Below are 240,093 nucleotides of genomic sequence, written 5' to 3'. Positions count from 1 at the left end.
CTGGCAGCAGCGGCAGCGGCAGGAAGAGACCAGCGGCTCTGGGGTCTGTAATCGGATCACAGGCTGGGATGGCGACAGCTGTGCCAGGGGCCTGAGGAAGGGGCTTGGGCAGGTGGAGGAAGGCTGGGCCCGGGGTTTGTGCTCGTTCATTATCCTAGAGGCAGCTCTCCTGGGGCCCCGGGACCCTCACTCCAGCGTCTGCCCAGAGCTCCTAGTGCCACCAACACAGCCTGTCCAGGTGTGTTGTCTCATACGTGGAAGCACCCGCCATCGAGGGAGGTTCTGGAAAAAAGCAGGGGTTTGAATCCCAGCCCTGGCATTTGCTAGTTGTATGGTCTTAGGCCAGCTTGTTAACCTCTGTTTCCATTTCCTCTCTAGGAAAATGGAGATACCACATGAAACTATCTTAAAAGGTGGTTCCAGAATTAAATGAGAACAGAGTGCTTTGCACGCCTTGGTTGCTCGTAAGAATTAGGTTTAATTCTTTTTTATGCCAGTTGGCATCCAAGTTACATTTGTAATATTTGGGGCCAAAATGAGCTCCCCCGGGGAGGGGTCTATCTGTTTAGAAATAAAGTCACAGCAGGAGTCCTTTAGATGGCCAGCTCTCCCCAAGCTCCAGAACAGGAAGGGGATCCCTGAGCCCTCAGAAACGCTGAGGCTAAAGAGCTCCACCTGCTCTGCCAGCGCCTGTGTGGGAGGGACTAAGGATCCACACCCCTGGCTGAGCCACATGTAAGGCGAGAGGCCCAGGCTGTGCAGCCCTCCACTCGCTGGTTCCAGATGGATCTCCTTAACCTGGAGAGGTCCCCGGAGCAGGCAAGCAGTGCAGAGTCTCCAAAAAGCCCTGCAGACAACCGGGGTCCCAGCCTCTGCCCCGGACCCCCTCCCTGGACCCTTCAGGACCACTCTGGAGCCCCTGATGCTCTGTGGCTTCCCAGGGGCCTGGGTAGGCATGGACCAGGCCATCTGGGGAGAGAGGAGGGCAGCAGGGCTCTGGCCACCAGCAGAGGAGGTGGGGTAGGGTTGGCAAGTGTTCTGGCCTGGGCCCGGGGCTGTGGGATTTACAGTCATCCTGGGGCCCATACATGCTTGGAGCTGCCTTTTCATTTTGAGGCCATGAGTAACTGAGCCAACTGTGTGCTGTATCCCACAGCCGGCCCTGCCTTTTCTCACTCACGAACACACACGTGTATTTACACCTTTACACACACACACACCGGCACACACATCATTTGGAGAGAGAGAAGTACCTTGTCTAGAGGGTTCGTCCTCTGTGCTAGGCGGGTGCCAGGTGCTTTTCTTACGCTCTCTTACTTACCTCTGAAAACGCTTTAAGCCAGGCCTCATTTATCCCCATTTTGCAGAGAAGTGAACTGGCTGAGCCAAGGTGAGCTAAGGTAGCTTGCCCAAGAATCCACAGCTAAGTGGCAGAGAAAGGATTTGAGCCCCTGTCCCCTCCCCAACAGCTCAGGCCCTTCCCAGGTTCAGTCCAAGGCTGCTATATCCATTCATCTATTGATGGGCACCTAGGTTGCTTCCATGTCTTGGCCATTGTAAATAATGCTGCAATGAACACAAGGGTGCATATATCTTTTCTAATTAATGTTTTTGTTTTCTTTGGAAAAATACTCAAGAGTGGAAGTGCTAGATCATATGGTAGCTCTATTTTCAATTCTTTTGAGGAATCCTCGTATTGTCTTCTATAATGGCTGCACCGATTTACATTCCCACCAGCCCAACACAAGAGTTCCCTTTTCTTCACATCCTTACCAATACTTGATATTTGTTCTTTTTTTTTTTTTTTTTTTTTGCGGTACGCGGGCCTCTCAATGTTGTGGCCTCTCCCGTTGCGGAGCACAGGCTCCGGACGCGCAGGCTCAGCAGCCATGGCTCATGAGCCCAGCCGCTCCACGGCATGTGGGATCTTCCCGGACCGGGGCATGAACCCGTGTCCCCTGCATCGGCAGGCGGACTCTCAACCACTGCGCCACCAGCGAAGCCCTGCATTTCCTTTGATTAGTGATTTTGAGCATCTTTTTTTGTGTCTGTTGGTCATCTGTAGGTCTTCTATAGAAAAATGTCTCTTAAGGTCCCCTACCTATTTTTAATCAGGTTGTTTGTTTTTTTGATGTTGAGTTGTATGAGTTCTTTGTATATTTTGGATATTAACCCCTTATCAGATATATCATTAGCAAATATCTTCTCCCATTTAGTAGGTGGCCCTTTCATTTTGTTGATAGTTTCCTTCGTTGTGCAAAAAACTTTTTAGTTTGATACAGTCCTGTTTGTTTATTTTTCCTTTTTATTCTTTTTGATGTGATTGTAAATGGGATTGTTTTCTTATTTTCTCTTTCTGATAGTTCATTGTTAGTGTATAGAAATGTAACAGATTTCTGTATGCTAATTTTGTATCCTGCAACTTTACCAAATTCATTGATGAGTTCTAGTAGTTTTTTTGGTGACATCTTTAGCATTTTCTTTGTATGGTATCGTGTCATCTGCAAACAGTGATAGTTTTACTTCTTCCTTTCCAACTTGGATTCCTTTTATTTCTTTTTCTTGCCTGACTTCTGTGTCTAGGACTTCCAAAACTATATTGAATAAAAGTGGCAAGACTGGGCATCCTTATTCCTGATATTAGAGGAAATGCTTTCAGGTTTTCACCATTGAGTATTATGTTAGCTGTAGGCTTCTCATATATGGCCTCTGTTATGTTGAGGTATGTTCCCTCTATACCCACTTTGTGGTGAGTTTTTACCATAAATGAATGTTGAATTTAGTCAGAAGCTTTTTCTGCATCTATTGAGATGGCTATATAATTTTTATTCTTGTTAAAGAATAAAATAAAAATTTTATTGTTAAAATAAATTTTTATTTTATAAATAAATTTTATTGTTAAAAATCTTGTTAAAATAAAAATTATATAGCCATCTCAATAGATGCAGAAAAAGCTTCTGACTAAATTCAGAATTCTGACTAAATTCAGATTGTTTGATTTATGGATACTGAACCATCCTTGCATCCCTGGGATAAATTTTATTGATTCTTTCAAAGTAGTAGCTTTTGGTTTAATTGATTTTTATCCATTTGTCCATTTCTTATTTCTTTGGTTTCTGCCCTTGTCTTTATTATTTTCTTCCTTCTATTTATTTACCCTGAATTTAATTTGCTCTTCTTTTGGTAGGTTCTTAAGATGGAAGCTTAGATAATTTATTTTAGAGCTTTCCTTTTTTTTTTTCTAATATGAGCATTTAAAGCTATAAATATCCCTCTATGCACCACTTTAACTGCACCCCACAAAATTTGATATGTGGTACTTTTTTTCTTCTCTTTTTTAAAAAATTTATTTATTTATTTATTTTTGGCTGCGTTGAGTCTTCGTTGCTGCGCGCGGGCTTTCTCTAGTTGTGGCGAGTGGGGGCTACTCTTCGTTGTGGTGCGCGGGCTTCTCGTTGCAGTGGCTTCTCTTGTTGCAGAGCACGGGCTCTAGGCATGTGGGCTTCAGTAGTTGTGGCACACGGGCTTCAGTAGTTGTGGCTCGCAGGCTTTAGAGCGCAGGCTCAGTAGTGTGGCGCACAGGCTTAGTTGCTCCACGGCATATGGGATCTTCCCTGACCAGGGCTCAAACTCATGTGCCTTGCATTGGCAGGCAGATTCTTAACCACTGTGCCACCAGGGAAGCCCTGATATGTGGTACTTTTATTTTCATTCATTTCCAAATATATTCTAATTTCCCTTTTGATTTCTACTTTGGCCCATGGATTATTTAGTAGTTTGCTGTTTAATTTCCAAATATTCTGTATTCTTGAATATTTTCATATGATATGAATATATTATTCAAAAATTAAATTTGAAATAATTTTAAAATAAGAATAATGACTCACAAGTTAGGAGAATCTACCCACACACTGAACTTTCCATCTTCCCCTGACTACTCTCTCTCTTGTGTGCCATAGTTCATCTCCATCCACCCACCTGCCTAGGCCAGAATACTTTTACACTGTCCTTAGCTTCTCCCTCTTTCATTCCTCATATCCAAATAACTACCATGGCTTGTGGCTTTTATTTCCTGAGGTTTATGAAATATGCCCACCTCCTTTGCTGTTATCTCAGTAGAAGACATCATTGACTCTAGTTTGCACACATGCAGCAGCATCCTAATGGCTTCCCCACAAAATTCTTATTAGTTACAAAGGGGAAAAGAGTGACTGTACAGTATAGAAGCCTGGAAGATGTCATCTTAATCAGGTGGTCAAAATGAACATCACTGTTAATGGGACAAATTGAAACCATGCATCTTAAGATGCAATGAGAAAAATGCATCCTAAATCATTTGAAATGTTATTCAGAAAATCCTATTATTTTAATTTAATCTGTATTAAAAATTTCCTTTCTATTATTTGATTTTATTAGCTTTCTTTCTTAGGGTTAGATTTCTTGATGTGCTCAAGATTTTTGGTTTTCAGGTTCATCTTCAGTAGTCCACAGAGGTGTTTATTGTGCTCTGGAGCAAGGATTAATTGTTTTTGATATTATCTATTATTCTTTTGTACTTGAAGCAGCAGTAATGCCTTAAAATATGAACTTATAGAGCAAATCTTTAAAGTCCAACATTCTGTCTATACTCTGGTATAGTAGAAAGAGCCAGGCTCTCAGCAGGCCAGAGCCCTACTTTTGAATCCTAGCTCTGCCGTATGATCTTGTTCATGCTTGTGAATTTTGAGACCCAGTTCTCTCATCCAACAAATGGGCATAATAACACCTGCCTTGCAGAGTTTTTTGTGAGGATTAAGTGAAAAGTGCCTGCCCGGCTTCCCAAATGTTAACTTTGTAGTTGAAACTGTGTTTGACTCTCCCGTACAGCATGAATGAAACAGAGCAATCTGATATTCTGCCAACAGAATATTGGCATTGGCCGCGGCATGTGGGATCTTCCTGGACTGGGTCACGAACCCGTGTCCCCTGAATCGGCAGGCGGACTCTCAACCACTGCGCCACCAGGGAAGCCGCTTTTGGCATTTTTAAAATTAAATTCTTGAGTCTTGATAGCATTTTTCTGGAGCACTTCCAAACCCAGGACCCAGCATGGGGGATTTGTCTCCACTTCCCAGATATTCCAAGATTCTTTTTGTGGGCTCCCTCTCCCTTGGAGGTGCCCACCAGATCCCTTCCAGCCTGGCACCTGACTCCTAAAGTCATGGCCAGCCCCACACGGATTTTCACTTGAATTACTGACTCTCGCTTCTTTTTCAGGGTCTGCCTCATGGCCAGTACATCCTTCGCAAGGACACCAGAGGGGGAAATTAAGGCAAGAGAGAAAGAACTGAAAAAGGTATGTGACTACATTTAAGACACTTTCACATTTGGAAATTCATTTAATTCACTGAAACCTTATAAGGCAAGGAGGACATGATACTTATTTTTACTTTATGAATGAGTTTCAGGGAGCTGGTAATAAACTCTGGTCACTTTTACTTTAATCACAAAATTTTTGAAATTATAGAAAAAATAACCTTATTTTGCTACATTAAAAGAAATGGTTAAAATTTGTTGTTTTATTAGTCAAAATCAGCCTAAAAGAATTATTTTTGTTCTGTTTTTTCTTTCACTTACTACTGAATATCACTGTAAATGACAACAACAAAATAAATATCAAACACATGTTCATAGTAAGTAGGCGCTATGATAAACCTTTTTTGTCTCATTTAATCATCACAACAAACCAGTATAGTAGATGTTAATAGCCCCATTTTCCAGGTGAGGCCAAAAGAAATTTAACTTGTGTATTGCTTAACATTCTCACGTAATTATTTTCCTAAGTTTCCATTTAGTGTTCATGATTGGGGTTGTTAATTGCTACATGCTAGTAATGTTTCCTAACTCACCCACTTCCTTTTCCCTTGTTGGGTATGATGATTAAAAGAGCAAGGGGGGGAGCATTATTCATTTATTTGTTGCACAAATATTTAGTTAGCTCCTCTGATGCTGTCAGGTGCTGTGTTAGATCCAGGGGATACAATAGCAAGACAAAAACATTCACTTTCACAGAGCAGCCCACAGCTTCCACGGGATGTAGCCTGCAAGAGGCAAATACAAGGCAGGGTGGGACGGGGGAAGCCCTGGATGCTGTGGGAGCACAGACCAGGGAGCCTACCCCATGCCAGCAAGGGCAGAAGAACTGCTGCCAGTTAAGGTTAAGTCACTCCAGGAAGACCGGAATGGGTTGAATGGTCACAAGTTACCATATGCAAAACCACTACGGCCACCAGACATGAGCCATCCATGACCCTTTGATAGAACTTGGAAATTTAGGGGTCTCAGGGGTTCAGGTACTTTAGGATTTGGAGCCCCAGACTATTTTCATTCCATGGTAATTTCATCAGAGTCTTGTTTGCCATTCCCTAGGCCAAAGGGGCCTAAAACAGCAATGGGCATGCCTCTATTGTCCTTGTGGTGATGACATTGGTGATGACAATGATGGTGGTGCTGGTGCTGGTTCTGATAGCTTTCAATAACCGAGCAGCTACATGCTCACTTTGTGAATGTTATTTCATTGATCTTCACAGCAGTCCTATAGATAGTATTGTTACCCTCATTTCTTTAGGTCAGAAACTAAACCAGGCAGGTTACGTAACTTGCTCGAGCTCAACTTACTAATAAACAGAAGGAACCAATTCTCGAACCATAAGAGTTATACCATTCAGACGGTTAAGAGTAGTGAGAGTGTGCTGGTTTTCCCCTAAGGGTACTAGTGGTGGGTTATCGTGTTTAAATTATATATACCCTGCTGCTCTTAATAAAGTGCTTGAGGTAGCTTACAATAAAAGCATTACAATATGGCTTAAAAATAGGTACTACTGAGTGGGAATTAAAGCCAATGTGCTAACTGTTGCTGGGATTGCTCAGATAGGCTCTGAGCTTCGTGGCAGCCATGGTAAAAATGGAGGTATTGTAAGTTGCAAAGCTGTTATTGTGGAGAATACAATGCATGTTTTTCCTGGCACTAACTTAGAAAAGCAATTTTTTATGATGGCACTAAATTATGTAAAGCATAATATCCTCAACTATTCTTTTGGAAAAGCAGAAGGTGATTCCCCATGGCTATATTCTTCTATGTAGCGTCTATAGAAACCAAAGGCAGATATTTTCAGTTGGGTTTCCCCAAAAAAGGACTCTAAGACTGATATCTGTGTACAAGAGAAGTGCTCTCAGTAACAAAATCTGTGAGGGATGTGAGAAGCAGGACCGTGCAGAGGGGAAGTTAAACTGCTGTGCAATTGCCACAGAGGTGTCATCCTTCTGAGCCTATAGGAAGCAACTATTTCAGTCCACCCCTCGTATCTCTCAGTTGCACCTGCTTTGTATAACAAACTTATCGCGGCATGGAACAGCTCCTCCAAGACTCTAGTGGTTTCTTTGAGGGGAAAACTTACAAGAGAAATGTTAGTGAGACAAAGTACAGACCCCACTGCTAGAAATGGTCTTAAAGCTGCAACTGACACACTTCATCCATGGTACGCAGAATAACGACCCCACAAAAGATGACTTGCCTGCAAGTTTTTGTTCTCTTTTCAGGGATGGTGCTATACCTGGGACTCAGCTTTGGTCTCAGTTTTGGGCAGGATGGATATTCAGCAATGCATTAGCTAGATCATCCTTAATGATTGGGAGCCCATGCTGTTGAGTTGATAAATGACCTCCATTCCTGGTACTCTAGATATTTCGTTGATGTACTCATTGTGACAGTACCAGGGTGGCTGATGACAGAGGCTGACTGATATTAACTGGCCAAGTCTTTCTGGGTACTTGGATGTTCCCTGCCTTTTCTATGGTGAATGCTTTCTGGTGAGCACTTAACATGTGATACAATGATCTCCACACTTTATGCCCACTTCCATAGCTCCACCCATCTGCCTCTACCCTAGACTTCCATGTGCCTAATATTCCAGTCCTTCTCTTTCCAGGACCCTGTCAAATGAGCCAGCTCACTCACCACTGCCCATGAGTCTATGCATATTCTTGTCTTGGGCTACTTGTGTGTCCACAGAAAGTGAATGACCAAGTGTACCATTTGAAGCTCTTCCCACTGGGAGGACTTCCTCTCAGTGCTACACCAGAGCGGAGCTACATGGGCAGCAGTTCATTTTTGGCTCCATGTACCAAACAACCCATTTATAAAGACTTTTCCTTCTCTGTCAGCTGGTCATAAAGGACCTTCCCTTGTGAACATAGATATGAGCTGAGGGAGAGGCACTGGTGCAACAGTGATGGATGACAAGGGGTCTCAGCCACCTGCTGGTGCAGCTTACTTGTGTGCTCAGGTGTTGGTCATGCCCAGACCTGCCATACTACTTCCATCTTTCAATGGATTGCTGGTGGACCTACCTGAGCTTTTGACTTAGTGGGTTTAAGATAATTCAGTTCATGATAGGCAGCTGTGGTAAGGACCATTTCTAAAATGGCCCCCAAATGTCCTATCTTAATCCTCAGAATTTGTGAATATGATGAGCTATGTCTCCTGTAATTCTGTTATGCTATCCAGCACACTGAACCTTAAGATAAGATTATCCAGGTGGGCCTGATCTAATCACATGAGCCTTTCAAAGTGGAGAGCTTTCTTTGGCTGGTAGCAAAAGAGGAAGTCAGAGAGATTTGAAGTGGGAGGGGAATTAGATGTACTCTTGCTGGCTTTAGGATGATGGGGCCACATTAGAAGGAATGTAGGGGCCTTAAGGAGCTGAGAAAAGCCCTCAGTTGGCAGCCAACAAGAACAGTCCTACAACCGCAAGGAACTGAATTTGGCCAACAACCTGGCTGGAAGCAGATTCTTACCTACAGCCTCCAGATAAGTACTTAGCCTGGTCAACACCTTGATTTTGGCCTTGTGATATGCTAAGCAGAGAACCCATCTGAGCCATTCTGGACTTCTGACCTATACAACTGTAAGCAAATAAATGTGTGTTCCTTTAAGCCATTACATCTGTGGTGATTTGTCACACATCAATAAAAATAGATTACAGCATCTCTGGCCACATAGGCGCTTGTCACTCCATGGTCAGCAAGGTCAGAGATTCTGTCTCTACCAGGGCCCAGCTACTTTTCTTACATATATAATTCTCTGCTGCACATGTCATGGCTTATTCCAGAACTCAGGTGTATACATTATGATTCTCCTATTGGGGTTTGTAATGAATTCTACACAGCATCTCCTCCTTACAGAAACCCCTCCAGCACCATAGGGTCTTCTGTGTCATGTGACCCAAGCAGCAGCCTGGACATAACTGCAGAATCCATTCTTAGTCGGTGCCTTGGTCAAAGCTGGCAGCCTTCTGTATCACTTGACAGATGATGGGTCAGATCAGTATCCCAAGTGTGAAATAAATATGCTGCCTCTAGAACAGAAAGAGGTCAAGCAAGTGTTGTGTTTCCTTTTTGGTGGTGGGTGATGCAAGATGCAGTAATTTGTCTGTTACTTTGGAGGGGATGTCTGGCAGGCCTCAGACCACTGGATCCTTAACAGTTCACTAATGTGGCAGGCCCCTGAATCTTTATAAGGTTCACTATCTCACCATTTGGACTCCAACATATTTCTTGCTCATCTGCTATTATTAATATGATATTATCAAAATAGAGGACTCTTGTGAAATCCTGCAGAATTTCCAGCTTGTCCAAGATCCTTTGGGCTATTTTATGACAGATGACAGGAGAGTTAAAGTTCTGGAGCGAGACCATTGATGTATACTGCTGACTGCCCCATGTGAATGAAAACTACTTTTAATAGTCTACGTAGGCTACAGTGGGCTTAGCCCACCAGGCCAAAAGCGGAACTATTAAAGCAAAAATTAATGAGTTTAAAAAGTAGAAAGACAGCAGAAATAGTAAACATTCCCAAATGCTTGTTCTTTGAAAAATCAACAAAATACTTAAACCTCTAGTTAACCTAATATGAAAAAGGAGCAAGGCAAAATACACAAAAGCAATGACAGGAACACAAATCCCTGTTCCTGGAAACAGGGAACAGGCTATATTTTTCTATGTAGCGTCTATAGAAACCAAAGGCAGATATTTTCCTTGTAGCCACCTATGTAAGTAATTTTGAATCCCTTGTTTATCACAAGCGCAGGTATCAGGAGGGCGGCGTCTAGTCTCAGGAGAGGTGCTATAGCTGCACTTTCTGCCTTGGCTGGTTATATCCATCTGGCTCCAGGTCTCTTGTGCCTCTGCGCTATGAGATTGGCAGCTGGTGTCAATGTGGTGATTTTCTTGGCTCTGTCCTCTCTTCTGGTATCACTTTTTCTGTAATAAAACTTTTGCTTTGATCTGCTGGAGTGTCAAGTGTTTTATTTGCTACCACTAAAATAATCAAAACCTCTCTGAGGAAAACGTTAAAATGCTCCCAAAAGGCATAATAGGAGACTTGAACAAAGCAAGAGACATCCCTTGTTCTCTGACAGGACTATTCAACATCATAAAGTTCTAATTCTCCTGAAGTTAATATATAATTTTAACATGATCCTAATAAAAATACCATATTCTTTTCTAGAGGAGTCAACTCCAGAAATCATGTAGAAAAATAAACATGCAAGAATAGCTATAAAACTCCTCAAAAGGGACTTCCCTGGTGGCACAGTGGTTAAGAATCTGCCTGCCAATGCAGGGGACACGGGTTCGAGCCCTGGTCAGGGAAGATCCCACATACCGCGGAGCAACTAAGCCTGTGCACCACAACTACTGAGCCCGTGTGCCACAACTACTGAAGCCTGTGTGCCCTAGAGCCCATGCGCCACAAGAAGAGAAGCCCCTGCTTGCTGCAACTAGAGAAAGCCCACGTGCAGCAACAAAGACCCAATGCAGCCAAAAACAAAACAAAACAACAACAAAAAAACACCGTCAAAAGAAGAGTTGTGAGAAGAGACTAGGCTTCTCAAATAGTAAATGATATTATAAAAGATCTATGATTAAAACTGGTAAATAAATAGACAGACTATTAGAATAAAATAGCAAGTCCGGGAATAGACATTAGTGCACATGGGAATTTAGCATATGATAAAGATATTGTCTCTAATCACTGAGGAAAAGCTGGTTCTTTTAATAAGTGGTGTTGGAGCAACTGGATGGCTATTTGGAGACAGATAAAGTTGGATCCACGCCTTACACTGTACACCAGAATAAACTCCAAATGAATCAGAGGTCTAAGCATAAAAAATAAAATCATACAGGTACTAGAAGAAAACAGAATCAACTAACAAGCATAGAAGGATTGATTCAATTAGAAAAGGCTTCATTTATAACAGCTTCTGGCAAGGGTCATTAGTGGATGCTAAAACCATTGGGTGAATGACTACTGGTGACCAAGACACTTACATAGTCTCAAAGTGTCAGCGCACAGATGATTTCTTTTTCTTTTTTTTTTTTGCAGTACACGGGCCTCTCACTGTTGTGGCCTCTCCCGTTGTGGAGCACAGGCTCTGGACGCGCAGGCTCAGCGGCCATGGCTCACGGGCCCAGCTGCTCCGCGGCATGTGGGATCCTCCCGGACTGGGGCAAGAACCCGTGTCCCCAGCATCGGCAGGCGGACTCTCAACCACTGCGCCACCAGGGAAGCCCTGTTGCTGTTCTTAATGAAATTTAGTAGATATTATTTTTTTGTTTGTTTGTTTTGTTTTGTTTTGTTTTGTTTTGCGGTACGCGGGCCTCTCACTGTTGTGGCCTCTCCCGTTGTGGAGCACAGGCTCCGGACGCGCAGGCTCAGCGGCCATGGCTCACAGGCCCAGCCGCTCCACGGCACGTGGGATCTTCCCAGACCAGGGCACGAACCCGTGTCCCCTGCGTCGGCAGGCGGACTCTCAACCACTGCACCACCAGGGAAGCCCAGATGATTTCTAATTACAAAGGGAAAGAGATGAGACCTGCTTTAACCAAGCAAAACCACTTAGTATCACTAATAATGGTACAATCTGAAAAAATTGGGCCTCTCATGTGAGGAATGGAAAACATACAACATCACATGTATAGTATTGCTAAAAAATCTTAACCTGAATCTAGTAATGAGAAAATGATAAGACAAATTCAGAATATAGAATATGAACTCTACAAATCAATTCACCTGGACTCTTTAAAAATGTCAATATCATGAATGATGGAAAAAAAATGGTGTGGAAACTGTTCTAGGGTAAAGCAGACTAAAGAGAATAACAAATACAATGCAAAAATTTGGTTGAATCTTAGACTGAAACAAAAAAGCAAATATAAAGGACATTATTTAGACGACTGGGAAAATTTGCATATGAAATGAAAATTATATATTATTGTATCAACGTTATATTTCTTGGGTGTCTTAATGATATTGTGGTTGTAGAGGAGAACATCCTTGTTCTTTGGGAATACTTGGTATTTAGGAATGAACTGTCATCGTGTCTACCACTCATTTTTAACTAGTTCAGGAACAACAAAAATATTAGATCATTATCTGAATCCTTGACGCTTAATATGAAACACACATTTAAAAAAATGTTGCTTGGTGTTCCCCGGTGGCCTAGGGGTTAGGATTCCGGGCTTTCCCTGCCATGGCCCAGGTTCAATCCCTGGTCAGGGAACTGAGATCCTGTAAGCCGCGCAGTGCCGCCAAGAAAAGAAAAAAACCCAAAAAACCTGTTGCTTTAGTAATGATCTTCATCTTCATGACACACCCTTAGACATCTGAATTCTAGTTGTTGGAGGTCTGGGGTGAAGGTTGTAGAGACACTCAATTATCATAAAAATCATTCTGGATGAAATAGTTCTTCAGGCAATGAACACCTAGGAATGGAGTGGTTGTAACTTGTCAAAGATTATGGACAGAAAGAAAAGACTAGAATATGAAGAAAGAATGCAATCTTATTATGTAGCCTTAGACTATGTGAGATTTCTTTTTTTTTTCTTTTACTTTTTAAGGAACATTTTATACTAAAGTATAACATATGTGTAGAAAGAGACACAAGTCATAAATGTATAGCTTGTTGAATTTCTACAAAGTGAATACATCTATGAAACCATCCAGAGCCAGACACAGAACATGCAACAGCTCAGAAGCCTCTCTAGGGCTCAGATTGAAAACTCAGCTTGAGGATCACTCAGGGGACGCTTTTTTCCCCCCATTTACTTGGAATATTTATTTAATTTTTTTCAGCAAACATTTTTTAATACCTTGCTCTGAGTCAGACACCCTGCCATGCATGCTGCATCACACATCATCATGTCCTTCATTCTCAGTACACACCTGCCCTACCAGAGGCTGTTCCTATGCTAACATCCTTTTCAGTTAAAGAATAGATGTTTGTCAGGCTTTCACAGTCCAGCATCCACCTATTCCTGGCACCCTCAGATTTTCCATTAGGGGAATCACAGGCTCTCCAACATGCCTGCTTCAGGTGGAGTGGACGTGGCATCTGGCACCAGGGGTGAGCATGAGTCTCTGGCTCAGCCAGTGAGATTATCACATGTTTTGGCTGCAGATTGGTTCACAAATAGGCACAGGACTCAATCAGAGCCAAAGAAGTGCAACAAGGATTTTGTTAGATGACAGGGAGAGGCACACTCACTTGAACCAAGGGGGAGTGTCGATGTGGAAATGCTGAGAGCCGTTTGCCTCTTCTGATGGGTCACCCCAGCCTCAGAATTTCCATGGGGTTGGCTGAGGTCTCCCGTGAGACTTTCTTATAGCCTGACTTCTCTTTCTGCCCAATGCTGCTTCCTTCTCTTCTCTTCCACATGTACGGATCCCATGAGCAGGCCCTAACAAACCTGCCGTAGCCCATTTCCGTCTCAGAGTCTGCTTCCCAGGGAATTTTGGCAGGCGTGGTGCCAAGCACTTACATATATTGTTCATCCGCAGATGAACTCTGAAGGCATACTATGTGCCAGACACACGGCGCTATGACACTCACAACCTATGAACCTCATTTTAGAGGTGAGGAAACTGAAGCACGCAAAGGTTAGGTAACTTACCGAAGGTCACACAGCTATAAAGTGACAGAGTCAGGATTCAAGCCCAGGTCTGTCTGGTTCTAAAGGCCATGCCCTTAATGATACTGCTACAAACAAGCCAATGGCAGAACTAAAAACCGCTCCAGATTTCCAAGTCTTCATAGCCAACATTCTTGTGCTGAATCAAAGAAACAAATATACATTCTATTGTGGGCAAACCTCCACGTTTGAGGATGAAAGGGCTACTCGGAGAGGCAGGCCCAGTCCCTGCAGCCCAGGCATTGCTGATAAAGTCAGGAGAATGAGGCATGACACATGAAAACTTAAACCACAAAACAGTAAAGAAGGATCACATTATCAAATAAAAAATATACACACTTACTGGGAGTACGTGATTAATTGCCAAGTGAGATGTGCAGACCAGCCGTGCGATATGCTCTCCAAGAAGGGAGACATTCCTGGGCTAGAAGGCGCTCCTGGGATGGAAATGGGCTCAGTCAGGCAGGGCACAGAGGGAGAAGGGCACAGAAGAAGAGGTGCAGGGGGGCAAAACGCATAAGGTGTTTTCCAGGGAAAGGATTAGACCAGCCTGGCCAGACTCAAGTGTGAAAGGAGCTGAGCCTGGAGGCTGGACCAGGGGGGAGGCTGTGAAGGTTTCTGGACGTCAGAGTCCTTCCTTCTTGGACCATGGATCCTTGTTTCCTGGCTCCTCCCCACTTCCTATTCTCACGGGGTGCAAACAGCTTGCCTTCCGGGGTGCAAACAGCTTGCCTTCCCTGGTGGTCCTGGGATTGGAGTTGAGCTCAAGCCCTCAGGGACTGGGGGATAAGGTGGGGAGCCCCCGAGTCCCCTCTGGTTGTGCGTCCCTTCACCTGGCTTACTGGGCTGTCAGACCAAGGGAACAAAATCCCTCAGCCCCTCCCTCTCCACCAGTCCCTTTCCTCCCTGTGTTACTTTCCTCAGGCTGTTGTAACAGAGCACCACAAACTAGGTGGTTTACCACAAAAGAAATGTATCCTCTCACAGTTCTGGAGGCCAGAAGTCAGAAATCTGGGTGTCAGCAGGGCCATCTGAGCCTCTGGGGGAATCCTTCCTTGCCTCTCCCTAGCTTCTGGTGGTGGCTGCCAGTCTTTGGTGTTCCCAGCCTTGCAGCTGTGTCATGCCAGTCTCTGCCTCTGTCATCACACAGCATTCACCCTGTGTTATCTGTGTCTCAATTGCACTCTTTTTGTAAGACACCAGTCATATTGGATCAGGGCCCACTTATGATGGGGGCACTATTCTTCCCATTTTTCAGATGGGAACACTGAGGCTCAGAGAGGTAAGGTAGCCTAAAGTCATGCAGCTAACAGGTCATGGGGCTGGGTTTCTCATCCAGCTATTCTGACTCCAGAGTCTATGCTGAGAGGTGGCTGGGCAGGGCATCCTGCTTCGGGTGACCCTGGGATGACCATAGGTGCCACATCGGGGAGTAGCACCAGTCTCCCCACTCCAGGCCAGCTGCATGGGTGCCCACTCAGTGAGGTCAGCATATCACAGGTTCTCACTGTTCCTGGCATCACACTGGCATGCAAAGGCCTCCGGTGTTGCCTTCCATAATGGTCACCTGATCCCCAAGCCAGTAGGCAAACAGCCTGAGATGTTTATTCCCTGCTGACCAACTGGCCTGACAGACAGACAGCCCTGGTGATAAGGGAAGACGGAGGAGGCACCTGGAGGGAAGGGCTGGATAAAGGAATCCCCTGCCTCTGAGAAGTGCTGTTTTGCTTGGCTGGGGCCCGAGTCACACTACCAGCTTCTGAATGACAGTGACATTCCCCAGGGATTAAGCTTGCAGTGTAGAAGCTGGGTCTCCACAGGGGGTGCGGGGCCCCATGGAAGTTAAATCATGCAACTAGCCACCAGCTAACATTTCTGCCACATTCATTTCATACCTCCATCACTTCCCATCCCCCCTCCAAGAAAATTCAGCTGCAACTTGTTTTATAACACCCCTTACTGTACCCTGCTGCTTTGCTTTCTCTTGGTAATAGCAAAAGAGATAAAGCCATTCTCTGGATCCTTCAAAGCACAGCTCAAAATTCTTTTCCTGGAAGCCAGATGCAGGTAACCCTGCCCTACCCGGCTCTGAGCGCCTAGGATTCTAACTCAATCCACTGTTGGTTCATGGCCAGGTACTGAGCAAGCTGTGGAAAGACAGAGGTCAAGCTACCTAGGCTTGGGGCAGTGATGCTTTTAGGGAAGGCAAAGATGTTGATGTCACTCCTGGTTTGGGATGACTGCTTTTCTGTTCAGGAACACTGGATACACCTAGTGGTCCAGAACCCAGATTTTCTGACTCCCAGCCAACTGTTACTTTGATTATAGTACAATACCTGTGCGGCTCATCACAGGGCAAGGGGCCTGGCTGATAAATCCACCACCAGAGAGATGGAGGCTAAGCCTGTCCCTACAGCCAATGAGGGATGCTCTCCATGAGTTGTTAGGCAGAAAAGAACCTCTTGGGTCATGTCCTCACTTTTGCTCAGCTAAAGTTCCCTGACTGTCTCCTTCAAATTCAAACGTGCATCCAGATCCATGAGTAACCATATTATTTTTAAACAGCATCCTTCAGCCACTGCCTCTCCTGCGTTTTCAGAGAGGCAATCCTTTGTGAAGCTAGCACAGGATTTTATTTTATGATTGTTTTGAGACATCTGCGGGGATTCCATGGAGTTTAAGTAAAAGATTAGGGTGTAGCTCTGAGAGAGAAGCCAGCAAACAGGTAAAGCTCACCTCAGGGGGACAGAAAAGAGAAGCCAGGTCTTGTGGAGAGAGAGGAAAATAAAGGATGAGGTACTGGAGACAGCAGAGAGTGTCAAACCAGCCAGCATTTAGCAGAGGAAATGTCTGGTCTCAGAAGCCCCATTATACCAAGAAACATCATGCCACTATGCAGAGCAGTTAAAAGCTCTATCCTAGGGGGAATAGAGACTGGGGTTAGATTTGCACTTCCTCCACTTAGTAGCTGTTGAGTGGCTTAACTTCTTTGAGCCTTAGTTTTCCTATCCTTAAAATGGGCATAAACACAGCCACCTAATAAGGTAATTGTGAGGATTACATGAGAAATATTATGTGCTCAAGACAGTCTGGCATAGAGTAATACTCAAGAAATGATAACTGTTGTTATTAATACCCAGATAACAGTTAATATGTTATGGCTAATGTTGATAGGTTGCTTAATATTTATCCACAATTATCAAACTAGTAGGTTGTAACTGTATCAAGATGACTGACGGCAACTTAATGAGTTAATTATTCAATTGTCTCTACTTGGGTTGTTAGAATAACAAAAGGCTACTCTGGAAAATACATTGTCCAGTGTGTTTCTCCTTCATTCTTCCAGATGAAGTTTTACCTTAAAAATAAAATCCTATTCATGTGCTAAGTGCTATTAAGAATTATTAGTTGAAGAAAGAAAGGTTTTGTTGTTAGTTAATTAAAAAAACCACATGTTTAGAGTAAAAAAATTTCAAACAGTATATATATTGTACTTCGATTAAATTTTATTTCAAATAAAAACGATATAAAAGGTCATAAAAGAAAAAGGTTCCTGCCCCATCCCAATTTCCAGAGGTAATTACTGTTAATAATTAATTACTTGTATAATTTTCCTGGAATGTTTTATACTCTTTGGTTTTATACAAATTTAATCATACTGCAGTACTGCTGAGGAACTTGTATTTTCTCCTTAGTAACAGGTCTTGGCAACTTCTTAGCAGTGCATACAGACCTGCCCCCTTCTTTTTGAGAGCTACCTTGTAATCCCTTCCATGTAGGGACCATCCTTTATGTAACCAGTCCCTTTGCTTAGCATTCTGGTTGTTTCTGGTTTGCTATTGTGAACAATGCCACAATAAAATTCCTTGAACATGGAACTTTAGTTGTTGCTACAAATAAACCTATAGGATAAATTCCTAAAAGGGTAACTACTGAATCAGTTTCCTTTGTTGTAACTGTAATAGACAGTGCCAACTCACTTCCAAAGAGGTTGCAGCAACTGATAATTTCACCCACAGTATATGAGAATGTTTGTGTCCTGCATTTTCACCAGTTCTGAGTATTATCAACCTTTATAATCTACTAAGTAAATTGTCATTAAAAAATAGTAGTAATATACATATATGGAATAGCAGTATAGATTAAATGATTCCATCTGCAGAGATGAATGCTCACATCACCTTGAACAGAGGGCAGGGAGTTGCAGGGAGTCAGACCAGGGTCTGAACTTCAGCTCCACTATTTATTATCCCTGTGACCTCGGACAGGTTCATCAAGCTTCTATGTCTGCAAACTGGTGATATTAAATGAAATAAGGCATAAGAAAGCTCCTAGAACCACTGTCTGGAACCCAGTAAACATTTATTAATATTACAAAACAAACCAGAGTCCCTGGCAAGTTGGAGAGTGACAGAGACCTAGTTTCGATTTCCTGCTCCTTTCTACTACCCACTGCTAGGCTGCTTAATTTCTTTAAATTTTCTTGTTTATAAGGCGTCAATTTGGATCCTGCCTATTAATTTACTGATTCAGATAAATACGAGTGGCAGAGTTGAATCACAATGCAGGGGGCATTTTACATTCACTGGAAGATGTAGGCAGCATCACAGCAAAAGAAGACAGGTGGCATCTTAGGTCTAGGTGTGCCACTGAGGCAGTGGGAGAGGTTTGGGGTCAGACTGACCTAACTGCAGTCCTGCTTCTGCCTCTTAAAAGCCAGGTGACCTGGGGCAAGTTCTTATAGCCCTCTAGCCTCAGCTTCCTCAATTCTAAAACAAGGTAACAACAGTAGCTACGTCATGGGATTATTGTGAGTATGAAGTAAATAATAATCTATGAAAGCACTTAGCAGCTGACTCCTGTGAAATGTTCAATATATTCATAGACAGCAAAAGCCTCACTTCCTGATCACTGTTTACTGGTATGTCAGCAGGGACAGAATGCTTCTGCAGAGTGGAACAGAGATGTTACCAGCCCTCCCCTCCCCATTTGTCAAGTCGGGTGACCACACCGCCCCCCCCCCCCAGCCTTTCCCTCACTTCAGTAACTGTAAAGCACATCCTAGTGTGATGGGGGTGGTGATGACACAGGACAGACCCACAAAAGCAAGACTGCTAAAGATTCTTACATGGCTGCAACCCCAGCCAGGGGTCTTTCTCATTTTTCCTGGAAAGGAGTGAAACGACATTAAGTTAATAAATAGTTTTCATTGGAATTGCTTAATACACTTAATGTTTGACTTGCAAAATGGAAAGTCTTGTTCATTATTATCCTGGACAACATTGTGGGGGATCTGAGATAAGACAGGAACTAGCTTTAGGTTTTTGCTGCAGTGTTTCCCTCACCCTTCACATCTGCTTCAATTCAAATTTCAGTTCTTACATAATAAACTGCAAACATTAAGCTATACTCATGGAAATGGGGCTTCTTAAAAACACCTTGTGAATTATTATTTTTTTCCTTTTTTGTTTGGAAAATTTCAACTTACAGAAAGGATGAAAGAAAAGTCTAATGAATACCCAAGATTTACCCACTGTTATTATTTTGTCACAAAACTAATACATCATTTTTGAGATGTAGAGAGGTGCATTTGTATAATACGAATTTCCTTTCCTCTCTCCCTCCCTTCCTTCTTTTTTTTTCTTCCTCCCTCCCTTCTTTCCTTCCTTTCTTCCTTTGTTTTTTTGTGCCAGTAAAAATGTTATGAGAACGGATTAAGTTATATTAATATTGTGACTTCCAGGCATTCAGCTTCCTGAAGTTTGAGGTCTGTTGTTCTATTTGGCTACAAGTTTGGAATATAAGGAATCATGTTTGTGATACCTGCCAGATTGAATATCTCTTGCACCAAATGTGCAAGATACATTATCTCTAATCCTAACAGTGACTGTGCAAGTCTGGGTCTCATTCCTGCCAGTTTACATATTTGGTAACTGACACTCAGAGACTGAGTCACTCAACTTCTCTGGTAAAAACTGCTGATCTGTCTTTTTTTGACTACAAAGCTTTTTTCACAAAGGTTTTGGGGGATTCTCAGAGTGATATTTTAATGTAAGCATATGGAAAGTTTTAGTTTCTGGGACAGTTGCAATGTTAATTTCAGATAATTTCCCTCAACCAAGGAGGTAGGGGAGCAGTGGAAGGTGGAGTTTTATGGAAACCATAGTCAGGACTTCAGTGATAGAAACTAATGATGATGAACTAACCACTCCCAGAGCCCGAGAAGACTCTTTGGGATGGCCTCTTACTAGCCATATATAGTTGGAAAAATCACCCTGACTTGCCTCATTTGTGAAATGAATAAACAATCAGTACCTCTTTACCTGGGTTTTCTGGTGAGATTCAATTTTGTGAATTGTGATTACTTTTATGAATACAAGGAACTGATGTACCATTTTATCTGTAGGTGAAGGAGGGAGAGAGAGAGACAGAAGAAAGGTGAGAGTGGACAGGGCATTTTATGTATAGGAGAGAGAGAGGGAGGGAGCGGGAAAGATATAAGTAGGATGACAGCAATCAAGGGAGGCTTACCTTCCTGAAACTGGCAGGGAAGTTGACAGAAACTCACAGTCTAGGGAGAGAAGAAAGCATCTTTCAGGGAATTCAATTAGTTGCCGGTCCCGGAGAACCCATCTCCAGAATTTTCCTTCACGTGGCTGCGGGAGGAGGATGGGTTGGCTTGAGACCTTCAGCAAACTTCTTTCCAGGCCGTGGGGCACCCTGACGCGCGCTCTGGCTTCCAACGCACCCAATGGACGCTTTTCGGTGCTGCCCGTGTCAGGATTTAAAAAGCCGTGTGCCCGACGGACGGTAAGGATCTCCAGAGTAACCACTCTCCGAGGTCTTTGCCCAGCTTCTAGATGTTTCTGCGGCACCAGGTGCCTCCCCAGACCTCTACCCGTGCTCCAGTACATCACATTGCACTTTGCGGGGTGACTCCTCCGCGCAGGATGCCTGTGTCCACAACTGTGAACTGGTGTGTGCAGGTGAAGTGGCGCACACTGGCTCCCCAGCAACCAACAGAGCTTCAGAAGCGGTGAACTTGGGGGTGCGATGTCACCGAACTCCTTTTCATCCTTTACATTCCTACTGAGATCTGGGCAATAAATAACAAGAATAAAACATATACGTGGTTTTGTCTCTGCGCTCGCGGGATCGTGGCAAGTCCTTTAGAGAAGTGAGGAAATAAATGAAGAGAAATCACGGCGGCCTCGCCGGCTGCTTCTGGGGACCCCTGAAATCAGCAGCTGGAATGGCCAGTTTGGAGAGCCCTCGGGTCGGGTCATCTAAGACCTGGGGTTACCAGTCCCAGCGACCTGCGGGAATTCCGGGCTTCTCCCCCGCGGGGTCGGGCCCCTCAGCCACCAGTGGCGCTGGCCCGGCTCCAGTCGCGGGAAGGTGCCAAGCCCCGCGCACTTTGCGCTGGCGAAGAGCGCAGACGCCCGGGGCGCGCTCGGTCCGCCCCGCTTGGCAGGAGCGCGCGAAGCCGCGCGCGCGGTCCCGGGGGATAGCCCGGAGGCCGCCCCGCTAGCGGGAGAGGCGAGAACTCGGCGTCCGGCGGCGGACTGGCGTGCGTCTCGCCGCCTCACGCGGTTGCACTGAGCTGCGGGGCGCCGGACCGGGGACCCAGAGGGCGCGCGGCGGCGGGCGGCGGACAGAGCTCCCCCTACCACCTGGGCGCCCAGGGGCTCCTGCTGGCTGGGAGACGCCCCCTGGCCCCTACCTCTGTTTGGCCCGGCCGAGCGAGCGGGACCGGCGGGAGGAGGAGGAGGAGGAGGAGGTGGGGCCGCCGGGACTGCCTCCTCCCCGCCCCTCGCGTCTCCTCCCCGCGCCACCGGGAAGGACAAGGGGACTGGGCACGGGGACCCCGGCCAGTGAGCGCCCGCGCCCCGGGGTCGCCCCTCGCGCGCGCTCTCCCGCCGCGAGCCCGGGCCGGTCTCGTTTCGCAAGGTGCTGGCCGCAGCCATGAGCCAGGACGCCGAGCCCAGCGGCCCCGAGCAACCGGACAGAGATGCCCGCAGCGTGCCCGGTGCCCCGGCGCCCCCAGCGCCCCCAGGCCCGAGAGGGATGCAGCCGCCGCCACCGCCTCCGCCCCAAGCCGGCCTAACCCAGATCATCCAAAAGTAAGAGGAGGAAAGGGGGAGCGGGGCCCCGGGTGCGCTTGGGGGACAAGTCCCGGGCGCCCCCTTTTGTGGCTTCCTCTCTCCCGTTCCCGCTAAACTTCTCTCGGCCGCCTTGCGTTTGAAGTTTTCTTGCCCGCCCTCTCGGCAGAGTCGGTGTCATTCTGGCCTTTTGTGAGTTTGGGGAGAGGGAAGCCAAGCTATTTGGGGAAAATAATTTTGTTCTTCCTCATCCCCTGTCTCTTCTCTTCGGGGACGTTACCGGGTATTTTGAACTAAATTAACTCAAACTGGGGGGAAATGGCCCAGGGACTATATTTCATCTTTCTAGTCCCAAGAGGCCGCTGGAACGTATGGAGAGCCGTGCGTGTGTGCGCGCGCGTGCTGGAGGGCGTGTAAGTAAAACGCTGCGCGAAGAAGCTACCCTTAATGGTGCCCATGAAGTCAAACAGTGATATTGGGTGAAAAGGGTGGTGAGGGTTTGTAGACAACGTATTTTTGCTTTGTCCTGCAAGAAGTGTTTACACTTTCCAAGAAGGCCCTTGCGAAGAGTTTCTAGCCGCGGAACCGTTTTCCATTAACGTTACCATCTTGTGATTAGGGGGAAACTGTGCGACTTGGGTCGCGAGTTTTCCGGGCCGGCTGTCCCAATGCGTCGAGTAGATTGGGGGTGGTCAGTAGGCTCTGAGAAGCTCTTTCAGCCCATTTGGGAGACATAAAAGTAAAGCGGTGAGGCTTCGTTCATTCTTTCGAAATTTTGTTTGACAGTCAAGGCCTAGAATGTTGGTTTGTTTGAAGGATCTTTATTCTCCGAAAAGTTTCCCTCAGTTTGTAATGAAGTCCTCAAAACTAGTGTAGTTAGTGTTGGAAAGTCTGAATGATGAGTGTTTGGGCGAAACTGGAGAAAATTAAAGAAATACACACAAGCACAGCAAAATCAATCCTATGGAACCGAGCAGGGGTTTTTCGGCACTGCTTTGAGTTACATAAACTTATTAAAATGTAATAAGAGAAATAACCAGTGATGGAGCATAAATGGAAGTAAATATTGTTTTTAAGACTGACTTACGTAATAGAATAGTGAAAATTTAAGTTTGACATCAAAGAACGCTCGTATCGTATTTCAGAACAAAATGGTTCCCTTGTTTTTGACTGGTAGAATGTTAAAAGCTCCATTTATGACAACTTTTTGCTTTAGTTTGATTTTATATAACTTTCAACTACTAACAAGTAGCTAACTATTTGAAACTGAAAATATTTTATATTGTTATTCTGTTCCCTTTGTTTTGCAAATTTCAGCTAAGATTTACTAAATATGATGGACAGTTTAAGTACATTATTGCTTAAAATTTCTCTTTAGTCCTTAACATAAATATAAACTAACAGAGAAAAAAATGTTTAAAACCTGAGGTTTATTTAGTGAAAGAGAAAAAAAAATCTAATTGACTGATTATTAACTGGGAAACATCTCACGTGCTTCTTACTGGCCAGTGTCTTGTGGCTTGAAGCTAGGGTGCACATTGAGTTTGCTTTGGTATTGTAGTCACCCTGCATTTTCCTATCATTTACTTTTAATTAGGAAAAAACTAAGAATTTTATGTTCATAGAAAAATCTTTGTAGAGCAGTGACTGATTTTGAAATGTTGCCAGGTTGAAAATAAAGGCCGTTTTTTGGGAGATGGATCATTTCAAGTGTATTTCAGTTACCTCATGTAATAAGTAGTTGACCCTGTAAATTCACCCCCATTTTGAAAATTCCACCCCTGGAATATTTTACTTTAGTAGATAAGCCTGAGCTCTTCAAAGATGGCCCCTTCGGCTAGCAGTCCAGGATAGAGACCTCAAAGAGGTGCCTGGCTTGTTTTGCATTGGTGACAGATCAGTGTTCAGGCACCAGGTCCAAGGCTGGTGAATGTGCTCATGGGATTTGATGTTTGTGCACTTATGTTTATTTCTTTTTTTTTAAACATCTTTATTGCAGTATAATTGCTTTACATTGTTGTTAGTTTCTGCTGTATAACAAAGTGAATCAGCTATACATATACTTGTATCCCCATATCCCCCCCTCTTGTGTCTCCCTCCCACCCTCCCTATCCCACCCTTTTAGGTGGTCACAAAGCACTGTGCTGATCTCTCTGTGCTATGCGGCTGTTTCTTACTAGCTATCTATTTTACATTTGGTAGTGTATATATGTCAGTGCCACTCTCTCACTTTGTACCAGTTTACCCTTCCCCCTCCCCATGTCCTTGCGCTTATGTTTCAAAGTCTTTATTTATAAGGATGATTTGGGGTTTGCACTCCCCTCAGTATCCACTGAAATTCCATGGGAAGCAGACATAACATGGCAAACGCCTTGCAGGTCCATCTTTAATGGGCTGAAACTTGAGCAGGTTATTTTGAAACTGCATAATTTAATCAGAGCAACCATTTTTATGTAGTTATGAGGTGCTGTTTGTATCAGCCATCTTGGAGAAAATGTAGCCGGGAGATTGCCCTCAGCTGCAAAATGAGGTGTCCTCCTCTTGATTTGAGAATTGTGTGAGCTAGAGCTTTGGGTGAAATTCTCCTCCAGTGGATGGCATGTTAAGTACATTGTATTGGGGAACCTGCACTTTTTCTAGTTATTTGAGTAAGGTTATAATGTAATTCATAAGAGGAGAAGTTTTGTGTTTTTTAAATTAATTAATTAATTTATTATTTTTGACTGCATTGGGTCTTTGTTGCTGCGCATGGCTTTCTCTAGTTGTGGCGACTGGGGGCTACCCTTCGTTACTGGGGGCTTCTCTTGTTGTGGAGCACGGGCTCTAGGCCCACAGGCTCAGTAGTTGTGGCTCGTGGGCTCTAGAGCGCAGGCTCAGTAGTTGTGGTGCACAGACTTAGTTGCTCTGTGGCATGTGGGATCTTCCTGGACCAGTGCTCACACCTGTGTCCCCTGCATTGGCAGCCGATTCTTTTTTTTTTTTTTAATTAATTTATTTATTTTTGGCTGCATTAGGTTTTCATTGCTGCAGGCGGGCTTTCTTTAGTTGCGTCGAGCAGGGGCTACTCTTCGTTGCACTGCGTGGGCTTCTTATTGCAGTGGCTTCTCTTATTGCGGAGCAGGGCTCTAGGCACGTGGGCTCAGTAGTTGTGGCCTGCATGCTCTAGAGAACAGGCTCAGTAGTTGTGGCACACGGGCTTAGTTGCTCCACGGCATGTGGGATCTTCCCGGACCGAGGCTCAAGCCCGTGTCCCCTGCATTAGCAGGCGGATTCTTAAACCACTGCGCCACCAGGGAAGCCCTGGCAGGCAATTCTTAACCACTGTGCCACCAGGGAAGCCCAAGCGGAGAAGTTTTGATCGCTTTCAAAATGATGAAGATATTAATATTCTTCATGTTACATAACATTTAAGGATTACAAGAATTTTTTCACTTTTTTTAAAAATAAATTTATTTATTTATTTATGGCTGCGTTGGGTCTTCATTGCTACGCGTGGGCTTTCTCTAGTTGTGGCGAGAAGGGGCTACCCTTTCTTGTGGTGCACGGGCTTCTTATTGCAGTGGCTTCTCCTGTTGCAGAGCACAGTCTCTAGGCGGGTGGGCTTCAGTAGTTGTGGCATGTGGGCTTCAGTAGTTGTGGCTTGCGGGCTCTAGAGCACAGGCTCAATAGTTGTGGCTCACGGGCTCAGTTGCCGCGCGGCATGTGGGATCTTCCCAGACTAGGGCTCGAACCCGTGTCCCCTGCATCGGCAGGCGGATTCTTAACCAGTGCGCCACCAGGGAAGTCCCTTTTTCACCTCTTAATGTCTCTATTTACTGATCTTCATTAATCACAGTTTTCATTTTGGGTAAAGTCATGATCATAATAAAAACAGAATCCTTTTCACCTATGTTATGTTTGGTCTTAAGAGAATGAGGTGTGACAGTGAATAATGTGACTGACTTTGGTGTTTGTCTTATGGAACCCAGTCTCAGTATTGACGAAGATCGTGCCAAAAGTTAACTACTGTGGAGTTCCTTTGGCCTGTTCAGGTATATTTAGTTTTCTCATTGTTGCATTTTTAGCTTCAGTCAAGCATGGTCCATGACCTCTCTGCTCTTGTTAACCTCTGACTCCGGGCCAATATTCGCATTACCTATGAAGATTATCAGCCATGTTAGACACATATAACTAATATCTTGTAAGATATTTGTTTTAAACGTGCATTCTCTAAGATGGCCAATGTGGAGACATTATTGGATAAAATGTGAAGCATTATGTAATCCATTTGGGCAACAACTAATATAAATAACACCTTAAGAAGGATGAGTTTAGGAAATCAGAATAACTTGAAAGCTTAAAAAAAATCTTCATATAAGCAGAAGTAAGACATTGGTGTTGTTGGTGAACATTTTACAAGGATTTATCTCCTCAAATATTCACAATATTTTATTTCCAAAAGTATTTTATATTTTAATTTTAATCAAGCCTAATTCTTGATTTATAACAAGTTATTTATTAACTATGATGAACATTAGAAATTACAATTTTAGGTTGTAAGTTCTAAAACTCTCTTCAGAATGAAAACACAGCCATTAGTTCTATGTGCTGTGTTGAATTCATTTGCCGGATGCAGTTAGAAAGTGTGGTACTAATCATGGTGAAAATTAACCAAACAAGCACACGCATCTATGAGGTGAGCACACAGGTGATTTTCCTAAATTATTTGATTTGCCGTGAAATACTCTTGGCTAATGCTTGATATCAGGTTGCATATTTAATTTGCATATAGATGACTTATTTTTTCCTTTACAGATTATTTTGGTATGAAATGAATAAAAATCAATTATGAAAATAGAAAAAGTTTTGGTTTAGCATTTGATAGTTAGCGTCACCTGCATGTGTTTGTGACTTATGAAGATATAAATCCAGCTTTGATTGCTGAAGTTTATAGTCTTCTGCATCGCGTTAGGACACTGGCCAACTGTGTTTTCAGAGCAAAGTGCCCCTTAATTCAGTCTCAAAAATGTTACAAGTAGTCACTCTAATCGCAGATAATTCTACAGACATTTTGCATTTGGAAGGATCTCCATGTAACTCTTAGAGAGTGATACACAGGCAAGTTGTGTGTGATGTCCACCCACTGTGATGGGCATGCTGACAATTACATCCAGAATCGGAGAGGAAATAAGAATTTGCCAAAAAGGGACATTATCTCAACTCATAGTTTGTCCTTTTCTGGAAGAAGGATGGAATTTCTAACATCACTGCCACTTTCTAACATTAGTTTGAGTCCGTTTTTAGGGGAAACAGGGATACATTTTAGAAGGAATTTTGAAAATTTTAAACACCATCTTAAACTGCACTAAGACAAGCATTCAGCCGGAGAAAACATTTGAGAAGATTAAGCGTTTACCCAAAACAGGGAAGGAGAGAGGGTGGGTTCTTTTCTTAGCATTCTGAAAAGTTTCTTTGCTTCATTAGAAAGCCTATTAAGGGTTTTTGTTTTTTTTTTTTAAGAAATTTTGCTTGAGGGTTTGTTGTGATAAGTATTTTTAGATAGTAAGTGTAGCCATCCAGTTATGAGTTTTTCTCAAATTGCCAAAGAGATCAGTATTATGAAATGTAGTACATTATTCCCATTAGTCACGGTAAATGACTATACCTGTGGTGTACGAAGAGTAGTTCTAATGCCATTGCTGCAGGAGAAAAAAAAAAGTCAAATTTTGTTACCCATTTTATTCTTCTATCCACTTATTCTTTTGTTACTGGTTTAGCAGTTTATCAAATTAATAATTTAAAAAGCCCATATCTGTCCGTTGGAATGTGGACTCTGATCTGTTAAGATCTCTTTGCCTATGCATGTAAGTCACCAGGGGGGAAAAATAACCCCACCACAGGGACTCACAGGGAAATGATGCCCCATCATCCAGTTTCTCTCTCTCTCTCTCTGATTTATTTTTCTTGCGGCTGTAGGTTTTTTTTTTTTTTTTTTGGCTGCGTTGGGTTTTCGTTGCTGCACACAGGCTTTCTCTAGTTGCGGCGAGCGGGGGTTACCCTTCAATGCGTTGCGCCGGCTTCTCATTCTGTTGGCTTCTCTTTGTTGCAGAGCACGGGCTCTAGGCACGCGGGCTTCAGTAGTTCTGGCATGCAGGCTCAGTAGTTGTAGCTCGCAGGCTCTAGAGCACAGGCTCAGTAGTTGTGGTGCACGAGCTTAGTTGCTCCGTGGCATGTGGGATCTTCCCGGACCAGGGCTTGAACCCGTGTCCCCTGCATTGGCATTGGCAGGCGGATTCTTTTTTTTTTTTTTTTTAGAATTAAGAATTTTAAGATATGTGGATTTTTTAGAAGATGTTGGGGGTAGGAGTTTATTAATTAATTAATTTATTTTTGCTGTGTTGCATCTTCATTTCTGTGCGAGGGCTTTCTCTAGTTGTGGCAAGCGGGGGCCACTCTTCATCGCGGTGCGCGGGCCTCTCACTATCGCGGCCTCTCTTGTTGCGGGGCACGGTCTCCAGACGCGCAGGCTCAGTAGTTGTGGCTCACGGGCCTAGTTGCTCTGCGGCATGTGGGATCCTCCCAGACCAGGGCTCGAACCCGTGTCCCCTGCATTAGCAGGCAGATTCTCAACCACGGCGCCACCAGGGAAGCCCAACAGGCAGATTCTTAACCACAGCGCCACCAGGGAAGTCCCGGCTGTAGGTTCTTGACTCCAACTAAACTAATATTTCTTCCCTGCCCACAACAGCTAGTCCTCAAGTAAACAAACCAATATAGCTCAATTCAAGGCTTTGATAAACAAGAGTCTACAAAATGTTAGGAACTGAGATCTAACCAAGGGATAGAATCAAAACAGACTGAACTAAACTTGGAAAGCAAGAATGGAAGAAGCTTGAGATAGTGGAGTTAAAACCCCAAAGACAAATTCAGAGGTAGGGCTCCCCCTCCCTTCATCCTCCTTGGTCCCCCTGTTAGGCAAAAGCTTGAAGGGGTCTCCTGTGCCACAAAAATCCCACTTAATCTGATTTTTTATTTCCTGCCACAGTAATTATTTTGCTTGGGATGGTCTAGCTGATACAATTTCGTGTATTTTAACAGGGGAGGTTGCTGTAGGTCCACAGCTGCTGTGAGTGACATGGTAGCTGTGTTCAGAATAGCGCGTTGAAAAATTTTGCAGAAAGTAAAGTGGTCCTTATTCCAGAATCGGGGCAAAAGACCGTACTTAGTCGCTTGTAGAAAGGAGCACATGGCAATTCCCTTTCTGGTTAATGAACCTGGCTGGGTCTTGGTGATGTGTGTGTTGTTATGGAAGCTCATATTTCTTGTTCCCACCAGTGAGAAGACTGGGAAATCCTGACTTTAATTGAGAAGGCACATTTTTCCATCAGGAATGTGAATTTGGTTTCCAGCCGCCACCAAGGGGGTATTGGCGGTGGGCTGGTATTTTGCCTGGCTCAACCGTGGTCACTGTTTAAATTCCACCCAACTAAGGTTTCAGTCTTCGACATTTACAAGACAGCAAGTTTGGGGTATTTTGGATTTAATGCGTATGTCCATCTAATAGGATAAAGTCTTTACAGTGGCAGAAGTTACAGCCAAGTTAATTCATCCTCCCCTTTCCTATAATTCCTGCTGGATTTTATAAGATAAATAAGTCCCCTGATGGTTTACAAGGCAACTTTTCCAACTCGCTGACAGCAGCTCCGTCAGGGGGAGGGTACATATTGATGTGAATGTACTTTATGAGCAAAAAGGGAGCTGTTAAGCAAGTTGTATGAGGATGTGGTAATAACTTGTAGCTCAGTTTGCCAAATAAATCTTTCCATGTGTTCAGAAAGAAAAGACCTGGGGTCGTGCCTGTGTTTGGGGGTGGTTTTCACCTCGTGAAGATAGTTTTCACGCCACTTTTCCCTTCTTTTATGTGGGTATTTGCTTCGGGGATGCACCAGGGCCATTTGCTACTGCCCTTTCTTTGCACCTGCTTTCTCTCCATCACAGTAATGACCCACCAGTTCTCAGTTGCCGCTTCCACTCTGGTCCGAACCTAGAAACCTCCATTCACAGCTGTCTGAACATCTTAAATGCTTTTCAGTTGTGCAGCTTGTCTATAGACGGTCTTCCAGATATGTTTTTGGTTCTTATTGGACCCGCCCTTAAACCTGACCTCCAGTGTCATGATGCTGAAAGAGTAGACTAGGTAATATATATTTTAAAGATGTGTTCGTTTCACGAAGTTACTTCTTTTGCTTTATTTTGAATTCATTATTGAATGGAACGATAGGTAGGATCTTCCCAGTGTTGTCAAGTGTAAAATGAGCGTCTTTGTAAATTAATTATTGGGTTTCTGACAAAGAGGGTCAGAGAGGAAAAGGAAACCCTGGATTGGGAGTAGGTGATCTGGACAAGCCAATTAACCTTCCTAATCCTGCTTCTCCAGGGATTGGAAATGATCGGTGTCAGTTCCTGCCAAGAATAAAATTATGTGACTCCCCAGGAATATCGCTGAGTGATTATCACTGTAGAATGCCTCCCCTCGCCTCCTAGACATCTGATGGAGAATGAGTTACGTTTTAATCAAGGGCATAGGTACATGTTTGTGAGATGGATCACTCACAGAAACAATAACCACAAAAAGAGAATTAAAAGCTTCCTCCAACACTTGCAAAGTATATTTGGATCAGTGACATAATTTTAAGACGGAAAAGTAGCCACTCATGTCAGTGAAAAGGAGGGCGTTTTATACTGTTTTCTAATTATTACAAACTTTAAAAAATAAAAACAATTATTTTGGAATGTTAATTATTCTGGAATCTTAAAGTGAATAGTTGAGTTTGCAAAAAGAGTACTGTTCTCAATTCGGAGACAGATCCAGTAATTTTCACGTGTCTAAATTTGATTGTATTAAACACAGGCAGGTGGGAGTCTGTTTGGTGATGTTATTATTTTTAGAGGCAGAAAACATAAGCATAGGCTGACAGATGTTTCTGAGAGGCTACCAGCTGCCCCAAGTAGGACTCGGTAAACGATGCTGTGTGTTCAGTTACCACAGCGTGGGCTGCACCCAGAGCTCACGGCCAAAAAACACTTTGCAAAGAGATCACGGTTATCCAAAAGCTGGGCCTCAGGTTTCCATGTGGCCTCCTTGAATTGACGAGACCAAACATTGTTTCCAGAGCCTTCTAAAGACCGGGTCTCCTCGGGCCCCTACGTCCTCCCGGGCTGGCAGGGTTGCTGATAGGCTGGAGTTATGGAGAACCTTTATTTGATACTTGAAAAGAGATTTTTTTACTTTCTATATGAAAAGGGAGAGGGGTTGTGTGATTAAATCTTGATTTAGAGACTTTACATAATGAGGATGAACATAAGATATTTATTGCAGCATTGTCTAGAAGAGCAGAAAATTAGAAACCACCCAGATGTTTCTCACTGAGAAAATAAATCATGTGCATGTATAATATCGTGTACCATTCAGCCATTAGAATGGTGCCATTATTCTATATTTATTAATATGGAATGTAAACCATATAATATTGTTAACTAAAAAAAATTACAAGCAGCATGTGTACAGGGATCTCATGTTTTTTAAAAAACGTGTATGAGCATGTGCCAGTGCCTGCAAGCCTGGAAAAGCATCTAAAGAATAAATATAAAGACAGTAACAGGGGTGCTAACTCTAGGTGGCATAATTATAGTGGTTTGTCTTTTTTTCCGTTTTTTTAAAAAAATTAATTAATTAACTTAATTTTTTGGCTGTGTTGGGTCTTTGTTGCTGCACGTGGGCTATTTCTAGTTGGGGTGAGCGGTGGCTACTCTTCGTTGAGGTACGCAGGCTTCTCATTGTGGTAGCTTCTCTTGTTGCAGAGCACGGGCTCTAGGCACTCAGGCTTCAGTAGTTGTGGCTTGCGGGCTCAATAGTTGTGGCTCGTAGGCTCTAGAGCGCAGGCTTAGTAGTCGTGGCTCACAGGCCCAGTTGCTCTGCGGCATGTGGGATCTTCCCAGACCAGGGCTTGAACCTGTGTCCCCCTGCATTGGCAGGCAGATTCTTAACCACTGTGCCACCAGGGAATCCCTTCTTTTTGTACTTTTTTTTTTTCGTGAGCATGTATTAATTTTCTAATCAGAGGAAAAAAACTACTTGCATTTTTATTTATTTATTTAATTTTTATTTTAATGAACTCTATTCTTCTAAAACTGTTTCTTTTTTTATATAAATGTATTTATTTTATTTATTTATTTTTGGCTGCATTGGGTCTTCGTTGCTGCACGCGGGCTTTCTCTATAGTTGCGGTGAGTGGGGGCTACCCTTCGTTGTGGTGCGCGGGCTTCTCATTGCGGTGGCTTCTCTTGTTGCGGAGCACGGGCTTTAGGCACGCGGGCTTCAATAGTCGTGGCTCGTGGGCTCTAGAGCGCAGGCTCAGTAGTTGTGGCGCATGGGCTTAGTTGCTCCGTGGCATGTGGGATCTTCCCAGACCCGGGCTCGAACCCGTGTCCCGTGCATTGGCAGGTGGATTCTTAACCACTGCGCCAACAGGGAAGCCCACTACCTGCATTATTAAAAACAAAAATAGGAATAGACTTTTCACGTTGGCATTGCACATTGTCTTTAAGACTGAATGAGCCATTAGCATCTTAGATTTTAGACCTGGGAGGCATCTGAAAGCTGCTTTAGCCCAGCCCTCCTGTTTTTCTAGGTAAGGCAAGTGAGCATGGGAGAAGTCAAGAGAATTGTTTGAGGTCACACAGCAAGGTAATGGGCAGGCTGGGATAAGCATCCTCATATTTCCGTCTGTTGCGTTTTCTGCTGTTTGCCCTTTTTTCTGCCTGGAAATGGGAGAGAGAGAAATGGAGAACATTCATAAACTGACCTTTTATCTGCCGGCTCTAGTCTGCTCAGCCCCCAAAAGAGAATTTTGAAAAGCATCTTTGGGTATGTTATCTCCTCCCATATCTCCCCCCAAAGGTCTTTCTGCACGTGGGGGTAGACTGGGTCTCTCTGGGGCATCTCATGCTCTGTTCCATCCTTCCAAACAGAAGCAGAGCATCACATATTTTTTTCCTGAGCATTTGAAAGTAAATTGCATCACCATAATTCTGTTATCATATCTAAGAAAATTAGTCTTAGTTAAATGAGTTTTCTAATAAACACTTGATTTTTAACTTTTTCCAGTTGTCAGAAAAATGTCTCATATAACGATTTTTAAACCCCCCTGGTTCAAGTTCACAGGGCATTTGTTTGTTTATGATGTCTCTTTTTTTTTGTGGTACGCAGGCCTCTCACTGTTGTGGTCTCTCCGGTTGCGGAGCACAGGCTCCAGACACGAAAGCTCAGCGGCTCAGGGGCCCAGCCGCTCTGCGGCATGTGGGATCGTCCCGAACCGGGGCACGAACCCATGTCCCCTGCATCAGCAGGTGGACTCTCAACCACTGCACCACCAGGGAAGCCCTATGATGTCTCTTTTAATGTAGCAAGTGTACCTGCTCTTTTCTACTCTTCGTGACCAAAGATTCCCTACTAGTTGTCTTGTAGAATGAACCATGATCTGGATGTGTCTGTTGTTTCCTCATGACCAGATTCAGGTGAAGCACTTTGGCAAGGATCCACATACAACGGGTAATGTGTGTTCCGCTAAGTTTCATCCCTTGGTTAACACGGTCATTGCCAGATCTCTCTATCACTACGGGACATTTTTCTCTTTGTGATTAGTAAGTTGTCTTTGGGAGTGATACCGTGAGACCCTCTGAATATCCTGTTTCCCAACTAACTTTCAGCTAGTGGTGTTATCTTTTAATTTGACCATGTTTAAAAAAAAACTCCTCAATGAAATATGTGGAACTGGAGCAATAACTACATATCACTTTAGAATGGATTAGTTTGTATATGTAGGTTAAATCAGACAGCCTTGCAAATATGTTTGCCTTGTACCAGCCCGTAGATATGATTTGCATCCTCTGGTTTTTTCTCGTCTTGACTTGATAGGAACTTAATTGATGGACCTGCCACTTTCCATTTAACCCCTCCAGCAGACATTCTATCCCGGGCTGCAGTACTTTTTAATGTCCATACAAAGTGAATATATAAATCTGTTTTAATGCTGAAGGCAGTGAATGGGCAGTATGTAATTTTTGCTAGCTTGCACAATTTTGGGGGCGTCCTCAAAGCTCTGTTGACTCTTTGCAGAAACCTTTTATCCCCCTTTTCGAAATCACTATGTGAAGGCGATTTTAAAAATGACTGATGACTTGCCCTGGAACCTAAACTGGATGAGTCCTTGAGCTGCTCTGTGACTACCAGTTTATTCGTGTTTTTCAGATTTAAATTACACAGCTATTTTTGCCTTTTCCAGATTGGTACTCTTATTTTCATGCACAAAATATGTATGGGTGGGGAAAGTGGTGTGGAGTAATGAAAAGAATCAGGAGCAGGCACGCTGTATGTTCTGCATTCAGCTTTGCCACCACTAACCCTGAGCCTCAGTGTTCTCATCTGGAAAAGGGAACAGTAATAATAACATGAATAACAACTAACAGTCATTGAGTGATTCCTGTGTGTCAGCTACTAGTCTAAGCACTTTATATATGTATAATCCATTTAATCATTTAATCCAACAATAATTCCTGTGAGGCTAGTGCTGTTATTCTCCCCATTTTACAAATGAAGAAATCAAGTCACAAGCTTAAAAGGACTCAACAAAGCTAAGAAAAATAGTATTTATGAAAGAACTGGTGGGGTGGGGCTGGGATGGGAGGATGTTATATAATACAGGTGATCATGTCATCGCTATGTAAATATCTACATCCTCAAAATAATTTATAGAAAACCTATTATTTGCAAAGAAAATATTATGGAAAAAACTGCTGAAATAAATGTGAAACTAGGCCAAATTTAATTTGAGACAAACTAAGCAGTCCAATTAAAAAACGCCTTTTTCCGTTTTTTGTAGCTTCAAGTATTCCTTTTTGGTTTTGAAATCCACATCCCAACTTAAATTCCATGAGCAAATCTGACTCTGGCGTTTGATTCACTGTCTTATTCTGCTTGTTATACATGTCAGGCAAGATCTGAATTTGATGCTTACGGAGAGTATATAAACACTAATCACTCAGCGTGTGCTAAAATGATAACATATGATCGTTTGATTTGCAAAGTGAGCCTCTGCCAGACCATTTTTGAACCAATTCAAAAAACCAGGATTCAGCAATGATTAAAGTGTCCTAGGCTCCTATTAATAGCAAAAAGAATTTCTGACTTGAGACATGGCCACATCAAGCTCACTTAGTCTCCACCAGACATACTCTTGAATGGTTTTAGCAGACATTGTTACAGGTGTTCTTTTGCTTTAAGAAACTGTTGAATGTAAAAAGCAGACTTAATAGAATCAATAAATCAGGGAAAGACTGTTTGCTTTAGACCTTCAAAAGGGGTTATAGCAAAGATCCTTTAAACAGTGAGTTCTGCAGTATATTTAGAAATTTAATAAGTCTAAGAATTTAGACGTCCAGTGATAATTTTTAAAACATTTTTTGGTCTTTTTTTTTTTCAATTTTACAGAGGTATAATGGAAGTACACTAAGCTGTACATGTTTAAAGCATCAATCAAACAATAGAGATAGTAAGAGTTTCTTCATGCCTTTTATAATTTATCCTTCTCTCTTTCCCTTAAGCCCCTTCCTCTCAAGCTACTAGTGACCTGCATTTTCTAGAATTTCATACAAATGGAATCACAGTATGTACTCCTTTTGTTGCCTGGCTCTTTCACTCAGCATAATGATTTCTGGGGAAATAGTATTTTTAAAAACTGTGATAAAATACGTGTAACATTAACCATTTTAACTATTTTAAAGTGTAATTTAGTGGTTTTAAGTACATTCACAATGTTGTTTAACAGCTACTACTATTTAGTTCCAGAACATTTGCATCACCCCGAAGGGAAGCCCTGTCTCCATTAAGCAATTATTCCCCATTCCCTCCTCTCCCAGGCCTTTGGTAACCACTAATCTGCTTTTTACTGTCTCTATGGACTTGCCTATTCTAGACAGTTCATATAAATGGAATCATACAATATGTGGCCTTTTGTATCAGGCTTTCTTTCACTTAGCATAATGTTTTCAAGGTTCATCCATGTTGTAACATGTATCAGTACTTCATTCCTTTTTATTGCTGAGTAAAATTCCATTTTATGGATAGACAGTGTTTTGTTTTTCCATCCATCAGTTGATGGATTTCAGCTGTTTCCACCTTTGGACTATTGTGAGTAATGCTGCTATGAATTTTGTTTGCAAGTGTTTGCTTGAACATCTGTTTCCAATTCTTCTGGGTATGTATCTTGAAGTGGAGTTGCTGAGTCATATGGTAATTCTGTGTTTAATTTATTGAGGAACTTCCAAACTGTTTTCCAAGTGGCTGCACAATTTTACATTCCCACCAGCAGTGAATGAGGGTTCCAGTTTCTCCACAACCTTGCCAACACTTGTTATTTTCCGTTATTTTTAAAAAATCATGGCCATCCTAGTGGGTATGAAGTAGTATCTCATGGTGGTTTTGATTTGCATTTCCCTAATGACTAATGATGTTGAGCATCTTTTCATGTGCTTGTTGTATTTATATCTTCTTTAGAGAAATGTCGATTCAAGTCCTGTCTCTTTTTAAATTGAGATGTTTATCTTTTTGATGTGAAATTGTGTGTCCTTTATAAATTCTGGATACAAGACCCTTATCAGATAGATGATTTGCAAGTACTTTCTCCCATTCTGTGGGTTTTCTTTCTGCATACGATTTTAAGGTTCGTCTGTTCTTTTGCATATATCAAAAGTTTGGTCCTTTTTATTGCTGAGTGGTATTCTATTTTACGGATATGTCATAAATTATTTATCCACTCACCTGTTGATGGACATTTAGGACGTTTCTAATTTTTTTGGCTATTACAAATAAAGCAATATGAATATTCCTTTGCAAGTTTTAAAGTGGACATGTCTTTTAGATTTCTTGGGTAAACATCTAGGCCAATGATAATTTAACCTTTTGGGAGCACAGATGTTATACATAAGAATCATTTTTTTTTTGGTTGAAAACACCTTTGAATTTTTATGACTGTGTCTTTGAATGGAACTTATTAATATGAGCCTTCAAGGCTTTTAAAGAACACACACTTTATCATCTAAGTTTTCAGTGTCAGTTACTCATTAGCTTATTTTCCTTCTATTGGTGACTCATCCTTCAATAATTTTTCATTTGACAAATAATTATTACCCTGGAAATTGGGATACAAGATGAATAAGAAAACAAAACTTCAAGCTGAAAGGCGCCCTAGAGATCCTCTAATTCAGTGATCTTGTTTTGTAGAAAAGGAAGCCAGGTTCAGAAGGAAGACCAGATTTACCAAAGACCACTCAGCTGCCAGAGAAGCTAAGTGAGCAGAGAAAACATACATGCCTGTGAGGGTAACTTTAAGTCTCCTAGCGACGAGGGGTCTACAGATGCAGCAGTGCAGGGGGTGAGTGGACAGCTCTGCTTTCCTGCCATGCTGTACGGTTCACAAGGCACTGTTAATCCTCCAACAACCCTGTGAAGTAGGTAGGGATTAAATAAGTACGAGTAGCTCAGGGTCCTCAAGCCAGCGACTGGAGAGCCCAGGCTCAGAGCCAGGCCCTCTGACCCATTCCAACGTGCACCGTCCCCTTCCTTCAGAACACCCTACCCACATTTCGTGCCCACTGCCGCTGCCTCAGGCCTCTCAGCTTCTCCCCTGCCTCCAATGGAGCCTGTCCTCAGACTGTTCTTTTCTCCATACCAGCACAGCCTTCGCCTTGTCATCTGCTTACTTAAAGCCCTGCGGTGCCTTCTCATTGCCTGTAGCTCGAGATTCGGATGCTGAGAAGCCCCTTCTGGCCCTGCCCCCACTAGCTCTCCAGTCTGGACTTGCTGTTCTGTCTTGGCTGCCCTCCTGCTTCGTCCCTGTCCTCAACTGGAACATGCCTTTTGTCTTCATGGATTCTGCTGACTCCCCTCTTCTAGGGAGATTTCCCTGGCCCCAGGCAGGAAGGGGGCGTTGGCTGCCTGTTTCCTATCATGCTTCATGGCCTCCCCGTGCTCACCTCTGTGGATCTCCTCTAAAGGCCCTGCCACGTCCTTGCAGGCAGGGCCTCTGTTGTTCATCTTGGTGTCCTCAGCATCTGGCAGGGTCCCTGACACATAGTTTGTTGAACACCTGAGAGAAGGAGCAAGTTACCTGCAACCTAACTTTTGATCTCAGTGACTTTGTGATGAGAAAATCCACTCATCACAGGAGGGTCTCATGGCTGAGAACTGATGTGAGACCAAAGCTTGGTTTTCTCCAACTTACGCTTTCTTTGGGTTGCCAGTCTGAAAGGGCTAGAGAGACACAGCTAGTCTGCCTTTGTGTTTGGAGAGGTGGGATAAGTGGTGGTGGTGCTGTGTGTGTGAGCCACAAACTCAGGCAGTAAGAAGCCCAAGCTCTGGTCTGGGCTCCACCTTCAAGGCACGCGTGAGCCGAGGTGCAGGGTTTCTGAGAGAGTGTGGGCTTCTTACAGGACGCGGGGTTGAGTGTAACAGTCAGCGACATGACACAGGGACAGGAATATAGGAAGGACACGCTGAATACATGTTTGTCGTAGCGTAACCTGGCTTTCTGTCTCACTTGGCCATCTCCAGCCAGGGGCGTAATTGTGCCTTTAAAGGTACAGGCAGTTTCCAGGCTGAATTTCTTCTGTGAGATTCAGTTCAAATAGGGGAGATGGTGGACATGACCACCTGGAACACCCCTTAAGCCCCATGGCATCAAAGTTTTCAACAACAGAAATTCTTATGACAAAAAAGGTTTTTAAGCCCTAAGTGAACACTCTACTTATTTCAAGCAATTTCTAGAACAACACAACTCAAGACAACTGCAGCATTCGGATACTTTATTATTACCTTGACATTGTGATAACAACAGTTTAATTGTGGCAATGGTAATGACAGTTGACCTGTGGCAGCTGCAAAAAGGAGTTGCCCAGAAAATAAGTTATGTGCCACGATTTGCCACTGAGATCCACTCTGACCACCCTATTTAAATTGCATCCTGCATCTTCCAGTCCAAACTCCCTTACTTTGTTCTGTTTTTTCCATAGCACTTGTTATCTTCAAACAAACTATCATTTACTTATTTTACTTATTTATTATGTTTTTATTGTCTATTACATTTCCTCCCATCCTGCCTATGCTGGGGAGTTTTATCCAGTGATTTACACCCCCAGCCCCCAAGAACAATACCTGGTTGCTAGAAGCAGTTCACCAAATATTTGTTGAATGACTAGATGAAATGCCAAGCTTAGTCATTGACACATGGTGGCATCTGTTTCCTGTCTGAGCCCACCTAAGATGTGAACTCTGTGGGCTGCAGGATCTGAGTTCTGTGATTCAGGAAACTGAAATGAAGGTGCAAGAAGTTAGAGGATCCTAACCTCCACTCCTGTGTGGTTCTTGGAAGTAAAAGAAGGTGCAGAATGTGGGCTGCTCCCCCTGGACCTGCATCATGACTTGGTGCTCTTATCATGGCTTGGCTCCAGCAGTGGCCAGTCCCATTGGACTCTCTTTGGCAGAGATCAGAGCTGTGCGCTTGGTGGAATCTTGATGTTGGACGAAAAGCAGCAGGACTGGGTCTCACTCAGTCCCTTGAAACAGGGGATGTACTCTGTTCCATGTCCAGCAACAGGGGATTAATAAACAAATATGGCTGTATCCTCCCATACTGGGAGGATCATCTCTGTGTGCTGTAACAGAGAAATCCCAAAGATATATCAAGAGAAAAAAGCAGGGTGCAGGAAGTGTGCATAGTTGGCTAGCTTTTGTGTAAGAAAAGGGGAGAATAGGAACATATATAATATTATTATGTAAAATATATGTATATATTATGTATAACATTTATATATTCTTAAATATATAAATATATATTCACATCTTCCTTTGTTGCATAAAAATTACTGGAAGAATAAACAAAAAGAAGACCTGATAAAATGATTACCTCTGAGTGCAGGTGGAGAAGAGGGTTGAGTGGGTAGAGGATGTGAGAGTGAGACTCTGTCGTAGCAGGTGCTGTAGGGGGGATGGAGGGTGGAGGAGAAGGGTCCAGGAAGGACCAGCCCAGATGTCTGAGGAGGTCATCCTGAGCTGATTCTGAGTCTGTGCCTAAGGGCTTGTCAAGTGCATGGGGGAGGGTGGGGTCTAGATGGAGGTGGGAGAAGAGATGCATTTTCAGAGATAAGAAAAAACTTGGTGAACTGGGAGCCTCAGAGTAACTCCTCTTGACTGGAGGTCAGAGTGTGTTTTTAACTAATGGGCACGGATATGGGATGGAGTGGCTGGGAATGGCGAGAGCTGAGGATGTAAAAAAAAGGCAGGATGCTGGTGATATAGAACTGTGTTTCTCAAGGTAAGGAGTTTGGATGTTATCTTTTGAGTAGTCATTTGTAAGCAGGGGTCTGATGTAATGCGATTGGTGTTCTGGAAAGATTACATGGGTATTGGAGAAGGGAGGATAATTGGCAGAGTTGTGTGCATGTGTGCACGTGTATGTGTGTGTGTGTGTAGGCGTGCCCCTAGAGATGGAGAATGTCAGTTGGGAGGCCCCTGCACTAGTTGGGCGACAGGTGATGAGGGTCTGAAACATAGAAGCACCGCAGCACAGCCGTTAAAGGTAGGTATTGGAGTTGGAATGCCTGGTGTGCATCCTGGCTCCCTACTTGCTTGCTAGCTGTGTGACCTTGAACAAATTACTTAACCTCTCTGCTCTTTCATTTCTTCAGGTGTGAAATGGGGCTGTTAGGGCATCCACCTCATAGTGTTATTGTGAGGAGTGAATGAGATAAGTGCCTAATCTCAGACGCTGGGAGGGTACTGTAGGGAAAGGGGCGCTCAGGGGAGATGCTCTTCAGCGGTGTGGGTGCGGATAGGAGCCAGCACCTGCCTGTGGTACCGTCGCAATCCTCATCAAATCTGTGATTTGTTAAAAGGAGGAAAGGGGACCAGGAAAGGAGAGAGCACTGAGAAGCCCCCTGCTCGCCACCCACGAACTTCGAGTTTTCATTTCAGGGAACTACTTGTAGTTCACAAAGACCTAAACTAACCTATGATATTTTCAATCCGAATATTTAATACTGTGCCTAACTTCTCTGACATAGAAAGAATTATGTGTAAACTGCGTATTTAGGTCAGAAAGGCAAGGGGTGAAGGCAGTTCCTTGAGCGTGTCATTGCCTTTTCTCAAAAGAAATTTCCTTTGTCCAGAACATGGAGAATTGAATTAGATGGGCTTCATGAAAACCCCTTTCAGGGATTTTTAATTAAGACCCCTGAGATTTCAGAGATTTTTTAATATTAAAGTCAGCATGTAAAAATTATCAACTCATGGTGGGTATATAAAAATGGTACCACTTCTAAGGAGGGGAATTTGGCAATATTTAGCAAAATTACATGTGCATTTTCTTTTGACCACACAATCCTGTTTATAAGATCTATCCCCAAAATACACAGGCAAAAATAGGAAAAGACATATGCAGAAGCCTTTCTGTGGTGGCATTATTTGTAATAGCAGAAGACTGGAAACAACCCAAATGTCCATCAATAGGGAATGGGTTAAGTCAGCTATGGGACATCCATACAGTGGGTTTCTATAGAGCTATAGAAAGGAAGGAGAATGATCTCTGTATCCAGCTACAGCTGTGGGATGATCTCCTGTGTATATTGTTAAGTGTAAAAAAGCAGGGTGCAGAAATAATAGATAGCCTGTTACCTTTTATCTGAGAAATACATATATATTTGCTTGTAATTAAAAGAAATGAAAGAGTAAACCAATAAAATAGAGGGAGGGAGGAAATGGATGGATGGGTCAGGGATAGAATCTAGACTTTTTAAAATGTATTTTGTTTTATAGATTTGACTTTGGAACCCTATAGATGTTTTCCTTAACTACACAAACTTTAATTAAAATAGAAAAAATAATTCCCCAAATCAAGATTAAAATGAAATAAATTTATGTGTCAAGTTGGTAGCTTAATCACACAAAGAATTATTCCACACAACTTTAAAACGCAGTAATTTGATTATACATCTGGAGTGGAATATATCTTAAGGGCAAAACAAATTCAAAAGAATCTTAAGCTGTTGTCAGTAGTACTGTTAGTAATAATATTGGTATTACTATTTGGAATCGATCACTTATATGTGTGTGTGTGTATGTGTATATATATATATATATATATAGTAATTATGTTAAAATCATCAGAAAGCAATATTTTTATCATAATAGAAAAGAGATAGCAATTTTATAATCAAAGATGTTGGGCTTCTCTGGTGGCTCAGTGGTTGAGAGTCTGCCTGCCGATGCAGGGGACACGGGTTCGTGCCCCGGTCCGGGAAGATCCCACATACCACGGAGCGGCTGGGCCCGTGAGCCATGGCCGCTGAGCCTGCGCGTCCAGAGCCTGTGCTCCGCAGCGGGAGAGGCCACCACAGTGAGAGGCCCACATACTGCAAAAAAAAAAAAAGATGTTAAGTAAAAACCCTGTAATCTTAAATTTGAATTGAAAATTTTGGTATGAACTCCTGATGTATTTTTCTCTTTAACAAGTGAAAAAGTATTTCCTAACTTTGTCCAATGAAAAGCCTAGAAATAAGGACCAATTCAGTAACAATGAGCACTTGTAGCATCTGGATTGTGGCCTCTAAATACAATTCCCCACTAAAAGGGACTAAGAATCCTGAGAAAAATGGCTGATTCCAGGTCTGGAACAGGAAATGTACAAAATGAGTGGGCGTATCTTGCATCAGAAAGCAAAGAAGCAGTCAGAGACCACTTGTGTCATGTCAGAAGGACTTTGGAGATGAGTTGAAGGGCCTCCTGGTGCCCAAATATGGAATAATTTGAGCATTAAAAAGAATAACTATAGTGGATTCACATATATCAAACATGTTCCAAAGTGTAAAATTCATGAGTTAAAAATTCAATGATTTTTCACTGGAGAAGGTTGGGAAACCAACTCATTCTGAACACTGGCCAAGAAAGGGAAAGAATCAGACATTCATTCTGTCCTTTCTTATTGGTTACCTTAGGGTATCCAAACTGTAAATGAGGAAAAGTTCTTTTTTGTAGAAGAATTCTATCTAATAAATACAGAAGGAATTATAGAATTGGAACATCACTATTTTGTAACCCCTAGTGAAATAATGAATTTAGAGAACATGGTTATTAAATGGCTGCTAAAACATTAGGTGAAGCTGATGGGAAACTTTGTAATGGATGGATCAGGCTGATGACATTTAAACCTACTGATCAATCTTAATGTCACAAAAAAGAAAGACTTCCAGGCATCATGTGCCTACTGATGCAGCAGGAAGTACACAGCACCATCAAAAATAGAACCTGAATCTACGCCAGGCTTGAGATCTAACTGTCTGTGTATAGGAAATACGGAGGACAGAGGAACATGTTAAAACAACACCATGGGGCTTCCCTGGTGGCGCAGTGGTTGGGAGTCCGCCTGCCGATGCAGGGGACATGGGTTCGTGCCCCAGTCTGGGAAGATCCCACATGCCATGGAGCGGCTGGGCCCGTGAGCCATGGCCACTGAGCCTGCGCGTCCGGAGCCTGTGCTCCACAATGGGAGAGGCCACAACAGTGAGAGGCCCGTGTACAGCAAGAAAAAAAAAAAAAAAAAAAAAAAACACCATGGAGGTAAAAATCCAATTGGAATGTGGACATTCTTTAGGCCAGGAGACCCGTTTTCTTCAACAAATAAATTACAAGAGTAAGAACTGCAGGTGGTTTTACCTATGGGGCCTATAATCTTTGGATCTTAGCTGTAACAAACCAACTATTAAAAAACAAACTATGCCCCAGGTCTAGAACACCTAACACATAGTAGGTGTTAAATAAATATTTTAAAAATTGCTCTACCAGAGAAACACAAGATCTAAAGGTAAAAATTTTAAAATATCAAAAGCTCCCATGAAAGCTACTGGTTAGGTTTGATTAAATAAAGGCCTTTATTTTTACAGGTTATAGAATTGACTTTGATTTCTACAGTTTTTCATTCTGGCTGGTGCTTGCTATGGGGTGGAAATTAAGTGTAGTATGCACATATGAATAAAGTAGTATCCAAAAGAAAAATCACTTAGGACGTTTGAACAGACTGGATATTGATGCTAAAGAATTATTGATTTATTTATAGTTGTGATAAATATACTGAAATGATGTTAGAATTGAAATGATATTATATTTTAGAGCTAGATACCAATTTATAGATGAAATGATATATCTGGAATTGGCTTCAAAATAATCGTGTGGAGGGTGGGAATGGGTAGGGGTACAGAGTAATAAACAAGGCGGACCTAAAGTTAGTAATTGTTGAAGCTGGGTGATGGGTACATGGGACTTCATTATACTGTTTTCTCTACCTTTGTATAGTTAGAAAATTTCCATAATAAAAGTTAAAAAAAAAAAAAGCTACCAGCTCAGTCGTTTGGCCGGTTCTGATTTCAGCTGCTCCTGAATTTAATTTGGGGCTGTGGAGGATACCCTTGTTGAAGTCACTTGGCTAGCAAGGAGAAGGGCTGGGATGCAAACTCACATCTGTCTGGCCACAAAGCTCAAATCAAGGTCTCTCCATTTTCCCCTGTATCTTATGACCTTCTATGGCTCAGGCTATCGTGGCATTGTTTAGATTGAGGGTTTATAGGATTTTACAAGTGGTCAAAATATAAACGTGGAAAACTGGGGGCGAAAGAATAATAAGAACAAAAATCAGAACCAAAACATTAGAGCTGTCTTCCTTTGAGGGAGGGAAATTTACCCAAGTGAAAGGCAAGAAGTTGGAAAAAGACGGCATACCTTGCACCTTGCCTTTGTTGGGCCTTTCCTGTTGCACTCCCCTGGGGTTTGGATTGAGAGAGACCTGGTTAAAGCATGGCCCATCCCTTACTAACTGTGTGACCTTACTGTTCTGTGCCTCGGTTTCTTCAGCCAATCTCATCTGGTTGTTGGGAGGATTATGTGAGTTTATAAGCCCTCAAATGTTTACTCAGACAAGAAAGCAGAAGAGCAATTCACTGAGGTCCTAAGAATCCCTAAGCTGGGCTGGGGATTGTGTGTTTGGAAGTGCCTTGTGACCTGGACGCACACACACCCCCTAGCCCTAGCACTTTCTCCAGGACCTGGGGCAGCCTTGCCCAAGTTTGGAATTACCAGTTAGCCTGGGTGAGGAGGCTCAGTGCTCCAGGGGTGGTAATTTTCCCACGTGGCCACATTTTATTTTGTCACGCGGCTTGATAGCCAATGCAGCTGGAGAGGATCCTTCTTCCGTGGGTCCATGGAAAGGTCCAGCTGGATAGCCAGAGGCCAGTTTTAACTTCTCCATCTTTGAGATTGGAAGGAAAAGGTGAAATTGCTTGTCCTTTCTGAAGGAAGCCTCACATTTTCTCTGCCTTCTACCCTGTGCACCTCCTACAATCACAACCTGTCCCCCTTGCCTCAGTAAATCTCATAACACACCGGGCTCCATCCTGGCAATGAGGATCTTTGCAGGAGCCCTTTAAAAGAGTCCCTGGCGAATGCTCTTGGTTGAGGCACTTGGTTCCCTGTGAAGTGTCCAGGAACCATACCTTGTGGTCTTTGATCGAGTGTGGCCTCTGATCCCTGGGTGTCGGGCTCACTTTCCCCCGCTGCATGTGACCGGCCCCCTTGCTGGGGGCTTGGGTGTGAGGGAGCTGCTGGCCTGGGGAAGCTCAGCCAGCGGGAGCCCTGATTTACGAACTGTCCAGATTTAACTGAGGCTACAGCACTTTTATTAATAGAACATGCTGCATTTCCTTTTTATAAAAACATGAAGATCGCTGCCCTCAGGAAAATGCTTGGTGACTTTCTGTCTTTAGGGCATGTTCATCACCAGGCTAAAATTAAAAGTGAAGTCAGGTCCTCCTTGAGCCTATTTTTAACCAAGTTTAGCATATGAATGTGAACGTGAAGTCTTTCTTTAGATCTCCCTTAACTCAATTACTTACTTATGCCAAGCATCCCGCCTGGAATTTCTGAGCTGTGGCTGGGTCTAACTACAGGGGGAGGCCCAAAGGGAAATTAGGGGCACCTTGCTGATCCCCAGCTATCTGAGTTTGCCTGTCTTTGCCCATCCCAACTCCACAGAAAGTTATTAGGGAAGGTCAAGGTGGAGCTAGTCATTATACTGAAAAAAATAAAACAAAGGGAAAACCCCGCCAGCCAACCTATGGTTATTCTGTGATGCTTAGCTATCATGTAGCCCCTAACTGGTACATATTTTTCTACGGGCCTCAATTTAGAAGCAGCCACTTGGGTGGAAGGGGAGACATGGGATTTCAGGGGAGACTTTGTCATTCAAGCAGAAAGTGTGATGGGCCCCAGCATACCAACAGAGACTTGGGACAACAGGTGGAGGGAGGGAGAGGGAAAAAAACTTAACAAGTGTCATTCCTGTCCAGAGAATTCATGATGAGTGATGACAGTGCTAGGGAAAACTTTCAGAAACCCTCTTAAATTCTCTCTCTGAAATCTTTTTAATGTCTGCTCTTTGAGGACTGTGAAGGGAGGGGAGGGCAGAGGGCAGAGTTGATCCTAACTCTTCTTTGGCCTAAAGTTTCACTGGAAGGCAGGGACTGACAAAGGCTCTTTTTTGAACTTCCTGCTAGGGCAGTTCTCTGTGGACATTTTTTGGAAGAGAAGCCCGTTTATCATGATAAATCCTAGCCCTTGTTTGTTTGGTTTTTTTTTTTTGAAAAGTGATTTTTTTTTCTTTTTTTTTGGCCGTGCTGCGAGGTTTGCGGGATCTTAGATCTGGACCAGGGATTGAACCCGTGCCCTCGACAGTGAAAGCGCAGAGTCCTAACCACTGGACCGCCAGGGAATTCACAAAAAGCGATTTTTTAAATGGTGATTTTATGTGAAAAAACATTGACAGTTTGTACAGGTTGTGTCATTTCTCTTTGCACTTTTACATGAATTCAGCTCCTGTTGTCCTGAACCCCTTTTAAGGTGTTGTCATTTTTAAGCAGAGGGAAAACTTTCTTCTCTTTTTTTGGTATGGCAGCAAAGCCATCGTTGAGGATAAGCAGAAGATTAATTTAAAATACCAGTTACTTTTGCTAATCCGCTGATGGTGAGGTTGTTTATGGCTAGAGAACTTTGAAAATGTTTCCAGGTGGAGTCTGAGAGGGGAGCATGGGGAAGAGGTGTGTGGGGGGTGTGTATGTGTGTGTGTGGTCATTTTACTTTGGGGAATAGGAAAGATATTTGACCAATGAGCTCCTTCTGTATATTATTTGCATTTTCTGTTAAAAGCAATCAAAATGAAGTATGATGTGTTTATAGACCACTACCATCTGTCAGAAAAAATCTCTTATGGGTTTTTGCCTGCAGTTCAACAAGCCATTTGCATGCTTTAATGATCTTTGCAATAAAATTTTGGATTAAATTACAACACTTTTAGGCTCAGAAGACTGTTTTCAATTCTGAAAACTTTGTACCTTCACTTGGTTGCAGTAAATTTTAAGGGACAGGCTCTCCCAGCCATCCATTTAGTGAAAGAAGGTAGGGGCAGGGGTGGGAAGAGGTACATTGCCTCGGTCTTTAAGTACAGTGACTGAAAGATGCTCTTCTGGTCTGAATAAGGCAGTTGCTTGGGATTTGGTGAACAGACAAACCCCTCATAAACAGACTTCCTGAATTCAAAATAACATCCATTTCTTTTCTTTCTTTCTTTCTTTCCTTTTTCTGGCCACACTGTGCAGCTCGTTGGATCTTAGTTCCCAGACCAGGGATTGAACCCGGGTCCTGGCAGAGAAAGCTTGGAGTCCTAACCACTGGACTTCCAGGGAACTCCCTGCCATTTCTTTGAAACCATTCAATTTTACCCTATTCAATTGTTCCAGATATTTCTGTCTTACTTTTGACCTTGTCTCAACATTATTCTTTAGTGAATTTAATGATTCATCGTATGAAACCTTTCAGTGTCACTTTGGTTGTTCTTGTTAAGGAGAGCATTTTTGTCTTGTTTTTTCTTTGCCTCAACTTGACCCCTTAGAGAAGCTAAGGATTTCACATCTTGGAGTTTCAGGGTGGATCCAAGAAATGGTCAGGATCACTCTTATTTCTTTCCCAGGGACTGTTGGGTGGTGCCTGGCAGATAGATCACAGATAGATCAGGAAGTGAAGAATGTGGCACATTCTGAAATTGTCCGAAATTTCTCACTTTAGATCGTGTGCTTGTATGTGAAAAGCCTCTGGCATTAGCCTTTGCTTATTTCACTGTTATCATGATTTGTGGGATTGAGGCTAGGCCTGGAATCCCCACAGTGTTGTCTCAGCTGGAGTTCCCTAGCACAGCTGCTGAGAGTGGTGCTAATTCCAGCTGCCAGCAGGATCCTCCTCCTTCCCTAGCTAGGGGGAGCCAGGCTCAGGGACCATTTACATACAATAGAACCATCCCTTTGAAGCTTCTGAGGATTCAGTAGTTTCCTTCTGAATGCTCGAGGCTTGTGCAAATCTGGCTTATTCTCATAAATACTTTAAGACATACTTCCCTTTCTCCAGATTTTATTTATAACAGCTCTACTGTAACAATATAAAGGGAAATTTTTGAAAGAAAACAATTACCAGTGATCTCTTTGTCAGTCTCATTTATTTGCCTGTTTTGTCTTCATTCCTTTAATGTTCGGTCATGTGCATATATTTTGAAATAGTACATGCAACTTTAGTTTTTTCTACTTAACAATATATTGTAAAAGTATTTTTTTTTCAGCTGCATCATCTTCATAATTTAATTTTCCATGACTGCTTGGTATCCCACTGAGCTGATCTACCAAAATTGCATCTAATTATTCACCAACTGATAGAAAATTATGGTTTCACTTTTTCACTCTTAATACTATAGTAATGGATATCTTCATACATGGAGCCTTGGAATATTTCCCAGGAATAGGATTACTAGGTCAGAGGGTATGAGTATCTTCCTTGCTCTTGATATATTTGCCATGTTGCTTTACAGTAAAGTTTTACCAGTTTACAAAGTCAGCAGTAACTTATGAGGGTATGAATTGCATATGAAACTCATGATTTTCATGAGGGGGTAGGAGAACCACTTTGCCTGGGGTTGAATCCCAGCTTTTCCACTTGCCACTTACCAGCTGTGTGTTCTTGGGCAAGTTATTTAACCTCTCTCTGCCTCAGTTACATCTTCTGTATAACCATGTGTGGGGATAACCATAGTACCTACCTCATGGGGCTATTATTAGGAATGAGTTAATATTTGTATAGTGCCTAGAAGAGAGTATTCAAAGTATTATGCACTGCTTGTTTGTAAAACACATCTCTCTAGTTCAAGGTTTTAAAAATTAATAGAAATAATGTTAACACTTTGTTTTTATATTTAAACGTGTTTATTGACAGTATTTCTAAGTAACACCCCCTTTAAAATCTCTTTTTTGGAAAAGGTAGATTTTATAATGTTAATTTACAGAACAGACCCATTCTGGTGGGATTATTCACATTATTTAGGAGTTCTTAATTTTTTTAAAAAATAAATTTATTTATTTATTTTTGGCTGTGTTGGGTCTTCATTGCTGCTGGCGGGCTTTCTCTAGTTGTGGCGAGTGGGGGCTACTCTTTGTTGTGGTGTGCGGGCTTTCTCATTGCGGTGGCTTCTCTTTGTTGCAGAGCACAGGCTCTAAGCGCATGGGCTTCAGTAGTTTTGGCTGGTGGGCTCTAGAGCACAGGCTCAGTAGTTGTGGCACATGGGCTCAGTAGTTGTGGCACGCGGGCTCTAGAGCGCAGGCTCAGTAGTTGCTGAGCATGGGCTTAGTTGCTCCAGGGCATGTGGGATCTTCCTGGACCAGAGCTCAAACCCATATCCCCTGAATTGGCAGGCAGATTCTTGACCTCTGCGTCACCAGGGGAGTCCCAGGAGTCCTTAAACTTTTAAAATAGAGATCCTGTATCCCTTTAGGTTCCGGTCTGAAGGTCAGATGTCAGCTGGGTGGGAAAGGTGCCGAGGCTGAAGGTCAGCCACCCATCTCTGAGGAATTGGAATGCTTAAATGGGACTTCCCCCTCTCCTTCCACCACGCTGGGAGTGGAGTGGAGTGGGCAAACACATGGGTATTTTAGGGCCTGTATTAGGGAATCTTCTTCCTCTCTTGTTGGATGGATGGCTGTTAATGTAGAATCCGGGTTTGGGTGTCCAAGATTGCTTTTACCTGGGAAAATGCAGGGGACCCTCCTTGCTGCTCCTGCGTTTCTTGACGCACGTGGAGCGGGTTCTTCCGCGCCAGGTGGCGACGCCCTGGACCCTGCGGGTGCCGGCGGTCGTGGGGTTTCAGCTCGAACTGGGCGGCCAGGGTTGGAGGGTGGGAGAAGTGGCAGCACTTGTCACTTTATGGCTCCATCAGCTTTCCTCTCCTTAATCCTGATTGTTTCTGCTGAGCTCTCCGAATAATTCAATCCTTGTGTGTGTTTAAAAGCTCTAGAAGCCTGAGAAATGTCCGCGAGCCGGTCGAAGGCGAGACTTCCCATGCGCCGTGTGTCATTTGTGCCGGGACTCTGCTTCCTCTCTCCGCCGAGACTGCCTCTACCGGCTGGCGGGCGCCCTCTCTCGGACCCGCGGAGCTTTCGGGGGTCGTCGGTTGAAAGCCCCGGATGGTGGTCTGGCTCCTGACATTTTCCTGGGAGGGCGCCGGGAGGTGTGCGCGCATGCCCGCACTGTTCGCCATCGCCCCGAAGCTGCTGCATCCGCAGCTTCTGCCCCCTGCTTGGAGACCTTTCCAGGCCTGGACGGGCATAGTGGCCCCAGAGAGATGGTCTTTCCTCCTGGATTGGGAAAACAGCTTCTTGCTTTTGGGGCGCCAATGCCCCCAGCCTGCTGGGACATACCATGGACCTGTACCTTGCCAGTTTTGCAAATAGGGCTTAACAGGTGCTTAATATAGGACAGTAGAAAAGAAGGCAAAAAAACTCTTACCGGTCCACTCTCCAAAATCAGCTGCTGTTTGGGATGGTCCCTTTGCCTGCCTTTTCCATCCGTAGATTAGTTTTTCCTTTTTTCCTGGTTTTAATTGTACTATAATGTTGAATTTTGAAGTCTGCTTTTTTTCACTTAACATTCTCTCACAAACATGCATATTGGCTGTGTAACTGCCATTCCTCTGTTGGATATTTAGATGGTTGGGGTTTTCTTGCTATTTAAAAAAAATAATTCTGTGGTAAACATCTTTTTGCCTAAAGCCTTCTCTGTATTAGGTTGTAGTCTCATTACTGTAATTTTTTGGAGCAAAGTGTGGGGATATTTTTAAGCGTGTGTGTGTGTGTGTGTGTGTGTGTGTGTGTGTGTGTGTGTATTTCAAGTGGCTTTCCAAAAAGTTTGTACCAACTTTCACTTCTGTTAGCTATGCCTGAATGTATGTTCTGTGCCAGCCTCACCAGCCCTGAGTATTATGAGAATCCTCATCAGATACTGAGGCCAAGGCCACAGGCAAAGAGTATTAGGAAGTGCTGACAGTGGAAGCCTGCATTCTGTAACCCACTTATTTCCAACTCCCTGCCTTTTGAGGACATCAGCCTATACTGAACCCGAGGAAATGAGGTTTAGTTGTGTGTCAGGGACTGAAGTGGTTCTAGAGGTTTTCTTGGATTGATGTGTCTAAAATAGGGCACCATCTGAAATTGTCATGGCTTGGTAAGGCAGGAGCTTGAGTTACATATAAAGGGAATACCGTTTTCTGTGTGTGACACACCTCTGGGGGCTTGGCTTTCCCTCCGCAGTTTGAGGATGTGTCTTCTTGGGGCAGGGGCTGGATCTGACATCGTTATGTGCGCTCTCCCAACCCTAACCAACCCCAGAGGTTTATACTGCAGTTGCTTGTTACAACTGTTGCCTGGAGAGAGAGGGTCTCCCTTCAAGGGTGCACGTCAGTCCTTTTGTGTGTCAGGTCGATGGGAAGAAATGCAGAAATCACTTACAGCCATCAGTCTGCAAATATCTTGTAAGTGTTACCAACCAGGGTGCTTAGCCTTCCTTCACCAGTAGAAGTTGATAAGAGGCCAGATGAGAAATTCAGGCAAGGCTTTACTGGGGCTCCTGCTGCAGCAGTGCGGAGCGAAAACAAGTAACAGGTTCCCTTGCTTGTTCTCTGAGTGGGGGGCAAGTTGGTTCTTTATGTGGGGTGAGGGTAGGGGCGGGTCCAGGGGTCCTGCTGGAAGGGTGGCTTAGGTAGTTTGCCCACCCCTCTGGTGGTGGTGTGTGCAGGGGGCATGCGCAGTACCCTGCTTTTGCTCCCAGTACCTCAGAAGTGGCAGTTGGGTTTTGGGGGTTTTTTGTATCTTGTTCATAATTTTCCCCAACTGCCCATGCACGCAGTACTTTTTAGTCCCTTATAGTTTCTTTGTATTTTACTGCTGGAGGAGATGTTTGTCCAGGTGCAAGCCCTGCAGCAAAGAGTCCCAGGTCCCAGGTCCCAGCCTGTCTCAGAAGGGCTGAGTTTAATAACAAGTGAACTGTGTAGGATGGTATTCTTGTTTGAATTGTTCATGGTCAATTCTTATTTTCTGTAAAATCCACTAGAAAACCTGTAACTGTATCAGCAGTTCACATATTCTGTGCCTGGCTCTCACGTTCCTGGGACTTTGCTTGCAACTGTGAGCTCTTCAATCCAAGGCTGCTGTATTTGCCCTACTGCTTTTGAGTTAGAGTTGGGGTTCAATGTTCTGCATTTTAAACAAGTTGCGAGTATCTTCTTAGAGTTATTCTCAATTCCCAGCCCATGTCCAGATGATGGGCAGACTTGAATTATGTAACCTGTAGCTGGATGTCTGTGTCATGACTACACAAGCTCAACAGTGTCTCTCAAGTCTTTGTGGAACACTTAGAAACTCACTGGATTAATGAAGCTTTTTAATCCACATAATTTCAATTGCATAAAGGAAGCTAGCATATTAACAAGATGATAGTAAGAGCAGGCATTAAGATTGATACTGCTGAAGGCTTCAAGATCAAACATAGTGTCTGGTATTTTTGAGGCTGTCAATGAATGAAACTCTTTAGACTCTTTCTTGAGTTCATTCTCCACTCTTGGAGATAATTTAATTATCTCAAATAAGTATGTTAAGTATCTTAAAATAATTTAAGCCAGTAGTTTTAGGATTCCCCCACCAGGGGATATGCCCATTTTATATTGCTGTGTGTGTGTGTGTACACTAGCTCTCTGTGTCATTGCTTGTAGAAGATACAGAAGTATCTCACGTACTGTCCTCAAGGAGTTTGCAACCAGGTTGTGGGAATAAGGCAAATAAAGCTAAAATATTAAATGAATGCTTCAAGACAGGATATAATTTTGTATTCATGGGGCATTGCTGATTGATGATGATATCTAAGTGCCAATGTTAACGGGGTGCAAATGGTCTGGAAGGAGAAGACCAGTGGGGCCTCAGTGTTTGGGGAAGACTTCCTGGAGGGGGAGGAATTTTGAGGGGCCTTGAAGGAATGAGCAGGTTTTGGATAGTGGAAGTGAAGTTAACTGAAGTTATACTCAGAGGAGACTGTTGTGGAATAAAGGAGATGAGAGCCTGGTTAGGAGAGTAAGATTTTTGTTAATTTTTGTGGGTGAAAGGTTCGATAGGATGGTAGGTCTAGGTTTGGGAGGAGCCCAAGGTCAGGAAGAGAGGCTGATCCTTGAAACTCCCGTCGCCATCATCATCAACAGTGTAGTGTTAGCAGCTAGCCTTTATTGTGTGCTTACTACATAGTTCTAAGGACTTCACATATGTTATCTTATTTAACCCTCAGACAACCTTATGAAACAATTGCCAATATGTCCACTTTACAGCAGAGGAACGGAGATGTAAAGAAGTTAAGTAACTTCCAGCTGGTATGTGATAGAGTTGGGATTCCAATGGACTGAATCAGGCAGCCTGATTTTAGAGTCTGTGTTTTCACCACAGTGTGTTACTACCTCTTAGTAATAGTTAAGAGCTCTTGATGAGATTAACATGGTCCCTGCTTCTCCTTGGGTTCTGGAGGATCCCAGCCTTTCAAGTCAGACAGACCTGGGCTCATCACATTCTAGCTCTACTACTTAGTAGCTATAACCTTGCAAGTCATTTCTCTGAACCTGGATTTCATCATTTATGAAGGAGGGATAGTAATATTTACTTCAGGGTTGTTGGGAAGATTAAATGAGATAATAAATATATATATCACCTAGCAGAATACCCAGCAGGGAGTAAGCAGGCGGGAAATGATAGATACTATGGGCTTATATTTCTCAGATATACTTGGGCTATAAAGAGGCCTCTGAGAAGGAGGAATGAGGGTAAGACATGATTCAGGTAGAATTTATTTGGTGTCACTTGCAATCATAATTAGCCAACACAGATACCAGGTGCTGGATTCCTTCTGGAGCATTCCAGGAATGGACTATAAATTCCAAAGGGGGAGGGACTTCCGGGAAGATGGCGGAAGAGTAAGACGCGGAGATCACCTTCCTCCCCACAGATACACCAGAAGTACATCTACGTGTGGAACAACTCCTACGGAGCACCTACTGAACGCTGGCAGAAGACCTCAGACCTCCCAAAAGGCAAGGAACCCCCCACGTACCTGGTTAGGGCAAAAGAAAAAACTAAACAGAGACAAAAGGATAGGGACGGGTCCTGCACCAGCGGGAGAGAGCTGTGAAGGAGGAAAAGTGTCCACACACTAGGAAGCCCCTTCGCGGGCGGAGACTTTGGGTGGCGGAGTGGGGGAGCTTGCGGAGAGCACAGCAACAGGGGTGCGGAGGGCAAAGCGGACAGATTCCAGCGCAGAGGATCGGGCCGACCGGCACTCACCAGCCGAGAGGCTTGTCTGCTCGCCCGCGGGGGCGGGCGGGGCTGGGAGCTGAGGCTCCGGCTTCTGTCGGAGCGCCGGGAGAGGACTGGGGTTGGCGGCCTGAACACGGCCTGCAGGGCGTTGGTGCGCCGTGCTAGCCGGGAGGGAGTCCGGGGAGGGGTCTGGACCTGCCGAAGAGGCAGGAGACTTTTTCTTCCCTCTTTGTTTCCTGGTGCGCGAGGAGAGGGGATTGGGAGCGCTGCTTGGGGGAGCTCCAGAGACGGGTGCGGGCCGCGGCTAAGGGTGCGGACCCGAGACGGACGTGAGACGCTGGGGCCGCTGCTGCCGCCACCAAGAAGCCTGTGTGCGAACACAGGTCACTATCCACACCCCCTTCCGGGGAGCCTGTGCAGCCCGCCGCTGCCGGGGTCCTGGGATCCAGGGACGGCTCCCCCGGGAGAACGTACGGCACGCCTCAGGCTAGCAGCGTCACGCCGGCCTCTGCCGCCTCAGGCCCGCCCCGCACTCCGTGACCCTCTCTACCCCCGGCCTGAGTGAGCCAGAGCCTCCGAATCGGTGGCCCCTTTAACCCCGTCCTGTCTGAGCAAAGAAGAGACGCCCTCCGGCGACCTACACGCACAGGCGGGGCCAATCCAAAGATGAGCCCCTGGGAGCTGTGAGAACAAAGAAGAGAAAGGGAAATCTCTCCCAGCAGCCTCAGAAGCAGCGGATTAAAGCTCCACAATCAACTTGATGTACCCTGCATCTGTGGAATACATGAATAGACAACGAATCATCCCAAATTAAGGAGCCCTGTGGATGAAAGGCTCTTGGTGCTGCAGCCAGGAGTCAGTGCTGTGCCTCTGAGGTGGGAGAGCCAACTTCAGGACACTGGTCCACAAGAGGCCTCCTAGCTGCACATACTATCAAACAGCGGAAATCTCCCAGAGATCTCCATCTCAGCGCCAGCACCCAGCTTCACTCAACGACCAGCAGGCTACAGTGCTGGATATCCTATGCCAAACAACTAGCAAGACAGGAACACAGCCCCACCCATTAGCAGAGAGGCTGCCCAAAATCATAATAAGTCTACAGACACCCCAAAACACACCACTGGACGTGGACCTGCCCACCAGAAAGACAAGATCCAGCCTCATCCACCAGAACACAGGCACTAGTACCCTCCACCAGGAAGCCTACACAACCCACTGAACCAACCTTAGCCACTGGGGACAGACACAAAAAACAACAGGAACTACAAGCCCGCAGCCTGCAAAAAGGAGACCCCAAACACAGTAAGATAAGCAAAATGAAAAGACAGAAAAACACACGGCAGATGAAGGAGCAAGATAAAAACCCACCAGACCTAACAAATGAAGAGGAAATAGGCAGTCTACCTGAAAAAGAATTCAGAATAATGATAGTAAAGATGATCCAAAATCTTGGAAATAGAATAGACAAAATGCAAGAATCAGTTAACAAGGACCTAGAAGAACTAAAGATGAAACAAACAATGATGAACAACACAATAAATGAAATGAAAAATACTCTAGATGGGATCAATAGCAGAATAACTGAGGCAGAAGAACGGATAAGTGACCTGGAAGATAAAATAGTGGAAATAACTACTGCAGAGCAGAATAAAGAAAAAAGAATGAAAAGAACTGAGGACAGTCTCAGAGACCTCTGGGACAACATTAAACGCACCAACATTCGAATTATAGGGGTTCCAGAAGAAGAAGAGAAAAAGAAAGGGACTGAGAAAATATTTGAAGAGATTATAGTTGAAAACTTCCCTAATATGGGAAAGGAAATAGTTAATCAAGTCCAGGAAGCACAGAGAGTCCCATACAGGATAAATCCAAGGAAAAATACGCCTAGACACATATTAATCAAACTGTCAAAAATTAAATACAGAGAAAACATATTAAAAGCAGCAAGGGAAAAACAACAAATAACACACAAGGGAATCCCCATAAGGTTAACAGCTGATCTTTCAGCAGAAACTCTGCAAGCCAGAAGGGAGTGGCAGGACATATTGAAAGTGTTGAAGGAGAAAAACCTGCAACCAAGATTACTCTACCCAGCAAGGATCTCATTCAGATTTGATGGAGAAATTAAAACCTTTACAAACAAGCAAAAGCTGAGAGAGTTCAGCACCACCAAACCAGCTCTACAACTGCTAAAGGAACTTCTCTAGGCAAGAAACACAAAAGAAGGAAAAGACCTACAATAATGAACCCAAAACAATTAAGAAAATGGGAATGGGAACACACATATCGATAATTACCTTAAACGTAAATGGACTAAATGCTCCCACCAAAAGACACAGATTGGCTGAATGGATACAAAAACAAGACGCATATATTTGCTGTCTACAAGAGACACACTTCAGACCTAGAGACACATACAGATTGAAAGTAAGGGGATGGAAAAAGATATTCCATGCAAATGGAAACCAAAAGAAAGCTGGAGTAGCAATTCTCATATCAGACAACACAGACTTTAAAACAAAGACTATTAGAAGAGACAAAGAAGGACACTACATAATGATCAAGGGATCGATCCAAGAAGAAGATACAACAATTGTAAATAATTATGCACCCAACATAGGAGCACCTCAATACATAAGGCAAATACTGACAGCCATAAAAGGGGAAATCGACAGTAACACATTCATAATAGGGGACTTTAACACCCCACTTTCACCCATGGACAGATCATCCAAAATGAAAATAAATAAGGAAACACAAGCTTTAAATGATACATTAAACGAGATGGAGTTAATTGATATTTATAGGACATTCCATCCAAAAACAGCAGAATACACATTTTTCTCAAGTGCTCATGGAACATTCTCCAGGATAGATCATATCTTGGGTCACAAATCAAGCCTTGGTAAATTTAAGAAAATTGAAATTGTATCAAGTATCTTTTCTGACCACAACGCTATGAGACTCGATATCAGTTACAGGAAAAGATCTGTAAAAAACACAAACACATGGAGGCTAAACAATACACTACTTAATAACGAAGTGATCACTGAAGAAATCAAAGAGGAAATCAAAAAATACCTAGAAACAAATGACAATGGAGACACGACGACTCAAAATCTATGGGATGCAGCAAAAGCAGTTCTAAGAGGGAAGTTTATAGCAATACAATCCTACCTTAAGAAACAGGAAACATCTCGAATAAACAACCTAACCTTGCACCTAAAGCAATTAGAGAAAGAAGAACAAAAAAACCCCGAAGTTAGCAGAAGGAAAGAAATCATAAAAATCAGATCAGAAATAAATGAAAAAGAAATGAAGGAAACGATAGCAAAGGTCAATAAAACTAAAAGCTGGTTCTTTGAAAGGATAAACAAAATTGATAAACCATTAGCCAGACTCATCAAGAAAAAAAGGGAGAAGACGCAAATCAATAGAATTAGAAATGAAAAAGGAGAAGTAACACCTGACACTGTAGAAATACAAAAGATCATGAGAGATTACTACAAGCAACTCTATGCCAATAAAATGGACAACCTGGAAGAAATGGACAAATTCTTAGAAAGGCACAACCTGCCAAGACTGAATCAGGAAGAAATAGAAAATATGAACAGACCAATCACAAGCACTGAAATTGAAACTGTGATTAAAAATCTTCCAACAAACAAAAGCCCAGGACCAGATGGCTTCACAGGCGAATTCTATCAAACATTTAGAGAAGAGCTATCACCTATCCTCCTGAAACTCTTCCAAAATATAGCAGAGGGAGGAACACTCCCCAACTCATTCTACGAGGCCACCATCACCCTGATACCAAAACCAGACAAGGATGTCACAAAGAAAGAAGACTACAGGCCAATATCACTGATGAACATAGATGCAAAAATCCTCAACAGAATACTTGCAAACAGAATCCAACAGCACATTAAACGGATCATACACCATGATCAAGTGGGGTTTATTCCAGGAATGCAAGGATTCTTCAATATACGCAAATCAATCAACGTGATACACCATATTAACAAATTGCAGGAGAAAAACCATATGATCATCTCAATAGATGCAGAGAAAGCTTTTGACAAAATTCAACACCCATTTATGATAAAAACCCTGCAGAAAGTAGGCATAGAGGGAACTTTCCTCAACATAAGAAAGGCCATATATGACAAACCCACAGCCAACATCGTCCTCAATGGTGAAAAACTGAAAGCATTTGCACTAAGATCAGGAACAAGACAAGGTTGCCCACTCTCACCACTCTTATTCAACATAGTTTTGGAAGTTTTAGCCACAGCAATCAGAGAAGAAAAGGAAATAAAAGGAATCCAAATTGGAAAAGAAGAAGTAAAGCTGTCACTGTTTGCAGATGACATGATACTATACGTAGAGAACCGTAAAGATGCTACCAGAAAACTACTAGAGCTCATCAATGAATTTGGTAAAGGAGCAGGATACAAAATTAATGCACAGAAATCTCTGGCATTCCTATACACTAAGGGTGAAAAATCTGAAAGTGAAATCAAGAAAACACTCCCATTTACCATTGCAACAAAAAGAATAAAATATCTAGGAATAAACCTACCTAAGGAGACAAAAGACCTGTATGCAGAAAATTATAAGACACTGATGAAAGAAATTAAAGATGATACAACTAGATGGAGAGACATACCATGTTCTTGGATTGGAAGAATCAACATTGTGAAAATGACTCTACTACCCAAAGTAATCTACAGATTCAATGCAATCCCTATCAAACTACCACTGGCATTTTTCACAGAAGTAGAACAAAAAATTTCACAATTTGTATGGAAACACAAAAGACCCCGAATAGCCAAAGCAATCTTGAGAACGAAAAATGGAGCTGGAGGAATCAGGCTCCCTGACTTCAGACTATACTACAAAGCTACAGTAATCAAGACAGTATGGTACTGGCACAAAAACAGAAAGATCGATCAATGGAACAGGACAGAAAGCCCAGAGATAAACCCACGCACATATGGTCACCTTATCTTTGACAAAGGAGGCAGGAATGTACAGTGGAGAAAGGACAGCCTATTCAATAAGTGGTGCTGGGAAAACTGGACAGCTACATGTAAAAGTATGAGATTAGATCACTCCCTAACACCATACACAAAAATAAGCTCAAAATGGATTAAAGACCTAAATGTAAGGCCAGAAACTATCAAACTCGTAGAGGAAAACATAGGCAGGACACTCTATGACATAAATCACAGCAAGGTCCTTTTTGACCCACCTCCTAGAGAAATGGAAATAAAAACAAAAGGAAACAAATGGGACCTAATGAAACTTAAAAGCTTTTGCGCAGCAAAGGAAACCATAAAGAAGACCAAAAGACAACCCTCAGAATGGGAGAAAATATTTGCAAATGAAGCAACTGACAAAGGATTAATCTCCAAAATTTATAAGCAGCTCATGCAGCTTAATAACAAAAAAAAACCCAATCCAAAAATGGGCAGAAGACCTAAATAGACATTTTTCCAAAGAAGATATACAGAGTGCCAACAAACACATGAAAGAATGCTCAACATCACTAATCATTAGAGAAATGCAAATCAAAACTACAATGAGATATCATCTCACATCAGTCAGAATGGCCATCATCAAAAAAATCTAGAAACAATAAATGCTGGAGAGGGTGCGGAGAAAAGGGAACCCTCTTACACTGTTGGTGGGAATGTAAATTGATACAGCCACTGTGGAGAACAGTATGGAGGTTCCTTAAAAAACTACAAATAGAACTACCATATGACCCAGCAATCCCACTACTGGGCATATACCCTGAGAAAACCATAATTCAGAAAGAGTCATGTACCAAAATGTTCATTGCAGCTCTATTTACAATAGCCCAGAGATGGAAACAACCTAAGTGTCCATCATCGGATGAATGGATAAAGAAGATGTGGCACATATATACAATGGAATATTACTCAGCCATAAAAAGAAATGAAATTGAGCTATTTGTAATGAGGTGGATAGACCTAGAGTCTATCATACAGAGTGAAGTAAGTCAGAAAGAGAGAGACAAATACCGTATGCTAACACATATATATGGAATTTAAGAAAAAAAAATGTCATGAAAAACCTAGGGGTGAAACAGGAATAAAGACACGGACTTACTAGAGAATGGACTTGAGGCTATGGCGAGGGGGAAGGGTAAACGGTGACAAAGCGAGAGAGAGGCATGGACATATATACACTACCAAACGTAAGGTAGATAGCTAGTGGGAAGCAGCCACATAGCACAGGGAGATCAGCTTGGTGTTATGTGACCGCCTGGAGGGGTGGGATAGGGAGGGTGGGAGGGAGGGAGACGCAAGCGGGAAGAGATATGGGAACATAAAAAAAAAAAAATTCCAAAGGTGGTTTTGCATTACTCCGTGAACAGACTGCATTTCTCTTTGTCCTCCAAAACTTGGAGGGTAAAACCAGGACATTGCCATTGTACTGAAATTTGGCACAGGGAAGGTGCCAGTTGTACATTCCAGGGGCTGACATTGGGATCTGCTGAAATTATGGGAAACCTTGCTCTGCTACTTCCTGCTTCTTGATGGTGCTGACCGCAGATAATTGGGTTGCATCTTAGAAAGAACCATAAATATGTGAAAGCTGCATATTTAATTGTCTATAAAGTTAAATGATGCATGGAATAATTATAACTAAGACACATTTGAACAAAATATTTAAAAGGAACAGTAGAAGAAAAACCGTGCACTAAAATGAAATGCTGTTTAGAAATATGACTCTCAGAACTAATGAAGAAACAGCACTTCGTGCTTCTCATGCTTGAATCCCTGCACATTTCAAACTGTTCACGTGGTAGTTTTTCTCTGTCATATTCTGTGGCTGTAGTTTTTCTTAACATTACTTCTTCGAAGAATTGCAAAAGCCTCAATGCAAGGGGCTACAAAAAAGAACAGTTTCTAGTTTTTTTCTGATTTTCAGTCTCCTTGGTTGTGATAAGTCTGTTTGTTCTTGCCTATATCCTTGGTATAATCCAATTTGGTTTCTTTGGAACTGTCAAATGTTCTTCGTTGCTCTTAATCCACTATTGGTTTTGAAATTTGGGAATGCAAGAAGGTATAAAGGGAAATAAGTGTTAAAAAATACGTAGTGTTTCTGAAAATGTGAAAAGTTATTAAAATTCCAGAGTTGCTGTAGAATTTTTAAGTTTTCGAATACAGCTAGAGTCAGATTGCTACTTGCTAAATCTATTTGGTGCTAAGGGGTATTTTGGAAAAACCGGAGTGTTGCCCACTGTTTCATTTTCCAAATTTCCTGATAGGTACATTTTAAAACAGGGGGTCTTAAATAGTTGGTTATTTTGATGGGCATGTATCGCACATTGCTTGTCTTCATGTAATGGATGACTGTCCAAAGTTAATAATGTCAACCTGGTTGGTAAAATAATGGCTTTCTGAATTGCTTTGCTTTAAGAAAAAGGGGGTTCACATCCTCCAGAGCCTGCTGCTTCCCCATCTAACACATGGGACACTTCATTCAACTAAGAGAAATATTTATTGAACACTTACTAGTGCTAGGTGCTGAGTGATGAACAGAACAGGTGTGGTCTTTGTGGGTGGAAACTACAGTCTAATGGAGAAAACCAATATAAACCAAACAAAATAAATACAGATAACTATAAAAGCATTAATTGAGATAAGTAATAGGAAGGAAAAGAAAGGAGTTCTTTCTTCCCAACGTGGGAAAATAGAGCTATGGGAACTAAAACTAAAAAGTTTATTTGTATAAAAGAAATTTCCTATGAAAGTCTAAACAAAGAACAAAGATTAAGAATGATTATGCAAAAAATGTGAGCTTCAAGGTGTTTAAATACATCAAGTTGTCATTAATTGGCCATGAATGTGTCAGTAAATGAATTCAAGATGCATTTGAGTCCATGGCCATGCTGAGACCGTTTAGCAGTGAATCTTCTCATAGTTTGGTACATTTTAGTTAAAGCAGCATCGTACCTACTGCAGTGTCATTGGAGAATGTCCTCCACTGGAGTCAGGGCCATCATGGAAAACATCGGTTTGGGTGACTACCCCTCATTGTTTATTTCTGGTAAAGTGCAGTTTGGTTCTGGAAAGCACCCTTGAGCATGCAAGCCCGGGGGGTATGGGGGTCTACTCTCCATTCTGCTGCATCTGCTTTATTCAAGGAGCTTGGCTTCCCTGAGACTAGGGGAGTTGGAATATGAAGGGGTTGAACTTGATGTCCTTAAAGGATCTTTCTAGGTCCAAATTTTATTTTAGAAGAAATGGGCAGTAGGAGAATGTTTGAGTAGAATCACTTATTCATACTTAAGACGTTTTCATGGTGCGATGCAGTAGAGGGAGCCCTGGACCAGAAGTGTGAAAGTTCCAGGCTCAACAATACCACGGACTCCTGGAATGACTTCGTTTGTGCTCATTCAGGCCCAGAGCACAGATGAGCTTGTGGTCAGCTGCAGCCCATGTTCCGAGACAAGGAGGCTCCGTAGTGGGTATGCTTGCAGGCTCTGGGTTCAAATCCAGAACACTGCACTAAGTAGCCGTGTGGACTTGTGTGGGAAACTTGGCCTTCTTGAGCCTTGGCTTTTGCATCAGTGAAATGGAGCCTGCATTTTTCATCTGCAAATCCACTTCTCTTCCTCATAATGTTCGTCCCGATAAATGTCCATTACTGCTGTCATTTTTCTTATTAATAATTATTATGGCTTCAGTTATTGTAGTTCTCCAGTTGGGCACGTCACATAACCCCCTTTGTCTTGGTGTCCTGCCTGTGGTGCCTGTCTCTCGGGATTGTTTGGAAAGTCAGATGTGATTATGTGAACGTGCTTTGTGAACGCTGAGATCCTCTCCGAGGGCCAGTTGGTAGGACTGGGCAGGTAAAAGCAGGAGGCTGGAGGTCTGTGTATCTGCAGGGTGGCTGTTTTCTGAGGGAGGGCTTGGCCGAGACTGGAAAGCAGGTCTGTTTTCCCCCTGCCCTGATGGACTGGGGCACATGCAGACACACTTCCCATCCAGACAGACAGGCCCAGCCCACAGATGGCCACTGAGTCATTCACTTGGTGATTGTCATTCACAGCTCCTGCCGTCTCAGGCCAGAGGCAGTCGGAGGACACCTCCATCTCAATTTCATCTCCAGACTGACCCTGCCCCCTCTAGCCTCTTTGTCTGAAGCTTCCAGAGAAGGACATAGTAGGACAGTGCTGTTTTTAAATGACTTTCAAAACAATTATATAGGCTAGTTAACAACAATAAAATCCAGAAACTGTGAGTGGTGGCCCTGGAGCTGGGCACCTGTTGTCACACAGCCTGGCCCGGGGCAGACAGCAATTAGTTTGTTTGGCAGAACCACTGGAATGTTCCTGGTGGGGGCGGAAGCTGGGGAGTGGGTGGTGGGTTTGCTCCCTGGGTGTGTTGCCTCCTTCGGAGCAGATGGGACTCAAAGAATTTCCAGAGGGAGGAGGGACGGCCCCACCCGGGGAGGGCCCGAAGGGCTGTTTTCCTGTCCAGATGGCCCATTCATAAAACGCCTCCTCTTTCTTTCCGCCTGGCCCTGGCCACGGCCCGGTTTTCCCCACCTCAAGGCTTCATTTCTCTCCGGGGGGGAGGAGGAATACTGTCAGCTGAAAAGGCGCTTAGAGCCTGTTTCTCCAGGCTCTACCGGGTCGCTCCCAGCAGACTCGTGGTGATAGATGGCCTGGCCTTGTGGGCCGCGGGGTCAGCTGGGAGCCAGCATCTGCCCTGGGTGCCTGGCCAGCTCCAGGACTGACACACACAGTGCCCCAGCCCAGGCTCCGGGACTCTGTCCCGTGGTGCTTGTCACAGAGGCAGCTCACATGGGGGCCCGGGGCAGTGGGCCCCTGGGGGAGGCCAGATCCGCCTGGCCCGGTTTGTCTGGACCTTCCCCTCCGCCCAGTTTTGTCCACTTGCTCAGGGCTGATCCTAAGGCTGGGGGCAGACAGGTGGTCCTTGAGGGTCCGTTTGTCCGTCTGCTTCTTGCAGGGAAGAGCTGCACCCACACTTCTCCTTCCTGCTCCACACGTGTGCTCCCCCTGACCTCACACCTGCTCCCCTTTGCTTCTTTTTGCTTCTCTTTCTTGTAATCTCTGTCTCTGATTCTCTCTCTCTGTTGTGGCATAATTTGTGGCAAATCATAAGATGTGATTTGTTAAAATTCATGGGAAATCCTGACTCTTTGGCTTGTTTCTGTCGGGGGGCAGTTGCTTGATGGGCGAGAAGCAGGGGTCCCTACCCTCAACGCTCCTCGCTGACCCTGCAGGGATAAGCCCTTGAGTAAATGAAGAGGGACATCTCTGCTGGAGGCATTTCCCTCCCTCATCAGGGCTGCATGAGGAGCTGGTGACAGAACTGGCCCTGCATCCTTGGAACACACCATCTCCCCCTGCTGTCAGACCCGTGTCCTCTGCGGTAGGGTCCGCTCTGAACCTTTCCCTGTGACCTTTCCAAGACCATCTTCCTGTCTACCTACCTCTTAGAGTTGCTTTAGCCTTTGACAGACCTCATGGGAGAGATGTAGATGTCTAAGTTCATCCTTTTATTAAGTACTTTGTATTTAAGTACAGGAATATCCAAGCTATAATATACTTTTAAAGTCAGTATTGATAATACTCTGCTAATCCCGTCTGCCTTCAGGTCGCTGGCATGAAGTGTGAGAGACAGTGGAATTATTTTCACAGTTGCCTTTAAGCCCCAAAAGGACTAACTTTGGAAGGTGCTGCTGGCCTCGAGACGGCCGCTGCTGCTCCCTCAGCCTCAGATCAAGGCTGAGGAGTTCATCACAATTCTTTAACTTTTTATTTTGAAATGATTTTAGACTTACAGAAAATTTGCAAAAATAGCAAGTAGCTATACAGAGAATTCCTGTATACTTTTCACCCAGCTTCCCCTAGTGTTCATATCTTACATAAGCACAATCCACTTATTAAAACTGAGAAAGGAATATTGGTACAATATTTGAAATCAAGTTATAGAGTTTCTTTCAGATTTTAGCAGCTTTCCCACGCATGTTATTTCTATTCCAGGAGACCATCCAGGGTCTCACATGGCATTTAGTTGTGATGTCTCTGTAGTCTACTGCAGTGTGTGACAAATCCTCACTCTTGCCTTGCCTTTCATGGCCTCGACACTTTTGAAGTGTCAGTTATTTTTTAAAAACAAGGATCAGGGGTTTCTCTGGTGGCACAGTGGTTGAGAGTCCACCTGCCAATGCAGGGGACACGGGTTCGTGCCCCGGTCCGGGAAGATCCCACATGCCGCGGAGCGGCTGGGCCCGTGAGCCATGGCGGCTGAGCCTGCGCGTCTGGAGCCTGTGCTCCGCAACGGGAGAGGCCACAACAGTGAGAGGCCCGCGTACCGCAAAAAAAAAAAAAAAAAAAAACAAGGATCAGCCAAGGTTTTCTGTCAAAGGTCGGGATAGTAAATATTTGTGGCTTTGCAGGCTGTATGGTCTCTGTTGCAAATCTTCAGCTTTACGGTTGTAACCCCAAAGCAGCTTTAGACACTATTAAATGAATGAGCTTGGCTGTGGTCCAATATAACTTCGTTTATGAAAACAGGCAGAGTGTTTCCCCCCCACTATGTAATTAAGACTGTCTCAAGCCAGATACTCTAAGATTATGCAGATGTCCTGTTTCTCCTCAAAGTGTCACCTGTTCATTTTAGCTTCCGTTAGTGGATCTTGCCTGTAACAATTATCACTGGTATTCTAATGATGAGTTTCTATTTCACTCATTTCTTTTACCTTTGTTAATTGGAATTCTTCTGTAAGGAAGAGCCGTTCCTTTACATCAGTATGGACTCATAGATATTTCTTTTATATTTTGGATTACGGTGGTCATGATTTTTGAGGTGGCTGCACAGTCTCCTCTTTTGGACTTCTTTGGTCTCATCTAACTCTTGACCACCCTCTTGATTTCATAGCTGGCTTTATTCTATCTGATTTCCACTTTGTGGGCATCTGGTGTACTCAGACCTAATAGGTTTGCATTTCATTAACTTTTTTTTTTTTTTTTGCGGTACGCGGGCCTCTCACTGTTGTGGCCTCTCCCATTGTGGAGCACAGGCTCCGGACGCGCAGGCTCAGCGGCCATGGCTCACGGGCCCAGCCGCTCTGCGGCATGTGGGATCCTCCCGGACCGGGGAACGAACCCGTGTCCCCTGCATCGGCAGGCGGACTCTCAACCACTGCGCCACCAGGGAAGCCCTCATTAACTTTTTAATGGCAGAGGCAATTTTACTTTTCAGCCCAAAGCACGGGCCAAGTTTACACTCTGAGTCTACCCCACAGCTGGTTGAGTTGCAGTGGGAGTGTCTGCCTTAGGGCGATTGGAGCTGGTTGGGAGCTGGCAGCTGGTTTTCATTCATCTTGTTGGCTGGAGGAGGAGTTTGTAGTATTTACTGGTACATTCTAGATCAGGTTTGAATTGTGAGTGTGGTCCAAGTTACTAGCTCCTCCTCCCTTCTTGTTCGCTAAGAGCTTTCTTTTTATTCTACTTGTTGGGAAACTTTAAGGGTGAAAAAGCTGGCTTAGGAACAGAGTTGAAAGTAAACAGAGTTTCATTGCTTTTGCATGCACGTTACTAGATTAAAGTAAAATGTCATTTTAAATGATTTTGCCTCAGTTAGAAAGTTAAACAGGCTCCCAAAATGTAAGCCGTCTGATCTGCTTTTAAATGCAAAATGAGTATGTTGAGTCAGCTTTCTAAACTAGGAGAAACTTCGTTTTTCCCTGTAAAACTTATTTCTTTAGCACCACACGAAAGATTAAGTGAACAATGGTGAGTGTGGCTCTTCCATTTTTGTTAGTCCTTTAGATGATTTCAGAAAATGTTCTTAGGGCTCTTCAGTCAATGATGATAGAAAGAAGAGAGAAAAATCAAGGTATGTCCTGTAACAAGGAACGGAGTTGTATTCCTCACTTTGAAAGATTTTTTAACTAACTAATTTTGGGGGAAATAGTTAAGTTAACTCAGATTTTAAAGAAATGCATAGAAAGAATTCTTCTACAGTATTACTTAAAAAAAAAAACAAAACAGAAAGAAAAGAATTTTCATTTGCCCAAGACATTGTTAGAGTCAAGAAATATGGGAGCTTCTGATCTTGTCCTGGACAGAATTCACTAAGAGACAGAGCCTCAAAAACTGCAGCTAAATTCCTACCTTCTTTAGGGTAGAAACATGTGTGCTTCAAGTCTTGGGGAAGCTTAGGCAGGTTCCCACCAGTACTGAGAAAATGCATCCAAAACGCTGGCATGCCATTTCTCCATAAGTTGTTCATCTTGCCTGCTTGTAGGATTGAATGGAAAGCCAAGATATTAATACTTTAAAAACTTTACAAAAGGGAATCATAACTTTGTCACCAGGTATCCTTATCAATGTCTGTGAAGCAGCCTAATAAAGTCACACTCGTGAGTCAGATGTAGATCTTTTGAAACTTAGAGCCCCCCAAACAATTACTCCCAAAAAATACTGTGAAGGAGACAAGTAAAGAGAACTGCTGGTGACATCTGTGGATGATCGTGGTAGCTCCTACCATCTTGGGAAGTGACTTGATTCACAAAAGCTCTAGCTCGGGTTCCTGGATCTGCTTCTTTGTCTGAAATGAGGTGCAGACTGGGGATGCTGTTTGTAAAATGAGGTGATTGGACCAGCTGTGGATTTGGGGAAGCCGTTGTGTGGGCCACTCCTGGCCTTTCTGGGGTTTGTGATCACAGTGGAAGCTCAGTGCTTTTACTTGCAACATTATGGATTCATTGTCCTCTTGTCCTTGGCAGGCCTGTCAAAGAGAAGTTATTTTGAAAGCATATCGCTGATTGTACATTTCATTCCATCAGGCGCTCAGTGCATTTCACCTAACTGCTGGAGGCCACTGAGATAAGAGTGGAAAAGTGCTTTGTGCCCTTCTGAGAGGTGGGTGATCTATTTTTGACTTAGAGACTGGTGACAAACCTGTCTTCTGTCAGGTCAAACTCACACGGACTTTCTTGTTTTCTGTTCTTCTGTTGACAGCTGTGTCCGTGTGCAGGATGGTCATAGGGTAGCTGGAAGATAGCTCTGGCATTTAAACACCTAGATAGGAAGGAGCCATGGAATGTATTTTTCTTTTCTATTTTGGTTAGCAAGTCCCTAGTCATCCATAATGAGAGGTAAAGAGGTGAGGGGGAGACCTCCAGGAGGGTGGGCAGGAAAAGACACCTTACTTCTGGTTTGGAAAGCACAGAGAGAGACATTTCTACCTTTGGTGGATTTAGCGCCTGGGAAGGGGATGACTGGAAGGAAAATGGAAAATAAAGGTTGGATTTGAGGTAGCCTTGGGTAGTGGAAAGGGATGGAGAGGGGATAGAGGGGATGAGAAAGCAGGGCTTTTTTTTTTTTTTTTTTTGCATGTTGTATAAGACAAAATTAAAACTCATGTACTGAAAATTGCATTTCTGTAATTCTTTTACATAATGTAAGATTTTGTTTCAAGAATGGTGGTGCGGGTTGATATGATGGGAACACTTTTAACTCCTCAGCTGTACTTTAACATAAATGTGCGTATAGCTCTGATGGGGATCAGTTTAAATGCTGTATGAATTCCCATCATCTTGCATCCACAATTACTAGCCATGGAGCTAATCAAAGTTCTTTGCTTTCCTCATCTGTGAAACAGAGCCAGGTCTTCCTGCCTGCCTCACAGAGCTGCTAGAGGGTCCACAGTACAGTGCTATACTACGTTGTCAGGGCTCTTTAGATATTTTGTAAAACCTGTAATAGAACCTAGGGGTCTCATGCCCAGACCTCATTTTCTGCTATTTATAGTAGCTAGTGAGTCTTCCCTCACCCCTCCTTTATTTAAGGTCATGGCTCCCTTTGAGATTCTGACGTATGGGCCTCCTTTCCAGAAACACACACACACACACACACAATTTAGCATTGATGTCAAGGGTTCATAGTCTGAAGCCCAGTTGAGAACCTCTGATGTGACTGTGCTTTTCTTTTATGGAAATTATAATTCCATCTGAGAGAACTAGGTTTTTACAGATGCCTGGCATTTGGAATTTTCTGCATCTTTCTAGATCGTTTATTTCTCTCGGAGAAGAAATCATTAAATTGTGTCCTTACAAGCTCAGTGCTTTTTCCAGGACTGCCCCAGTTCAGCTGCATACTATTATAAACTATCAAGAGCAAGATTGTAAATGCAACGAAAGGAAAAGCTGAGTCATATGGTGCTGACCAGGAAAGTAGTATGAAATTAAAAGTACATAAATCAAAGGCCCCCAAATCATGTTTCCCTCTCCATCCTTAAAATGTCATAGCTGGGCTTCCCTGGTGGCGCAGTGGTTGAGAATCCGCCTGCCGATGCGGGGGACACGGGTTTGTGCCCTGGTCCGGGAGGATCCCACATGCCGCGGAGCGGCTGGGCCCGTGAGCCATGGCCGCTGAGCCTGCGCATCCGGAGCCTGTGCTCCGCGGCGGGAGAGGCCACAACAGTGAGAGGCCCACGTACCGCAAAAAAAAAAAAAAAAAAAAAAAAAAAGTCATAGTTAACCAGAGGGTTTTTTATTTTTGTTTTTTTTTTAGTGACGAGCCCAATCAGTGTGATTTAAGTCATCCATGATATATTTATAGCTGAATGATTGAGTTGGATGACGTGACAAAACACTTAAATTGTATTTATGGTCATTGATGGTTTTACACATTATTAGAGAGAAGCATAGTTACACCAAATTAGACAGGGGCATCTGATCCAGACATCAGTTCAGTAATTCCAAGGGAAAAAATAAATCTAAATGAGCAAAAAGTGTTTTGGTATTAACTCCAATGTGATGATATTACCAGTTTTCCCAGTTAATTAGTAACAAATATTGTAGAACAAATGTTTGAAACAGAAATCTCATGTTTTTGCAAAATGGAAAGAACCCTGCACTAGGAGTCAAGCTGGGAGTCTTAGCTCTCTCACTGCATTGCTTTGTGACCTTGGGCAGCTCACTTCACCACTCCAGAGCTGTGGAATACAGGACATGGGACTACATATCTTAAATGAGAGAAGATTTCTTGCAGTGTTAACATTTTGTGACTTTGAATTTAATTCTGTGATTGCTACTTTTGAAAAAAAAAATGTTGTCAGCATTTAACGTACACACAGAAAAGTGGCCAAATCATACGTGCATAGCTCGTTGAATTTTCACACTTCTAACCAGCCGTGGATTATGAGATAAAATGTTGATATTATCAGCATTCTAGAAGCCACCCTGGGGCTTGAGTGCGACTCCTAAATGTAGGAAAAAAGAGAGAGAGGGAGAAGGAGAGAGAGGGAGAAAAAAGAATTGAGGTGGTAATAATTTTTAGAAATTTGGAAGTCTAACATTAAAAGTCAAAACTTTTTTCATTTGGAATCCTAGTAATGCAATCCATAATCCCCTATCTGCTATTTTGAAATCCAAATAGCTCTGAAAACAAAGTTTTTAGCAAAATTTTTTGGCAACAAAATCTTACCTGACAACGGTGGCTGTTTGTGGTGTTCATTTACCCTGCATGGTGTGACTGTTCATGCATCTTGCTGAAGAACTCTTCATATGTTTGATAATAAACTGCTGTCTGGACTCTGCTGGGGGTTTCAAGTACAGCACACGTGTCATGTTCTTTGAAATCAGATAGATTCTAAATTCCAAAACAAATCTGGCCCCAAGGATTTGGGGTGAAGGATTGTGAATTCAAACCACAGCATAATTGTTTATAAGAGCGGACACCTTGACTTTTTTATTGCTTAAATTTACATGATTTTATCCGAAAAGTAAGCAGGTGCATTTCTAGTTAACTACCTGGTGCATTATCAGATGTTTCTCCTCCAACACTACATTTTTTTTTTTATCACACTACATTTTAAAAAAATAAACTTTTCTCTTGGAATAGTTTTAGATTTAATAAAAAGTTGCAAAGATACTACAGAGAGTTGTCATATGGCCTTCACCCAGCTTCCCTAATGTTACCAGCTTACATTTGTCAAAACTAAGAAGATAACGTTGGGTACGATCCTATTGACTAGATTATAGACATTATTCAAATTTCCCCAGTTTTTGCACTAATGTCCTTTTTCTGTTCCAGGATCCAGTCCAGGATCCCACATGACATTTAGTCATCATGTCTCTGGTCTCCTCCAGTGACGGTTTCTCAGTCTTTCCTTATTTTTCATACCCTTGATATCTTTGAAGAATACTGGCCAGGTATTTCATAGGATGTCATTTAGGCATTTGTGTTATTTGCTTCAATTTTGGTAAGCTTCTTAAAATTAAACTCTTTATTTTGAAATCATTGTAGATTCACATGCAGTTGTATGACATAATACAGAGAGACCCTTTACCCAGTTTTCCTCAATGGCAACACCTTGAAAACCACAGTCTGATATCACAACCAGGATGTGGATACAGTCAAGTTACAGAACATTCCCACCCACACAAGTATCTGTCATCCAGCCCAACTCTTGGAGCCTCTTGGTTCAGTGCATGTTGACTGAGGTCTCCTGTGGGTCAGGCCCTGCTGGAGTCCTGGGGCGACAGGGCTGAAAAGAGAGACAAACCCACCCTCTTGGGGCTTAGCTTCCGGGACACAGACATGAACAAGGAAACACATGCAGAGATAATAGGATGGCAGCTAATCAGTGCCATGAAGAAAAATCAAGAGGCTGTGGACTGAGAAAGAGGAGGAAATCCAGAATTCCAGCTTCCTGTGAGAATCCAGAGCCCTGGTCACATGGGGCGGGAGCCTCAGAGCAGCTGCTTGCTTTTGACAGGGTAACTGTTTAATCTGTGTTTCCCATTAAAATCATGTATAACTATTTTACACCCCATTTGTTGGAAATCCTTGGTGTTCTGTGGGGGGGGTAGTGGGTCTTTAAAAATCTTTAAGTGAAACTCCAGGGAGAGCCTTGCTTCCATTGCTTCTCGTCCCACAGTGTAGGGTCTGGCCTCACAGTGACGGCGTTTTGTGTATTTAGTGACAACAGACAAAGTGTAAAAAGCCTGTTACTGTGTTTTTACTTCTTAGTATTCTTGGTACCTAAGGAGGTTGTGGCACGATCAGAGGGAGGGGGAAGGTTTTGGATTGCAAATATTTAGAATGGGCTTTTCATCTGACTGTCACATTGTGTCACTCTCTAAAAGTGACTTCGTCATTTTAAGCGCTTCCACATCATGGGTATTAAAAAATACTGAAAAGGGTTTTCAGCTCAGTAAACTGAATGATGTCAGTCATTTTACAGCCCTGGAAATGAGTGATTTCAAATGCACTCAAGCCATTTTTTTAATTGTGGTAAGATATACATAACATAAGCATTTTTTTTACATAACCATTTTTAAGTGTACAATTCAGTGGCATTATATACGTTTGTAATGTTGTATAACTATCCACACTATCTATTTCCTGGACTTTTTCATCATCCCTAATAGAAACTTTGAATCCATTAGACAATAACTCTCCATTCCTTCCTTCCCCCAACCCCTGGTAAGCTCTAGTCTACTTTCTGTCTCTATGAATTTGCCTATTTTAGGTATCTTGTATAAGTGGAATCATACAGTATTTGTCCTTTTGTGTCTGGCTTATTTTACCTAGCATAATGTTTTCAAGGTTCACCCACATTGTAGCATGTGTCAGAATTTCATTCCATTTTTCGGCTGGATAATATTCCATTGTACATGCATTGTATGTATTTTGTTTATCCATTCATCTGTTGGTGGACACATGGGTTGTTTCCATCTTTTGGTTATTGTGAATAATGCTGCCATGACCATTGGTGTAAAAGCATCTGTTTGGGTTCCTGCTTTCAGTTCTTTTGGGTATATACCTAGGAATGGAATTGCTGGATCATACGACAGTTCTATGGTAAGGTTTTTGAGGAATTGCTGAATTGTTTTCTGCAGTGGCTGTACCATTGTACATTCCCACTAGCAATGAACAAGGGTTCTGACTTCTCCACATCCTCAAAAAATGCTTGCTGTTTTGCTTGTTTGTTTTTATTATGGCCATCCTAGTGGGTATGAAATGATACCTCATTATGGTTTTGATGTGCATTTCTATAATGACTAATGATGTTGAGCATCTTTTCATATGCTTATTGGCCACACACATATCTTCTTTGGAGAAATGTCTATTCAAGTCCTTTGTCCTTTGCCCATTTTTGAATTGGGTTGCTTGTTTTTTTGTTGTTTAATTGTAGGATTTCTTTATATATTCTGCATGTTAACCACTTATCAGATATATGATTTGCATATATTTTCTTCCATTCTGTGGGTTTTCTCTTCACTCTCTTGATGACGTCCTTCAGTGCACAAAACAGTTAAATTTTGGAGTCCTGTCCATTTTTTTTCTCTGTTGCTTGTGCTTTTGGTGTCATATCCACAAAATCATTGACAAATCCAATGTCATGAAGCTTTCCCCTATGTTTTCTTCTAAGAGTTTTATAGTTTTAGCTCTTAAGTTTAGATCTTTGATCCATTTTGAGTTAGTTTTTGTATGTTGTATAAGGTAAGGGTCCAACTTCATTCTTTTTCATGTGGATATCCAGTTTTCCCAGCACCATTTGTTGAAAAGATGGCCTTTCCCCCATAGATGTGAGAGTTTTTCCCTGGACTCTCTGTTTTGTTCCTTTGGTATATATGTCTGTCCTTATGCCAGTATTATTTTGATTACTATAGCTTTGTAGTAAGTTTTGCAATCAGGAAGTGTTAGTCTGCCCTGTTTTTGCTATTCAAGGTTCCTTGAGGTTCCATATGAATTTTATGATGGATTTTTCTATTTCTACCAAAAATTTCATTGGGATTTTGATAGAAATTGCATTGAATCTGTAGATCACTTTGGGTAGTATTAACATCTTAACAATTTTATTAAGTTTTCCAATCCATGAGCATGGAATGTTTTTCTATTTATTTCTGTCTTCTTTAATTTCTTTCAGCAATACTTTGTAGTTTTCAGTGTACAAATCTTTTACCTTCTTTGTTAGGTTTATTCCTAAGTATCTTATTCTTTTTGATGCTACTGTAAATTGAATTATTTTAATAATTTCCTTTATGGTTTGTTCATTGCTACTGCAAATGATTTTGTTGGTTTTGTATCATGCAACTTTGAAGACTTGTTGATTAGCATTAACAGTTTTATTCATGGACTATTTAGTATTTTCTACATATAAGATCATGCTCTCTGCAAACAGAAATAATTTTACTTTTTCCTTTCCAGTTAGAGTGCTTCTTACTTTTTCTTCTTGCCTAATTGCTTCGACTAGAACTTCCAGTACTGTGTTAAACAGAAATGGTGAAAGCAGGCATCTTTGTCTTGTTCCTGATCTTAGGGAAAAAGCTTTCAGCCTTTCACCATTGAGTATGATGTTAGCTATGGGTTTTTTGTTTTTTTAAAAAATAAATTTATTTATTTATTTATTTTTCGCTGCATCGGGTCTTTGTTGCTGCACGTGGGCTTTCTCTAGTTGTGCTGAGCAGGGGCTACTCTACATTGCGGTGCGCAGACTTCTCATTGCGGTGGTGTGGAGCATGGGCTCTAGGTACGCGGGCTTCAGTAGCTGTGGCACACAGGCTCAGTAGTTGTGGCTTGCATGCTCTAGAGTGCAGGCTCAGTAGTTGTGGCGCATGGGCTTAGTTGCTCTGTGGCATGTGGGATCTTCCCGGACCAGGGCCTGAACCTGTGTCCCCTGCATTGGCAGGCGGATTCCCAACCACTGTGCCACCAGGGAAGTCCCATGCTATGGGTTTTTCATAAATGCCTTTATCATGTTGAGGAAGTTGTCTTTTGTTAGTAGTTTACTGAATGTTTTTATCATTAAAGAGTGTTGAATTTTGTCAAATGCTTTTCTGCATCAATTGAGGTGATCATGTGGTTTTTTTCTTTCATATTTTTAATGCCGTGTATTACACTGATTGCTATTTTACAGTGCACCATTCTTATATTCTGGGAATAAATCCCATTTGGTCATGATGCAGAGTTTTTTTATTATGCCGCTGAATTTACTTTGCTAGTATTTTATTGAAGATTTTGCATCAATATTCATAAGGGATATTGTTGGCCTGTAGTTTTCTTTTCTTATAGTGTCTTTGTCTGGCTATGGTATCAGGGTTATGCTGGCCTCATTGAATGAGTTAGGAAGTGTTCCCTCCTCATCATTTTTCTGGGAAGAATTTGAGAAAGATTGATGTTAATTCTTAAAATGTTTGATAGAATTCACCAATAAAGTTATTTTGTCCTGGGGTTTTCTTTGTTGGGAGGTTTTAGATTAATGATTCAATCTCCTACTTTTTATAGGTCTTCTCAGATTTTCTGTTTCTTCATGGGTCAGTTTGGGCAAATTGTATGTTGCTAGGTATATGTCCATCTCAGTTATGACCATTTAAAAATTGAACTTTTGGCAGATTATTTCTGTCTGTTTGATTTTATTACTTTCTTGCCTGAGTGAAACTCTCATTTTAAATGACATGTTGTTTCTTTACAAAGTAAAGTACCAAAGGAATATGAGAGTTTTGGTTGTATATATTATTGTTGATGTGTATTCTATTTTTGTCAGATACTTAATAAATACTTTACTCTGTGTTTTGTGACTCATTAAAGGTGAAAAAGTATACATAAGATTATCAGGGTATATGAAACTATTTCCAACACACTAATTACTTATAGTTTAGATTACAGGGTTTCTGTGGAGTTTTTGGTACAATATCAGAATAGACTAAAAATTATTCTTACTCTTATAAACTGACTGTTTTCGTGTAGTTTGTTTTAGCCCATTTAATTGGTACAACAGAATGAACCAGTTATATATTTGGCTCAAGTTTCAATTTCTTAAGTTTCTTTTCAGTAACTGGGTCTGACAGAGCCAAGAGAAGCAGCTCCCATCTGTGTGGCATGAGAGCTTGTGACTTTCCCCTGTGCTTCCATCTGGTCCTCAGGCTGGGTGTTTTCTGGTAGAAAGTCATTCGTTCAGAGTTAATTACTGAGCACCTGCTGTGTGCCACACACTTTTGTAACCATAGTTCTCCTGATGATGCAAAACACAGAAGCACACAAAAAGAGCAACTTCCTGTGTCTTGGGAGAACCAAGGGATAAAACCAAAACCAAAAGGCAGGGTTGGTCCTCAAAAAGAAGATGATTCTGCCATGCAAACAGTAAAGTCTAGAACCTTTTCGTCCTGTTCCTGTTAATGAACTGACTCCATCCCCAGGCACTGTCATCTTGGCTGTCATCTTGGTTGGTGCTGGGTTGGCCCTTGTGTTGGAAGCTTGAGTGGCCCCTTGAAGGGGAAGAAGATTGTGATGAAGTAGTAGGTAAATTTGTGCAGGGCCTTGGAAGCCTTCCAGAATTATATGTGAAAAGTGATATTGTCACCACAGAGCGAAATATGGCAAAATGGGAATCTAACCGTTTCACTGAAACAGAAGATTGGGTTCAAGCTACAAATTCAGGGACAGACCGATGGAGAAGAGTTGAGGTTTGAATTCTGAGTTGCTCTGCTTGAAGTGAAGAGCTGGGGATGGTTTGGGTTAAAAAGTAGTTTCCAAGCCATAGGCCTTTCAACAACGGCGAATTGGATCTTACCCTAAGAGAACTTGTTCTGTTAGAACAGACCTTAGTTTTGCATTTTAATCACAGTCCATGAGAAGCTGACTGGTGTTTAATTTGAGAATTCCTACAATTTTAAAATACCTTCTACCCAAGGAATCAGAGTACGTCTGGCCAGTGGCCTCCTACCACGAGTCAGGAGAGCGTCAGGAAAGACATTTCAGCAAGAGTACCGTGTCCGTGGTTGAAACATTGTGCTTCACCTCCTGAGTCACATTGTCATTGAGAGAACAGAATTGAATTTTTCAGGGTTGTCACTTCAAAGCACTCTTAAAACTCTTCCACACATGATCGAATTTCGTGAGGACATCCTTAGAGAGTGAGATGATATCCCAGGGTGCTGAAATTGCTAAGTTTCCTGGCCCCTGCCGAGTGGTGACCCAGAGTCCCCCTGCAGTTTAACTGAGGTGCTTTATTCGTCTGCAGACTGGAAGCCCAGGATTGGAAATCTAACACGAGATAAATAATTAAATCTCGGCTTCCACAAGTGCAGAGGGCATAAATAATCCAATCGCATGCTGCCCGGGCATTCCATACCGTGGGCCATTTCGATTTAATGCCCAGGCACTCACTTGTCACTGAATATGTCAGAATGTGGCTTCAGCCTGAGACAGGGAGAGGGTGCTATTTCAGAGAAGTGTGCTCGCCTGTCTGCTGGAAGACCGCCTCTACCCTCTGACTCTTCCGGAGACCCTTTGCTGGCTTGGTCTCCAGGGAAATTCATCTTCCCTGCGTCTAGCCCTGAGTCCAAAAAACTATAACCATCTCCTCTTCTGATTAAATTAAGGAGGTGATATATTGAAGGGAGACCCAGGAAAATTGCTCATTTAATTGGAGACATTTGGAGAAGCAGATGAGTTCCCTGATGGGAGTGGACCTTGAAAACTTTATTCCCAGAGTCAGGAGTTTGAACCTGAGACCACTTGAGCATTGGGGAGTGGCTGAAAAAAAAAAAAAAGTTGGTGTCATTTTCTGCTTCAACAGCAAATCTTGTGAAGGGCACAGAGGAGTAGCAATCCATTTTCTGGTGACCAAAGGTGAGAAGACAGCTACTCGTTCTAATTATGTCTGCATCTTTTATATGGCTTTGCTCCTGGTAGAGACTTAATGAAAGTTTGTTAAATGTGCAAAGGAAAGAACACCGATTAATGAAAGTTTGTTAAATGTGCAAAGGAAAGAACACCGATGCATCGTGATGTTTCACACTTCCCAGCTGTGGTCTTGTCTGGTGCCACTCCCAGGGAGGTCCCCGGGCCACAGCACTAGCACATCACCTGGGAGCTAGTTAGGAATCAAAATTCTCAGACCCTGTTCCAGACCTACTGATCCATATCTCTGGGGTGAGCCCAGTAATCTATTGTTAACAGACCCTCCAGAGATTCTGTTGCCCGCTAAAGTTTGAGCACCCCTGGCCTAGAGGTGCTTCAGCCAGAGAGGTGACTTAATAATCTTACACATACCCACTTCCTCTCTCAGTAGGAAGTCACCACAGCTGGTTGCAAGAGAATCACGTTTAAAATCCTTACATGCATGTGTTTCTTCACCCCCCACAGCTTCCCACCCAGGATGCAGCTAGTCTCCTGGCTTTTCTCTGCAGATCTCACGTTTCCAGATTCTATGTTGTCTCTTTAGGAAAATAGAGATGGGGTGAGCTGGGAGGCATCCTACTATTTGCTGATTGCCAGATGGAGGATGAGCTATAATGTCAGACACTTGCTGAACGCCCACTGTGTGTTAGGCCTGGACCCCAGTGAACAGTACACAGCCTCTGTCGCCATGACCTCGGGAGCTCCCAAGGAGGCAGACAAGGAGGTGACAGGTGCTGGGGGTGGGGTGTGAAGATGACAGTCACTGGGCTGTGCCTGGGAGTAGCCAGATGAGCCCAGCTCAGACCTGGGCCAGCCTGGGATAGGAGAGCCTTCCTGGAAGAAGTTCTGCCTGGGCCACCTCTTATTGGATAGGCAGGGTGGCAGCAGGGTGCAAAGAGGGAGGGGCAGAAGGGAATTTTGGGTAGAAGGAGCGGCACCGCCGAAATCGCACTCTAGACAGTGCTTTACTCAGATTCGGGGACTCTATATTTAAATCGAGTTAAAAAGTACATATAGTAAAGGGTACGGCTCTTTGATTTGCAGCTTGATGAATTTTTAAATGTGTCCTCACTCTTATAACCCACCACCCAGATCAAAATATGGGACATTTCTAGCCTCCCTGTACTCATTCTAGTGCATAGGCCCCTGCTGCCAAAGGAAACCCCATTCTCACTTCTGTCACCATAGGTTAATTTCTGTGGGGGACTTTTTTTGTTTTTTAATTGGGGACTTTTTTAGATTATAAACTTCTTGAACAGAACATTTATCCTGGATAGTCAGAGGTCACTAACAGGCTGGATATGCCTCCAAATTATGTTTTGTTTGGACTACACAGTTGTTTTAAAAAAAATTTACTGCCAAAAAAATGGGGGATTTCTCATAACAATCAAAAGTTCTGATAACACAGGGCTCACGTACCTTGGCAGTGATGCTGGGCTGCAGTTGGGTGGGGACTGTCCCCCCAGAAGATGGGTGTCCCCTCTTTAGTAACTCCCACTGCCCCCGTTGCTCACTCCTAGCTGGCTATGCTTGTTGCCTGCCTGGTCCTGTGGGCATTTGACTTTGCAGTCCCTGCCATTAGGTATTGTTTGGTTTGGGGCCTCTAGCATGGCTGAGGGTACTTAATAATTTTTATTCGTTGATTCATCAGCACTTATTAAGCACAGACTGTGAGTCAGGCACATGCCAGGTGTTGGGAATACAGAGGCGTTCATGGGAAGAAAGATGATGCGTTGTTCGTTAGCTTGCGGTGAAGCTCACCAGATGTGTGGCATGTCCCATCTTTGTGAGTTCACCTCTCACTACCCCCTTGGGTGCCACCCATGCTGGCTGTGTCCTGGTCCCTGAGCCCAGGGACTTATAACTGTCCCACTTCTGTCATCACCATCCCCCTCTCTCTTTCCTCCCTGTCTGGCCCTCACCCATCCTTCAAGCATTTGCTCAAGTCCTGTCTCTTCCAAGAAGTCTTCGCTGACCATCCCGTTCTCCTGGGACATCTTCCTCCTCTGAATTCCTTATCAATGTGTTTCTTACACCACCAAACAATGGACTGTGTCATTGATTCCCTCACATTAAAAAAGAAAGGCCTTTTTTCTTAAACTATAGGTGGCATGGCCTGTGGGCAAAGGCTTTGCCTCATAATTCCTGACATGGCTGCATAATGCCCTGCATGGTTCTGAGCATACAGAAGGTGCCCAGTAAATACAGGAGATGGTCTGGGAAAGTAAGTGGAGCCCCAAAAGAAGAGGCTGCAGATGGCAGCACCTGGGGTGAGGGGGCAGAGAGGAAAGCACTAGGAGATGCCCTCACTGGCAGTCGCCTGGTAGGAACCCGGCCTGTGAGGACCGCTTGTCCTTGTGAGAGCGTTGACACACACATGGAGAGACACACACTCCAGCTGGCCATCAGGCTGCAGGCATTCCGAGCAGTGTCATGTGAGGTGGCCTTTGAGGTTCTCCCCTTACAGCCTGACAGAGTGTCCCTGGGGGTGGCAGGACAAGGTTCACTGAAGACAGCCAGTGGCTAGAAAGGGAAAGTAGCATTTTGATGGCTGTACCCCCAGCTGTGCTCCATCAAGAGCCTGGGTGCCTCACTCTGTCCCACTTTTAGTTCCTAACTTGGTGATACTGATCGCTAACGGCAACCTAATGGCAAATAGGTTACACCTTGTAACATTGCCTCCTTGAAAAGTACCTTAGATGTTGGCAAAGGATGATGACCTTTCTTTAGTGGACTTCTGTGCCCAGCTCAGCCAGCCAGACCACTGCAGTGGAGGTGGGAGAGGTAAGAGGAGCCTTTAATTTAAGGACGCTTGGCAAATAGCCATCTCATTTGCTAGGGTTCTGTTATATGTCGCTTGGTGTGCAAGGTTCCAAGAACTACTTGGTCTCTTGTCAGGGAACATGATAGAATGTCAGGACCTAAGCTAATGTAAAATATGCTTTGCCCCGCCAAGTCATGCACAGGCAGTGCAAGAAGCCCATCGGTCATTCACATGTCTGCACCATGTGGCCAAGGGGCTCCACTGATGGGATCTGGCCTTTCCAGAGCTCTGTGATGATGGAGGTCAGGCACACAGTGGTTTTCGACTTAGAGTGTGCTGATTTTGAAAGTGTGAGGGCATCCCTCAAAAACAGTAATGCACATCCTTAAAGCGCACTTGTTTCCTGTCTCTCTTTCTTCCCTTATACTTGGGCCTTCCTGTTTTTCCCCACTCTCCACTCTCCTTTTCCCCCTCCTTTCCATGTCTTTGTGTTTATTCGTTGCGCCTTTGGCACTAACCCCCGATGTCCAGGTGACAATGCTGGCTAGGTTTATAGGTGCTACATTCTGTTACTTGGGAGCTTCAGATTTAGATGCAAGGATCAAGAGATCTACAGGTTGCATCCAAGTTTCAGCCGTGGGCCAGTTAGGGAATGTGACATTGGAAGCTATAATACAGTTGTTGAGCAAAGTCATTATGGGAGCTTTATGCCAATTAACAAATGTTTGACTGACAACAGAAAACCCAACAAACGCTGGGTTAAACCAGAGGGACATTTATCATCTTCTTAACAAGAAGCCTGGAGGCAGGTGGCCCAGGGTTGCTTTAGTGGTTCAACAGGGTCTTCAGGGACCCCAGGGTCTGTCCATCCCTCCACCTCTCCGTGTGCAATGGTGTGTTTCTTCTCATGTCCGTGGCCTCCTCTTCCCAGGGTGGCTGACACAGATTCCAAGTATCAGGTACAGTACTTTTATGCCAGCAACCAAAGCAGGAAGTGGGGATGGAGGGTGGGCAACAGAATGATCTCTTTGTTTACCTCTCTCTCAATTGGGAGCAGAAAATTTTGGATCCTTATTGCAAAGGAGATGCTGTTTAAATGTGAAAACTGACGTGGATCTGAGTCATTTGGGGCTATCTGTGACAGAGTGAGCTGAGACTCCGTTTTCCTGTGCCCCTTTCCAACTCCATTCCCAATTGTTCTTTCTCAAAATCACAGATTGAGGAGAACTTTATTTTCTCCTAGTTTCTTCCAGCCCAGAATTCATAGTTGGGCTTAATTTTCATCAACTGATGAGCCAAGGCTCACCCGAGAATGTCTATGAGCCCTTGCCTTAGAAACCAATAAAGTCTGGCCCCTAAGGTCTGGTACCCATTCCCCCTTTTCTGAATGGTGCATCGTATCAGCCTGGACCACGGGTAACATACTGTTCACATCATTTACCCAGTGGGAACTCTGAGCCACAGCTCTCACGATTAGTGTTAAGTTACAGTGCCCTCTGGTTGGGAGTCTGTCTTTTGAAAAGTTTGGGTCTAGCCCTCCCTTTGCCCTTTCTAGCATTGAATCTTGGGAAATGATTTCTCTGCTAAAATAACTTTGGTTTGTATGCACGCGTGCATGTCCACACCCACATGCACATTCACATACCCCAGCTCTGAGCCGCTCCAGCGGGAAAGGGAGACTGCGGTTTCATGGTAGCTGTCTTTTTGATGGATGTCCCCATGTCCACCCACAGAGGCCGTGACATTCCTGCTTTCCCCACTTGATAATCTGAAAATCTTCCAAGACAGATTGCCTTGCTATAGACCTGCGACTCTGGAATGCCACATAGGTTCTGGGTTTCAATCGCCAGGATCCTCATTGGCTCGCATTTGTAAGAGCTGGTGGGCTTGAAGCTGATAAGGTGGGGAGCTCACGGAGGGCCATTCCCAGAGCGCCAGGAAAGACACGGTGCCAGAGATAGGGCAGCAGGGCTGCGAGAGCTGGGGCCAGGGTGTGTGGAGCTTGACTCAGTCCCGTGGTCTTGTTTCAGCTTTCCTCTTTCATCTACTCCCAGGTACATGTTGCTATTGATAGCTCCTCACTCTTTCCCTGAAATGTGCTCCCAAATGTGCCCAACACTTCTTTCCATTTTCCAGCCTCTGCTGGCAAAAGTGACGAAGGCAAGAGTAGATTTTACTCTGTGGCAAGTTGTTCTTGTGTTAAAAGTTTTCATCCCCTCACCTGGTGGAAGATTTTTACACTAGAATCTGATCATTCTGTTTACTGCCTTTAAAGTTGACAGCATGTGAAATTTATGATTGGCTTTATGGTTAGAAGGATTTGTCAAACCTTCGGCCTGGATTTGGGGAATCTGCCAGAAGAGCCACTGTCAGCATTCAGGATCTAGTTTGCTTGGTGGTCCCCAGACTTCTAGGGTGAAATGCAAATATCTCTGAGGGGAGAGTTCTGGATCTGGATCTTTTTTTTTTTTTTTTTAACATTTTATTTTTTATTTATTTTTGGCTGCGTTGGGTCTTCGTTGCTGCGCACAGGCTTTCTCCAGTTGCTGCGAGCGGGGACTACTTTTCGTGCGGTGCGCAGGCTTCTAGTTGCGGTGTCTTCTCTTGTTGCGGAGCTCGGGCCCTAGGCAGGCAGGCTTCAGTAGTTGTGCGCACGGGCTAGGTTGCTCTGCGGTATGTGAGATCTTCCCAGACCAGGGATCAAACTTGTGTCCCCTGCATTGGCAGGCGGATTCTTAACCACTGCGCCACCAGGGAAGTCCCAGAGTTTTGGATCTTAATTGCCTGCCTTGGGATCAATTCAATCAGTTAACCTACTTGCTATGTGTCCTTTGGACAAGTTATTTAACTCCTCTGTACTTTAGTTTTTCTGTCTGTAAAATGGGAATAGTAATAGTCATGACACCCTATGGTGGTTAGGAGGAGTCAAGGAGTTAACATTTAAGCACTTATAATGTTACCTGGCAATTAGTAAGCTCCTTATAAGTGTTAAATAAATAAATCTTATTAGTTTGAGATATTTTTGTTGGCTTACAACTTTTCTGAGATGATTGTAAATTCAGATGCAGTTGTAAGAAATAATACAGAGTTCTCATGTTACATGTTCCATTTATCGTGTTTCCCCCAATGGTAACATTTTGCAAAACTGTAATACAATATCACAACCAGAAAATTAATATTGATGCAATCCACTTCTCTTATTCAGATTTCCCCACTGTTATGTGTACTCATTTGTATGTGTGTATGCATTTAGTTCTGTACAGTTTTATCACATGTGTAGGTTCATGTTTGCACCACCACAGTCAAGATACTGAACAGCTCCATCATCAAGAGGATTCTTCATGTTGCCCTTTTGTAACTACACCCACATCCCTCCTTTTCCAGCAACCCCTGGCAAAGACTAATCTTTTCTCCATTTCTAAAATTTTGTCATTTTAAGAATGTTAGAGACTTCCCTTGTGGTCCAGTGGTTAAGACTCCAGGCTTCCACTGAAGGGGGCATGGGTTCGATTCCTGATCGGGGAACTGAGATCCTGTAAGATGTGTGGTGCAGCCTTAAAAAAAAAAAAAAAAAAAAAGAATGTTATATAAATGGAATCATACAGTTTGCAACCTTTTGGGATTAGCTTTATTCACTCAGAATTAATTTCCTGGAGACTGACCCAAGTTCTTGAGTATATCAATAGTTCATTCCTTTTTCTTGCTGAATAGAATTCCATGGCATAGATGTTTAACCATTCACCCAATGAAGGACATCTAGGCTTTTCTCAATTTTTGGCTATTACAAGTAGAGCTGCTGTGAACATTTGTGTACAGGTTGTTGTGTGAACGTAAGTTTTCACTTCTCTGGGAGGAATGCCCAAGAGTGCAGTTGTTGGATTGTATGGTATATGTTAGGTTTGCTACTGTAATAGGTATAACACTTTGTTATTTAAATTTGCACCTCCAACAATAAATTTATGTTCAATTCTTTGACTTATAGTAAGCACTGTATTAGTATGTGTTAAATAAGTAAAAATGGGCCACTGACTTTTACAGTGTATCCAAGACGTGTAAGAGACAGGCAAGGGTATGGTGACTGGTTCTTGTCTTTAGGAAATGTTTCATCTTGGGTGTGGGAATTGAGTAGTTGCAAATAAGAGCCCAAATATAAAAATTGTGTACTGCCTGACTATAGACAGTTTGGAAAAGCCCAGTGGACAGTACAGAGGTGGGAGGTGCAGGATGGGGAGAGAGTGGAGGTTTGGGAAAGGGTTGTCAATGCCACCAGTGCTTGAAATCAGGAATTTCATGGTCTTTTGTATTTGAGAAAAATTTGGAAATATTTGAATTTGAGGAAAAGCATCAATTTTGCATGAAATATTTGTTTTGGTCAAAGATAGGATCATTATAGAATCATAACTTCCTTCATAAGGGCATTCTTTACTTACAAGAGAGCATAGAAGCATGGCATTGCTGGAAAACCAGCTGGATTTCACATTTCACCGTTGTGGACAAAGAAGCTGGACTCCTGGCCAGGTCACTCGCTGGTTTTCCCAGGCCCTAGAAGGACGCTTGTTCATCCTGTGGAGGGGGGTCGGTTTGACGGAGTGCAGTGAAAGCTCACCTAGCATGTCTGACATCTGGAGCAGATAATTTTTCACATTTCTATCCTCTGAATGACAAAATTATTTCCAGTAAAAACCATGTAATCAGTAGTCATTATTTTCTTGATCGTTTTCTTTAGTTTGTAAACAATGAAAGATTGAAAAAGAATACATTTAAGGCTTAAAGGTACTACTCAAATTTAATAAGATATTTCACATCTGAATTAAAGTTTATGCTTCCAAGCAAAATTATCACGTCTTGCAGTTTGCTGTTTTACTGTTTTGAATTTTAAACATGAACAAAAGCTCCAAGTGGTTCCGTAGTGTGACTGAATTGAAGTAACTCAAGTTCTGTTTCTTCGTTTTTACAAGCACTGCTATCACTGTTTCTTTTAAATCGGCTTAAACACAGGAATATATAGTACTGCAGGGATTGCAGACACGGACTGTGTCTGAATTGGAATCAAAAGATTCTGACCTATTATGAATTTATTTTTGAAATCAGTAGGAGTCTGGTTTGCATGGATGGGGGCCAACTGCAAAGCTAGGGATGCTCCAGATTACCTTTCATGTAAATACAATGTTTATCAAAGGATAAATAATACAAATAAGCTCATTTGAAGCTTACACATATATTACTCAAACTCAGCGGTAACTGCGGGGGTATTTTAGAACTTAAGCCAGCAAAATATACTTTCCAGGAGGAGTAGCTTCTCATTGACATTGTTTAGAATTGCTGATGCTTGGTGATATGGAAAAGCAGGTGACTTTTCATGGTTTTTGTTTTAAATTCTCTAGAGACAAAGTCCTGCCTTATGGCCTGCACTGGGCAAGCCCCACACTGGGTTTCAGCACTGATGAAAAGCGGGGGCTTTTCGAGTTCCGTTGAACAGGTCTTGAAGCCCGGCATTGCCTGTTTGTAGCCCTGTGACTTAGAGCAAGTTACTTTACTAGCCATAGTCAGCTTGCTTATCTGCAAAATGGTAAGGTTTTGTGCAGATGAATATTGAGACTGTAATCTGCATAGGGCACCTGGAGTAGGCTCTGGGGCACAGTACGTTCTTAAGAAATGTGAGTTGTCTTCCCTCCTCCATCTGGAATGGGCAACATCTGTGTGTCTCTGGGACTAGCCCTGGACCCTGAGGCCAGTCACAGACCTGCCTCCCTTCTCGTCCTGTTTCTGACGTTCCCCCAGGAAAAGCCGCTGTTCTGGTTAAGCAGTGTTCGTTGAGCCACTCTACTGAAGCCCAGGAGAAGCCTGAACACACTCCCTGGGATTCCCAGAAGAGTCCATCAGAATGCGGGTTTGGGTGTGGACAGCTATTCTGGTCTCTCCTGGGCTGAAAGGTGGGGAATCTCAGGACAGTGTGTCCAGCTTGTCTGTCTGAAGGGTAACCCTCAGGAACACAAGTGATTCTCCTTTGCTGGGGAGAGAAGAGGTTCTGCAGCTGTTTCTCCTGAATGAAGAGGCTTGGGTATAGTCGAGGCCTTTTACAAACTGCTTTCCCCCTCCTTCTCTGCCACCTCCTCATACTGATAATTGCCAAGGAATATGGTCCAGGCCTTTGGGTGGCTTTTGTGAGCCTTTTATAGAAGTTTAGAAAGAATTTTTGGTATTCTTATCATGTATTAAAAGATCAAGCTATTTTTATTCAGGACCCAGCTCATGCTAAACATGGAAATACCTTTAAATGACCCAGGGAGGGGCTAGGATGACTATTTTATGTAGCAATTTTTTTTCGTTGTAAAGTGAACCTGTTGCACTTTAAAGGGACTAAAGAGAATTCTTAATTTTATACAGTTTAATCTGCCAAGTGATAAGGTTTTCTTTTCCTTTGCTTTTAGGGGAAGTCTGTTTAGTGATGGCTTATTGGAGTATAGGAAAGGAAGTACATATCTTGTTGTTTTTAAAAAGCTGAAAGCATATTACAAAATTTATTCTAGAAAATTATCTCATGTTGTAAATAATCTCAAATGTAGATTTTTGAGTGTGAAATGGAGCTTAAGATTTTATTTTTGCTAACTTGATATTCCAGAATGTTTTGTGTTTCTCCAATATTAGCTGCATGGCCAGTGCCTTTTGACTGGAAAATACGTCAGAAAACATATAACTTAATCAAGGTCAAGCTAAAAATATACTGTTTTTTTGTTTTGTTTTTTTCAACATTCTTCCTGGCCTTATTCTCATCTTATTCTTATTCATTCTTAATGGTAAACATTTTTCGAAAACAGAACGAATGGAAGGCAAACATGATAGATCTGAAGCCTTAAAAAGACAAAGAAAAGTAAACATTTGGTAATCATATGGTTAAATTAACGTGCGCATTCAGGGCCGGCTTCACTGGCATGTGACATGTGCAGTCACACAGGGCCCCATGCTTAGAAGGGTCCTATGCTTCTTTATGCTCCTTTGTCACTGTTTGGAAATTCTTAATCATTTTTGAACAAGGGACCCCACGTTTTTATTTTTCACTGAGTTCTGCAAATTAGGTAGCTGGTCCCATGACTCAGCCACCTGGTAACTCACCTTAAACTAGTTTGGGGCTTTCGAATTTCCACCTTAATCCTAACCAGATGTTTACCAGCTCTTTTTCCCTAAATATGAATTTGTGAGGACCAGGACCATAAAGGACTAATGACCTTTCATTTAGATATATTTCTTTTCAACTATTTTCCAAGTTCTAAGTAATGGATAAGGCTGTGTTTTTGAACATTTTAATTTTGTTGCATATGATATAAAACCGAAATCCCATTTCTTGACTTAATATCTATTAAAATATGTAGGTTCCATATATTTTTGCTAGATTAAAAAAAGTGAAGTGACACTCTTGTTTCTCGAATTATTAATAGTGGCTGTTTCTGGAGGCTGAGATTTCAGAGGATTTTCACTTTTTCTGTTTTATGGCTCGAATTCGAGTTTCTACGACCAGCAGGAATTATTTTTGTAATGTGGGAAGGGGGGAGAAACGATAAAGCTAAAAAGAACCCAACCGGATTCATTCGTTGTAGCTTTAAAAAGAAGAACAGCTCCTTTTGATTCTGGCAGGCAGCCTGGCAGAGTTGGGGTGCTGGGGTCCCCATTCCTGCAGGGCAGTCCCAGAAGTTACAGAAATGTTAGCAGGGGTCAAGAGGTGGCTTGGATTGAGTGTGGCTGAGAGCGGGTGGTACTGTTTTGGCAGAAACGTTCAGTGCGTGTTAGTAAACTTGGGGATAATCTGGACCTGGTATCCAATTTTACATGAGGCACTGATGGAATCTTATTTCATTTTCAGTCCTTGGCTATCAACTCTTGTGTTTCTTGGTTTTTCTTGTGTGTGTGTGTGTGTGTGTGTGTGTGTGTATCAACTATAGTCTCGTATGTGTTTTTCTTGTTTTAAATGCTCCTCTCACAGTTTAATAGCAGGTCAGAAATGCATTGCTTTTGGCCAGAGCTGCAGCTGGCCTTTGTACCAGGGCAGGGCTGTCCTTCTTCTGATGTGTGGTCAGATTCAGTGTGAGATAAACAGCTTTGGCTTCAAAATTCTTGTTGACATCTCACCCCACTGCTATGCATGGTGACACCCCTAAAGCCCTCCTGCTGCATGTGAAATGGCCAGGAATTAAGTGCCGGGTTGAGAGTAAAAGAACAAGGGGGTAACCGGGGGTCGTTCTTCTGCTGGACGCCTTCCTGCGAGAGGGCAGCCCTGCAGGCATACTGGGAACACTGGACCAGACACCAGGCCAGTCTGGGATAACCCCCGCTCCAGCAGCCAGCCTCTGTCCAGACCCTTTGCTAAAGGGAAGTTCTGCCCTGGGGTCATCTTTTATTTTTTGTCTGTGGGCAGAAATGCTTTGGTCTATGCTGTGATTTTTTTTAAATACATTTATTTTATTCATTTATTTATTTTTGGCTGCGTTGGGTCTTCATTGCTGCGCGCGGGCTTTCTCTAGTTGCAGTGAGTGGGGGCTACTCTTCGTTGTGGTGCGCGGGCTTCTCACTGCTGTGGCTTCTCTTGTTGCAGAGCACGGGCTCTAGGCAAGTGGGCTTCAGTAGTTGTGGCATGTGGGCTCAGGAGTTGTGGCTCATGGGCTCTAGAGCGCAGGCTCAGTAGCTGTGGCACACAGGCTTAGTTGCTCCGCGGCCTGTGGAATCTTCCCAGACCAGGGCTCGAACCCATGTCCCCTGCATTGGCAGGTGGATTCTTAACCACTGCGCCACCAGGGAAGCCCTATGCTGTGCTTTTCTTTTTTTTTTTTAATTTCTCTATTTTTGATTTTTTAAAAAAATAGATCTTTATTGGAGTATAATTGCTTCACAAGACTGTGTTAGTTTCTGTTGCACAACAAAGTGAATCAGCCGTATGCATATACATGTCCCCATATCCCCTCCCTCTTGAGCCTCCCTCTCACCCTCCCTATCCCACCCCTCTAGGTCATCACAAAGCACCAAGTCGATCTCCCTGTGCTATGCTGCTGCTTCCCACCAGCCAACTATTTTACATTCGGTAGTGTTTGTATGTCGATGCTACTCTCACTTCGCCCTAGCTTTGCCCTCCCAACCCATGTCCTCAAGTCCATTTTCTATGTCTTTATTCCTGCCCCGCAACTAGGTTCATCAGTACCATTTTTTTTTTTTTTAGATTCCATATATATGTGTTCGCATATGGTAATTGTTTTTTTTCTTTCTGGCTTACTTCACTCTGTATGACAGACTCTAGGTCCCTCCACCTCACTACAAATAACTCAATTCCGTTGCTTTTTATGGCTGAGTAATATTCTGTTGTATATATGTGCCACATCTTTTTTACCCATTCAACTGCCAATGGATATTTTGCTGTGCCTTTTAAAGATAAATTATAATTTCAAAAATTACAAGGCTCAAAGTAGAGCAGAATGAAAACCCATCTGAGGTTAAGAGAATGTAATGTTCGATCCATTCAGCTAGTTTGTTTTTTACCTTGTGTCCCCTGGAGCCCCGGGGGCTGCTGCAAAGGGACCGGGTAGGGTAAGGGTCCCCTCTAGATTCTTGCCCCTCACATTTCCCAGAACTCCTTCAATCACATCAGCATTATATTTTAGTCTTCCACCTACTATTTCACATGAGGAAAGTGTCCATTGCTAAAAAGCAGGACGTGTGAAAACTACAGAATTTGACCCATCTGTTAATGATGCTGTTTGACCCTTAGTAACATCTGCCATCACTTTAGCACTAACACTTGTGCTGATGAGTGAAAGCAGATACCAACAGTTGGGCTGTGACCGTATTGAACACTGTGCTTTGTATTTGCGGTGGCTTTTAGCACAGCAGGTTGGTGGTTAAGCTGAGCAGGATATTTTCCCCCAATAGTCTGGAAATGTAGCCAGGACCCCAGTGAGGAGGACAATAACGCGAACACTTCTTAGTTGCTCTGCAGCCTGTGGAATCTTCCCGGACCAGGGCTCGAACCCGTGTCCCCTGCATTGGCAGGCGGGTTGAGAGTAAAAGCACTAGGGGGTAACCAGGGTCGTTCTTCTGCTGGACGCCTGCCTGCGAGAGGGCAACCCTGCGGGCGTGGGTTGCCCGCAGGACCAGACACCAGGCCAGTCTGGGATAACCCCCACTCCAGGCAGCCTCTGTCCAGTCCCTTTGCTAAAGGGAAGTTCTGCCCTGGGGTCATCTTTTATTTTTTGTCTGTGGGCAGAACTGCTTTGGTCCATGCTGTGCTTTTTTACTGTGTGCTCGGCACTGGCCTAAGCACTTGCCATTTCACTCACTTAATCCTCACAACAACCACACGAGGTAAATAGTGTTTTTATCCCCATTTCACAGCACCTCTGGTTCTGAGTTTAGAGAATAACTAAATATGGGGGCTCCTGAGAGCTGCTTTCCACTTTCAGTTCTCTGCCTCCCAGCCAAGCCCCCAGCCCCATTGGAGCCTACTTCACCAATAGGGAGAGGACTGAGGAGGGAGAGAGAAGCTCACATCTGGGGCAGTGCAGGTTTTCTTCAAGAGAGGCTGGCCCCTCCCTCCCTCTCTGGGTTTGGGGGAGAAGGGGCGGGGCTTCCTTTTCCCAAAATCTCTCATAGAGACAAGGCACCCACGAGACTGGCTTCGCAGTTGGATATCTGCTTCCTCAGGAACTGCTACCTGCCCTGGGCTCCTGGCCCAGGGGGAGAAGCAGGGATAGGACAGGTCCCCCACCTCCAGGACAGGTCCCACATGAGCCCCAGACCCTAGAATGTGGAGGCGGGCAGGTGACGTTGGGGCCACAGTCTGTGGAACTGACATTGCTTGAGAAACAAGGAGGCGCCCACATGCTGTCGTGAGATGTCACCCCTGGAAGGGTGCATCCAGATTTCCCAAGGTTCCTCTAGAGGGGTGGCTTGGGAGGGAGGCTTTTGCCAGTGTCCCTGAGGCCAGAGACCACAGATGAGGTCGTTGTCTGTGTGTGTGTGTGTGTGTGTGTGTAGTCGTAGTAGTTGTAGTAATTGTGAACAGAGCTGAGTCCTTTTAAACTAAAGGCTACTGCAATTGAGTAGCTGCTATAATAGTCCAGTCATGGCATGAGAAGACTTTTTAGAATTTTTCAGCCTTTATTGATTGAGGCTAATAAATTGTTCTGGAGGCCCCAATAAATTACTCTTCTGTTATGTCATAGGTGTATACTTTATCACCTGGACTCAAATATATGTTTCTCTTTGGCAGAAACAGTTTTTTGGCTTTTCTGTAATTCCCCAGCACATCTATTAGTACATCTATCATACTCTCTGTAGAGTATCTTAAAATGATTTCCAGTCATTTTGGTCATCTGCACTTCGGCTTCCCTATTTTGAGTGTTTCTTTCGTCCTCTTTGAGTGCCTCGGTTCCTCTGGGCTACCTCCTGTGATCTTCTTTTGTTCTGCCCACTATCTCAGTTCTTGCTTTTTTCTTCTCTGTTCTTTGGGACTTTCAATATGAGAATCACAAAAGGTAAGTAGTGGACATAGAGGCTGGACTAACAGGGCAGAGGCACAGAAGTGGATTTGTAGGTACATAGGAGTAGTCCCGGCCAAGTCTGGACACTTGGGTCCCAGGCTGGGCCTCAGTCCTGCTGCGCCATCCTAAGCAAGTCTCCGACACAGAGTAACATGCAGTGTTAGCATTATAGCTGCTGTTGGTTATTAGTCAACCATTCTGGGCCTCAGTTTCCCTCCCTGTTAAGTGAGGGACATGGCTGGGATGATATCCTGAGTCTTCTCCACTCATATTTTAAATTAGATTATAACCCTGATGAGGATAAGTCACTAAAGAACAAGGACCAGGCCTTCAACCTCTCTGGGTTTCTTGTGATACTTTGCATACTTAAGGGCCGGAATAGTTATTTAATAATTTAGTACCTTAATCTGAGTAATTATGACATTGATAAGGGATTTTAAAAATTAAATATATTTAATATATTGCTAAATATATTAAATTAAATACATTAAATATATTATTATATTTAAAATATAATATATTTAATATATTGTACAATTTGCAAAAGGGTAAGTAAGTAAGAAGAAGTAAGAAGAATGAAGTATACATTGCTAATTGCCCAGTTTGGAAAAGACTAGTAACAAGTAGTTTAGGCATCCTCTGTGTGATGGTATCTTTCCTACTAACAGAGAGGAGGGTGGTTAGAGCAGGCCCAGATCCCTTGATCCAAGGCAAGGTTTGACCTCATTTCCTACCATGGAACAAGGGCAGGCACTGCAGCATCACCACACGCCTGGACACCAGAGTGCTGGCTTCTCTTGCTCTACAGGCCTGGGTGAAACCAATCTTAATTACATGGCAGCCAACGTAATTAAAAAATGCATTGTTTACCTTTATACATTCAACCACCACTGAAAGAGTGTGGTTTGGGTTTGGGGTAATCTGGTTGGTTCATTAATACAAGAAGTAGATTATGTCCTAATTTAGAATGAAGCATAAAAGGGGTCAGGATTTCAGAAGGCAGTGAGTATTTGAGTAAGCAAATATCTGTTAAATAAATGTCTGGAGTTTGGGAGTAAAAGGATTAAACAATATGGAAAACTTGGATTTGCAACTGTGCCTGTTATCCTTCCTGTAAGTGTATTTGAAATTGTCTGTTGGCTGGGCTTTCTTCCTTTTGCATTTGGATTCTGTATAAAGAAAAGCTGGTTGGCTATATTGATGTCATGCTTATCTTGTCTGGGTATCCTGTGATGGTCACGTGCATCCGTGTGACCATCTTCAGTGCAAGCTTCTGGAGACAGAGCAGTGATATACCTGCTCCATTCTCTTTACACAGCTACTTCTGCAATGCAAAACGCAGTGTTTAATAAATGATGAAGTTGGTGAGGTGGTCTTGAGGAATGGTCTTTATGTTTAATTCACTACACCCTCATACTTTACTATTGTTTCAAAGAATTTTGGGACCCATCTCATCTTTTTCCCTCATAGCTCATAAATATTCTACTGCCCTCTCTCGCCCTTCACTTCTCTTTTTCCAGCAAAATTCTATCTGTGCAAATTTCATTTTGTTCTAAGGGTAATAATCTTGAGGGAACTTTAAGGAATATGATGGGTTTGCTTGAGTTCTTGGATGACAAGCTCCCAGCATCCCCTTCACACACACAGGGCTTTCTGAGAGTGGCGTCCCTTGGCCATTGACTAGCTGTGCAACATTGGGCAGTAATTTCAGATCTTGTTCATTTCTAGTCTGTCGTGGATGGTGTTGTCTGTTGCTTGGTCTGCCTGTCACACTTTCCCAACCCTCTTCCTCTGGTTGGGGTTCCTTTGGGGACATGCCTCACCCATTCATTCCACATGGTCCTGGGGGCTGTCAATCATGGAATCTGGAAGAGGGGCTTCCTCACTCACTGGAGTGGGCTGGTGACCCAAAGTACTCCATTGTCAAGTTTCCCCTGGGACTTATCGATGGAGAGAAACAGTTCCTTTTGCACTAGGGCTGCTCTGCAGAGAGGATGTGTGTCTGGGGCTTAGGCAGCCCACTTGTTTGTCACGTGGTGTTATCCTCTGAGGATGATGAGGAGCTGAGAGGGGGAGATTGAGAGCTGGGGCAGGAGATAGAGGCTTGGCCACGCTGTCTCAGCCCCTGCACGAAGCGGGCCTGGGGTCGGTGCTACCCCAGCTTCCCAAGTTCCATCACCTCCTCTTTTTGTTTCAGTGACTTTGTGCTGGGTTTGTGTTATGTGCAGTTAAAACAGTTTGAACAAGTATCATCATCCTCTAGTTTTTAAACAAATGTATAAGCAGTATGAATTCCTAATTAGAAACACTCAAACAACTTAGTGTTTCCTTAAAGGCATTGCATAATAAGTGGGGGGCTCCGTTCTTCCCCACCCCTGCCTGATATGAGCCCCCTCTCCCAAAGTCTAACTGCTGGGAACAGTTTGGGTATATACTTCTAGCCTTTTTTCTTTGCATTTACATCCGTATACATGTGTGCACACACATATACTTTGTGTTTTATTTTTTAACATGTAGAGTAACACACTATGTATATTGTTCTGTAACTTTTTTCAGCTTTTTTAGGAAGTCTTTAATGCTACTACGCATAGTTCTACTTCATTCTTTTTAAAAGATTTCATTGTATTTGATAGCATGGATAATTTGCTTAAATAATCCCATGTCGATGGACATTTAATTGTTACTGTCATGCCTTTTTCTTTCTGTTACAGCACTGCTGCAGTGAATAATTTGGTGTGTTTTCTTGCATACATACGGAGATACATCTGTAGGTAGAGCCTTCTAGTAAAATGGCTGAGTCATAGGACATACACGTGAAATGTTTGGACAGATTCTGCCAAATCATGTTACTAAAAGGGAAGACTGTTTACTCAGAGTAGAGTGTTTCCCACCCCCTTCCCAACACTGAAGCTGAGAACCCTTCCGTTTTCCTAATCTCCAAAGTGAAAACATGAGGTCCTTGCTCTCGTGAATTCCTCTGAATGCTGGCAAGGTGAGCATCCTTTCACAGAAGTTCTGAATTTCTCCTTTGTGTTAGTTGATATCCATAGTTTTTGCTTGTTCAAAATGTGGTTCTTTGTCTTTTTCTTATTGATTTGAATAAATTCTTTGCATATTATAGATAACCAACCCTATGTTATTGACGTTGTAAATATTTTCTCATAGGTATTGTTTTTAGTTTTGTTTACAAATGGGTTTGAGTTTGTGTTTGTTTTTGTCTGTTGGGTATGTGTATGTAGCCTTAAGTTTTGTCTTTTTTTTTTTTTACCTTTGATCAGGCAGACCTGTTACATTTTTATGAATTCAAATTTGTCAATCTTTTTCTTTATGGCTTCAGAGTTTTGCATCTTGCTTGGGAAGGCCTTTCCTATCCCGGATTACAGTTTCTCCTATGGGTATTTTTTAAAACGTCAGATATTTCATCCAGCACTGTCATCGTCATCTATAGATGAAGACATATGTACCTCCTGAGGGTTGAATGAGATAATGTGCAAAGGCTCCTGTCTCCCCCTCCGACCTCCTACTTTTCCAAGCACTGCATTGAAGCCTCCTTTCTTCATAATGGTGTTGTCAGAGTTGTGTCTCTGATGCCACGGAGTTTGGGCACAATGTTTGGGAATCCTGTGTCCATCCTGCCACTAGTGGGTGACTAGCTGCTTCCAGGGAGTACCCAAGACCTCACTTGCTATCCTCAGAAAGCAAAACTCTTCTCATGTCCTCTCTCTTAGTGCACAGATTGCACCCTAACTTTGAGACTCAAACATATTCTCAGACCCCAGACCTTAAAGTCATCTGGGACTTTCATCTTTCTCCCCCACATCCAATCCATCAGCGGATCCCATTAGCTTTACCTTAAAACACAGTCAGAACCTACCACTTCTCACCACCTCCTCTGCCACCACCGGGGCCAGGCCACCACGGCCTCTTACCCAGACACGGCGGTGTCCTTCCCATCCTCTCCCCCTGCAGTCTGTTCTCCAGTAGCAGCCAGAGGGACCATTTAAAATGCAAGTCCAGTCACTTCCTTCCTCTGCTGAAAACCCTCCAGCCCCTCCCCAGGTGACTCAGAATAGAATCCAGAGGTCTTGCCTGGAGGCCCTCCATGGTTTTTACCTACGGTCCTCTTCTTTCATTCCTGTCTTCTCTCTGACACTCTCCACTGGGTGTCTTGCTCTTCCTCCGGTGCCCCAGGGCCTTTGTGCCTGCTGCTGTCCGGAGCCCTCTCCTTCCGGATGCCTGCTGCGCTCACTCCCTTGTTTCATGCGGGCATCTGCTCAACTGTCACCTTATCCAGAGGCCCTTTTTCCATTTTCTTATCGTTTACCAATGCCTGACACATTATGCATTTATCAGTTTTTCTGTACTGCAATGTAACTTCCATGAGAAGAGAGATTTTGTTTCCTGTCGAATGAGTCTCCAGCACACAGAGCAATGCCTGGCATATCCACGTCCCTCACTTATTTGCTGAATGAACATGTCCAGCCTGGGCTCTTCCTGATGAGGGCCAAGGCTGCTGTTAGAAGCTTGGCTGCCTTCTCATCGGTCAGCTGGGGGATGCGGGCTATGGGAACGCTTGCTCTTGGTAGCGCCGTTTCCCGCGGGCTCTGGGCTCAGGTAGGCTCGGTCGGGACAGAAGGGGTTGGTGTTTGCGTGTGTCTGCCCATGTTTGGGTCTGTGCAGGCAGAGTCCTCCCAGCAGTAAATCATCGCTGCCCAGACCATGCCCGCCCACATGACCAAAGGGCAAATCAGCAAGCTCTTCAGCAGCCTCCCTAATTGGTGTCATCTTCAAAAACACCCTGTGGCATCCGACTCTGGTTTTGCTTGTGAAAGCGTCTCCCTGCTTCTCATGAGACATCTTAATGCAGCCAGGTATTTGGATCTCCCACACCTTCTCAGTTCATGCATCCCAAGACCTCAGATGTCAGAATGAGGCATGTGGCGGGCAGAGTCTCGTCTACCCTCCCATTTGGGGAGGGGAGGGCTTCCCACTGGGCACCTGTTCCTGCCTCTACCTCTGACCGCTTCCTCTTCTCTGCCTTTGGTTAGTTTTGGTGGCTGGGGAGGACTGTTGTCAGTAGTTCGGAGCAATGAATTTAGTTGTATTTCTTTCGGTGGCAGTGTTTCCTCTGTAGAGCCTTCCTGGCTCTTAGTTGCTATTAGTGCTTAAATGACTGTTAGGACAGACGATTTGAAATGATTAATAGAAAAAGGTATTTTAAGTATAGTAGCGGGCATTTTAAAATTTAATTTTGGGCTTCCCTGGTGGCGCAGTGGTTGAGAGTCCACCTGACTATGCAGGGGACGCGGGTTCGTGCCCCGGTCCGGGAGGATCCCACATGCTGCAGAGTGGCTGGGCCCGTGAGCCATGGCCACTGAGCCTGCACGTCCGGAGCCTGTGCTCCGCAATGGGAGAGACCACAACAGTGAGAGGCCCGCGTACCGCAAAAAAAAAAAAAAAAAAAAAAATTAATTTTAATTACTCAAGTAGTATGTGAATATATTCTGCTTTAAAATATAAAACATTACATATAAAGCTAAGATGTTGTTTTTTCACCACCACCCACAATCTCAGAACCTGTCCCAGTACCAATCCTCTTACCCCTGTGTATCCTTCACTTTGCTCCGCAGGGAGCCTGGAGCACAGGGTGATAGTACTAATTCCACCTTGAGTACTGTTGACAAAGGAGCCCCTGGACCCGGGTTCCAGGGGTGATGCAGCAACAGGCTCGGTAATTCTCCCAGCAACCCTGGGAGGTAGGAGGTGGGTACCCTACAGTTGGTAACAGCTCTACTGGAATACATGTCTCACGCTATACTATAAAATTCACCCTTTTAAAGTTTGCCGTTCAGTGTTTTCTCTTTTTTTTTTTTTTTTTGTATATTCACCAAGTTCTACATCCATCACTGCTGTCTCATTCCCAAACATTTTCATACCCAGAAGGAAATTGTGGCGTGTAAGTTGTTCCCACGGGTTGCAGGCTGCTCCAGCTGGAATAGCTCAAAGCTGGGAGCTGTAGCACCGAGGTGGCTTTACAGCCCGTCACCACTTCTCTGTTGAAGGGGAGGGAGTGTGAAGGTGTTTCCTTGCTGCTCTGCAGGGGTGCTTTGTCAGGATGTCCTCAGTTCTGTTTCTAGGGCAGAAGACAGATGGTTGGGTCATTCGATCATTGACTCACTTTACCGTTGTGAGTGGAGAGAGTGGTCAGTATTCAGGCTGCGCAGCATCCTTCCATTGACTCTTGGGCTCTTCCTCCCAAATATTTGCCCTGCAGTGAATGCCTGGTGATGTCCCTGCCGCCACTGGTATGCTGGGTCGTATTGTCGCCCTGCGGGCAGCAATATGGAGACTGAGAGAGGGTACATTGTTTTTCTGTAGCCAAAGCAGATATTTTTGCTGCGTGTGAGGAGTCAGAGCAGCAGGCAAGGAAGGCAGGATCACCATGGTCACAGAAAAGCATTTATCCAGCACGCTGTGTGCGTGTGCCTGGTTTAGTATGGCTGTGCCCGGCTTCTCCCCACCACCAGGAGCCTGACCTGTCGGCCCTTGATCGCACACCTAGCATGTGCTGGGTGTTTGGTGACTGAGGCCCAGTCTCTGTTTTCAAGAAGTGTTAAGTCTTTGGTTTGGAGAAACGTCTGTGGACCACCGCTGTGATAAAGAGGTCCTGAGCTGCTGATAAAGTGACAGACATAACCTTGTGAACTTGGACCCTCACTGCCCTTTCCCTCCTGCCCATTCTTTCCCTGTTTAATTCACAGGGATGTCTTGAGAGCAAATGAGACCAAGGATGTGTCAGCCTTGAATGTGCTAGTAGCGCTTACATTTTGGGGTCAGAGATCCCTTTAAAGAGATGATGAAAACTTTGGACTTTCACCTCAGAGAAATTACTCTGGGGCACACACCCATGTGATTTTGCAGACAATTTCAATTGCATGGCTTTTATGCATATCTTGAAACCCATCCACGGACCCCCATGAGGTTAACACCTGTTTCCGAGCTTATTTCCTGAAGGGTGTTTTTAAGATCCCAGATGATAATTCATATTACTGTTATTTAGAATACTGATGCCCAGTTATTTCTTTGTCAAAAAGCTTTCTTCTTCAAAATACCATTTTCTAAATGTTCCTTATGACGAGATATTACTTATTGTAGATTCTTGAACCCCAAGGATAAAGCAAAAGCAGGGTAATCTGATTGACCAGATTTTTCTTCTGTCCTTGTATACATGTATAAAATAAAGTAGAAGACAATGGCATAGGAGCAGACTTTTAAAAAGAATATATACAAAGCGCATAAATCTGGATTTTAGGTATGACATCCTGCTTGGTTGCGTATTTTGGGGGCTGCAGAGCCCACAGAACTGTTTTTGGAGGGGACAGTGTTAAATCTACTGCTCTCGTCAACCTGACTGTATGGCACAGAGCTGGGGTGGCGTGTACGTAGGAGGCCAAGGGCATTGGCCATGCCAGGCTTCCTGAGACGCGGGGGCAGGATTGACAGGCACAGCTTGGTCTCGGTGCTGGGGGGAATCTGCTGTGTGTGCAGCCTCCTTCCTGCCCCTCCCCATGCTGGCAGGCGTTGGTGCCACCGTTGGCCACCCTATCTGCCCCCCTCCTGCCGGAGTCCTCCCTCCGCACTCCCTCCTCTCTGCTCCCCTGACACAGCCCCTCGACCGGCCTCTTGGTGGAATGTCCTGTCCTGGGAGGCATTGCATCACTCTGTCCAGGCTCCTGCTTCCCAGGGCTGGTGTGACTCTGACCATGAAAGGGCTGAGGTTTGGGTTTCAGGGCTGCTGTGGTGTCTCTGTCCTAGGTGGCATGTCTCAAGGTTGCAATGGTAAGGTCACAATACCACCCAGCATCTATAAACAGCATAGTATTTTATTTTTCCTACTAAAACACTTTCTAAGTTCTCCCCTTATCCTCCCACGGTGTGGCCTGCTGTTCAAAGAGAGGCCCTCTATTCACTGGTCTGCAGCTCTCGCGGTAGCCTGAGATGTGGTCTGGCAGGTGGCGGCAGGACCACTCGTGCCCAGGTGAGAGTTTCACTAATGCTGCAGCTTAGTGATTAATCCCAGGTCCCCCACCTGCTGGATATGGGATTGTGGGCAAGTGATGGCCTCTCTCAGCTACTCCGTTTCCTTGTCTGTGAGGTGGGAATGATAACACCTACTTCTTTGGGTTTATGTGCGAATGAAATGACAATGCAGAGGGACTCGAAAGTTCGGAAGTTGCCAAGACCCTACCCTCACTTCTGACACCAGCTGCAAATTCCGCGGAGCCCAAGACTACCCTCAGGTACAATAATTCATTAGAAAGACTTACAGAACTTACTGGAAGCTGTGATAATTACAGTTATGTTGAAAGTTTACAGATTAAAATAAGCCAAAGGAAGAGAAACACAGGGCAGAGTCCAGGAAAATTCCATGCGCAGAGCTTCTGATTGTCGTCTCCCGCTGTAGACACAGTCGTCCGCCCGCGAGGCTGACCTCAAGTCTCCAGCCTCTTGAAGGTCAAGCTGATACCATATGGGCCAGAGCCCCCACCATAAGTCACGTTGTTAGACTGGCCGGTGAGGCCCCGGGCGCCCAGGTAACAGACACTTTTATTAGGCAGGACAATGCAAGGGCTTAAAGTTCGCCTCTCAGAACCAAGAGCAAGATGAAGGCCAGCCCTCTCTTTGTGAAGCTTGATTCTTTTTTTTTTTTTTGCGGTATGCGGGCCTCTCACTGTTGTGGCCTCTCCCCTTGCGGAGAACAGGCTCAGGACACGCAGGCTCAGGGGCCATGGCTCATGGGCCCAGCCGCTCCGCGGCATGTGGGATCTTCCCGGACCGGGGCACGAACCCGTGTCCCCTGCATCGGCAGGCGGACTCTCAACCACTGCCCCACCAGGGAAGCCCAAAGCTTGATTCTTTACTACACAGAGACAGCGCCTGCTATGGGGTAGACTTCAGCGAATTGCTGTTGGCTCTCATTTTTATGCCTCAGGGTCAAGGTGAGGGGGCGTGGCCTCAATTCTCCTTTCTCCCTTCTCTTTGATTGTGTCTGTGGTCTTGCGAGGGTGTCATTCACCTTGCCTATTTGAAGTTAATATGGGGTATGTTTTTGCCAAATAATCAGGCCTCTTGTTCACTTGGTGCTTTGAACCTGTGAGGTTCACCTGTGCTTGTTTGAGCCTCACAATAACCTGACGAGGTGGGTAGATAGGTGTTATTATCCTGATTTTACAGGTGACGCAGGGAGGTCATAGGAGGCTTGCTGAGTTTCCAGGACTCAGGACAGACCGTAGGGACAAGGGTAGCAGGCCGGGGTATCTATCAGCTTCTCCTGCCAATCCCCAGAGCAGTGCCTCTCTGGTTCATGTGCACGGCCACAAACCAGGTGGGCCTGGGTTCAGATCTGGTCCCTGCCACACCCAGGCTGCGTGATCTTGGGCAGATTCCTTCATTGCTCCCCTGCCCAGTAGGATTGTTGTCAGAATCACGTGAGGGCAAGCAGGTAAAGGCTAGACTCATAATACTGGTAGCTGATGTGGAACATCGGTACTCACAGTAACACTTGGCACTATTATTGCTACTGTCACAATGACAGGAATAACTAAAATGTTTTGCTAGGTGCGTAAGGAATTCAGTATGAGAAGGTACCTTGAAAACAAAGAAGGCAACTCATGGCACAGTCATTCCTCCTTTTTAGATAATTACCAGGTAATTAGCTAAATAGTCTATGAAACCATATTTGTTGCTCCCAAACCTCCGTCCTGCTACCAGGTGTGTCTACCTTCAGCTCCAGGCACCTGGCCTCTCCTCTCTCCTGGGACACCCCACTGCCTCCTCCTCGCCCAACTCTGACCCCAGTGGAGGCTCACACCCCGACATTTTACACTTTCCTTTGAAGCATTTATCCAGTCACAGTTTCGCATTTCTTTGACAGTTTGATTAATATCTATCTCTTCTGCTAGGCTCTGAGCCCCTGACGGGAGGAAGCTGGTATGTGATCTCCCAGATCCATCGTGATGTGCTGCAGTCATAATGGCCAGGGTAGGGGGCTTCTCTTCCAGGCTCCAGGGCTTGATTCCCATTTGGGAGACATTGGCCTTGGCTCCCTGGCTGCAGTGCCCACAGCCCTAGGGGGACTGCGCCCCATGTAGGAGGTTGGAATGCTCTGCTGACCTCCTCTCTCTGGGGAATGTTATCATCATTTCCTTTCCTTTTCGAGGAGCCCCAAATGCCAGGTGCTCACCTGTGCTGGCTCTTAGCTCTGCATGCTGCCCGGGAGGAGCAGCTTCCTGGATGGGAGACAGCAGCTAGGTGGTTGCTTGTACCGCATTTGACATGGTTTCCTACCACTGGTGTCCTCCCCGTTGTGCGTTCACATAGCAGCGCCCAGGCAAAGCCTCTACGCAAAGATTTAAGAACATCCAAATTGAAGGCTCTCAATTTTAACCTCGTGAATCCTGGCTTGTCCACCCCATTCCCTACCCTGGGTGTCTTAACTCCGTTAACACCTCCACCCCTTCTGCAAGTCCGCTGGCAGAATGAACATAGCTTGGTCCTGAGTGCTCCTTCTCCAGCCTCGGAAGGGGCGGCAGTGCTGTGCAGACTTTGGATTCAGACAAGCTGGGGTTCCCTTCTGGCTGTGCTGGTACATCTGCGCTTTGAATAAGCTCTAAGCTGCTCAGAGCTTCATCTGTAAAATGGACAGAGCGTCCGGCCTGTGGCTGGCCCTCGGGCCATGTCACCATGTCCTCCCCTCCAAAGCTCGTCACAGTGGGATGGAGATCCCCCCCTCCAGTCTTTCTCAGTTTCCTGAGCCAGGACAAAGAGCCCTGGGACCCTGTGCTCAGTGCCTGCTTCTCCTTTCTTCTCTCTTCTTCCTCTTTAACAGCAATGCAAGGGCAAAATCATGTGTCAGAGGCCGGCAGGCAGGGAAAACAGGAGGAAAGAAGGGAGGCGTCCTTTTTGGTCTCTTCCTCCCTCCGCACACTTGTACTTGAAGTGCCACCTGCCTTCCCCCTGCACCCCCCTCCTGCTTAGGGTGGGCACGTAGGCTTAGTCACCCCGTACTGTCCTAGTAAACCAGTGCGCTAGATCTGTTCTTCGACGTGTGGCGTACGCGCTTTGTGTTGAGTGGTCTCTAAGTCTCCTAGTATTTCATTCAATGACTAAGGTAAGTTTCAGGCATGCAATTGTTTTGTTTTATCCTTTCTTGGTATGAAAGGTCATCATCCTCTCAGTTACTCTGAGTGCGGCCAGTTCTCAATATTCGGGAGCTGGTTATTAACCCTGTTGGAAAATAGCCAGGCTCCTTCCTGCTTTCCTCTCGCCTTCCCCATGCCTGTCCTCAAACTCAGACACAACACAGGCAAGCCAGCCAAGGAGCTGCTAGTCTCCCTGCTTTATTCCTTTCCTTGAGAGAATGAAAGAAGGAAGAGGAGGCATCTCCTTTGATTTCTCGGCTAACAACGAAAGGATGGGATGGATGATGGATGAGGGGAAAAGTTGAAAGCGTGTTTGGAATTTCAGTTAGAGCAGTGATGTCCCCTCCATATTATCTTACTCTTGTTCACGAGGCCACAGATTTCCTTTGTCATATCCCATATCTTTCTGAAAAATCCAGGAGTCCGGGCTTTTTAGCTGAATTTATAAATCTGCTTTAGTTACAGTTCTTTCATTTTTATATGTGCTACCATCCTGATCCTTAAAATAATATTTCAGCAGCCCTGTACCTTACACATTTGTAGGTAATATCTTTTTTTTTAATAGATCTTTTTTTGATGTGGACCATTTTTTTAAGTCTTTATTGAATTTGTTACAATATTGCTTCTGTTTTGTGTTTTGTTTTTTGGCCCCAAGGCATGTGGGATCTTAGCTTCCCAACCAGGGATTGAACCCATACCCTCTGCATTGGCAGGCAAAGTCTTAACCACTGGACCGCCAGGGAAGTCCCTGTAGATAGTACCTTTTCCCCACTTTGTTTTGTTGTCTAGGCTGACTCAACTTAGACTTTTTGGAGAATGTGCTAATGAAGATAGAAATCTTTATGGTCGAGTGGCTTCCAAAGGCAAAAGCTACCTTTCTTTGTCCGCCTCAAATTGCTTTCCTTAGGGTTTGGGCTTCTGCAGGAATTTTCTGTAGTTTCATACGGAGTATAGTGTTCTCTTCAGCTGAATTTGCAAAATGTAAGATTTGAGGTATAAACCTGGTCTTCTTTCATCCACTGAATGCTCACTCATTGCACTTGGCATTTGATGCCTTTTAATCTCACAGGAAGATGGATCTCACCCCATGGGTTTACCTTCATCACCTCGAGAGCCATTTCTTGTCTTCTTAAGCTTCCCACCTAGTTTTTTCTAAAAGAACATGTATCTCAAATAACGGCCACTTTTGATGAGTTCATAATCATGCTTTATTTCTGATTCTGACGGTCTTTTCCTTCCCTTTCTGTCTTTTCTCCAGGGTATTTCTTTTACGCAGCAGCCTCCAGCATTTCTATATTGCAGTTTTGTTTGCTTATCTCTTTAATGGTTGTTATGTCTGCCTTTTCCTATTCTTCCCTGCCTTTGCTTTTTGGGCAGTTAGCGCCGACTCTCCTTTCCCTGACCCACCGTTAGTCTGTACTTGCTTCTGCAAGAAGCATTTCTTGTGTTGACAGGCATCTCTGCCCTTAGTCTCCTCTCTCAGATTTCTGTTAAGAATTTGGGGGAAGCTTTCATTTCTTCACCAGGTATAAGCAATGTCATTTGGCCACCGACTTCTGACAAAGGTAACACTGGGTTTTCAAGGGCACATTCAGTCCCCTGTTTGTCCCCAAGAGTTGGGGTTCCTTCTTTGGTAGGTTCTGAAATCATTCTCTAAATTTCTTTTATTTCCCAAATGCTAGTTTTCCCATCCTGGGGCCCAGGGGCCTTCTGGGCTGAGTGTGAATCCCTGACACTGAGGTCTGTCCTTGCCGGTTGCTGACACCCCACTGTTGGATTCTGGAGCAGAAATTCTGTGGCAGAGCCTTGCTCTTTTTCTTGCCCCAAGAAGACTGAGCTGGCGGTAAGGGTGGGAACCTGGCCTTCTGAGCCTAGGAGACTTGAGGACCTTGCTGGAAATCTCTCACCCTTGGAACCATCAGCAGTCCTTTCCCCCGCAGTACCTAGTTCCCTATAACAGACCCCAGGAAGCCCTAGTAAACCTTCCCAGGCAGCAGGATCTGGCCTGAAATCAGTGATGACCAATTTCAGTTCCCTGTATTATCAGGTCTATTCATCAGGCTCAGAAGACTTCCTTTAAGTCAGTACTTCCTTTATGGAATCAATTTCTGTGGGTACCAGAATCCCTGCTGGATATCCTACCTCAGTCAAGATTCTTTGCTCCCTTCCTGTCTCTGTCTTAGCATCATCCACTTAAAAATACAGCAATAGGGAAGCTGGTAAGGCTCTGAAGCGATGCACCCTTGACAAACAATGCCCTTTTGGCAAATGGAGGTTTTTTTTGTTTTTTGAAACAACATAAAGAAAGGGCCAATTTATTATAGTAAGTATTATGTTATTGTCTTCACTGTTTTAAGTCTTTAAAATGTCAATACCCGATAATGTCTCAGTAAAATAATGCAAATTTACTCTTCTCGCAAAGCAATTATGAGCATAACGATGATGGTAATGGTTAAGGGATGATGATGTTGATAGAGGAACTGTAGTGTCATCCATACTAGTTTGGGGAATAAACAATGTCACTCTACAATAACAACCCCAGAGTGCATTTCTATCCAAAGTGGCAGGGAAGCCTGAGGGTTCCCTGGGGTTCTCAATCACCTGCAAAATCCAGCAGTATCAGGAGGTACTTACTCATGTGCAGAGATTTGGTTTTTGTGACTTCTAATACGTTATTACTAATAAAGGTTGAATCAGATGTACTTTCTTAAGATCAGAGAATTCCACAACTATTCACCCAAATGTTATTTGCTCCGAAACTTGCCACCACTGCTACTGCTACTACTGCTACCATCAAAGACCGAAGTTTGATCCCCCTTTCTGCTGACTGCCTGTCCATGAGATGTGCCTTGACCAGGCCATTTGCTCGCAGCAAATGGAGTTCTTTTTGAAGCCATTCTTGGGGCCTCTTTCCAGCCTTTTAGCTCCACAGCTGGGTCATGGTGTCTCAATTCTATCCATCCCTGTCCCACCCTGACATTTCTTCTAGGGCCGAATCGGTGACCCCCTCGCATCCTTTACTTCTTGCTGGGGATGCTTCTTGTGTAGGGATGAGCAGAACTACGAAATGAAAGCACAGAGCCAGGTGTACGGACGAGAGGATTGTCCATGTGGCTTCCAAATGTCTACCCAGGTGGGTGTCTTTTGGAGGAAGCAGCCTCTGGGCAAAAGATCTCCAGATACACTGAGGAGGCAAACACTGTGATTTGTGGTTACGATGAGTAGAGGTACCCATGCATGGCAATCTCTTTGGTGTGTGCGCCTTGATTAAGGTCATGGCAAATCAGGGGTGCAGCCCCTTGTATGATCCCTGGGGATCTTGTCTGGGGGTTCTGTTTAGCCATAGAAATATTGGCTTTGCTCTGGCTACACTTTGCCCACAATTTTGTGACTCAGCACTTTCTGGCCACCTGATGCCCAAGAATGACCAAGAACTGCTCGCTCAGCTACCTTCACTCTCACATTAAAGATTATTGCCTCTAAAGCAAGGTAATGGACATATTTTATTCTCAGTAATTTGGTTTTCCCTTCTGGAATGCTTTCTCAAAAAAGCAGTCTCAAAAAAAAAAAAAAAAAAAAAAAGCAGTCTCACACGTGACTTAGCTAAGCAGCTTGTGTGGGTGTGATATTTAGCCATACCTGTCTTCCTTGTCTTTTCAGTGTACCTGGAACTGTCTGTTAAACCACATTCACTAGATTCATTCCTTCCCTTTTTTCATAAAACTAAAACCAACCCCTTCGTTCTGTTGGATGAAGCGATCATTTTCATGGTTTACTGAAAGTCTTCATTCTGTCTTGAATTATTGGTCTTTGGGCAAGAACTTGAAAGAAGCATGCTGACTCAAAAATCTCTTCTTGATGGATTTAGGTTTTATAATGTCATAGAGTGTGATAAGAAGGTCTCATCTGTGTCCTTGAAGAAATTGATTTGTGTTTCCTTTGATGCTGACCTACTCTTGAGATATTGAGCAAAAAGGATGGTGAGATTGTGGGAGAAGAAAGAGGAAGGGAGAAGAGACTGAAACAGGGAAAATTAGGTCCAGAGATACTGCCTTATCAGTTTAGAAATGAACTCAAGACTTGGCTCAAGGAGCTCGTACATATTTGTAATTTTTTTAACATCTTTATTGGAGTATAATTGCTTTACAATGGTGTGTTAGTTTCTGCTTTACAACAAAATGAATCAGTTATATATATACCATATTTGTAATTTTTAAGTAATTTACTTTCAGGTATGGTTTTGAGTATTTTTTGAACTTCAGGTGTCATTGGGAATGATTCCCTCTGTTTAATCTTTCCCCCCATTAAAACTGGATTTGCATCTGCACCAAATTTTACATTTTAACTACCCAGCAATCCCACTACTGGGCATATACCGTGAGAAAACCATAATTCAAAAAGAGTCATGTACCACAATGTTCATTGCAGCTCTATTTACAATAGCCAGGACATGGAAGCAACCTAAGTGTCCATCGACAGATGAATGGATAAAGAAGATGTGGCACATATATACAATGGAATATTACTCAGCCATAAAAAGAAACGAAATTGAGTTATTTGTAATGAGGTGGATGGACCTAGAGACTGTCATACAGTGTGAAGTAAGTCAGAAAGAGAGAGACAAATACCGTATGCTAACACATATATATGGAATCTAAGAGAAAAAAAAAGGTTCTGAAGAACCTAGGGGCAGGACAGGAATAAAGAGGCAGACATAGAGAATGGACTTGAGGACACGGGGAGGGGGAGGGGTAAGCTGGGACGAAGTGAGAGAGTGACATTGACATATATACACTACCAAATGTAAAATAGCTAGTGGGAAGCAGCCGCATAGCACAGGGAGATGAGCTCGGTGCTTTGTGACCACCTAGAGGGGTGGGATAGGGAGGATGGGAGGGAGACGCAAGAGGGAGGAGATATGGGGATATATGTATATGTATAGCTGATTCACTTTGTTATAAAGCAGAAACTAACACACCATTGTAAAGCAATTATACTCCAATAAAGATGTTAAAAAAAACAAAAAATCAAACAAAAAAACTATTAAATACGTAGGAATAAATTTAACCAAGTAAGCAAAAGATCTGTACACTGAAAACTATGAGGCACTGATGAAAACAACTGAGGAAGACACAAATAAATGGGAAAAGATTCTGTGCTCATGGATAAGAATAATTAATATTGTTAAAATATCCATACTACCCAAAGTGATCTACACATTCAAGGTAATCCCTATCGAAATTCCAATGGCACTTTTCACAATAATAGGAAAACAATCCGAAAATGTGTGTGGCACCACAAAAGACCCCAAAGAGCCAACGCAATCTGGAGAAAGAAGAACAAAGCTGGAGGCATCATACTTCCTGGTTTCCAACTATGTTACAGAACTGTAACAATCAGCACAATATAATGCCAGCACAAAAACAGATACGTAGACCAATGGAACAGAATCTAGAGCCCAGAAATAAATCCACACACACAGTCAACTAATATTTGGCAAGGAAGCCAAGGATACTCAATGGGGAAAGAATAGTCTCTTCAATAAATAGCGCTGGGAAAACTGGATACTCACATGCAAAAAAATGAAATTGGACACCTATCTTACACCTCTCACAAAAAATAACTTGTAATGGATAAAGGACAATTGTAAGACCTCGAACCATAAAACTCCTAGAAGAAAACATAGGGAAAAATCTCCTTGACATTGGTCTTGGCAATGATTTTTGGATATGACACCAAAAGCACAAACAGCAAAAGCAAAAAGCAAAATTGGAACTACATCAAACTAAAACTTCTGCACAGCAAAAGAAACAATCAACAAAATGAAAAGGCAGCCTGTGAAACGGGAGAAAATATTTGCAAATTATGTATCTGATAAGGGGTTGATATCCAAAATACATAAAGAATTCATACAACTCAATAGCAAAAAAATAAAATAAAATAAAAAACAAACAAACAAAACCCAAATAATACGATCTAAAAACGGGCAGAGGACCTGAATAGACATTTTTCCAAACAAAGCATACAGATGGCCAACAGGTACATGAAAAGATGCTGAACATCACTAATCAGTGAAATGCAAATCAAAACCACAATGAGATATCACCTCACACCTGTTAGAATGGCTGCCATCAAAAAGACAAGAGAGGGGCTTCCCTGGTGGCGCAGTGGTTGGGAGTCCACCTGCCGAGGCGGGGGGCGCGGGTTCGTGCCCCGGTCCCGGAGGATCCCGCATGCCGCGGGGCGGCTGGGCCCGTGGGCCATGGCTGCTGGGCCTGCGCGTCCGGAGCCTGTGCTCCGCAATGGGAGGGGCCGCGGCGGTGAGAGGCCCACGTACCAAAAAAAAAAAAAAAAGGACAAGAGAGTGCTTCCCTGGTGGTGCAGTGGTTTAGAGTCCGCCTGCCGATGCAGGGGACACGGGTTCGTGCCCCGGTCCGGGAAGATCCCACATGCCATGGAGCGGCTGGGCCCGTGAGCCATGCCCGCTGAGCCTGCGTGTCCTGAGCCTGTGCTCCGCAACGGGAGAGGCCACAACACTGAGAGGCCCGCGTACCACAAAAAAAAAAAAAAAAAAAAGGACAAGAGACAAGTGTTGGCTAGGATGCAGAGAATAGGGAACCCTTGTGCACTGTTGGCGGGAAGACAGTTGTTGGGGCAAAAAGTATGGGAAGAAATTGAAAGCTAAAGGGAGAGAAATAAACCCCAAATTGACAACTCCTCAAATAGGAGGGAATGCACCTCAATAGAGGACATTTTCAGCAGATACTACATTCCATTAATTCCCTAAACTTTGTATTAATCTCGATTCTTTAAAATATTTACCAGTGTAATCTTCTTCCTTAAAGCTAGTTTACATACATGTAAGAAAACTGTTTTCTAAAATAAACCAAAGTATGGAGATTTAAAAATCTTTTTTTACGTTCTAGCTTACTTTATTCAATCCTGTGGGTGAATTCATTTTATCCTATAGGCCAAGTTGTTAAAACTTTGGCATGGATCCTATATAAAAATTCCCTCATATTCCCATTTCAAGCAGGTCCTAAATATACCTAGACCCCAACCCACTGAGATGAGTAGTGCTCTTAATCTTAATGGTGGACATTTTCTCATTTGTAAAAGAGAGTTACTGAGAGGATGGGGTGAGGTTATGCGTGTGCCCGCACACCTCTCAGGTAGCTCTGTCATCATCTTCCCCACAGCGGCCCCTGCTCAGCCCAGCTCAGCCATTATAGCGAGGGAAGTCCAGGCCAGGCTGTCTGCCCTGTGGGCATCGGGCTGGCCTCAGGTGGCCCTTGAGACACATCCATGGCAGGGCACAGTTGTCCCTTCCTGCCTCTCTGAAGCTTGAGTGTCAGAACTGGGTGCCCAACTGCCTCAGGGGCTCCTTGATGGGTCGGGGCAGTGATGCTCCTTACCTCTTACGAGGCCCCTGGGACAGCGCTCAGACTCCACCTGCCTACCTCACTGGAAAGCCAAATGGAAAAACGTTGGAAGCCAGGCATGCTTCCATTTTAACCACCACTGTCCTCACGAGTGGCTGGTTCAGTGAGAGGCAAAATGGGGAAAGTGACGGTGATCACTCCCTACCATTTACTAAGCGTTCACTTTGCCCTGGTGATCAGGGCACTGGGCTAACCAAGTTTACCTCCAAGACCTCATTTAACCTTCACAGAGGACCCTACAAGGAAGTGTTACTGTCTGCACTTTACAGATGAGGAAACAGAAAGGGTCATCTGCCTGATGACACATGACGAGTAAGGGGCCAAACCAGGATTTCAACCCGAGCCCATCTGGCTTTAAACGTGTGATCTTAACTAGTTCCTAGAGAAATGTATATTTAATGAATATAATAATAACACCAAGATACCTGAGGCCAGGAGGGAAAGTGGGTTGAGCTCTTTCACAGGCAGACCAAAGGTATAAAACATTTCAGAGATTTATTATATATTTCGGGGAGGGAGGGGCATCTCATTTTGTTGTATCCCTCTGGCCCCTGACTTACTTCTGGAGTCATCCCCAAATACCCCAGATAACTCCACTTGCTTTTATGTCTCCTCACAAGCTGTGTATCTAAGTTATTATTTGGGTCATATTGATTTGGGCAAAAATCAAGTTCCTGTCTTCTGTTATGTATATTTTTCCAGTGAATAAAACTAAACTAAATGTATCATTTGAAAAACTTGCATACGTATGATAAAAATGCAAATGGTGCAAAGGTATAAATAGTAATCAGTAAATCTTCCTTCTTTCTGAGACATTGTTCATTTCTCTGTTTCCCCTCTGGTTTCTTGGGTCTCTTTCTAGAGGTATTCTTCTCTACTTATAAAAACATGTATCTGCATGCATATCTTTTTTATGCAACAAGTAACATATGCACACTATTTAGCCACCTTATTTCACTTTGCTTTAACAATATGTCTCTGAAGAGTTTGCCTGTGGGCACATTGTGCTTTTGTCTTGATTGAATGTGTTCCACTGTAGGAGTTACCGTAATTTATTTGCAGAGTCCTTGTTGATTTAGGTTTCTAATATTTTGCTGTTGACAGGGCTGCAGTGAGCATGCTAGCACATGCATTTTTGTATGAGTCTACTTGGAGGATACATTTCTATAAGTAGGATTGCTGGGTGGAAGGGATATGCTTCTCTAGTTTGATAAAAATAACTATCCAAGGTATGAGAGTGCCTGTCTGCCCCCCAGTCTGCCATGGTCTCTAGATTTTATGCCTTCTAAACACCTCTTATCACATATAGAACCCAGGACACTGACCCACATACAAAAGGTATATAAGCAAAGTTGCTGATTAACATGCATCTTAGTAGGAGTTTGGCATGATTGCCTAGGATTGCCAATTTCATGGCTTGAGCATTCAGCCCAGGGAGTGAAAGACTTAGGAATTTAACCACAAGCTTAGGCTGTTAAAGGTTCAGCACGATAGGTGTGTGTGCGTGTATGGTTCTCTGGTACCAGCTGGGTGCCTTACAATTTCAACTCAATTCTGACACTTTGTACTTGGAGATAGTGTCAGATCCCACAGGTGAAGGGCTTAGTCCCACAAGACTGTCCCCTCACAATGTCATCCACCTTTAGATGCCATGTTGTCACCTGTGCTTCTAACCAACTGGCTATAGATTGGAGGTTCCAGCGACCCCCTCCTTGGGTTTGATTAATTAGCTCCAGCAGCTCACAGACCTGATGGAAGAGATGCATAGAGCAAGGTACAGGGAAAGATTGCGGAGCTTCCATGCCCTTTCCAGGCCGCCACTTTCACTGAATCTCTGTGTGTTCACCAGCCTGGAAGCTCTCCAAACCCTATCTTTTTTGGATCAAGGCTTCATTACATAGGCTTCTTCATTACAAGGCTTCTTCAGGGAATTCCAAGAGTTTTAGGAGCTCTGTGCCAGAAACTGGGTAAAGACCCAATATATATTTCTTATTATAAATCACAGTATCACAGCTATGAGGAAACACTATTTCCTCCCCTTTGTCCTAACTGCTGATTAACTGGGCCGTGGGCAAACCTGTCCCTTCCCCATGCCAGCTGGTCTGCGTTAGAGCACAAATGCATTTGCACAAAACATTCACACTTTCAGACACAGAGAGGATGAAACTCAATCTTTTGGCAGCAAATACTAAATAACATGCATTTAGGATCACAAAGTCACAACTTCTTTTTAGCCATAGGATTTGGGACGAAGTTTACCAAGAAGATCATAATGCAGTTTTTACGAAAATTAATGAGATTGAAGTCCACTTGCCCAGATTACAGTCTGTCGCTTGCTTGCTTCTCTACCATGCAGTTTGCACAAAATATACCCAGTTCACACTGAATTCCATTACTTGCTCCTTTCCCAATCACACACCATTTGTGTTTGTCAATGCATTTACAGCTGTATAGGAGAAAGTGTTGTGTTTTATTTTTTGCATTAAATTTCATACATTTTTGGATTAGGTCATTCAAGAATAATCCTGTTTCTATTTTGTCTTTCTTGGGAAAGCAAGTTTAAACATTTTCCCCCCATCTTAAAAAAAAAAAAAAAGGAAGGGCCAACCTAGATGACAGAAGCAGAGAGGAGCATGGTGGCTGCAAGTACCCACATGTGCTGGGAGCATAGAAACCAGCAGCCCTGGAGGCTGTGCTCGAAACGGCTCAAACACCCTCTTGGCTTGTTGAGATCCAGCCCCAACTAATGAAGGAGTTGTCCTTCCATTTTTTTCGGTAAGCTTTTTACTGCAAGTATAACATACCTACAGAAATAGTAAATTCGATGGATTTCATGCAATGAACACATCCTGAAAAACCCACACCCAGATCAAGAAACAGAACATTGCCAGCACCCCAGAAGCCCCTTTGCCCCTTTCCCTCCAAAGATCATTACAATTTTGACCATTCTGACCATAGTTTAGTTTGCCTGATTTTGAATTTCACATAATTGGAATTATATTGTATGTCCTCTTTTGTGTCTAACTTTCTTTTGCTCAGTGTTACGTTTGTGCCATGCATCATGTTGTAAGCAGTTACTTTGTGAATTTTCACTGTGGTATAGTATCCCATTGAATGAGCATACCCGCAATCTATTTATTTTATTGTTCATGGATATTTAGGCTGTCCTAATTTCTGGCTGTTACGAATCATGTGGTCATGAACATTTTTTGTACATGCCTTTTGGAGAACATATGTACACATTTCTGCCAGGTGGTAGAATTGCTGGGTCTTTGGGTGTCTTACTAGGTGACCAGGTCTTGCCCATCACTAGACTCTCTGTGGTCATTCATTCATTCGTTCATTCATGTGGCAGGCCCTGTGCAGGACACTGGGATGTGGTAATGAGCAGAAACTGATGCGGCTTCTGCTCTTGTGCAGACATTAATCAAATACACCAAGACGAGGTGGTGTAATCCCAACAGAGATGAGTGTTAAAGGGGAAGGAAGCAGGATTCCAAGAGAACGTACAACATGGGAAATAGATCTGGACTCAGACAAGGAGTGGTATGTAAGGGAAGCCTTCCCTAAAGAATTGACACCAGCTGGGATTTGAAAATTGAAGAGGAGTAAGCTGGGGATGAGAGAAGCTTTCCAAGCATTTGGGAGAGCGTGTGGGCCACATTCCTGAAGCTGAAGGAGTGCCGGGATGGCCAGAGCACAGAGCTGGGATTAGGTGGTGGAGAGAGAGTGAGGCTGAGATTGGGGCGGGCATGGGGGTTGCAGGCCTTTGTGTTTTTCTGAGAGCAACGGGAAGCCATTGAGGTGTTTGAGTAGGCAGTCACGTGATCCTGTAGGAGCCATGAGGACCTCTCCCCTTATTCTTCTGTTTGTTTGTCCTCCTCTGAAACAAGATGAGGCTGGGCTGGCAGCTCTGAGTATAAGAATGGCAGCTCTCAGAAGGGACCATCAGCCAACTGGATGACCTCTCTTGGGCCCGACTTATCTGGACCGGGTGTTGGCTAATGACCCTTTTAGGTCTGTGTGGGTTTTATGTGTCACCGTGTGGACATAATCAAGGCATTTTTCGTCTTTCTTCTGTTTCTTACCTCTCCCACTGGATTTTGTTTGTGTGTTTTGTTCTGGCACGTTCCCCATAAAAAAGGCAACTGACTCCCATCCTAAAACCTAGCTGCACCTGCGACATGAAAATGTCTTTACAGATCTCACATTGATAAACCCCTTCCACTTTACCTGGTCCCACACCCCATCTGCAGCATTCCTGCCAAAGCGAGGCTCCTTCCTGGCCCCAGCATTCCCAGAGTCCACTTTCTGCCTTCCTTCACAATGTTCCCTTGCATAGAATGTGTCCCTGTTTATTCACTTAACCTGTTCTTCAAGTCCCAGGTGAGGTTACTTCCACCGGAAGCCTTCCCTGATTACTCCCACTCATGCTTATTTGCCCCTTTCCTATTGCTAACAACTACTATTGTAACTGGGGACAGAAGCAGTGTTGGAACATTTCTTTGGATGGGTGATTAGCTGAATTTCCTAAGGGAGGTTTTGAAAACAATCTGTTTGTATTTTAACATAAATTCTGATTAATGAAACAACCCCCCACTTTTATAGTAGAGCCTGTAGGAATTAAAACCAGGCAGATATTCTTGTCTAGTGATTCTCAGTGGGGTGGATGGGTATTAGCTCCTCTGTGTAGGGCATAACGGGAGCTGGAAAGTATAGAATATGAAAAGGTGCTTATCGGAAAATGCAAATTACAGTCGTATATAAGATATTACTAAACACCCACCAGAATGACTAAAATTTAGAAAGACTGACAATACCAACCATTGGTGAGGATGTGGAGAAATTGGAACCATCATTCATTGGTGGTGAGATGGTAAAAAATGGTGCAGCCACTTTGGAAAACAGTCTGGCAGTTCCTCACAGATTTACCATATGGCCCAGCAAAGTCCACTCCTAGGTATATCCCAAGCAAAATGAAAACATATGTCCACATAAAGACTTGTACATGATTGTTCATAGCAGCATTATTCATAGTAATAGCAGAAACAACTCAAATATATATCAATTGATGAATGCATAAACAATGCAATCTGTCCACACAGTGAAATATTATTTGGCCAGAAAAAAGGAATGAAATACTCAACCATGCAGCTGGAACTCTCATACACTGCTGTGGGAAGGTAAAATGATACAACCATTTAGGGACACAGGCAATGTCTACTGAAGTTAGATATATAGCTACCCTATAACCATGTCAGTCTATTGCTAGTTATATATCGAGAGCACAGAGTACATACATCCACAAAAAGCCTTGTGCAAGAATGTTTATGGCAACTTTATTCATAATAGTTCCATTTGGGAAGCAACTTAGTTGTTTCCATCAACTGGCAAATGGATAAAGAAATTATAGTATATTTATATGATGGAATATCACTCAGAAATGTAAAAGAACAGACTACTGGCACACACTTAATATGAATGAATCTCACAGATACGTTAAATGAAAGAAGCCAGACTCAATATGTATGACATAAGCCTAGTGATATGAAGTTCACAATCAGGCAAAACTAATACCTGACATTAGAAAAATGGTTACCTTGTTGGGGAGGTTTAAAGCAGGAGGGAGATATATGAGAGAATCTTTTGAGGTACTGGAACTATTTTATATATCCTGATCTGCATGGTGGTTAGATGTATATACATGTATGTTAACAAAATTAGTGCCTTTTATGTAGTTTATTGTACATTTATTATTTCACAATAAAAAATTAAACATTATTTTATTTTATTAAAAATTTAACATTATTTTAAAATATATTTTTTAAAGTTTTCATTAAATTTAAAACATTTGTAAACCAATTTAAAACTTGTCTTGGTCTTCACACTAGTTGCAAGCTGCCTGAGACCAGGACCTTGGTTTAGTCCTATCTGGGGGCCGTTCCCAAGCTGACGGGTGGCCCAGCCCCTTAGGTGTGGTTTTCGTGCAGGTCAGCAGAAATAATGTGGGGGCCAGGGCAGCTTGCTCAGTTTCAGGGGGTTCATAGCAATCAGGCTGCTCTTCTGCTAAAGGAAATAAGTGGTGTTGCAGGGTCTTCAACCACAGCAGCCCTACAGGGAATCTGGCTCAGGGACTTTGTGAGATGTGAGGGGCCCATCTATCTGTCATTTCCCCAGGGGACTCAGGAGACCTGTTGGGAGCCCAGCACTGACTGGGTGGGCAGAGCCCATTTGCTGCAGAATTAGTGGGAAGTGGGAAGTGTTCAGGAGCTGACACATAACTGAAAGGGGGTGGGGCTTGTCAGTTTCCTCCCAGGATCCCACTGTTGCGGGGGGCATTTCTGGCTGGACAAGGGAAATCAGATAGGGGAAGTCAGATAGACGTCTTTCTGTTTGCCGAGTGTAGGCTGGCCTCATGAGGACTGGTATCTGCACACGTCTGAGTTAGGCTGGCGTGTGGCTGCTTTAGCCCAGCTGAGGGTACTTGAAACCTTGCCTTGTTTTCAGGAAGGGGATTGACCAGGAACTGTGATATCTTTGCAAGAATCTGCAATCTAGGAGGGTGTTTGTTCAGCAAACGTTGATTGGGTGCCTTTTTGCCTTCTCCATGTCGGTATGTGCTGGGCGCTGTCTTGGACACCAGACATTCTGAAGTGGAGAAAACACAAAATTCCCATCCTTGTGATGCTGCATTCATCCACAGTCTTCTCTCAGAATAGGGGTGTTTTGTTGAACTGCCTGATTTCTTAACATCTCAGACAACTTTACATTAGGAAACAGTGCTTATGTATATGCATAAGGAAGAAAGAAAGTAGGGAAGAAATTAGAAAGCCTTCCAGATAGAACTCAGAGGACCCATCTGTTTGGGAAGGCAGAGTAGAGGAAAGAACATTGGCGTCAGTTTAAACTTCAGGGGGTGACTTCCTGGAGGTATGCTTTAGGGCACCTTTGGTCTGTAAAAGGCAGAGTAATCCCCACTGGCAGGATTGTTATGAAGATGAACCGAGATTGCGGAGGTAGGTCAAGACTCTGGCCTGAGGACTGGTGGGCGGCTGTCTTGGCCGTCAGGGTACGGGGCTTTGCAAATGCACCCCTCACAGCAACAAGGAAACCTCACCCAGTGGCCCCACCTGTTCTTGCTGTTCTCAGCCCAGGCTGGGCTGTCCTCCACTGCTCCCTGCTCCAGTGCCCAGGCCTGCTCCAGCCTCCCCTGATCCTCAGCAATGCAGGCTTGTCTGGGAACTTGGGCGCTAAAGCAGCTTGGCATTTCCGGCCAAATGCTGAGCTGAGACAAGGTTTGCAGTCAATGCTGGGGCCAAGGAAGGAAGTCTGGTCAGTGGCCCCAGGGCTGCTCACCTCAGAGTTCTGGAAAGATTGCTGTTCAGGATTTTGTAAAAATCTGTTGCTTGGGTGTGTGTTTGATGGTCTTGGCGTGGAATAGTGTTGACCTTGGAAGGTGACGATGCTTTTGTCTCTGATGGAATTGCCCAGTGTAGGTCACCAGGCTTGTGTGCTGGAGAGAAAACGAATGTTTTTTCTGAGCTTGGGTGTTTTTGAGCCAGCCAAACCCGAATGGGCCGGGCAGACCCGGGCCCCTGACTTGGTACCAGCCGGTGTGAGTGTTTCATGGGTGAGGGTGGGGTCTGGGGAGAGGAGGTCGGCCAAGGTCCAGCTGGAGAGGAAGGCTGCAGGGGGGCTGGTGGGAACCCAGGGTGGAGGCTGCCTTCTGCAGAGCCAGGATAAGCATCTGCCAGAGAGATGGAGCCCACCCTCCCTCCTCTCCCCTCCACAGCTTCCCCTCCCATGGGACTCGGTGGGGAGTGTTGGGGGGCAATTTGTGGCCAACCTGACCTCCACTGGGAATGGACGGGGGAGCTCCTTCCTGGGCTAAGATGACTTGGTTTCCTCACCTAACTCAGGAGAACAGCAGCAGGTATGATATCCTTATTGGTGTGAAAACCTGTAACACAGTGAACCCAGCAGATGGTGCTCAGCAGATGCACAGGACATGCACTTTAGCTCTTGTGAGTTCAGAGAGAGGACTCAGAAGCCAGCTGGATCCTCTGTGGTCCCCGTGTTGGGAGCTTCTGTCTCGGGTAACGTGGCTCTCATATCTGAAGTCCAGGTCCTTCTCTCCCTTACTATCTGCACCTGTCTTTTCCTTTGATTCTGTGGTATTCAGCTGGGCTTTCCTTAACTTCCTCCTCTGGGTAGCCTGTGCTTCCCTCAGCAGCTCCCCGGCCTGTCCTCCGGCTCGTCTTGCTTCTCCAGTGTCTCCCATCCCGCTCAGTGCATTCTTTGTCTTTGCCTTCCACACCATTTTTCATCTGGGGCCTCTTCCACCCCTCCCCATGCCAGAGGCTCCTGTGAATAAGCTGAAAAGCACACACATTAAAATAATTTTTTAATTGAAATATATTGGACATATAACATTGTGTAAATCTAAGGTGTACAACTTGTTAATTTGTTGCATTTATATATTGTAATATGATGACCATTGTAGTGATAATTAGCACCTCTATCAAGTTACATAATTATCCTTTCTTTTTAGTGATTAGAATCATCAAGCTCTAGTCTCTTAGCACGTTTGATGCTTATAATACAGTATCGTTGTCCGTATTCACCGTTCTGCTTATTAGATCTCTAGAGCGTATTTACTACTCATTGTAAGTTTGTACCTTTAAACAGCATCTGTCCTAGCCCTCAACCCCGACCACCATTTTACTCTCTGTTTTTATGTTGGGCTTCTTTAGATTCACATATAAGTGATATCACACCGTACTCGCTTTTCTCTGTCTGACTTAACATAATGTGCTCATTAACATAGTGTGCTCAAGGTCCATCCATGTTGTCACAAAGGGCACATCGTTTTTCTTATTATGGCTGAATAATATTTCATTTTTTATATATATATATACACACACACACACATATATATAATATATGTATATATATACACACACCGCACCTTTAACCATTCATCCGTTGATAGGTACTTAGGTTGTTTCCTTATCTTGGCTATTTGTGAATAATGGTGCAGTCAGCATTGGAGTGCAGCTACCTCTTCATTGTCCTGTTTTCATTTCCTTTGGGTATATACCCAGAAGTGGATTTGCTAGATCGTATAGCACAGGTATTTAAGTTACCTTAGAGTGGATACAAATGAGAAGAAACTGTATACTGTCAGGTACCACGGAAAGCACAAATATTAAGGAAACATGGGCTCTGTGATCTTCCTGAGCTTGTGATTTGGGCATCCAGGGGCCTGCAGCCATTTCCACCTTATGTCCCCTGGCACCAAAAACTTCACGTGTCTGAACTTGAGCTCATCATGCTCTTGGCCCCTGTCCTCCTATTCCACACGATACCACCACCAACTCAGAAGGCCAGAGCTCTACAAGTCATCCTGGACTCCTTCCTTTATCTCTTTCTCTCTTTCCCTCTACCCCACTCCTCCACGTCCAAGTTCTGCCAGCTTTTTGTCCTAAATATTTCATGAATCCATCTCTTCAGCAGGACTGCCCACCCCCCCCACCCCACCCCCTGGCATTCGCGGACTCACAGCTCTGCAGCAGGCTGAAATTGTTTTCAGTTCCCTGCAGCTGTGCAGGTGCTGCACCCCGTGCCTGCACTGTCCCCCTACTCCCCCCTTACTTCCCTTCCTTTCCCCAGATGCCCAAACCCTGCTTCTTGCCTGTCTTTGTCCTACTCTTTCACCAAGCCTCAGCTCAGACCTTACCTCCTCTAGGGAGCCCTCCTGGACTAAAAGCCCATGTTCCCTGCTCTCTCCCCAGGAGCATCCAGTGGGGACCCTCTTCCAGGCTCCTGCTCCTCTAGATGCCCACTGCTGTGGGAATGGTCAGTTTACAGACCTGCCTCCCCCCAGATCAGCCACTCCTCCAGGGCAGAGCCCAGAAGTGGCTAGAGTTGTCTTTGCCTGATTCAAGGGAGGCAGGGGAATGTAGAGGAGAAACCAGTGGATGGAAAGGTGGGACACCAGGTGCTGCCTGGACCCTGGAGCCACCCAGAGAACGCCTGTCCATTTTGGTTGACCATATAGACCAAGGAGCAGCTCCAAAGTCCCTTCCTGTCCTCATGTTCTGAGATTCTGCCAGTGGGTGTCCACTGCTGCCAGTTGGACTCTTCCATCTGCTCTTCCTCGTCAGAGAAGCCTTCTGCACCACCCTCGCCCAGATCAGGGGCTGGGGAGAGGGGAGACCTTGGCCTTTCATTAGCTTCCTGAGCCGTTCCTTCCTTAGCTCCCAGCCTGGAGACCCTTCCCCAGGTACCCCATATACAAGCTTCCAAGACAGAGGACATGGATAGCATTGCTGCTTGAGCAACTGAAGTCTGGAACCTTAGCAAGGTGAACCCCTGGACCTTTGTCTAGAGGGTGTGGCCTGGGCCAGTTCCTTTGCAGTACACTCATCTGGACTTTTTCTGGATCTGTTAAGGAAAAAAAAAAAAAAAAAAAGGAAAGAAAACTGAACTAGCGTTTTTCCTTCATCCACAAACTTCCTTGTATAAAAGTTCTAGTTTCTCATAACACTATTTCTTTCTTTTACAAAGGACATATTGAAAGAAAATGAACCCCAACTTTAGACCGAAATCCAAGTACTGTAGTCTTCCACTGCTCAGGCACAGCTGGTCCAGTAACTATATTTTAGTAACTCTTCTTAGCATTTTCTGTTTTAAAAGCACCTGGTGGTAGCTGGGAGGCTCTGTTAATGTGTTACCACCCCTGCCCCAAGCTGCATGTGCAGAAAGCAGAGACTCCTCTGATTATTGAGCGCAGGGCTGATACCAGAAACACAAAAACATTCATTTCCATCTTCTTCAACCACATTCTTTGCCTCCATCTCCCCCCATGGAAGATCTGCTTTCTGGGGGGCTTGGATCCCCCAGATCCAAGGAAAGACCTGTTAGCTGGGAACAGGCCTGGGCTGTCACATGAGGTTCTGGACACTTCCTTGCTGACACAAGCCATCCCTCTCAGAGCAGCTCAGGCCTGCGAGAGGTTCTGAGAACCTCATGATTTAATCACTGCTCTGTTTGGGGAGCTAAGACAAACTGAATTTTAAAAACTATTTTTGAAAGGTTTATGATAACGTGGTAAATTTTATGTTATGTGTATTTTACCAGAAAAAGATTTTTAATGACTTATGAGCTAAATAGAAACTTTCACATACATTATCTCACTTCATTCTCTTAACCTCCAATGGGGAAAAAGAATCCCATTTTATAGATCATTATACCAAGGCACAGAGAGGTTAAGTGGTTTGCCCAAGGGTGTGAGAGTATTCATGAACTAACTGGGTTTCGAACTCTGGTCAGGTTTCCTACAGCCCACTTCCCACTTTCTTACAGCCTGCTGACCCAGAGTTTACACACACACGCACAGACACACACACACACAGACACACACACAGACACACTCAGTGCCTGCATTGTCCCTTTGTTATATTTTTCTTAGGTGTTCCTTGCTGGAGGAAATCAACTTCTCGTCCCCAGAGAGATTTGTCAGTCATCCAAATCTCTGCCACTGGGGGCTCCAGACCCCCCTTTTTTTATACACACATATTTATTTATTTATGCATATATGTAGATATACAAGTTTGGAGGTTGATATCTACATAAAGATGTTACAAGGTTACTGTGGCTCTAATCTGGGATTTCTTTTTTTTTTAACATCTTTATTGAAGTATAATTGCTTTACATTGTTGTGTTAGTTTCTGCTGTACAACAAAGTGAATCAGCTACACGTATACGTGTATCCTCCTATCCCCTGCCTCTTGCATCTCCCTCCCACCCTCCCTATCCCACCCCACTAGGTGGTTACAAAGCACTGAGCTATACATAGCTATCCCACTAGCTATCTATTTTACATTTGGTAGTATATATAATTCCATGCCACTCTCTCACTTCATCCCAGCTTACCCTTCCCCCTCCCCGTGTCCTCAAGTCCATTCTCTATGTCTGCTTCTTTATTCCTGTCCTGCCCCTAGGTTCTTCAGAACCTTTTTTTTTTTTAAGATTCCCTATATATCTGTTAGCATACAGTATTTGTTTCTCTCTTTCTGACTTACTTCACTCTGTATGATAGACTCTAGGTCCACCCACCTCACTACAAATAACTCAATTTCATTTCCTTTTTTTTTTTTTTTTGCGGTACGCGTGCGTCTCACTGTTGTGGCCTCTCCCGTTGCGGAGCACAGGCTCTGGACGCGCAGGCTCAGCGGCCACGGCTCACGGGCCTAGCCGCTCTGCGGCATGTGGGATCTACCCAGACCAGGGCACGAACCCATGTCCCCTGCATCGGCAGGCGGACTCTCAACCACTGCGCCACCAGGGAAGCCCCAATTTCATTTCTTTTTATGGCATAGTAATATTCCATTGTATATATGTGCCACATCTTCTTTATCCATTCATCTGTCGATGGACACTTAGGTTGCTCCCATGTCCTGGCTATTGTAAATAGAGCTGCAATGAACACTGTGGTACATGACTCTTTTTGAGTTATGGTTTTCTCAGGATATATGCCCAATAGTGGGACTGCTGGGTCATATGGTAGTTCTATTTTTAGTTTTTTAAGGAACCTCCGTACTGTTTTCCATAGTGGCTGTATCAATTTACATTCCCACCAACAGTGCAGGAGGGTTCCCTTTTCTCAACACCCTCTCCAGCATTTATTGTTTGTAGATTTTTTCGGTGATGGCCATTCTGACCAGTGTGAGGTGATACCTCATTGTAGTTTTGATTTGCATTTCCCTAATGATTGGTGATGTTGAGCATCTTTTCATTTGTTTGTTGGCAATCTGTATATCTTCTTTGGAGAAATGTCTATTTAGGTCTTCTGCCCATTTTTGGATTGGGTGGTTTGTTTTTTTGATATCAAACTGCATGAGCTGCTTGTATATTTTGGAGATTAATCCTTTGTCAGTTGCTTCATTTGCAAATATTTTCTCCCATTCTGAGGGTTGTCTTTTTGTCTTGTTTATGGTTTCCTTTGCTATGCAAAATCTTTAAGTTTAATTAGGTCCCATTTGTTTGTTTTTATTTCCATTTCTCTAGGAGGTGGGTCAAAAAGGATCTTGCTGTGATTTATGTCATAGAGTGTTCTGCCTATGGTTTCCTCTAAGAGTTTTGTACTGTCTGGCCTTACATTTAGGTCTTTAATCCATTTTGAGTTTATTTTTGTGTATGGTGTTAGGGAGTGTTCTAATATCATTCTTTTATATGTAGCTGTCCAGTTTTCCCAGCACCACTTATTGAGGAGGCTGTCTTTTCTCCATTGTATATTCTTGCCTGCTTTATCAAAAATAAGGTGACCATAGGTGCGTGGGTTTATCTCTGGGCTTTCTGTCCTGTTCCATTGATCTATATTTCTGTTTTTGTGCCAGTCCCATACTGTCTTGATTACTGCAGCTTTGTAGTATAGTCTGAAGTCAGGGAGCCTGATTCCTCCAGCTCCGTTTTTCTTTCTCAAGATTGCTTTGGCTATTCGGGGTCTTTTGTGTTTCCATACAAATTGTGCAATTTTTTGTTCTAGTTCTGTGAAAAATGCCATTGGTAGTTTGATAGGGATTGCATTGAATTTGTAGATTGCTTTGGGTAGTATAGTCATTTTCACAATGTTGATTCTTCCAATCTAAGAACATGGTATATCTCTCCATCTGTTTGTATCGTCTTTAATTTCTTTCATCAGTGTCTTATAGTTTTCTGCATACAGGTCTTTTGTCTCCTTAGGTAGGTTTATTCCTAGGTATTTTATTCTTTTTGTTGCAGTGGTAAATGGGAGTGTTTCCTTAATTTGTCTCTCAGATTTTTCATCATTAGTGTATAGGAATGCAAGAGACTTCTGTGCATTGATTTTGTGTTCTGCTACTTTACCAAATTCACTGATTAGCTCTAGAACTTTTCTGTTAGCATCTTTAGGATTCTCTATGTATAGTATCATGTCATCTGCAAACAGTGACAGTTTTACTTCTTCTTTTCTGATTCGGATTCTTTTTATTTCTTTTCCTTCTCTGATTGCTGTGGCTAAAACTTCCAAAACTATGTTGAATAATAGCAATGAGAGTGGGCAACCTTGTCTTGTGCCTGATCTTAGTAGAAATGGTTTCAGTTTTTCACCATTGAGAATGATGTTGGCTGTGGGTTTGTCATATATGGCCTTTATTATGTTGAGGTAAGTTGCCTCTATGCCTACTTTCTGTAGAGTTTTTATCATAAATGGGTGTTGGATTTTGCCCAAAGCTTTTTCTACATCTATTGAAATTATCATATGTTTTTTTTCCTGCAATTTGTTAATATGGTGTATCACATTGATTGGTTTGCGTATATTGAAGAATCCTTGCATTCATGAGATAAACTGCACTTGATCATGGTGTATGATCCATTTAATGTGCTGTCAGATTCTGTTTGCTAGTATTTTGTTGAGGTTTTGCATCTATGTGCATCAGTGATATTGGCCTGTAGTTTTATTTTTTTGTGACATATTTGTCTGGTTTTGGTATCAGGGTGGTGGTGGCCTCGTAGAATGAGTTTTGGAAAGTTCCTCCCTCTGCTATATTTTGGAAGAGTTTGAGAAGGATAGGTGTTAACTCTTCTCTAAATGTTTGATAGAATCCGCCTGTGAAGCTACCTGGTCCTGGGCTTTCATTTGTTGGAAGATTTTTAATCACAGTTTCAATTTCAGTGCTTATTATTGGTCTGTTTATATTTTCTATTTCTTCCTGGTTCAGTTTTGGGAGGTTGTGCTTTTCTAAGAATTTGTCCATTTCTTCCAGGTTGTCCATTTTATTGGCATATAGTTGCTTGTAGTAATCTCTCATAAGCCTTTGTATTTCTGCAGCATCAGTTGTTACTTCTCCTTTTTCATTTCTAATTCTGTTGATTTGAGTCTTCTCCCTTTTTTTCTTGCTGAGTCCGGCTAATGGTTTATCAATTTTGTTTATCTTCTCAAAGAACCAGCTTTTAGGGGGCTTCCCTGGTAGCACAGTGGTTAAGAATCTGCCTGCCAATGCAGGGGACACGGGTTCGAGCCCAGCTCCGGGAAGATCCTACATGCCGTGGAGCAACTAAGCCTGTGGGCCACAACTACTGAGCCTGCAGTGTAGAGCCTGCAAGCCACAACTACTGAGCCCACGTGCCACAACTACTGAAGCCTGCGCGCCTAGACCCCATGCTCCGCAACAAGAGAAGCCACCGCAATGAGAAGCCTGCGCACTGCAACGAAGAGTAGCCCCCGCTCGCCGCAACTAGAGAAAGCCCGCGCACAGCAACGAAGACCCAACGCAGCCAAAAATAAATAAATAAATAAATAGATATATAAATAAAATTTTAAAAAAAAAGAACCAGCTTTTAGTTTTATGGATCTTTGTGATTTCTTTCCTTCTGCTAACTTTGGGTTTTGTTTGTTCTTGTTTCTCTATTTCCTTTAGGTGTAAGGTTAGATTGCAGTAGAAACAAAGATTGTTTATTTGAGATGTTTGTTGTTTCTTGAGGTAGGATTGTATTGCTATAAAGTTCCCTCTTAGACCTGCTTTTGCTGCATCCCATAGGTTTTGGATTGTCGTGTTTTCTTTGTCTCTAGGTATTTTTTGATTTCCTCTTTGATTTCTTCACTGATCTCTTGGTTATTTAGTAAAGTATTGTTTAGCCTCCATGTGTTTGTGTTTTTTACGTTTTTTTTCCCTGTAATTGATTTCTAATCTCATAGTGTTGTGTTCAGAAAAGATGCTTGATATGATTTCAATTTTCTTAAATTTACTGAGGCTTGATTTGTGACCCAAGATGTGATCTATCCTGGAGAATGTTCCATGCACACTTAAGAAGAAAGTGTAATCCGCTGTTTTTGGATGGAATGTCCTATAAATATCAATTAAATCTGTCTGGTCTGTTGTGTCATTTAAAGCTTGTGTTTCCTTATTAATTTTCTGTTTGGATGATCTGTCCATTGGCGTTAGTGAGGTGTTAAAGTCCCCCACTATTACTGTGTTACTGTCGATTTCCTCTTCTTTAGCTGTTACCAGTTGCCTTATGTATTCATGTGCTCCTATGTTGGGTGCATATATATTTATAATTGTTATATCTTCTTTTTGTTTGTTTTTTTTGTTTTTTTGCTTTTTGTTTGGCGGTACGTGGGCCTCTCACTGTTGTGGCCTCTCCCATTGCAGAGCAACAGGCTCTGGACGCGCAGGCTTAGTGCCATGGCCCATGGGCACAGCCGCTCCATGACATGTGGGATCCTCCTGGACCGGGGCACGAACCCGTGTCCCCTGCATCGGCAGGCGGACTCTCAACCACTGCGCCACCAGGGAAGCCCTTGTTATATCTTCTTCTTGGATTGATCCCTTGATCATTATATAGTGTCCTTCCTTGTCTCTTGTAACATTCTTTAATTAAATCTATTTTATCTGACATGAGTATTGCTACTCCAGCTTTCTTTTGATTTCCATTTGCATGGAATATCTTTTTCCATCCCCTCACTTTCAGTCTGTATGTACCCCTAGGTCTGAAGTGGGTCTCTTTTAGACAGCATATATATGGGTCTTGTTTTTGTATCTTTTCAGCAAGCCTGTGTCTTTTGGTTGGAGCTTTAATCCATTCATGTTTAAGGTAATTATCAATATGTATGTTCCTATTACCATTTTCTTAATTGTTTTGTTTTTGTTTTTGTAGGTCCTTTTCTTCTCTTATGTTTCCCACTTAGAGAAGTTCCTTTAGCATTTGTTGTAGAGCTGGTTTGGTGGTGCTGAATTCTCTTAGCTTTTGCTTGTCTGTAAAGCTTTTGATTTCTCCATCGAATCTGAATGAGATCCTTGCCAGGTAGAGTAATCTTGGTTGTGGGTTCTTCCCTTTCATCACTTTAAATATGTCATTCCAGTCCCTTCTGGCTTGTAGAGTTTCTGCCAAGAAATCAGCTGTTAACCTTATGGGAGTTCCCTTGTATGTTATTTGTCATTTTTCCCTTGCTGCTTTCAATAATTTTTCTTTGTCTTTAATTTTTTCCAATTTGATTACTATTTGTCTCAGCATGTTTCTACTTGGATTTATCCTGTATGGGACTCGCTGTGCTTCCTGGACTTGGGTGGCTATTTCCTTTTCCATGTTAGGGAAGTTTTCGACTATAATCTCTTCAAATATTTTCTCGGGTCTTTCTCTCTCTCTTCTTCTTCTGGGATCCCTATGATGTGAATGCTGTTGCGTTTAATGTTTTCCCAGAGGTCTCTTAGGCTTTCTTCATTTCTTTTCATTCTTTTTTCTTTATTCTGTTCTGCAGCAGTGAATTCCACCATTCTGTCTTCCAGGTCACTTATCCATTCTTCTGCCTCAGTTATTCTGCTATTGATTCCTTCTAGTGTCGTTTTCATTTCAGTTATTGTATTGTTCATCTCTGTTTGTTGGTTCTTTAATTCTTCTAGGTCTTTGTTAAACATTTCTTGCATCTTCTCGGTCTTTGCCTCCATTCTTTTTCTGAGGTCCTGGATCATCTTCACTATCATTATTCTGAATTCTTTTTCTGGAAGGTTTCCTATCTCCACTTCATTTCATTGTTTTTCTGGGGTTTTATCTTGTTCCTTCATCTGGTCCATAGCCCTCTGCCTTTTCGTCTTGTCTGTCTTCCTGTGAATGTGGTTTTAGTTCCACAGGCTGCAGGATTGTAGTTCTTCTTGCTTCTCCTGTCTGCCCTCTGGTGGATGAGGCTATCTGTCCCTTGTATGTTATTTGTTGCTTTTCCCTTGCTGCTTTTAATATTTTTTCTTTGTATTTATTTATTTATTTGCGGTACATGGGCCTCTCACTGTTGTGGCCTCTCCCGCTGTGGAGCACAGTCTCCGGACGCGCAGGCTCAGCAGCCACGACTCACGGGCCTAGCCACTCTGTGGCATGTGGGATCTTCCCGGACCGGGGCATGAACCTGCGTCCCCTGCATCGGCAGGCAGACTGTCAACCACTGCAATACCAGGGAAGCCCTGTATTTAATTTTTGATAGGTTGATTAATATGTGTCTTGGCGTGTTTCTCCTTGGATTTATGCTGTATGGAACTCTCTGTGCTTCCTGGATTTGACTATTTCCTTTCCCATATTAGGGAAGTTTTCAACTATAATCTCTTGAAATATTTTCTCAGTCCCTTTCTTTTTCTCTTCATCTTCTGGGACCCCTGTAATTGGAATGTTGGTGTGTTTAATGTTGTCCCAGAGGTCTGAGACGGTCCTCAATTCTTTTCATTCTTTTTTCTTTAGTCTGCTCTGCAGTAGTTATTTCCACTATTTTATCTTCCAGGTCACTTATCCATTCGTTCTGCCTCAGTTATTCTGCTATTGATTCCTTCTAGAGAATTTTAAATTTCATTTATTGTGCTGTTCATCTTTGTTTGTTTGTTCTTTAGTTCTTCTAGGTCCTTGTTAAATGTTTCTTGTATTTTCTCCATTCTATTCCCAAGATTTTGGATCATCTTTACTATCATTACTCTGAACTCTTTTTCAGGTAGACTGCCTATTTCCTCTTCATTTGTTTGGTCTGGTGGGTTTTTACCTTGCTCCTTTATCTGCTGCATATTTCTCTGTCTTCTCATTTTGCTTAACTTACTGTGTTTGGGGTCTCCTTTTCGCAGGCTGCATGTTCGTAGTTCCCATTGTTTTTGGTGTCTGCCCCAAGTGGGTAAGGTTGGTTCAGTGGGTTGTGTAGGTTGCCTTTTAGAGGGGACTGGTGCCTGTGTTCTGGTGGATGAGGCTGGATCTTGTCTTTCTGGTGGGCAGGAGTGCGTCTGGTGGTGTGTTTTGGCGTGTCTGAACTTTTTATGATTATAGGCAGCCTCTCTGCCAATGGGTGAGGTTCTGTTCCTGTCTTGCTGGTTGTTTGGCATGGGGTGTCCAGCACTGGAGCTTGCTGGTTGTTGAGTGGAGCTGGGTCTTAGTGTTGAGATGGAGATCTCTGGGAGATCTCTCGCTGATTGATATTACGTGGCGCTGGGAGGTCTCCGGTGGTCCAATGTCCTGAACTTGGCTCTCCCACCTCAGAGGCTCAGGCCTGACACCTGGCTGGAGCACCAAGACCCTGTCAGACACACGGCCAGGTACGTGGGGGGTTTCTTGCCTTTTGGGAAGTCTGAGGTCTTCTGCCAGCATTCAGTTGGTGTTCTGTAGGAGTTGTTCCACATGTAGATGTATTTTTGCTGTATTTGTGGGGAGGAAGGTGATCTCCATGTCTTACTCCCCCGCCATCTTGAAGATCCTCCTCTAATCTGGGATTTTCATAAAAATGAACGAACTGCTGAAGGATGCAACAACATGCATGAACCTAGCAGACACTGTGACGCCTTCTCTCTCAACTTCAAAAATGTGAAGTCAGCTGGAAGAAGGCAAGGTGGCTCCGAGCAGGAGGAGAACCAGACCCCTTTTAATGTGGAGGAAATAGAACAGAATTATCAAGATCTTGGGACTTTGGTGCCGTGGTGCCACATATCCTGAGTTTGAACCCCAGCTTCTCTACTTGCCAGCTGTGTGACTTTGGGCAAGTTACTTCACCTCTGTGAGTCTCAGATACCTCATCCATTAAGAGGAAATGCAAGTAGGAGTCCGAGGAGGATAAAATGAAGTAGCGCCTGTCAGTCCCTTAGCAAATGCCTGGCACACGGTAGGCTTGCAGGACGCCCGTGGTCCTGATGCAGCTAACCAGGAGCCCATGAGGAGGGCATTCCAGACTCTCACGTCCTGTTGTGGGGAGAAAGTGGCAGGAAAGTGTAGTTTCACAAGCAGCCGGCTGATGCTTATTTATTATCTGGATGACGGGGGTGGCTACCAATGGGATGAGAATATGAAGGTGACTTGATACATAAAGTAAAAGAACTTGGAGGGAAGCTATTACCTTAGAACATTCTTTTTCAAAGTGTGGTCCTGGGGCAGCAGCATCGTCACCTGGGAACTTGATAGAATTCAAATTCTTGGACCTTATTCCAGACTCACTGACTCACAAACTCTTGGGGTGGATGCTAGCAATACTGTGCTTTACCGCACCCTCCAGGTGATTCTGATGCTTGCTGAAATTTGTCAGCCATGCATTAGAATTGAGCCAATCCTTTATTTCATTTCAAATAAGTTTAAATGTACATGTAGCAGTTGAGGAAGAAATCTAAAGATACGTTCACTTGTACCAAGACGAGAAAAGAAAGGAATCTGTGCATAGGGGGCTCAGCTCTGTTTCTAGCAAAGGCAGTGAGTCCATCCATTGCTTGTCTTGTGGTGAAGCACAGTGGCCGGCGTGTGGACCAGAGAAGCTGCAGTTGGGACACTGAACAGTGGCCTCAAACTCACCTGTTCCCAGCGCCAACGAGAGCCCATGGTGAGGGGTTCTTTCTGCTTCTTTGGTGTGCCAGCATCTTCCTTCTGCACCTTCTCTCTCACTGTTGTTCTTGGGGTCAGTGTTGTAAGCAGTTGCTCAATTACAGACCTTCTGCCTTGTCATCTTTGTTCTTCCTGGGCAAGTCCAAATGGTGACTGCAGAACATCTCAAAATAGTTACCTTTATCTCAGCGTCTCCCACCTAGTTCAGCAAAATACCCCCATCTAGTGGCAGTGGAGTCGTCTGAGCACCCATGAGTGTAGATTGCACAATAATTGGTGGAATCAGGCTGTACCTGTGACAGAACAAATATCACAATGCTCTCCACAGAAGATAAGACCCTCCTAATACAAGATCTGCAAGGAAGGGGCAATTAAGGAATGGAACATTATTTTCTTTAACTCCTTGTATGTTGTCTCTGTTGCTTCCTGCTCCTCTGAAGCCATCACATCACCCTCTTATACTTTCTTTGGGTGTCATGAATCTTTTAGGCTACTTGTTCCCTTTTTCTTCTTCCTCTTCTATCAACGTTCTTACCCCCCAAATCTCTGGGTTGCGATCTTTCTCTGCTCAGATTTTCTTCTACTTTATTAAGGCTGAATATTTCTTTTTTTTTCTTTCATATCTTCTCCCTCCCTCAGAAAGCCTCTCTGTCCCTTTCCCCCTCCCTGATTTGAGATATTCCCAGACTCCTCCGGGATGTGAAAGAACATCTCATCTTGAGCAGGTAGGATCAGTAACAGCCCTGGGCAGGCCTGTTACAGCTGGGACCTGGGAAGGGTGGCTCTGAGGTTATCTGGGCAGTGGGGCCTGTCTGTGGGGGTGGCAGGGGGATTCCCCATCCCACTCATAGTTGGTGTTGGAGCTTAAAAGTTTGGGTGTCCTCATGTTCCAGCTCCTCCCAGATGACTCCAGCAGTTGCTGATACATCCGGATGTTCCTTTTCCAAAATCATTCCTTAAAGCTGTAACAGTACAGCTACCATTTATTGAGGGTCCATTATGTTCTAGCTAGATCATTTGTTCTCAAACTTTAGCAGGCGTCAGAATCCCTAGAGGGTAGAATCAGACACAGATCGCTGGGCTCACCCCAGAGTTTCTGATTCAGTATGTCTGGGCTGGAGCCCCAGAAGTTTCAGTTCTAACAAGTTCCCAGGTGATGCTGATGCTTTTGGTCCAGGGACCCCACTCTGAAAGCCACAGACCTAGATCATCTGACAGGTGCTCAGGGGATTAACTTCATCCTCACAACACCCTGTAAGTCAGGAATTATTGCCCCCTTTTACAGACAAGAAAACAAAGGCTATGGGAGAGAACAAATTGCTGCGGGACATGGATAGTGTGCACCAGAGCTAGGATTTTAACCCACAGCCCCGGTAGCCGCTGTCCACCATCAAGCCACAGTGTCTCCCAGATCTCACGAGTTGCACAGGCTGTGGAGGTGCTCGGGGTCCTCTTCCAGGTTTTTCTAAGAACGTGAGACCCCAAAGAGCCCTTAACCCTTCTTAGCCCAGACTGCCATCGTTCAGGGAGCTGCCCATGTTTCCCCAAGGTTTCTCTTCTGGCTGAGATCTTGATCAGCCAAGTACTCTGTCCTTTATCCCACATAGTTTACTGCTTCTTATTCAAGTGTTCATTGAGATTCCACTTTGAAAAGGGCCTGTGTAGACACAAAAGGAATCATGTCATCTCTACTGTGCTGGCCTTTGACCATCTTTCATGGCAGAGCTAGAATTGCACCAGGATGAAAGATCATCAGAGACCCTGGTGCTGCTCCGAGGGTGAGGGAGAGGCAGGTAGAGAAATGGATGGATGGCATGAAATAATCTGATCATCTCCTCAGGTGCAAAGCCTTTCTAGCCCACAGCACCTCATGTGGCAAATCCTAAGCCTGTTTGCTGGCATTCTCTCCTTGTTCTTCCAGTGCTGTGTTCCACATCCCAGGACGCTGATCCCTGCAGGTAGCATCTCCTTGGCTCCTGCTGGGTTTGACCAGTGACAGGCACTGGTGGGAGATTGGAGGGTGGAGAAAGGGAGATACCCAGGCATTTCTGCCTTTCCTTCACTATGGCTGGTGGCATCTTTGGCAGTAACTATCTTCCAGGGCTCTACCCACCTCTTCCTGTCCCACCATCTTTTGTTTGCCTTCTCACCTGTATAACAGACTCCCTGGATTAAATCCTCTTTGTTCTAAATACTTGGAGTGGTTTCTCTTTTCCTAATTGGGTTTTGACTAATGTATCCATCCAACCACCCCTCTCCCTACCCTGTTCAGGTAGTTGCTCCTCTGTCCTAACCTAATACATACCACACTGTTATGATGCATTCGTATATGTGTATTCTCCAGTAGCCGTGACTTTAAGGGTAGGCATCATATCTAATTCAATGCCAAGTCTTTCATGCCTCCCCTGTAGCTATTACTTGTGACATGCTCAGTTAATATTTGATGAATGAATGAATGATAACACATGGCAGGGTCCGAAAATGCATAAGACAATCAAAGTATATACAACATTCAAAATTTGTGTGAGTCAAGATTCATCATGTGAAAATATTGATGTATGCTCCCCCCACCCAGTTTAAAATAGTAATAAGAAACCTTAAGCTTACAGTTCAGAATACATATTTTTACAACATAAATTTGAGAGTGTGTGTTAGTCATCTGCTGCTCTCTTACAAGCCACACCAGAATTTAGTGGCTTAGAACAATTTACTATTTCTCACGATTGCGTTGGCTTCAGCGGGTCTTGCCTGCACTTATTCATCACTACACTTGGTAGTGGTTCGGCTGCAACTGCCTGGTCTTGGATGGCCTCATTCACATGTCTGGGACCTTAGAAGAAATGACTGAGATAGCCGTTCCTCTCTCTCTCTCCCCCCGCGTGGAGTCCCATACTTAAGGAAGCTAACCTGGGCTTGTTCAAAAAGTGGCAGTGTTCCAAGAGGAGGAGGTGGGAAGCTCTGAAGCCTCTTGAAGCAGCGGCTTGGAAGTCAAGCAGCATCACTTCCTGTGCATCGTCACCAGCCCAGCCCAGAGTCAAGAGACAGATGCCACCTCTTCATGGAAAGGGCTTCAAAGAATTTGTGGCCATGTTTAATCTACAGCAGAGTAATTTCTCATTACAAAACATTCCTTATTAGAATATTCAGTGCCTTAAGTAGAGCCTCCTGGAGTAGATTTAAAAAGTGAGTAGGTAACTCAAGGTCTACAAAGAGCTACCCATTATCACCGATTTTCTTAGTTCTTTGACCACCAGATGGCGGCATTGCTAAATCAACCTGGAGTTTTCAAGGTCAGCACCAAATTCCACCTAGACATGCCCTTAAAGCGGAGGACTCCTGTAATTGGGCTGGGTGGTGCTGATCGCAGAGGGGGCCTGGAATGAGGACCTAGATGGGTGTTGGCTACCCTTTTGGAAAAGGAAACACCACCTCTTCCTTATTCTTACAGAACTGTTGTGGGAACAAAGATCAGTGAAGCCTCTTTACCTCCTAGGATGGGAGATTCTGTAAATATAAGCAAATAAGATTCTTCAAATATCATCCCATCACAATGGGCACAACACGAAGAAATACTGTTTGTAATATTGTTTGTAATTGTGTACTCATGAGCTACCTATCAAAATTACATTATATTGATTTCATTACAGTGTTGCAAATTATTCTATAGCAGTGTTTTCTCTATCCTCTACCATTATAGCTGTTTGTAAACTTATTTGTAGTGAGGTGGATGGACCTAGATAGAGTCTGTCATAGAGAGTGAAGTAAGTCAGAAAGAGAAAAACAAATACCGTATGCGAACACATATATATGGAATCTAAAAAAAAAAAATGGTACTGATGAACCTAGTTGCAGGGCAGGAATAAATGAGGTAGACATAAAGAATGGATTTGAGGACTTGGGGTGGGAGGGCAAAGCTGGGGCGAAGTAAGGGTAGCATCAACATATATACACTACCGAATGTAAAATAGTTGGCTGGTGGGAAGCAGCAGCATAGCACAGGGAGATCAGCTCGGTGCTTTGCGATGACCTAGAGGGGTGGGATAGGGAGGGTGGGAGGGAGTCTCAAGAGGGAAGGAATATGGGGACGTGTGTATGCACATGGCTGATTTGCTTTGTTGTGCAACAGAAACTAACACAGTATTGTGAAGCAATTATACTCCAAAAAAGATCTATTAAAAAAAAAGGGACAGTGTGAGCAAAAACTGATGACATCTGATTGAGATCTGTAGTCTAGTTCATCGTATTGAGCCAAGGTCATGTCCTGGTTTTGATAATGTAATTCAGTTACATAAGATGTTACCACTGGGGGAAGCTGAGTAATGGGGACAGAGACCTCTCTGTGCTATTTTTGCAACTTCTTGTAAGCCTATAATTATTTCAGAATAGAAAGTGAGAAAAAAATCCTCTCTATAAATAACCCCCACCTGCTTGTGTTTTACTCGTATTTGCATTATTGTTTGAGAGAAGAGAGTTGAGCCTCGATTTAAAAACATTTTTTTTGCTTGTTCTGCCAGAGTAGCATCCTCTCCTCCCCCCTCAGATCCACTGGCCATTTCCGCAGAGCACCTGCTAGACCAGCTGACCAACTGTGCACAGGGGCTAGAGCCAAGGACCTGGAGGTGCTTTCACCTTCCTTATTCCCCTCTGGACTGAGGTCCTGTTCCGGGTGCCTCCTACATTCAGGGCTCTGCCTTTTATTAAGCACTTTCCCATTTGGAGTATTAATAGTGTCTTACAACACTCCTCCAAGGCTCATAGGAAGGCACTTTTAGTCCCATTTTGTGGATAGGAAAACTAACTCTGATGGGTGAGGGACTTGCCCTAGGTCATAAGAGACGGATCCAAGGCTAACATGTGAGCTTTAACCTTTAACCCAGGTTTTCCTTGCCAATTCCTAAATAGAGTAAAACGAGAAAAAACTTTTTCAAGTGAAGTAATAAAACTTGTTTTGAAGTTTCCGTGTTTAAACTCTAAGCCATTATTTCACATGTTTTTATTTATTGGCTTGCTCTACAAAAATGCAGCCTATGATGTTCACCCAGTGTTTGAAGTAGAGAAATGAAACTTTCTTTTATGAATAAGTGGAGAAAGTGGTGTTAACTTTTGTTTTTCCCACCAATGAGAAAACAATAGGTAGCAATTGGCTTAGTAGATCTGTGGCAAAAAGGTATTTCCTGAGATTGACTCACTGGCAAAAGGAGACTGTGAGGTTTTGCTGACCAAAGAGCATGGGAACTTTTCCGTTAAAATGCAAGTCAAAACCTTGAAAACATATAACAGTGCCCAGCATGCTTGTCAGTATCCGCCACACCAGTGAGGTCAGTAAGCTGGGTGGGAAGGCTGTGCCACGGGTCCTGCCCTCAAAGACCTCAGGGTTTAGCTGTGGAGACCCAGACCAGTGTGCATGAAGCCGCCAGAGAGTAACACAGAGCAGTGATGCCTTTGTGCTGAGCTGTGTACCATGGGCGATTCTGGAAACAGAGGCTCCTGAGGCCTGGATCACTCAGAGGGGGCGTCAGAGAGAATGCCCTGGACTTGGGCAGGATGTGGAGATGTAGGAGGATAGCTGTCTGTTGACTCTTAAAATTGCAGTGAAAAACTAGACTCTTAAAAATCACCTCTTACAGTCATATTTACTGGCCCTGTGCCCTCAGAATAATTTATATCTTTTCAGCCTCAGTTTTTAAAAATTGAAGTATAGTCGAATTACAATATTGTGTTAGTTTCAGTTGTATAGCAAAGTGATTCAGTTATGTGTGTATATATATATATTTTTTCTGATTCTATTCCATCGTAGGTTATTACAAGATACTGAATATTGTTCCTTGTGTTATACCGTAAATCCTTGTTGTTTATTTGTTTTATATATTATAGTGTGTATCTGTTAATTCCATACTCCTAATTTACTATCCCTCTCCACTGGCTTTCCCCTTTGGTGACCATAAGTTTGTTTTCTTTATCTGTGAGTCTGTTTCTATTTTGTAAATCATTAGTATTATTTCTTAGATTCCACATATAAGTGATATCATATAATATTTGTCTTTCTCTGACTTACTTCACTTAGTATGATAATCTCTAGGTCCATCCATGTTGCTGCAAATGGCAAAATTTCATTCTTTTTTATGGCTGAGTAATATTCCATTGTGTGTTTATACCACATCTTCCTTATCCATTCATCTGTTGATTGGCACTTAGGTTGCTTTCATATCTTGGCTATTGTCAATAGTGTTGCTATGAACATCGGGGTGCATGTATCTTTAGAGTTTTCATCTGTCAGACTCAGTTTTGTGGGTGTGGTATACATTTACTATTTTAAGGTATACATTTCAGTGTTATACTGTTGTGTAACATCACCACTGTCTAGTTCCAGAACCTTTTCATCACCCACAAAGGCGACCCTGCACCCATTTAACAATCACTCCCTCCTGCCTCAGCCCCTAGTAACGACTGATCTGATTTCGGTCCCTGTGGATTTGCCTACTGTGGCTGTTTCCTATATGGAATCGTACTTTTTGTGTCTGGCCTCTTTCACTCTGCATAGTGTGTTCAAAGGCCATCCTTGTTGTTTAACCTTAGTTTTACTTCCTGAAAGATCACCACGTAAAGGGCACTAGAAGAATGAAACATAGTTCCTGCCCTTAAGGGTGCTTGTCTGCTGGAGAAGAGAGGCGTGTGTCTGGTTCATTCTGTCACAAAGTGGTGACACTGGTGATACAGGAAAGAGCACTCAAGTTCAGGGGTGAAAGGTGTGTTTGGGTAACTGCCGACGGCCTGGGTGGCTGACGCATGAGGCCTATAGGGAAACAAGGTGGGAGATGAACCCAGCTCAGAGCTGAATGCCTTTCTGGAATGTCTGGATTCATTCAGTGTCAAGTAGGAGCCATTGAAGGTTTTGAGCAGAGGAGTGACGTGCTCCACCCTGCTCTTTAGGAGGACAGCGTGGCGGCATTATGGAGCTCCGTCTGGGAGTGGGAGTGATGGGAAGGGGTATTAGAATCATTCAGGCAAGAATACCGAGTGGTGAATTGGCAGTGGGAACAGCGAGGAGCAGATGACGTTGCCGTTCGTAGTGGAGGTGGACTCAAAAGGATTTGGCCTCTGCGTGGCTCTGGGGTCTGAGGGAGGTAAGGAAGTGAAGGTGGGCCCAAGGGGATCCTGAAGGAGGCCCTGCCCAGCCATGCTGTTCAGCTTCTCTCATTTCTGCTTTGTTCCACATTGAGCTGGACGTATCCTGAGACAGGTTGCTAAGTAATAAAGGAGTTTTCATGACACTGTGAGGGAAGGCTTTATGGGTCTTTCTGACGGAGCCCAGCTAATAACCTATCCCCGGTCTTCTCAGCTTGCCCTGGTCCTTCAGGCCAACCATTAAGGGATTTTCAATCTCTAGCCTCAGTGCAAACTTCCTTCAGGGGCTTCAGACGTTTCAGGGACTAAGCAGACTGTCCTTTGACCCTGGCCCATGCTGCAGTTGAACTTGGGACCATAGTGCCTGTCCCCGTTTTACAGATGAGGTACTTAGAGACTGAAAGTTTGCCTATGGTGATATGACAAGTAAGTGGTCAGGTCAAGACCTGAACCCAGGCGCCCTGCCTGCAGAGGAGCACGATCCTCTGTTCACCACCTGTGCCTGCTCCTGCCTTTGCACCCTGCTGCCAAGGAGCGGGTCACTGCCTTCAGTCTTTCTCATTTTACCCCAGATGTGCAGCATCACTCCCGTTTTCCCTTTCCAGCTGTTTGCTTGGACAAGGCTAAGGAGAGTTTGGGGTGGCGGTGAAAGTCATCCCATCTCCCGACATTCACGTTCCTCCATGTATGTCAGGCAAGTGAGCTTATCGCTGGGGAAATGACTTGGGGTTGCAGCCAATGGCTCAGCCAGGGGCAAAGGGAGCAGGAACTTGAGCGTGAGAAGGAAGCACAGACTGCAGTTCTGTTTCTCTCTTCCTCACCATAGGCATTTTCTCATCAGGACTGAATGGAGTTCCTGGTGGTTTTGTGGGCATAGCCTCAGGGGACTATGCTGGCCACATTCCCAGGAATTGCATTTTTGCTGAGAAGCCAGAGGTGTGTGGCATCACTCCAACTGAACTGTGAGGGCAGCTCCCTCCTGCCTGTGGAGTTGCTGCTCTACACAAAGGAATAGGTCCTTGTGTATCCGAAAAAGTCAGTGACCCATTCAGGGGACAGTTAGTCTTTTCAATTAATCCTCTCTTATATGGGATGAACAAGGAACGAGCAGATAAACAGTCTCCAGTGGGTAATCAAATCCCAAATCCTTGAAAGAATTCACTTTTTAAAAACCAGAATCCTTTGTTTTCTTCATGAACCCTCAGAACCTCACTACTAAAGCTATCATCTTCATAAAGTTAAGTACACACACACCCACACACACACACCCACCCACACACACACGAAGAACACTCATCTTAAAACCATCTAGCCAAATGTTGCTGCAGTGTCTACCACATTCACTAGGGTTAGAGAAGCAGGAAGTGTCAAAATAAACACCAATTAGTAGAGTTAAAATGTATATAGACAACAGCAAACATTTACTGTGCACTTACTCTTTGACAAGCACTGTGCTATAATGGGTGGAAAGATGTATGCCATTTAGGCCTTGCTCTGAAGGAGCTTACTAGTTGAGAAGATGCCATCTGAGAACATAAAAAAGGCAACTGCCATCCTGTGGCCAACATCATGCTTACTAGGGTAACCTTAGTTACCTTCCCAACTAAAGTCAAAGATAAGGATACTAGCTATCACCACTGTTCAGCATTGTGCTGGAGGACCTAGCCAATGCAACAAGACAAGAAAGGTAAGTGCAGCATAAGGATGGAAAATAAGAGACAGAGTTTTTGTTATGTGAAGATTATATGATTTCTTACCTTCAAAATTCAAGAATTTTGAAAACATTATATATAACAAAAGAGGTAAACATAGTTTCAAAGTACAGTATCAACATACAAACAGCAATAGCATTTCAGTATAGCAATAACCTATAGGAAGTGCTGTAGGAAAAAAGATATTATTCATAATAACAACTAAACTGTATGGTGCCTAGGAATCAATTAAATAAGACATATATAAGGCTTTAGTGGAGAAATTGTAAAACATTATTAGAGTATAAAATAAATGAACAATGATATGTTCATAGGACAACTTATTAGCATAAAAGCATCTCATTTAAGACAATTCTAATAAAAATCCCAACAGAATTTCTCTTAGAACTACAAAAACCAATTCTAAAATTCTTTTGGAAAAGTAAGGTACATAAATAGGTCTGATTTTTTTGGGAAAAAAAGGAACAAGGAGATCAATAAAACAGATTAGAGAGCAAAAAACCAGACCTAAGGATCCCTGTAACTTGGCGTGGGGTAGCAGTGCATTATAAATCAGTGGGAAAGTCTGCGTCCTTCAGTGACTCATGCTGAGATAACTGGCTTTCTATAGAAAAATATTAGATCCTTATCACACAACATATACAAAGATAAATTTTGGCCACGCCTAAATGTGAAAATCAAAACTTTAAAAGTCATTGTTAGAAGATAACCCCAGGGGAATTTCTTTATGACCTCAGGGGTTAAAAAGAATTTCTTAGAAAAGACCCAAAACACACAACTCAGAAGTAAAAAGGTTGATAAATTTGACTATGTTAAAGTATTATTATTTACTGATGTGTAGTACAAGTATATGGCTTAGAAGTATACACATAGATGTTGTCTCTGGTCAGTGAGGGAGGGGGGGAAGATGAGACAGGGAACTCAACTTTATCCATAATGTTAAAAGCAAGGGGCTTCCCTGGTGGTGCAGTGGTTGAGAATCTACCTGCCAATGCAGGGGACACGGGTTCGAGCCCTGGTCTGGGAGGATCCCACATGCCGCGGAGCAACTGGGCCCGTGAGCCCCAACTACTGAGCCTGCGCGTCTGGAGCCTGTGCTCCGCAACAAGACAGGTCGCGACAGTGAGAGGCCCGCGCACCGCGATGAAGAGTGGCCCCCACTCGCCGCAACTAGAGAAAGCCCTCGCACAGAAATGAAGACCCAACACAGCCAAAAATTAATAAATAAATAAATTTATTTTTAAAAAGCGAGGAAATGTTAACATTGGTTAATTTTGGATGGTGGGAACATAAAACTTACTATATTTATAAATATTTTTTATAAAGTTTTAAAATTTTATTTTTTCTTCCAGTTTTATTGAGGTAAATTGACATACCGCACTGTATAAGTTTAAGGTGTACAGCCTAATGATTTGACTTACATACGTGATGAAATGATTGTCACAGTAAGTTTAGTAAACATCTATCGTCTCAAATAGGTGCAAAATAAAAGAAATAGGAAAAAAGCTTCTGCTTGTGATTTACTCTAACAACTTTCGTATATAACATACAACAGAGTTGTACGTTACATCCCTAGTACTTATTTACCATATAACTGGAAGTTTGTACCTTTTGACTGCCGTCTTCCAGTTTACCCTCCCTATCCACCTATTTATAAGTATTTTTGTATTTAAAATTGTTTTCAAGAAAACACATAGCAACTCCCAACCCAAATCGGCAAGCAACGTGGAAGGTACAGTTGTATTACGGAAGTTGCCTGGACCCAAAATTCTGACTCTGACCCTGGCACTGCCATCAGCAAGCTGTGTCCATGGGTAAGACCTTCTGTCTCCAGGGCTTTTCACTCTGGAAAACAAAAGTCTGCTAATGTCCTCTCCCTTACCAGCTCTTACATTTTTTCTTCTTTTCTTGGGAGAGGTTACAGCTGCTGGAGGAGCAGGAAAGGAAGATGCACAGGGAAGAGCATTTTCACAAGCAGAAGTTCTGTATGAGCTCAGGGAGGTGACTATCACTGCATTCAGTTCCTGTTTGCCTGACCTCTTAATTCACGAGTCCTGCCTGATTTCTGTTAAACCCTTGACCTTGCTGTTTTCCTCCACAGGGTGGATCTGGGTGCCCTGTAATGATAAGTGTGTTCCCTATCAAGTGGCAGAGATTCTTAATTAGCTGGGACTGAATAGGAGCGGCATGTTGCTGACATGGATGTCTCAGCTTAATTGGTCTCCATTATTGCTCTGGAGTCAGAGCCTGAAACAGAGACAAGAAATTCACCCGGGTATGGTGGGGTGGAGCAAGGAAGAACGTCAGGGGTCTCCAAGGAGGTACCAGTGCTTTGATCAAGGTGGTTGTCTATGGGCTGGTCATTTAGAAACAGGAGTCTTGGAATCCTACTTCTCACCTATGGATCTCCTGGCCTGCCAGCCTCAGTTTTCTCACCTGTGAAATGGAGCTGACCAAATGAGACCAGAGTGATGTAGGGGATCCTTTCCCTTTTACCTGCAAAGAGAGAGAGGGCTTTGCAAACAAGAAGAAGGTGGGGGGCGGGGGAGAGGATGGGGAACAGTTTTCCACTGGCTGAGTATTTATAATTACAGTTATCACTGCTCTCAATCCCAGTAGGGAGTGTAACCAAGATCTCAGTCATCTTAAATAATTTCTGTGTGTGGACACATGCTTCAGACTTTACATGATGTCCTTGTAAAACCCGTCTGGGTGCTTAATGACAAGAAAATCAGAATGCAAAGGCAGGGCATCCTCTAATGGCCCCTCTTTGCCACAGGAATGAATTTTAAGAGACTCAGTTGATCTAAATGGAGAGCTGGTTGTAGCAGGATCAGATTGGGAGTGTAGGCACACAGTCTCCCTACATTCATCTTGATCTTTCCGCTGCAAGTACTAAAGAAATTCATTTTCTACCACAGACTAACTCCTATCTTTTCCTCTCTCCTCTGTTTCTTACACTCTTTACTTCATTTAGCCATCTCCTCTTTGCATCTTCTGGTTCTTTCCTTGCGAGGTGGTTTGAGAAACCTTCAGAGGCTTCGTTCTGTCGTCACAACAGTGTTTTGTAGGGTAGGCTCTAGAGATGCCCTAAAACAAATCCACTGTGTCGTTCTGTGACCTGAACGATTGGAGCGAAAACGGCCACGCGTTTTGAAACCCGTGGTTCCCAAAGTACTGGCTGTGATTTGACTTTGTAGCTTTTAAGCTTCATCACTAGCTTGTTGACATCAATGAGGAGAGCGTCCTTATTTGAGCGAGTTCAGTGAAGGGATAGCACTTGCATAGCAGAGGCTGAGAGTGAGAGGGACCTGGGGAAAGTGGACATTGCCCAGAGGCAAATGTGAAGTTCCTGTTTTCAGTGACCCGTGTTGAAAATCTTCTGTTTTATGGCAGTTGTTTTGATCTGTTAGGAGATTATAATTAAAAACTACCAATTGGGTTTCCCTGGTGGCGCAGTGGTTGAGAGTCCGCCTGCTGATGCAGGGGACACGGGTTCATGCCCTGGTCCGGGAGGATCCCACATGCCGCGGAGTGGCTGGGCCCGTGAGCCATGGCCGCTGAGCCTGCGCGTCCGGAGCCTGTGCTCCGCAACGGGAGAGGCCACAACAGTGAGGGGCCCGCGTACCACACACGCACACACACACACACACACACACACACACACACACACACACAATTAGCAATAAATGAAGTTGCTCCCTAAGTATTAGTATTAAGATGAAATTGATTTCTTTAAAAGAGTACGGATTTCTTTCTTTCTTTTTTTTAAAAAATAAATTTATTTATTTATTTATTTAGGCTGTGTTGGGTCTTCTTAGTTGCTGCGTGTGGGCTTTCTCTAGTTGCGGAAGCGGGGGCTACTCTTTGTTGCGGTGCGCAGGCTTCTCATGGCGGTGGCTTCTCTTGTTGCAGAGCACGGGCTCTAGGCACGCGGGATTCAGTAGTTGTGGCACACGGGCTCAGTAGTTGTGGCTCACGGGTTTAGTTGCTCTGCGGCACGTGGGATCTTCCTGGACCAGGGCTCGAACCCATGTCCCCTGCATTGGCAGGCGGAGTCCTAACCGCTGCGCCACCAGGGCAATCCCCGGATTTATTTCTTAAGCCACTGCTACTATTTGTGCTTCTCCTTCTCCACCACCCTCCCTGCCCACCTCTCCCCACCCCCCTCCCAGGGCTGTGTGATACTTCCTCCCTGAGTGAATGCCTTGGTCTGGGGCAGTGGCAGCTTCCACCTACTATGGTGCTGTTTTCCTTCGGTTTGATGCATGACTTGCGGTTTTAGCAGTGCTGTTTTTGATGAGCATCTCACTGGGAATCCACCTCAAGTCCAAGCTTGATTATGTGTCCTGTTTTTTTAATCCCTGGTCTTGCACTGTTGCATCAATATTAAGGGAGAGTCTTGCAAAAGCACTGTTAATTACAGGCGCTCTCACGTTTTTGGCCACTAGCATGTCTCTCTTAAATATGCAGAATAGTTAGAGGCAAGAGGATGCAGACTCAGTTCTGGGGCTCTTTCAGTGCAGAAAGTTGTATCAACCCTGGGAAATTTTCAGATGTGTTTGTGACAAATGGAGTATGTGTCTGGGGGGAGGCAAGTGAAAAATAGAACCTGCTTTTTGTTTGTTTGTTTTTTTGCAGTACGCGGGCCTCTCACTGTTGTGGCCTCTTCCGTTGTGGAGCACAGGCTCCGGACGCGCAGGCTCAGCGGCCATGGCTCACAGGCCCAGCCGCTCCACAGCATGTGGGATACTCCCAGACCAGGGCATGAACCCGTGTCCCCTGCATCGGCAGGCGGACTCTCAACCACTGCGCCACTAGGAAAGCCCCTAGAATCTGCTTGTTTTTGAAAAGCAGAAGTAAAAGTTATTCTCAGTTAGCTGTCTGGGTAAAATCACTATGGCCTTGGACAAATCGTTCAACTTCATTAGACTTCAGTTGCTCACCTGTAACCTAGGTAAAATAAGAATATACTTGTCTGTAGACAGGAGGGTGGATGAGATGGTCCCTGGAGAACTCACCTATGGAGATTTGATTTGCTGAACACTGAGCTGGGATAGAAGAGTCTGGACATAGAGTATAGTTGAAAGGGATACATCTGTGATTGCTGTTTGCAGTTATTTTCCATTGTAAAATATTGTGTACATACCAAAAAAATAATTAAAACATATATGCAGAGGTTGACAAATAAACACCTGTGTAACTATCACCAGGTCGATGAATGGGATGCTACTGACTCCCAGGGTCTCTGAGGGGCCCTGACCCATCCCAGCCTCCTCCCTCACTTACACTTTTATGATAAATGCCTACTTTTCTCTATAGTTTTACCACCCGTGTTTCCCTCTACTGCTTTGAAAGTTATATGCTCTTTGTATTCTAAAAATTACAATATTTGTACTTGGAGTTTAAAGTTGAGCAAAACTTTCATTTCCCATTGGGTAATACCAGGTCCTTGGAACAATCTAAAACATTTACCCCCTTCTCACTTATTTTCTCTCATTGCTGTGTGTTTTAATTCTGTACATTTTTAAGAACATTGCAAAACATATTGTTCTACACAGTCAGCGTTCAGTTAGATTTATTCATGCATTTGTTACTGTCTTTGCTTTTCATTCTTTTTTGTGTTTCCAGTCTTCCATCTGTCTGATGTACAACCTTTAGAATTTCCTTTGCTGGTAATGAACTCTCTCAGGTCTTACATGCCTGAAAACTCCTGAATTTCACCTTCATTGTGGAAGGGTAGTCTTGGCAGTTATATTAGTTTCCTGTGGCTGCTGTACAAACTGGTGACTTAAAACAATAAGAATTTATTCTTGTATAGTTCTGTAGGCCAGACACCCGAACCCCATGTCACTGGGCTAAAGTCTAGGTGTTAGCAGAGCTGTGCTCCTTCCAGAGGCTCTAGGGGAGAATCTGCTTCCTTGCCTTTTCCAGCTTCTAGAGCTGCATTCCTTGTATACTGTGGTTCATGACTCCTTCCCGAATCTTCAGGGCCAGCATTGTAGCATCTTCAAATCTCCACCTTCTTTCACATCACCTTCTCCTCTGTGTTGAGTCTGCCTCTGCCTCTCTCTTGTAGTGACACCTGTGATTGCATGGAGGGCCTACCCAGATAATCCAGGATAATCCTCCCATCTGGAGATGCTTAATTTAATCATATCTGCAAAGTCTTTTATGCCATATAAGGCAACAGGTTCCAGGGACTACGTAGGACCTCACCATCTTTGGAGGCCATTATTCATCTTTGCACAGGACTGTATAAAACTATAGGTTGATAATTATTTTCTGCATTAAAGATATGATTCAACTGTCTTCTGGCTTCCACTTTTTTTAACCATTAAAAAAAATTAAAGGATAGTTAGTTTACAATGTTATGTTAGTTTCAGGTGTACAGCAAAGTGATTCAGTTCTTTCCATTATAGGTTATTACAAGAGATTGAATATAGTCCCCTGTGCTATACACTAGGCCCTTGTTGTTTACCTGTTTTTTATATAGTAATGTATATATGTTAATCCCAAACTCCTAATTTACCTCCCCCTTTCCCCTTTGGTAACCATAAGTTTGTTTTCTATGTCTGTGAGTCTATTTCTATTTTGCAAATAAGTTCATTTATGTCATTTTTTAAGATTCCACATATAAGTGATATCATATGATTTTTGTCTTTCTCTGGCTGACTTACTTCACTTAATATGATAATTTCTAGGTCCATCCATATTTCTGCATATGGCATTATTTCATTCTTTTTGTATGACTGAGTAGTATTCCATTGCATATATGTACCACATCTTTATCCATGCATCTGTTGATGGACACTTAGGTTGCTTCCATGTCTTGGCTACTTTAAATAGTGATGATATGAACATTGGGGTGCATATATCTTTACGAATTAGAGTTTTCTCCAGATATATGCACAGGAGTGGGATTGCAGGATCATATGGTAGCTCTATTTTTAGTTTTTTAAGGAACCTCCATACTGTTTTCCATAGTGACTACACCAATTTACATTCCCACCACAGTGTAGGAGGGTTCCTTTTTTTCCATACCCTCTCCAGTATTTATTATTTGTAGACTTTTTGATGATGGCCATTCTGACCAGTGTGAGGTGATACCTCATTGTACTTTTGATTTGCATATCTCTAAAAGTTAGTGATGTTGAGCATCTTTTCTAGTGTCCATTGGCCATGTGTTTGTCTTCTTTGGAGAAATGTCTATTTAGGTCTTTTGCCCGTTTTTTGATTGGGTTTATTTTTTATATTAAGCTGTATGAGCTGTGTGTATATTTTGGAAATTAAGTCCTTGTTGGTAGCATCATTTGAAAATATTTTCTCCCATTCTGTAAGTTGTCTTTTCGTTTCACTTATCATTTCCTTTGCTGTGCAAAAGCTTTTAAGTTTAATTAGGTTCCATTTGTTTATTTTTGTTTTTATTTCCATTATTCTAGGAGACAGATCCAAAAAAATATTGCTTCAATTTATGTTAAAGACTCTTCTGCCTAAGTTTTCCTCTAGGAGTTTTATAGTATCCATCTTACATTTAGGCCTTTAATCCATCTTGAGTTTATTTTTGTATATGGTGTTAGAGAATGTTCTAATTTCATTCTTTTACATGTAGCTGTCCTGTCTTCCTAGCACCACTTACTGAAGAGACTGTCTTTTCTCCATTGTATATTCTTGCTGGCTTCCATTTTTGATGTTGAGACATCATCTCAGTCTAACCATCATTTGTTTTAAGGTAATCTATATTTTAATCTTGGTTTTGATAGCTGTGACTACTGATCACCATGTTGCGTCTAGGTGTACATTTCTTTATATTTATTCTGTTTGGGAGTCTGTGGGTCTTTTGAATCTGTGGTGTCCTTCAATAGTTCAGGAAAATCCTTAGCTATTATCTCCTCAGAATTCTCTCAGCCCGACCTCACTCTCTTCCTCTTCTGGGACTCCAGTGAAATGTATGTTGGACCTTTATACTGTATCCTTCACGTTGTAAACTCACTCTTCTCTGTTTTCCATACTTTTACTCTTCTCTGCTATATTCTGGACATTTTCCTCTGATCTAACCTCTGGTTTATAATTCTCTCTTCTGTTGTTTTCAGTTTGCTGCCAAACACTTCTATAGAAATTTTAATTTGTTATTGTATTTTTCCTTTCCAGAAGTTTTGTTTGATTCTCTTCCAGATCTGCTAAGTCACGTTCTACTGCTTTTTTCCCTGCAGATATTTGCAAACTTGTAGTTTCCTTTTTTTCATGTGGTAAGCATATTTAAACTTAATAAGTCTATATCTGAAGCCTGTCCAGGTGTGTTTCTGTTCTCAGCTGTTTATACTGGTTCTCACTAATGTTGCCTTATTTCCCTATGCATCCAATTATCATTAACTGTTTTGCTAGTCATTGCCCTTGAAACATTATTTGTGGGGATTTTCTGAGGCTTGGCATAAGTGTACTTTCCTCCTTATGGCTGGCTTTTAGGGCGCTACAAGTTGGGGACCACATCAAACCAAATTCATTGCCCATCTGTGCTGTACATTCCTGGGGTGAAATGTGTGTGAGGACAGGTCTATGGCCACATCTTCTCAAGATTGTTTTATCCCCCTTCCTTTTCCTTCTCCTGCTCTACTTAAGTACAGAGCAACCTTCTCTTGGCCTGTGGGGTTGGGGAGGAATAGGAAGTAGCAGATTAGTTCAGGTTTACCCTAATTCTGAGAGTGTACTCTGGGACCCTGCTTCATGCAGGAAAAAGTGTCCTATAAGTCTTTACACTGAATGTACTCCTTGCCTGGTTGCCTGTCACCCTTACCCCTCCAGTGTCTTCAAGGTGAAAGCAACTTGGGCACTCAAATAATTCTGAAGTTTCTTTGAGTTCAAGCTTCCCCCGCAAATTGGCCTGGCAGGGCTGCACTATCTTTTCCACTCCTGAGTGCTTAAAGGTGATTATCCAGAGTGTTTTTCAGCCAGAGGATTTAGCTGAATAATCCCCTACCTAGTCTGCCCTGTGGGAAACAGCTGTTCTATGTTTATATGTTTATTGTGTACAATTATGCACTGTATTTACCTTTAGGAAATTTATAGTGCCGAAAGATCAAGGGAAGGTGGGCCCACAAGTTTTGTGTGTGTGTGTGTGTGTGTGTGTTAAGAGATTAGTCGTCATCCTGTGGAAGACTGGTCTGGTGTAGATTTTGGGGGAAAAAAGGTGTGAGATTTTGATGGAGTGATCCAGTGACATTATGAAATTGAAGAGCTCATCTTGCTTGACACCACTTGTTCTTTCCTCAAGGGGTAACTTCAGTTGGTTGGCTAATAAGTTGCATCCTTGCCTTGAAAAAACAACCACCAAAGGAAAACCACTCTTAGCTGGTTTCCCTGACACCTCAGCCTGGTCCTGAGCTGCCCTGTGATGGCCAAGGTCCAGCTTTTTCAAATCCGGGGCAGCTGTGAGGGCAGCTGGCTTTGATTCAGACGGTAGAGACAGCATTAGTCAGCAGCCTCCTCTCTCATGGCCTGATGCCTTAGCACTGCAACGTGTGTCTGTGACAGTGAAGGTGGACTCCTGACTCTGGCCGTGGATAAGTAGATATGCCCGGGCCAGGTTTGCGAGTCCAGTCTTTGGCCAGCCCTCAGCATCACGCTTTGGCCAGTTGGTCTTGGATCAAGCTTTCAAAACTTTAAATCCCAAATGTCAAGAATGAATTTTTGACCCCTTGGTCCTCCAATCCCAGATTTGGATGGAAGCCTCTGAAATGACAGTCAACATGAGGAAAAGCTTGTAAATCATTTGTTGATTCATAAAACATTTAGCGGACTTCTACTGTCTGGAAAGCAGCATGCTGGGTATTGTGGTATCCTTGCCCCCAGGATGCTTAAAATCTTGCAAAGAATTAAGTAAGAATGGTCACCTAAGAAAGAAACTGAGATTTAGGGGGGGCCCCTGAGGCTGACTGTGAGAGCCATCTGTGGTGCTTGTCATCCCATTGCTCATGAGGTTTGATTCGGCTGGCCGGGCTGGCTGGGGTTCTTCTCCTTCCCCACACTTCAGTGAGCATCCCTCCCCAATCTGGGTTCATATCTGTGAGTGTGACCTTTCCACCTGGAGGAGGCCCATCCTTTGGTCAAGTATAAAGGTGGCTGTGCTTCTCTTTTTAAGACTTAGTAAAAGACAAAGTGGAGAAAGGTGGAAACCAATCTTGCTGCCTATCACCAAGCTTCACGCAAAGAAACAAAAATTCATTCATGATTTATGCATCAGAATAGACTCAATTTCCTGGAAATCATCTTAGAATGGATATTGGAATTTGATTAATAAAACATGGCTGGAGTGAAAGATGTGTTCTCTTCACCAGCTCGCTCAAAAGTCACTGTTCTGCATTGTTCTACACAGATGAGTTTGATGCACTTTTTAATTAATGCCACTAAGAGAGCAGGTAGAACTTCACTAGACAAATGCCACATGTGCCTTTAAGGAGAAACCAGCTTAAAATCAGATTTGTTTCTTCAGCAAGAATTAGAGGTTACACTCGAAAGCTTCACCAAGCTGCCCCTCTCTTTCTTGGCAAGCACTCATCAGGCTGTTAGTTTCCAGCCGCCAACTTCCTTGACAATGGGAATTCCTTCCTAGTTTGATTCTGAGCACAGATTCCGCTTGCTTTTATTTTTGTTTTCTGTTTGCTCGTTACTCTTCTTTCATTGCACATGCTCTTTTCCATGTCCTGCTCCTCTGATTGTCCTGCTGAGTCTTTTGATCCCAAACAAGGGCGACTTCTGTACTCAACTTGTTGTGTAAGTTCAGTAACATGTGACACGTGGTATGTTGTCCAACTTTTATATCTTTATACTCCTCTGGCGTTTGGCCATGGGGATCATGTTTTGCTGAATGTAATACTCTTGCCATTTAAATTTTAATTGATATAAATAGCAAAACAATTGTAGTAGACTGGACCCTCTACCTCCCCCTCCTCCTCTCCCCCCCTCATCCCTCTCCCTCCCCCTCTCCTCTCCCCCTCCTCCCTCTACCTCCCCCTCCTCCTCTCCCCCCTCCTCCCTCTACCTCCCCCTCCTCCTCTCCCCCTCCTCCCTCTCCCTCCCCTTCCTCCTCTCCCCCTCCTCCCTCTACCTCCCCCTCCTCCTCTCCCCCCTCCTCCCTCTCCCTCCCCCTCCTCCTCTCTCCTTCTCCTCCCTCTACCTCCCCCTCCTCCTCTCCCCCTCCCTCTACCTCCCCCTCCTCCTCTTCCCCCCTCCTCCCTCTACCTTCCCTCCTCCCTCTACCTTCCCTCCTCCTCTCCCCCCTCCTCCTCCTCCCTTTCCTTCTTCTCTTCTCCCAGAGGAGGCATCAGAAAGCACTCATAGAGTATGCAGAGTCTTAAAATATCAACTCCTTAAACTTAGGATAAATCTCATTGTATTACTTGCTTTTGTACGTACATGTGGAGGAAAAGTGATCACCTGTTGGAGAGTATCTAATACTATGTTAGAGGTTATTTTGATCTTTTACAAAAGCAGAGAAGGAAGACAGTGCAAGTGTGTTGGGCACAGCGCTGTTGACGGGTTGATAGCAGTGACACAAGGTAATCAGTGTTCTTGGAGGAGAATCAGGACAAGGTTGGGTTTGGGCTTCTCTGCTACTACCTGGGCACCCCTGCAACACTCAGTCTCCCCAGGTGCTCTTATGGGCCCATGCTTGGACGTCATCTTGGCCCATTGGAAGATAAGCTGCAGCTCTGTTGGGTGGCTGGTGTTCTCTGATCCCTGAGTGTTGGGGTAAACCCTACTGTGAGTCATTTATACAACAGTATTCACTGAGCTTCTGCTTGTGCCAGGTACGGGCGTTGGGCAGGCAGTAACAGAAGAGGCAGATAAGCTCCCTGTTCTCATGGAGCTTATATTCCAGGGGAAGGATAGGCAATAAAGCACAAAACAAACAAGATAATTTCAGATATTGACAAAGGTAGGATAAGGGGACAGAGTGGCCATATGTCCTTTAGGTTCCCAGGTCTGAGGTGGCCTTTTTGGGAAGGGGACTGTAGCACAGGAGCCTGAGGTTGAGAAGGGACCAGTCACATGAAGATCTGAAGCAGTGCTGTCCTGTAGAACCTTCTGAGTGCTGGCGGTGTTACATACCATCCAGTGTGGTAGCTGCTCGTCCCATGTGGCTACTGAATGCTTGAAATGTGGCTAGTACAACTGAGGAACTGAGTTTTAAGTTGTATTTAATATTAATAACTTAAACAGCTTCGTGTGTTAATAGCTATCCTCTTGAACAGTGCAGATCTAGAGGAAGGACGTTCAAGGACAGGGAACAGATTGTGCAAAGGTCCTGAGGACATGGTCCCCCTGAGAACCCAGCATGGGATCTATGTCTGGAAACTGGGCTCAGTCTTCAAAGAGCAAATCTGGAAAACTTAAAATTGCTTCCTGGGCTTCCCTGGTGGCGCAGTGGTTGAGAGTCCGCCTGCCGATGCAGGGGACACGGGTTCGTGCCCCGGTCCGAGAAGATCCCACATGCCGTGGAGCGGCTGGGCCCGTGAGCCATGGCCGCTGAGCCTGCGTGTCCGGAGCCTGTGCTCCGCAACGGGAGAGGCCACAACAGTGAGAGGCCCGCGTACCGCAAAAAAAAAAAAAAGAAAAAAAAAATTGCTTCCTGCCTGTGTTTTGTGGGTCACTGGAGAACCCACAGAGGAACAACAGTTAACCAGATGGGAATTAAAAACCCCGGCCCAACAAAGAACCTGTTTCCTTTAAGAAGGGCTCATTCCCACATTGTCTGACTCACAACTCTTAACTGGTTTCCTCAACTCACGGGCTGGGGCTGGCCTTTGTCTGTGCAGGATGTAGCTGTTACTTAGGCCTTACTTGTTCATTCTGGGAATGAATCCTGTCTTTGTTCTTTCCTTGCATCTTTTTGTAACCAGAGGCTGGAACCTCTGCTATTGCTCTTTTAAGGGGTCCCTCTGCATTCTTCTTACTGCCTTTCATTCATCCCAGGGGCCTGAGGCCCCATCTTTTCTGGCTTAGCTCCCCCCTCCCCCAACCCTGTTGCTAAAGATGGCACAGTCAGCCCTGCTTATAAAGAGAAACTGGTCTTTCGAGAGAGTTTCACCGTAATTTTCCACTTCTGTTCAAAGGGTTAAGAAAGAGGAGAGGAGAGGAGAGGAGTGACAAAGAAAGGCTCCGGGAATGTTTGCAGCGGTTTTCTCACATGCCGCACATGCACTGGGATCTCCTAGGCCATGGAAGCCTCTGTACCGATTGCAAGCATCGGGCTATTCCAAGCAGCTCTTGGCTTATCCCGGGGCTGGGGCGGGTGAGGGGGGCGGGGAGTGGCAGGGACCAGCTCTGCCCCTCCAGTGCAGGTGGAGATTCATCTCCAGCAAGATTCTCAGCTGAAAACAGAGATGAGGTGGCCGCTCCAGGGTCAGTGTGCTGAAGATTAGAGGAGGCCCAGCTATAGTCTCTAGTCCAGGTCCAGCCTGGACTAGTCATTGGTTACCACTCTCTCTGCACTTGCACACCCCAAAGGAGGTACAGTTACTTAGTACCACCCTGACCGGTACATAGGACTGAGGCCATGGGCCCAAGCCAGCTTCCGGGGATTGAGCTGTGACCCTGCCTTTTCCCCTCGGTTCTGCCTGGCCGTCTGCAGTGAACTCAGAGCTCCCCTCCCCACCCCCAAGCCAGCAGTGGGAAAGGGCAGGAGGCTGCGGACTTTGAACTGCGGCATGTGCCACGAAGCTGTCTTGATGCTGGCGACCTTGATCTCTCTAGTGAGGAGTCTGAGGTCATAAAATGCGCCATTGTTGACCCCTGAGCAACGTGCTGCTTGCTCTGCCTGCTTTGTACAAGTGCCTTCCCGGTACAAGTGTGAAAACGCACCTGGATTGTGCGCTTGGGCCTTCATGAGAGGACAAACGCGGATGCCTGCTTCTCCAGGTGTCTTGCCCTTACCTTCTGGCATATGGTTCTCCAGGAGAGAGGTGTGTGCTCTGGCAAAGAGGCCGTGATAGACAACTTAATATACAGGAACTCATAGGTCCTTATAAGCTAGATGGGGCAGTATCTGCCCAACTGAATTCATTTGTCTCTAAAAAATTACTTTTTTGCCCTGAAAAATAAACATGTTTATTAGAGAAAAATTGGAACATTTACAAAAGGAGAAAGGAGGAAACAGTTACCTGAGATTCTACCATCTAAACACAGCCACTCCTGTTAACATTTTGGTGTGTTCTTTAATATTTTTTCTTCCTACCGAAGGGTTATTTTGCCTTTTACATGTCCGGAACCATAACATATATGCAATTTTGTGCACTGGCTTTTAATTTTTTTAATTAAAAAAAATTTTTATTTATTTATTTTTATTGAAGTACAGTTGATTTATAATGTGTTCGTTTCTGATGTACAACGGAGTGATTCAGTTATACATATACATAAATATTCTTTTTCATATTCTTTTCCATTATAGGTTGTTACAAGATATTTAATATAGTTCCCTGTGCTATACAGTAGGACCTTGCTGTTTATCTATTTTACATATAGTAGTTTGTACTACTAATCCCAAACTGCTAATTTATCAATATCTCTCCTCTGCCCTTTCCGCTTTGGTAACCATAAGTTTGTTTTATATGTCTGCGAGTCTGTTTGTTTTGTAAATAAGTTCCTTTGTATCACATTTTAGATTCCATATATAAGTGATGTCATATGATTCTTGTCTTTCTCTGGCTGACTTCACTTAATATGATAATTCCTAGGTCCATCCATATTCCTGCAAATGGCATTATTTCATTCTTTTTTTTATGACTGAGTAATATTCCATTGCATATATGTACCACATCTTTATCCATGCATCTGTTGATGGACACTTAGGTTGCTTCCATGTCTTGACTTTTGTAAATAGTGCTACTGTGAACCTTGGGGTGCATGTATCTTTTCGAATAGAGTTTTCTCCGAATATGCCCAGGAGTGGGATTGCAGGATCATATGGTAGCTCTATTTTTAGTTTTTTAAGGAACCTCCATACTGTTTTCCATAGTGGTTACACCGATTTACATTCCCACCAACAGTGTAGGAGGGCTCCTTTTTTCCCATACTCTCTCCAGCACTTACTATTTGTAGACTTTCTGATGATGGCCATTCTGATTGGTGTCAGGTACCTCATTGTAGTTTTTATTTGTATTTCTCTGATAATTAGCGATGTTGAGCGTCTTTTCATGTGCCTGTTGGCCATTTGTATGTCTTCTTTGGAGAAATGTCTATTTAGGTCTTCTGCCCATTTTTGATTGGGTTGTTTGGTTTTTTTTGTTATTGAGTTGTATGAGCTGTTTGTTATTTTGGAAATTAAGCCCTTGTTAGTGGCATCATTTGCAAATATTTTCTCCCAGTCCATAGGTCATCGTTTCATTGTGTATATGGTTTCCTTTGCTGTGCAAAAGCTTATAAGTTTGATTAGGTCCCATTTGTTTATTTTTGCTTTTATTTTTATATCTTTGGGAGACTGACCTACAGAAACATTGCTGTGATTTATGTCAGAGAATGTTTTGCCTAGGTTCTCTTCTAGGAGTTTCATGGTGTCCTGTCTTATATTTAAGTCTTTCAGCCATTTTGAGTTTATTTTTGTGTATGGTGTGAGGGAGTGTTCTAACTTCATTGAGTTACATGCATCTGTCTAGCTTTCCCAACAGCACTGGTTTTTAATTTTACATTACATAGCAAGTGGACCGCAGACTTCACGTTTCATGGCCACATGGTATGCCCTTAAGTTCCTGTGTGCTTGGCACTTTGGGTGTTTTGAGCCACAAGGACTCTGTAATGGGCTGGAGGTCACACACTGAAGCCAGGTGCAGACCCCGCGTTTCCCTCCTCCCAGGTGAGAGTTCCTTACACTCGGTTCTCAACCTTCCACGGCCTTCATCCCTCACCCATGGGTTGTATACCCCTGTCAGGTGTGTCTCTTGTTATGTTACTGTGTGTAACCCCTCGCCCACCTTCCACTGAGGGTCACTACACCACCCCCTTTGGCACGTCGCCCCAGGAGTGGGGGCCAAATCATCCCTTTCCATCATGTCACCTCAAGGAACTCATAGTCTCATAATAAGTAGCAGCATTCACCCGGGCCAGATTTGCCTTTGCTTCTCCCAGCCCAAGGTCCACCACTGAACCCTTCCCATCCGCTGTGTTCATGCTGGCTCTGTAGCAGGAGAAAGGATTAGCCGAGAAAACAAGGACAGGCTTGATGTCCAGCCAGCGGCCTTGGGCTGTGGTGCTCTGGGAATCGCTGCCGTCAAGGTGGGTGGGTGATGAGTCTCCCACCCCTCCTCTTCCCTCTCTGAGCTCTTTCCTCCTTTTCAGGACAGGCCTTGTGGGTATGGGTTCACATAGGGCCCTTTGCTTAGAAGGTTTAATGCTCCTCTGCTGCCATCTTGAAATTCTTAACAATTTTTGAACAGTGATCCTATATTTTCATTTTTCACTGGGCCCCACAAATTATGAGCCCGTCCTGCTCTTATGACACTTGGAACACACCTTACCTGCAGCATTCATCTTATTTTACTCTATTATTCACACTTACAACTCACCTTGCACAGCGGAAGGTGTTTTAGTGGAAGGACAAGGCCTTTGGAATCAAGCAGACCTTTTTCAAAACACCACATACTGACTTTGGGACTTCGGGTAAGTTACCCAGTCGTTTGGAGCCTCAGTGTTCTCACCTATAAAGTGGGGATAGTGATCTTATTTTTTTAAGACTTGTGAAGATCAAGAGAATGTGTGGGTAGTGTAATGCCTTGCATATCCACCCTCAGTATGACCTCTTGTTCCTCCTTCCCTCCTTGCCTGGCCCAGTGCTGGTATACAGTAGGTGCTCAACATATGCTTACTACATTTCAGTTTGTGATGGTCAGTTTGTGCCTCTTCATTTCAAGTGGGGCCAGGGTTTGTGTCCTAATCTCTGGGTAAGAACTAGGACTGCACCATCACAGGGGCTCATTCTAAGGACTGACTTTTCCTTCTCCTGGGAATTGCATTCCAGGCCATGTATCGGGCACTTTTTTCCTTAATAATTAAGTTCACCATCAGTGTATCATGCCGTGGAGCTCACAATTGCACATCCTCAGCCGGCGCCGATTGCCCCAGGCCCTGGGCTGTTGGACACACACCTTCCTCCATAACCCTGGAGGTAGGCACAGTCCTCGTCCCATTTCCTGTGGCCGCCTGCGCTGTCTGGCTCCAGGGCCTGCGTTCTTAACCACACACCACTGCTTCTCCTTCGGGACAAGCGAGGGCAGAGGCTTAGATACGGATTTCAGGAGATGTGTGTGGTGGAGTGCCTTTTAGTAAACTCTTATTCTAAGAAAGTCCCAAGTATAATGAAATGAGACAGAGACAGAGGTAGGGCAAAATGTTCAATGGTTGATTGGAGCCTAGCCTTGTGCCTTGGGGAGACCTAGTAGATCATGGGAGGGGCCCAAGGCCTGAGCAGAAGTACGGCTGTGGCCAGGTTGGCTGGATCCCGTGGGTCAGGATCTGGGACTGGCGCTTTTAGGTGTCTGTGACTGAGTGAGCGGCAGAGAGCCAGGGTGCCTGGGGCAGCCTGTGGGCTGTGACTAAATTAGGAAGAAAGAGCCCTCAGGCTCTCCAGGAGCTCAGTGGGCAAGTGGGCGGTGGACTGGCTTTTGGTGGGCAGTTGGGAGCCGTCTGTTCAGACAGGCTTCTCAGTGGCTGCAGGAACGTCACACACTGAGTCCTAACAGGAGGGCAGCCTCCCTGATGCTGGTGACCATCCCCCAGCCCCCCCCAAGGAGTCTCAGTCAAATAGGAGAATGTTGTGAGCTTTAATCTCTAGTCCTTTCTAAGCTCTTTCGGGGAGGTTTTACCCTGTAAAAGGTGTACCCTCCTGAATAGTTTTGAGAGGGTGTTATACTGGATTGTGGCCATCACAGATGAACATCAGATGGTCCGGGCAGGGCACAAAGGGGCGATGGCTGCTCTATGTAACCTGGCAATTAGGTACCTGCAGACAGCAGCTTTGACTTAGAAAATCACGTGAAGGTTTAGTTGGTTGGATTAAGTATGACAGTGTGAGATTTGGAAAGAGAAGAGGAAGAAAAGTGGCAGGAGAATGATGGCTCCGGAAGAGAAAAGTGAGCAAGTTCCTAAGTAATTAAACTGTAAGTCAGGCCCAGCCCATCCCGGGACCCATGACCTTCAGTCAGTGCCTCACAGAGAGGGGCTTCTTGGCTTTGTTTTCTTCTCTTCCTTTCTTTCCTTCTTCCTTTTTTTTTTTTTTTTTTTTCCTTCTTGGTGTCATATTTTTTGCAAGACTTTTAGAAGTACTTAGCTGTAGGATATTTTCTCAGCTGCAGCACTATTGACATCTTGGGCTGGTAATCCTTGCTTATGGGTCTGTCCTGAGCGTTTAGGATTTTAGCAGCACCACTGGCCTCTGCCAAGTAGACACCAGTAGCGCCCCCAATTCTGAAACAAAATGTCTGCAGCATACCCTGGGGGAAATTCTCCCCCAGTTAAGGGCCCCTGCTTAGAGCAGAAGGCAGCCTGTTTTTCCTGCTGCAAAGTGTTGCAGTTACTACTTGGGAAGGTGAAACGGTGGGTCACCTCACCCCATCTCTTCCTGCTCCAGAAAAATATAAAAAAGAGGGGCCAGCTGTTCAGGCGTTTTGCGGGTTGGGAGTCAGTGTGACCGTGCTGTCTGAGGTGGCTACATCGCTAAGGGTCCTTATGGGGTCCTTTTGGGGACCTTCAGGACTAAATCGTCACACGTGAAAACCCAGAGTCAAAAACAAGCAAGTAAACAAACAAACAGACAAACCACCATCACCACCACCACCCACAAAAAATAGGAAAGTAAACCAGGACTGAAGGCTTTGGAGTTTTATTAAAGATGGACTCATGGTTAGCACCAGACTCCCTCCTTCCGAAGTGGTCTCAGGAGTCCTGTCTGCATAGAGCTGGCCTGGGTGTTGATATGTGAAGAGGCTGAGAACATGTGGCATAAACATCGACTGATATTGTTTGCCATTTACACTCAGCATGTGTAATGCAGCAGGAATGGCTCCTGGCGGCATGTGACTGCCCTTCCAGCCGGGTGCGCGGTGCCTGGGACCTCTCTTTCTCTTTCGCCAGCTCCCTCGTTCATATTCCCCCTCCTCTGCCCCTTCCCAGACTCGGGAGGGAGAGTCTAAGTGGACGCTTGTCATGACTGGCATGCGGAAAGCTGGTAGAATGTTATTGGAATTTTCTAGGGAGGCACATACGCGACACCCAAAATGATTCCCGGCTTCAGTGGCCTCAGGTGAGCGCTCCGTGCCAGGAGCCGTGCTCTTTTTTCCAAAAGGTAAGGTTGCATGACGTCATCCTACCTTTCCCCAGCCCAAGCAGGAAATCAAGGGTTTGGTGGGGTTTTTTGTTTTTTGTTTTGTTTTGTTTTGTTTAATTCTTTAGTCCGGGCAGCACTTCTGACCATGTTCTTGGCGCTAAGCATTTGTGCATGAGTATGCTATTTGCCTGTATCCCCACCCCTTCCTGTTTAAAAAAGTTGTAATAAATGATTCACAGCAGCAGGGTAAATGTGACCTACAACAGCTCCTCATGACCCCAGTGAAATCAGCGATCCCAGTATGAAGGAAGTGTAGATGCTTTTTTTATGCTGGTTACTAAACTCTTTATAAAGAAAAGTCGTACGGCTACGGGAAAACAGATTGCATTAACACCAGATCGCATTATCACCAGATCGGAGGGAATGTAAGGGGGCATTTTCGAAATCCTGAAATCTTATGAATAATGGGGGTTTCCTAAGGTTGAGGTGTTTTGTGTTAATTGCTGGAATTTGTCTATGATGGAAAATGAACCTTAAGGCATTTGAAATGTCTCGTATCTGTTGAGTATAGAGTCAGACTCATGAACCGGAGGGGAGTGCTGTGTTAGGATTCATGAGCAGGAATATTTTGCCAGAAAAGAATGCATGAAAGTTGCTTCTGAGCACCTCTGAAGGAGCCGTGATATGCATTTCAGCAACTTTAGGGATCTTTAAGTAAATTACATTTCAAAACACGACTATTTTAATGGTCCCCAAGCAAGCAAACAAGCAAGTATATAAGCTTCTGTCATGAGGTTCAGGGGACGTATTTGGACATGGATGTGATGATCTGTTAGCAGGCTCAAGCACAACCAAACGTGACTCACCTCGTTTCTTTATCTGTTGCAATTAAAAGTCGCTTTGACATATTCGGGAGAGGAATGCTGGTTCTCTGCTTGCAAGCGTGTCAGAGTAAATCCACACTCTCGTAAAATGGTGTGTATGATGTATCTTACATCATGGGAATGTTTTTAACCTTAAAAAAATCCATGTGTAGCTTTGCCATTGGTTTCTGCCTTACATGTGTTGGAATCTTTTTTTTTTCCTTTCTTCCTTTTCTGCACGTTTTTGCCAAGATGTCAGAAAACTGAAGGGGAGAGGTTAATACTTTCACACACTCACCCCTCCCCCACATGCATACACTAACAGCTGCCACGTATGATTTTGTGGAATTTGATATTTTGAACGAAATGACTTCCTTATTTTCCATAGTAATATAATAATCAATTTTACTATAGAGAACTGTGTACATGTCAAGCCTCGGCTGCCCCTAATTAGCAATGGGGGTAGCAGGGGAAAGGGCTGGAGAGCAGTTTTGAGTGAAAAGCCAGCCATCAGGTTTTAACCATTCTTTTTTTGCCTCAGCCGAGACAGTTCTCAATCTGCTTGGATCCGAAGCACAGGTTTAATTTGTGGCGATTTGAGAAAATATCTACAAGGGCATGTGCACGTGAAACCGAGATGGGCCTGTCCCTCTGTTGCTGCTTTCAGTTTCCTCTCCACAGTAACTTTCGTACGACCACCGCTTTGCAAAACAGAGGCAAAAGCCAGAAGTCACCTACATAGAATATTCTCTGCCTTGGGTGGCAGCTGTGTTTAGTTGGCTGTAGTCATAAAGGTATGTTTCTTAAGGCACCAGAAACTTCCATCTGCTTTCTCGAATAAATAGTTATATGGTGTTTTAAAAAGTCCCAACCATAAGATTCTCATTTACTCTAAGGAATTTACTCTAAGGAATTAAAAAGGGCACATTCCCAGCACATGCCCTGAAACATATACCTCATATTCCACAATGAATCACTTAGCATATTCTGCTAAGGTCTCTGTTCCCATAGGCCTAGAGACAGTCGTAAATTCAAGTGAGTTGAATAGGTGTTTGTTCAGTGCCTCTAATTTGCCCGGCCCTGAGCCAGACAGACACTCAGGAATTTGAAAGATTTTAGGATGTGGATGTCTTCAAGGAGCTTATAATTTAGAAGGCAACAGTCATTCCCCAGCAAACCTCACCCGGCTTCCTAAAGCAGAAACTGTATATGTACTCTGGGGCAGTCTTGCCACAAAAAATATTTTTTGAACTGTGTGAAAGACACTTCAGTATAGCTAAGAAATATCGACTGATCACCCACTGTGTTTGTGACCCTTTGTGGGCATATAAAAAATTCAGTGTTTATTCTTAAGTATAATTTAAGACAAATGGTCATGCTGTTTGTAGTGACAAAAACGGCTTGTGGGGATCAGAGTAATGAAGAACAGATTGATTCTATTCCTTTAGAAATTGGTGAATCTCAAACTTTGTTTCACAATGTCTCCCGGGTAGCTATTAAAAATTCCAATGCCTAGGGTGAAAAGGAGTCTCCGGAAATGGGACCCAGTACATTAAATGGGCATCAGTACGTTAAAAAACACCTCAAGTAATTGCAGTGCCATTGAAATCTAGTGATATAGATGATTTTATCAAAGCCTTTTTTTTTTTTTAAGCCTAGGGTGAGTTGGAAGGTGGACTTTCTCATGATGATGTTGCTTTTGACTAAAGAACTTTTGACATTCTGCAGTCTGATTCTTCTGTTCTCTGTGTTAGTGAACTCAGTGTAAATGGAGGTATGTTTTCTTCCTGTTCAACAAAGATAACATGACACTGAGCCAATCAGTCTACCAACTAAATTACCTGAGGTTTGTGAACCTTGAGTGTTTTGATTCCAGGAGGCCAAATGTTGTTGAACATGTGGGCTGAGTCTCTTAAAGGAAGACAGGTATAAGAATAATCACAATTTTCCTTTGCATGGAAAAGGAAGCCCCTTCCTGGGGCACCGCACAACTAGTAGATAGAGGCGGCTCCTAAAAAATACAGCTGTTACTAAATTCCTTATAACTCACCATAGATTCTTAGAGTTGGAAGACTGGTTCAAGATCGTCTAGTTCAGTGGTTCTCAAAGTGCAGCATCAGAATCGCCTGGACTTTTTAGAAATGCAAATTCTCAGGTCCTAACCCAGACCTCCTAAGATAGAGACTGGGGTGAGCTCAGCATCTGTGTTTTGAAACTTTCCTGATGCCCCTGATTTTCCTGATGTTCTGATTTTCAACACTCGAAAATCACTGTTCTGGTTTCACCTTGTTATTTCACAGACAGATCGAAGTGGAGATTAAGTGCCTCTGAAGTCACCCAGGACTAGAGGAGCAACAGAGGCTAGAAACTCAGATCTCTCGGGCTGAAACCTGTCTCTACACTGTGGCCAGATCATCCTTGCTTTTCCATGTGTCCATAAATAACAGCTTTAGAAAAACACCCACCATCCTGAAATCACAAGGCATAAAGGAACCTTAAATGTTATCTCATCTGACCCTCCCATTTCACAGATGAGAAAACTAAGGTCTGCAGGGTAAACTGACTGCAATAACATGTACGATTATTGGTGACAGAGCCTGTCTAAGAAGGGGGTCTACTTAACAACCAAAGTAGTGTCTCTCCTGGCCTCCTCCCCAAATACCCCACACTGCCTCTTCAGTTTCATGTGGACTCCTAGTATTTGGCTTAAATCACATTGATTAATATGTCCAGGTAATAATCAGGCAACTCTAGGAAAAGACAAGCTTTACTGAGCGAGAACTTAAATTCTTTAAAATTAATCTAAATTTTTATTTTGATTTAAAATTGGCTTGAGTTTTATAATCATCCTTGTACATTTACCAGAAAAATCTCAGTGGTATAAACTACTGAAAATAAAGTTTAGAAAACATAGGGACCATTCCTGGAACATGTGTTTCATTTCAGAATCATGTAGATTAGGCGCATATCTCCTCAGATCACACACTGAAATTGCATTTTCTTCAGACTTAGTTAAAAGGAAAAATGTGGCAACAAGTCTGTTTGTTGAATATTTTAGAATTTTATCCTTGATGTGGTGGTGGTATTTACATAATTTTGACAGTGTTCAAAGACAGAGTCTAATCTACATTCTCCACGGAGCTTCATCTTCAAAGCCTTTTAGCAGCGTACACATGGCACATTTAGCTAGGAAAACAAATTGAGAATGTGATACACAGCTATTATCTCCGCGCGCGCGCACACACACACACACACACACACACACACGGAGCAGGTGTGTACATGTATAGATGTGTTTATTGGCTCCACACACGTACTGTGTACCAGGCACTGTGACGTGAAATGGCTATGTAGTTTCTGCCTTCAAAATGACTGTTGGGTGTGAGGACATCAGATGCGTGATGGAGTAGACAATTAGTAGCGAGGGTGGTAGGGGTTAGAGTGTAACTGAGGCTTAGCAGAACGGCGGGGCATTGTGGGGGCTCACCGAAGGGGCACAAGCACACACTGGATGGGGGCAGGAGTCAGAGGAGGCTGCCTGGAGGAGGTGCCATCTAAGCTGCATGTTGAAGGATGGTAGTTACCCAGGTGAGGGAGAGTAGCGGGGAGGCTGTCCAGCTGCAGGGAGCAGTATATTGCAAAGGTGTTCGTGTGCCCATTGTTCTTCCCTGGGGCTGGAGTGGCCTATAAACCCCGAATTATTTCATTTGCTTGTATAAACATTAACATTTGGCTTCATAGAGAACTTATATAGCAGTTTTAAAATATACATTTCAACTTTTTTTTTTTGGCCACGCCCACGGCTTGCAGGGTCTTAGTTCCCAATCAGGGATTGCACTTGAACCACAGCAGTGAAAGTGCTGCAGTGAAAGCACCAAGTCCTATACACTGGACCACCAGGGAATTCCCTTAAATATACATTTCAAACAGCTTCTTAAAAAAACAGCTTCTTTTTCCATCCCAAAAGACCCTGCTGTTCCCTGGAAAAGTTTTTGGGTTGAGAGGTCACTGTATCTTATGTCACTGAGAAAACAGATCTCTCCTAACCCCTGGGAGTGAAATCACCCGCCTTGATTTCAGCCTGCACAAAATGAGTGAAATTCTGCGTGAATTTCCTGAAGAATTGTGTCTCAGGCAAACCAACTCTAGTCCCGAATGGCTCTGAGCTGCATTTTACTGTGAAAGCTGGTTCTGTCTGTGGCATGCTTCGTAGAGGAGAGCGTCTTATGGCGAGGCACTTTTAGTATTTCATTCACTTAGTCTTCACAGACAGAGTTGAGAGCCTCTCCTTGTGTAGAACTGCCTGCCCAAGAAAGGAGGGTTAGAAGAAATTAAATTATTTCATGCTGGCTGGACTGCAGCACATCTATCTGAACCAAGATATATATAACAATTATAGTATAACAATAGTTTCTTTAAAAGCATTCCCAGGAGCTTAAAAATAGCTCAATTTGTGAGTAATAATAATAATAATTCAGTATTATTCAACTGCTATTATTATCATCACTGTGCTTTGCAGAACACCTGTACATCATGTTTGATCTTTGTAACAGCTAGCAGGGTGGACATTATTATCTCCGTTTGACAGACGAGGAAGTTAAACTTTAGAGTCATCAGATTTCAAAGGTGGAAGAGGCCTTGGAGATCCTTTCATCCAGCTTTCTCATGTTACACAAAAAGGGAAGTTGACTGACATGTAATCCCACTGGGAGTAAATGGCGGCTGTGGGACCTTGCCTGGGTCTTCTGAGTTCTAGCTCGCCAATTTCTTCACTCCACCACACTGCTTTCAATCTTCAGTGTGTGAAAAGAAACTTGGAAGAATATGCATTTGTTTCTTTAAGGGAAATGCTGAAACCAGTCTTACATGCTGTTTTATGAGCTCATGCATGTACAGAAAAAGTCTCTTACTTTTATAATTTTTCTATATATAGATGGGTAAACTGACAGATATATAGATAAATAGATATACACACATATGTAGATGTTATTGGTGAGATGAAGGTGGAATTAGGCAGTGTCTCAAAGGGGATATCAGCTTTATCTGTATAATTTTATTTTTTGATAAAAAACATCTGGGCCCAAAATGCCCATTAATGGTAGCATTTGTTAATTTGGAGTGATGAGCAGTTAATTAGTAAGTATTGGTTATATTCTTTAGATTTTTGTAGTTTTATAATTCAAAACAAAACAAATATGAATATGAAAAATAAATTACCACCTACAATACCATCGTTTTATAAAATAAAGGATATTTTAAAGAAAGAAAATTGGTACAGAAGGAAGGAAAAGAAAAAACAAAGCTAATATCTGGCTGTTGGTGGTTAAGTTGACGTTAATTCTCTCTGCTTTAAGTCTTTTCCTGTTATGACACTAGCAGGATGTGTATTCTTTTCTCCGCAGTTGCTGCATTATCAGGTCTCTTTTGCACATCTTGAGCACTTCTAATAACTCCGGCAGGAAAGGCAGGCCCTCTCTTGTCAGTTATAAAATCACTAGCTGCCGCTTTGTGACTGCACGTCCCCCAGGTTCCTAGAATCTTATTCTGACTGATTGAAGTGGTACAGAGTGTAATGGACCAAAAGGCTGGTGATCTGGTATCAAATGTGTTATTTAACATCACATCCTAGATGTGTTAACTAAACTTACTGTGGTGATCATTTTGCAGTATATACATGTATCAAATCATCACATGTGTACCTTAAACTTATACAATGTTATATGTTAATTATATACTCATAAAGCTGGAAAATGATAAATTGGGAGAAAAAAACACAAAATAAAGGAAATAGCTTTATATTTAGTACCTTTAAACAAACAACTCCCCCCCAAGCAAAAAAACTGCATCCAAGGAAGTAGGTACAGGAATGTGGTTTTAGAAGCTCCCTTTCATGAATGTGGAAACCGAGGATAGAAAACTGGCCTTACGGTAAAGAGACCCTCATTCAAGTCCCAGCCTAGTCCCTGGATGCCCTTTGGTGATTCTTCTGACCTTTCTTGGTCTCACTCAGTCTTCTTAATATAAACTGGAAATGGTCATATTTGATTTACCTACCCATATGGTTGTCCTAGAGGTCAGATAGCCAATGAGGTGAAAACACTAAGACTCCAACTAAAAAATATGAAACAAAAGAGAGATGATAGGATTATCATCGCTGTTATGAATCATTCCAAGAGGTGTCATGGTGATATGAATCATCATATGATAATGTCAGGCTAAAACCCAAACATGGGATAATGCCAGCATGAACCCAGTCATCTCAAAATTAGTCACAGAGGCCTCTCAAGTGATAATCCAGGAGCTCTCTTGTTACCAGGAAGACAGCACTGTCAAAAGCGTGTGTGATCTCACTCTTCTCCCAGAAAGAAGACTCACCTGTTGCATGCTGATGGGGACGGTACACCCTAGTGCCTGCATGAGCCCCGAGGAACGAGGATGAGCGCTGGCTTCCAGTCCCAGCTCTCCTCTATCTCGCTGTGTAATTGGGTTGTTTCACATGTTATGGCAAGTCCTTTGGTTGATTCACATGTTATGGCAAGTCCTTTGGTTGGTTCACATGTTATGGCGAGTCCTTTGGGCTTCCCTTTTTTCCTCTGTAGAATGAGTGTGTTAAACTAGTCTCTGAGATCTCTTCTTGCTCTTAACACTTGTGATAATTAGCTACAGGGTAAACTTCAGCCCCAATATTACTGCGGTATCATCATGGTCATCTTTGTAACCTGACACTTAGGGCTGTTCCCTGTGGTTCATATCCTGACCTAGCTTCTAAGGGTGTTACAGCGAGTTGAGAATTTATGATTTGAGGTTCAGCTCCCAGGAGGCAATGGAAGGGCAGGACCCAGCAAAGGCCTGACCCTGAACCTGAGCCTGAGCCTGACCCTGACCAGTGCACTTGATCTGATTTGGTTGCTCCGTAAAGTGTGACCAAACCTGGAAAACCTTCTCTTGCCTGGTCATGAGCTCTCTCATCCGGATGGTATTTTGTATCTTACCATGTGAGAAGAAATGGCATATTCATTGGGACTGTGTTGAACTGGAAGTGAATTTAAATTCCTGATTGTGTATCTTGGAAGTTATGGTGCTTACTGAAAATGTGACCGGTCCCGTTGGGGTAGGTGCCACCATGCTCTGAGCTGCGGTTCTTGGCTTCTGCTTCTGGATGGCCAAACGTTACCAGGGCAGAGCTTGCTGTGAGTCCACACACATTCATACCACTGAACTTCAGCTGCGTCCTTGCGTTATTGCATGGCCTTCAGATCTACTGTTGACTCCTTATCCAGTTCACCAAGCAGCTGTGGTAACGCTCTGTGTCCCCCCAAGTGCCAGTCCGCACTCCTGCTCTCTCCTCTCCCAGAACATGTCCACTCTTATTTTTTTTTTACTTCCTTTCTCTCTGTGTTTACATCTCTTTGTGTTCTCTGTCATCCATCTCTGTCTGTCTTTGAGGAAGATTTGTCACTCTGCCTTGGCAGAGCTCACCTGCCCTTTGCCCTGATGATGACTACAATGACGGTGATGGTAGTAATAGTAATGGTAATGACAGTGGTAAGAAGTCTAGTAGTTGTGCCGCTCGCTGCTGCATTGGTTTAGCGACTGCTTACTGTGTGTAGGAGCTGTGTGGAACAGTTTATGCCTACCCTGTCATTTAACTCTCAGAACAAACCTATAGCTTAGGTTACAGCTCAGATATAACCATCTTTGCTTTAATAATGAGGACTGAGGCTGAGAGAATAAGTATTTGCCCACAGTCACCAGCTGATACGTGGCAATCTAGAATTCATACCCAGGTTGATACAAACTCTGAAACCTGTGCCCTTAGCCTCTGGGCAATGCCCCTTCCCATCCCCGCCCCCCACGTGTGATGCAGAGCTCAATCACATCGGTATGCTTGGTATTCCATTAATATGGCTGAATCGATTTTACCTCTTTCTACTCTGAATCCTAGTGGCAATGAGATTATCTCCAAGGACGTGAGTGACAAATATCACTTCCTCTGTAGAGGAATGTTTTCTGAAAGGGAAGAGTGTGCTGTGATCACACAGAAGATGTTCTCTTTCCAGTAATCTTCGGCCAATGCCACATCCTTACGTCTGTATGGCACAGTTTCCAGAGCGTTCTGACAACTCCTTAGTGAATCCCGCATCAACCCTCATAATGTAAATGAGGAAAGACTGTGACCTCTCTTTTCATAGTTGAGGACGCTGAGGCTCAGGGAGGTAAGGTCTGTTGTCCACTGTGACTCAGTTGACAAGCGCTGAGTTACGACTGGAACCCAGGATGCCTGATTTCCCACCCTGGTTCGTACAGGGCAGCCCACAGCCCAATATGTACACTTACCTCTCCTCCAAGTGAAAGAAGACCAGAGAACCATCATATCTGTAATAAAGAACTTTTCCTCCTGGGGGGATAAATGAATGCCTTGCATAATAAAGCTAGTTCTTAGTACAACAAAAAATGGCTTGTTAGGTGCTGAGGAATGAAAGGCGTGGCTTAGAAACTGCTCCCAGGTGAGGGCCGAGGCATTATGTCCCCTCGCACGGGAGCACCTGTGTGGCCAGAGCCGGCTCTCCAAACCTGTAGAAAGTCCTGCAGCCCACACCCTTGCAGGGCCTCTCCCCTGGCACCCTATTCATACGTGGCCTCGTGACCACAGTGCGGGGCCCTTAGTCCACGGAGGATGGAGGAGCGTTCTGTTTCCCGAACCTCCAGGAAGCAGGTCTCTCTGGTCAGCAGATACACCAAAGTACCTGCCCGAGCGTCCCCTGAGTAACCCCTCGCCTCCAGCCGCTGGGTCCGTATGGTCATTCTGCTCTGCAGAAGGAGCTGGGGCGTGACAGGGAGCTCTTGAGTCAACGTGAGGCCATGGAGGGAACCGTCTGAATTCCATGCAGGTGGTTCAAGTAGGTTGGCTTTCTTTTTACATTGTTATTTTTATTAAGCACATAAAGGAAATGCATTGGCTCATGGAAAGAAAAGTCCAAGCAGATCCAGGGGAAGCCGGCATGAGGCATCCCTGTGCAGACATTCAGGAGTGGCCTGTGCCCCTGTCTCCAGGCCAGCGTCTTTGGGTGGGCTTTATTCTCAGGCATCCTTAAGTGGTGGCTTAAATTCTGCCAGTTGAGCAACCTGGCCGTGGCCTGACAAGAAGACAAGTGTCCCTCTCCTGACAGCTCCAGCAGTATCCAGGAGTGTCCATTCCTGAGCCAGTCACTATGGCCAGGGGCTCTGACTGTCCAGGACTGGGTCACATTGGGTGGACATTACTCTTCTTCTTGCATAGATGAGAAAATTCTGAGGGTTGGAAAAATTAAGCGACTTTCCCTCATCATACAACCAGTAACAGGCAGACGGAAGCCGGGTCTCTGACCACAACTCACCCTATAGCTGCCTTTCACCAACAGCTGATGCATCTTTGCATCTGTAGGTTGATTAATAAAGCCAGAATGTTTGCAAGTTTTTGTTCAGAGTTCAGGGAAGGCCCTTGAGTTGGCCTTTTCTTTCACTTGTTACATTTCTGTGAAATGTCTGAGGCTTGAACCACTTCCTGGTGTACCTTACTGTTTTGTGCTTAGCTCAGAACATTCATCCTCTCTGTGTTGACCTGTCTCCCCTGTGGTTTCGGGAAGATTTCTCTTTTTCCATCCCTAGCACCTTTGCCTGGCACAGAATAGATGCTCAGTCCCTGTGGGCTGAATCAAACTCGTGAAGCCCCGTTGGCCCCTTTGCTGGAGTCTGTTTCAGAGCAGAGGCCCTGCGGCCCCTGTCTGTGTCATGGGTACCCTCCCTTCCTTTCAGAACAGGATGGATTATGTCACAAAAATCTTGCTGAATTTCCAGCACCCCGACTCAAACTGAAGAAGGACAGTGCCTCACTTCTTGTGCCCAAATACTAATCCATCATGACATCCTGCTGGGGACTCAGAATAAAATGTGAAAGAGCTTTGGGACAAAGAGTGAGGGTTAGAGACAGATGTTGGCTGTCCCAGGGGGTGCAATATGTCACACATCCATTTGACACTATGGGATTAAACCATTAGAAACAGTTTTCATCTGGAGCTCCTAAATCTCCCAGTATTATAAAGGCAACTCGTTCTCCTTTATGTTGTATTTTATTTCTAAAACTCTTGAGAGAAATTCTGCCTTAACTGAAAAACAAAACCAAAAAACAAACAAAAAACCCAACTTTCTAAGTGAGCAGGGAACCAAAGTTTTTAATGTAATTACTCGCTGTGAATTCCTTCTTTTTTTGCACTGTGAATTCTTTGTTACAATTAATGGCTCAGGAAAGGAAAAGAAACCTCAGCCCTGGGGAAAGTGAGCCTCGTGGAGGCCTGGATGGATCAGAGCGGCTGTGCTGTTTCTTTTGCAAATGTGGACCAGCCCTCTGTGGGGTTGTGTGGTAGGTATTTAGCTCTGTGCCGGATGCCCAGGTCATGTGCCTGACTGGGCTGCACTCCCTCCTGCCCAGAGATGAGGTTTGACCATATGACTGCAAACAGAGCTGCTGCACAAGACCTAGAAGAAAAGAGGATGTGGCAGGTGCATAGAACCCTGCCCCCCACCTGTTCCCCAGACAAGGGGGCATCCCTGCTCTCACTTCTGGAGCTGACAGGGGTTCCAGGAAGGGCCTGTATCTCTGCACCTCCCCAGTGCTCAGCAAGTGCCTTGCATATGGAAGGTAGTCAGCATCTCACTGAACAGAGGGGAGGACCACAGGGAAATATGGGTGGAGATGATAATTTGGTGATGAAATAGATAGTTCTGGAACTTAAGGCTTTTGGAGGCAAGGCTATTCTGTCAGGCACTAGAAGCTGGTTTGAAAGCTCTGGGTTTTCATTGAGGTTTTACTGCCACCCAACTGTGTGCCTTTGGGCAAGTCACTTTCTTTGTTAATGAGCGGGGTGGATGACTTGATCACTAAGGGTCTGTAATTCTCCCAGGGTGCCATTGCTCCAGCTGCTTAGAGAAATGTGACTCGGAAAAGGAAGAGACTTCTGGGTTTTTCTGGCTCTTGGCTAAGTTCCCGGAAGGTGTTCAGATCTTGGGTCAGATGGTCTGTGCTCCCCAGGATCTCTGGGGGCAAGAGTTCATACCAGAAAGATCCAGCCAATGTCCCCACACCCACTGCTGCCTCTCTGAGTGGAAGCCTCTTTTGCATCTAATTTTCTTGGTGGATTTTATAAGTTTCCTATTGCTTCTGTAACATGTTACCACAAATTTAGTAATTTACAGTTAAATTTAAATTTCTTACAGTTCTGGGGATCAGAAGTCCGAAATCAGTCTCACGGGGCCAAAGTCAGGGTGTCAGCAAGGCTGGTTCCTTCTGGAGGCTCGAGGGGAAATTTTGTTTCCTTGTCTTTTCCAGTTTCTAGAGACCACTTGCATTTCCGTGGCTCACGGCCCCTCCCCCTATCTTCCAAGCCAGCAGCATAGCATCTTTTCTCCTCTCTGACTCTGCTTCCATCCTTATATCTTCTCTCTCTGACTCTGATCCCCCTGCCTCTATTTTATAAGGACTCTTGTGATTACATTGGGTCAACTCAGATAATCCAGGATAATCTCTCCATCTCAAGATCCTTAATCACATCTGTACAGTCCCCTTTACCATTTTAGGTAAGATTCACAGGTTCTGGGCATTAGGATGTAGAGATTTTTTTTTTTTGGGGGGGTGTTCATTATTCAGCCTACCACAGGGATTATCCATTTGATTTCAAAACCTAGATTTGGACAGGGAGTGAGAGTATTGGAACTCTTGCTTTGGAATGGAGAACTGTAGACAGCTCCCTAAGCCGGTGGCTCTGTACCTGAATGAAGTGTAAGCTGTATACAACAGCAAAATCCATTTGTTTTCTGCATATATTTAGATTCTCCTTCCTATAATGCATCCATTATCTTCCTTCTTCATTCTGTTCATGGCGGTTACCAAGTACCCACCAAGTGCGAGGCAGTGTGCCCGGAAAATGCAAGAATCTCCGAGACGTGCTCCCTGCCCTGGTGGAGCTTACGTTTAGTGGAGGGAGAGAGGCACATAAGCAGTTATTTTCAATATAAGGCAGTGATGTGACAGTGAAAAACCAAGGAAGACAGGAGGGTGACCTCTGTCCTATCCTTTAGGGTGTCAGACGACATGCCCCAATTTTTGGCTCAGAAGTATGATTGTTATATGCACCTGAATTTTAAGTTATTAATGCTGATAGGCTAAGAATTTTAAGGCTTTTTATAAGTAGGATAAAGTGCCTTTTCTTTTTTATCGAAGGGTCTTTGGTTCATAAAGTTATCTAGCTCTGATGATTCCTGTGAAATCACTTCCATTCAAGGTTGATTCAAGTTAAGGACAATAGGAATTTGCTAGGCAAAGCAGAAGTTGGGAAGAAAATCTAGCCAGTCTTCTTAATTCATGCTGCATGTGAATGAGTAAACTTCTGTAACCTGGACTGTCCTCAGAAAAGCACTCGTTTCCCGTGGCTGACCTACAGATACCCAGCGAGGTTGGCTCTCCTAGTTGGAAAGACAGCTCTTCCTTGCGTGTCCTTTCAGAGGCAAAGGGGAATCTCCAGCAAGAGCTCCCTCCAGCCCAGAACACAGTTTTAGAAAACACAGTTGACTTCTCTGGGAAAAACGGAACCAACCTTGTCCTACTCTCTCATGGAAACCAAGTTGGCACCTCATCATTGCCTTGTTAGCAAGGACAGGCTGCGTTGCAGGACAACCCTGGTAGGAAGGGTTGGCACTGTGTGGGCAGGGTTTTGAGTTAAGCTTAATTGCTCCTCCAAAGCTCAGCTGCTTAATACTACACAAGTAGAAACCTATCACCAGACTCTAGAGCACCCTCCCTTTCCTTTCATATTCTTGCCTACGTGGACAGTTAGCACTTCCGCAACTCTGCTGCTGCCATGATTTGTGCCCGGGCCACACTGGGGCCACCAAGGCTTGGCTGCAACCAGCACAACTACCCAGAGGAGAAAAGGTCTGTCACGACCTTTAACCAGCCCCCCAGTATCTTAAAACGCAGCCAGCCTGTGTTGTCCTTGGAGCACAGCAGGGCTGCTGGCTGGGTGAAGGTCCTGTCTCTTTTAATGACTTACAGCAAATTCTTGATCTCTCATAGAATGAGAAAGAGTAAGACAAAGTCGTTTTTGTCTGGCTGCAAAGCGTGTTTTTTACTTGAATTTGAATGTGGGTGTGCCTAATGTTCTGAGAACTCACTTTAGGCAAAACAGTGAAGCAGCCCACGAAGAAGTCCTCGGGGAGGGCTGAGGAGCTGTGTACTTAACCTTGCGCCCCTTCTCTTCTTTGCAAAGCCTGGCTGGGGTTTGACTCCCTGGTCTGTACTCACCAACAATGGGTATTCGTTAAGTAGATCACCTAATCTCTCTGAGCTTTAGGTTCTTGCCCTGCAAAACTGGGGTGAGGTTACCCGTAGCCCATAGGACTAATGGCGAGATCCCATGAGATAACATAGGCAAAGCACTGGCCACACAGTGTCGCAGTAAATGTGAGAATCTCTCCCACTCACCTGCCTCCCCCACCTGCCTCCCCTCATTCTCTCGGACCAATGTAACGCGCCAACCCAAAGTGGGAGAGGAGTGACATGCCACACACCTCCCTTTTTTCCCTCGCCTGTCCCTACCTCTGGCCCTTCTCCTTTGTTTCATTGTCATCAGACTTGTACGGGACAGAGCATGTGACAGTGGACACCTTGTCTAAAGTGTCCCAGCTTTGCAGTTTCTATCCCACACTGCCATAGACATGCGGAACGTGCAGCCTGGGCTGTCCATGGCAATCCCAATCTCAATTGCACGGTCCCATTCTTCCCATTAAAATGTCCTGAGAATTCCAGTTTATCAACATCCCGAACACATTTCCTGATTGCACCCACTCCTCGGAAGGGGACTTTAAGACCAGGAAATATAGGGTCTTACAAAAGAGCCATGACAATGGTAACCACGTGTCCCAGATTTTCTGGGAAAGTCTGTTCCCTTTCCAGTCCACGGGTCCTGATTTTTGGTCTAGAAAACACCGTAACCAGCCAACAGGGGTCACGTGAAAGGCACGTGTCAGACAGAACACCCCCGAAATAAGATTCTGTGAGAGCCCACCACTGCCTGTGATCTCAAATTCAGATTCTTCACTTGTAATTTTTTGATTGTTTCCTGTGCTAGTTGGGTTTGAGAGTGAACTGAAGGGCACATGATTCTTGTTGCTTCTGGATGTGAAATGAGGACAAGGATGAAAATGTGTTCGGCAGAAATATACACACACAATTTACTCTGTGTGCAATTTTGAAAACTACTTTTTTCATTTAACATTAGAGTCTATGGATTTTTCTCGTGTCACTAATTTTTTTTTTCCTTTGTAAACGATGACCTTACCAAATGCAAAATGGAGCCTATGACCGGCAAGGATGAGTGTAGGATGAGGATGGGAGAGCAGATACCCAAGGAGGACTTAGTGTGGTGGCATGTTTTCTGTCTTAAGCTTGGTGATGGGAACACTTTTTTGTTTGTTTTGGGTTTTTTTGCGTTACGCGGGCCTCTCACTGCCGTGGCCCCTCCCGTCGCAGAGCACAGGCTCTGGACGCTCAGGCCCAGCGGCCATGGCTCACGGGCCCAGCCGCTCCACGGCATGTGGGATCTTCCCGGACCAGGGCATGAACCCGTGTCCCCCGCATCAGCAGGCGGACTCCCAACCACTGGGCCACCAGGGAAGCCCGGGAACACTTTTTTGAATGTCTTAAATATTACATAATACAATAGAAACGTATGCACCAGTAGTGAATGGTTACTGAACATTTCATTCTATAAATATGTTATAATTTACTCACTTTAAAACTCCCCTCCCTACTATTATCAGTTATTTGTAACTTTCAACATTGGACTCTTAAATAATGTAGTATCATTAAACACCTTTGGGTATCAAGTTTTGTCTGCATTTTAGCTCATTTTCTTAGGCTAGATTTATAGAATTGAATTATTGGGTCAAAGAGTATGGCTGTAATGAATGCATGTCGCCAGACTACCTTTGGACAAAGTCGCACGAGTTTAGACTATCATTGATATCGTATCCATTCTGCTTTATCTCACCAGCACTGAGTGCTGTGAGATATATATATGGCTATATAGTTATATATACGTGTATATATATATATATATATATTTGCTACTTCGCTAGGCAAATACTTGTTTCTAATGGTTTAATTTGTATCTCTTTGATTACCAGTGAGATTGAACATTATACCATATAAGAATTTTTCTGTTGGAGTTTTAAAATAATTGTTTAATTGATGTGTATGAGCATAGGTTTTTGCAGACTCGATTACATGTGGGGCCTGTGTGGGAGGGTCTTGTTTGTATGGGAGGGGCGACCACGGCCTGTTGCAAACAAACAGCCTGTTGTCCCCCTGGGTGGAAAACAAACAGCCTGTTGTCCCCCTGGGTGGAAAACAGCTGTGCATCTAGGCCTTTGTCTCCCTGCAGTGCCGCCAAGCTCCTGGACAAGACCCCGTTCTCGGTCAGTAACCCAAACCCGCTGCTTCCTTCGCCCGCGAGCCTCCAGCTGGCTCAGCTGCAAGCTCAGCTCACCCTCCACCGGCTAAAGCTGGCACAGACGGCCGTCACCAACAACACCGCGGCCGCCACCGTCCTGAACCAAGTCCTCTCCAAAGTGGCCATGTCCCAGCCTCTCTTCAACCAGTTGAGGCATCCGTCCATGATCAGCTCCCCACATGGCCACACCGGGGTGCCCCAACACGCAGCAACCATGCCCAGTGCCCGGTTTCCCTCTAATGCAATTGCCTTCTCGCCCCAGGGCCAGACACGAGGCCCAGGGCCCTCTGTGAGTCTCCCCAGCCAGCCCCCCAATGCCATTGTGATGCACCCTTTCAGCGGGGTCATGCCTCAGACCCCTGCCCAGCCAGCAGTCATCTTGGACATCGGCAAGACTGGGCCCGCCCCTGCTGCAGCGGGATTCTACGAGTATGGTAAAGCCAACTCGGGCCAGGCATACGGCTCTGAAACTGATGGTCAGCCCAGTTTCCTGCCAGCCTCGGCCTCTACCTCGGGCGGCGTGACCTATGAAGGGCACTACAGCCACTCAGGGCAAGATGGCCAAGCCGCCTTTCCCACGGACTTCTACGGACCCAACGCCCAAGGGTCACAGGTGGCAGGTGGATTTGCGGCTGAGCCGGCCGGGGGCTTGAAAGGCGAGGTAGGTCCGCTGCTGCAGGGTCCGAACAGCCAGTGGGAGAGCCCCCATGGATTCTCTGGCCAAAGCAAGCCCGATCTTAGAGCAGTCCCCAACCTGTGGCCTCCAGCCCCCAGCCAGCCCTATGAGCTGTATGACCCCGAGGAGCCCACCCCAGACAGGACCCCTCCTTCCTTTGGGGGTCGGCTCAACAACAGCAAACAGGGTTTCAGCGGAGCCTGGCGGCGGGCCACGGAGGAGCAGGCGATGCTGTCTGTGCAGCCCTTGCAGGCGCACGAGCTGAATGACTTTCACGGTGTGACCCCCCTCCACCTGCCCCACGTCTGTAGCATCTGCGACAAGAAGGTGTTTGATTTGAAGGTGAGTCATCCAGGACCGGCTGGGAGCCACAGCTGGAGCCTTGTGGGCTCTCCACCACAGCCCAACTCCTGCTGCTCACGGGCAAGGAACTATGACATTTGGGGACTGGGTAACAGAATTTTGCCATCGGTACCCTTGACGAAAAGCCTAGGTATTAGAACCAGAAGGAATTTCAGAAATGTATCAGGGCCAGTCCCTTGCTTTAAGGCAAATGAGAGATTCTTACCCATGGTTATAGGTGAGAGATGAGGGTGAGTGGAGGACCAAGTGACCCCACTTGGGTTATGGAAAAGGGACTCAGGAATTAGCCTCTGCCTCCTTGTCCACATTCCTTGAGAACGTATACTGTACTGAGTACAAAAGGGGGAAAGTGTTAGCAGAATTTTGAGTTGGGCAAGGGAGTAATTCTCAGGTGGGACCTAGACGAATTGTTATAGAGAGGCCTCAGCTTCTGCATCTGCAAAATGGAGGTAGAGCCTTATTACACCTTTTCAGTGGTTGTGAAGTGCTTTGGGCCCCTGCAAACAAAAGTCCATGGTAGTATAAATTTTCCTCCAAGATGTATTGATGATGCAGTAAAATATTCCAAAGCAAGAATAATTGCAGTTAGCATATATTAAACCCTTTCTCTGTGTCAGCGGTAACTCTCCAAGGTAGATACTATTATTATACTCATTTTACAGATGCAAAAACTGAGGCCCAGAGAGATGAAATGACTTGTCCAGGGCCCCATAGCCAGAAAGTGGTGGAGTGGAGATTCAAACGTGGGTCTGACCCTCCCAGAGCCTGTGCCTCTCATCACTGAGCTGTACGGCCTCTTGTCTCTCATCTTGTCTGCAGAGCACAGTAATCCTGTTTAGCGGGTAACACACCACAGTGTGTCATTCACCCCTGCTTGGGTTATGTCATGCAAACGCATCCCTGTCACTTGGGTGGACCACACCCTCTCACCTCCTGTCTCAGGAGGGGGCCGGCTAACGTGGGAGGTGATGGAGGATTTTGTCTCTCATAAGTCTTTTCTAAGGCTTTGCAACTCCCTGGGAGTCCACCTGCCAGATTCTCATATGGAAGTACATCGGAGGTGTGGTGGGACCAGGGGCCCCCTGAGAGGGGAAGAGGAAATCGGACTTGTGAATCTGGGCTCCTGTCCAAGATAGGCATGGGATGTGCAGGTGGAGGCCAATGATGATGATGATGACAGTGACGGCTGGTTAGGGAGGCAGGAACGGGGGAGGAGCCTGGATGGGAGGGGAGCAGGGGAGGGAGAGGCATCAGCAGGGCTGGTCCAGCATCTGGGCACTCTGCCCTCCCTGCCCTTAGGAGGAAATCTGTACTCATCCACTGCCTTCCTGGGGGCTCAGTTCTCCTTCGGTCATTTTTCTCTCCTTCTGGCCTAGGACTGGGAGCTGCATGTAAAAGGGAAACTCCATGCTCAGAAATGCCTGCTCTTCTCTGAAAAGTAAGTGCCGTCCGGGAGGACAGGTTCATGCATGCACTCAGCGCACGTTCACTGAGCACTTACTGTGCGCCTTGCTTTGTTCTTGCTGGGGAAAGAGCAGAGGACAAAACAAGCAAATCCCTGTTCTCAAGGAGCTTTTTACACTTAATGGCAGGGGGGTGGGGCAGTGTCAGATGATAAACTAGTGAACTCTATAGCATCTCTGGTGGTAAACGCTAAGCAGAAAACGGCATCAGGGCAGAGGCAGGAAGTGTGTGTGTGTGTGTGTGTGTGTGCACACTCAGAGGGGCTGGTGGTGGGAAGGCCTCACTGAGGACATCCCAGGAGGGCATGGAATGAACCGTGGCGGTCTGGGGGACATGCACTCCCAGCAGAAGGAACAGCGAGTTTGAGGGCCCTGGCGTGGTCCAAGGATGCTCAGGCAGCATCAGTGTGAGCAGTGCGGAGTACCTGGGAGGAGGAGCCAGGGAAGCAGTGGGGCTGCATCCTGAGCACTGGGGCTTGTGGAGAGGACTTTCACTTTTGATTTGAATGAGACTGGAGCCCTGGAGGGCTGAGCAGAGAAGGGATGTGCTCTGGCTTCACTGCCTGGGACCCTGGCTGCCATGCTGAGAATAGGTGGTAGGGGCAAAGGCAGACTCGGGGAGACCAGTGAGGAAGGGGTTCCAGATACCCACACAGAAGAGAGGAGCCTGGGCCCAGGGATGTAGAACAGAGGATGGGGTTAAGTGTTTTGAAATGAGCTCATCCAAAAGGCCTCCCTTCCTTATTTACAGTAACCAACAGGTAGAAGCAACCCAAATGTCCAGGCCAGGTAAATAGATAAACACATGTGGTCTGTGTTTACAGTGGGATATTATTCAGCCTTAAAAAGGAAGGAATTTCTGACACAGGCAACAACATGGGTGAACCTTGAGGACGTTACTCTAAGTGAGATAAGCCAGTCACAAAAGGACAAATGCTGTGTGATTCCACTTCCAGGAAGTACTGAGAGTCGTCAGATTCATAGAGACAGAAAGTAGAAGGGTGGCTGCCAGGGGCGGGGAGCAGGGGCTGGGGAGGTAGTACAGAGTTTCCGTTTTACAAGATGGGAAAGAGTTCTTCGGAAGATGGAGGGTAGCGATGGTTGCCAAACAGTGTGAATGTACTCAATGCCACCGAACCGTACACTTAAAAATGGTTAAGATGGTAAGTTTTATGTTATGTGTATTTTACCACAATTTTAAAAAGTGATTTTAAAAGGCATTTCTTTTCTGGCTCCCCATTTTTTCACTGTGGTAAGACTCACCATTTTAACCTTTTTAAGGTGTACAATCCAGTGGTTTTTAGCACATTCACAAGGTTTTGCAAATACTACCAGTCTCTGGTTCCAGAACATTTTCATCACCCCCAGAGGAAACTTATATCCATCAGGCAGTCACTCCCCATTCCCCCTCCCTACCCCCAGCCCCTGGCAACCACTACTCTGCTTTCTGTCTTCATGGATTTGCTTCTTCTGAGCATTGACTATGAATAGAATCATATAACATGTGACCTTTGGTGACTGGCTTTTTCACTTAGCATAATATTTTCAAGGTTCACCCACATTGTAGCGTATGTAGCCTTTTTATGGCTGAATAATATTTTTTATATATATATATATATATATATATATATATATATATATATATATATATATATATATAAAAACATTGTGTTTATCCATTCATCTTTTGATCTGTATTTGGGGTGTTTCTACCTTTTGGTTATTATGAATAGGGCTGCTGTGAACATCTCTGTTTGACCATTTATTTTCTGCTATTTGGGGTCTAAGCCTTGGAGTGGAATTTCTGGGTCACATGGCAATTCTTTGTTTAACTTATTGAGTAACTGGTTCCCCTTTTTCACCCCTCTCCAGCGCCGCTGTCCGGTGTGTACTCGGTTCTGCAGAGGGAACACTGTGTGCCTCTCCCAACAGCACAGCCGTTTATAACCCTGCTGGGAATGAAGGTGAGAAAGGGCCCCACAGATCAGCAGCTTGAAGCAGAAATCAGTTTTCCAAAGGCTTCTTACTCCCCACCTTTATTTATTTATTTTTTTAACATCTTTATTGGAGTGTAATTGCTTTACAATGGTGTGTTAGTTTCTGCTGTATAACAAAGTGAATCAGCTCTACATATACATATATCCCCATATCTCCTGCCTCTTGCGTCTCCCTCCCACCCTCCCTATCCCACCCCTCTAGGTGGACACACAGCACTGAGCTGATCTCCCTGTGCTATGCGGCTGCTTCCCACTAGCTCTCTGTTTGACATTTACTCCCCATCTTTAATAACCAAATGTCCCCGATGTGCCTTTGTGGACACATCTATAAAGCAAACAGATCCCAAGATGCTAAAATGCATTGGGCCTGCTCTCTGGCCTCCTCAGTGTTTTCTACGTGTTTTAGACGTAAAGCTTTGCTGGTTATCAACATGCCCAGAAGTATAATCATGCCAATCACTAATCACTGTGTTAAAATGGAATTTTCACTTTTCTCTTCCCACTTCTGTCCTAATAATGACTTTATTTTGGGGGGCTTAAACCAGTTATTTTATTATGTTTGCCTTACGACTTTTAAACATTTATGAAAAAGAATGATTTATTTCAAGAAAGAAAAGCTAAATTTAATATTTTTTTAAAAGAACATTTAGTAAAATGTCATTTTTAGTTTTAAGTAGGAGGAACAGTACTCTTGCACATATCCATAAATAATGACTTTTGAAGGTCAAGGAAATGACTAGGTTTTCACCCAGTTTTGTGTAATTTACCGTTTAGATTACTCCTCAAATCTTGGAACATCATATGCGGCCATTCCTGCGAGGTCATTTACTCAGTCAAATCCCGCATTCCCTTCAGCTTCCCCAGGGACAAATGTGAGTACAGAAGCATTTTCTCCGCTGTCATTGTTCATCATCAACGCATCTGTATCACCTGCTCTGCCTGGGTGTAGGGGTACAGAAGGGGCTGGGGTGAAGCTGGCACAGATGGGACTTAGTGCAGAGCAGGAAAGCAGAGGTCAAGAGTTGTTTAATTCAGGGTTTTCCCTGGTGGTCCACAGGCTGGGGCTCCACGCTCCCAGTGCAGGGGGTCTGGGTTCAGTCCCTGGTCAGGGAACTGGATCCTGTGTGCCACAGCTGGGAGTTTGCATGCGCAACTGGAGATCCCACATGCCACAACTGGGACCCGGCACAGCCAAATAAATAAATAAATGGATGAATATTTTTTTTAAAAAAGAGTTGTTTAATTCAGTCCAGCTGGTGTTGAAACACATAGATTAAAAAGCTGACATAATTTCTTAAAATTGAAAGCACTCAAAGATTTTCTAGCATTCAGCACGGGTTTAGAAAAAAATAAGTATGAGGGTTTTGTGTGTGTGTGTGTGTGTGTGTGTGTGTGCGCGCGCGCGCTATGTGTTTTCTAAGACTTGGACATTTTATTGAAGTGGACCATTTCCTGTGAGTGGGTAATTCTGAAACTTGAACAGAAAGAGAAAATGTGTTTGAAAAGTACGGACCGTGCACTAGTGGTATTTTTGACCCCTTGGGGAAATGGTGACATCTGCATAATATCAATACTTCATTTTTAGTTGTGTTTGTGTTCCTTCCTCTCTACAACGGGCACTTTCGTCCCCCAAAGCTCTAAAGATTCATTCCTCCTTTTTCCAGCAATTGTGACAACTCGCTCTCCCCACCTCAGTTTTCCCCCTGCGTGTAGCCTGGTCCCCCAGGAGCTGCCCAGCTTCTCTCCCTCCCTGGCAAATGTGGGGAAGGGGGTGGGAGCCACAGAGCCACCTGGAAAGCAAACTGTGTTTGGCCGAACCCTGCTCGAGGGCGCATGTCTGTGTGGTTTTGCCTGTGCCTGTATTTTTCCAATTCGTGATGTGAGCAGCTGCAGGCTCTTTCTTCTTGCGCTCAGCAGAGCGGGCCTCCACGTGCCGTCCCTTCCACGTGTCTGTCGGGGCATTTGAGCAAAACTTAGGAAGAGCAAGCAGAGAAGTGTAGGTTTTAGACCCTGGGGGCTGAGTGAGTGGGGAGGCGAAGAGGTTCATGATGAGAAGTGAGGCCTGTCTGGGCCGAGATTTCCATTTGTTTGTGTCTGTTTATTTGTGTTTCGGGGAGACGTGCTTCAAGAGGGAGCCCCTGTCTGCAAGCCCGTGTGTGAAGGAATGTTGTGGTTTCCCTCTTCAGTCTTCAGGCTGAGAGCCACGGCCCGTCAGTGACAGCTTGGGGTCAGTCCCAGGAGAGCAGAATGGCTGGGTTCAGTGAACCTGGCATTTGTCTTGGAGTCAGACGCCCGATGACTTGACCTTGTGTCCCATGGGGGCGCTGTCCGCTCCAGCACCACCTACCCCAGGGCCTGTTTCCCACACTGTGGACCACGGAGCCAGTTCTGAGTCCCCAGCACTGAGCGGAAAGGGGCTGTGACCCAGACAGGGGAGGCAGGGCTGGGTGCCAGATGGGCCAGGGGTCTGGGCACAGGAAAGAGAGCCCGTGTCAACTGAGTCCCTTTATGAAGGGGCAGGGGCTGAGGGAGCGAGGAGAGGCAAGGGCAGGCTGACTCTGTGTCTGTCTGTGCCTCAACTGCGTCCTCCGGCACTGACCAGTGAACCAGAGGCCCTTTGCTGTGGATAGGGAGGCAAGAGGCCCTAAGTTCGTGTCCCAGTTCCGGATCCTGAAGCTGAGAGGCCTTGGGCAAATGGCTTTACTTCTCTGAGGCTCTATTTCCTTAAATGGGGAAAATACTCCCCTAATAATGACTTCTGAAGTTAGGTTTTCACTTGGCTTGTGATGCGTCTGATTATGCCTCTAATCTTGGAACATCTTATGTGGCCATTTGAGCACAGTCTCCTGACTCGATGGTCTGAGGGTAGACCAGCATTGTCCTGCCCTTGTGAGGGTCAAATGAGACCAGGTAGGTGACAATGCTTTGTGAACCGTGCAGTGTGTAAGAAGTAATAATGGCTATTTTTGTGTAACGAGTCTGTTTAGCCTGCTGTGGGGAACCTATGCTAAGGCCAGCTCTGTCTGCTGGTCATGTGATTTGGGGCCAGTCTCAGTGTCAGCGTTCCTCCTGTGCGAATCTGTCTGGGAATCCCTGTAGTCATATCTGCCCTCCCCACCCCGAGAGATGCTGAGAGGCTCCCACGGAAGGGCTTTACTTAGGTGAGGGGCAGGCACGAGCGATCTGCTGACTCGTGACCATTCATGAGTACAGTTTCCTCCAGACGCCTAGAGATGGGCATTCGTCTGGCTTGAGCCTGAGAAGCAACACAAGGAACATTTTGCTTTCAGCACTGGCAGCAGCAGGAAGGTGATGGAGAGCCCAGAAATTGTCGGATGTGATCATAATAGCACATTTACATAGTGCCCAACACATTCTTAGCATTTCTTTGTATGTATTAGCTCATTTAATCCTCCAGACAACTCTGTGAGGGGAGGAAACTGAGGCACAGAGACACTAAGTAACCTGCCTAAGGTCACACAGCTGGTAAATGGCAGCACTGGGATTTGAACCCAGGGAACCCGGCTCTATCTAGAAGCCTCATTTTTAACCGCTAAGTGCTGCTACCCGGCTCTGAGGGTCTCTGACTTCTCTCCCTCGTGATGATTCTCTCATTAGTAAGTTCCCTCCTCCCCCACTCCCACTCCACAAGCTGCTTAGCAGGCTATGAGGCTGCCTGGGGCGATGAGGACTTCTCAGGCTTTGGCCAGCAGCCATGGAGCAAAAGGTGAAAAGGCCATCAGACCCAGCAGCCGAATTCTCCTGTACCGTGACAGTGTCTCCCAAGATGAGCCCGACATTTGGGGCATTTCTATATACCCATTGGAGGTGAAGAGCTCTCATCTGACTGGTTTTATCGTTACAAGTTCTGCGGAGCCTTGCTGGTCACGTGAGCTTCCCAAGGATAATCTGGGGGATGAGGACACAGTTTGCCCCAACCACTCCCTGCATCATCAGTGCCTAGATGTTCACATCCTTCTGTCGGCTTCTGGTCCTCTTGTTGCCATTTCTGGCAAATGCTATCGAATGTGGGTATGTCACTTTGGAAAAACCTGAAATCCAAAAATATTGACCTCTGGAGAAGAGCCGAGAAATGAAGAGCTGATGAATCTGCTACGATGCTCTGCGAGGCTCCTTTAAGTAGCAGGAGAGTTCCTCAGAAAAATTATTGGTTTTTTTTCTGCCTACAAATGCTGACCTACCAAGATAAGTAGATACATCAAGGGGTGGTTACTGTGTTACCAGGGGATGCTTTTCTGCGCTCCATGAGTGGCCAGCGAGCTCCTTTTGCATTCTGTTGGTTTTTTCTGTTTACATATTTATGCTTTTTGTGAAAATTCAAACAGAAAAGAAATATTTATGGAGGACACTGAAATTTCTCCCACTTCCCCCCTTCCAGCTACCATAGAGAACCCATAAAGGCTTTGATGCCTTTTCCTCCAGGAGTGTGTTCCAGTCCAGTGCCAGGGCTTTTTCTGCCTGATTCTGCTTACATGAGTCTTTTCAGAAACACATTTTGTTGAGTAAAAGCTGGAACAGCCAGGACTCAGCCATTGTCATATCACTATTGTTTATGGAGCAAAGAGCAGTTTTTCCTTCTAAAGCCCTCTGTTTTTAAGCAGGGGAACACAGTGACAGGGTGCTCCGTGTCATGACTGAGGCTTCAGAGGGTATCTGAACTGCCACGAAATCTATAATGACCACATGACGCATCTACGGCCTCCCCCAAGCCCAGGCTTGGCTGAATTTACATTAGTCTCAGCTCGGTGGGAATGCAAGCCCTTTGTTTCCATGTTTATTTCTGACAGAGATGGGGCACTGAAGTGACGGTCGTGTGCTGCATTTGCCGAGGGTGGGTGCTTTGTGTCTGTCCCCTCCAGCCCCAGGGTCCTCCAGCCCCAGGGTCCTGGGAGAGGAGCATTCACTTTCACTTAAGCTTCTGCCATTTGACAGAGCAGACGCACTTTATCCTTTGCTGCCTGAGTTGTCATAAACAGAGTAATCAGGTTTCTAGAAGGGGCCATAGGGGCCTTCTCAGGCTGTAAATCGTTTTCTTGCGCCTGCCTGAGATGCACTTTGCCTGCTGGCTGTCCCTGGAAAACCGCCTTGTAGTTTTCACAGCCACCTTGGAGTTTATTTAGTGCTGGTGCCTCAGATGGGGCCTCCCTGGCCTGGGACGATACACATTGTTTTTATGGTTTCTTTCTCTCCAGGACCCTGCACACCAGAAAACGTGTATAAATAAGGACACTGAGGCACAGGAAAATAGAAATGTTTTTGAAAGACCAGAGGTATAAGTCATACGTTGTCCTTCAGATTGCTGGCTGTTTCTTGAACATCTGTCTGTCCAGCTTGGCCTTCTGGGTCCGTGGCTCAGAGCACTCTGGTCTCCTGACCGCCAAAGAGCATGGAGAGTTCTTAACTGATGTGGCACCCTCCCTCACCATTCCAGCTCTGTCCTCGCTCTTGTCCCCTGGGCAGGGGTCACCTTGTACATTTTCGAAAAGAGCAACGAGTGGGGAAACAGGAGACCTGGGTGGGTTTTGTTTTCTGGGTTTTTTCCTTTTCTTTTTACAAATCTGAATTATTTTTTCTTGTTGCAAAACCAGTAAAATGATGTAAAAAATTTTAAACGGTAACAGAGATATAAAAAATAGAAAATCTAACCCTGCAGAGAAAGCCAAAGGTAAAATGTCTTTGCCTATAGCTATCTATCTCTAGCATGTTTATTTACTAAAAGTATATATTTGGGGGAAAGTCAGATTACCCCATATCATCTGTTGTGCAACTTGGTTTTTTTTCACTTAACATAAACTCTCAAGACATATTTTAATTGATTTATAGACATCTTTTCACATCTGAACATAAAACACTCTCAGATGTTGTAACACAGTCTATTGTATACGTTTACCGTAATTTATCAAGTCTGTGATTGATTGGTTTTTCAGTGAGAGTTGTTATCACACATCTGCCCCTACTTCATTGCCCACAGATTAAGTTCCTTACCTTCTCCCAGGCATCAGTGTCTGCATACACATTGATGAGTGTGGACCAGATGACCTCCTGGCTTTAAGGTTCCATGACTCTAAAGTTTACAGTAATGTTGAAGTTGCTCATCACATGAGCCACCCAAGACCCGTAGGCAATCCGGCACCAATAAAAGTAGATTTTCTCTAAGTCAAAGCTAATATGCTTTATAAACTATTTGAAAGTATCAATAAAGACATCTTTCTATCCTCCAAGTTACACCAAGGTCCATAGCTTTGGAACTCATGCCCATTCAATCTCTGCATAGTATGTTCGAAATCAACATCATGAGAAATAAACATTTGCCCTGTGTCTGTCCTCAGGTTTGTTTAGCACAAACCCAGCAGAGGCCCAGACTGTGTGCCAGAGGAGATTAGGTCACATCTAAAGGAGATCAGGCTGGAGCAGAGAAAATTGTTTATTGTTTACTGAAGACCGAATCTACATTTCGTAGAAGCACTTAGAAGCTCTAAGAAGCACTTTGAGAGACTTCTCTCACCCCGCAGGCCTCTTGCCCTGAGCCACATTTTTATTGCAACTCTGTGAGTTATTTGAACTGGTGCTGTTCTTTGAACTCATCCGCGAAGCCCGTTCCCACCTGCGTCGGACGGCATTGAAAGGTCTCAGAATCTTCCTACACAAGTCTGCTCTTTTCACATTTCCACCCATCTATAAAAGATTTGTGGGTGACTTGAGAGGTCTTGGACTCGGCTGCATGACCCATTAGAAGCAGCATCTGGTTTTAAATGAGTGACCCCAGCCTGTGAAAATGTACAGCCCAGGCGCCTGATTGCACGTAGGGGCATTCGGGTCGTGCTGGTCTACGAGCTGACTGAAGTGTCCTCCGGGCTGGTGAAGGATGATTGTCCCCTTAGGTTAGTAATGAGGGCTTCAGTTACAGCCCAGACGCCTTAGCTCTCTTAGAGATTTGACCTTGGACTGGGAAGTTCCAAATGCACTGTCGCATGTGTGCCTCCTGGGAGCTCAGCAGGCAGACCATCAGGTGGGATGTTAGCGGAGCTCATCAACACCAGGTCTCACAATTCTCTCTAAACCCAGCTGCTCTTCTGCCCCAGAGCACATCTTTTAAAATTTATTTTAGTAACTTTTAATTTTAATATAATTCAGACTTACAGAAAAGTTGCAAGAAAGGTATAAGGAACACTCCCCCCACATATACCTTTTGCCTAGATTTACTACTGTTTTTACATTTTGGCCCATTTACTTCATCATTCTCTCTCTGTGTCTCTTCTGTCTCTGTCTCTTTATCTCTGTCTCTCCAACCATCTCTATCTTTATCTGTTCATCCATCCATCCATTCATCCATCCATCCATCCATCTAATGATCTATGCGTATTTCTCCTGAACCATTGGAGACATGGTACCCCTTCACTCCTAACTACCTCAGCATGAATTTCCTAAGAACACAGACTTTCTCTTACATAATCACAGTACAGTTACTTTTTTTTCCCCAGTCCAGGAGCATCATAGCATATCCTTTAACCATTGGAGGAAAGAAGGAGACAAGTATTTATTTATAGAAGCCTGCTGATGCCAGGCCTTGCACAAAGGCACTTTACATACATTGTGGCATTTTTGTCTTCTAAACGGTCCTGTGGAATCAATGTTTATTTTCCCTGGTTTATAGACAAACAAACTCAGGCTTGGAGAAATTCAGTAACTTGCCCACGGTAGTCACTGGGGAGCAGGGACACAGACCCAGGTCTGTCTGATATTCCCACTGGCCTGGCACTGGTGCCTGAAGACCGTGAGGCGGCACACACCTGATGTGTGTCTGTCCTCAGAGAGGCAGCGTTCCCACGTGTCTTTAGTTTATCTCGGTATATGATCTCAACTCCTCTCGTTCATTCAGGGAGCAGAGTCTTTCTCAGGGCAGAGCACATTGGCAAGGTGCTCACTGCTTGGAGCTTATCTTCAGCCCTGTAAAGATGAAACCAGCACCAGCACATACAGGCCTGTCTGAACAATGGCCGTGCTTGTGCACATATGCATGCGTGCTGAAACGGCTGAGCACACAGAGTGGGAGGACAAACATTACATTCATTGGGACAGGGAGTGGGAAAAACACAGACTTCCTGTTTTTGCCCAACACAGTTGGGGAAACTTATCATTAACCTGGATCTTAGGGTTTAGCTTGGCAAGGCTTCTGAGAGGAGTGGAATTTTAGAACTTTGAGCCACATAAGCATGGATATTTTACATCTGGAGAGGACTTAAGACGTATAGACTAGCTTCCTCATTCCAGACACTGGGGAACTAAGGCCCAGAAAGGAAAACTAGTTTGTCCTTGTCGTGTACCTAATCGGTCACTGAGCTGGGACTGAAACCCAGCCCTCTGTCTTCCAAGATCAGGTTCTTTCACTACATCAGGAAGTCTTGTGCTTTTTACAGCCCAAACTGTTTTCAGTTATTACTCCTACCTCGATCAGCACTTGTCCTGCATTTCATGTTTGGCAAAAGTACTGTATCTGCCAAAGTACTAGCTCCCCATTTTTATGAATCGAAAAACACAGACACACCAAACAGACTTTCTCATCAGGGTAAGGATCTAACCAAGATTAGCATCTCAGTAAAGAAACTCAAAGTATGATCTCAACTCAGGTTCTTTTGTTTGTTTGTTTTTAAATTTTTTTAAGTCGTTATTGAATTTGTTACAATATTGCTTCTGTTTTATGCTTTGGTGTTTTGGCCGCCGGGCATGTGGGATCTTAGCTCCCTGACCAGAGATGAAACCCACACCCCCTGCATTGGAAGGCAAAGTCTGAACCACTGGACCGCCAGGGAAGTCCCTCAACTCCGGTTTTTTAAATGTCAAAAATAACAATTCTTCCTTGATATATTACCTTCAAAGACCCTTCAGGACTTGGACTTCTTAGAGACCCCAGGTTGGGAATTAGCATAAGGCATCATGCTGTCTGCTCCAAGGCACTCAGGATCGTCTGTGACCCCAGTGGACAGATTTTACTCTAGAAGAGTACCACCTAGACCGTATTCTGCCTTCCTCTCACCCCTTCTCCCCCATCGTCCAGAGTTCCCATAGGATGTAAGGCAAATAATAGCCATGTTTATATGAACTGTTCAAGGATAGAGTGATTATACATATAACCCCACACCCTTTATGAATCAAATATGATTTTGAACCTAGTTGAGTTTAACAAAAAGATACTTTAGTTCAGTGACAGAAAGGAAAGTAGACTGAACTACCCTAACTCAAATATTTGCAAAAGAATACCACACATAAAAAATGTTTCTAACTGGTTAAGATTTCTCACATGCCCTGACACCAGACACAGCACAGATTTTTGATGGGCAAGATTTTCATTTCATGGGTCCCTTAGAAAATGATACACTGAAGAGAACTGGTTAAAGTGAAGAAGCTGCTTGTGGCCACTGGAGGTGCTTTGCCCCAAGGGGCCAGTATCTTGACATACCTGTAACCCATCTGCAGTTCACCAGTGGAGAAACTCCAGATTAATATGATTAATTGGAAGATTACTAAAAATCTCATGAGTATTTTAAGTGACGACAAGGGTGTCAATAAAATCCAATTTCTATTGCTGATTAAAATCTTGGGAGGAAAAAGAGCCAATGAAATGTACTTTTTTTTCTATGTAAATAGATACTTTTTTTTTTAGTTTTTCAAAACAAACAACTTTCTATTGAAGTAGAGTTGATTTACATGTTGTATTAGTTTCAGGTGTACAGCAAAATGATTCAGTTATACATATATATGTCTATTCTTTTTCAGATTCTTTTCCATTATAGGTTATTACAAGATATTGAATATAGTTCCCTCTGCCATATAGTAGGTCCTTGTTGTTTATTTGTTTTATATATAGTAGTGTGTATCTGCTAATCCCAAACTCCTAATTTATCCCTACCCCCTTTCCCCTTTGGTCACCGTAAATTTGTTTTCTATGTCTGTGAGTCTATTTCTGTTTTGTAAATCATTTTTTTTAGATTGCACATATAAGTGATATCATGTGATATTTATCTTTCTCTGACTTACTTCACTTAGTGTCACAATCCTCTAGGTCCATCCATGTTGCTACAATGTACTTTTAAAATTTAAATGAAAATCTTAATTTAGACTCACTCATTTTAGCACCTTTCTAACTTGTCTGCAGTGTGACTTCATATCGTTCTTTGGTGACCAGCAGCGGTGAGGGTGTTTATTCCTCGGGAGGCATGCTCTGCTCTCAGCAGTACTTGCTACACTTACGCTTGGATAAAAGCCTCTTGAGTTGCTCTTTCAGTCTGGAGGAGACAATGAGAGAGGCGCTGGCCCTCGTGCCCAGTCACTAGGCAACGGGACAGGCAAGGAGCAGGGTCGGTCCAGAACTACCCTGCGTGTCTGCTCTGTTGTCCAAGCACGTGTGAGCCCGGGCCGGCCACAGCAGAGTCACATGGGCAGAAACGTGCCTGGCTCAGAGGAGCCAGCAGAGCACCCAGCCTCAGCCCTCCTGTTGATGAACTCAGAGGACTGGCCACTTTGCCCAGCCCGAGAGCTCAGTGGGGTCTGCGTTTTTGTGTGACCCCTCACCCTAATGAGAGGCAAAGATCCTGCCTCTTAGCCCTCCTCCTGTCTTCCCTGGAGAAGGGCTCGGTCCTCCTTAGCCAGGTTCGTACTCAAAGTCTCCCAGCTGATGGAGAGCACCGTTTGCACTTTAGGGAGGTGTGGGCATGCTCTGGGAGCAGCCTGGGCCACACACTGGAGACTGTTTCCCTTTGGGAAAGTGCTTGACCTCTGGACACAGCAGAGAGGGAGGTCTGCAAGGGGCACTTAGGTTTCTCCAATTCAGGGCTGAACCGTCCAAGGAAATTCTTATTGACTCTTATTGTCCTCAGCCCAGATGAGACAAACAAGGGCTTTTCATGATAGAATTACCCAATTATTAGCCCTTGTTAGGGATGAGACCTCAGACTTTCCCACTGTATTACGATAGCAGAGTAGGACCCACATCAAATGTAATTAGATGTTGAAGTTCACTTTATCATAGAAAGAAGATAGTGATTATGCAAATGTGGGCTATGCTATTAGTATGGGTTTAGAAAATTGCATCCTTCTCTTCCACATTGGGTTGGCTTATGGCTACTAATTCTTGAACCTCCTGGAGACTCCAGTCTGATTAAGGTTTGCACAGACCAAACAGACACACTTCCTCCCTCCAGGAGTTTTGATTAGGCCCGGGTCTTCATTTCTAAACTGTGTTCCTTAGAGATGCCTTTGGGACTGCTGGCTGGGGGGTGGTGGCAGGGTGTTGGATCGCAAGGTTTGTCTAGAGCAGCACCTCTTTATTTGTTGAATATGTTGGGCTGGTGGGCAAGCTTTTGTTTGAAGAAAGGATTTCAAGGCTAACAAAAGTTTTGGAAACCACTGCCCTAAACCAAAGGTTGTCGCTGTGAATGTCTATGTATATAGTTCACAAATTCTTTCTATGTTCATTTTCTTTATTGGGTTTTTAAAAAATTATAAGTCAAACAATATGAGACATATAAGAAATAGGTTAAACATCTCCCCCTTACTCCCTTCCAGTTCTGCCCTTTGAAGATAACCAGTACTGATAGGTTGATATGTATTGTCCCATACCTTTCTGTGTCTGTGCTGATATCCCTTAAAATGTTTCCATTGTGAGAAATTTCAAACATACAGAACAGTAGAGACAAGTGTAATTAACCCCTGTGTACTCATCCCCGAATTCCAATAATTATCAAAATTTTACATTTGCTTCATCTTTTTCTTATATTTTTTTGGATTTTTGCTTTGTTTTACAAGAATAGCATCATATTACACCTGTACTTGGCAACCTGCTTTTTACTTTATCTTAAAAATGTTTTCCTGATCAGCTCATTTACCACCTTCTTTCAATGGCTACGTCGTTTTCCATTGTAGGTGTGAACCATCAATTACTCAATCATTATCCTATGCTTGGACATTCAGACTGTTTCCAAAAATTTTTGCAATAAATTTATTATAATAAATTAACTGCAATAAATGTCCTTGTACATAAGTATTTACATATTGGTATATTTATTTCTGTAGGCTAGATTTCCAAAAATGGGATGGCAGGATCCTGTGCTATCTATATTTTAAGTTTTATTCAATATGCTAAAGTATCTTCTCAGAAGACTGTAGATACACAACCTCCCACCAGCAACATATGTTATGCCCATTTCCTTATCTCTTCGACAGCCCTGGATGTGATTTCTCGCTAAAATTGTTACGAATCTTTTTTGTAAAGAGATGGCATAAAATCAATGTTTTATATATCTCTGCAAATGGATTATTTTTCTGCATTCGTTTTGTAAATTATAGTTTTTTGATCATTATTTGGGGGAAGATAGCCAATAGGAGCATCTAGAATAGATAGAGGGCAAGGAGGAAATGTCTTTCGAAGACCAAACCACTGCTCTTTGTTCCCGTTTGCGCAGCGGAAGACGGGTGCTGGCCGCGTGGTACACATCTGCAATCTGCCGGAGGGAAGCTGCACGGAGAATGACGTCATTAACCTGGGGCTGCCCTTTGGAAAGGTCACTAATTACATCCTCATGAAGTCTACTAATCAGGTAGGTCTGGGCGCTTTCACACTGGTATGTACCAGATAGACCACACATCGGTGGAGGGAAACTACATAATTTTTTTAAAAAACAGCTGTTCATAACATAAAGGGGTAATACACAGCTGGCCTCCTGCTGGTACAGCACAGAGGTTTTCATTGATGATGGTGTTTTGTTTCCTCTTGTTTCACCTGACCCTTCTTGTGATGGATCCAGGCCTTTGTGAGTTACCTAGAAGTGAGGATGTGCTTTGGAATGAGGTGCTCATTATCACAGAAAAGCTAGCAGGTCCCTAAAACAGAAATCCATGCACTTGAGTCTTGTCACTGTGTTACCCACCCCCTGAGCTAATGCCACTGTCTTTCTTACCTTCTAAGTTTCTCATCTCTGAGGGTATGGATTTTTGAGCCAGCCAACAACTGACGGGGAACAGGTTATTTTCACTGATCCTTGGTGTTAGCAACTGAGGTTCTTGGTTCTCAGAGCAGAAGAGTAGGTGGGAATTAATGGATGCCTGGTGAAACTACAGAACTAAGAACCCTTAACCTATGAGGATTGACTGAGCCTTTGGGGGTTAATATGTTTGTCCTCATTTCTAAAGTCAAAGGGGGTAGTTTATACACTGACTGGTCAGAAGTAACAATATTTAGTCTTTTATTTTTAATAAATATTTTAACTTCAGGAATCAGGAACAGGCATAGGAGAAATTCTTTTCTTAATTAAGGCCTGAACTTTGGAGACTCAAAGCCACCTTGGATCATCAGTGGTCTTCCTCTGTCAACCTGGGCTTAGACTACTCATTTAGTCTCTTCATTCCTCCTTCTCAGAATTCTGTTTTGGGCAAATTTCCAAAATTCAGCTTGCAACATGAATGCAGTGAGATTCACTGAATTTGTTTCATTCCCATGTGACCAGTGAGAGCTTGAGGTGCTAAAATGTTTGCATGAAGAAACAGGCACTTAGAGTCAGACAGAGAAAGATAAATACTGTGTGATATCACTTATACTGTGGAATCTAAAATATACAAGAAACTAATGAATATAACATAAAAGAAGCAGACTCACAGATATAGAGAAAAAACTAGTGGTTACAAGTGGGGCAGGGGAAGGGGCAATATAGGGGTGGGCAAGTGGGAGGTACAAACTATTGGGTGTACAATAGGCTCAAGGATGTATTGTACAACATGGGAAATACAGCCAATATTTTGTAATAACTAAATGGAAAGTAACTTTTAAAAATTGTATAAAAATTAAAAATTTAAGAATTTTTAAAAAGGAAAGAGGCACCTAGAAAGCTGAGTGGCGGAATTTGAAAGAACCCTGACTTTTTATTTTTTAAACATCTTTATTGGAGTATAATTGCTTTACAATGTTGTGTTAGTTTCTGCTGTATAACAAAGTGAATCAGCTATACATATACATATATCCCCATATCCCCTCCTTCTTGAGTCTCCCTCCCACCCTCCCTATCCCACCTCTCTAGGTGGTCACAAAGCACCAAGCTGATCTCCCTGTGCTATGTGGCTGCTTCCCACTAGCTATTTTTTTTACATTTGGTATATATGTCAATGCTACTCTCTCACTTCGTCCCAGCTTACCCTTCCCCCTCCCCATGTCCTCAAGTCCATTCTCTACATCTGCGTCTTTATTCCTGTCCAGCCCCTAGTTCATCAGAACCATTTTTTTTTCTAGATTCCATATATATGTGTTAGCATATGGTATTTGTTTTTCTCTTTTTGACTTACTTCTCTCTGTATGACAGACTCTAGGTCCATCCAGCTCACTACAAATAACTCAATTTCGTTTCTTTTTATGGCTGAGTAAAATTCCATTGTATATATGTGCCACATCTTTATCCATTCATCTGTCGATGGACACTTAGGTTGCTTCCATGTCCTGGCTAGTGTAAATAGTGCTGCAGTGAACACTGTGGTACATGACTCTTTTTGAATTATGGTTTTCTCAGGGTATATGCCCAGTAGTGGGATTGCTGGGTCCTATGGTAGTTCTATTTTTAGTTTTTTAAGGAACCTCCATACTGTTCTCCATAGTGGCTATACCAATTTACATTCCCACCAACAGTGCAGGAGGGTTCCCTTTTCTTCACACCCTCTCCAGCATTTATTGTTTGTAGACTTTTTGACGATGGCCATTCTGACTGGTGTGAGGTGATACCTCATTGTAGTTTTGATTTGCATTTCTCTAATGACTAGTGATGTTGAGCATCCTTTCATGTGTTTGTTGGCAATCTGTATATCTTCTTTGGAGAAATGTCTATTTAGGTCTTCTGCCTATTTTTGGATTGGGTTGTTTGTTTTTTTGATATTGAGCTGCATGAGCTGCTTGTATATTTTGGAGATTAATCCTTTGTCAGTTGCTTCATTTGCAAATATTTTCTCCCATTCTGAGGGTTATCTTTTCGTCTTGTTTATGGTTTCCTTTGCTGTGCAAAAGCTTTTAAGTTTCATTAGGTCCCATTTGTTTATTTTTGTTTTTATTTCCATTTCTCTAGGAGGTGAGTCAAAAAGGATCTTGCTGTGATTTATGTCATCGAGTGTTCTGCCTATGTTTTCCTCTAAGAGTTTGATAGTGTCTGGCCTTACATTTTGGTCTTTAATCCATTTTGAGTTTATTTTTGTGGATGGTGTTAGGGAGTGTTCTAATTTCATTCTTTTATATGTAGCTGTCCAGTTTTCCTAGCACCACTTATTGAAGAGACTGTCTTTTCTCCATTGTATATTCTTGCCTCCTTTATCAAAGATAAGGTGACCATATGCGTGTGGGTTTATCTCTGGGCTTTCTATCCTGTTCCATTGATCTATACTTCTATTTTTGTGCCAGTACCATACTACCTTGATTACTGTAGCTTTGTAGTATAGTTGAAGTCCAGGAGCCTGATTTCTCCCACTCTGTTTTTCTTTCTCTTTCTCTCTCTTTCTCTTTTCTTTCTCTTTGGCTATTCAGGGTCTTTTGTGTTTCCATACAAATTGTGAAATTTTTTGTTCTAGTTCTGTGAAATATGCCATTGGTAGTTTGATGGGGATTGCATTGAGTCTGTAGATTGCTTTGGGTAGTATAGTCATTTTCACAATGTTGATTCTTTCAATCCAAGAACATGGTATATCTCTCCATCTGATTGTATGGTCTTTAATTGCTTTCATTTGTGTCTTATAGTTTTCTGCATACAGGTCTTTTTTCTCCTTAGATAGGTTTATTCCTAGGTATTTTATTCTTTTTGTTGCAATGGTAAATGGGAGTGTTTCCTTAATTTGTCTTTCAGATTTTTCATCATTAGTGTATAGGAATGCAAGAGACTTCTGTGCGTTAATTTTGTATCCTGCTACTTTACCAAATTCATTGATTAGCTCTAGTGGTTTTCTGGTAGCATCTTTAGGATTCTCTATGTATAGTATCATGTTATCTGCAAACAATGACAGTTTTACTTCTTCTTTTCTGATTTGGATTCCTTTTATTTCTTTTTCTTCTCTGATTGCTGTGGCTAAAACTTCCAAAACTATGTTGAATAATAGCAGTGAGGGTGGGCAACCTTGTCTTGTTCCTGATCTTCGAGTAAAAGAACCCTCACTTTTTGGTTTCCCAGGTTTCTGCCATAGACTGTGACAGCACGGAGAAAGGCATGTCTGAAATTCAAAAGCAAATGTGAGGGAAGGAGGGAGGATGAGCTTGTTAAACCCACGCAGTTCAAGGAAATGGGAGATGAGGGCCCACAGCAAGGGCTCCCTTACCACAAACGATGTTTCCTTTTCAACACTGAGGGACCAGATCATTGCAGCATCAGTATAGTACAAATCCAACAAGTCTAAGGCAATAACAGTGACGAATCTGCCACAGTGGCTCCTGGGGTCAACTGACAGGTCAGTCAAAACAGGCTATTTAGAAACTCCCTGTAGGCACCGACTGAGTGGAAAACCCGTTTCTTTGTAAGGGTTTTTATCAGAAAAGTTAAAGAGGAGAGATGCTGTGGAAACGTAACTGAGGGTCTCCTCTCTCTCCATCTTACAAAGACATGGCCTTCCTTCAAGCCTAGGGAGCCTCCTAGTTTTTTAGTGTATTTCTTTCTTTGCAAAGAAATTGAGAGCTCAGATACCCAGGGCTTGTGTCTGTCTCCTGTCATCACCACCACCGAATAGCAAGTTTTTCAGGGATGCGCCCAAGGTCACTTGTGCAGCAGACTCACTCCCCCACACCCCCTTCCCTCGGGGGAACTGTGGGTTAATGGACCCTCCCATCCAGAGGGACTCCTGTGGCATGATGTAGCCCAGGATGGACATACGTAATTAAAAATAATGTTTGGTAACCAGGGGGATCAGGAGAGGGGCCATCTTATGATGAGCTCTTTTGCTGAAGTTAATAAATAAGTCTCTTTGAACAGATGGGATCAAAGAAAGTTCTTCCTTGTACTGAATTTTTTCCTTTTTATGGAGGTATAAAACACATACTCTAAAATGCACTCGTCTTAAATGTACTCCATTAATTTTTTACATGTGTACACCTATGTATTTGCTATGCGGGTCAAGATATAGAACATTTCCAGAACCCCAGAAGGTTTCCTCTTTTCCCTTCCCAGTCAGTATCCCACCCCCAAGCCCGAGGGAAGCTCAGCTCTAACTTTTACCACCATCAGTTTGTTTTGCCTAATTCTTGAACTTCATATACATGGAGTCATACCTTGAACAGAATTTTCTTTAAGACCATTCAAGTCAAGTCCAATGTCTGTCCTTCCTTTCTTTCCTAGGCCTTTTTAGAGATGGCTTACACAGAGGCTGCCCAGGCCATGGTCCAGTATTACCAAGAAAAATCTGCCATGATCAATGGTGAGAAGTTGCTCATTCGGATGTCCAAGAGATACAAGGAATTGCAGCTGAAGGTAAAGCATTCTCTCCTTCATTCAGTCATTCAACAAGCAACAGCTAAGTGTCTCCTCCTTGTCAGCCACTGGCCTAAGTTCTGGTGGGAAGGAGAGCACAGGAAAAGATCCAAAAATTACCCACTGCCTTTGAGGATATCACATGGAAAGGCAAACCCATTATAACATGGCAAGAAAAGTGCTCATTGAGGTAAGTACAAGATGCAAAGGGGTGCTTGGGGCAAGATGACTACCTACCTGGGACCCAAGGAGGATTTTAAGAGAAGTCTTGAAAGATGAAGAAAGAAGGGAAAGATGGTTGCTTTTCAGAGGTGAGAGTTCCAAGCATAAACCCCTGAATGAAACCCAGACAGGTCTTCAGTAACTTTTTCTTCATCTGTCGCCCCCTTGATCTTTTATTCTCTCCTCCATCCTCTCTGTGTTTATTGTCTTAAGCCCCATAGAAAGCCTTCTAAGCAGCACATGACTGAGTTGGCCATTGTCCGAAATAAGGATTGAATTGAGGTAATTCCAAACAGGGCTTTTGTTTTTGTTTTAGCTTGCTCTACCATTCTCTTCTTTTTTGTTTTATCGTGAAATATAACATACAGACAGAAAAGTGACTAATTTTATATTGCACAGTTGAAAAAGTAATAATGGGTGAACTCCCATAAGTCCCACAAAACCACCACCAAAGTCAAGAAATAGGACATGGACAGCACCAAGAAGATTTGTAAGTCCCTTCTTGTGCTCAACCCCTCCCTCTCCACTCTCCTGACCCTGAGATAACCATTTCCTTGCTTTCCCTTATTATTCTACCCCCTCTCTATGCCTTTTTTAACTTATAGTTTAGTTTTACCTATTTTTGAACTTTATGTGAATGGAATCATACTGTGTTCTTTCATTCAACGTTATGCCATCTGTGTTGGGTGCATCTTTATTTTCATTGTTATATAAATTTCCATTGTGTGACTATAAATTTGTTTAGCCATTCCACTGTTGATGGACATTTGGGTTGTTCCAGTTTTAGGGTATTAGAGACACGGCTACTATGAACATTTTCAAACATGTTATCCCAGTACCCATGTACATGTGCATATAACCAGGGAATGTACATAACTAGAAGTAGAATTGCTGGATCACAAGGCATGCTTACCCTCAACTGTACTAGATGATAGCATTCCTACTAGTAGTGTCTGAGGGTGTTCAATAGCTCACCTTCTTGCTAGCACTTTGTCTTGTCCAACTTTAAAATTTTTGCCTCTCTGGAGAGAGTGTAATGGTTTATCATGATTTTATTTTTTATTTTCTATATTAATTGAGGTTGAGCAGTTTTTCATGTGTTTGTTGGTTATTCCATCTAGGTCTTCTCCAGTGGGAAATTTCTTTTTAAGCCATTTGCCCATGCTTTTCTTTTGGATTGTATCTTCCTATTGGTTTGCAGGAGTTCTCTTGGCTGGAGCCATTAGTCCGTTTGGATTTATTGTATTTAGTGCCACATTTGTGGTTAAATCTAACTTCTTATTTTGTGCTTTCTACTGTCCTATTTAATGGGATTTTCCGGTTGACTTCAGCTCATTCCATATTTAGTTAGGGTCCATTTTGTTCAAGGCTCACAGCTCTTAATCTGCCTTCAAGGTTCAAGTCAGAAGACAAAGGCTCAGTGGTTGTTTCTAGCTAGGACTAGCATTCTGACAAGTCTACAGATGTAGATCGGTAATATGTCAACCAGTTGTCAAAGTCCTGATTCTGCTTTGCTTGCATTATTGCTTCTGAAGTTCATTTGTCAACAGTTCTGCTTCAGGCAGAACCTGGCACTTTTTTTTTCCAACTCATGAAAGCCTGTTGCTTTTCTCAGACAAGTCAATGATCCCACCCCATTCTGTACCCAAAGTTCTTGTTCTCCTGGATTCTGCCCTGGGGCTTAGAATTGAATTACTGCACTGAATTCCCAGGGGAGCTTTGGTCTCCAAATGAGATGTTGTCATAAGGTTCTAATTAGGATTAACTGCAGTACTCTCCTTCTTAAAGTACCAAGGTGTTTGCAGTCCCTTAGAGAGGTCCTTTGGGGTGGTGCCAAAACTGTGGGTTAAAGAGGTCAGATGGTCAGAGTTTGCATTCAGCAAATGTTCAGTGAGTGCTCACTGTGGGTGGGAACTGGGCCAGGCCCCACGGATTTGGAGGTAGCAAGTCTGGGGAGGTAGAACACATAACATAGAACCATCAACAGCTATGTGACCTACGCTAGATTGCAGAGTGCTAGTGCTAGCCTAGCCTCTATGCCTTCCCTCTTTGATGACCTTGGGCAAATTGCTTGACCTCTGTGAACCTCAGTTTCCAGATCAGTAAAGGACTATACCTTGTGTTCTTTGATTTTAAGCATTTTTTTTTCATACATGGTCTCTTTGAGGCTCACAATCACCCTCCCCTATGAGGTGTGTAGGGTGGATAATAACAGTAATTAAAATAGTACAACAATAATAACAAGAATATATACCTTTAATTGAGTCCTGGGTCAAGTAATGTGCCAAGCACTTTAATACATTATCTACTGCGATCCTGGCGTCAGTACTGTCAGACAGGTATTATTATCTCAGTTTTACAGATGAGGAAACTGAGCCTCATAGAAGTTCAGTAACTTGCCCAAGATCATAGTTACTGGAAGAGCCATGATTAAAACCTAGGATTGCTTTGGTTTTGCACTGTATTTGCATCTCTATATTGTGTTTTTATAATCTCTATTATCCATGTGAAAAACAGAGAAATCAGGTAATTTGCTTACAGTCATCCAGTCAGTAAGCAGCAGAGATGGTATTCTAATAGAGCTTATCAAACTTCAATGTGCATACAAATCACTTATGGATCTCATTAAAATTTCTGATTCAGTAGGTCTGAGGCAGGGTGGTGATTCTGCGTTTCTCTCAAGCTCCCAGGAGATGCTGTTGTTTCTGGTCCTCAGAGCACACTTTGAGTGGCTAGAAAACATTTTTCCTGACCTTTAGTAAGGATTTTCTGCTTCCCAAGCAGTCACACTGCCTCTAGGTGCAGGCATCTCAAGGCGTTTCCACTGCATAGAAATATGTGCCTTGTGGTCCCTATGTTGACCTGAATCAGCTAGAACTTTAGCATAATGGCTAAAGTAAAAAAAGGAATGTTTTCACTCATGTAACTAAAAAGACCAGGAGTAGCCCTGGCTGCAGGCAGGGCTGCATTCAGGGCCCAAATGCTCTCATGAGGACTTGGTTTCTCTCCACTCTGCTTTCGGTTCGCTTGGCTTGGTCATTGGGGTCTCCCTGCGGTGGCCCCTGACAGCCCCCGGCTCTCTCCTCTAGGCGGCGCGATGGCTTCAGTGATTCCAGCAGCTCTGGCGCCTCAGCCTCCCATTTCCTTCACCAAGAGAAAGCTGGACTTTTTCCTAGTAGCTCCCACAGAAGTCCCGAAAGTCATTCCAATCAGGCTAGCTTTGGACACGTGCTGTTCCCTGAGCCAGTCTCTGTGGCCATGCTGTGACTGGCCAGGCCTGTGTCACCTGCTATGTCCTGGAAGCAGGCTGCAGAAGAGAGGATGGTTCCTGGGGAGGCAGACAGCAAAGCACTGTATCCACATGTGTCACTGTATCTGCATGTGTCACTGTATCCACATGTGTCTCTGGGCCAAAGGGCTACCACATGGGGTCCCGCCAGGGCTTGCAGAGGTGGGGGAAATTTTAATGGGTCTCTGTCCTGGAACTTTACCTTTTGCTCACCAGGCAAAGTGGAGGGAGAAGAAGGAGAGATTTTAAGGCATTTTCTCCTCTCCTCTCTTGAATATTTCCTCATGCCAGTAATCTTGTCTCACTCTTTGTGGCAGAGATTTTATTCCTCAGGGCGTTTGGGGCAGAAACTTTCACGTAATAGGTATCCAACAAATGTGTGAAATGAATGAGAAAGAGAAAATCTGAAGGAACAGTAAAAAGTGAGTGTTTTCCTGCCTGCAGACCTGCGTGACAAGATTGGTTATTCTATAGAGACTTCCCCAGAGTCACAGTGTCTTACCGGCAGAAGGGAGCTTGGAATAGTTTAAATCTGTGTGTTCCAGTCACTCCATCAGAAAACTGTCAGGGGAGTTTTCAAGTCCTCTTGCCCAGATGTTCTCATTTAGTGGATTGGGGTGGGACTGAAGCTCCCAGGTGGTTTGGGGACAGCGGGCCTGGTTTCAGTGTCACTGGTAAGTTGCCAGCCTCCTGGCCACAGAGATGGTCCCTGGCCCTGGGAAGCAGTCTTGTGAGTGGTCCATGATGCTCTTGGTTAGGAAGAATAAATCAGCAAATGATGACTGAGGGTCTTTTCCATATAACATGTGGTGCCGAGAGCTACAATGAATATGAGAATAGACCTCACTTGGGGAAAGTTTGCCGTCTCACTTGTGATTATTTTCCCAATCACAGAACAGCCTCCTGGGGCCCCTGTCAGCCCAGCGCCCCCTGAAGTTCCTTCTGTTCAGGTCGCACGGCCCCGGTGAGTCAAGGAATGGGGTTACTGATCGCAGCCGTTAGTGGCACAGGGCCCCGCATGGAATGAGCGCTCCACGATGACTGGCTGGAGAGATGGAGGGATGGGCTGACGAGAAAGGACATGACGATCTGCAAATACTATATGCTGGGGTTGGCGGAGATAAACTGGGGAGATAAACAATTCTCGTGATTTCAACCTGAGTGCATATGTACGGAGCTCCTAGAAGTTCAGTGGCAAAAGGCAGTGTGACTTGCTTGTGTAAAGAAGGGAGAGATTCCTGAGTAGGGCCTTGAAGGGTGAGGCAACTTAATGAAACAGAGAGGGGGTTTCTGGGCAGCAGTCGGGTGAGAAGAGATGTAGAGCCTGGAAAGCACACTCATGTCAGAAACAGTCAGGGCTGCTGGGACAGGATCTGGCTCTGACAAGTTCAGGGCTCATCTGGAAGGTTTCAGCATCTTCCTGGGACTCTGGAGACACGTAGAACAGCCGCGGAGGGGTCCGGAGGCACAAAACTCTCTGTCAGCTTCTTTTATGCTGGCCCAGCATCTGCCTCCCTCTGAGGGCACACTTCCCTGGGACTCTATGGGGCTTGGAAGCTCACCCTTGTCCTAAAGTAGCAAGATGTGTTGACCAAGAGCACTGTGGATGGTCCCCTGGGGGCTTGTTGACAGTCGAAATGGATTCACCGTGGGTGGTGGGGGGGGTCAATATACAATTCTGTCTACTTTTGTGTGTGTTTGAAATGTTCTGCAATAAAAAGGTACCCCCAAACATCATCGCAGACCTACTCTGTTCTCTTCCATTTCCACTCCCCTGCAGCGAGTACAGCTTTATTGTACCTGCCTCCTTTATACCTTTAACCACAGGATAACGAGGCCAGGCCTGAAGAGGAAGATGGGGAGGATTTTCTTAGAGTGAAAAGTTGATTCTGTTATTTGAAAATCTTTGGCCACTTCTGACTCCTTCTCAGACGGCAGCTGGCAGGGTGTTTGGGCCAGAGAGTGCCAACAATTTGGAATTATCACTTAAAAGAGAGAAACTGACCTCTGGTCCTCAGAGGGGGGGTCACAGTGCCTGTGACCACCAGCCCCAGCGTATAGTATTTGCAGATCGTCATGTCCTTTCTCGTCAGCCCATCCCTCCATCTCTCCAGCCAGTCATCGTGGAGCGCTCATTCCATGCGGGGCCCTGTGCCACTAACGGCTGCGATCAATAACCCCATTCCCTGCCTCACTGGGGCCGTGCGACCTGAACAGAAGGAACTTCAGGGGGTGCTGGGCTGACAATGGCCCCAGGAGGCTGTTCTGTGATTGGGAAAATAAGGGGCAAGGAAATAGTTAAGCCCAGAAGAGGCTCTTCTAGCCCCCAAAGAACTCTGGATGCATCTCTTTGACCCCCAGGGGACCACATTGGGCCACTAGAGGGTGTTTCCATCTGTGGTGCTTGATTGGCTGCTCTGCCCTCATCAGGCGGCACCCGGAGGGGAAGGGCCCGAGGGGCTGCTGTCTGTGGTGGTGGAGATGCAGAAGGCACCATGAGCTCCTAGAACACCTCTGGCTCTGACCCTGGCCTGACCTGCCCGTCCCTGCAGGTCTTAACCGCACCACCCATGCTACCCCTGGGTAACCGGCAGAACCTCAGCTGCTCCCTGACCAGGCCCCCTCCTCTCACCCCAGGCTCTCCTGGATCTGGACTGGAAGGAACAATCATGAGGATATGAGATTCCAGAGAACAGAAGAAAAGTGTTGGGGACTTTGGGGACTCTTTTTTGCCACAGAAAGTCCCTGATCCAACCCCCTCAGGGAATTTGTGTGTTCTGAAAAGTCGCCATGGTACATTGTACCCAGTTTGGGGGCACATTCTTTAGCCTTTGCCTATTCCAGCTTGGCAGGATGAGGACAGATTTGGGACTTGGGATGTGGCCTCCCCGGTGCCAGGAGATCTTATCACACGTCCCTGCACTGGATCCTGATGGCTCCCTCCGGCTTTCCCAAGCTGGCCCGCATGGAGGCAGTGCTGCAGTGGGTCTCCTGCGGACCAGCCATCCCAGGCGGGCCTCTCCCATGATGGTGCAGTAGGCAACTTCCACCTTGTGGCCCAAGGTGGGGAGGCAGAAGGAAGACCCACTCAGTGGAATCACCTCCACGTGAACCTTCTTGTTCTACCCACAGGTGGTGACCAACAATGCTGGTGGGAGGACAGATGGTCTCGGGTGGGGTGGAAGGAAGCATCCTGGGCAGTAGCCTTCTTCTCCGCCCAGGCCCACAGCCCCAGCTCTTTTGTTGCTTGGCCTTCGGTCTCTGCTTCTGGTCCAGTTTAAGCAGCTCAGGTGCTAGTTGACAGTGCAGGGCTTGGGTGATCTGGTTACTTGTAGGTGACACTTCCATATGCTTACAGAGGGTCAACCTTTATAGCTACAGTCAGATGAAAGGGACCATTTGCCAAAAGTGTGAGGCTCCTTTTGGGTGGGTATCCTGACCAGTGCTCAGTTCCTGGGCCTTTTCTTGAACGGGGATTGACTACCTTCTTGACCTCCTCCTTCTTCACGACCACAGGGCTAGCGGTCACTTCCTTCTCTTTGACGTTCTCTCCTCTTGCATTTCGAGTTGACAAGAGATCCCTCCCTGGCTTGAACATTTTACATCCTTTCCCTAAGTCCGAGGTCTGACTTCTCCCCTGAACCCACAGGCAGCTCCTCCTTTATTCTCTCCTGAACTGTTTTCCCAGCCCAAGCTTCAATCTTAACAATAACACAGATAAGCAGCTGTGCACTCAGAGGACTCACAGAATTCTAGTCCCAATCACAGAGCTCAATTCATATCTCTGGTCCTGGGTTTCACACCTATAAAATGAGATATTTGATGGTACCTAACATTTGTATAGCTCTAAGATTTCATGATCCTTTGTTAAGTACGTAGGAAAAAAAATTGAGGATAAAAAGAGCAGTTGATTAAGTTTCTTAATAAAATTCTTTGTCAAAAGTTGACATCACTAGGCTTCCCTGGTGGCGCAATGGTCGAGAGTCCGCCTGCCGATGCAGGGGACACGGGTTCGTGCCCCGGTCCGGGAGGATCCCACATGCCGCAGAGCGGCTGGGCCCGTGAGCCATGGCCGCTGAGTGGGCGCGTCCGGAGCCTGTGCTCCACAACGGGAGAGGCCGCAACAGTGAGGGGCCCGCATACCGAAAAAAAAAAAAAAAAAAGTTGACATCATAGACTGAGGGTTTTTAGGTCTTTTTTTAACCTCAGTATTACTGAGATATAATTCACATACCATAAATTCAGCCTGTTCCATACACTTTAATTGGATGAATTTTGTGTAGTCTTTTGGAAAATGCTTCCATCCTTCTGTGCTCATGAATTTCTTTTTTTAATCATTTATTTTTTATTGTTTTGTTAATGTTTGGCCAGTGTGGGTTTAGGAAAGGGCTTGGGTTGGGATTTGGGAGCTGGCGTGGTCCTGTCCTGGCACAGTCATCCCGTAGTAACTTCTGGGAAGGGCAGAGCCTTTGGGTGCCTGGCCTCCTCAGCTGGGAAGCCTGGCTCACAGCCTGCGCTGCCCACCTTGCAGATTTACGTTGAGCACCAAATGACCCCTGTGGATCCCCGCACTGAAGTCAGGAGTTGCAGGAAGCATGGGGCATAGAAAGGACCTTGGAGTTAAAATGCCTGTTGTCGGGTCCTGATTTTCTAATGATCTCTGTGACCTTGAATGTGTTCCTTAACACAGCACAACCCCAGGAGTCACCCTAGAACACAATGTGGCTGGCGGCTGGAACTGTGCCAGGCAGAACTCTGCCTCAGTGACCTCTCTGGGTCTCAGTTTCCTCAGGTGTAAAATGTGGAGGCTGCATGTTAGTGATCTTCAAGTCTCTTTCCAAGTTATAATGCCTTCCTCCCTCCCGCCCTCTTTCCCTTCCTTCCTTTCACATTTTAGATATTTGCTTTTATTTGGAAGGAGGTGGGAGGTGGGTATTAACAAATGCCGCTTTTCCCAGCATGTGGGTGGTGAGCCTCAGGCTCCTTCCTTCCCAGCTCAAGGGATGCCACGTGCCCTGGACCACGCAGCCCCACCACCGTTCAGCATTATGTTCATACTCTTCATCCTCTGGATTAAACTTTTTCTTCCCCTAAAAAGGCACTTTTCCCCCTTTGGTGGACAGGGCAATGAACCCAAGTCCTAGCTGATTCCTTCTGGTGTTTGCAAGACCATCTCTGGTCTGATGGTGACCCCTCTGACTTTGCCTAGAAACCTGGGAAAGCCGTGGCTGCCATCATCCAGGACATCCATTCCCAGAGGGAGAGGGACATGTTCCGGGAAGCAGACAGGTGAGGCCCGGTCTCAGGTCTCAGGGCAGATTCTGCGTCATTGAAACATTCTCCCCTTTCTCTTTCTCAGGGGTATTTGAGTCACTCTGTGCTCCGCCCTTGCCTCTGCCCTGTCCATCAGCCTCTCTGGGCCCTGTATTTCCATGTGCCTGGTGGAACGCATCAGTCCAGTCCGGTGCTCAGGTTAAACCTCAGAAAAGTTCAAGATGCTAAGCTTCCCCTCAGCTGCGCCTCCTTTGTTGTCAAGGAGTATAGGAGGGGATCTGCTGATATATGGCTCTCAAGGGCAAATGTACACTCTGCTAAAACAGCCTGAAAGTGTGTCTGTGTGTTGTGTGTGTTGTGTGTGTTGTGTGTGTGTTGTGGTTGTACTGTGTTTGTGGTGTGTTGTGTGTGTGTGTTTCGTGTGTGGTTGTACTGTGTGTGTGTTGTGTTTGGTGTGTGTGTGTGTGTGTGTGTGTGGTGTGTGGTTGTATTGTGTATGTGGTGTGTTTGTGTGTGGTGTGTTCTGTGTGTGTTTAGTGTGTGTAGTGTGTCTGTATTGTGTGTGTGTTGTGTTTTGTGTGTGTGTGTGTTTGGTGTGTGTTGTGTGGTTGTATTGTGCGTGTGGTGTGTGTAGTGTGTTGTGTGTGTGGTTGTATTGTGTGGTGTGTGTGTTGTGTTGTAGTGTGTGTGGTGTGTGTATGTGGTACATATGTGGGTGTATTGTGTGGTGTGTGTGTTTGGTGTGTGTTGTAGTGTGTGTGGTATGTGTATGTGGTACATGTGTGGGTGTATGTGTGTGGTGTGGGTGTATGTGTGGTGTGTGTGTCTTCTGTTTAGAGCCAGCCCTTGATTTTTCTTGAGCTGAATGTAGGTGTAGAAACATCCATGACCTGACCAGTCATTTACTCTGAACATCGAGTGCAGTCACATTTCCAACTCATTTCTCCCAGCTGAAGTTGTGACCCTGCCAAGCCCGGGCTACAAGTTCACCACTGTCACTGCCCTATGGAGACAGTCCCTGCAGAGGCCACTGTGGAAAAAGCAGGAGCGGCACCTGGCCGGCACATTCTGTGGCTCTTACCCGGGGCTGCCGCAGATGGCACCCTAACCTCGCTGCAGAGGGCCCGGCCCAGGCTGCTTCCCCAGTGGAGGTCAAGGCTGGTCCCAGTGAGCCACGTCTCTTGTCCCCTGGTCAGTGAGGACTGCGTGGTTTTCCTGTATTTGGGAACCAAATGAAAGTTGCCTGTCCTTTTAGAATGTCAGGTGGATGACTCAGTTGACCTGCTTAATAACAACCTTTGTGTGTGTGTGTGTGTGTGTGTGTATGTGTATCTTTGTATGTAGCTGTTTCAAGTTTGGAATTTTTGTTCGTTTGTTTGTTTTTAATATTATAGTTGTTTGGGTTTTTAAAAGACTGTGAAGCCACACCGTGACCCTGCAGTTCTGTGGTAGAGTTGGGGTGCAGGTGACCAAGAGGTCTTGCTCTGAACCCTATACGGGCTGGGGTCTTTTTCTGTGTTTCTGTTTCTTCATCTGATACATGAGCAGGTCAGGGCTCTAAGGATTCTTCCAACCCCAAAATGCCTTCCTAGAAAAATGGAACCCAATAGGTGGCCTTTATTTCGGTAGAGGCCAGGTGGAGGGGCGGCTTCAGTCTCATAGTCAAGAGGTCGGCTGATTGAACCCCGGGGTTAGGCAGTCTTGCCTACCAGGATGGACCAGGGCAACTCGGCGCACCCCGCCCCCGCCCACCAGGAGAGTCTCCTCCTCCCTGAGCGTAGCTCATTTCCAAGAGGAAGAGAGCTGGGGTGAGCCAGAACAGCCCAATTTTTCATCCCAGTTCCCAGGAGCAGAATGAGTAAAGGGGCAGAAAGCCCCCAGGACTGTGCTCAGGGAAAATCCCTCCTAGAAGCCTGGAGGGAGGAAAAGCTTGTTCCTGGACCTTTCTGTGCGCTCTGCGCAGTTGTGGTGAAGCGTGTTATGGCCAGGTGGGGTCACGCGCACAGTATGTCTGTTGCAGAGACGGCGTGTATCTGGGGATGGAGGCTGAGGAAGGTGCAGATTCTAAAACGGCTCCTTTGCTCCCTCACAGATACGGCCCAGAAAGGCCGAGATCTCGAAGTCCGGTGAGCCGGTCATTGTCCCCGAGGTCCCACACTCCGAGCTTCACCTCCTGCAGCTCTTCTCACAGCCCCCCAGGCCCCTCTCGGGCTGACTGGGGCAGCGGCCGGGACTCGTGGGAGCACTCGCCCTACGCCAGGAGGGAGGAAGAGCGAGGCCCGGTCCCCTGGAGGGAGAACGGGGAGGACAAGAGGGACAGGATGGACACGTGGGTGCATGACCGCAAACAGTACCCCCGGCAACTGGACAAGGCCGAGTTAGATGAACGGCTGGAAGGAGGGAGGGGCTACCGAGAAAGGCACCCGAGGTCTGGGTCCCCCAACCTGCTCCACTCTGCGTCGGGATACAAAAGCCGAGAAGACGGCTATTACCGCAAAGAGTCCAAGGGCAAATCGGACAAGTATCTGAAGCAGCAGCAGGATGTCCCTGGGAGGTCCAGGAGGAAAGATGAGGCCAGGCTGCGGGAAGGCAGACACGCCCCCCCTGACGGCTCGGGCAGGGAAGACGGGCTGGAACCGAAGGGCACCAAGTCGAAGCAGAGTGAGAAAACCAGAACCAAGAGACCTGATAGAGACCAAGACGGAGCTGATAGTAAAGAAAGCAAAATGGCAGAGAATGAGGTAATAATGTAATCCCTTCCACCAGGTAAGGAGAGGCAGGTCCCACGGGAGAATACTATTAATAGAATGGTGATGAACGTTTATTGAGTGAATGAAAGATTTACTGAATGTTTACTCTGTACCAGGCACTGTGCTAAACACTTTATCTCAATTTAATCCTCACGGCAAGCCTATGAGGTAATACTAGTAATGATACTATCATTGCTATAGATGAGGAAACCAAGGCACAGAGAGTTTAAGTTAGTTGCCCAAGGACACACAGTCAGGAAATGGTGGAGCTGGAATGGTGATCTGGCTCCACAGCACCCTCTGCCTTTACTAGAAATTAGGCAGCGACGTGACGCAAAGTCCTTCTATTTTGTCTGTTTGTCTAGAGTGGAACGGCCCTGAGGTGTTTGTACCCACAGACCGTGCCGGGGGAGATTAGACCTTTGGTTCGCTCCATCGTCTCTCCTGCCGAAAACGTCTACCAGTGTTGGGGCTTTGATGAGAGGCGGTAAAGGAGAAGCAGCCACCACCCATTCAGTGATACTGGGCACCCAGGGCTTGGTGTGTTTCTCTAGACCCAGTCCACAGTGTTTTCCTTCCACTGGAATAAAAATGCTCAGTAGCTGGCTGGCACCTTTCATCCAAGTGCTTCAGCCAGGGCTCACAACGTGCTGTGCAACTTCAGTTCACACAGTGGGTCACAAGGAGGACTCTGGGTACCAGGTTTATACTCTAGTTTGGCTTGCGCTTCTTTCTTGCCAGAGCCGCCTGCATTTAAGTAGGAGTGGGATGGTGGAGGTTGGCGAGGAGGTGGGGGTGGCCTGCATAAAGAATCCACTTAAAAAATCCTACATGCGGGCTTCCCTGGTGGCGCAGTGGTTGAGAGTCTGCCTGCCGATGCAGGGGACACGGGTTCGTGTCCCGGTCCGGGAAGATCCCACATGCCACGGAGCGGCTGGGCCCATGAGCTGTGCGTCTGGAGCCTGTGCTCCGTAACGGAGAGGCCACAACAGTGAGAGGCCCGCGTACCGCAAAAAGAAAAAAAAAAATCTTACATGCATATCTTCTAGTCTGACCCAGGAGCTGTTGACAATGACTAAGTCCGAATAAGAATCCCAGGCCTCAACTCCATGAACACTGAAGGGCCGTGCTTTGGCCACGACTTTATTCCTACATGCATTGCCGGGGGGTGTGCTAGGCACAGGGGTTCAAAGATGAGTAGGAAGTAGTCATGTTATGGCAGAGATTAAGTTCTAGTGGTGGAAGCCAACCTACAAAAATAATTTACATACAGTGGGGCCCCTGCTGGAGACCAGTGGACAGTCAGCTCTGCACAGGAGAGAAGGAGAGCTGCACAGAGGAGGTGGCATTTGAGCTGGACATCGAAAGTGGGGAAAAAGGCAGTATGGGAAGCAGCAAGGGCAAAAGTGAGAAAGGAAGACTTTTTTTATTGCTGGTTTATAATATATTAGTTTCAGGTTTACAACGTAGTGATTTGCTATTTTATAGATTACACTTCATTTAAAGTTATTATAAAATATTGGCTGTATTCCCTGTGCTTTACAATATATCCTTGTTGCTTACTTATTTTATACATAGCAGTTTATACCCCTTAATCCCCTACCCCTATCTTGACCCTCCCACCTTCCCAGTCCCCACTGGTAACTACTCTTTTGTTCTCTGTATCTGTGAGTTCTTTTCTGTTTTGTTATATTCATTCATTTGTTTTATTTTTTAGATTCCACATATAAGTGATAACATAAATACTTGTCTTTCTCTGTCTGACTTATTTCACTAAACATAATTCCCCCCAGGTCTATCTATGTTGTTGCAAATGGCGTTATTTCATTCTTTTTTACGGCCGAGTAATACTCCAGGTTCTTCATAACAGGGAAGACTGTTTTGAAGAACCTGGAGATACTCAACGTGGCTGTATCTTTAGGGCATATTAAAGGGTAGTGTTTTTAAGAAGTAAAATCATGGCTCTCATACAAACATAAAATGAATACATGTCAAAGGTATTGTTTAACTCATTAATTAATGAGGGAACCAGTAAGATGTGAAAGGCTGTTCAGAGGAGAATCCAAAGAGCAGGCATACAGAGGCACTCAGTAATGCTGAGGTGAATTTGCTAATAGATGTGAAACTGGCCTCTTCTGTGGGAATCAGTGGCATCTCCAGCAGATAAAGTTCCTTTGCATCTCTATGAACAAGAATCATTTGTACTATTATCACATTTCTGCAGTTTACAAAGTTGTGAAATAGCTCAGTTCAAGCTAATGAAAGGTGCAGACTCCGATAGAATCAAGTACCCTGGAAGGGTGCTAGACAAATGCCCAGCCTTCCATTGGAAGGACTCCCAGCAATCTTTTTTGCCCATCTCAAAGTCTGCCACAACTTCCCCTGGCAGAGCAGGGGAAGCACAGGAGATGAGATTAGGGAAGTGGGTGGGGTGGGCCCATGAAGGACCTCTTGTTTGTACTTGAACTGGATCCAGAGAAGCTGTGAACTAGTGGATGTTTTTAAGAAGAGTGTCTATGCTCGGAGGTGTCCAAGGGGCTGGTGATGGGTCAGTACCTTGAGAAAAGAAGGAAAGAGAGTGAGAGTTAGCAGGGCCTCAAGGCCTCATACACATACCACCAGTCTGGAACCCTCTGTCCCCCATGGCAAAGGGGCGGAGCTGCCCCTTTGCCCTCCTACCCACACTTCTGAGACTCTTTGGTAACTTCTCCTATTGTACCCACCCTACTTTCACTGGTTTGCACAACATTGCTCATTCATGGTGACGCATGCTGTGGACCATCCCAAGAGCCCCTGATGCAAAAAAAGCTTCCCAGAAAGGCCCCGTGGGTTTCCCCACAATTCTGTCCTTCTAGTAGGTTCCGCCTCTAATAGCCCTAGAGTGGGGTCAGTAGGGACTTGTTGGGGTCCCCAACAGATTGTTTCTGTGGGTTTGGAGCCAGGCAGCCAATACCATTTGATGGAATAACAGCAGAACAAAGAGTTTTCCTCACTGATCTCAAACTTCTCATCACAATCTTGAGAACAACCTAGAACCCACAGGGTTGCTCCAGGAGTCCGAGAACAGGCAGAGACTAAACTTGGGGAATGAAGGCAGCAGGGCTGAGGACAGGGTCCCTGCCTTTCTTATGATATACCAGGCACCTCCCACCACAGGGCCTTTGCACATGTTCCCCTGCCTGGGAGCCCCTTCCCCACCAAAGCCCATGTGGCTCCCTACTCACTGTCACAGTCTCCAACGTTTATTCCTGGCCACCACATAAAATCACAACATCCCAACCCACTTCTTTTCCTTCCCTGCTTTCTTTTTCTCGGTGGCATCTGTCTCCTTCTGACCTAGCCCCTAATGTCTTTATTTATTTTATTTAGAGTCTGCTCTCCCTCCCAACCCTCCCCTACCCCCATCCCCCATGTAACCTCCATGAGGGCAGGAATTTTTGTCTGCTGTGCTCACTGCCCTGCCCCCAGCTCCTAGATTAGGGTTTGGCCCAGAGTGGGCATTCAATAAGTATTTGTTGAAGGCATGAATGACTGAACCCAGACTCTGGAGGTAGAGGCCTGGCGTCTGAGAACCAAGTCACACCCTGTTCTTCTCAGCCTCAGTTTTCTTGTTTGTGAAATGGGTGTGATCACAAGGCTGCTGTAGGACTTTAACAAGCTTGTGCTCACGGGAAACCCTGGGAGATTCTGGAGAGAGTGCCCAGTGCTGGGGAAGCCAGTGTGTGCGCTGCTCAGTGTTTCTGGGTGGCCACAGCCAGACATGAGGCCCAGCCCTGACCATGAGACCAGAGGTAAAAGAAAGAAGTCAAGTCACTGAATAGGGAGACTTGGAAAAGAAGCGCTCCCCCACTTTCCTGGAAGGGGCATCAGGGTTTACAGAACCAGGTGCCTAGAGAAGGGAAGCCAGGCAGCTGACACAGACCAGACAGCATGATTGAAGCCAAGGTGGAGAGCTGGGACCATGGTGGACCAAGCAGGAGGTACCTGTCTGCTGGGGCAGCCACTGCTCAGCTCCATTCTGTGGCTGCCATTCAGGCACAGCTGCCCTGTGTTGTCAGATTTCCCATTTCTTAGAGCAAGACCAAAGTCCAGATGCAGGTATCTGTATGAAATTTCCCACGTTTTAGAAACTGTATAGAACAAAACATGTCTGTGGGCCAGATGGAGCCCCAGGTGTCCCCAGAATGCAGCCCCCAGTATAAACAATCCCTAGGAGACAGAAATAGCAAACCCACTTATGTTAGTTCAAAGCCCAGACAGAGACCCAAGCATGCTGGGAGGCAGGTGTGTACTTGTTATTCACTCCACCCTCTCCTACCTGTCTCCATTCTCGTACTGCCCAGTGTTCGTGGAGCACCTAGCACTGAGGCTGCAGTTGTGAGCCAAAGGTAAAATGACTCTTGATCTCATGGAGCTCATGGTCTAATGAAAAACATGCTAATCAAATAATTCCTTAAATGAGTACACGAGTGTGAGTGTGAAGTGCTAAGGAGATGGAGGATACAGTGCTCTTAGTGCCAGTAAGCAGGGGTCCCCTAACCTCTGGTTAGGAACCCGGCTGCACAGCAGGAGGTGAGTGGCGGGCAGGCGAGCAAAGCTTCACCTGCGGCTCCCGTGTCACTGGCGTTACCGCCTGAGCCATCCCCTGCCCCCCCATCCCTCCCCGTCCATGGAAAAACTGTCTTCCACGAAACCAGTCCCTGGTGCCAAAAAGGTTGGGGACCACTGCCTGTAACGAATCAGAGGCTCTCCTTGGTTAGGATGTGTGGCTGCTGGGATTGAAAGGAAAGGTGGGTATTTACTGGGTGAAGCAAAGGGGAAGAGAACGAAATGTTCAAGCAAGAAGGTGCAGTGAGGATATGATAGATTTTGCATTTTGGAGTCATCATTCCTCATCGCCTCGGGGAGAATACACTTGGGAGGGGCTACAGAGCAGAAGTGGAAGACCACCCAGGAGGTGGTTTAGCAGTAACCCCGGCCCTGTGGTGGCAGCCCTGCGTGCAGCAGTTGGGACCTAACACATTGCTCCCTGAGCTGCTTGGTGGCGGGATGGGATGAGTGCCTTGGTTGCATTTGTCTGTTCCCTGTAAGCTGCTGTCACCTGGAAATGCTCCCAGGGCCAGGGGTGCACTGAAAGGCACTGCTCTATCTCCTTTGCCTGCAGGGAGGGAGAGAGGTCCGCCTGGCGGGGGGCTTTTGGCGGCCAGGCTGTCCCTGCCTCTCCCAGCTTGAACTGGAGGGAGTCTCTTTACTGTGTTGACCTGGGCGTGTGCTGCCGGAACTGCCTGGGAAGGGTAAGGGCTATTTATTTTGACAAGGGAGGGCCATGGATAATTTATTCAGGAAGACAAAAATAAAGAAAAGGGGTCCCCTGTTGGTAGAAGCTCTGGATTCTGAGGGCTAAAAAGGCATTTGGAGCTGCTTTGAGCTCAGGTCAGCTCAGAAGGCTGGAGCAGAGCTTCCGCTCTGAACACCGGAAAGAGCAAAGACTCGAGGATTTAAACTGTCTTCTCCTGTCCCATAACAACTGGTTAAACCCGTCAGCCCTGAGCTCCTGCCCCAGCTGCCTCCTTGTCGGCAAGGACGGGTGTGTCTTCTCTTAAGAAATCAGAGCGAGAGTGGTTTACTTTGAGCCAACCTCGGCCAAAATTGTTGAGCAAATGCAACTTGCTGCCAAGAATGCCCAGGAACAGTGACTGATTTGGTGGCCAGAGTTTGTCTTGGGAGAATGTCCTCCTCAACCTTCTGAAATGGGGATTGGCAAACTTTTTCTACAAAACACCAGAGAGTAACTATTTTAGGCATATGGGCCACAAGGCAAAATTGAGGATGTTATGTAGCTAATATAATATAAGCATTTAACATACAGCCATTTAGAGACATGAGAAGCATTGTTAATTCGCAGACTGTACAAAAAAGAGGAACTGAATCAGATTTGGCTTGAGGACTATAGTTGGCTGACCCCTGTTTTCAAGGCTGGTCAGAGACCCTAATTCTCAAAGCAAACATCTGCTTTCAGTTGTTCAATTTCCCAGACATGAGTACTAGTGTGAGGGACTTAATCTGAGGGAGGGAATAGGAGGAAGGAAGACGGGGCAGGATTGCTAGTTGGGGCTATAGCTCTACGACAGAGATAAGGCAAAAGAGAGGTAAGAGGGGCCCTGATTGGGTGACAACACCCTTCCTACCCATAAGTGGCCTGGAGGTGATTTTTTTTTATGGCTAAGACTGATCTGTTGGTGAGATGTCACCGTGATGGTTGTGAACCCCAGGGTCGGTTCCCCCTTGGCCCCTTTACTCACCCTCACTGTCTACAGATTATACAGCTGCAAAAAGTACCCAGTTTGCCAGGGACGTCTGCCTCCCTAAAGCCGTGAAGACATTTCTGTGCCTCCGTTTGTGTGACCTTGAACAAGTTACTTAACCTCTCTGAGCCTCAGTTTCCCCATCTACATAATGAAGATGATAATAGCACCTGCCTCTGAGGGGTTCTGTGAGGATAAAGGAAGTGATGTGTGTGAAACACATCCGACAGCATTAGCTGTGCTCAATAGTGTTGTTTTCCTCTTGGCGTGCCCTCTGCCACTTCTCACTGTTGACTTGATTCGTTCTGCTCTTCCTTTGGTAAGGCTGAAAAAGAGGAACAGGACAGCATGGAAGAGAGCCCCCTGCATCTGGGGAGGCAGGAGAAAGAAACAGAGTCCTCTGATGCAGCGAACACAAAGGCGAGGAAGGTAAAGTTTGTCCCAGATGCTGGCAGTGTAGCCGCATCAACACAGCAGCCACTGGGCTCCAAGTCACAGGCATCCCCATCCTGCCGGGTGATGACCTGCTTGCTGCATGGGATGTGCCTGAGACCCCACCAGCGGGTCTGTGAATGAAGCCAGCACTTCTTGGAGGAATGGCTTTGCCTGGGATCCTTGCACAGTCTTTATTGAGGAAATCTTTACCACATGCCTGGGCTCTGCCTCAGTCTTCAGTAACTTGGCTGCGCTTATAAGAGAAAACATGTGCCCAAAAAAGACTCAGGCTTCAGAGCCAGGCTCCCAAAATAGGCAGCTGCCTTGGGAGGGGCTGGAGGAGGAAGGGGGCTTTGGGTACTCAAGCTGGGGTCCTGAACCTCAGCAGGCCCTGACCCTGGGATTAACAAAACATCTACCGTGCTTGTAAAGATTATTTTACTTAATTAAAATGAAAAACCCAGTTACAGGGCTGGGGCTGCCACAGCAAAAAGAAGTGTCCTTGGAACGTGGCCAGCTTCGTGCCTTTCCGGCCAGGAGAGGCAGAGAGATGAGTATCGCTGGCAGGGAAACTGATCTAAAGCTGGCTGCTGGGTCCATGGGCTGCTGGGGAAGCAAGGGGAAAGTTTCAGGAGGGGCCAAGTTTGAGCCATGGCTACGGAGGGTTGCACCCTTGCTGGGAGAGGTTGTTTGGGAGAATTTTGTAGGGACTTTGCTGCACTTAACATTTAGTGATGCCCTACTTGCAAGGAAATAGCTCCAGAAAGTTGATGCGTGTAGCGCTTACAACTCAATCATTCATTTGTTCAAAAACCATTTATTTTTCAGAATTAAAAAAAAATAAAATTTCCAGAAATTGATCAGAAAAAGATGAGCAGAGATTGATATCTAGTATTAGGAAGCAGGCTAAGTAACTTTCATTGGAATCCTACATGGGCATTAACAGTTAAGGTGTAGATGTAGGTCCGATGATATAGAAACACCTCTAAGCCACATTACTGAATAAAAATGTGTTGCCCACAACTAAAAAAACAACTAAACAAAACAAAAGAAAAAACTATTTATTGAGCACCTACTATATACCAGGAGTTGAAATTCTTTGTCCACTTGGTGGGTTAAACATTAAGGGCTTATTCCAACTCCTGTGCTGTTCGGAGCCTCATCCTAGGGATAAATCAATGATGAGAGACTTCTCATCGCTCATCACAGTGATTTACGGCTCCTAGTTACCCAGTAAATGTTCCCAGGTAGGAGTAAGATTGCTCAGCCTCTTTCTGGTTTGAGGGGTCCTGTGGTCAAGGTTTGCACCCTCTTCTGGTTAAATACCAAGACCCATTCCTCAGCCACCCTCTGACCTCCATTCCTCATTTGTATTCAGGAGCAAGATTCGGAAAGTGGAAGTGAGGCAGAGGGGGAGAGCTGGTGCCCCACGAACATGGAGGAGCTGGTTACAGTGGACGAGGTGGGGGAGGAAGAAGATTTTATCATGGAACCGGACATCCCAGAACTGGAGGAAACTGTGCCCATCGAACAGAAGGACACAATCTGTCCAGAGATATGTCCCTGTGTGACAACCACCTTAGACCTGGACTTAACCAAAGAGTTCACCAAGGAGGGAGTCAAGACCGTAGGTAAGGAGGCTGCGGAAATCAGCCTCGAGTCGCCCAAAGAACTGCCGTCTGCTTCCGTGAGCTGCCCGAGTGATGTGGACGTGGAAACGCCTGGCCTAAATCTGGATGTTGAGCGGAAGCCAGCTGAATGCGAGACGGGCCTCGCACTGGAGGGCTCAGATTGCTACGAGATGCAGGCAAAGGGAGCAGAGAGCTCAGATGTTCGTCTGGCCCCTACACTCCAGCAAATGTCTTCCCCCAGGCCAGCAGAGGAGAGGGCCTGGCAGCCTGGCCCCTTTCTTGATGACTGTAAGGCCAGGGGGACCCTGGAAGATGGGGCTGATGAAGGCAGCCCCTTGGAGGAGAAAGCCAGCCCCCTCACCGAAACAGACCTCCAAAGCCAGGCTTGCCACGGAGTGTCGACCCAGGGTAACTACCTCCTTTTTCTCCTGTGCGGTTGGGTTGATCGGACTACTGCTTCCCTAGAGCAGCGTAGGGGTGTGTGCAGGCTGGAACGAACAGAAGTAAGGTTTCAGCCAGCCTGAAAGCTGGTGCAGAAGGCAAGCTTAACAGCCTGGCTAAATTGTTAGAGCTTTTAGGCAATTGGTGTAAAGGAAGTCGGATGGGTGGCCACACGTTTCTGAGAAGCAAGCTCAGATAGGACGGACTTCTCTGAATTTACGGGATCCCAGATGGACTGTGCCAACTAAATGAGCAAATGTTTGGAGTTATCAGAGGAGCTTTGGTTCCTAAGGATCGGCAAGCAGCCTCTCTTGCCTGCACCACCGAGGACCACCCAGGCCGTTGTTTCTGTGAGGCCTGAGTGAGGGGGCGGGAGCGTGGGAGGCCGAGAAAGGAACGGGCAGAGGGAAGAATGAGGGGCTCACGAAGGGGCATGGCCGGTTCCCATTCTCACCACCTCAGACCCACTTTTCTCCAGCGTCTGACAGCGAAGCAAGACTTGTCCCGGGAGCTCCTCCACCTCCAGTGGAGGTGATGTGTGTCTGTGCCTGGCACTGTGACATCATGAAAGACAGAGTTTAAAATAGGCTAAGCCCTGTCTTCTGTGCCAAGTGGAAACTAAACATCCATCAAGGGCTGTGGGGGAGGGGAGAGTAGTCCTCAATTTTCTCTCAATGAAAATAGCTAGAAATGCATTTTGCAGAAAGCCTGCAGCATTCCAGAGTTTGAAGTCAGGGGGATAAGAGTCGAGGGCAGAAAATATAGAGGAAAGGCTTAAACCCAGTGCTCTGTGGTTGGCACGAGCTGGTAGGCGGGCTTGGACTTCCCTCCATGTCAAGCTGACCTGAGCTGTTTTTCACCTGTGTGGATCGGAGTCTCCATGGAAACGCTGCTGTGAGCTGCCTTGTTGCTAGAGAAACACTGAGGCCTGGGCTGTGTCTACAGAAGGCAAGAATAAAGGAGCGAAGTGTTCACCTTGCTCTGATTGAACCCCTTGTATTTGGCGGTATAGGTCTCGACATGCACTGGTGTTAATGGCTTATCAGCTTAGCCAGTGTTTGGAATTCATATTTAATAACATTCATATTTAATAACACTGCTCGACAGGCTTGGGGTGAGAATGGCATTGCCTTTTCTTCGCCTCAGTGCTTCTGTGGACATCAGCACAATTTTTGCACTTCAGTAATTCTTCTGCCTGCAGAGATGGAGTTGTTACTGAACCGGGGACACGGGGATAGATCATCCCAACCGAAGGCAGCAGCAGCCCATCCCCCCACAGACCTGATGCTGCTGCTTGCCAAGTTTTCTTGCGTGTGGCATTCTTTTGGCAGCGGAAGAAGCTCTTTGTTATAGCACTTTGGTTCTAATTAGCAGCCCTGGCCTAGTCTCACGTTATTAAGCAGCACGAGGGACTGTTTCCCATCACACAGCGCAAGGAGTACAATTGCAGGGATTCTTTGAGGCATGTTGTGTTTCATTACCGCTTTGCCCTGGCTCATGTTTTGCAGATAACTCCAGGTACATGGAAATGAAATCTCTGGACGTGAGGTCACTGGAATACGCTGAAGTGGAGCTGAAACAGCCCCTTTCTTTGCCTTCCTGGGAACCTGAGGATGTGTTCAGTGAACTTAGCATTCCTCTAGGTGGGTGAAATACACAGTCCTTCCTGAGAATTTGGCTCCAGGAAAGGATAGTCCTGTAGTAACATCTAAGAGCTTGAGAGGGCTTTTTGTCATTTTGTTGTCTTTTGTGTCTGATGCAATTACCTAGATGTGCGTGCTGCCTTAAAGTTTCTTGAAATTTCAGTCTCCCACGGTAGACCAGATACCTCATGGGGCCAGACGGCACTGCCCTGGGAGCCAGAGCAGAGCCTTGTTTTCCCTGTCAGGAAATGCTTTATCCCTGACCATACAGCCCTTATTCAGCCAGGGAAGCAGAGGCCAGCAGCTGCCGTAAAGCCAATAGCTGACTCACTTTGTTATACAGCAGAAACCAACACAACATTGTAAAGCAATTATACTCCAATAAAGATGTTAAAAAAAAAGAAACGCACCTCTTCTGCTAAGGTCTTCCCTGCCCTCCTGGCCCCAGCCCTTCTCAAAACAACGCTGCATTGTTTTCTCTTTGAGAAACCAGCTTCTCTGAGCCATAGATGCTGAATAGACTGCGTCTTGGGCAGACCCTATATAGTTGATAGAAGAGCACTGAACAGAGACGTGGGCCCCTGTCCTTCCCATGCTGGGTAACTGCATGTCCTCAAACGAGTCATACCCAGGAATGTTTTGGGTTTTTTTTTTTTTCCAGTCACTGCAAGTCCTTTATTAACAAGTCAATTAGCCCCCGAGGGGCTAGTCAACATGGAGGCTCACCCTTTCCATCAAGTTTCCTTTTCATCTGCTTTAAAAAATTTCATTCTGTTTCCCGTCCTCCAAGTACGCCATTTAGTCAGATTCGAAGAGCAAACTTTCTTTTTTTTTAAAGGATGAGTTTGCTGCATAGCGTCCAGTATGCTCCAGGACAAAAACTAAAAAAAGCAAATACACACTGACCTTAGAATGAACTAAGATGATTGCCAGAAGGCCCTGGGTTTTTTTAATGTTGGAAAATAGTTGCAAAGGCTGCCTTTCAGGAAAAAGGTGCCAGACAGTTCATTTATGCACTCACTTAGTCAGCAGCCCCTCCTGGATAACGTGGCACTCCGTGAGACACTCAGGGGGAACTGAAAAATGGAACACAAGTCTCTTGGCATCTAGGAACTTAGAAATCTGTATGACACACACAGGCAAAAATTAAGAATAAATTCTGCTACCTTATAATTCATGTTTTATTTTATTTTTTATTATAAAAAGTGTGAAAGATTATTATAACCGATTTTAAAAACCATATGAAGTAAATATTAAATGATGTATCTCTTCCCTCCAGTCTCTCCCCCTCGCCAGAGGTAGCCACTGTCATACCCACAGATAGTTCTTCTCCCACAAAAATAGGATCAAACTATACACGTGATGTTGTGCAATTTGCTTTTATAACGTGACAGTGGGTCTTAGAGATCTCTTCACATCAGTACATAGAGAATGCATTCTTCTTAACCACTGCAAATATTCCATCTTAAAAGCTGTACCATACATTCTCGATCCGTTCGTCTACTGATGAACATTATGTTTTCTTTCTTTTTTCCATTATTAAAATGCTATAATAGTTAGGCTTTTACCATGTAGGCGCCACTTCTAGTATTCTTCTCATTGAACTCTCAAAACACCTGTGAGGTAAGTAATATTTTTATCCCTAGATCACAGATAAGAAATGAGATGCAGGGTTGCAAAGCTAATGAACAGCCCAGACTGGAGTCAGGATTCAAACCCCAGCACTTAGAGTCCCTGTGCCATGCTGCCTCTGAGCTTGGTTGCCTTCCAAACGCACTGTCACCTTTGTGTGTGAACCAGGATTTCTGGAGGATAACGTCCTGGCCCGGGGGAGGGGGGATGTCCATATATATTTGTATTTCATATTTTCATAATTGCCACTAAATTGCTCCCCAAAAAGATTATACCAGTTTTCAGTGCTACCTCAAGTGAGAGTACTCATTCCCCACATCCTCGCCAACTTTGGATCTTATCAGTTTTTAATCTTTACTAACATGTTAGGAGGAAAATGGTAGCTCATTTTAGTTTTTAAAACACAGCTCTATTGAGGTATAATTGATGTTAATGAAGTGCACATAAGGTGCACAATTTGATGAATTTTGACACATGTATACACCTGTGAGACCATCACCACAACCAACGTAGTGAACATATTCCTCACCCCCCATATTTCCTGATACTCCTTTGTGATCCCTCACTCCCACCCGCAGTCCCCAAGGAACCACTGCCCTCCTTCCTGTCACTAAATATTAGTTTGCATTCTAGAATTTTATGTAAAGGGAATTATACTGTATGTACTCTTGTTGCCTGGCTTTTTTCACTCAATAATTATTCTGAGATTCATCCAAATTGTTGGGTGTATGGATAGTTGGCTTCTATCTGTTGTTGAGGAGTATTGCATTGTGGTTATGGGTAGATCACATTTTGTTTATTCATTCAGCTGTTGATGGGCATTTGGGTTGTTTCTGGCTTGGGGCTATTACGTATTGTACTTTTATTCTTGATTATAGTCTCTGATTAGATTTTTTTTAACATCTTTATCGGAGTGTAATTGCTTTACAATGTCGTGTTAGTTTCTGCTGTATAACAAAGTGAATCAGCTATATGTATACATATATCCCCATTACCCCTCCCTTTTACGTCTCCCTCCCACCCTCCTTATCCCACCTCTCTAGGTGGTCACAGAGCACCAAGCTGATCTCCCTGTGCTATGCAGCTGCTTCACACTAGCTATCTATTTTACATTTGGGAGTGTATATATGTCAATGCTACTGTTACTTCATCCCAGCTTCCCCTTCCCCTTCCCCATGTCCTCTAGTCCATTCTCTACATCTGCGTCTTTATTCCTGTCCTACCCCTAGGTTCATCAGAACCATTTTTTTTTTAGATTCCATATATATGTGTTAGCATACGGTATTTGTTTTTCTCTTTCTGACTTACTTCTCTCTGTATGACAGACTCTAGGTCCATCCAGCTCACTACAAATAACTCAATTTCATTTCTTTTTATGGCTAATATTCCATTGTATATATGTGCCACATCTTCTTTATCCATTCATCTGTCGATGGACCCTTAGGTTGCTTCCATGTCCTGGCTAGTGTAAATAGTGCTGCAGTGAACACTGTGGTACATGACTCTTTTTGAATTATGGTTTTCTCAGGGTATATGCCCAGTAGTGGGATTGCTGGGTCCTATGGTAGTTCTGTTTTGTTTTTTAAGGAACCTCCATACTGTTCTCCATAGTGGCTGTATCAATTTACATTCCCACCAACAGTGCAAGAGGGTTCCCTTTTCTCCACACCCTCTCCAGCATTTATTGTTTGTAGATTTTTGATGATGGCCATTCTGACTGGTGTGAGGTGATACCTCATTGTAGTTTTGATTTGCATTTCTCTAATGATGGGTGATGTTGAGCAGCTTTTCATTTGTTTTGTTTGTTGGCAATCTGTATGTCTTCTTTGGAGAAATGTCTGTTTAGGTCTTCTGCCCATTTTTGGATTGGGTTGTTTGTTTTTTTGATATTGAGCTGTATGAGCTGCTTGTATATTTTGGAGATTAATCCTTTGTCAGTTGTTTCGTTTGCAAATATTTTTGCCCATTCTGAGGGTTGTCTTTTTGTCTCGTTTATGGTTTCCTTTGCTATGCAAAAGCTTTTAAGTTTCATTAGGTCCTATTCATTAATTTTTGCTTTTATTTCCATTTCTCTAGGAGGTGGGTCGAAAGGGTCTTGCTGTGATTTATGTCATAGAGTGTTCTGCCTATGTTATCCTCTAAGAGTTTTATGCTGTCTGGCATTACATTTAGATCTTTAATCCATTTTGAGTTTATTTTTGTGGATGGTGTTAGGGAGTGTTCTAATTTTATTCTTTTACATGTAGCTGTCCAGTTACCCAGCACCACTTATTGAAGAGGCTGTCTTTTCTCCATTGTATATTCTTGCCTCCTTTATCAAAGATAAGGTGACCGTATGTGCATGGGTTTATCTCAGGGCTTTCTATCCTGTTCCATTATCTATATTTCTGTTTTTGTGCCAGTACCATACTGTCTTGATTACTGTAGCTTTGTAGTATAGTCTGAAGTCAGGGAGTCTGATTCCTCCAGCTCCGTTTTCTTTCTCAGGATTGCTTTGGCTATTCAAGGTCTTTTGTGTTTCCATACAAATTGTAAAGTGTTTTGTTCTAGTACTGTGAAAAATGCCATTGGTAGTTTGATAGGGATTGCATTGAGTCTGTAGATTGCTTTGGGTAGTACAGTCATTTTCTCAATGTGGATTCTTCCCATCCAAGGACATGGTATATCTCTCCGTCTGTTTGTATCGTCTTTAATTTCTTTCACCAGTGTCTTATAGTTTTCTGCATACAGGACTTGTGTCTCCTTGGGTAGGTTTATTCCTAGGTATTTTATTCCTTTTGTTGCAGTGGTAAATGGGAGTGTTCCCTTAATTTCTCTTTCAGATATTTCATCCATTAGTGTATACGAATGTAAGAGATTTCTGTGCATTAATTTTGTATCTTGTTACTTTACCAAATTCATTGATTAGCTCTAGTAATTTTCTGGTAGCAGCTTTAGAATCCTCTATGTATAGTATCATGTCATCTGCAAACAGTGACAGTTTTACTTCTTCTTTTCCAATTTGTATTCCTTTTATTTCTTTTTCTTCTCTGATTGCCATGGCTAAAGCTTCCAAAACTATGTTGAATAATAGCAATGAGAGTGGGCAATGTTGTCTTGTGCCTGATCTTAGTGGAAATGGTTTCAATTTTTCACCATTGAGAATGATGTTGGCTGTGGGTTTATCATATATGGCCTTTATTATGTTGAGGTAGGTTCCCTCTATGCCTACTTTCTGTAGACTTTTTATCATAAATGTGTGTTGAATTTTTTCCAAAGCTTTTTCTGCATCTATTGATTTATCATATGGTTTTTATCCTTCAATTTGTTAATATGGTGTATCACATTGACTGAATTGCGTATATTGAAGAATCCTTGCATTCCTGGGATAAACCCCACTTGATCATGGTATATGATCCTTTTAATGTGCTGTTGGATTCTGTTTGCTAGCATTTTGTTGAGGATTTTTGCATCTATGTTCATCAGTGATATTGGCCTGTAGTTTTCTTTTTTTGTGACATATTTGTCTGGTTTTGGTATCAGGGTGATGGTGACCCCGTAGAATGAGTTTCAGAATGTTCCTCCCTCTGCTATATTTTGGAAGAGTTTGAGAAGGATAGGTGTTAGCTTTTCTCTAAATGTTTGATAAAATTCACCTGTGAAGCCATCTCTTCCTTGGCTTTTGTTTGTTGGAAGATTTTTAATCACAGTTTCAATTTCAGTGCTTATGATTGGTCTGTTCATATTTTCTATTTCTTCATGGTTCAGCCTTGGAAGGTTGTACTTGTCTAAGAATTTGTCCATTTCTTCCAGGTTGTCCATTTTATTGGCATATAGTTGCTTGTAGTAATCTCTCATGATCCTTTGTATTTTTGCAGTGTCAGTTATTTCTTTTTCATTTCTAATTCTGTTGATTTGAGTCTTCTCCCTTTTTTTCTTGATGAGTCTGGCTAGTGGTTTATCAATTTTGTTTTTCTTCTCAAAGAACCAGCTTTTAGTTTTATTGATCTTTGCTATCATTTCCTTTATTTCTTTTTCATTTATTTCAGATCTTATCTTTATGATTTCTTTCCTTCTGCTAACTGTGGCGTGTTTTTTGTTCTTCTTTCTCTAATTGCTTTAGGTATGAGTTTAGGTTGTTTATTTGAGATTTTTCTTGTTTCTTGAGGTCGGGTTTTATTGCTATAAACTTCCCTCTTAGAACTGCTTTTGCTGTATCCCATAGATTTTGGGTCATTGTGTTTTCATTGTCATTTGTTTTTAGGTATTTTTGATTTCCTCTTTGATTTCTTCAGTGATCTCTTGGTTATTTAGTAGCGTATTGTTCAGCCTCCATATGTTTGTATTTTTTACAGTTTTTTTACTGTAATTGATATCTAGTGTCATAGTGTAGTAGTCAGAAAAGATACTTGATACAATTTCAGTTTTCTTAAGTTTACCAAGGCTTGATTTGTAACCCAAGATATGATCTATCCTGGAGAATGTTCCATGTGCACTTGAGAGGAAAGTGTATTCTGTTGTTTTTGGATGGAATGTCCTATAAATATCAATTAAGTCCATCTGGTCTAATGTGCCATTTAAAGCTGTGTTTCCTTATTTATTTTCATTCTGTATCATCTGTCCATCAGTGAAAGTGAAGTGTTAAAGTCCCCTACTCTTACTGTGTTACTGTCGATTTCTCTTTTTATGGCTGTTAGAATTTGCCTTATGTATTGAGGTGCTCCTATGTTGGGTGCATAAATATTTGCAATTGTTATATCTTCTTCTTGGATTGATCCCTTGATCATTATGTAGTGTCCTTCTTTGTCTCTTCTAATAGTCTTTATTTTAAAGTCTGTTTTGTCTGATATGAGTATTGCTACTCCAGCTTTCTTTTGATTTCCATTTGCATGGAATGTCTTTTTCCATCCCCTCATTTTCAGTCTGTACATGTCCCTAGGTCTGAAGTGGGTCTCTTGTAGACAGCATATATATGGGTCTTGTTTTTGTATCCATTCAGCCAGTCTATGTCTTTTGGTTAGAGCATTTAATCCATTTACATTTAAGGTAATTATCGATATGTATGTTCTTATTAACATTTTCTTAATTGTTTTGAGTTTGTTTTTGTAGGTCTTTTCCTTCTCTTGTGTTTCCTGCCTGGAGACGTTTCTTTAGCATTTGTTGTAAATCAGGTTTGGTGGTGCTGAATTCTCTTAACTTTTGCTTGTCTGTAAAGGTTTTAATTTCTCTGTTGAATCTGAATGAGATGCTTGCTGGGTGGAGTAATCTTGGTTGTAGGTTTTTCCCTTTCATCACTGTAAATGTGTCCTGCCACTCCCTTTTGGCTTGCAGAGTTTCTGCTGAAAGATCAGCTGTTAATCTTATGGGGATTCCCTTGTATGTTATTTGTTGCTTTTCCCTTTCCGCTTTTAATATTTTTCTTTGTATGTAATTTTTGATAGATTGATTAATATGTGTCTTGGCGTGTTTCTCCTTGGATTTATCCTGCATGGGACTCTGTGCTTCCTGGACCTGACTATTTCCTTTCCCACGTTAGGGAAGCTTTCAGCTATAATCTCTTTCAATATTTTCTCAGACCCTTTCTCTTCTCTTCTTCTTCTGGGACCCCTATTATTCGAACATTGGTACATTTAGTGTTGTCCCAGAGTCTCTGAGACTGTCCTCAATTCTTTTCATTCTTTTTTCTTTATTTTGCTCTGTGGCAGTTATTTCCACTACTTTGTCTTCCAGGTCACTTATCCATCCTTCTGCCTCAGTTATTCTGCTATTAATTCCTTCTAGAGAATTTTTAATTTCATTTATTGTATTGTTCATCATTGTTTGTTTGCTCTTTAGTTCTTCTAGGTTCTTGTTAAACGTTTCCTGTTTTTTCTCCATTCTATTCCCAAGATTTTGGATCATCTTTACTATCATTACTCTGAATTCTTTTTCAGGTAGACTGCCTATTTCCTCCTCATTTGTTTGGTCTGGTAGGTTTTTACATTGCTCCTTCATGTGCTGCATATTCCTCTGTCTTCTGTTTTTGTTTAACTTACTGTGTTTGGGGTCTTCTTTTTGCAGGCTGCAGGTTCATAGTTCCCATTGTTTTTGGTGTTTGCCCCCAGTGGGTAAGGTTGGTTCAGTGGCTTGTGTAGGCTTCCTGCTGGAGGGGATGGGTACCTGTTTTCTGGTGGGTGGGGCTGGATCTTGTCCTTCTGGTGGGCAGGGCCACATCCAGTGGCATGTTTTGGGGTGTCTGTGAACTTAGTATGACTTCAGGCAGCCTCTCTGCTAATGGATGGGGTTGTGTTCCTGTCTTGCTAGTTGTTTGGCATGGGGCATCCAGCACTGGAGCTTGCTGGCCATTGGGTGGAGCTGGGTCTTAGTGTTGAGACAGAGATCTCTGGGAGAGCTCTCGCTGATTGATATTACATTGGGCTGGGAGGTCTCTGGTGGTCCAGTCTTCTGGGCTCGGCTCTCCCACCTCTGAGGCTCAGGCCTGACACCCAGCTGGAGCACCAAGACCCTGCCAGCCACACAGCTTGGAATAAAAGGAAGAAAAAATAGGAGAAAAAAAAATGAACAGATAGAACCCCAAACAAAATGGTAAAAGCAAAACTAAACAGACAAAATCACACAAAGAATCGTATACACACACACTCATAAAAAGAAAACAAACAAACAACAACAACAAAAAACCCCAAACAGTTAGAACCCTAGGACAAATGGTAAGAGCAAATCTAAACAGACAAAATAACGCAAAGAAACATATACATACACACTCACAAAAAGAGAAAAAATGGAAAAAGTAATAATAATTTTTTAAAAAAGAAGAAGAGAGCAACCAAACCAATAAACAAATCCACCAATGATGACAAGCACTAAAAACTAAACTAAGAGGAACATAAAAACCAGAAACACATCAGACACAGAAAGCAAACCCCAAGTCTACAGTTGATCCCAAAGTCCACCGCCTCAATTCTGGGAACATTTGTTGTCCATTCAGGTATTCCGCAGATGCGGGTTTCATCAAGTTGATTGTGGAGATTTAATCCGCTGCTCCTGAGGCTGCACCAAAAAATTTCCCTTTCTCTTCTTTGTTCGCACAGCACCTGGGGTTCAGCTTTGGTTTGGCCCCGCCTCTGCATGTAGGCCGCCCTCAGGTGTCTGTTCCCTTTTGGGAAGTCTGAGGTCTTCTGCCAGCGTTCAGTAGGTGTTCTATAGGAGTTGTTCCACATGTAGATGTATTTGTGGGGAGGAAGGTGATCTCCAGGTCTTACTCCTCCCGCATCTTGAAGGTCTCCCCTCTGATTAGCTTTGAGACCTATTGTCTCATCCCTCTCAGTAGCGGGCATACGGTACTATTTTCTGCATTTGACAGGTGAGGAAACTGAAGCCCAGAGACTTTCTTACCTAAGATCACACAGCAAGCTCATGTCAGAACTGAGGATTCCTAATTGGAGACCCTCTTGTTCCTCCAGTTCAGGCAGCACAGTGGAGGAAAGGCAATTGGGTGCAGTGGTTAAGAGCACAGACTGTGGAATCTGACTCCCTGGGTTCAAATCCCAGCTGGCTGCGGGACAAAAAGCTGCTTATTTAACCTCTCTCCTTGGCTTTCTTCATCTCTAAATAAGGGCTGGTAATAGATGCCTACCATGTAGGGTTATTTTGAGGATTAGCTGAATGAGTACTGGTAAGGTCTCAGTGTCTTCCAGTAGAAGGTACTTAATACACATTGTCTATTGTTACTCATTTATGAAATAGTTATTGAGACCTACTATGCTTCCTCTCACTGGGGCTACATAACTCTTCACCCTCCATGGTCTGTTCCTAGCAGAGAGACTTCTGGGCGTGGGGGAACAACTCAGGCTTGGTCCCTGTGGAGAGCAGAGGGGAAGAATGAGGAGGAGAGGGGGGCAGAGTCCTGCTGCTTAGGGGCTGGCCTGGGCATGGGGGTGGGGAAGGGCACCCTATGTGTTTCAGGCCAGCTCTGGGTGACCCCAGCCAGTGTGAGCCTGCCAAGGCCTGCTCTTCCCAGAACCAAAGGGCATTGCCTGCAAAATGCAAGCTCCCCCGCCACCCATCCCAGGCTTTGCTGGGATGACAGAGTTGTAATTACCAGTGCCAGGAGCTATTACTAGAAGGCAGACGTAGCTTTAGTTATTGTACTTAGTAGAGGCTGAAAAATGGGAGGACCAGGTCGCTCCAGAACTCACTGGGACCGTGGCAGTTTTTTCTTGACGCTGCTGCTTCCCCTGGCCCTCACATTCCAGAGGCATTCCGAGGCAGTGTTGGTATCCTAGTGCCCGTGCAACCGCCGGTTACTCAAGGGTGAGTTCCCAGGTGTTTGGGGATCCTGTCCCAGCTTCTCCTTCCTCAGAGCTGTCTCTGACCACCTGCCCAACAAGCCCCAGAGGCCAGTGGAGGCAGGGAGGAGAGTTGCTGGCAGCCGTGGAGTCTGGTTTCTCCAGGCGGCTCTGGTGAAAGGCTGGAGGGCCTTCTGGCCTCTGTGCAGAAAGGTTTAACACGTGTCTGGAAACTAATATTCTTTTAATGCTTTTTTAAAAACTTTATTTTTATTTATTTATTTTTGGCCGCATTGGGTCTTCATTACTGCACGTGGGCTTTCTCTAGTGGCGACGAGCGGGGGCTACCCTTTGTTGCGGCACACGGGCTTCTCACTACAGTGGCTTCTCTTGTTGCAGAGCATGGGCTCTAGGCACGTGGACTTCAGTAGTTGCAGCACGTGGGCTCAGTAGTTGTGGCTCACAGGCTCTAGAGCGCAGGCTCAGTAGTTGTGGCTCACGGGCCTAGTTGCTCCGCGGCATGTGGGATCTTCCCAGACAAGGGCTCGAACCCGTGTCCCCTGCATTGGCAAGCAGATTCTCAACCACTACACCACCAGGGAAGCCCCTGATAAATGGCTCTTTTGCAATGGAAAAAATTATTACAAGTCTAAGCTGCTCCTCTATGACAGGGTCTCCTGTGCACTTAGCTCTGTCTGTCAGGAGGCAGGAGAAAGAAAGTGAAGCAAGGCCCAGGCTTGTGGTCACACGCAGTGCCTTGGCTTGTTCCCCTCTCTGCAAGAAGCCGCTCTGGCCCTGGTGTGCCGCTCACAGCCCCGCTCTCCCTGCCACCCCTTGAGGCCAGATCTCCAACCTTCCCCCACACCCAGCAGAACCAACCAGATGGGCAACAGCAAAGCCCAGCTGAAGTGTGTCAGCACGCAGGGAGCGGCCCCAGTCTGAAGGCGGGATCTGGGTGTCCTGAGTGGCCACAGCCCCTTTCCTTTAGTGCCGCAGTGGGTCCTGCTCATCATGGCCCTCACACCCTGTTCTTTAGCTGGTGCTTCACGATCAGGTGCCTGAGAAAACTGATACCCAGGAGGGGTTCAGCCAGCTCTCCCCAGGCTACACAGATTCTTAGCCTCTGGTCTGTGCCTTCTCAGACCTGGGCTCTTTCCAGTCTGCTGTCTGTGTCTTCAAGAGGAGAACTGTGACGCTCAAACACCTTGGTGGAGGCTGGAACGGCCACCGTCCCACTTCAAAGACGAATCCTCTGGGCTGTGACACTGTCACTTGTCTGGCTGTTGGGCCACCATTTCCCTTCCTCAGAATCAAAACGCCTCCCAGAATCCTGGGACTTTTATTTAACGCATCATAAATAAAATGCTTCCAATTAATGGTTCAGATGTAAAGACTGGAGAAAGATGGAAAAATGTTTATTATAGATCATCACATGAAAAAAGGAGGAGATAGGATTACACTTACGGTGTGATTAAAAATGTCCCCCTCCCCCCAAAAAAGGCTCTCTATGTAGATAGTGTGGAAGAAAGTATTTTGATTGGAATGACGCTGGGTGATTTTTCCTCACTTTTATCTTTAAAATTTTGCTTTAATGAACATAATTCTAAAATAAGCAAACAAAAATGAGAGCATTTTTGGGCTTCCCTGGTGGCACCGTGGTTAAGAATCCGCCTGCCAATGCAGGGGACACGGGTTCAAGCCCTGGTCCGGAAAGCTCCCACATGCCACAGAGCAGCTAAGCTCGTGCGCCACAACTACTGAGCCCGCGCTCTAGAGCCCACGAGCCACAGCTACTGAGCCCACGTGCCACAACTACTGAAGCCCACGCGCCTAGAGCCCGTGCTCCGCAACAAGAGAAGCCACCGCAATGAGAAGCCCGTGCACCACAACGAAGAGTAGCCACCACTCGCTGCAACTAGAGAAAGCCTGGGTGCAGCAACGAAGACACAACACAACCAAAAATAAATTAATTAAATAAATTAAAAAAAAACACCATTCACTTTATTAAAAAAAAGAGAGAGAGAGCATTCTTCCAGAGTCCTGGCCACAACAGCTGCAGAGAGGGGTACAGTGTGGAGAAACAAAATCCACCCAGGGAAATGTAAGAAACCTCCTTCCTTCTCCTTTCCCTGGAAATAGGCTGATTGTAGTAGAGCCTGGACCTACTTCCCAAAGGCAGGTGCAGAGCATATAATTGCTAAGCCCTCCATCACACTTCAGGGAGTACATCCCTCACATTCACAGCTGCCTGTGAATGAAATTGATGCTATTTTCTTCCTGCCTGTTTTGCAAATGAGGCAACTGAGGCCTGAAGAAACTGGGTAACCAGCCAAAGTCCACAGTAATCAAGGGCTGGAGTGCACTGCTCCTGTTACCACCTGACTGCTGTCTGGACGCCGGGGGCCTCCCTCCACCTTCCTAATTGCCTACCTGTCCACCTCCAATCCTTCTGCAGGGGTGGAGTTCGTGGTGCCCAGGACCGGCTTTTATTGCAAACTGTGTGGGCTGTTCTACACGAGCGAGGAGATGGCAAAGATGAGCCACTGTCGCAGTGCTGTCCACTACCGGAACTTACAGGTAACCGTTGGCCTTCCTTGCCTAGCGCCCAGGGAGGGTGTGGGGAGTACTCCCTGGTCTCAGTTTCTGTGCGTTGCTGTCTCCTTCCATTTCATGGAAAACTCCTCCTGTTGTCTCAGTCCTGACTCCACCAGGTGGCTCCGTATGGTAGCTGCTTCCCATGTGCTCTCAGAGCATCTGTCTCCACCTTGGTACAAAGCATTCTGTTTGGCTTGGGTTTTTTTGTAACTGCCTCTCCCTCTAGACCGAATGACTCGTTAGTGTTCACCTGGCCCCTGGTTGGGTCTGGTCCCTTTTCACCTGGATGTTCCAGATGCAGATGTTTCTCTATGTTTCTCTTCCCCTGTGCGCTATCCTTGTTTGCTAGACTAAAACCCACTATTATGTTCTTTTGAAATGTCCGTCCATACTGCAGCTATTATCACAGGCATACCATGGACCAGACACTATTCTAGGCACTGGGTAGACAACAACGAAAAAAGCGGACAGCAATCCCTGCCCTCATGGACCTTCCATCTAGCATAGGAGATAAGCAAAAAATAAAATAAGTACGTTTCATAGTATATTAACCGTGGCATGTAAAAAATACCCTATATACCATATTTTATCTAATCTAACGTGCCATCAGTGGTAAGACACATCACTATTTTTTGATATCAACAAGCAAAAACATGTTACAAATTAAACGGTGAGACTCCATCAACTGTAAAACGCATCTCAATTTCAGAACTGTTAATGTGTGGAAAAAACACTTCTTAAAATCACAAGATACAGCAATATATCCTATAATATTTACCTATACAATATATAGCATATTAGAATGTGATTTTCATATAACTTCTGGTATAAGCTGGGGATTAGTAATGTAATACAAATCATGGAAGATCAGACACTCAGGGGTAAGTATATCAAGGCACCTCCTGTTTTTACTACAAGGAATCAAACTACATTTTTGAGGCACAAGGCCTTGACATTAGAACACCCTTGTGGTAGCAGCATGCCGTAATTCCAGAGCAGGCATTACTGTCAGTTTAATTGTTAAAGAATGGCTGCTCTGGTGGTTCTTGGGATGTGAACCAAAATCCTTAGACAGTGTTTCAAAAGTATTTATACTACTTAGGCCAGGTGTTCAGTAGAATTTGAGAACTTTCTCAAATATGTAATTTGAGAAATTTCTCCAAATGATTTGAATGTGTACCCCAGTTAAGAAAACTCGGATATGGGCCAGTTCTCTTGTTTTATAATTGAGGAAACTGGGGCCCAGAGAAGCCAAGGATTCGTCCAAGCCTTGGATGTGTCCAAGGCCATGTAGATGGTGAGTTACTAGGCCTGGGGCCAGATTGCCTAATTCTTAACCCCTTTCCTCTTCTCACTCTACTAAGCTGGTCTTGCAAACTGAGACCCATGTCATGGCCTGGGTCACCGTCTGCAAGGGACTGTCCTTGGCTATGCCCAAACTCAGGTCATTTAAGCCTCTTGATTTCCCCCTGGAAAGCAGCTGTTCTATGACCAAGGAAGCCACGAGGTCTGGGGCCCAGGTCCCAGCCTCTCCTGGGGGCAGGCAGTGACTTGGCCAGGCCAAGGGTTCAGAATGGGCTACCCGGCGCCAGCCGAGGGCAGCTGTCTACCCTGAAGACATCATCATCCCTCACCCCCAAGAAGATTAAACCTCTAGAACGGCATGGCTGGATGGGGTCTTGAAGATCATCAGGTCCTGATTTTCCCAAACCTTGGTCTTCACACCAGCTGGAATCTTTTTAAAATGTAGCTTCTTGGACCTACCCTATACTTGCTTATTCATTCTCTCTCTAGTGTGGGGCCTGAGAATCTGCATTTTAAAAAGTCTTTCCAGCAGATTATGATACTTCAACATGAGAACCTGTGATCTCATCCGGCATTCTCGGCTGGATTGTGTAGCCCCCAAGGAGACACACAGCTCAAGGTCAACCAGGAAGGTAGGAAGAGTAAGTGCAGACTTGCCAGGGCCTTGAATTCTAAACCCTGTGTTTTTTGCAGGGCAGCCGACTGCACTATGTTCAGGGCCTCCGGGCCAAACCCCCAGGCAGACTCGCCTCCCCACAGCAGACCATTCCTGTGGTCCCAGGCATGTCAGGTCCAGATGCTGGCTAAGCCCCTTACGCCCGCCAACTGCAGTTCAGGTTGCCCTGGCGCACCTGTCCTGAAGATGGGAGCCTCCATTGCAGGCTACCCAGATAGGGTTTCTTCCTATCTGGGAAGTGGCCTTGACAGAATGTCTCTGTCCACACAGTCACACCTACTGCACCGCACTCCGTGTTACACGTGTGAAAAGGGAGGAATTCAGCCCCAAGTAGCAGGTGCTGGCTGACACCTAAGTCAGGCAACTTGTAAACCTAGCATCCCCAGGAGGCCTTGAGGTAGGAGTTGGGTTGTTCTTTGAGGCAGGGTAGAAGTATCCTTCGTTTTCTCTCTGCAATCCCGGCTGTGCCCACTGCCAGTCAATGCTCTGAGAGAACCCACCAGAGTGATCGGAATAGCAGGTGGAGTCAGTGCTAGATGGGAAAACTAGACGCCTGCTCGGTCCATTGGTGGTACACCCACCCGCATGCCTTTCCTGAGACGAGGTGGAGGAGAAACCCGGCCCTCCATCAGCAGCCTGGCCCAGAGAGATCCACGGTCTGCCCTTCTCCCCGTCAGTCTCACCCACCACTCAAAGCCAACCACAGTCTCTCCAAAAGAGAGCAGGTCGACCCCGTCACCTCAAGCACATCATCTTGTCTGACCCTCAAAATCAACCCTGGAGGAGGAAGGAGGAAGATATCATTTCTCCCATTTAACGGTTTCGGGTCTGAAGCTGGGAAAAGATGAGTGACTTTCCCCAAATCAGACAGCTGGTGCCACTAATGATAAAGGGCAACATTGCTGAGTGTTTATTCCATGCCACGCAGTGTGCTCAATCCTTTATGGTACCTCTCTTGGACTTCATAGCAACCTTATGCAGTAGTTACTATATTACTCACACTTTACAGTCGAAGATATTGGAGAACTGGCCTGCTGAGAGGTAGCATTTGAACCGGGGTCATCTGATGGCAAAGCCCGCACACCTGACCACTGCAGGGGACTTAACCCTGCTGACTCTTAATCCAGTGCTCTTTGCACCACCCTTGGCTGTCCCAGCCATCAGAGGATATGCAGCTGGGGCACCAGGCATTTTCCGGTTCCACCTCACTGCGTTGAATCCAGACTCCCAGTAGCAGCCCGACAGGCTCGCCGAGTTGGGCTGGGGGCCAGCGGGAGCAGTGAGTGCTCTGGGGCGGGGCGGAGGTAGGCCCCCACCATGGAACCTCCGAGACACTGAGCCTGCCAGCCTGTCTGCTGGAGTCTCCAACGTCAGGCTGTGGTTTTGTCTTTCACAGTCGCTATAGGACAGAGCTGCTGCCGTCCCCACACTTCCAGCCTCCCTCTCGTCACTCTGCCTTTTACACGTGATGTGCTGCCTGGAACCCAAACCTTGGTCTTCACACCAGCTGGAATCTTTTAAAAATGTAGCTTCTTGGACCTACCCTATACTTGCTTATTCGTTCTCTCTCTAGCATGGGGCCTGAGAATCTGGAACTAGAACTAGAAATCTTTCTGGAAAACAAGTAGAGTTATTGTGAGCATTAAATGAGTTTATAGAAGAAAAGCAGTTAGAACAGCACTTGGTCTGGGATAAGGCCTGTGGATGTGTTTGCTATGGTTAGGATCTGTACTTTCTACCTTCTCTATGGGTCATTTGTAAACTAACATAAAGGGGGCGGAGCTCACCACTCAGCATGGGTCCTGGAGCCCTGGAAGGATCTGGGGAGGAAGAAGAGGGGTCCCACCCACTGGGCAAGGTGATAGGAGAGGGGGCCGAGGCACACCCCCCCTTCCTCTCCCGCCAGCTCACCACTCTCTCTGCCCCCCGTCTTTGTCCCACAGAAGTACTTGTCCCAGCTGGCCCAGGAGGGCCTGATGGAGACCGAGGGGGCAGGCAGCCCTCGGCCCGAGGACAGCGGAATCGTGCCGCACTTTGAAAGGAAAAAGCTCTGACATCCCTGCCACTGCTGCAAGCGGGGAGAGGAGGGTCTGAGAGGTGGGGCCTTCCCACCCTCCGGGACAGGAACTAAGGCCAGAGAGGAAGGAAGACCAGGCAGGCCACGTGGCCTGGGTCCGTCCTCAGAGACTCACGAGATGCCCCTGCAGTGCCTGCCGGAGGCCTCACCGCGGTGTGTCCAGTCTGCTGAGGGGCACCCACTCGCTCCCTGTCGACTCCTGTTTCCTTCAGTCTTTCAGTTTGCTTCTCTCTTCCTCCCCATCCCACCCCCTCCTTCTGTGCCCAGTGTCATTTCCTTTTCATAAAATCCAACTTCTCAGGGATTTTTACAGTGTTCCGATTCTTGATGGGATAGGACAGGTCAAGCCAGGCTGAGTCTTCCAAAAAAAAAAAAAAGATTTCACGGAGACTCCTGGGTTGAGAACCACGCCAGTGAACCTGGAGCCGTTTCTCTGCCTGGCGTCCTGTGTGTGTGGGGAGCTGAGTCGGGTCCTGCAGTCCTGGAGGGGGGGACCCTAGACAGTCAGTGGGGCAGAAGCTGGGAGTTCCTCCAGCTGGACCACCTTTCTGAAAAGCCCTGATTTTCATAACTCTTTCATCCTCTGTCGTTCTAGAAGACCACCAGATTCATGCCTTAGAATAAAATTTGAGGAGGAAAAGAGCCCTTCATTTTGGAAGCTCTGATAAGTTCCCCCCAAATGTATTTCCTTCCTCTTGATTTCAGGAGATGCCAGGGGTTCTTCTACTCTGGACATTGAATTTGGTCTAGACTCACTTTAAGTAAAAATGAAAACAGAAGCGTCTTCCTCCTCCGGTTAAAACAGCAGAAGGTCAGGGCTTCCGTTGAAGGTTGGCCTCCCAGCCGTAAATGGTTGGCTTGGGAGACACCAAAATGAGGAAGTGGCATCTGCCCTTGACTCGCCCTTTGGAGCCTACACTCTGGGCTCCAGCAGCCTCATAGCGGGATGGTTTTTAAATGGTCTCTTGGAGGCAGGGGACACAAACGAGAGAGAAGACTGCAGGACTGCGGAGCATTTGAGGGTTGCCAGGTGTTTGTAGGTGGACCCTTTCCAACAGGGCAGAAGGTTAAGGGCATCTGAGAGTTGACCCCATGTGCAGACTTTGATATTAAATGTTAACGCAGCACAGGGCTCCTTCCCACCAGGCTCTGCGATTCTGAAAGGTCAGTGGCTTCAGGCCCCAGACAGAAAAAGCTGCAGGGTCTGCCATCCATTGGAAGGGTCTGGGGAAAGGTGCTGGGGGAAAATGAGGCTCAGCTGCAGCCCTGGAGAAACCCCTGAGAAGGTCAGAGGGGAGCCTGGTGCTATTTCCTCAAGCTGAGACACTCGCCCGGAGGCGGCCGCCCCAGCTCTGCCCCTGGAAGACCGTTCCTGTTCTATTCCTGACCACAGGCAGGTAGACTGGGTCGAGATTGTGTGTTTTATTTTAATTTTTTGCTTTTTTCTTTCAGTGGTAGATAAGACTATACTGCGCATTCTGTCCTCCGCACTAAAGGCAGAAGGGTAGAGAGATTATCTGAGTTGGACACTGATGTTTTATCAGTGAGGGAACTGAGGCGCAGAAAGTAAGGAAAAACAGAACATAAGAGGATCACGTGTAAAGCTTGGGGCAAGTGGTCGCTGGCAAGGAGACAACTGTTGGGAACCTGTGAGAGGGAAGAGTTCAGGCGAGCACCAGAGGCAAACAGACCAGCTTGGACAGGTATAGGGAGAGGCTGGAGGCAGCAGGGAACCTGAACTTGGCATCAAGCAGCTGGGGGCCTCAGCAAGGTGAGTGTCTCAAAGAGAGTAGAGTTTGAAAGCGGTGACTCAGCCCAGACCTGGTCCCCGGGCTGACTCCTCTGTTTTTTTTAACCTGGTGCTCTGGAAATCCACCTCCTCCATTTTTCGGAAACCTCTGACCCTGTGTGTCTTCCTTCCCACTGGTGGGAAGTCAGGAGACAGCTCTCTGGCCTCCTTTACTGAACCTTGCTGGGAAAAACCTAAAGGCTAAAACTGCATTTTCAGAGATGCTGGCAGTCTTTTCTCCCAGCAAAGTGGAAGCTGACCCTGCCAGCTCATCCCCCCCAAGCAGCGTTTCCATGGAAATCTGGATGGCTGTTCCAACAGCTGAATTCCCTAGTAATGTAACGTCTCCCTTGCTGATAGGCTGACCTTCCCCATATTTTACAGCTGGAGAATGGCCCTGTGAAGGAGAGAGAAGAGGCTCTTTGCGGTCAATCAGAACCTTTAGTTTAAAAAATCATCTAAGATCCTTTTTTTGTGTGTATATATATATATATTTATTTTTATTTATTTTTATACAATTCCATTGGCATAGTTTCACCCACTCTATAATTTGCACTTTTTATTCCGTGTGTCATACACAGCGCAGTATTAAAAGCAACCAGGAAAATACTGATTTTTTTTTTTTAAAGCTTTTCTTCAGTGTTTGTTAACCATTTCAAAATGTCTCCCTGAAAAGGTCGTTCAAGAGCAACTGCTGCAACAAATGTATTCGTACCCCGGGGTTAACATAACAAAAGGCCTGTATACTGTCTCTTACCGTAAACACCTGAAATAAAGTGTATCCACAGAGTATTCCCAAAGAATTTGGTAAATTTGATGTTGTTGTGAGCAGCAGCTGTTAGTATCAGGGTTTCCTTTGACACTGAGGCTGTGATCTGTTAGATTATACTTGAACTGGACCAGAGTTTGACTTTTGAGCTTATGAAAAAAAGAAAAACATTAGTCCATTTAAGTTTGAATTTGTAAAGTATTGGAATTTGCCGAGTGTCCCATAAATCGTCACCACTTTTCCCGATCTATATAACTGACAGCAAGTGTTCGTTTTTACAAAAGGAAAAAAAAAAGATTTTTAATAAAGGGAATTTGAAAGCTCTTGAGTGAGTAGCCCTCTGTCACACAGGGATCCCTCAACCTTTGGCTGGGGGATGCTCAGCGAGCACGGAAGTTGGGATTTGGTCCCTCTCTGAATCTAGAATGTTTCTGAAGAGTGGAAAAAAGAGGACACAAGAGGTTCCACTCAGGCCTCGGGGGATCAGAGCTTCTCAGGGGT

The 240,093-nt window shown here is 44.5% G+C and overlaps 1 protein-coding gene across 2 annotated transcripts; it reads left to right on the top strand.

The window, feature by feature from the left end:
- Positions 1 to 21,963: 21,963 nt before the first annotated feature.
- Positions 21,964 to 237,011, top strand: RBM20 (RNA binding motif protein 20; the record flags this gene model as incomplete). 2 transcript variants are annotated; one of them, XM_082854792.1, is made up of 14 exons in its annotated part: positions 21,964 to 22,130; positions 176,436 to 177,522; positions 178,920 to 178,981; positions 180,879 to 180,970; positions 181,778 to 181,875; positions 193,483 to 193,617; positions 198,364 to 198,495; positions 207,216 to 207,295; positions 209,373 to 210,021; positions 216,678 to 216,764; positions 218,149 to 218,809; positions 220,351 to 220,485; positions 232,837 to 232,958; positions 236,901 to 237,011. In XM_082854792.1, exons 1-14 carry the CDS (start codon positions 21,973 to 21,975, stop codon positions 237,009 to 237,011), a joined length of 3,609 nt encoding a protein of 1,202 aa, XP_082710918.1. In that variant the 5' UTR covers positions 21,964 to 21,972. The 2 variants fall into 2 exon arrangements, with proteins under 2 accessions (XP_082710918.1, XP_082710917.1); XM_082854791.1 differs by having other exon boundaries at positions 216,660 to 216,764.
- Positions 237,012 to 240,093: the final 3,082 nt, after the last annotated feature.

Source organism: Leucopleurus acutus (genome assembly GCF_964270905.1).
Source record: "Leucopleurus acutus genome assembly, chromosome: 14".
Classification (NCBI taxonomy): Eukaryota; Metazoa; Chordata; class Mammalia; order Artiodactyla; family Delphinidae; genus Leucopleurus; species Leucopleurus acutus.
The sequence above is the reverse complement of the archived record's forward strand: the minus strand, read 5'-3'. Positions and strand labels throughout refer to the sequence as shown.